This window comes from Lepisosteus oculatus, chromosome 10 (genome assembly GCF_040954835.1).
Source record: "Lepisosteus oculatus isolate fLepOcu1 chromosome 10, fLepOcu1.hap2, whole genome shotgun sequence".
NCBI classification, from domain to species: domain Eukaryota; kingdom Metazoa; phylum Chordata; class Actinopteri; order Semionotiformes; family Lepisosteidae; genus Lepisosteus; species Lepisosteus oculatus.
In genome coordinates, this window is record NC_090705.1 from 8,973,401 (window position 1) to 9,250,719 (window position 277,319).

The window sequence follows — 277,319 nt, forward strand, 5'->3', positions numbered from 1 at the left end:
GCCCGTTCGCCTTTTTATTTGCTCACTCAGTAAAGTCTGCTAAATGGCTTGTGGTTCGTTTTCGACACAAGGAGCAAATCACAACGCCAGCTTTGAAGACGAGGCGCAATCACAAAAGCGTCCAGTGTCTTCGCACCTTCCGGGGAAAGCGGTGGAAAATCTCTCGCACAACCCCTTTCGTTAATGGATCCTGTAAAATTCACTGTCTCAGAGCCCAAGGGAGTGGATCACAGTTGAATAAGCAGTAATCTTGCAGAAGAGAGAACCTAAAGAGCTCTGAACGTCTAAATAACCAAGTGAATGAAAAACCGTGTACAGAAAACCTGTGCTTTAACTGTAAAACTTTAACAGACTGTAAAGTATGTTCACATTACTGTGAATGGACATTATTTGAAATTCTTGTAGGTGTAAGCAAGTTACTCCATCACGGCTGGAATAAGAAGTCTTATTTTAATAAGGACTATTTATTTTGCTCTAGAGGTGCCTGATTGAAGCACAGTTTTCATAACTTGGTCACGTTGGGCCACAGGAAGCTCTGGTACTCGGGTTTCACCGTGGGCTGCCAAAAAGTAGGATTTTTAAAAAATGTACAATCAATCGTTTAATGCATCTAACCCCTATATAACAGGAGTATCTAAGCTCTAATAGTTATATCTGACTGGAAGTATGAAGTGAATCAAAGCCACACATCACTTGCGTAGGAATAAAAGATAATTTTTTTAAACAATTTTACCCGAAATAATGTTTAATTATATTATTTAATATATAATATTATATACTATCAGTGCATTTTTTTCTTTGTGTCATAGAGAGTTCATAATAGAATAATGTGGAGTCTCTCGGGAAGACAGACAATGTGATTTCTGAAGTGGGATTATTCTTTTATCGTGTTGTTTTTGCAGAGTTATGCAGGTGACAATATCTCTAGTTTAAGCTCCTCTGGCAGAAGTGCCAGTATCAAAATCCTGACTTGAAGAAGGCTAAAACTCTATAAATCATTTGCCACACCTATCAATCCGATCAGGCTAGCTTTCTTTTTTCCGGAACAACTTACTTTCTAGTTGTTGGGTGTGTCTGTTTTGAAAAAACATATTCTAAAGTTACAGAAACTGTATTTTAGCCTGCAGAGGTTTCCCCGTGTCAACCAAAAGTAGAGCATACTACCGAAGCATCAGACCTGGGGAGACCGTCTGCGTCATGTAGACCACAGTCCAGCAGGTTTTAGGGGTCTCCCTTCATCCATCGATTTCTAAATAGGAGGAACTCTTTTGTTATGAGCACTTTTTAATGAAGTAGTTTTGAGCACCATTTGGGGGAAAAAAAACCACCCTGTGGCTCTCAAGGATCAAAAGCTGGCTGTTTCTGACTTCCTTATGGCACCAGTAACTTTGCTACATTGCTCACACCTCACAGGTGTTCCAACCCCCAGTTCCTGCTATCAGAAACTCTGAGTTCCTATTGTCAAAGTGAAGACACTAGGTGGCACTGCAAGGCCTCTGGAAACCAGGGTGGCTCATCCCCTGTGACAGAAAACCCTTCATAGTGGGTCCACCTTGGACTACAATTTCTGATGCAACATAACATCATAACATAACATCACTTTATTGGCCCTATACAATTTCTTGCATTAGGAATTTGTCTTTTCGCATACCCCAGCTTGCTCTCCATGAGACACAGACGGGGAGAGAAGCTTGGGGTCAGAGCGCAGCGCCAGCCATTGTATAGCTCCCCTGGAGCAGTTGGGGTTTGTTGAGGCAGATTATGCCAGTCGTCTAAAGGAGATAGAGGGGTTTTCATCCACCTTCTCAGGGAGTGTGAAATTTGCCTGCTGTCCCTCCAATTCCAGTAGTCAATTCTGTGGTCTCAAGGCCAGTGTGACGTGACACATTAGCCGGGCCTGATGTTGCCTTCAGTGATGTACCAACAAACGCAATTTTACGTGACGCAAGTCACTTCAGCCAGTCTTTTTTCCAATAGTCTAGCATGCTGAGGAAAAGGCCTGGTGTGCTACTACTTTACAACCCTGAGACCTACCACCTGGGTTATTCCTACTGTTTTTTCACAGGACCGGTCACTCATATGATGACCTACCCAGACAAGCCTGGGTCAAGCTGAACCGACTAAGAACTGGACATGGCCGTTTCCGGGCCACCCTACACAAGTGGGGTCTCACTGATGACCCAACTTGCGAATGCGGTGATGGCAAGGAGCAGACGGCCGACCACATCCTATACTCCTGCCCTCGCTTCAGATGCCCCGGTAACTTCACCAATTTGGATGATGCCAGCTGCGACTGGCTGAGGCACCTGACTGTGACAATAAAACTATGTAACTTCTCCATGTTAAGCTCATACAAATATATACTCATATGATGTACCTATTGCAATATTTTGGGAGGGAAGAGTATGTACTGTACAGTATATAATATACTACAGTAAGTGTTTTATGGTATGCTTTGGTTTGAACAACTGTTTTTTGCATAAAGAGAGAGGCAGAGTGCACGTGAGTGAGATCTGGGTGGTGTTAGAATGAGAACTAGTGGTTCTACTTTTCTTAGATCCAGACTTAAAGATCGTTGATGATTCTAGAAGCTTGCATGACATTGTTCTGTGATGTCGCTGCGGGTCTCCAGCACGTCACGCCAACATTGTGTTTGTGCTGCGAACTGCCTCTCCGTCCACCCACAAATATTCAGTCCACTCTGCCTTGAAAGGAATGTTGCCCTGTTTTTGTGTGAGGCAGTGGCATGACCTCTGATGGAGGTACCCACAATTCTCGGGTCATACAAAAATCCTGTCCTTTCCCTGAATGTAATAAGAAGACTTGCAAGGCTTGGTTGCAATGGTTCCTGTGTGGTCTGAAGGCATAAATGCACAACAAGGAGCTGCCCCCTTAAATATTTTTATACTGCTTTATCTGATTCAGGGTCACGGGGGAATTGGATCCATTCCTGGAAAGCAACAGGCACATGGCAGGATACACCCTGGATGGGACACCAGCCCATCACAGGGCACACAGACACAGGCACGCACAGCAGGGCCAGTTTTCTCGGGAGCCAGGTAACCTGCTGTACCAGTTTGTCTTTGGACTTTAGGAGGAAATGGGAGCACCTGGAGGAAACTCATACAAACATGGGCAGAACAGAATTAGCTCCATGCAGATCGCACCCCAGGTCTGGAATTGAACCCAGGAGCCTGTCACTATCATTGAAATATATTCTATATAAGATAATGTACTATAGAAGGTCTGTACACCTGTTCCAAAGTAACAGCCTGAAATCAAGAAACATTCAATCAGAACTTTTGTTTACCTTTTCATTTGTAATTACTTTTTCAGAATGTTTGAACATTGGATTTTCGCTCTGAGTTTGTGTGTTACAGTGTGTAAATAAAGGTAAAATAAATTCTGACATAATTCATTTTGATTTCTGTCTGTAAGGCACCCTTTCTTGGGAAATGGTGTGTAGGCTATCTACTGGCACTGTATATAACTGCAAACAGGAAAAAGCAGTAGAAGATAGATAGATTCCGGTAGCTCATTTAGAATTCATATCTCTTTCATCTTATCTTATTCTGTTTTAGCACAGAGCATAACAAATGCAACCTCCCCACTCTGATAGTGTCAGAGGTTAGGTTTGTTGGTAGCTTTGTTAGGTGGGTGATCTGCTTCACAGCATGAGAAGACTTGAAACTAATCTATTATTGTCATTAATAACAACATAATCAGAAGAAAAGGGTAAAAAAACTGCTTTCCACGAGATGTTTTTAGGTGTTCTAGACCACATTAAGTCCATTGCCAGCAGTCATATCACCCTGCAACTCACAACTGGCAGCCCCACTGAAGCTCAGCAGGTGTGAGCCTGGTCAGGACCTGGATGGGAGACCTCCTGGGAAAAACTAAGGTTGCTGCTGGAAGAGGTGTTAGTGGGACCAGCAGGGGGCGCTCACCCTGCGGTTCATGTGGGTCCTAATGCCCCAGTATAGTGACGGGGACACTATACTGTAAACAGGCGCCGTCCTTCGGATGAGACGTAAAACCGAAGTCCTGACTCTCTTGTGTCATTAAAAATCCCAGGGCGCTTCTCGAAAAGAGTAGGGGTGTAATCCTGGCGTCCTGGCCAAATTTCCCATTGGCCCTTACCAATCATGACCTCCTAATAATCCCCATCTATGAATTGGCTACATTACTCTGCTCTCCTCCCCGCTGATAGCTGGTGTGTGGTGAGCGTTCTGGCGCACTATGGCTGCAGTCGCATCATCCAGGTGGGGCTGCACATTGGTGGTGGTGGAGGGGAGTCCCCATTACGTCTAAAGCGCTATATAAGTGTAAGCAATTATTATTATTATTATTGCAGTAACATAACTCCTGCAGCCTTTCAGCATAGAAAATGACTGGATTTTGTTGATGATGTATATTGTGTTTAGAGAAGAGACTACATTTAATTGCGTATAATTTTGCTACAGCAAAGTGGTCTCAAATTACCAGTGACACTCATGAGTGATGTTAAGTATGCTGAGCTCATCCTTCGTTTTGGTCATCTGTTTGGTCTCATCGTTCAGATCAAACATCTTGTGGTCAGTTGAGATAAAGTGGTTCGGTACTGCTTTGCATGTGACAGGAATAAACGCTGGCATCGTTCAGATCAGAAGGCAAGATAATGTGAAGTTGAACAGCACCTGCAGGACAATTTTAATAGTGCGTGATAGGGAGTAAATTTGGGAACGCACACTGAACACTCAGAGAAAAGTTGGTTATATTTACACAGCAGGATAAAAAAACTCATTTCCCTTGACTGTGTTTCTATTTCCCTGTTTTCAAAGGTGAGCGCACTTGAACATGCTTGACTGAGTGGCCATATACACTTATCTCTCTTCGGAATGAACTGGCTCTGTACGGAAAGCCGATGTGTACCATTATAAAACACAGTTGGTAAAAGTGCATGGGGGACGTTTAGCTGAGTACAAGAAAGGAGCAGTATAGTTTGGTTGCTATTAACTGGATTTTATTGTAGTGTTTTTACATCTGACAGTAAGAAACGTTGCCTACAATACACTGGGAAAACGTCTTTCTGTATTAGAAATCACACATGAACCTCACGCCCCTTAAAGGTTTAGTGAGCACTATAAAATGGTCTGGTACAATTTAGCACTGTTACAAAATATTGCTGTCCATTCCATTTCTGTTGTAAAGTATTCAGTGTGCAGCAGAATTTCTCTCCTGTGTCCTTAGCATGGTTTATCATGATCTTTAATAAGATATATATCTTTAAGATATGTAAAAACATGGTAAAACCATGAAACAGCACATTGATCTCTGTCCATGCTAACTATCTAGTCCATCTGCTATTAAGTAGTTAATTTATTCAAGGAGTTTATCAATCTATATCTTGAATAAATCCAGGATACTAGCTTCAATGTAATGGGTGAGTATGTTGTTACACTCTACCACAACCCTTTGGGTAAAGTAGCGTCTCTTGTTCTCAGTTTAAATGCACTTTTATGTAGTTTCCTCCAGTTTTTTCTGGCTAGTTTCCCACCTTTCATTCTGAAGAAGTCCAATCGGTTGCTTGCGTCCGTCCCTCTGAGGATTTTGAATACTTGCATCAGGTTCCCTCACTGGCTTCTAGTCCCTTTGTAATTGTAAGAGATGTGACTGCAATTACTGCCCAAGAGCCTCCTTGTATGTATATGTCTGTCTTGCTAGTAGAATACACCTGGCAATAATCACTGCAGGACTTAGCAGTAGCAGTAAATAACTACAGTAGTAACACTCCACATTGCTTGGATGTTTTAAAAAAAATGTTTTGAAGCTCCCAAACACAATAAAGCAAACAAACAGCACAAATGATTAACACTAGCAAGAGCGTGGAGTGAAGTTGTACAATGTTGTGGTGCTTCATGGTGCTTTAAAGAAGCTGGGCTCCCAGTGGTGAAGCTAGAAAAGAGGTCATGATGCAGACGCTGTAAATTAGGATTTAATTAACATTGCACATTGCCTGCTGATCCTTTATGTGATGGCCATGGGGTGGAGAGAGGAATCCACTGGCAAAATAAAATGCCCATTTTAGCTGGGGTTGACGGAACTTTGTTGCCAGTGGGTGCGTTAATGTTTCTTATTTAGCACAAGCTTACTTTTAGCCTGATGTGAACTCAGAAGAGAAGACAATCGAAACCTGATCAGTCCTGCAGTGGAAGACCTCTAGGGAAAACCAGGTTGCAGTTGTGCTTTAGGCGGTCCAGTAGGTGGTGCTCTTCCTAAACAGACTTGAAATTCCAAACCATTTTCCAAGCCTGGTGACAGGGTGCGCTGAGATGTGTATTGTGCTGTCCTTTGGATGAGATGATAAACTGAGTTCTTGGTTTCTTGGTCATTTAAGTTACCATGTACTGTTTGGGACAGAAGGGGGTGTATCCCCAGTAAGTGAGGTAACCCTGGACGTCCTATATTTCTCCCTCAATTTAACTTCCTCTTCAGTGGACGTTCTGAAGTATAAGGGCTACTGCACGTCACCCATGCTAGCGCTACACTTCAGTGGAGGAATGCTTTGAGATGCAAAGTGCTTTGAAATCGTATGGCAATAATAGTTGCTATAATTAGTGGAATTCGATTAATAATGACAACAATAATTAATATTAACTATTACATATACATGCCTTACTTTTTCAGCATGGTGCCTGAACAGACCTCTCTCATTTGCTGCACAGGAGGTAACAGACACAGAAGCTGCTTTTTTTTATTTCAGGATGGAAGAGTGGTGCTGAAAAGAGGGGATATTAGCACTGAAGGAACACAGACTTATCTCATCTCTGGCTCAGGAGCACAGTGTCTCTCGTTTCCCTTCGGCACAACAATTCATATAACAGCTACTTCCCCGTTGAGAAACACCATTTTCCTTGTTTTTTGCACAGAGAATTTTCAGAGCTGGGATTAATATTCAGTCCTGAACGTGAAAAGCATGTGAGAAAACTCCCGCTGGATGCAAATCAAACGGAACGGTAGATGAAGTACAGAAACATATGTCTTGATCATTATTCATATCCTCGTGTCGGTATATGTTTGAATGATTACGGTAAACAGAGAGAAAAAAAGGCAAACGTTTGTTGAGACCTGGAGACCCAGTTCCAGAGTAACTTGAGACTAATGATCAAACAAATAAATGAGGACATCTTAGGTTTTCGCTAAAGACAGATTCACTGCCGGTTGCTTTTAAATCATGAACTTAGAAGTTACATTGTTTGCAGAATTAGGCCTTGAAAACAAGGGCTTTGATTCTATTCTATATGAATACCTGAATACTACATAATATATACGTTAAATATCAGCGGTTTCTATGACGACATTGTACGACTTGAGAAACGTGTTGTTTCAGCTGTTATGAGACCCCAGATTAAAAATCACCCAGGGGCTACAGAAGAACAGTAAACTATTGAAAAATGAAGGTGTCCTATTTTTACTGAGCACTGTAGGTATTATCATAACAAGCGCGTTAGATACAATGTATATGGCTGAATAGTCCCTGTGAACAGACAAGTAATGTCAAGCAACTGTGATGCAGTTTTCTCAGTTACTGTAACTGACAATTAGCTTTTCCATGGGCAGCCTGGCAAGAGGGAGAGCACCATGTCTAATCTGTCCCTTACAACAGGGGGGAAATTAAGGGGTGAGGAATTATGCAACACCTTTAAATTAGCAGAGAAAAAGCTTCTGAATTATTTCAAACACGCTCTCAGGCTGCTCCTACTACACTGAAAGGACGTGATGACACATACAGCGTGTTTGGACCCACATGAGCATAAAAACACGAGAAAGGTGAGAAACGAGCGGAGGCCACTCAACTCATCGGGCCTGTTTGGCAGTGAGTGTCTTATTCATCCAGGGATCTGGAAGGAAGCTGGGCTGTTGGCTTCAGCCACACAGATGGGGAGCTTGTTCCTCATTCCTGCATTCTTCACGGACACTCCAGATGAGGTGGACCTATCGGAGGGCAGCAAGCAGGGATGCCTCTTGTCTACAGGAAATATCATCGGGCGAACGAAGCAGCCTGCCACTGACCAAACACACAGGCTATGCTCTTGTTGGGTGTCATCTGCAGGTGCCGCTGGTCGCCGGGATAGGCCATTCTGGAAGTGTCTACCACCAAGACACTCTACAATAATGCCCCTTGTGGACCGGTTTTCATCTTAAAGGAATTAGGCGTGTTCCTGTTGGAAATGCATGAAACACTTCCTTGTAATGTAAACAGCAACCAAATTAGTTGTTTTCTTACACGTTTCGACATGTTGACACACCTTTACTCCTGAAATTCCCACAGCATCTGAGTGACTAGGTGCATTAAGTTAATAAATTATTTTTTTTCCAAACTGCCTCATTCACCTATGTACAGTACTTAAAGCTGTAGGCAGGACTCTTTGCTCTTGACCATTCATTGTTTTGAAAACATGACAGAATCTATCAATATTCTGCCCTGACAGACAGTTTTCACACCCCTAGAAGAAACTGGGATGATCCTATTTTACCCCCCAAACAAACAAACTTGGCAAAAGAGAGATTGTTTTTTTTTTTACGTTCATGCTTTTTCTTCTAATTCGACTGTTTAAGTGCCTACAGCAATATGTTGCGTTAAACTACTGAACAAAAAAATAGTGAATAATTAAAATGGTGACTTTCTGATTATTTGCGAGGGGTATGCACATCTGTTAACAAATGGGTACTATAATACTGATGTGGTTTTTAATACATATGGAAACCCGTCAGGTTTCAATTGCAAGTGAGCAGGATCATTGTAGTGAAGTGGTTTTGGCTCGGATTTGGTGGCACTTTCTTGATGTCTTGGAGGTCAATGCTTCAGTCTGGGGGAGCTGGAAAGTCACTCTACTTCACTTCCAGTGTAAAAGATTTCCACATAAGATGAGTGTCAGCAGCACAGTTGCAGTAGTGAGTTTACTGCTGCCTAGCTTTTAAAAGCCGAAGAACCTTACCAACACCTAATCAAACGTCTTAGACACAGTCGGGAGTTATTACATGCATGCGCTGTGAGCATCACCCACTTATTCAAAGCCTAATCTGGTGTTCTGTACTATTATAACAACTTTGACCTTTATTAATAGAGCTTAGCTTGGCTGAAACAAAACGCTGCATGTCACTTAGCAACCCTTAATTCACTCCTTGATCACAACCATTCCAGCTACTCATGAGCAGCGACAGTGAGGAAAGTACCAGTAACTAATCCATCAGACCGACCACTCAGATCTGACTCATCCGAGTCATTACCGGGTGTTTCTCGTCATGTGTTCCTCTCTACACATCCATGAAGCTAGAAACTACTTGTTCTACACAATATCCATCTATAAAGATCAACTGTGTGATTAAAAGCAAGCCGTTAAGATGACCGTTGACGATCTCCATAGGGCTGTTTCTCCATCAAAGCGAAAAGCACAGAGAGAAAAGACAAAAGTGAAAAACATTTACACAGCTGTGTATCAGCATGTTAGGTGACTAATTGCCAATAATGACATCACAAAGCAGACAGCAAACAACATATACCACCACAGGGTATTTAAGATCAGTTTTCAGTTCCCTGAAAGCTATTTTTATTGTCTGTTGGCTTTTTATAACATCGTAATTCATTTAAAAAATGCAGATCTCTGTGCCGATGCACAAAGCGCTTCAGGAGTTTATCAACACGTCCATCAGTTTTACATAATAGCGAAGGACGAATGAACAGAAAGAACAGCACGCACACATCTGGCCCCCCAAACGTGTGACCTGACCAGAGAACTTAGGTACGACAGTCTTTTCTTAACCCTTTGCGGCCTGCAGTTTCGTTATGTGTAAAAAAAGGAATAGATGCTCAGATATTGCAGGAGTGCTTTCTTTGATTAAAAAAAAACAAACCTTTTCAATACGTTTTCAATAAAAACAAAGTTTTCCAAAACATTTTTTCCAGACACTTACAAAACCCCAAAGGTGTTTGTTAATAAGGACACCCCTGCTGACTGTTCTATCATGTTGTTAATAGGTATTAGGTTATCAAATGATTGTTTTATGCAAGGTGTGCGTATATTGTTTTATTAAATACATACAATTATCGGCTTTATACATTTTTCAAGGATTCGAGTGGAAAATTAATGGAATAATGATTCACCTACGAACAGTTACTTAGGAGTTCAATGAAATAAAAACATTTTGAGTATTTGTGCTGGAATCCCACAAAAGCAGCTCATTTTTAATTCATTTCACAGAGGAACATCAGGCAGAACATGCACCTTGAATGTAGGGGCTGGACACGGCCCAGTGACCACCTCAGTTCTGCAGCCTAGTGTCTTATGACATGACTTTGCAGTCCCTGCAGGCCAGAAGCCGAGATTTTTTCTACTGGTGTGACTTTCAAGTCCCAATAAAGGGTTAAATAGGTTCTTGTGATACATGCAAAATAGGACCTAGAGACCAATCTTTCTATCAATCAATGGTTTCCAAGTATAAACTGAAACTGTTTACATACAGTATGCTGAGATTAACACCGGCCCTCAGAACTGGACCCCCTGCTATGAAGTTTCATCAGATCAAGCTCCACCACACAATGCAGTCAGTGGGGTGTGAGCTGTACACTTTACAATTGACACGTTACCTAACGGCCTCGGATTTCATGTCTCTGGAGATTTATGATAAAAGCGCCGTTCTTTAGTTCCCTAATATTTTCCCAGTGCGTAACCATTATGGTGTTGTAACCATAATCAAACCTTCCGACAAGTGTGGCAGTAACTCAAGCTCATTAATAATAATAATAATAATAATAATAATAATACTACTACTACTACTACTACTACTACTACTACTACTACTACTACTAATAATAATAATAATAATAATAATAATAATAATAATAATAATAATAATAATAATCCCTCAAACTTGCAGTTCTTTTCTGGACACTCCACTCAAAGCGCTTACAGGCAATGGCGAAACCCACTACCGCCACCAATGTGAAGCACCCACATGGAATTCATCATTGATGGTTTCCAAATTTTTTCCTAGTTTTTTAAATAAACCTTCGCTACGTTTTTCAGATTTTTAAACAGCGACTGGACAAGACAGGCGTTTCCTCACTTTTGTAAAGTTTCCTGGGCAGGTGAGCAGCTGGGGGGCTGCCTCTTTCCGTGTGGCAGGCCAGGGGCTGTGCTCTGAATACACCCAGCTGCAGCTGTGCAGCCACAGTCACAGCTTTTGCTTCTTAAGGTATTTGCAATCCCAATGGGGCCACGCCTGACTTTTGTTAACCAACTGATGAATCAGCCCCACGAAAGCAGAAAGGCAAACAGAAGGCCTTTGCTTTCTGAGCCTGGTTTAGACTGAAAAGGTGAAGTGAAGGGACAGTGGTTAAATGATTGCCTTGCGTTAGGGCTGCAAAGCCTGCTAAGACTCTGTATACGCTGTGGGCAAAAACTGCTTTCTGCTGTGGTCGCTGAGCCCGTACGTCATCAGGGTCTGTTCTGCTTTATTGTCTCTCACAATAGATACTCTGCTGGTGTGTATTGTCTTTTTAGGGTCCTGTAGCATTGTAGTCTGTGTTGTGTTTGTGTGTGTGTCCTAGTGGGTGAGCTAGTGCAGCTTGGCTTGTGCTGTGGTTTGAGTGAATGGGATTGGTGCTGTTTCGGGTGTGCTGTGCTGAGGCTGGCGACTGTCCGTGTGGCTCCAGCCAGGGAGCTTCCTCGCTGGGTGGAGCTCTAGGCTTAGCGGGGCCTTGCAGTGGGAGGGATTGCGGCCGCTGCTCTGGAAGTGCAGGCAGTGTGTGTATTTGCTCTCTTCTGTACATCACTTTGCAGTCTTTATGTCTACTAAGACAACCCCAATCCTTCCAGTGACTGTCGTAATGCAAATGCTATCAGTTTCAGGAACAGCTTTGGGTTGGTTTCCCTCCAAGCCACACAGCAAGCTCTTTATAATTCCCCACCTCCCTGACCTAAGGCCATTAAACCATGGACTGAAGCAGTCAATCAACCAACCAACCAACCAACCAACCAACTAACCAATCAATCAATCAATCAATCAATCAATCAATCAATCAATCAATCAATCAATCAATCAATCAATCAACCAATCAACCAATCAACCAATCAATCAGGTATCATTTCATCAATAGCACCTTGAAATGCAGATCGTTCCCACTTTACATAAATCATATAATAAAAAAGCAGTACAGTATACAGAAAATACAATAATGGCTCCAACAGAGATATCCACTTTCATTAGGGACAGTCCTCTCTCTTTCTACACCTGTGACGGTATGAAAGAGATGAGAACAGTGGTAATTTAGATCAGCTCAGTCAACAGTCACCTCAGGCTCAGGCGAGCCGTAGGACAGACATTCAACTGTGGGACGTGGAGCAATGATGAACGATGTTGATTACAGACAGTAATCTCAAATAAACTTTATGCTTCTAACATAAAACAAAGAGCTTTATTTTTTAACACATGCTGCATGAAAAGTGAACAGTGGAAGTTGTGCCCAGGAAGTTATTCTTCATAGAGGATGCAAATAATGGGTCTGAAAAGCACAGCTCTGCGTGTTCTGTTTGTCTTTTAACAATATCAAGCTATCAATCCATCAATCTGTCAATGCTAAGTGACAGTTAGGCAGATTAGGGAAAGACTCTTTGCAATTTCTCAGAAAGGAGTGTCCGTGTAGAAAATTCATGGCTTCAGATAGTTCAGCACTATCTCTTAGTCTGTTTGAATTATACAGAAGACTAAAATAAAGCACATCCTACAATGCCTAAAAAAAAAAAAACTTTATTGTCCTTGTTGTTCAAATGCCTCAAAAGCATTGAAAAAATCTTTCCTTTACAGTCAAAACATTTTGTATTTCTTATCCTGAGATTAATGTAAGTGACAAGTGAAATATACGGTTTATTTTTGTGTAAGTGCATGCACATATTTGATCATATCATAATAAAAACATACTGTGTACAATGCAGTCAGTTCAAGTGACCATAAGTATTGGGACAGATTCACTTCATGTAAATTACAGAGTGTAAATGTCAGTATTGGGCTGCATAATTCTGTGAGGCAACAACTGCATGAAGTCTGGCACATTAAGCTCAGAAGATTCCTTGTGTAATCATTACAGATGCCTTCCTGCAGCAGTTAGTGTTAATACCTTTATCATATGTCAGTAATCCATACAACAGTTCTGTCATGAGCACTGTCCTCATAGAAGAAGCTGCTCAGAAAGCAGACTTGTACTTGTTACATTTCTTAGAATTAGTAATAAGTCTGATTTTCATTTTCCATATTGCATAATACTAATAGCAGACAAATCATACAGTTTTGGCAGTAAGATGTTGCCATAGGCAAAACTTTCAGAAAAAGAAAATTAGATCGAGTTTGACTTCTTTTTGATGTTGCTGTTTAGTTTGTTGAGATATTCTCACAGAAAGATCAAACGCCTTCCAGCTGCTGATTAAAGAACTTCCATGACATCCTCATTATTTAACACTTCCAATAAGTTCCGACCATGTTTGTAAAGGCAAGGCAAGACAAATATGAGACGACTTTTTTTTACAACACTACACATAGGCAGAAAATCATCGAGTTGAACAGATGTCCTGGGAGTTAAAGCTTATGAGAAGGCCATAACATGCCTTTTCTTGTCACTTCGCTGCCGTCAAACTTAGAACGATAGATGCCAAAACGAGAGAAGTTCCAACGACTGCTTGAGTGGGGCCATTTGAATAGATACTGCACCGTATGTAAATTTTGCCACCTCTTGGCAAGAAATTCAGCTACATGGAAAACTCGAGGAATGTAAACCAAATCTCTTAGATGTGTCAGAAAGGCAGCTGCATTTGAAAGCTCGTATTTCACTTAAGGCAGCTAAGACTTTTCTATCTCTACAGCCCTGATCCAGTGTGGTGGGGGTAGGAACTTTCCATAACGTGTGCCGTTGGGTCTTCAGACCTTAAACACCCCCTTGAGGGGCTCTGCTTCTCTTTCGCAGGTTCAGCTGTCAGGACAAACAACCGTGGCATTTACAGTAAACACATCCCTGTTTGTAGGACGAGTTTCCTTTAATGCCTGCGTGCAAAGTAATCTCTATCACAAAGAGAAAGGAGCAATGAGGAGAAATGTGCTTTTACAAACTTTATGTTTCTATCACACAGGCTGTGTTGTCACTTTCATTTGCTCCTTTTAACACACCAGCGTCAAGAGCTCTGTCAGTAGAGCATTTATCGCAATGAGCCGTGTGCGTTAAGATTATTTCATTTTAATATCCAGGGAAACTGCAGAGTCTGTCACTTGGTGTATTAGCTATCCTACACAGCTGCTGTAATTATTATTGGTGGAACACATCTCCTCTTAGGGATCTGAGCATTCAAATGACACAAAGCTCGGCTCTTCCATCTTATGTAGGGATTTTAAAAAAATAAAACCTTCTGCAATATGAAGGGAACGTCCCCGTGCCTGAGGTGCAGAAAAGCAAAGTCAATGACTCTCTAGGTCCCTTCGTTTTGAGAGTCGCAGAATACTGTGTGAATCCACCTGTCTCGTTACAGCTTACAGGTAACAGTATTAGAGTCTTGGCTGATGAGCATGGAAGCAATGAGCAATTCAACGTGCAAAGACATGGAGAAGGAGGGAGCTGTGTTCCGAGTACTGGGTGCAGAACGGTTAGACACTGCTGTGGTGCAAATTTACTGCTTTTTAAAAAAACATACATACACTACAGTACCAAACGAGTGAGGTAAATGAACTGCTTGTTTGCATTGTTCAGAGTGTAGTCTCTAAAACACTAATGGAACAAGATGTAATTTTGAATATTTTGAATATTTGGCTCGTCTTTCCAGTATTGCTGGTTTTTATTTCTTGTCCAATTCAAAATACTGTTTCCGAAATAACATTTCGGTGGTCCGCAGTGCACGTCTTGCTATGATAGTATCTTCAGTACTGTAAGACATCTGGCAAAGAAGAGGCCCATATCTACCACCCCACATCTTCATTGGGGCTGAGGTCAAGGTGCTGATCACTGATCAGGAGAACGACGAACAAGCTAGCTGCGCCTCTCGTTTATAACAGCAGACTGTACTGTCACGATCATAAGTCCCTCCTCTTAAGGGCGCTCCAGCTCTTTCTAGTTTGTCTTGAGTTTTTTTGCACCTGCCTCCTGTTCCAGCCCCTCCCTTTAAAAGCCAGATGCCCCTACCAATCTGGGCTCGGCTTTGGAAGATGTGCTGACGCCCGAAACGAGTCCAGGAGAGGCCCGACAGCATCGGCTTCTCAACGGCGTCCTGACCATCTGGGCCCAGAGCTTGGAGCGCTTGGCTCCCTTACCCGATTTTATTTCCCTGACCCTTCGCCGGATCCCGCCCCCGGCATTTAACTTTCGTCTTGTCTGTCATGGATGGGTTGCCCGGCTCTGGACTTTTGATCACCCATGGATTGTCCTACGGACTCCCTCCGGATTGTCGCCTGGACCACGCCCCCCCAGCACCAGCGCACCGTCGACACGCCCCCCTGTTCTTCTTCCAGCCCCGGTCCTAATCTTCTCTCCCCGTGTTTGTGACATTCCCTTCCGGATTCTGCCGTCTGCATAGGGTCCTGAAAATCGCTTTGTGACATGTACAGTTTCTGTATGCATGGGCAGTCGGTGTTTAAGCTTCAGTGCAAAGTTGGAAGGGAGTAAAATCAAACGCTTTAATATTCCTTAGATGTCAAATGCAGACCACAAGAATCTAAGAAGACTACATCGTGTGTTTTATTCAGAACTGTAGCATGAAGCCAAAGAATATATATTTATATATTTAGCCAAAGAATATTTAATTTTTCAAACTGCTTGCGGAAAGAGGTACAGTAGGACCACAGCCACCTGTCATTCCCTCAGACTCCCTATATTCTTACATGAGAGTATAAGAAAGGTTACAAACAAGAGGAGGCCATTCACTAAGTCTAACTCATTTGGTTTCTCCTGGCTAAATGACTGGGTAGTTTGACTGTTTGACTGGGTAGTTTGACTGTTTGACTGGGTAGTTTGACTGTTTGACTGGGTAGTTTGAGGGTTTGACTGGGTAGCTTGACTGTTTGACTGGGTAGTTTGAGGGTTTGACTGGGTAGCTTGACTGTTTGACTGGGTAGTTTGAGGGTTTGACTGGGTAGCTTGACTGTTTGACTGGGTAGTTTGAGGGTTTGACTGGGTAGCTTGACTGTTTGACTGGGTAGTTTGAGGGTTTGACTGGGTAGTTTGACTGTTTGACTGGGTAGTTTGACAGTTTGACTGGGTAGTTTGAGGGTTTGACTGGTTAGTTTGACAGTTTGATTGGGTAGTTTGAGGGTTTGACTGGGTAGTTTGACTGTTTGACTGGGTAGTTTGACAGTTTGACTGGGTAGTTTGACAGTTTGACTGGGTAGTTTGAGGGTTTGACTGGGTAGTTTCAGGGTTTGACTGGGTAGTTTCAGGGTTTTACTGGGTACAGTAGCTTGCTCCAGATCCTCAGACCCTCTGTGTAAACAGGTGTCTCCTGTTTTAAATCTACTTCTCCTTAGATTCCACTTGTGATCTCTTGTTAGAGCCCCACTGCTGATTCTGAAGAAGCTCGCTGGGTGCACGCTGGCAATGCCTTCAAGGATTTTTAACATGCGGATCAGGTCCTAGTCTTCTCTGTTCAAAAGGTTTTGTTCCCTGTAGCCCAGGATTGTACCCAGTGCACTCAGCTGAAGTGCTTCCAAGGTAGCAATACATATGTAGTGGCTGAAATTGTACATAATATTTTAAATGTAATTTTAAAAGTGCATTGTACACTTTTAACACAACATCCATTAATTTAAACACTGTACTTTTAAATACATACTGTATATTCTAACATTTCGTTTGTCTTTCTATTGCTTCCCCACACTATCCAGAAAATGCAAACGATGTGTCAACAACCGTTCCTAAATCATTTTCTCCCAGTGGCCCTAACCCGTGTTGCACAGAGATTTCATCCTTTGTCTCCCAGATGATTCTTAAGCTCCTCACACAATAGCTCTGTAATTGCCACACTGCAATAATGTTTTTTTTAGATTAGCTGGGCAAGGTAGTTACAGCCTAAGCAAAGCAGCAGTAATGAACTCCTAGTGAAGCTCAGATAACCTGGAATCTGTAACGTTGGATCAAGTGTGTGCACTGCTGTCTTATTGGGTTGGTAGTGCCAGATGAGTACAGCAGACCTGGTGCAGTGAGATTTTTTTACATGGCCTGCTGCCCATTAGACTACACCTTCTCAATGGGAACTCTTCCTTTTTCAGATTAATGTAACAACCTTTTCCATACTGGTTCACACCACCAGAACAGATGACCTGCCTGATAAAATCACCTACCCCTATTGTGTCTGAAGTCATACAATATCAGTGCAGGAGTCCAACTGTGAGGTTGGTCTCATAAGAATAATGATATCAGCAACACTCTTTTGAAACACATGAAGAGACAAACATGCAAAACTGGACAATGAAAATGTCATTGTTTTAATGTGCAGAGGATTCATTTTTTAAATCCATACAGCCCCCATAGTAGATGTTTGTGTCTAATCCAAGCAACCTGATACCTCTTGCAAAGCACTGAGACATGAGGTGTAGTGTATTTACACAGGAATAATTAGGAGCTATCTATTTGCTCAGGCCTTGGAGGTTTAAGATTCTATTCTATTCAAACTGCCATGGACATGATTAATATCTAAAAATAATGCAATGTCTTCCTCAATTTTCACATCTTTTTTCCAAACACATTATCAAGGTGGGAGATACACTGTTTCTTAGGTTGACTTGAGAGGGGCATAGTGGATTTTTCATTTGATTAATATATTTTTTTCTGGATTTCCTCTTTTCCTGTATACAGAACAATCATCACAAACAATTAAAGCTGAATATTTATTGAGAGTACTTGGGTTCTGTTTGCTGAAGTCACCAATGTACTGTAAGTATTGAGGCACAGAGAAGCTAGTGTGAAGATGAATGTGCATATGTTTATGTGCCAGACCCACAATGGAGCAAGATGTGTTCTGTATAGTCAAGAAGGATGCACATTTGTTGCAATTTTATGGTAATAGACAAATACCCTTGTTTGCTTCTCGCTTATATTGGACTTTGAGTAATTATTCAGAATCCTTTTCGAAAGCAAGCACAGATGGATATTTCAATGCCACTAAAAAGCATCTGTTGGATTATGGATGAGAACCAGGACTTACAATTAAAGAGAAAGTCTGAATGCTTTAAACGTCCTTGAAAATCAAAAAGAATGAATAGTACTGTGTGCTGAATATCTAAAAGGTTTGCGTCGTGCGCTTTCATATCAATGAAATGTTATCATTGTGAGAAACCCTTTCCAACTACAGAAGGTATTGTGTTTCTCCTCTGTTAACCTCATAAGAAAGAAAGACAGTTCCTGTGGTACTTTGTTAAGGGGTATTTTCTCTCAGGATAGACACACATAATTACCTCTACAAACTTAGAGCTGTGAATGCTTCTGCCATTGTAAAGGGCTCCTTCCCAGAAGCATTAACAAAAACAGCCGTCCGACTTGTGATCATGAAAAGAATGATTTCATTGATCAATTTGTTAGCACTAATATGTTTAATTAAAATAGTCAAATGAGTTGAGTGCTAGAAGCATACTGGTTCACCAGTTTTCAATTGGTGACAGTGCTCTACGACACAGAGCCAAAATAAACTTTGACATGTACACAAGCTGTAGACAATGTTGTGGTTTGGAACTACGTGATCTGCTTTGCTGTTTGTGCTGATATTGAACTTTCTTACATGTGTGGGAGTATTTCATTTGAGGATTCAGGTTTTGAATAAAAACATTTACTCGTGCATGGGACATTTGTCATTCAATATAATGGGACATCACTGGAAAGTGTTCACTTCTTCAAGGCACTCTCTGTATTAGAGTGTTTTGTTTTAAATTAATGGATATATATTTTCTGTCATACAACATCATAATCATTTGTTCAAATGGCGATGGAATACAGTGAGAAACATACTCAATATTTCATATATTCATTCTAAGGAAAGATAAATGTTTGTATGCCTGTGTGTCTCCAATATTTTATACTAATATTATATTAATATACATACACCAGTATGTTCTCTTGTAGCATTACCTAACTGATGCTCATTGCCTTTAAAGTTGGAAATCTTCCTTCAACATGTTAAAAAACTCTTGAGCACTTTCGCTAAAAGTAATCCAGTTGTCTCACAGTTGCGACTGGAAAAACCAGTCTTTAAGCAGCCCATTCTAAAATCTGAAATTGACTACATATTTGAAAGACTTTGCTATCATTTAAGATTCCTCGTCAGATTTTTAAAGAGATACAAACTAAAACTGTATATGAACTATTATACACAGTGTACTGCAGTGCAAAGATGTGAGACGTTCAGTGTTTTAAGAGTTTGATGTGTCCGGTGGTGCGCGGACTTCATCCAGTGATCGCCTCAAAGAGTTCTACAAGCAAATACTGACTTTTGCTCTGTGAAAGTTGCTCAAACTGAATACTCATACTCCCTTGAAATCGGCGATGTGAACAGAAAGCATGTTTTTGTTCTAATATGATCATGTCTATCCACAGCAGAATGACCTACACCGAATATTTTTTTTGGGGGGGAGGGCAATTTCCCAAATGTAATTAGATGGTGCTTCTCATACATGGTAATCTAGTGATCACAAAAACTGCTCAGTGAGGCCCCCTGCCCTCCTCCACTTTACTAGAGAGACGTTTGCTTTTGCTCCGTGGGAAACAACCGGTTGCATCCACCTTCACTCGCTGGGTAAGGGATGTGCTTTCTCCGCCTTGAAAAAACAAGCTTTTCCCTCTGTGGCTCAACTGCACAATTGAATTCTGCCTCGTGGCCCTTTTAAAATTTCTTTAAGAACTGGCGGCTCGGCCCGGACATGTGAAAGACTTGAAGACTCTGGCTTCCCTCTTCTGTCCTTCCACTACCCTTTTTTTTAACCTTCCCTTTCTCTTTTCTCTTTTTCCTGTTTTTTTATATCATTGTTGGATTTACACAGTTTGTGTAGGTACCAAGTCTTTCGTGCCATGACGATGGTTCACATTTGTTCATTGTTGTCTATGGTACCACGTGATATTCTTTCTTTTCCCTGAAAAACTAATAAACAAACTGAACATAAATACAGATTGCTTGACTGTACAGTACAAGTAGGAGCTTTGACTTTGCCCTCTTCCTTGGGGGGGGTTACTGTATATATACAGTATATATTCCAGCAAATCCATTATCAACCCTTGCAGTAACAGAGACATATAGGTAAAGAAAAAGGGTTTTTAATTACCTGTGAAAAGCTGCTCAGCCTTAGGGGTTCTGAAAGGAGATCTCGCAGGTGGCGACTACTCTATAGGAGAATTCAATACAACTTCCTTTTGTTATTGTAAAGACAAGGCTAATCAAAGACCATCAAGATCCATCCATTCAGCTGCTGCTCATCTTTCACATCGACTTGACTCGGGACATGGAATCCAATAGCCTTTTTTATTAATACTTGAAATATTTAGTTATCACTCGAATCGTGCCATAAAACGTAAGTCCGTGCAAGTTGACATAATTAAAACAATATTTCTCCGTTAGAACAAATAGCACTAAGATCTATTCCATAGGCATTGGTGAAATAACTAACGTTTAAAACACTCTCAGCCCAGCCCCATTCCACATGTCACGGGCACTAGCACAGTATTATTGATATTATGAACGAGACTTCGTACAGTGCTTTCCTGTCAGGAACCTGTAACAGCGAGACAAAGAGGGACATCTAGGTCAGTCGCTGTCCGGGGGGGTGGGGGGGTCTCTCTTTTGGTTTTGGTTTTATATATTCGTCATATTTGAAATATTTAACTCGTATCAGACATGATTTTCACGTGAACAGTCTCCGAGCGTGGCCTCTGTCTCGCGCTTACCCACCCAAGAACACGACACCTCAGTTGCGCCACAAACCCAATCACCCATCTTCTAAACAGCTTTATTGGGTACAGGGTCTCGGGGGACGCTGGAGCCTAAATAATGTGCATAAAAACAACAGTTTATCATTTTTGTTATTTTTCCTCATATGAGACTTCCAAATTTAGCATCACGCCCTTCTTCTAATGACTTAAAAGGCAGACCGGTTGAGATACACTGTCTTGAATAAACCCGGACTACTTCACTCTTCTTCGGTTAGTGGCCAAAACACTAATTGGTGTTGTGTAGCGATTGAGGGGGGAAGTATTGCATTTTATTCAGGTTCAAAATTGATATACACGAATGTTGGGCCCAAAGTCTCTTGTCCCCAGCGACATGTCTTAACTAACATAACGTGGAATTCGCCGCCCCAGGAAGCATGCCGGTACCCAGAGCAGACAAGAACCCGATTCCCCAGTACTAGGCTTGCAGAGCACGACCGGATTTCACTTCGAAATCAATAATTGGCCGGTGCGCTCCAGCAGTTCACCCGGAAAAAGAAAGTCGCCGCGGACTCCAGCTCACTGATCGACACAGCGGAACACAGCAGGCCGAGTGCATCGCCCCCTGCAGCCTCCATCGCTTGTTTAAAAATAACTATTAGTCTTCAAAGTTGGTAAAGTATATTTCTAATCTCTTGACGAAAATAACCACACACACACACAAAAAAAAACATAAAGGAAGTCGAGGCAGTTTTCATTCGAAATGTTCGAAAGGGGAGCTTCGTCAGCATGAGATTGGCTTCAGAAGGAGAAAGAGGAAACACAGCGTTTTGGCTGTTGTGCCCTTCTTCGGGTGTGCCTGAATTAAAAAGAGTGTATTTTTATCCGCTGGAGAAGAGAGGGTTGCTCGCTTCCCGTGCAAACGCCCGCGCAACGGGAAATCAGGAAAGAAGACGGGTGGCCGTCTCTGCACTTGAAGGCAACTGTCCGTGCGGAGAACCGCAGCGGTAATGTCGACCGGCAGCTCCCGAGCTGGCGGGGCCTGTGCCTTTAAGAGGCGGGTGGAATGCGATGTGTGTGCATACCTCTCCCAGCTGCCGCTCAGCCCTCACCTGCCTAGCAGGTAAACCAGATACACCACCATGGGCCTCCACCGGCTGCATTCCAGCCAGACGGCAGCTTCATCTGCTCTAATTGTTACCTGCCAAACAGGTAAATGAAGCCCTTTCTGAGCCAAGCCCAAACACGCACTTTTTTCCCATGAAATCTTAGGCATGCAGGCTGCCTTTCACCTTTTCCCATAATGTTGTTTTTTTTTTCTTCCTTGAATTTATCGAGGGTTTGTACGTTTCCTGATGCACGGATATCTCTCTGTCGATCCTCTTTCTCTCTGGGCTTTTTCAACAAAAGTTTGGGGGCCGAGCTGGAGTGAGAGTGACACTGTCACCACAAGGGCCGGCACTCTTTCTGTGATGGGCTGCTCCCCCATCTGTCCTTTTCAACCTTTCCGTCACTGAAACGGCAGAACTAATAGTATTGCTGTCTGATGCTCCAAGACCTGTTGGACCGCACTTGTCTGTTTACTATTGTAACGCCCTCATCAGGCGGTGATGGGGCACTGAGCGAGTGCATGATGGGATCGATGGGATCCTGTCTGGGATAGTGGTGAGATATCAGGGACATTAACACCTGGAACTTGGGGGGAAGGACAGAGGTTTTTCTATATCTTGTGCGCGTGTGACTAGTCCATGTTTCCCCATTCTGATTCGTGTTCTCGGGTTCCCACCCTGTAATAGCCAGCAGCCATATCACCCTGCAACTCACAACTGGAAACCCACTGAAGCTCAGCAGGTGTGAGCCTGGTCAGGACCTGGATAAGAGACCTCCTGGGAAAAACTGAGGTTGCTGCTGGAAGAGGTGTTAGTGGGGCCAGCAGGGGGCGCTCACCCTGTGGCTCATGTGGGTCCTAATGCCCCAGTGTAGTGACGGGGACACTATACTGTAAACAGGCGCCGTCCTTCGGATGAGACGTAAAACCGAGGTCCTGACTCTCTGTGGTCATTAAAAATCCCAGGGTGTTTCTCGAAAAGAGTAGGGGTGTAACCCCGGCATCCTGGCCAAATTTCCCCATCGGCCTTTATCAATCATGGCCTCCTAACAATCCTCCTCTATGAATTGGCTTCATTACTCTGCTCTCCTCCCCACTGATGGCTGATGTGTGGTGAGCGTTCTGGCGCACTATGGCTGCCGTCGCATCGTCCAGGTGGATGCTGCACACTGGTGGTGGTGGAGGGGAGTCCCCATTACCTGTAAAGCGCTTTGAGTGGAGTGTCCAGAAAAAGCGCTATATAAGTGTAAGCAATTATTATTAATTATTATTATTAATAATGTATACCATACTCACACCCTGGCCTCGAAGTGTGCTTTGGCTGCTGACGTGATTATCTCTGGTATCGATGTTTTGTTTAAACTAGTGTAAACACTGGGTTGATGTGACTTGATTTTCCAGTTTTGGCTGCAGAAGGGTGTACAGAGAAATAAAGAGTATTTTTCAGTGTTTCATAAAGCATGAAGCAGATGACTTTGGTGTTCTTGATTTACAGTTTGCTATAATAAGAGCTGGGTGGCACACTGAGGTAGTGGTTAGCATTACCTTCTTGCAGAACTGGGGCCCTGGATTCAATTCTGGGCCTGGAGTGCTGTCTGCATGGAGTTTGCATGCTAATCCTATGTTTGCATGCATTTTCTCTGGGCGCTCAGGTTTTCTCTCAGTTCAGTTAGGTACTGGCTCCTGGGAAAATTGGCCCTGGCGTGATGTGCCCTGTGTGAGTTTGTGTCTGTGTCTGCCCCGAGTGGACTGTTGTCCTGTCCGGGGTGTGCACTGCCTTTTGCCCAGTGCTTGCTGGGATAGGCTCCAGCTTCCCCGGCATCCTGAATTGGAAGAAGTAAGAAAATGGATGAATGTATTGCTGAATACGGCATGTGCAAATGAGACGATAAGCCAAAGTTACTTTGTTTTCTTTCTGTTATTTTTTCGTAATGAAAAAATGTACCTCCGATTACAGAGGGACCCATAAACCTGACATATTCGAGGTGAGATGAGGGTTTCACACACAAGGTTGTTCCACCCACGACTTCGAATGTGTATCTGGAAAGAGAGGGGTGAAATAGGAGAGTGGGGCAGAGAAAGCCTCTCGCCGAATTTGAATAACAAAAGGCTGATGTGTTGATAATGGTGTTTTTGTGTGTTGTTCCCATGACCGGAGAAGAGCAATAACAGCGATAATAATAAAAAGGAGGAAAAAAGAGGTCTGATCTCATGTGGCAGAGCTGAAACTGGCACTTCCTGCTCCTGGTCTTGCCCAGACCTGCTCTCCGGCTCGAAACCAGCTAGGCAGGCTTTCGCAAAGAGAGGAGCATTGTGAGCAAAGCACTTACACAACAGCAGCCTGCGCTGTGGTTTTCATGAGCCGTAATCCATCCGTGCGGGATAAAAGGAATACCCTTGTATCCGCCTGCGAGAGATCCCCACCTATTTAGTTAACTACTACTTTAACGAAAGTCTGAAATGCATGAGTGCTCATCTGTACAAATTAGAGCAACAAAATAATAATCATTATAATAATATGTTTATAGACGAAAAGGCACTAAATTAATGTTTGGCGAAAGATTTTACATATATTAACACAACAAGAAACTTGACCTCAGACAACAGTGTTTGGACTTTTGAATACCAGGTTATTATAGGGGTGTTCTTTCCTGTCGGATCTTTGTTCGCAAGTGTGCAGTCTTTTGCATCCTGTCGAGTTCATGATAATGCCTGCATTTTTTCCAAACCTGCAATATTTTCCAGTTGACAAGTCTAGAAGCTTGATCACAAATCCTTCTCAGAAAGGCAAAGTTGATTTCAGACAGTGTTTTGTTTCTTTAATTTATCATGCATTGCTTGTGGGTTTTTGCAAGGCAAGGAAAAATATTAATGATTGTTGAAAATATTTTTTTCATACGTCAGTGGGCTCAAACAATTACTAAACATGGGGTTTAGATGTCTTAACCTTGAATAAACCTTTTCTTTGCAATTTAGTGAAGAGGAAGTTGACATCAACACGCAGCTACTTTAACACATGATTGGTGATGAGGTAGTGAATGACACGATGATTTGGTGCATGACACAATGATTTAATACATAACACATCCATTTAGTGCTTGAAACAATGTAATAGTGCATGACACGATGATTTGGTGCTGCCCAACCTTGGCTAAATTCTGCAGAATGCCTGTAGACTCTTTAGAAGAGATTTCGGAATCTAGTATTGTTTGGATGCTTTGGTATATCTCCTTAATAATCATACACAAGGGCCTGAATCTATGTCACAAAAATACTAAATCACAATAATTGATATGGTAACCCAATGTTTAATTGCCACCAATTGTGAAAATATCAATAATATTAGCATAAGCTTTGTGGCAACTTGGAAAATGTGGCCTCTGGTTGTCCTGGGCTCAGTTCCAGACTGGGGTACCTTCTGAGTGAAGTTGATGTGATTTCCCCATATTTGTGTGGATTATCAATTCCTCTCCCCAACGTCTTGTGATGTGTCCTTTCCAGGGTGTGTGTGTGTGTGTGTGTGTGTGTGTGTGTGTGTGTGTCCTGTGATGAACTGGTGTTCTATTCAAGGTGTAGTCCCACCTCAAGGCCTGTGTTGTATGACCCTTCGACCCTTGACAAGACTTTGTGGATGATACTGTATCTGTAACTAGACAAAGAATAATAAGCAATACAAATGTCTCTGGGAGTCATGCTCATTTTACAGATGCACATTATTTATTCAAAATTGTCTCTGTTGTTTGTTCTTGACAAACAACCACATCTGTACCACATCTAGAAACTAGTGGTATATTATAATAATAATCATTAGCAACACCACCATCTCCATGATCACTCTCTGCACCATCATCATCACTCCTTGCGTTCATATATAGCACTTTCTCATCCCTTTCTTGCGCCATTGAAGTCCAGCCCCACTAAACTGCAGTTCATTTACAGAAATGCGAATAAAAATGGGTTCACCAGTTGGATGAAGGGCAGGTTGTACAAGCCCTGAAGTGGAATGGAGCCAAGACTCCAGTGTTAACACCCCAACCTGTCTGTAAAGTGCTAATGGGATGTTAACTGACCAAGCAGTCAGGATTTTGGTTCTGAAGGAATACACCTCCTGCAGCACTGTGACCCTGTGACCCTCTATTATTTGCTTTGGAAATTCTGTTCCAGGGGGAACATTGTCAAAAACATCACTTGCAGCAGGAACCTCTCCCATCCCAGTACTGACCTGGCCCAGCCCTGTTTAGCTTCTGAGATCAGACGAGATTAGGCTACATGAAGCCAGCAATGAGCAGCGTAATGTCATCTCATTTTAATGAATGTACTTTAAGAACCAAAGGGGTTAGTTGATATAGTGGAGCATTTAAAAACAAAAAAAGATTTTTAATATTCACGGCTCAGTATGTTGAATGCTTGTTTCAATACCTCAGGATTTCTCTTTAATTGTGGATTTTCCCTAGTTTTGGTTAATGTGGTGAGAACAGCTAAGCTTTATGGACTAATCTGGGTGTTGTACCACGGATTGCATTAGGACAGTATAAATAAGGACAGCCTTCCCCACCCGAAGAAGGCTCCACAGCCTAAATGTTTTCTTTCTTCTCTTTTCAACATGGCATAAACCTATTACTTGTTCCTTAGAACAGTATGGCAGAAATGTGTTATTCTTAACTATATTTATTGAAAGGAAATCTAATTAAGTGAATCCAAACCCTCAATAATGAGGTTCAATAATGACCCCTCAATATTGTTGAGACTCAACAATATTTAAATCTGTTAACACATATTAGAATTACATATACATGTACATAGTTCCTGTGACATTGTGTCAGACGGAAATGACAGAAAAAAATTAAGAAATGAACTAGCAATATTTATATGAAATGAATATTTGAATATTCATATAAACCATAATACAAATGTTGTTGTCTCTTAGATATTTATGTGCAAGAACAGTGATTGTGAATATTTAGTTTAAAAAATATATACTGTAATTTCATTTTTATGCAGTTAGGAATGCTTGATGAGATTGACCAAAGTCACAGCCAAAGACACAGGTGTTAGGAGACTGTTCCTTGTTGGATTTGAGGAAGACAGTCTCATTGACAGACTGCTTGGTTAGCTCAGTGCACTGCTGGTCTTTGGTGAAAGTCTGGGCCAGTAGGACAGAAGACGGCTCTCAGACTGTCAGTGTATATCTCCCCTCATGCAGGGACAGATACTTTGACATGACAGAATTTGTAAAAAATGGAGGAGGTTTGTTTTCAATGGCCAACCCAACCCCACCCACAGTTCGTCTGTGTAGTCCTGTCTTTTTGAGAAACTCCATGGAGTGTTGCTTTATGAGATGGGAGACCTGCTCTTTAAAAAATCCTTTTAAAGAAAAAAGCCTTTTAGACAGTTGGCACCTGTGGCGATCAGAGTCCGCCTCTCGAGTTTACACCCCTACAGCTTGTATTTGCTAAATACTCACAGGTGACTCGCACACTGTTGTGACCAAACATGGACATGTCATAGTTGATTTTCAAAGTTTGGTACTTTTTGTTAAGTGAATTCGCTCTCTCTCTGACCATAGATACATACTGTAAAGGCCTGTCATTTGTTTAAGAATCTCAATACGTGGGTGTTGATTTTAAATTAAAAAGTCGAGTTAAAGTAAAAATTAAAAATAAAAGCAAAGAATATAAGAAATATAGGCCTGTATACTTTTAAGTAAATACTGTACAAACAACCATTGTGTTGCTTAAATTGCCATAGTTTTGAGAGTACTGTATGTACTGCTGTTCCAAAATGCCTTTGCCTTCAAGCTGTTTCTTATTGTTCTCTTACCTGCGACTAGCTAATATTTCTGACAGATATGTGTCTGATTTTTCCTTTTAATAAAAGAACATTCCTTTAAAGGAAAAATATAGTTAGGACTGTCAGTCATTTCTTTGTTTCATGTTATTTGGTAACAAGATCTCATTTGTATGAATAATGAAAGTGCATGTTTTCAACAAAAAGAGAATATTCTTCGGTGTGATTTTTCATTGTTCATTTATTCTCTGTGCCAGCTGGGGAACGATAGTGTTTGTTCTCACCTGGTATTATCCATGTTAGTCCTGAAGTAAGGGCAAAAGTCAGAGTGAAAACCGTGCACAGAATTCCAGCAGGAATGTTGCTATCTGGAGTTGTGCTTATAAAACGAAATAAGTAAATAAATCTGTGAATTTATGAACCTTTATGGTCAGATATTCAAATCTTCATACGTGAGGAAAACGCCAGCACACAACCTAAGTTGCTGTGGATTTTCTCACTGGCATCAGCAGAACTGGCAGCCTCTTCTCAGCTATCAGTGTGTTACTCAGAGCTCAGCGACACAAAGCCACTGACAGCTCTCCTGGAAATTCCTGAGCTCTGAGAGGATGGGTTTCTCTTTATCAGTGTGCTGTCTGAAAGCTGCCCAGCCTGTTTGTGTGCTTTGCTTTTCATGTGCTTTCATGCCCACTAGAGTACCCTTAAAATTCTCACGGGGAATTAGGGTTTTCTACCGGAGTGGCATCCTTCCATTACTCCTGGGAAATGTTCAAGTCTCCCCTGTCCTCCCTTTCAGCTTTGTTTTTTTCTTTTGTTTGACCAAAACAAAACTCTGCATCAGTTATCCCTAAAAAGGCTTGATCATACTCTTAAGTATATCCCAGTTGTATTTTTAAACGTGTAGGGTGTAACGTGATAGAGTTTTTGAATGGGCCTGATCACATAGCATTGGACACTAAAGTCCCCCTCCCTGTCCCTGCTCAGTGCAGGTTAAGGCCCCGGAAGAGCTGCAGTGAGTTAGTTATACAGCCTCATTCATTCCCCCAGCAAGATCACGGAGTGTGCCTGACAGAGTCATCGAGACCTCGTGTCATAAGACTGTCAGGAAGGTCACAAACTACAGCAGGGCAGGACAGTGGCACAGTGGCCAGTGTTGCTGCCTCACAGTGCAGGCACCTGGGTTCAGGTCCGGAGTTTTGTCTGTTCTCCACACGTTCCCCATGCTGGGTTGCTGCCAGGCGCTCTGGTTTCCTCCCACAGTCCAAGAACATACTTGTAGGTTCATTGGCTTCTGGGAAAACTGGCCCTGCCATGAGTGTCTGAGTATCTGTGTCTGTGTCTGTGTCTGTCCGTCCTTGCGTCCCCTCGGGGATGTGCCCCGCCTAAGGCCCATCGCCTGCTGTGATAGGCTCCAGCTCTGTGACCCTGAATTGGATAAAGGTGTTAGAAAATGGATGGCTGTAGATTATTTGCCATTTTGAGCCATTTCTTGAAAGACGTAATTGGTTTACACAACAGGGGGTGGAAGGCTTGTTCCACACTCCCGCAAGCCTTTGTGCAAAGACATGCCTCCCATTCTGAACTTTAACTGCACTCCCCTTAGTCTCCACTGGCGTCTCTGCTCATTTTGAAGATGTCCACTGAGTTTACTTTGTCAAGGCCCTTGAGGATTTTGAATCCTTGGGATAAAGTCCCTTTGAAGTCTTGAGCGTTCAAGGCCTTTCAGCAGTCAGTGTAGGACATTCCTCTGAATGATTCCCAGGAATGTATCTGGTTGCCCTTCTCTGGAGGGATTCCTGTCGAAAAGGGAATGAGTTTTCTGTCCCTGTGCACTGCAGCCTCCCACTGTGCTGAATCTAACAGGGCTCCTGTGTTTTGGATAAATGTCAAATGTAAAAAAAATGAATAGGTTAAAAATTCAAATTTGCCATTTCTAATTTTTTTGATGCCTTTAACTTAGATTACTGGCTCTTAATTCTCTATTGTGTTTGTGAACAGTACTTTGTGAAGGTGTCCTAGAACTGTTTGATTGATACCTGATATGAGCAATTTCAAGACAAGAGCCAAGTGAGCCTGATTTGTAATGATTCACTGTCTATGATAATAATAGTCATCATTATTATTGTCGTAATTTTAAAATGAACCATTTTCTACTAGAGTTTTAATTGATTTGTTCATTTAAGAATTTTATTAGAATATTATTAGAAAGAGAGGAGAGTCAACCCATTTTTTAAAGAGGAAAACTGTTTTTCGGAAAGAGTAAAATCAACAAAATCGATTTCAATATTTCCAACTACGCAGGAGCATTTCAAATTAATGGCTTTTCGTGTGATGGTCTTTCAGAAAAACGAACTCCCCGACACCACCTTAGTAAACTTATACATTTCGCCTACATGTTCAGACTTAATTCCAACTGTTAAGGGAAAGGGTGTGTAGCGGTGCGCTTGATTTCCAGTACATTATTGAACTGTACTGTAAAAACAGCTGTTGGGCTCTGTACCAGTCCATCTCTGCACTGGAGGCGTCCTGTTAGTGCAGAACAGCGAATCAGCACCGGAAAACAACAACAGTTTGTATTATTCGTGCCCATTCTTTGTGGTCTGACAGCAATGTGTGCGCTATGTCAATCAGCTCATTGTATGAGGGCACAAGTAGTTCATTTATCTGGGGGGTCGCATGGGCCGTCTGTCGCTTCAGGTGAGAGGCGGGACATACCTGTTCACTCCCAGCCTATCACCGCTGTTTGCTACAAGCCTTGGGGCCAATCAGCAGCTAGCTCGTCCCTCCTACAACACAGAGGTACTCCGCAGTAAAAGAATTCACAAAGTGTACCTGCAGCTATCTGCAAAGCAGGGTAAAGATCTTTTACTTTGGAATAGGAATTCACTTTTTTTTGGGGGGGGTGAGGGGAAGATTACTAGTGCCGATACATTGAGATACAAGATAATAAACTCAAACTGATTGCACCTGGCTGGAGCACTGTACAGCGTGCGCGCTGTACCTGTCCGGTGATCAAGTTCAGAAAGAAGTGGAGTAAAAAAAAAAAAAAGCAGTAGTACCTGTAGCTCGAGTTCTGCCGTCTCTTCCTCAGTTCGTTCCTACACCTCTACCTGCACAGACTTGAAAGTCCAGTTTCACAAGCAAGAACAGGAGAGGGAAAAAAGGGGAGTTTGTTGGAGCAAATATGTCACAGGAGACGGACAAGTAAGTGATCATACTAGTTTGGGATCTACTTTGAGGTTTACCATGGCTTGTTATGGGACAAGTTTTTCGACCGTTTTTTATTTTATGTCTTAATCTGTCGTTTTACATGATTTATCGAATTTTTAATTCATCCCATGTGTCATTGCTTCCCAGTTTTTTTTTTGTTTTAGTTTGTTATGGAATTTGACAGATCAAAACGTGTGCTCTGATGCTTTGGCCTCATGAAGTGGATGTCAAAAGGTTTTGGTGGTCAGTGAGTGGAAAAGTAATTGCTACGTTGAACTGGAGCCAGAAACCGGCCATCTTCGCTTCATTAGATATCAAGGAGTTGCCCAAGTTTGGGCAAATTAGTTTTAGTCACTTTTGAACGCTCGATGTGATCTTTGTTCTGAGAGTCTTAAGTCCGAATATGAAAAATAACTTCGTAACTTCTCAACGGATCGTGTCTTCCATAACTATTCTCTCACATTTTAATGCCGTAACGATTTCGGGGGAAAAAAATGTAGAAGTCAATGTCTGATAATTTTTCAGCGTACCGAACCTTCATGAAGAGAGAAATTAGTCATAATCGTTTCTCCACAATGCAAATCATTTAACTGCTTCGCTTATGCCAGTCAGCTAAACTCTTTCTGGAAAGTTTGTATTCATGCAAATAGGTTACAGCGCGATTAACAAACATAAGGCACTAACTTAACACAAAGGTTTCGGTGGGTGAATTGAAAGAATTCAATACGAAAAAGAAAAATAATATTGACATTAATCGAAACCATACAAAAATAGTCCTATTAAAATTGTCTACACGTTAACTGTGATAAGGGTCAATAGGTCTTAAGCGTGCAGTATTTCGTAGTAATTTGTCTTTTTGTTTTATTTTCGGTTTTGGTTGACGGAATATATTAATTTAATAAGCTCAAATATTTGTTTTTATATTAGGATAACACGTCCTGATATGGAGTTTTGGTCAGAAAAGGAAGATCCATGATGCATCTGAATTTAATTCCGTTTCCGTCCACTTAAATATACTATGAGCTGAAAATAAGTTTATTGAGATTAGTACAGTCCGAGGAATTTATCTACAGAATTTATTTAAATGTGAATATTTACGTATTGCTTCAACTTTAAATGCATGCGAAGTTTTTTTAAATTAATCTGTAATTATTTTAAGTGTCCCTTTCTTCGCAAAATTGCCAATTCACTTGGTTGATCACATTTCCTTAATTTCATTTTAAACGTAAGAGGAACTAGGAAGAAACCGCATAGGAATAAATGTGTTTTTATGATAGTGTAATTGTTGTCAGACGGCTGAACACATTTTTTACTTTGCTTGAAGTGAACAATATCGTGCATTAATGTATGGTTTCTCAGTGTCATCTGACCGTTTTTGTGTGAATACTTTCCAGAATAAAAGAACAGGGTGGGTCACTTAATTCCTGAAATAAACCTCGACACACCTATTTTGTCTCAATCTGTCTCGAAGGACAGGGATAGTTTTAGCACCCAGGTTCTTGTGACATCACGGTTTTTTATTTTCGTTAAAAGTTGAAAGCTAATGTGTTTATAGAGGATTCCCACGGACTAAAAAAAAAGCAAAACATAAAATCCGTGACTAAATTCAATTTAGCACTGCGAAAAAAAAACAATGCGAGAGACTGGTGGCTTTTTAGTCGTAAAATGAGTTATTTGTATTAAATAAAAAAACTAATGTTGCACGCTTTAAAAAAATAAAATAAAATACCGTTTGTACCAATCTGATACACGGATCTCTGCGTCAGACATCAAAGCATCTATCGGCAAAAATTTACAAAACACAGAAAACTCTCTTTTTCAAAGCAGAATGCCAGGGCTTCTCCTAGCTACATGTGTTCTCTTAATCTCGCCGTCGTTTGGTCTTTAATCCTTGGGAGAATCGCTAAGACGCACGGCGCTGCGCCTAAATGGGAAACGCATTTCGCCTCCTCCCGACTCTCTCTGCGCGCAGGGAAACAAAACCTCCGATGGTGAAAGAGGAGAATGTCGGGAAGGGCCGAGACACGACAGTCCTTTGTTATCCCGAGATCTCCCCTAGGGCCCCTTCTCAATGTGGTCTCCCTCTGCAGGGTAGCGTTATCTCGGACATCTCGGGGTGGAGTTGGGTGGGCACGGAGAAGCTGGGAAGGGAGAGGGGGTGCACCGACATGAGCTGGTGCCGACACGACAGCCCCCGCTTCGCCGCTGCGGGGAAAAAAAAACGAAGAGCCATTGCCGAGCAAGAATCAGAATATTTCCACGGCTTTTCACCTTTTCAGCGAGGTTTCGGTGTTTTCATTCACACACAGCTCGTTATATTCTTGCTCTGAAATTCGGACGGGTGCGCTAATCTTTAACCTATTAATTTTTTTAAACATTGTTTTTTGTGTGTGTGTGAATGTTATAGGCTGGTGATTTTATGCACAGCAACTTAAAGAGGTTGCACCTGCCCCTTTACCCCTCCTTCTTTCGTTTTGTTGGTTCCCATGTAGAGAGTTGGGTTTATGGGAGCAGTCTGGCACATATACTGTGCTAACCTGGGTGTAGACTGCAGGACTCTCAGGTGGGGAAGAGCACCAATATTAACCACTACTCCTTCTTACTGCAGCAAAAACACTGCAACACCTGGAATCTTCCGACTGCAGAGAAACACACTAGCCATTACACCCTGCCCCTGCAATGAGCATAACGTTAATTTTTCTTTTCTTAGACGACGAAGAGAGGTGAAAACATGACGTACAGTCATGAGGCAGGTTAGACAATACAGAAAAAAGCTTAAAGGAAGAAAAGAAAAGGTCGTGAAGCACGTGAGGGTTACAGAACATAAGGTAATCTGAGACTGCGGACACAAGGAGGCCAAAAAATAGAGACTATTCCCTGTAGAGTTTCACAGCGTACTCTTGTCTGTTTATTTCATAGTTTTTGCTTCAGCAGAAGAGTTGCTAACTCTTTACCCATTGTCAAAAGCAAAAGGGAGACCCTGCTTTCAAATCAGCATCACGTCATCAGATTTTACTACACGAGGTTCTAAATCAGAGAACTTTGTGAAAAGTCTTTAATCCCCCGATTGGTAAAGGATGGTTCACCTTTCACATGATCAATGGGCAGAACGATTGTGAGTGCTGAAGTCTGACATGCATTTTGTAATGGGCTCTCAGAGGTCTCATTCGATCAACATATTGATTCGATTGTTCTGTAGGGGAAACCGGATCACTGCTCCATTATTCTTCACAAGAATCGAAAATACAAAGAGGTTCACGTGTACCGATGGCTTTATTTCAAATGTCATTCAACTAAAATTACTTTCTTCTCCTTTAAAACCCAGTGCTTCTCTCACAGTGCTTACAGACAACAAGTGTGCTAGTTAATGAACTACTGTAAGTTTGTTAAAAATGAAATGAACATTTGCTAAACGGACTCTATGGATGTCAAATAGTAATTGCTAGGTTTTCAGAATTTGTCTTAGTGAATGAGTGGGAACAAATTGTAAGAGGTTTGCAGTTATTTTTTTAAAGCGAGTGACCCTCATTTGCCGTTGGATGGAAATGCATTAAATAGGACTGTTCAAATCTTATCACTGTACCACATTTTGCGGTCTTACTCTGTTGCTGATCTCGCCAATATTCTTATTTAAGATCACAGATTTTTTTAGGAGCAAATGCACATTGTAAAACAAATGCCTGGTTCTCTCGATTCAGAATGGGGTGTAGATGATCGGCAAATGTAAGTTAAATAGGCTTCTGTTTGAAATTTCAAATGATTCTAAGGTACAATAATGTACACAGAGTTGAAAATAAAACAAATTAGTAATGGACATCAAATTGCTCTTTATTTTCTCCCACATGAACAAAATGCTGAGCACAGTGCCCTGGCAGAATGAAAGAAGTGCTTGAATGGGATCTGTTTGAGAACAGACAGGGGGATGTCACAGTGGTAAACAGGGCAAACAGTTTACTGGATAAAGTAGTAAGAAACCATATCACACCTGCCCCAGCCAGCCAGATCAGTGTCCTGTGTTATTTGTTTGACACAGGTGTACATCAGTATTACAATGGCTGCGGTAGGAAGCTTTAACAGGATTTCAGCTGAATTCTTCTTTCTTTGATACTTCATAGTGGGTAGAGCGAAGCACATGTCAGAGCTGCAAAGAGCCGAGACAATAGAAAACAATGGGCCTTCATTAAGCGAAGAATAAATATCCCATTTGGTCAGATGTTAGTATGGATTATAATGCTTTGATTTACTATTTATCCAACATTTAGTTGCTCAAATGCACCGTGTAAACTTTAACGTCTTTGTGACGTACAGCTTAATGGACATGCTGATCACGGTTCTGCTTTAGATGAAGTCTGATAATAAATAAATCGGTCAATTGGTTGTGCATATGGATGTGTCAAGACAATGGGCTATAATCCTTTGACGCGGTTTGGCTTCAAAGTAGTTTTTCTGAAATTATGCAACCTTGTAAGGTGTTTGAGACTTTGTAAGATTGTTGTTGAAGACTTTTTATTTAGTGACTTTATTTTATATAGCACTTTTAAAAGTGGCTTCCCAAAGCACTTTACAAAATAAAGCACACAAGGAGAGAAGATAGGAAAAATTAACGCAAAGTACAACACAGTTTCGGAATGCAGTAGGAATGTAAGCCAATTAAACCAATTAAATAAAAGCCCTTCTAAAGATGACGGTTTTGATTCTGGGTTTGAAGGAGCTCAGGGAAGGTGACTCTCTGTTATCCTTAGGGATAGAATTCCAGAGCTTTGGGGCGCAGCAGGAGAAGGTCCTGTCATTGGTAGTATGTAGATAGGCTTGTGGGACAGACAGGAGACCAGAATTGGACAAACCAAGGAGGTGGGGAGTAGGAAGATAGTAAGCCAGACAGGTACGGTGGTGTCAAGCCTTTTAGAGCCTTATAGGCGAGCATGAGGAAGCTGACACAAAACCGGATAGGAAGCCAGTGCAAAGACTCCAGGACAGGAGTAATTTGATCAGCTGTGATCACCTAGTCAGGATTCTGTTGGCTGAATTCTCGATATACTGCGTTTTTTTCAAGGTGCGTTGAGATACCCTAGCAAACCGTTAGAATGATCAAGTCGAAGGAAGATGTAAGTGTTGACCAGATTCAGTCAGTGGCAGCATAAGACGTGGTCTGGCGATATTTCCGAGATGGAAGAATGATGTTTTTCCAGTATTTTGCACATTTGGGTTCAATGTCAAATATCACCCCCAAGCGCTTCACTTTAGATTGAAATTCAGGTACACTGCCAACCACGGATAGGGTGACTGCATTGGCTTTAAAAACCTGATGAGAAGTCCTGAGAAACATGACGTCAGTCTTGTTGCTGTTCAAGTGAAGGAAATTTTCGAGACAAGTGATAAGTGAACTTTGTATTACAGCTTAGAAAAAGAATCCGTCATGCACTATGAGCTACAGCTACATAGAAGAAAAAACCTTTTAAATTCATTTTGAGAAAGACGTTGTGTGGTGTTCCACAGACACGCATGTTTACTTTGGAGAAACAATACACTGTAGTGGAAAAGAGAACTTCCTGGTGTAGCACTCGTCCCCTAACGTTTCAGGAGGTTTGCCCGTGTACTAAGTGGCCTTCTTTGTGTCCCAGCAAGCGGTTGGTGGTAGTTGTGCCAAACGACAACTCCTTTCACCCCAGACGGGCCTACACCAGCGAGGATGAGGCATGGAAGTCGTACCTCGAAAACCCCCTCACTGCCGCCACCAAGGCCATGATGAGCATCAATGGGGACGAGGACAGTGCGGCGGCTCTGGGCCTGCTGTACGACTACTACAAGGTGGGCGTCAACTCAACGCATGGCAAGCTGCACCTGAAACCGAGGACAGCGGGCACTTCTTCACCCGAAGGGTGGTGAGGTTTAGTGGAACAAGCTACACAGCCATGTGGTTGAAGCCGATACCCTGGTTTCCTCCATGAAACAGCTGGATGTGATCCTTGTATCAATTCTCTACTAACTACCAAACGGGTCAGATGGGCCTCCTCTCGTTTGCAGCTGTTCTTACGGTGACAAGGTGCACAAACGATGAAACTTATCAGTCCAAGTGGGAGCCGCTCTAGATCCCTGATAAGGCACTGAAACAGCAAATGCTTTCTAGGCAGTAAATCTCCTGGTTTGTTGATCAGCAATGTCACTAAGCTTTGAGGTGACTGAGGCATGAATTGAGGAAATTAATTCACAATTAGTCAATAAACTGCCCTTCCTCTTTTCCACTTCCTCCCACAGCCTGCTTGCTCCAAAGCTTCCAGTCATTGCAATTGAAGTTCTTGGGTTTTAATCAACCCACCAGGATGCCAACACACTTTTCCCAAAGGAAACGAGGCTCGAGTTGCAAAGCCGCTAATGTGCATTTTCCGAAAAGCAGAAAGCAGTGCCACACAGACTGAGTTTACTGGGCTGCAAAGTGAGCAGCGGGAAGATTATTAAAAGTAAAAATATTCTGTAATCAATGTACTATAGACTACATGTACATTTGTGGTTCAGTTTTTGCCTTTCAGGTCAGTGTGTAGATAGAGTGAGAGAGAATCATTAGGGGAGATAGACAGAGGGAGATACACCTCAACAAAATGTTTATTTCTGAGAAAGTAATTCAACTGTGATTTTTTTAGGTTCCTAAAGAAAAGAGATTATTGCCTGTAGCCAAAGTCCCCGTCGTTGAGATCCAAGAAGAGCATGAGAAGAGGTCAGTATTTTACAGTTTTCACAACATAATTAGACCAGCAATCGGAAAATCGAAACGTCTTATTTTTCAAGTGTTTTCTTCTTTTTTAATACCATAAATTGCTTAAAGTTAAAAAAGTTGTATTTAGTTTTGAAATTCAGGTTGTATGGATTTTTAGAAATTGTACGTGAAATGTCATTTGTGAACCATGTTAGGAAATGAACTACAGCTTCCCTTTGCTGAAAGTACATTGAATAACAGAGGGAAGAAAAACAGCCACAGAGAAGTTTCTGGTTCTATGTTTCCTGCCTGAATGAGTCAACAGAAAAATGTTTAACTGCTGGTTAATGGAATAGATCTGGCTATAATTGGAATACATTTTCTTGAGAATTATTTGAGAAATTCAGTTATTTAAAGAAGAACTAAAAAAGAAAACAAAAGGAAAGCAATTTCTCATGTTTATAAAGAAGGTTTCTTCCTCTATTTTAAAAGGAAAGCTCCTTTGCATATGGTATTTCAGATAGATGTAGAAGTATTTGCTGGAGCAAATGCTTTCTTTATTCTATAGATGTGAAAAACATCAATTCATCTTCTGAATTTCAAAGCACTTTTAAGTCCCTGGTGTTATTTTAATCATAACGATTCCTTCATTTCTTTATGACATGGATGCATAACATTCACCGAAATGCGCTGCTCTCTTTGAGCTATGGATGTGGAGTAGCTGTACCTGCTTTGAAAGGGACTTATCTTTGTCCTTCGGCTGTCTGGCATTACTTGAACGAAATGTGCCCCACATTTTCGCACTGCGCCCATTAACGCTGGCTGCTTTCAAGAACTGTCAGGGTAGAATTGTTCGTTTTTGGTGTTTTTAGCCTGCTACAGCGTGATTAAAAGGGATCCTCCTATTTATGAGTTCCTCAGAGCGGTAACAATCAAGAGTATCACCCTGAACATGATTTCTATCCTGTCAGAATGTTATCTGCAGCCTCTGAGATAACAACCTCAGGCGCCATTCTTCAAACGCCCTCCTTCTCGCTGGTAACCGTCCTCATGTTGAAGCTGTTCAGGTGAACTCTGCGGGCTGCCCGAAGCCTGAAATGTCGTGTGCTGAGGCCTAGCAGACAGGCGGACCAGTAACCAGCCTGTTGGTAATGGCCGTGTGTGACAGGAGCTGTATGGGCGGGCCTGATGGGCAGGGGGACAGCGACGGCGTGGACAACCGCGTGCAGGTGCTGAAGTCGGTGCCGGTGAACCTGTCCCTGAACGCGGACCACCTGGACTCCCCCTCCAAGAGGGACCCGTACGGCGCGGCGCCCCCCCCGGAGGGCGGCGCGGCCGGCGGGGGCGTGCCGGCGGTCACGGTGGTGAAGGCCGAGGTCTACGCCCCCGTCTTCATGGGCCCCGGAGTGCACTACTCGCGGGCCGAAGGCGAGGAGCTGCCGCGCGTCGTCTACGAGCAGAGCCCCTACGACGTGCCCGCGGTCAGCCACTCGGCCTACATGAAGGACGACCAGCGCAGCACGCCCGACAGCACGTACGAGGACTCCTACAAGGACGAGCAAGAGGTGAGGCCGGAGCAGGCCGATCTGTGCCAGGCGCAGGCCACCCTGCGGGACACCAGGACTAACGGAGCCCGAGCTTTCCCACGATGTCTGCCATGTGCCCTTTCTCCACTAGTTCTGGGACAGGCGATTCAGCTCCAATGTGCAGTTTATTTGCCTCATTCTATGATTTGAAGTTCTTAATAAGCGAATACACTGGGTCTCTGTCAGTTTATGCCAGAACAGAAGCCCTTCTTGTAAGAGAGTGGGTAGAGAAGAGAATTATGAAGGGGAACACTATGATTAACTTCAGAAATATGATTTATATATCGTAATTTCTATATTTCTGAATCTTGAGCTCATTTGCAATAATTCCGTTCACGTGCCAAAATTACAGTACAGTACTCATTACTTTGTGAGGAGGATATGAAGTCGTTTGATTAAAGTCCTCTCATGGCTTGACATGTTTCGCTCGTTCAGCGATCGCTCTTTTACACTGGTAGCATCATCTTTGCTGAGAAGTTGGGAGGCGCTTGATTCTGTAGATGATTTTTTTCCGCATCTACAGAATCAGTATCTCGTGTTCTCGTTGTTTTAACAGAAATATCGCACGTCGTCTTTGGGGGCTGAAGAATTCATCTACGATCCTCCGGGAGTGTAAGTGTGGCCTTCTGGACTTTCCATAAGTTCAGGTGCACCTCCTTTTCATTTGGATATAACAGTCTGACCAATGTGGCTCACAGTACTGGAGAAGTACTGCTGATTCAAACGCACACTGCACCCAACCCAGTCAACATCATCGTACCCTGCGTAGAACATTCATTCAGAACTAGGCAGGGTCAGTTGCTCAGCACTGATCGTCGATATGACATCAGACGTTCAGACCAGTCAGGAGACGGAAAAAGGCATTGTTTGATGTTGTTCTTGTTTTTCTCGTCTGGCACAGAGACACCTTCCAGTACACATTAGAAGCGACAAAGTCTCTTCGGCAGAGGCAAGGGGAGGGGCCAATGACCTATCTGAACAAAGGACAGTTCTACGCTGTGACGTTGAGTGAGACGGGAGCCAACAAATGCCTTCGACACCCCATCAGTAAAGTCAGGGTACGTCCTCTCTCGAATCGGGGGACGCAGAGGCGTTTCGAGTACTGCATGGCGCCATGGGAAACGCGCGGGTGTGGGACTAGAATGCAGGAAAGCGGTTCTTTGAGGTGAATCAGCTGCCAGTGTGATTGAAGCTGTGCCTGGTCAATACAGCGAAGGTGAAACCTCTAAGGTGAAACCACATTGCAGCTGTTGCGGTGTTGGTGGACCAGTAGGTGGCACTCTTCTCCCTGGACTTAAATTTCCCAACCAGGGCCTGTTGGTGCAAAATATCTTCCAGATGAGGCATTTAACCAAAGTCCTCCTGCTTAACTGGTTCCCGAAGATCCCATGGCGCTGTTTGCAAGAATACAGGTTTTTATCCCAGTGTTCTGGCTGCATTCCTCTTTGTGTTTGTTCAGCCTGTCTGTTCTACCTAAACCTTCCCTTTAACTCAATCGGCGAAGTCAGTTCTCACTTCTCCATCTGACATGCTGTGTAGTGGAACGTCAGTGCTGTACAAAGGGGATCCCCTCATATTTCTTTGGGGAGAAACCTGTAAAAAAAAGCAACCAGTTGCCCATCAGTTTTAATAATAGCTGTACAGAACAAAACAAGTCCTCAGTCACCTGCCAACCAACAAATAAACCACGACAGGAACATTTTGGTAGCGCTTTCTCACCCCATCTGTAATTATTTCACCTTTTTATGGTTCTCTTCTTGTCACTGGCAAAACAAGAGCCATGGACTGAAAGCTGAAGTGGGAACGGGAAACGCTATGAGCTCCGTGTTCTCTTACTCCCACAGAGCGTCATCATGGTGGTGTTCAGTGAAGACAAGAACCGGGACGAGCAGCTGAAGTACTGGAAATACTGGCATTCGCGCCAGCATACAGCCAAGCAGAGAGTCCTTGATATCGGTAGGTCACAGGCCTTTCTTGCTACTTCTGGACACTGAAGGCCCTGCTGTGCTTTTCACAGGAGGCTGTCAGACAGGGCGATCACTGGCAGTATTTGCAGTTGCTGGACTCCCTGTGTGAGAGGTCACATTGGGTAGCCATACACTTCTAGAGGCTGGGAGGCACAGCTTTGTGCTCTCGGGACAGAGATCTTTGCTGTAGATTTGCCGTGTACCATTGAAGTGCCTTCTGGGTAGAGGGACAGCTCTTCTCCTCACAGAGCTCTCGTCTGATTAATATCTCTAGGCTGCACGTGAGCTATTTGAGATTGTCCTAGTGGCTGTATTAAAATAACATGTGGCCTATACTGCATTTATTACAATTAAAATAATTCTGTTTTTTTAGTCGTTCACAGAGGAGATCTGTTTGGCTTTTAATAACTTTCTCCTACCTTGCTGTGCCAATGTGCTGTGTGATTCTTTAAGCGATACTGCGTGGTACATTATATGTTCAGTCAGTGCACGGTTCAGCCTGAGGAACCCCTTTCGTTGAGAGAACATGAGGTTGTCAGGTCATTGTTACACAGATGGTGAAAAAAAAATGGGTTTTTAATAATTGCGCCTTTTCACCATTGCAGAGGACGATTATCATTTCAGATATTATGCGATATTAAGAGACCTGATAATGAGTTTTGTATAATGGATGTAAATATCATATATTCTTTGAAGTATGAGACATTTGCCAGTCAGACGTATTCGTGCCCGGAGTGAACAGTTTGAGGAACAGACCACGGACAGTTCCACAATTGCTTATTTGTGGGATTTAAGGTTTTGTGTGTGTGAAGCCTAACTGAAATTTGAAACAAGCTACAGCATAAACAGCCTGTGAAGCAGAGGTGGTGTAAGAGATTCTGAATGGCAAAAATGTGTGACTTGTACAGACAAAATTAGGAATGTGCCCCCCCACTCCTGCCTTGAAGAATTCAGTGATGCATTTCTCCCTGACAGATGGGCACCTGGGAAATGAATTCAGGAATTCAGTATGTGAGGAGTCACATTGTGAGAGTCTCGGGGAATGGGCAGCTCAGTACAGTTTTAAAAACTGTTCCTCTGGCAGCTTCAGAAACCCCAGCGACAGACCATTTGGTGTCTGAAGAGATTATAAATATGTCTGAATTAGATAAACTCTGTGTCAGTACTCAGAAAGAAAGGGATCTTAACATGTACCCTTCAAGAGGTCTGCAGAGGTCTCCTGATTCAGTTGTAGTGCAACATGTTCTTCAGAATTTCAACATTAAAAGATGTGAGACTAAATACCTGGGTGTGACAATGTGTAGCATCACATTTGTTTGCATAACAAGTACAATGTGCATCAGTCAACAAATATCTGGCTGAAAATATGATCATTCCCTAAACTTGATGTAATATGAAAGCACATTTCTCGTACAAAAACACAGCATGTGAACATCCTTTTTACAAGGAAAAGGTCCCAATCAGTTTAATAATGCTGTGTTGAGATATTGGGTTAAAAAAGTGTGTTTCTGGAGAAAGCTCCCGAATCTAATCTTTCATATATAGGCAGTGCTCAGCATTTTTACATTGCATGGAATGGGCTAAACAACAACATGTTTACTGGTGTTACTCCATGCCCAGTACTTACTGGAATAACCCCTGTTGTCCAGAGGTGCTGAAGGTCTCTCAGTTGTCTGAGGCAGTTTGTTTTTTTCAAATCTTGTTAATTATAAATTATGAAATGTCCTTTTGCTCATGAAACAGATCTGCGAAAAGACATTTTTTTTCACTCCCGATGTTGTAATGTGTCCCAATGATACGTGTGGGATAATGACAGCGGGATGTCTTTGCCCGATAACCTAAAACCAGGGTAACTGTTTGTCCTCTTCAAGCAGGGCCAAGGCAAACAAAATGCAACTGCTGCTCACAGTGCTCGTCTTCATTTTAAAACTGTTTTGTAAGTCACTCTCGATAAAGGGTTTTGATAAGATGATGGTATTAATCTTATTAAGAAATAACAACAATAATAATCATAATTGCCCTTGTTTTTATTGTGCCCAATATTTTGCTCTCATTAAAAAGAAGCGGCTTGAATTCCAGTTTGAAAGGCGAGTGTCTGATATCATGCGCACACTCTTGCTGGCGAGCGGGATCCCCTGCAAATTGTTTGTTTTAGACAGACACCGTACAGCTCCTCTGAACAGTGAGAGCTCTGGGAGGTGCAGCGAACTGACTCTGACAGCGGTGCCACGTCAGTCCCCGCCCGGCTAGGCAGACTCACTGCCTCTGAGCCTGAATAATCCCTTCTTCTCTCCCCCCTTCCTTTCTGCATTGAGAGCCTGACCCCTCCCGTCGCAGAGCGATAGGTGGTGACAGAGGCAGGGTGGTGCTCTGCACATCTCTGTGCCATGACAGTGCTACCCCGACGCGGTGATCGATTTCGGTTGTAATTGATCCGGTCGGGAATAGTTGGATTGAGCCCAATCGGCCAGAGGACTGGCAGAATCTGGAAATGTGGCAATCTGCGGGGACTGAGGATTGAAGATGAAAAGTTAAGCAGGACAGTATTGAATTCCACATTACAGTGCAGAGCAAAAACAGTTTATATGTGGCTGGGGGTGAGCAATTAAACTTGACAACAGCTCAGCAAATAAATAGCACAGGCAGGCAATAGGATATCCTACAGGACCATAAAGCCACCAGGATTGTTCTGTAACAAAGGGACATGTGGCAGACATACTCCGCAAGGCTACTGAACATCACAAGAACTGTATCTATTATGACTCTATCAAATTCATAAAGGTAGAATCAGGAAAATGACAAAATCGTTTATTGGAGCAAGTGGCGTGCCACTTTCATGGGACGGGTCCGACAGGGGTGAATTCATTTTGATGATTTTCTTTTTGACGTATTCAGCTCTGGCCTACTGGGAAAGTCACAGGCTCGTACTGTAAAGTCACTGCTGGAACCAGTGCAAGCTGGATGATGGGGACACATGCTTCACTCCGAGATGCAGCTGCTGTCTAGTGGGATGCTGTCCCATTCCTTCTATCCAGCCCAGAAAACCATGCAACGTTTCACTGGATGACACGTCACCCCAGATTTTCAGAGGGGCACAGGCCTGAGAAACAGGGTGGCCATGGCACGTCTGTCACGTACTGTACATGTGTTGCAAGTGAGGTGCCAGGACATGTTTGCACATCTTGCCAGGTTTTAAAATGCCAACTGTGAACATTACAGCCAGGGAGCAACAGTGCACTGGCTCAGTCCAGCCGCCAGCCTACAGGAAAGTGTTGCTCTCCTGATAAGTGGGGCATGCTGGTTCTTTTCGTGTGTTTTTCATTTCTGATTTACACCAAGCTTGTCATTTGGCAGACTAAATCACCTCATGACCTGAGCCCAATCAGCTCATGCAAAAGTCACACTAACCCATGTACTGTCTATGACGGTCGCTCAAGAATGATCAATGAAAACTGACACTAAAAGCCTTTAAATAAAACCATTATTACATATACTTTATTATTCTTAAGATATGTATGCATAAATAGAGTGATCAGCTTCTATTAGTGTTCAGTGTACATATCCCTCATACCATGTGACTGCAATGTGACACCCTTGTTGTCTTGGAAAAATTTGAATAACAGTTAAGCCCGGATTCCTCTTAAAGCCTTTAGGCCATGTCATAGAATTGGAGATTTGAATAAAACCTTTAAATGGAAGTTGAAGCAGGTCTCAAAACAGGCCTCAGCTTGCTGGGTCACAAGGAGGTGGTTGAAAACTAGTGCCAATCTGCTGATTGAGTAATATAAGGAAAGCATTCGAAAGAAAATAAGAAGATGTATTAATGTTGAGTTCTTGAAGTAAGAATGATACCATTTCTATTGGTGGTCATCGTGAAAAAGCAAAGGCTCAAAAGCCTAATTGGTGTTGTCAGTGGAATACATCAGTAGAATACTGTGGCAGCCATGGCCACAGTAGCTGTTGGCTTGCTTGTTCAGACATGTGCATGCAGCCCGCACCTAGAATTGGAGACGTTGCTGGACAAATTCCTGGAGAAGCCATCCAATGACACGAACACCTGGTGACTTAAAGAGGACAGTAGGGCTCCAGAGCATAGTGAATCTCAAAAGGCATCAATCAGGGAGGAATTCGCAATCACTAACCTCTGAAATCTTCTTAGGAAGCACTCGGGCTGGGCAGAGTCTGTGGAAAGTGAGGCCCTCCTACAAAAAAGCAATCACATCCGCTTCGCAGTCAGTGTGCTAAAGTAAGCTAACTTTATCAAGACCTGATAGAAGGCAATGTGTTGACTCAGTAATTGAATGACCTAATTGTTTCTTCTAGTGGTTGTTGCTTGTTTGCTAAGCAAGATAAGGTTTATCGGGTGATAAAGTATGCCCATTGGTTGTGGCCACTACAAAAATAAATCTGGACTTCCTTTTTCACAGAGTTTTGTGTCATTTAGAGACGTTGAAGGGTTTGTCCGAGTCAAAGACAACCACCATCAGAGTGGACTTTTATGCTTTTGAATATTGTGTAAGATACAGTGACAGTTGCTTTTTTTTTTTTGCAGAAGCTTGTGCCAAAATATCTTGAATGTTTTTTCACCTGGTTTTGAGGATGGAAGTTGTTTGGTCATTTACATCAAATAATCCTTGAAAACGGCATTTGATATAAATCAAAGTTAAGGCAAATTACATTGTCTCAGATAGACTGTTACATATTGGTTGCATTTGCATTAATCCCATTCAAAATAACATGCTGGGTTTGGCTGTGCTATATCAAACAATGTGATTATTTATCCTGTCATGCTAAGCAATGTCCAACAGGATAAGCAAACATCAAGCACCGCTGATATTCCCTATAAAGTTGTGCCTCTACTCCATAACCCCCAAAGTAGTTCCTTGGAAGACATGAATACCCCTTTTTCTCTGGTAAAAGAAGGGTGTGTTAACACTTTTGTGCCTTAATAAGAGCGTAAGAGATGCCTGTGGCTGTCAGCTTTGACCCCATATGTGCAAAAGACAGAATTAGAAGACCTTTTATCTGGTGAAACAGTAGGTGCTAGTTAATATCCATTCCCATAATTCATAATGACTGTATGCTCTTAAAATAACAACTGGTGTTCTTGTAAGAGAGGTGGGAAATCTCCGTGATACTGTACAAACTGTAGACCTTGGCTAAGCAGCTGAATAGAATGAACCTGTGTGTCAGTATTTATTACAATTCCCAATGCAATATGAGTTTAGCCTTCAGCAAAAGTAGTACAAATAAATAGGCAGTGACAGCACTATATACTGTATTTATTTGTGGTGCATGGAAAGTGATCACTGCAAATCATGCTTTTTACATCATATGCTGGCTCTCTCTCAAACTTCCACATTTGCTGGAAGAGGGAGTGGGTAATTTTCAAATAGAAGAAAGTTCTTTTTCTTTCGTCTCAGACATGAAAGAGCTGACTGTCACCCTATGGCAAGATGAAAGAGCAGAATACTTTAAGAAAGGGAGTTCTTAGTCTTTTCAGTAGCGCTGTGTTTTTAGCAGGCAGCACAGGACTGGACTGTCAGGACACTGTTTCCTTACTGCACTTGGACATTAAAAGGGCCTGCTGTCCCGACAGATGCCCAGATAGCTGTTTTTGAGATGCATATTTTGCAGGAATTTACATGAACAAATAGCCTCTTTGGGTATTTTCTTCCCTTTTTGGGTATTACTGTTTACGGTACACACACATTTTCAGTATAGTTCAACCAATAGGACTTCGAATCTGTAGCCAGAGTTCTGGGCAGTCTTGTTGTCCCTGCCCTCCTTTGTTTGAGGATCATAGAGAACCTGCATAGGGAAACAAAAAAGGAAAACAACATAATCAAAGACTCCATTTTCCATCTTCCGTTTACAGCTGACTACAAGGAGAGCTTTAACACAATTGGGAACATCGAAGAAATTGCTTACAACGCTGTCTCTTTCACCTGGGATGTGAATGAAGAGGCAAAGGTAGGCATGCCGATATCAACCCTCTGCTTCTGTAACTTAACATCACAGCAGGACAAGATGGATCGCCTTTTTTTGCACACAGCATTTCTATATTTCTCTGTTTCACAGAGGAAGGAGTTTACGATCCAGCTACATTTGACTGAGGCTGTGTGAACTGTGTGAATTGCGTTCTTCCCATTGAAGAACTGCCTTTCCTCTTAATAGCAATTTACTATCTTTTCGACACAGATGCACTTACAAATTGTAGAATACACATTTTTTCAACTCACAATGTGTATTTTACACTCACTCAACATTGTTCAACCCGGGATCTCCACACAATAACATTTTTGTGTTATGAGGCAAGCAGTTTTCTTTTTAATGTCAAGTTTTGATTTAATGCTATACGTTGTATATAGAACATGCTGCCCCATCAGCGCACAAATGATCTCTTTCTCGAGTTTATAATGTTGTAGGAAGTGGCAGTTTCGGTTTTTCTTCCAGTGCACAGCGCTCCGTTTTCATAGAAAGAGACACTCTGATTTGCAAGACGGAATCCGCGCAGCTCTGGAGTTAAGCCCTTGTGATATTGTGGATTAGTTTGCGCTTTCCGAACACAGAGTCCCGGAGAATGACTAAGCAACCCTGCAAGCTGGAAAAGCGATCTCAACCTCTCAGCTCGCGTAACGTCCTACCCCTGCTGGTGCACAGCGAGTGAAGCACACAATGATACGGGTCAGGCAGGCACTGTGCTACAGGTTAGAAACGTAGCAGGTAGCGTTTTTTTGCGAGTGCTTCCCAAGCGGTGCTCTCGCCGTGAAACACCACGCTGCCTGTCACTCGCGCAAATTCTTCCCATTCAGTTTTGTTCGTATCGGTCTGGTCTGAAAGAAGCTCAGATTTCAGCCCTGGATGGAGGGCACGAGTAAAGGGACACAGCCAACATTGCAGCTTAACAGAAGCGCCTGCAGTGTGTGTGTGTGTGGGGGGTCGCATCACTGGCGCAGCGCAGCTCACACGGGTAGGGCTGCACTCAAGTCCCCGATGAGCTGACTTCTACGTGGCTCCAGTGTTTAATGATGGCTCTGTAAACACACTCTGGAGAGAAATTCAATTCTGTCTCTCTGAATAAATATTTGTGCAGTGGATTTGCCAGCTCTTAAAGGCTGCCACTTTGAATAACAAAACCTCACAAGTTTCGGAGCCAATCAAGTTTCGCACTTGCCTTGGGATAAGGTGCAGGCAAGAAGAATCCCTCTGTAGTACTTCTGCGGTTGTGTGGTGTCCGAGGATGTCATGCCGGCTATAGCAGAGCCCTTATTCCCATGTAGTCTGAGTTACAATGAATGTGTTCCAGCTTGAATTCATTTTAACCTGTGTTCCGCCATTTTTCTCTCGCGTAGTGTGCATGGCTGTCCTACAGTACACTTCCACCTTCATACAGGTTGTGAAGCAATTTCTTCTCCACCTGCAAAGTGTGCTGTGGGTCTGCTGGCACAGAATGGCTGCCACATGGACCTCCAGTGTTGATGAGATGAAGTTAATTATAGTATTTCACCCTCCACATTTTCTCCTCACCCGTCTCGATTCAGGGCATTCACAAGTTTTGTAAATGTTGCAGCAGCATGTTTCAGAAAGGGTCATCAGGCTGTGCTGCTCTTGTTTTAATCAACTGCAGATATCCCGTTGACTCGGGCTCTCTGCGGTGTCATTATGAGTCGCTTAGTGATCAGGACCATTTCTTGCGCTGTGCATGACTGGGTCTTTCCAGTCTCCAGTGCTAAGAAAGTGTTTTAAAGGAACCAGGTCAAATCTTCCAAAATAACAAGAAAAACAGGATCTTTCTTTAAGAGAGCAGCTTTACCCCCAGAATTTGATACGATTTTCCCTCCTCAAAGAAATGCATATATCATATTTTATCCCCTAGTTTATTTAATTGACTTGCACCTCTGCACAGCTAATGCGTGATGTGTGCTGAGCTTGCAAATTGCACGCCTGATATTCATATGTTTATGCACTCCATGTAGTGGTTTATATCAGGGTAGGATTGTTTGCTTTTAGAAAAACACGGATTGGTTTGCGTCTGCATGATTTAATAGGGATCCTCCTTACATCCTTCCATTAAACTTGAGGCGGTTACAAACCTTGCAGTGAGAAATTATTTATTAAGCACTGGTGGGTTCCATGGAATGATAACCATCAACAGTACTGTCTCTAACACAAATTCTGTCCTCCCATAAAGTTATCAGCAGCCCTTGAGATAAAGACCAAAGGCACAAGAATTAACGTAGATGTTTTTTTCCCTTAAATGCTATTGATCTGTGGAGCAGAAATAATGGTGAGGTTGCAGGTTTGGGTGCTTTTCCATTAGGGATGACTGCTTTACTCCTCTGTCTGGCATGTTTCAAGTCCTGAATGGAAGGAGGCTGGTAGTAACTTTTAAGACTGATTCATTTATGATTGGTTCTTGAAGGTTGAGTGGTATTATTATCTGCATCTCCCTGTTCTTTCATCACTTAATACAGGTGCTCCAACATTTTGTTTGTACGTCTCTGCTAGCTGCTTCATGTCTTAGTAACCTGACTGTTCTCACACAGCTTCTTGCAGAGCAGTACTGCTGGACAACACAGTGGTGTCACACTACTCTCTGTCACCTTTTTGTGAAGTACTCTATTCCAGATTCTGTGTCCTGTGATACAGGACCTCACTCACTGCTCTGGAGAACATTTTCAGAAGAATACCAAACTGCTACCAAACTAAAGAGAATGCTTGTGAACACAGAATAGGATGTGAAAGACGTAAAACATTTTAAAAGAGAAATAAAAGGCTTGGTTAACTCATCCTTTATAGCTTTATTTTTCAGTCTGGTCTTTGGATAGTATACCGTTCACGACTGAGTTCGAAATACAGAAGTACTCCAAAACAAGCTGTGTGATATTGTTTTCGTGCTTCTCCACCTCCTAGTTTGCAAGCTGTCATCTTATAGGCTGGAATGAGCAGCCCTTAACAAGCCGCCCCCTGCTTTTCAGTGCAATACTTTGTTACAACATGCTTTTGTAATCTTTAATATTCACAGGTTAACGATCAACTACATCGTTACAAAAAAAAAACACACTGGAATGTTCCTTCGTTAAGATGCCCTGCTTCCACGAAAAAAAACGTACAAGCTAAAAAATCGTGCCAGGTTTTCAAGGAACTAAAATTCGTTTCGAGGGTACGATTTGGGTTGTGTTGTGTTGGGGTTACCTCAGAATGTTGTCTGAGAGCTGTGGTTACCTAGCAACCTCAGCCTCAGATGGATGAGATGAATGCTTGATTTGGGCAGAATTGCTCACTGTCCCTTTTTCTCTTGGCAAATATCTGGCAGCCCACAGCAGTGTATTAAAGGTAGACACAGCCATGAGAATGCCAAAGGGAAAACAATACGCAAACTTATGCTTTTCGTCAGTAAGCCTGTTATTTATTTCTAGATTTCAACAGGTATGTCGATACAGATGCACTTGTACAGGAATGAGCTGATACAAGCCATTAAAGGCTTGGCACGCCCTGTGCTTCTGAAGGTGGAATCTGCGATCCTTTAAACAAAAGCAAACACCCCTGTTGTTCTGTGTTGTTCCATGTGCCTTACATGCTGTAATGACTGAAGAACATAATGCGAGCTTTGGGTAATAAAATAATCCAGGCTGACTGGCAAGTTAAAACTTGAAGCAGGCGCTTTCTGATTCGGTGGGAAAATATTTCTCACAGGCAAGGTAGGGAGGAACCATTTCTATCAGCTTGGTGTTTAACCTCTTACTTGCCTCTCGGGTTTGAAATCTTGTTTGTGGTCAGGAAAGCAACCAAACTCATGATTAAAGAGCAGGGTCTCGCATCCGGATTGTTTCCTGTGAGAGGGCTGAAACAAGGGAAGATTTTTGTCGGCTTTGACCATTTTTCAGGCCGTAGCAAGGTGAAGCCACACAGGCCTCACTCACCTTTGATATTTCATTCTTATATCCCTGACTCATCTTCTTCTTCCTTTGGTGAAGGGCACTCAGTACTTTAATACAGTCTGCACATTCAGAGGAGATGAAGTGGCTTCCTGCTGTGTGTCGCAGTTTGCTGGTTTTGGCTGGGTATCCATGGTTACACGAAGACATTGGGGAAAGTCAGAAACGACAGCTTCTCCTATGTTTGCCAGGTGGCAGTGAAAGAGCAAATTTGCTCGTTCTGTTTTTGGTAGGAGAATGGAAGGTGACTAAGTGTGTTTGTACATGTGTGAGAAAACAAATTTTGTTCTTCTTTTTTGCCTCACCAGTCAGATTAAAGTGCGTCTCTTCCGCTGTTTTAAAAAGTCACAGTTCTTCTGTTTTTGTGTTCTCCCGGCCTTTTTAGCCCCCAGAGGAAAGCTTCCATTATCATCTGTTACGTCTGTTTCAGCATGCCATTGTCCTAGCAGATGTGTTAGCTTTGCTTGGGTGTGTTCCCGAGTGAAATAGCCCTTTTGTAAGGCCAGCTAATGACAAAAACCTGCATTGACTCCATTTCTTGTTCTTAAAACTCCTAACCTAAGTTTAAAAAGGATTAAATAAAACAGCCTGGCGAAATAATGTCAACAACGAACAGATGCCCGTTTTTATTTCTCTTATGTGTATTCACTCCTACTGTAGCTTTCAATATATTAATAAATGTATATCCAGTCCGGTCCTCAGTGGATGTAGGGTATCACGAGTGGCATGCTTGTGCAGATCTACACAGCGGACAGTAGGCTGGTGATGAGATACCTCGATTCTGCTGCCAGGTGGCAGACTGGCAGGTTTTACTGAAGAAACATGCTCTGGTACTGTGCATGCAGTGAGATCACTTTTTTCAAAACTGTAAGTTAAGTGTCTATAAATATAGTTATATTCTAAGGACATAACAATGGTTAGAAGTGAGAGGAATGACATGCAGCCCTTCTCGTCTGTTTGGGGAACTGGTGACCTGCATGGGGTCATTTGAGTTTAACATATAGTTAACATTAGGGGAGAGATTTTGTTTATTACCATGCCTTCCTTCCTTCATTGTCCCAGATGGGACATGTGCTTTGCAGGCAGGTAAATGACAGACTCAGATTTTACAGTGCAAGGTGTGGTCATGACAGTCATTGATTATATTAGCCTTGCGCGCTGTTTGTTTGGTAGAATTTACCAGCTGTAGCTGATGTGCACCAGTAATTTGGCTGCCCACCTTCCCAATCCTATGCAGTCGGTTTTTATTGCGTGAATTTGGGTTTCCAAACCGGGCGACCGCGGCGAATGTTAGATTAGATCCTGAATCTGATGGCTAGTCTTTGCACTTTTGGAATCTCTTTCCTGAAGCTAATGGAGCAGATATCCCCTGTACTGCTCAGGAACAGGCAAGATTGTAGCTATACAGGAAATGGAGGCATTTCCAGCAGTGAGGTTTTCCTTCACTCTCGCAGGGCAGTATAGTCCTCCGGGGTACAGCGGGGCTGTACAGGGGTACAGAGGTTTCTGCTTAGCTCTGCAGCTTCAAACAGAAGCCCAGCCCGCAGTCCTTTCCGAAACGAGCCCCTCCACCACAGCAGCCGGTGTCTCGTCCCTTTCACCCCCGGGGGGGGGGAGGTGGGGGCAGGGGCTCTGAAACTTGATGACGGGGGCTGTCCGACGGAGCAGGGCCGCCGCTAAGGGGCTGGGTGTCTGGTGACCTGGGCGGCTTGTGTAACGTGAGCCGTAGGGTGCCTCCGGGACGGATTTTAATCAAGCATCTGTCCCGGGCTGGTTTTTCGCTCGGGGCCTGAGCCTGTGGATGTGAAAAGTGGGAGATTACTGACTGACTCAGAAAATAGCAGGCTGTTTGCGGAGCCTGTTTTTATATAGCGAGGCCACATGATCACAGGTCTCTTTGTCTGTTGTGATGATGTGGGTGCTGGCTCTGTGGTTTTCTCCACTGGAGTCCATTAAATTCCCCCCCTCCTCCTCCTCCTCCTCCTCAGTGCTGCACTTCAAAGCATAGCATTGTAAATAGAGGTTCGGCAGGCATTAGCTTGTTAACTGATGGAAACGCACTCCTGGAGCTCCCTGTTTTATATACAACAGTAAACAAATCCCGGGGAGTCGTCTGGAACTATCCCATTTGGGATCAGGCAGGTGACGCACTTCAATAATCCGGGATGTTTGCTAAACTACCGAACGACCTTGTACAACCCTGTGTCCCGACTCCCTCCACTCCTGCTTTGAAACTTACGGAAATGTCCCTGACAGCCGGTCAGTAGATAATATGACACACTTTTATCGAAAGTGATTTATAATCGGTAAAGATGCAAACTGCACATAACAGTAGATTAATAACAATAAAAGAGAGAAAAAACAGTAAGCACAGGCTTAATTAAGTGCCAGGACAGGGGTGTAAAACATACACGCATCGATGAGCGCAGATAGTTTCCTCATTTGACACAAGTCCGTTCGGTCAAGACCCGGAACACAATCACCAAGGGCAAGTAGCGAGCTGACCGATGTCTCCATGTGGGCTCCCCCCAGATCTTCATCACGGTGAACTGCCTGAGCACGGACTTCTCCTCCCAGAAGGGAGTGAAGGGCCTGCCGCTGATGATCCAGATCGACACCTACAGCTACAACAACCGCAGCAACAAGCCCATCCACCGTGCCTTCTCCCAGATCAAGGTCTTCTGCGACAAGGTGAGGCCCGCGTGGAGACAGCGGGGGCCGTGTCTGGTGCGACCCGCCACTTTCCTGGCACTGGCAGCTGTCCGTGGAGTGTCCAGAAAAGTGCAAGAAATTAATAGTATCTATAATATTAAGGAACAGTAAGGAAGTCACAGTAAGGAATTAAAATGGAGGTGTAAGGAATTAATATATAAGTGTAGTAATAATAATAAGTTCAGGTGGGTAGCTGCGTCAGCATGCGTAGGCTGCAAAGGAACAAGTAATAGGTTTATTCCATGCTGAAAAAAAGAAGAAAGAGAACACAACGTTTCGGCCGTGGAGCCTTCTTCAGGTGTGTCAGAGTAATAATAATAATAATGATCAGGATTATCATCATCATCATCTATGGCAAGTAGACCTCTGGTTATTTCAGTGATTTCAGGAACTTTCTGATTTCCAGTTAATGAGACTGTTAACTGGTAATCGGTCAATTCCTGGGCCGTGTTCTCTGCAGCAAAATAAGGTCTTGCTGCTAGGATACACTGTATGTAAGGTTTATCTGTTCTTGGAGTTCTCGGGGTGTTTTCTTTTGTTGTGTGTCTGAGTCATTCCTGCTGTGATCATTGTGGAAGTGGCTTCGGATTCTGCAACAGAACGAACTGGAAACAAATGATCATCTTTTCAGTTGGGGCCGTCTTTGTCTTTTGGGGCTTCGAGTTAATTTTGGATGCGCACATCTCTTTTTTTGTGGGTTGTACCACAGACCACAGTAATGAGAAAACAGGCTTGTGAAATAGCATAGTGCAAATCTTTTCCATGTTCTGTTTGGAAAACGTTGGTGTAGCTCCAAGCACATTAACTTATTAAGAGAAGAATAAGTTGCTCTCTGGTTGTCTTATCAGAACCATTATCATAAAACAACTTAAAAAGAAGATTTAAGAACGGAAATGCTTCTAGACTGGCTTCCCAGGCTTTGTAGCAGTCAGTACAGGCCATCGAAATGCCTTGGCACTCCTTTGAATTCCATGTCTTTAATGTCTTTATTAGCTCAGTACCTTTCATGGGAGTATTGAAATGCCACCTGAATTCTCACTGCTGAATTATCACAGCATGCTTGGCAATATTGTAGGTTTCCACTCATTTTCTGTGAGCAGTGTTTGAGTAAGGTGGTGAAATGGTGTTAGGTTTGTGTATTGTTTTGTGCCTTTACCAGGAGACTATTATAAGATCAGATCACTTTATTGGCCATGTACAATTTTTTTTTTCCGCATACCCCAGCTTGCTCTCCATGAGACACACAGACAGAGAGAGAAGCTTGGGGTCAGAGCGCAGGGTCAGCCATTGTACAGCGCCCTTGGAGCAGTTGGGGTTAAGGGCCTTGCTCAGGGGCCCAACAGAGTAGGATTTCCCTAACAGCCACAGGATTTGAACCGGCAACCTTCCAGCCACAGGCACGGGTCCTTAGCCACAGAGCCACTGCTCCACCCCTTAATTGGGAGATTATATATATGTGCCAAAGGTTTTCTCTGGTTAATGGGGATTAGAGTAGCTGAGCATCTTGTGCTCAATTAGAGGGCATTTTTTAACTTGCAGAATCGGTCACTTATTTAGTGGTTAGGATGGTGCTAAACACTGGAACATGGGAAATTCAGTAGCTCCCTCTAGTGGTTCCTTTAAGACTCGCAAAACACAGTACACACTTCCATGAGCTCATTGAACAACTCAAGGTTTCCCCCTGTGCATAGACAACCTCATTTGAAGACACCTTTGCTTTATTGTATGAAGACGATCTAATATGCTTACTGTATTTTAATTAGTTATATTGAAATCATTGAATGATTTTTAGTGAAAGGAAAGTTTGGATACTGATGACCTGAGCCTGATAAGCACTTTTTTTTAAATTAAAAATATAACTTGGCATCTGAATTTTGGAAAACAAAATTGTAAGCCAATTATTGTGGCAGAAACAGAGCCATTCACGAGTGTGGAAGACTTTCTGGGTGACAATCCTGCAAACCCTTATCCCAGCACACTTGTCTGAACGGGGTCTTTGTGCCCTGTGATCGAGCAGATGTCCTCAAGAGTACTTTCTGAAACTGAGCTGTGGGGATTCCCCATTCCCTGATGCAGCTCCTTGCTTGCTTGGCTAGAGAGGCAGGCTGGGACCATCAGTGATCCAGTAGGATTGTCAAAGTGCCCCGCCATCATGCCAACCCCTCTTGAGACAGTTAGCGTCATGCTCTGTGAAATGCCTTCCTCACTCTTCCTCCTTCATTACCTGAACACCAGGGGGCAGAAAGGAAAATCCGCGATGAAGAAAGAAAACAGAACCGCAAGAAGACTAAGGGACAGGCCGCCGCCCAGTGTAATAACAGTAAGTGTCAGCCTGGACATACTGTATACACCAGGGCTCCCCATCCAGCTAGTCCCTAGGCCACCTGTCTCTAAAGATCTACAGATCCATTCAGCAAAACATCGGCTCAATTAAGAGGACTGTAATCCTTAACGGCTGAAGGGTACTCGAATTTGTGGACCCAGCTGATTTCCCGATGACTGAATTCAAGTTCACCTGTGACTTTGATGACAATGAAAGTGGTCCAGGTTTGTAGTAATGGCGACCTGTAACACCTGGTGGACTGGGGACCTGCCAGACCAGGGCTGGATATGGTTCTTGGACAGCTGAAGTGTGGCTGTATGGTGAGAGCAATATTAACACCAGGGGGCCGAACAGCAGTCTAACCACAGCGCTGACGAGCAGCAGGCTAAGGCTCCTCCCACTGACCTGCCAGAGCTTCACGAGACCGTCCGACCACGAACGGGACCAAATTGTGTTAATTTAATGAGAATTATGCAGATTCAGAAAAACCTTTCCGACAAGACTCACCTCCCTCTCCCCCTCTGTGTGCGTTCAGCCAAAGAGGGGGCGCCGGGGGGCGGCCCCGCGCTGAGGAAGGCCGACATCACCTACTTCAAGACCATGACGGACCTGGACTCGCAGCCGGTCCTCTTCATTCCCGACGTCCACTTCGGGAACCTGCAGAGGAGCGGGCAGGTGGGAGCTCGGGCGGGCTGTCTTATCATGCTTGTCTTCAATTCCTTCTTCATCGTCTATACTACTGCAACTCTTACTCCTCCATCTACTACTCCTGCTACTACTTAATACTACTGCTGCTACTCCAACTCTTACTCCTCCATCTACTACTTATACTACTGCTGCTACTCCAACTCTTACTCCTCCATCTACTACTCCTCCTACTACTTAATACTACTGCTGCTACTCCAACTCTTACTCCTCCGTCTACTACTCCTCCTACTACTTAATACTACTGCTGCTACTCCAACTCTTACTCCTCCATCTACTACTCCTCCTACTACTTAATACTACTGCTGCTACTCCAACTCTTACTCCTCCAACTCCTCCTCCTACTCCATCTACTATTCCCACGACTGATTCATCTTCTCTGGACTGATTCCACTGAGAAACGTTCTTTGCCTCTGTCCTGAAGCCTCCCATTTTACTGAGCCAACAGGGGGCTCCGCATTTTCAGTTCATGGCAAGGAGTGTGTGTCATTCAAATTGGCAAACTCTGGTCCATTTTCTTGATACCATTGACGTCGTTTAAAAACCCTTGTCAGTGATTGCTGATTAGTGACCCTTATAAGTGCCACCAGACCAGGCTTTAATGAGAACGCATTTTACATGCTGGTAAACATAATGCTTTAAAAAACCGATTGGCAATCGAGGAAGAATGTTTAGACTACCCAGTCTTCCTAAGTCGTCAGTGTGTTTCGGGTGTGGAAATTAGATTTTTGTTTTTCATTGCAGGTCTTTGCTTTCAACACAGAAGAAATGGAGAGAGAGGGGTAAGCTGTGATATTGCAATTTCTTTCTTTTTTATTAGACCACCAAACCCCTATAAATCACTATATAGTGCTTTAGATCCACTCGGGAGCTCCCTGAATGAGGATTCACTGTAAATCTTCCATTCATTTTCAATAACAGCTTTCGCTCTGGAAGAGTCATGGTGAGGCAGATACTCACCCAACAGGCACAGCCCACATGGTGCAAAGACATCTTAGCCCATTCTAGGGAACAAACATACACAAATTGGGAGGCAAGTTCACGCTAGGAGAGCATGTATTTGGACCTTTTGTCTGGCGCACTAGGAGAAAGCACATTTGGATTGAGGGAGAGCATGCAAACTCCACACAGAAGGAGCCCCAATCTACAGCTGAATGCAGGAAACAAGAGCTGTGAGGAAGAACCCTTCCAGTGTGCCGCCTTATCAGCTATAATGTCTGCGCGACCGTTTTGTGTTTCAGTAGTGTGTTGGTGAAGAGAATGTTCAGATCGTCTGAGGATGACTACGGTCCTCCACCTCCAAAGCAGATCAAAGAAGAGATGCACAAGAGAGGTGTGTTGATTCTAAGGATCGCCTACACGCCTTGCGTCGCTGTAAGCAAAGGAGTTTCTTGAGCTGTGGGAGTGGAGTACATGAGCGAAACGCTCTACGGGATAGCAAATTTAGAACTCTAAAACACAAGCTACCTAACCACGAGGTCCCAGCTTCCTTCCAGGAAACAACAGCGATCCCCGAGTTAATTAGATAATAACTGCCAATCAGGCTCGATAGGCTGAATGGCCTCCCCGTGTTCAGAACCTTAAGTGCTGGAGAGTGTAACCCCCGTGGAATAAAACTCTTATCACATTAGTGCTGCTCCTGCAGAGGCAGGTCCTCTGGGAACAGAACTGTTTGTGCCGTCACCGATTTATCCAGCCGACCAATTCCGAGCTCCGACCCTGACTGCCGGTCTTTTTTCCTGTCTCCTCAGTTCTCCTGTATGTACGGAAAGAGTCCGATGAAGTATTTGATGCTCTTATGCTCAGGTCACCCACCTTAAAGGGCCTGATGGATGCAGTAAGTACAGTACATGTTCTGGCCCCGACAACATTAGAACATTACTGACAGATCCCACACGTGTTCCGGCTGCTGTATTTCTGACTTTACTTGAGATAAGTATACAGTATGAGTACACCTTATAATAGTTACTTTTTTATCAGAAATTGCATCACACGTCACATGTTATTAAAGTCCTTGTTATGTGCACTTGTTGTTACCGAGAGAGCATATGTCTATTATGCTCTCGGATGAGACGTAAAACCGAGGTCCTGACTCTCTGTGGTCATTAAAAATCCCAGGGCGTTTCTCAAAAAGAGTAGGGGTGTAACCCCGGCGTCCTGGCCAAATTTCCCATTGGCCCTTACCAATCATGGCCTCCTAATAATCCCCCTCTCTGAACGGGCTTCATTACTCTGCTCTCCTCCCCACTGATATCTGGTGTGTGGTGAGCGTTCTGGCGCACTATGGCTGCCGTCGCATCATCCAGGTGGGGCTGCACATTGGCGGTGGTGGAGGGGAGTCCCCATTACCTGTAAAGCGCTTTGAGTGGAGTGTCCAGAAAAGCGCTATATAAGTGTAAGCAAATATAATTATAATTATTATTATTATTATTACACCGACAGGATGACTTCTATAGAACTTGCTCATCTTCTCTGCTCTCGCCTGACGCCTGTCTCTTCCAAGGATCTTGCCAGAATATCTTTAGCACCTGGGTCCATCGGAACTGTATTTACTCCCTTTTCTTTCCTCGTACCTGCCAGATATCGGAGAAATACGGCATCCCCCTTGAGAAGATGGCTAAAATCTACAAGAAAAGCAAAAAAGGGTAAGAAATTTGACAACTTGGAGACACCTGAACATCCAAGGTCCTGCTGAAGGCATAGTCCATGATGCGTGACCCCAGCAGGTGAAAGAAAGATGTATTGAGTAGGGAGCTGGCTGGCTATATCACAGGGAGATATTTTGGGGTGAAATTGTCCACATGGTAACATCACTAGTTTTGTTTTTCTGTTCCATGCGCCCACCCCCCCCTCTTATTTCCAACCCCACTCCCCATCTAGAGGTAAAACATTTTGGGAAGTCTGAACCTCCAAAATCTCCCACTTTAATATGACTGTGCATTTTTATAGCTAGCAAGAGCACGTCTCTTGTAGGAAATGTTCTTCTTTCTGCAAACCTTGTCCCCACCAAAATGGGAATTGATATTGTGAAACAGCCCCTTTCCTTCCTTAATCCTGCACATTGGTGGTGGTGGAGGGGAGTCTCCATTGCCTGTAAAGTGCTTTGAGTGGAGTGTCCAGAAAAGCGCTATATAAATGTAAGCAATTATTATTATTATTAATCCACGCTCACTCCTGCTTTGGAAGGCAACATCATAAAACCCACACAGGCTTGAGACCGTGCAAACTCCACACAGAAGTCTTTCCAGCTTATAATCGAACTCGGGACCCAGTAGCTTAGCTGTGAGCTGCGCTGTCCACGTGGTAACATCACATGTTTCACAGAATGATTCTTGTAAACGGATACTTAGACAGTCCTGTGTGTAACTGTTCACAGATTGTAATAGAAAGCACTGTGTGTGGGGAATCTTAAAAAGATCGTATTGAGTATACTCCAGATATCTCTGAGAACTTCTGTTCATTTTCTTCCCCGTGCAGCATCCTGGTCAACATGGATGACAACATCATTGAGCACTACTCTAACGAGGACACTTTCATACTGAATATTGAAACCTTCGCAGATGCTTACAAAGTGACTCTGATGGAAATCTGAGAAGCTCTAAGCATGCCGACCAACTTGGTCAGATATCACAAAGCGAGGAAGAAGAAAGAGGATAAAATCTTGAAACCTGTGGTCCCCAAAACGGTGAGCCAGCCTCCTTCCAACTGTAGGAGGAGGGAGACTTTCAAAGGAATGGACCTCTTAAACTAGCTATACGTCTTCTCCACCCGCAAAACACTACTGTTGCTTCTACGGAATCTATAAAGAGCGAGGCTGAGAATGGAAACCGTGGTGTGTGTGATGTGCCTCCCCCCTCTTCTGATCATTTTGTTGAAAGAAGAAGATGATGATGAGTGATGAGAAATTACTGATACCGGCACCCACACACCAGATCACTGAAATGCTTTGTGTGTTTTAACAGGGTAAAATGTAGCAGTAGAGTAAACCTCTGTCTGAAGGTTGTTTTATTTTTTATGGGGAAAGCCGGAAGCCTGAAAATTCCGATGGAAACTAAATGAGTCCAAGGAGAAAATAGGCACATCCTTTTTGTCTTCAGTGACTTTCACTGCAGAAATGTGCCTCCGACCTCTTTTCACCCCGTCTAGTCCAATAGATTTCTCCCGGAACCTCAGAGTGACCTCTGACTTGATTCTTCTAGTTATGGGTGATTTCTGACATTACACTTCCTGTCCAGGAGACAGCGATGCTTGCGCCACCATCACATCGACAAAACTCTTTCTGAACTGTGTGGCGCTTACAGAACAATTGAGGTTCTCTGTGAAGATAGGCGTGATCCTTCTTTCTTTTAAAGCCTGAGATTTACATAGAATATATCTGAAACAATTTTAGATTCAGAAACATTGCTGTACGCAGACAATCATGTTGACTGAATTTGGGATATCCCACTGGTTGATTGCTTAAATTCCGTTTACATATTAACCTCACAAGAGGTACGTTTTTTTAAAAAAAAATCTTCACAGATTTGTAACAGTGGTAGTGTCAAACCTGTTGCCCTATAAACATCATTGACAGGTCCTAGATCTCGCCATAAGCTGTATTGTAATGGGTCCATTGCCATTTGATTTTTTCTTTAATGATAATTGTCTTATCCATCCATTTTCGTACTGCTTGATCCAATTCGGGATCGTGGGGGAGTGGAAGAACCAGCAACAGGTACAAGGCAGGGCCCACCCTGGACGGGACACCAGTCCATGCAGGGCAGACAGATACAAAATCAGACACAGAGACACTAGGGCCAGTTTTCCCCGAAGCCACTTAAATGTCTATGGATTGTGGGAGTAAACTGGAGCACCCGGAGCACCAGGAAACACACGAACATGGGGAAAACATACAAACCTCACACAGATAGCAATCTCAGGAACTGAACTTCAAGGCAGCAATGTTAACTGTGGTGCCACCATGTGCTCACAAATAGCACCTAGTTCAACATACATGTTTTGTTCTAGACCCACAACACAGCCTAGGAATAGTAGTGTGATGTGCTAATGACTAAATGTGTTTCTGCTGAGGGCTTCTGCATTTATAATAACTTTTGAAAACTGGGCACAGCTTTTAATTATAAATTCAAACCTCTGATATCTTCAAAGCTCATTGCTTTAACTGCTGAAATGATAGAATTCGCCTCTGTGTGGACAACAAAGCTGACTTCAGCTTTATTTGGGTTGAGGCGCAGTGAAAATACCATTGATAAAAGTTGCTAAAACAGAATTATACTCCCAGAAAATCTTTTTCTGGATGAAATTATCTTTGATTTACATGGGGCAATGAGACTTTGGTTTTGCACTTAATCTAACCTGCCCAGTGGAAAAGCCCAGGACGTGTGTGAGTAGAAAGGCATCAGAGTGCTGCCTGTCCGCACAGCCTTACAAGACGTGACACACACAAGACGCACTTGCACTATAAAACGACACAGTCTCCCGTACTTGACATGTAAGCGATCATCGTATTCATCCAAGGGCTGATTTCGTTTCATAAAACCTATCTTGATAAATTGTTCTATCACTTTTGTGAAGTTTTGTTTTTTTTTAAATAAGCAACAGATGCTATGTTATGACACGTTGCTCTGTAAATGCGAGAGAATTGGGAACTTTTAATGTATAAATGTATGTATACAGGAGTTTGTCTCTGTCTTGTAAATACAAGGTGAATGTATCTTCTGTTGTTAAAAAGTCAAAGGCAGTCCTTATATTTTCACAAGTGTAGCAGTGTTAGTCTACCTACAGTAGATTAATACCAAAGTCCACCCAAGCAGTGTAGTGTAATTTTAAACTGTTTCTCATGGAAAAAAACCTTTTGTTTGATACTTTGAAATGCCTTTCACTAAGTTAGGTTAAATATGTGAACAATGATGTCACTATTTTTGTAATAGTAATGTATCATGTAGCCAATGACACAATGTCCATCTCATGCGACTTTTAAATGCAGTTGTCGCTGCGATCATTAATTAAGCAAGCGGTCGGTTCTTAATTCAAAGTTAAATAATTTTAAGATAAGTCGCTGAAGGGGATTATTAACATTTTACCACAGCTAATTAAGACACAACCAAACAGGTACATGCCTGTCTCTGCTGCGATATCTTCTTTAAACACGGTACTCAGTAACACAGTTAAAACAGGACCTCTCCATGGCCATCAGGAGATTTCCACATGGAAATCATACTGCAGCTTAAGGACATACATGTTCTGTAATATAAGCACAGCACTTAACAAAATGTGTACTGTATTCATTCAATGTGTTGGGTCTATGTTTGCTGAGATCTGTTAAGCATTTAAGAGTCACTGAGGGACCCAAAAGGTGCTTTTGAGTCGGCAGTGTCAGCTACAGTTCTTCTCACGCTGTAGCTGACGAAGACCATTCTGTCACAAAGCATACTGGAGGTTTGACTTCGCTAAATTCACCTGGAACCCCTTCACCAAGGTATTTGCAGCTCTTGATCGAATATAACTTGGGCAATGGAACTACCAAGAAATGTATGTATTGTGGATTAAGAAAAGGACTCTGTGCGGTGAATATTGTCCCCGTTTATCCTTTAAAACTCGCTGGTTTGGATTTCAGGCTACTCCACAACGTTGGGCACTACATCACAAGAGAGGCATCAGGGCAAAATGACAACATCGGTCTAAAAAAAAAAGACATGTAAATATCAAACCACTGCCCACTCTGAATCTTTTATCTGCCAAATGTCACGAAAAGCTGTGGTATGTTTATGTTGTATGCTGGGAATCGCAGTTGTTAATAATGTGTTGCAAAGCCGCTGGTTTTGTATTGTTGAACATAACATTCATTCATTTTGTACATAGTCTTTTTTATGAGGAAAATAAATATTTGTATCTAAAATCCCGGATGGTGGTGCAATTTTTCTCATTCACACGCATACACACACAAAATTTGGATATTTACTGTGTACGCCTGTAGCCTGTGAAAAACCCAATCAGCTTGGATTCTTTCTCACAATCATCCCCCCTCTACGATAGGGCTGAAAAATGTCAGGTACTTTGGATTGCATACGGTGTTCTTATAAAATTCCAACAAAATACTGTAACGCATACGGCCACCAGTGAGCGTGTAAGAGCCGGCTTACCAGAGCGGTGACGTCACCGCCCTTCCCTGTGATAGCAGGACCCACAGCCGCTGGGCTGGGCTGGGGGAGATCTCTCTTTAGCTCAACAGGCTGGGTCCCTGTTGAGTGATGCCGGAGGCCCGGGTTCGAGTCCCCGATGGTGGGGGGCCGACCTGATGCGGCGGCGGCGAGGGCGCCCACGTGAACCCCGAAGCGTTACAATACTACCAAAGCACTTTCAACTAATAAAAAATTGCTTCACTTGCTTGGTTCAAGTGTTTTTCTGGAGCAACCCACCATCCCTTCTCAATGATGTGCGAAGGACTCACCCACTTCGCCTTGACGGAACGGTTATTTGTGCTGTCAGACATAACATTTCCACAAAGAATGAAAGGTTTTATTAGTCTTAAGACTGGACTGATATTCCAGAAGAGAACAAATTGCTTTGAGCACCGAAGTACTAGTTTCTTGAGGCGATGGGTTTAAAAGACACCTCTTCGTGCAAATTAAGTTCCAACTCTCTTTGTGAGAACCGTGGTTACACATGACAGAGCTATCCTTGTTTTATGCACAAGGATCATGCTAGCTTTGTACAACAAAAAAAAACAGAACCAGAATTATTTATATAGCTTACCACCTGTATATGTTTTCTTTTGTTCAGGAAACATGGAATCTTGAGTGCCAGTGTCTAACAAAAAAAAAAAACGAATTGAAAAACTAAAAATCGCTCTTTAGCGATGTTGCAGTGATCATTTTCTACTGTGTTCATGATCCCAAGTCATCCCAGCTTGGACGTGTCTTTTTTGTTGAAGTTGGGGGGGGGACAAAAATGTAAACAGTTGCATTTTTAGCTCCTAACAAGACTCCGGCGCGTCTGCTGGAATTGTTTTGGATGAAAGGAGCCATCTGGAGCTCGCAGGTCAGCGCTCTCCGTGCTGTTACACTCCTGCCCCCGCTGGGTCTCGGCTTTTCACCGTACGAGCTGCAAAACCCCACGTCCTCCCTGCCGCTTCTGCGTGCTGCACCCAGGGAATCGGTGAGCTCAGGGACACTGAGGAGGGAAGGACAGAATACACCCAACGATCGGACGAAGCAACAGGGGCTGCGGTCCCCTCAGTTTCCAATGGGCCTCCTTTTCGACGTTTCATCTAACCTCTCGTCATTCATTCCATTTCCGAAGACCCATCCCTCTCCGCCCCGTCTCATTTGCTCTTCTGGAAGCCTTAACTAGACGGGCATTCTGTTTCGGGCATCAGAAGAAGCCCCGGTCCACGTGGAGCGTCCTGGCGGATTAGTAGGATGGACGCCGAACTGTAACGGAGCTGTAAGCCACACAGCCGATCCATTCATATCCTGCCTGTGCAAATATACTGTATCGTCTGTTACAGGAAACACGAGTCCTCCCTGATTGAGGCTGATGTTGCACTCTAACGTGCAGCTTTCCCTTAGAAAAAGCCAACCATATTGTAAAAGGTGACCATTTCCCTTCACTGCGCTTAAGTCCAAACAAGACCGCACACCCAACACTGAGGCATCATTCAGGGGTCCTGATGAGGGCTTATTGTTAATTAATATTGATTGTTAATACTCTTATTAATTTGATTTTAGTACTGATTTTAATACTTGTTAATACAGTAGAGAGAGTGTGCACCAAGTTGATTTAGTTACTTTTACACTATTTCAGACACTGAGCTGAATGTTTCACAGAACACCCTTCAGACCTCATTGGCTTTTGCTCAGCATTAAAATTGATAACTAAAAACAAAACTTCCAAAACGCTACACTTCAATTTGCTGTAAAGACATTAAGTGTTGTGTCTGTTAGTCTAAAGTGTTCCCGTTTCTCCTCTTAAAGTTTTATCATGACCTTCAGTACACTAGCACAGTACCGCTATAGTTTTTTCAAGGTTTTAGAGTTCATTTGTTGCCGACAGTTTCCCATGACTTGGATCAAGAACCCCCCTTCCTTTACCATGCGTTTACTGCTGTCTGCTTTGACCCTGACTACAAACACACCCAAACAGCAGTTCTCTCTCCAGTGCACCCGTTTTAAGAGGAACGGGGTGCACACTACACCCATGCCACAGCATCAATGTCATGTGGGTCACATTCACCAAGGGCTTGACATCGATATTCAGTTAATGGCATGCTATGTCATGTCTCCGATTTCACCCTCAAAGGGGTGTACATGTATGTGCATTTGGAAAGCATTTCATTCAACAAGTTGTCTTTATCAACAATGCCCTTCATGTGAATTCTGAAGCCTCTGATTCTTTGCCCCATCAAGAGAATACTCTATGAGTAGAGGCTCAATTCCAATGCACGTCTTTCATGGGGAGGTCTCACTGTATTAAATCACACTGAAGTCCTGTGACCATTTTTGAACTGAAGAACACATACAGTAAACGTTATGACTGGATCGGGGCGTATACACCATGCTGCTATTAATACAGCACAAAAGATCATCCCAACCAGTGCATTTACAATAACACTGGGACCCATGATCTGCGTTTGATTGTACATTACCACAGATCACTTGTGTCTCTGGCATTTCATTTCATCACTAGCTGATCAGCCTGAAACATTTCTTCCAATGAATAAAAAGGTCAACAACATATCCAGTACAAAATCTAGAAAGTGAATGTATGACTGTTATAACTTCATTGGACCTACTGTAGAGGTAACATAAAACATAAAAGACAAAGAGGCAGAATATTTGAAGGTTTCAATGTTGGTTTATAGGATAAAAGAAATTCCTATGTTCAAAAACTACAATGTCACAAAAAACAGATTACCATACAAAATCTACAAAATGTAACAATTACAAACATTTTGTTCGACAGATAACAATTGTTACAGTATAAATTTATACAATACTGGTTTGTATTTTTGGCACTTGACCACATGATGCGATTGTGTTAAATACAGAAATATTACGCTTGATACCCCATTTGCAAAAAAGCATACAAATGCAAAAAAGTCATTGCAGCAGTTGTTATGTTTTGGGTTTTACTCTTTGTTAGAAAACAGCAGTGGCTGAAAACATTCAGTTTTTCTGACTATAGCAGTACCTCACATAACCAGGACTGGGCCTGTGAAATCCAGTATAGGGGATACATCCCAGATTTTTTTTTCCAGGAAAGGAAACAGCTAAAAACTTCTGTGTTCCTGACAAACCAGTCTCTTTCATAAAGAGTTAAGAGGACTGACTGTGAAATTTCACTGGTTCATGAAGCTCTTGTTCCTCGCCTTTCATATATTGGTGTCTGAAGTGTCATTTCTGAACGTCAAAGTCTATTTCTGCTTGCCAAAACAATTTTTCCTTAATCTTTCCTTAACTCTCAAATGTGTGGTGTATATATGTATGCATATAAAGTATACAAATTGTTTAATTGACAAACAGCGTACTATATATTAAAACCAATTGCATGCGTGCCATTCAGAACACATCAAACAGCTGAAACTAAAATAATTTAAGAAATTATCTTCAGGCTTAAGTTTAGTTTAGTTTGAAAAGATATAAGATATGTTCATGACAAATTCATGCTTGCCAATCTCTGCTTTAACATCAAAGTGCTACCCTGCGCAGTGGCATTTATACCTGAAGTGATAATGAAAACCCCACCTAACGCAAGTTAATATGCACTTTTCTAACAATAGCACCATTGTGCTTTAGTAAAGAAAAATTAAAGTGAAACAATTGTGTCTTGGTAACTAATGGTATTTTTGTGGTAGTTATTTTAATTCAATGGCAAACAAAAAAACAGTTAAACATTTTTACACCTTATGACAAGGACTATCCTGATCCTTATTCAAAGCACAGTATATACACACAATTCTACTTCTGTAAGCAGACAAATATCAGATTCATTGCTGGCAACACCTGATGTTACTTCCAGAAAGAATTGTTAAATCAACAGCAGTAGGGGTTAATGTGGTCTTCATCAGAGGATAACCTGTAAGACTACTTGCCTGAGACACAGAGTGTACAACAGCAGATGCATAGTTAAATGCATGGTCCACTATTTTTTTAAAAATAGTTGACATAACTCCAAAATGTCCTGCACAATGCAAATATACTGGTGTACATTAAGTTTATGGTAATTGGAAACAGAAATTACCACAACTGATAATTAATTGTTAAATACTTAAAATGAACTGCTTTCAAAGTAGTAAATAATATCATCCCACAGACTTATATACAGGTCTACGATATCATGTATATAAATATCTATTATCTTTCTTTTCGTTCTCTCTTTACACACACACACATATACGCATGCACAAATGTGTAATTGTACCGTAATGACTGCAACACAGCAAATTCATTCCAATATTACGTAAAAATAAAACTCTGGCGCTTTTGTATTTTACCCAATGCTTCTGACCTGGACAAAGCTTTGTCTTTTTCTCTCAGCTAAAGTAGTAAGGATTCCCTGCGCAGCAGTCGGCAGGTGAGGACAGGTTATGCTCTCTCCATGCTCTTGTCTTCAGTGCTTGTTTGTAGTTTTTCTTCATCAGTTCCCTCCAGGGAGGTGGCAAAAACCCAACACAGGCCCGGAAGCTAACCCAAACAAGCACTGAAAATAAGAATATGGAAATAAAGGGTTAAACCATTTTGCAGAGATTAGGATCAACACGTGCAGACGCGTGGGCTCATCTGAAGCTTGCCGACTCCCCCCCAGCTCTGCACTTCTAAATTAATGCATTCAGCATTAAATTACGGCTGTAAGGAGCTGCACTCTCAGCCTGATGAGTGCAGCTCCCATTCTGAGGGGCAGGGATCCTGTCAGGCTCTTGTGTGGAATGACCTGCCACCCTAAAAAAGAAAGCCAGTTTCAACTGGTCACGACCCTAAAGAAGAATATAACTCAAGGGGTATTTAAGCTGTTATCAAGAAATAGTTAATCTTGCCTCGTAATGAGTAATATTTTAAAACGATTTATAAAAGTAGCTGTATTTTTTCATTGCACTAAATTAAATTCGGCAGCCTATTTCGTCTACTTCGTACCACATTTCCTGTATGAAACCAGACCAAACAATCTTACAGTTCACAGTTATCTGAGCCCATGATTGCGAGCTTAGGTTTGCTAGTTTTAGTTTTTAGAAATCTCTGGTAAGGTGGTACAATTGAATGCATTTGAAATGCCCATGTATACAACTTTAAAGTTTTTTTTTTATCATAGTACTTTGTCAAAGATTTCTCGAAGTATTAAAACCTGAGGAAAATGCTAAATAAGGCAACGCAAGGCGCAAGGATTCAGTACTGGGAATAATCCAACTTGTTTCTCAAAGGCGTAAATCAAAATGCTGTAAATTTAGTGAAAGTAAAAAATAAAATACAGCTAGAAGCTGCTCATTAATGTTATTTACTTCTCATCCATTCATAAACACAACATTGGGAGTTGATGTAGTTCCAGTACGGAAGTAAGTTAAAGGTTTATTCCAGGCTGAAAAGAGAAGAAAGGAAATAACGTTTCGGCTGTGGAGCCTTCATCAGGTGTGACCTTCGGTAACCCAAACCATCACACCCGAAGAAGGCTCCACTTCCCAAATGTTGTGTTTCCTTTTATTCTCTTTTCAGCAGGGAATAAAACTTTTAACTTGCTCCATCGTGAACTGATGTTGAACTGAAACTGCTGTCGAGCTCTCTTTCTGGGTGACGTGAAAAATAAAGCTGATGACTTCTTATATGGAGGTACAGGTGCTTTCTTGACTTCTTATGAAACACAACAAGAGCTGTTTTTTCTTATCAGTCTCTCTGGCTTGTGAGTACAGCCCTGTCGAGACCACATTTTCCAGAAACCTCTGGGGGGCGGGGGAAGGGTGATGGAGACTCTCAGTCACGTAATCAGCTGCTGGTAGACAACTGGACGGGTGACTGTTTAAAAACAGGACGCACAGGTTTTCGGTGTCAGTGAATGGAATGATATATATACAGGTCACAAAAAAGCCTCATTTGTAAGTTGTCAGATAGTCTTCTCTCCAGGAGCAAACATGTGATAAGAACTCCATCCTTCCCTTGCCTATATTTTTTATAATAATGACAACTCATATTTACATAGATATTTAGGAACAAAATCTGGCTATGACAATGTACGTCTGGCTATGTCAATGTATATTTCAGCCAGTTATGTCACATACTGGCATATCTACAGAAAATCTAAATTTTCAGCTTCAGGAAACAGAACGCCATTTACTACACAGATTCCCACAGAAAACCGTGATACAAACTGTTTTCTGATATTTTTTCCAAGCAATGTGTTGTTGCTTGTATATTACACAAGTAACAAACGGAATTTATAACAGTCTGGGTGCAGCATGCCATTCACAGAAATGACAATTAGTCAGACAAAAGTACCAAAAACTACACAACTGAATTTACAACAGCAAGACCTCTAGTGTACAAATATTTCTATGCTCAACCACATAAAAGCAACAAAGCATAAACACACTGCTAGAAATACCCAGGGTAAAGCATTTTCTTCAATTACCTTTTCTTCATTTCATGTCAAAATGAGTATCTGTATCTTGTGGCAGTGCTCTTGCATTATTACATCTGATTCTTATAATGTCATTGTGCACAGGGCTCCATGTACATACAGCAGGGTCTGTGGGGTTTCGTGTTACAGTCCTTGAAGAAAACATCTCAACACCCCTAACAGAATGGGTGACAATACAGTATGTACGAAGGTTCTGGATATGTTCTTACTCCACTGTTCTTTCACTGTGCCCTACACAGATACCAGAGGGGTTTGTGCCTTGGCACTGGTATAGCAGTACCTATATGTTAAGTACACTTTGGCTACATAATTTAGCAGTAAATCAGAAATACAACAAATCACTGATAAAAGAATAAAATAAAATGATAATCCCTGCATCTATTCCTCACTACACTACTGACAGGCCAGAGTGCAGAACACTAACAACGCATACAAAGCATCTGGTCAATAAAACTTCTCTCAGCATATATTGAAGGGCTTTTTCAACATACTGTATAGTAATTCTCAGATATTTCAGAAAGGTGGCCCATGCAGGCACAATGAATTGATTCCATTTATCTTGTTAAGTTAGCTCATACGGTACGTTCATCTTCTTATGGTGTTACCCTGTTGCCGAGCGCTCCAATGTGCCTCGTGTGCGCAATGATATTTCCACCTCTCAAGAATTTTTCAAGTGATGTAAAAACTAAGCTGCCATTTAACCTAGCCCTGGCATTCGTCTCCTGAGTCTGAACAAAATTCAGTTCTCTCACCCCATCAATCCCTTAAGAGTTCAGATTCAACTCCAATGCCATCCAATTCTATTCAGCTGCCATTCCTAATCTGAGAGCAACGAGAGCTTCCCATCACTGCAAGCCAATCATACCTTCAGTCCACAAATATTGGATATCTGTATTATAATATGAAGGCTGGCGAGATCAACCAGCAAATTCCCCAAGGAGGCCTCAGAGCGCCAAAAAACACATTCTACGTTCATGCAATAAACAATACACGATGGGCACATTACTATTGAGTTAAAAGGTGACACCCAGCCTTAAGTCATCATCTTAGTATAATGGACCATAGGGTCTAGATGAAATATCTGGTTCTCTGCATTTCATTGGGCAAAGCCCAGCAGGACCCAAGCCATTCACTGAAACCTGATTAGCCCACAGTCAGCATAAGGCATGACTGTCGCAACATATGGGAAAAAAAACTGTTATCCTGTAACAGCTACCCATTGAAACATTACTTTCTCATTAGGATCGGATATACTTAACCAACTGATCACAAAAAAAAACATTCATTACGGAGGCTGAGTGAACCTCTATTAGTTCATTTATATAATGATAATAGATGTACACCATATTTCCCTAGTTTACACTTGAATCATACAATTTACTGGTTATGCAAACATGCACCAAACCTTGAAGGCTGGATGAAATGGGTAATACATGTAAATGGGAAATGTTGCATAATAAACTTTTGAGGAAACCGCAGAAACTGAAAGCAGTTTTCATTGGACCTCAGACTGATTTTTGCAATGCCTGCAAACAGCACAATGATTTCTCTTTGAGGTGAAAGACTGTTGTTTTCCTTCACGATGCGGCACTTCTGACGATGTGTAAATCTCAAGGAAGGGGGAAAAAACAAGGAACGTGAACTCTCTTGTGTTCCTCCATCCCCCCCTCTAGTTCTGCGTCTTGCACATCATCAGAGCTCTTAAACACAGTCCAACAGCAACCAAATCCTAATCCTAACACACACAGTAACCCTTGTCATGCACTCAATAAAGAGATTGTAAGGCTAGGTTTTAAATAGGGCAGCAGGGAAGATTACAGCAGTGCAATTTCATTGTGAGTTAATACAGGACAAGACAAGCACCATGCTCACAGATTGATTCATGAACAATAGTCAGAAGTGATGTGCCTTCTGCATGGAAACCTACACTTTCACAGGCTCATAATGTATAGCAACTGTGACTGTGTGAAAATCATAAAGTTAGGTATGTTAACTGTTGAGTGAGCCAACACCAGGATTACTATTCACTGCTAGAATTTTTTTACTCTTTTCTTTCAGTGGAATTGATGATTCCAGACTCCAATATTGTCAATTCCAATTCCACTGACAATTTTCTAATCTCCACTGTTTCCTCATTCCCCACTGGGTCAAATACTGTGTTATTTGGAACTGACCCCAACCCTGTCAGGTTGTAACTTATTTTCAGAAACTCTGCGCCATTTTTTTCTAATGTAATTTAAGCATACACATGCAGTTTCCGTGATCTAAACACAATTTCCTTTCTCCAAACCATAAAAACAACAAAACAGATGCCCTATAGGAACATCGCACCTCAGACTGGCCGATTACTTGCCTGGTCACAGCTGGTCAGAACAGACTTGGCAACACTGGTGGCGACAGGAAACAGCACTAGGGTCTGTACTGCCTCACACCAAGCTGATGTACAAAGTTATTCTATGAACTTTTCAGACAGAACAGATGGCCACTCAGCCGATCTAGTCCATTTATTTGTTAGAAGTTACTTGAGAAGACCTCATCCAAATGTTTTCTTGAAGTTCAGTTAGCAGGGCGTCATCCTGAAATACTTGTCTGGGTACCTTGTTCCATACTCCTGCAGCCCTTTGTGCAAAGACGTCTTGTCAATGACCTGTGTCCTGCCTAACTTTCACCACACTCAGCACTACGTTTCAACCAAATTCACAAAGTCATTTCCCTTGTTTGCAGCTGCCTGTGTAAAATTACCTACTGCGCTGCACTTCACTGACGATCAAATGATTTCAACAAAAATTCTACTAATAACCTCCTTTGAGGTGACTCCTTTCCTTACATTTTGCATCATGCACAGCACCACTGTGTGAAACAAGTATGATATGATCCTACCAGATTGTTCTATGTCTCACAGCTGTCCAGACAAATAATCCTACCACAAATGTTCTGCATGACTGTACAGGAAGAACATCAAACAACTTCTTCCAGTTTTTGACCCTACTCTTAGATGAACAGGCAGAAGGCAATGCTATTTCAATGTGAACATTTCTGGAGTCACTCAACACCTGACATCTGGATTATTAATTTGTAGCCTGCATTTCAGGGTGGATTTCAGTCTTTATTTTTAAATGTGCTGGATTCTTTCCTCCAATTCAGTGATCATTAACACTGCTGCATCGGATCAAAAGCACCCTGTGCAACATTGTAGGACTTGATTTAAATCTGTGCTTATGGTCTTCTGTGATTTTACCAGTCTGTATTGCAGCTGTTTCATGCTGTCTTATTCTGTGGCAAGATTACAAGAATAAAAAGTAAAAATATCTTTATCTGCTGTACACAGTAGCTTCTGAAACCATACTACACTGTGAGAGAACATACTAAATCTTTACCTAACTACTTAAAACATTATCTACAAAGAGGAAAAAAAAATTCTGGTTAAATCTATACCATTTCAGTACCGGTAGCTAATTGAAAGGATTGAGCACTGCAGAAATACTAACTGTAAAAGAGGACAGCTAAAAACCAATCCTGTAGATCTGGATTTTCTCCATGTGCAGTGCAAAGACCCGGCGCCTCAAGTCTCTGCCTACAGACGTGGAGAGCAGAGAGTTCTCTGAACATCCGGCCCTGCGACTCTCAGCGTGACTGTGATGGCAGGGTCCGGCTTCGTTCTCTTTCTGCTTTCTGTTTCCATCCTTGCTTTGGGTGCTTGACCGGAAACCCCGGTCACCGAGAGAACGGTCAACCCCGCGTTACTCCCCGCTCCCCATCCTGCATTGCAGACGGCGCAGAGACGCAAAACACCTGATGGGAGAGTCGCTCCCAGACCCTCCGCTGGATGAGCGGGGTTTGCTTGAGCCTTACAGAGGCGATGTCACCACTGACGATGGGATTTTGAAAAATGCAAACAGAAAAAAAATAAACCACCAAACAAAACAAAAAATTAATAATAATTACAATCCATCTTCTGCCTTGTGTCTAGAACTGGCCGGCACTGCTGGGGTCGCACTGCAGCAGACGCACTATGGAGGGATCACTCTTGGCTCCTCTGATGAACTCCTCCAATGACAACTTGCCTGGAAAATAAAAATGCAGAATAAAAAAAAACAAAACAATTAGTAACGAGCACATTTTCATCTGGCGGGGGGAAAAAAACTGCTTTGTCCTTCCTAGTCAGAGCCTTTTTGTTTTTGAACACTGCCTCAGCAGCGACCCCTAGTGGATGAGGGAGGAATGGAGGATGCCCAGAACACCGCCCTCCCAAGATCCCAGCGCACACTGGAACATCTCCGCCTTCGCCACATGACCAGCCACCCGTTATGCCACAGTTAATAAACTGGCTATCATTAAACGAGTGTGGTGTTACTGGAGAGTCCATCAGACAGGGCAGAAGGCAACAACATTAAATAAAGAGTATAATTTAAAGTAAAGGAAATTAAGTTACAATTGCAAAATGCACTAGGAAGATCTCATTTAGATAATACCGTGCAGCTTTACCAAAGTATATTGCTGTGCTGGAATCAGTCTAGAGAAGAGAGACTGGATACATTCCTGGTCTTAAGGTCTTTTACCGACAGCCTAAAAAAGCAGAGCTATTTTGTTCTGAGCATGAAGACGACAAAAGGACCCGATGCAAGAATTCACGGCCCTCAAAGGCGCTGACTTAATCAACCCAGAGGTCGCCCTCAGAGCCAACGCTGAAATAAAAAAACAGTTCTGGGAGTCTGGGACAAGCTACCCAGCCATGACAATACTATCACTTACTTCTGGAAACAGCTATTAAATACTACTGCAACCAAATCAGCTATGTGGGCCAAATGTAACCTCTTGTTTGTCACCTATCTTATGGTTTTATCAAGCAGCTCAACTCACAACATCACATTGCTCAACTAATCTCACCGACCCAATGGACGCTACAGAATTGTAAATGAATGGTTAGTTCTTTACTTACTGCACAAGTTCATGTGCTCTGATTTGGTAGAAACGACACCACAATTGTTCCTAAACAACCGGGATTTTTCTCATGCTGTGGAACAAGATCCACAGCATGGATCTGTTGTTCAATCAACTACTGTACATTCGTGCACTGAAGAAACACTGAGCAGCTTGCTTGTAAAGGAAGTGTCATTTACCCATTGTGATTATCTGAAAAACAAGGTATTTTATGTTTGCCAGTTAAAAGAAACTGCAGAGCTATACCAGCAGGTGGTGCTCTCTGGCTGTTTTGGGCATTCAATAATTCTTCTACCTATGGATGACACTTCTTGCTCTACCTGTACCTTCATCCAAGAACCCTGCCACAAAACCCATTTGGTGAACCCCCTACTGACCCGATTCAAATCGCTCGACAGCATGAACTGGACAGAGCGAAGTCTTAGTAGAGCTCTGTTCCCGAAAGCATGACACGCTGCAGATCTTGAGTGGCTACCAGTTTTAGAGCTGCACGTGTACACCTTCTAAGGTAAGACAATCTTTAAAAGCCAGATAATGACCAGGTTCCACAATCTTCCTTTGTGGAAACTTCAGGGGCTGTTTAAATGAAGGTCTTTCCTGTTCCTTCCTCTGCCCTCAGAAGCACCAGATTCGGAAGAATCCTTCAAAATACAACTGGATGAGATCTGTGGAACCAACAGGCTACTAGCAATGGAAACACGGGTCCAATGACAAGTTGATGTAATGTCATGTAAAGTTTCTTTTGCTCTCTAAGGTGTACGTCCATAGAATGGAAAGTGACAACAGACAGCAATGAGCCACTCTCAGGTATGAATGCAATACAGAGATGAGACCTGACCAGAAGGAATGGGAAAATTCAAGTGTCCAAGCTCTTGTTGAAGCACATTAAATACATAGTCACAAACAGGAAATACAATGCCGCCACCACTGATATTAACCATGGGGCTGTTGGAATTGAGATGCCTTGTGGAGAGAGGACCTTACCATCTCGATTGGTATCCATCTGCCTGAAGATCTTCTCCGTCCTCTTCTCAGGGGTCGACTCATCCTCAGGCATTTTCATCACCGAGGAGACCATCTTGTAAATTGCCTGGGGAGAAAAAAGCACGACAGGGGCAGAGATTATTGTCTCTGCTAACAGTGTGCAGTGCCCCTAAACCAGAACCTGCGATAAATAGACATCAAAGGAACTAACAGTGCAAGGACATCAGGCTGCAAACCCTGTGTGTTTCAGTGAAATCATTCCACTGTGGCTTTCCACACAGGAAACTAATAACCACAAAAGCTAACAAAAATGCAGAGCCACCCATACCGCTGTTCAATCAGGCTTTTACAAATTACTGCTATTACAGTTACTACTATTAGTCACCATACAAGGTTTCTAATGCACGCTGTACATTAGAATAACAGTTTCACGAGAATGCTATTAGATGAAAAATTGCATCTATGTAGGTAATTTTCTGAGTGGTATCAGCTAAACATTAAGCTGTATTAAGTGAGAAGTTCATAACTTTATAGAAATCTACTGTTAACAAAGATGGTCATTTGGCAGTGTCATGATACGGTTCTCTTCTTCTTCTGGTTATTCACCAAGCTTTCCTATTAATGTAAACAGAAGTTGACATCAAGGCTGTTACTACAATGTTATAGAAATGACCATGTTATTACAATGTGGCCTTATCAGCTTACCATCATTCACACTCGGATGACTTTGTCATCAGCACAAGCCCTGATTGCACTTTCATTAGTCTGTTTCATTGAAAGCCCCCCCCCACCCCCATCCCCAGAAAGAAGAAAGTTAAATTTTGTGCCAAACAGCAAAAATACAAGCCTGCATGCAAAGAGAACAAAAAAAGGCTTGGGACAGAAAGTCAGAAACTCTGATAAGCAACACTCTCATAGGCTTTACAAACAATGAGAGGAATCTACTGTGCAGGCAAAACAAAATGAGCAACTATACTGGTTTGGATAATACTAGGATGCCGCATTTCAAGCAGTGTCCAAGTGACATCTTTGTCCAGGTTCTTCCATATACAGAGGGGTGTATCCTTCGCCTTCTCTGGAACACACAGTAGATTTGAATGGCTTTTTTCCTCTTCCAGAAGGCTGCGGTTCTGACTGTGCTCGAAGTGAGATATACTGGCACGTGACTTTAAACGAACTCCAAGGGAGAAAGGTAGGGGGTGGTTTTGCGGATGCGAGCACAGTGCTGTATCCGGGGGAGATGGGGGTGTCCCTCCTTCCAGCTTGCTTTGCGGCTGGCTACGCCCATTTCTGTGTTTGTGCCAACGGGACCTGGACCATTCCCTGCAGACGGGGGTGGGTGGGCCGCTGTCACCTGCTTTTCTCCACAACCGCACATCAGCTGGTGCCGAGCTGCAGAAACTCCGGTACATCAGAGGTGCCGGTCTGCCGGAACTCCACAGGCTTCAGCGGCCCAGTCATCTTCCATGGGCTGGAGTCCACAAAAAGCTCCGTCCAACGACAAGCCTTCGGGAGCCAGATGTGTGTTGGATTTGACAGGCTGTACTTTTGCTCCTGTTGGCTGTATTTCATTAGCTGACAGTGGTCCTTTTGAGCCTGCCCTTCTGTCTCCTGACGTAATACATGACAGATGTCTGGGGTGACGCTCGGCAGCTGTAAGACCATTGCCATTAAAATGGGTGATGGACTTATGAACAGGTCTGTTTCAGAGACAAAGAGCTTGAAAGCAAAATCTAATGCACAACATCTGGTAACTGGACAGATAATTGCCTGCAACAGTCTAATTGCAGATCTGATGTTTTCACAAGTTATGGTTTCCATTTACATCCTTTACACAGATGACTGGATGAGTGCCAGGAAGCTCCATCATTTTCAGTAGTGCTAATTTCAATCTGCACAGGTACATCTACTGGATACGAAAAAGCTAGTATACAGCAAATATCTTAATACATGCACTGCTGCACTACAGTCTTAAATATCTTTGACATTTGGACATAATCAGGCGTTATAATGCTAGAAAGCTTCTATTAACACCATTTGTTCCCATCTAGACATCAATAAAGCCAAAAAGTCTACTTTTTGCACAAGAAACCAATATATAAAGATTGTTAGCTAAAAGCAAAACGGTCAAGATTTCAGTAGAAGACTGCCGCAGAACTGAGCTTCTGCATGTCGAAGAAACCGGAGTTAAACAGCAAAACAATGCAAAATATCAAACCTTTGTACAATGGTATGTATTTGCAATTATTGCATCTTCATTAAATAATGTACAATATATCTGTAACACCGCCAGCATTCTCCATTAGCCAAAGCCAGAGAGATGCCTTGTTTCACTGGGTGGGAACATGGTTATGTGTCTAACTGAAAGCAGTGCTTGTGTGCATTATTGTGTCTCCAGCAGACTGAAGATCAAAGCGCTGTATCTCCCCCCCACTGATAGTGGATGTGTTGTACACTTTCACTGCTGTGGCACCATCCAGGTAGGGACTATTCATTTGTGGTGGTGAAGGGGAGTCCCCATCACCTGTCAAGAGCTTTGAGGGGAGTGTCCAGAGAAGCACTAAATAAGAATAAGGGATTACCCCCTCCTCCTCCTATTACCATCACCACGTATCACCATTCCTGCCGTGTTTATTCTGTCAATCTGCCAGTTTGGCTAAATCTGACAATACTTGTAATACAACATTAATAAATGTTACAATTCTAGGAGCTGTGGCGTGGGTCAGCAGATAAAAAAGGGGCACATCTGGAACCCTAAATTTCAGATGCTGAAGAGGAGGGGAATAACAATTAGTGATTGCACAATGACAAGATATAAATTGGACAACGGCAGCGATTCTAAATTCGAGAAATCTGGAGCAGGTACATACACACGGACATAAAAGCAGCAGCCTAGCTGAGAAACAAAAAGCCATGTCGGACTCATCTTGCACAAGTGACGCTCTAACAGTTTTGTACTGGAGCCAATGCCTGTTTTAGCTCGAGTCCTGAATCGGGGCCCACAGGTCACACGTCTTGAAAGGAAGCACAGGGTGGTTTCAAGATGCCAAAAAGAGCAGAGGCTGTCCTGCACCATCACAGCCACCTCTCTGGGCTGCAGCGATGGAGCTCGGCAGGCCTGCTGCTCAGTCTTCGTCTCAGCGTGCAGTCGCTTCCTGTCCACACTTTCGTGTCTAGCGCCTTGGCGGTTTAGGGTTTTTCCCCCCGATTTTGAGTTTTGACCGTCTCTCGGTCTACTGACGGATGTCTGAGGCACTTCTTTTCTGATATTTTTTTCTTTTTTGCCTGGATCGATCTAGTTTAAGAAAAACTTTGCCAAAAAACAAAATTCGCTCACTACCCCTGAAAACAGAAGTGACTTATAAAAGACGGCTCATTTTAAAAAGTTACATAATAGTGCCTTAAGCTCTCATTATTCAGAGAACGTGCTCCGTTAATAAACTTATTAACCCAGCGTAGCTTTCGTTTATTTCATTCTGACACAAACACCTTCCTTGAAGTCAAGGGAAGGTCACAGAACTCAGAACTCAGTGTTCTATTGCAAATATTCGTAAGATGAAAACAAAGATGAAAAGCAGCCAAAAATGTAGCTTTGCAGGAAACTCACCAAGAACAGTTTTAAACCAGACTTTAAGGAAAACCAAGCTGTGAAACACCAGACGGACAAGTTGAAGCTATGGCTACAGACCGAACTTTGAATCACGACTGACTGCTACACAATAAGCAATGAGTCCTGCCCCAGCTGGACAGGGCAAGGACCCTCCTGACCCAGAGGTGAGTCAGTGTCCGTCACCCCACACGAAATGGTGGAGCAGAGGGAAAGGAAACGGACATAAAAAAACGACCGGGGATCCACAACAATGGGTAACAAGCATGTAGATAAGTGTGAGCACAGAATTTCAAGAACATAGTCAACATCCCATATACAATAACAACTAGATGGACATGCTCACAATAAGGTCCTGGGCGATGAGTTGCGGTGATGAATGGGGACGTCAACAGGGTGACACCAAGCTATCTGAATGTTTATATGAACAGGTATGGAAGACCTCAAGTGAGGTCACGCGACAAAGGCACGCAACAGCTCTCCATCTCAGGCGTGGAAACAGCAGGGCCCTCTCTTTACTCAAGAAAATGACACAGGTCATCGTTTCTCCACATGGCTGGCAGAGCACAGCGTTTCCTCTCAATGTACTTTTTAAGGGCAGGTCGGCACCTTGTGGTTCACAGGGTGTCCAGGGTTGTCATGTGCCTTGAAGGGAAAAGTAAGGCAGTCCTGAGGCACAGCAGCTCACTTTCCAGAGCCATTAGCAGGTGTGGAACTTTACACTGAAGGCACGTCTTTTGAGGGGAAACACTTGACTGTCAGCACTTTGTGGGGAAGGAGCTGGAAGTGTTATTAAGCCACTCTCCTTTCAGAAACTCTTATAACGGGCAGAATTCCTGTCTCACCAAAGAGACGGCTGTATTATTATTCTGCCTAACACCCTTCTTTGTCATTTCCTCTGAAACGAGCAGCATTGTTCATCAGAATGAAACGCAAGGCCTTTGAATAAGATATGTAGAACAGCTCGTCTACTGGGAGTCCATAAATGTAGATTATTGCACCCTTTCCAGCTGGGAAAACGTGGTCTCAGAGGCAGTAATTGGTTACATGCAGTTTTAATGGGTGATTCATACGTCACGCAACGCTGTCAAGACTACCGTGAAAACTAGAGAGCCTGTGGGAGGCCAATGACAAAGGGAAGTGTTCTGTGGCAGCAATGCTTGCTGAGGCACTGTGTGACCACCAGAGGGCAGCATGTCTGGGTTTTGTTCTTACTACCTGACAAACGAGTAATTCAATGTCTATCTCCAAGACAAAGTAAACTGGAAAGTCAAGGTATGATCTTACATCCCTCCAGGCTAGGAGAATGTTGTATATTACAAATGTATCTAAAAGATGTCTCAATTGACTTAAGTCATTGATTTAGGGTAGGGATTGTATGGGTAATGGCTAACATACTACTGATTCCATATTAAACCAAAGAGAATCACATCTACTTGGACGCCAACTAACCATCTGTTTTATCTGAGCAGCCCAATAGTGTAGTTGAAAGTTTGGAACGCCAGCACCTCCATTCTCTCGTGGCTCCGGTAACTGTATACATTTATTTCTAGGTTTTTTATGACAAATTCAAATAAATGTAGATATGTATGCACTTAATTCATTAAAGAAGGAAGAGGGCAGGTGGCAAAGAAGAGACTGAAGGAGGCAGATCAAACGTGGGAGAATTTTCATTTACAGAAAAGTCATCTTACTGTAGCATGTTCCCAGAACTAAACACCAGGCATGAGCAGACAGCACTGCGACTGAAACGATCATCTCAAAATGCTACAGAACCAGGAAGAACATTCAGAAATATTTACTTTTTACACCCGTATAGACAAGTAATGCAATAATGGACTGTTAGGTACTTAAGGTACCTAAAGGTACTTCAAAACACTGTAATTACATTTTCACTTGAAAGCACATGAATACTTCTGGCTCTATGCGATGTGCCCTAAGGCAGATGTGAGAATAAAGTTAAGACACAAGGCTTGCTGTACGATTAAATTGATAATTTCACAAAAAAACATGAAATGTCTCTTCGTATTACTGATAGCTCCCAATGAAATTCTGTCAAAAAAGTCCATTTAAAAAGAAATCACTATCATTCATCACCTACTGTATACTCTACTATTGTTCAGCTAAGGCTCGTACATGTGTAGAATATTATAGCAGCTGTCACCCTGAAACATAAGTGAGACTTCTTAACTGCAAAACATCTAAACAGCCTGTCTTGAGAGTAATCGTGGGGGATGTCAAATTTAGCTCAGTGCAAGCACCAAGTCACCATAGAATATCCCTTCTTTTACAAACGACAGAGGAATATATACTGTAGCGGAGTGCATGAGTTGGTCATTTATCAGGAGTATCAAAGAATTGGTGCAGGTGTTCGATACATGCTTGAGCTGCGCAGATCTGGTGACCAGAAATTTGCTATTTTTAATGTGCGGTCTGGTCATGTGAACTATCATAGTGCATCGAAGTGGAGAGTCATGCACGCTACAGCACGGCACAATTCACATCCTGCCTCTTTTCATTCAGGAACCCCAGGCACCGAAATTCAGTTGTGGACGTTTGGATACAGGCCTATTACTCTTTGGGTTCACAGAAATAGAGCAGTTTTATATAGCATAAAAGAGATGCAGAGACCGAAAAACTGATTCTTAATTTTCAGCCCATGATATCTCCCCAGCTGGGATCTCTCACCACCAGAGGCATACTGCACATTTATATGCACTGAGATCCTTGTAACACTTCAAACAAATCTAGCACAATCTTGAAATTTCAAAAAATCTGTTCTAATCTGGTCTTATTAGGTCAGGAGGGCTCTTGTCAGACCTCTCATGAGTCTGATTCCCAAGAGAACGGAAATCAAGATATCGTTATTTTTATTTAAAATATGCAAAAATGTCCATAGACAGAAGTTGTCTGGCCATCTTTTACTTTACATGTTTATGGCATATTCTATGACAGACAGACATCCACTGACTGGAATGATAAAAAGGATAAATTATATATGAGCCTTGTAGCCGGTAGCATTCCAACAACTTCTTGGCACTGGATTGAGTGCCAAGGATGATCTTGACATTTGTGTCCTTGGCATCGTCTATTTGCTGAACAAGACAGCTTTGTAAACCTGCATCCCAGTCACAATATACTGTAGAAACAAGGATGCATCCTAATTGAGATTGTTCCACTCTCTACATGCACATTTTTGTGTGCAGTGGGGAGTTCCCATTGAATAAACAACAAGGAGACCCAATTCCAGCAAGGCAAGCACAGTGCAACTCTTTTTCTAAAAATAAACTCAAGACAGGAAAAAAAGTCAAGCTTATTCCTCTCTGCATTAATCACATCACTGTCTTTACACATGTCTTTAATGCTTTTAATGACTTTGCACAGTGGTTAATAAGCTAAGAAGTAAAAAAAACAGGGTTGTCAGAAGGCAGAAATTAAACTTTTTTAAATATAACTGGTGGGGTACAGCAATCAGATTTTCCAGAATTTGAGGAGGCAGGGCCTTAAAAGATGGTAGAGAATGGTTCCCACACATTTAAGACAAGCTGACATTTTGGTAAAATCCAGACTTCATTAGGTCCCACGAGGCGTTTCCTATAACACAGCGCACATGTTCTGTGACTGAGTGTCAGGAGCTGGTCTAACTCCAGGCCTCTGCTACCTTCAGGGGACACGGGAATCACGGGAAGGACTGAGATGCAGAAAATGGAAATGCAGCTCATTCAAGCATATAACAGCAAAATAACAAAAACACTCCAGGCTCATACAATACACATATATGTTAGTAAAGAACTGAGTTTTTGAGGAGCCTGGCCCGAGATAAACAAGTAGATAGTCTTCCCAAACTGTTTTTTTTTCCTTATCACATTTAACTTAAAATGCCCCTTTTCACAAATGATTCCTTCCATTTTAATAACGTGCATTTCAGCCCTCTGCTGATCGATATTGATACCATCTTTCAGACCAACTGAAATCTGTTACCTGCTTCTCTACTTTAACACACAGCACACTTGGGACCTGGTGACTGGCTTCAATTGTCCAAGCAAACTGGCATTTAACTTCCTAGTTGAATTTCAGGTAACCTCCCATGAATCACCTGTCCAGACGTATTAGGTCCCAAAACGATTTCTATTTTATTATGCCTGAATGTGACTGTGCAGTGAGATAATGGCTAAGGTTTCATTTTTTTTGTTTTCAATATTCTTAAATTAAGTCCTTTGTTAAATTCCCAAAGCTCTATTACAATGACGGATATATAAATTGGCATAACAGAGTGTTCACATTAAAAAGGAAATCTAAAATTAAGATCCAAAATGTGTACAGCGAATGCGATTTTGCCTGGGAGTGTCTACTATTACGACAAATGTTGAAACACTATAGGTCAAACAAACATTACTGTTCTACTTTAGGAATTTTCAACCGTCAGTAAGTTCAAAAAGTTTTGAAGCCGGTGATTCATCCCACAGATCAATCACTGAACAGTTAATCTACTTAAATCCTGTGATTTGAGGGAGACACAGAGACACATGAGTGACCAATGAGTCACACACATACTATCTGAGCTTGTGACACCTTGGTGCTAGGCTCCTGCCTTTCGACATTCAGAGTACAATAAACAGACACTCTTAATATACTGTACAACAGCAGAGCTTTTCTTTTTCGCAAGGTCTTTGCAATACAGATTAAGTTCTCGACGTTGTTTTACAATATTAACTCTAAAGTCTTACATAACCCACTTGCTGACATTTTAGCAGAGCACAAAGGAACACAAAGGAAAAATGGAAATTGCTCAGTTAGAGTATATGGCCATTCAAGCTCACTCATATGGCATAATCTAAATCAGCCTCTGTCACAATCCAATTAATCCAATTAATTTCTGAAAGACTCTTGAAACAATGTAAAAAATGTTTAAACAATCCAGTAAATAAAGCTCAAAGTTACAAGTATTAGCTCCTACTCTCTTTAGAGTGTTTTTACGTTATGCAAATATACCGACCTTAGCTACTCTGATGTCATGTAAATGGAAAGGGTGAGGTTTCCATAGCTGGCTCTCATTATGAGACTCGGGCCCAAACTGAACCGAGCTGGGCTCTGTGCAGCAGCACTGATATGAAGAATGAGTGCACTCAGCTTGATTTGGAAAGAACCCACAGTCGCAAAGCTAATCACTTGTTTCTAAAATTAAAACAGTCTTTGAAGGGAGCTTTCTGCAAAGAAATGAGGGAGAGCATAACTAGGACATATGCCATTCTTAACTCAAAACAGTCACTCAGTGCAAGTGGGCAGACCGTTTCTCTATGAAAGAAATTTACACCACTCCCACTGTAACCTTCAGTTGTTAACTCTCCAAATTGCTCTTCGTTACTGGTAACTGAAATCGTTCGCAAAAGCACTGTTTTGTGGTCGTTCAACCTTTCTCAACAAATACTGTTCCACATCCAGATTGTAACCATCAGTTTTCCTTTTATCCCTGTAAAACACTTTGGTGTTGCAGACAGTTGCTTTTTATATCTAATCCATTTCATCTACAGGTTTGGCATTACATGTTCAAATTAAGAAGATGGGCTACTTAACTTTAAAAGGCTATTAGTTACAGTGATCAATATAAAGTGCCTGTTATCTCTTAAAAGCAATTTCCCCTATGTGTTACTTATTTTTAAGAAGTAATCCCTAAACTGTAATGGGCTACTTTTTAAAAGTAACGTTCCTTAGTATCAGTCTTTTCTGTCTTTCTCAGAATGCTTTTAATTGTGTTTTACATTTGGTTCTTTCCCTTAAACACCTAAAAATTATCTTGTATCAATTGGTATGCTACATAAAAGTCTAGTTTACCCCCCAAAAAACCCAAATCTAGTAACAAATGGAGCCACCGAAAAACGAGAATTGTATACATAACAAAAAATAAAACGCATATATGTCTGCAAGTATAAATCTCAGAGGCTCTTGAAGAAAGTGGTTCACAGGGTCAATCCTCTCCGTATATTCAGTACACTCAGTATTCAGGAGCCTCAGGCAAACCGTGTTGTGCAATTTGATCGGAGAACAATCTGAATAAATTGGTAGATATGGGCCCGGGAACGAGGTGTCAGAAACGTCAGAACTAGAGCAGAATAATCCAAGGAGCTGCTGGGAAAAAAAGCATGCTTTCTCTCCATATTGAGGCCTCTCTCCTGAACATAATAAAAGTGGAATTACAAGGAAGAAAAACTGAGGATCACTCCGATTAGAAAGTAAGAAGAAAAATCTTAAATTGCCCTCCTGGGGTGAATAAAGCATTTTGATCTGAACTGCAATCTGCACCCAAGCCCCGCAGGCTCACCAGGGTAAAATGTGACTCAGCTCGTGTAGCAGGAGGAGGTGGCACACGGGACTTCCCACAAGGATGAAGTGCTGATTCATCCCAGGGATTACCTACCCCCCGGCAATTCCTCTAACCCTTCCACAGAGCCGGGCGGACGGGAGAAGTGGTTTGCTCGGGGGTAAAACCACAGTGTTTGAAGCAAAAAAAAAAAAATGCATTATTGCCCTGGAATCAACCCAGAGACGAGCAACCAGAAGCAATTCCCGGGCATAAAGGAATGTCCCACACCAGCAGACGAGAAGGACTGAACCTTCTCAGGCCTGAGCAGAGAGGACTTTGAGGACACCTGGCTTCTTTCAAGAAACAGCTGGGAGAAATCCTCAGATTAATTAGGTACAATTCATTATTGATTATCCAAAACGGGCTAGATCATTAGGACTCCAGAGTTCTTGTTGCTCCTTATGATGCCACTCTTTTTGATTATAAGGCAGAGCTTATATGTAGATCTTCATTTATTGTCCTGATGTGCAAATAGGGGGAGGTGTTATGATTTTGTCAGCTTTGTTTTCTTGACATCAAATCCTCAAGTAAAGGAAAGATGTTGTAAAAGTCTCTTGAGGACATACAGTGGGTAATGCTAATATACTGTACTTCACTTCATTCAGCTTTGACAAACCTTGACAAAGAAAGCTTGGCAAATGATCCAAACTGAAACAGCAGTGTACTCCATAGAAAACATTTGAAATCATGGCACTGAATACTGGAATGATATTGATGACACAAAGTATTTCTTAAAGCCCTGTCGTAATTTTGAAATGACCAAAAAAATGCTTTGCTTCATATTCTTGGAGTGTTTTCAAATTGAAAGATTTTTTTTTAAAGAAACGCACTATAACCAACTCAAGTACCAATCTGTAGCGTTTTCTCTGGCAGAATGCTGGAGCATTCTAATCCACATTCAGGGCTGCAGCTCAGCTGATCTCCAAAGGGAAACATTTCACAGAGGGTCCCGAAACACCCTGTATAGCTTCTTCTAAAGCGAATGAGCCTTGTAACCCCGATCAGAGCAAACACTTAAGAATACACGGGGAGGTGTATTACTGTTTTTTTCAGACGCTTTAAAGCAAATGGGGTTTATGTAAATATCCCTTTAACTGCCCCCAAGTCCACAAGTTACATTCACGACATACTACTCTTACCCACACAATCCGATAGGAAGGGATCAGACGAATGTGATTGTGTGTACTTCTCCTCTTGCTCTTCCGCTATTGCTTTATCGTGTGGTGTTTGTTAACTTTTGAATACATTTTAAGCAGTGCACCTTCACCTTATGTAAACACCCCAGCTTCATAGTTTATAAAAAAACGTCCGCTCCCTCATACCTTAGCTCAGTCGTGAACTCATTTATAGGCATTAAGAGAGGCATTCAAATTGCAACAAAGGCGGTTGGTTTCAGGGCAGCAGGGTAGAGCAGGGGTTAGCCCTGCTGCTTTGGAGCGCAGGGGCCCTGGGTTCAATTACAGACCTGGAGCGCTATCTGCGCGGAGTGTGGACGCTCTCCACATGCTCGTGTGTGGCGCTCTGGTTTCCCTCCACAGTCCAAACACAGACCGTTACGTTAACTGGCTGCTGAGAAAAAACTGGCCCTGGCCTAAGTTTGTCTGTCTCTGTGTGTGTGTGCGCGCCCTGCGATGGACTGGCATCCCATACAGGGTGCACCCTGCCCTGAGCCCGCTGCTTCCTGGGATAGGTTCCAGCTCCACCTGCGACCCAGTACTGCATAAAGCGATCAGGAAATGGATGGATGGCTATCGGTTCCCACATTCCTTTGTTATGACTTAAACACCTCTCCGATAAGCGCTCCAGACTCCTGATCTTCGCAGACGATTCTAGCTGGTGTTCCACCTCCGCCCAGCCCCCCGTCAATAGCGACCCGCGCTTCGTACCAGTAACCAGCCAGCAGTGGCTCCAGATTAAATCATACCTGAACAATTTCCAGCATTTCCGACTTGCTAATGTAGCCGTTCCCATCCAGGTCGTACATGCTGAAGGCCCACTTCAGTTTCTGCTCCAGCTTCCCCCGGGAGGTGACGCTGAGCGCGATGATGAATTCTCTGAAGTCGATCGTCCCGTCTCCGTTCGCGTCAAACGTGCGGAAGACGTGCTCCGCGAACTTGGACGCGTCCCCGTAGGGGAAGAAGTTCCCGTATATTTTCTTAAACTCCTCCATGGACAGGTTCCCGCTGGGGCAGTCCCTGAGGAAGCCCTTGTACCACTCCTGGATCTCGTGCTCGGTGAAGTCCGTGCTCTCCAGCAAATCCTGCATGACCTCGGGGCGCAGTTTGCTGTTCTGCTTCCCCATCTCGGCGTCTGGGTTTCAGCTGCGAAGACAGACACACGCTTATAAGAAGAAGAAAAGGGCATTCGTGGGCTGATTTCAAACAACTGCGACATCCACTGCGTCAGACACTTCATCTCTGAGTCACGCCGTAAGCGGCACCCGAGCTTTTCAAACCCAACCACAGGGTTATTTTTATTAGGGCACCTGAGCAGAGACCTCGGCGGTTTCCAAACAAAAGTCCTCTCATCACGAAACTTTCCGCCAGGCTCATCATATAGCAATCAGCCGAGGTGAATGGTCTTATTGACAGTCTGCAGACTTGGGTGAGCTTTTCATTGTGTGCATTAACGTGAAAGAAGTGGCAACCCTAAAAAAATAAAACCACAAAGATTTTCTCCCACAGCTTCTACATTACTAAATTAAGTTCTGCATTTTGAAGAACAACATCCTTGAGGCCACTTTTTTCTTCTGGAATTGGAAACACGCGTCTTTGGACCTGCAAATCTTTTGCATTGAAAAACGATTTCTGTTTCATCTAAGCCTGTAGACGTGTCTAAGCCTCTGAGTCGTACATTAAAGGAAGAGATTAATTCCACAGAAACAGTGGGGCAGCTGGAGCCTGCAGACAAGGGATCAGAGAACTACTGGCTCTCTGCCAGTGTATGCAAAACTGTTAAGAGGTTTCTACAGGTACTGATATTCCTGCCTTATCTCATTAATAATTTAAGCTTTTCATTAGAGGACAAATTATTCCCATCATTGCAATAATTAAACTGATCAGAAAAAAAAGTTTAATTTATTAGCTCATCATTAGCTAGGATTTTTTTCAGCCTGCAAAAAAAAATATTTCATTTCAGTGTATTGCTGGTATCACAGAATACATCACATTGGCCTCATATGAACCTGTGACCATCATGCCCTTTATGATCTTTCATTTACCTCATGGTTGGACCACCAAACTCTGATCCAGATGAAAAACCTGACAACTGGCAATGCTGCAAGGCATGACAATTGTACGAGATTCATAATCTGCTAGAGGCAAAGTCGAAACCACTGAACTAATTTCTCTTTCAGTTTGGCAGCAAATTAACTGTTTCACTCTTCAGAGTTGCAGAGGTGAAGAAACTAAAACTGTAATTCATTCATGCTCAGTCAGGAAGTAATTTAGAAGATGGCAAGAAATGATCGTTCACTTTCATCTGGAAACATTTAAGTTGTTTTTACTAAAGAGTGAAGAAATTCTAATCAGCTATATTCTGCAGAACATGACTGATACTTTTTGAAAGCGGACAAAATATTAACAGTATTAAAAAAAGAGGGACAAGCTATATTTCTGGGACCTCAGCACGGTTCCATTCTATAGATACAGTTGGAGTCAAAACTATATTGCCAATGATTAGTAGTAGGTGCTAAGAAAAGGTCATGTCCCATTTTCAGAAGTGGTTTAAAGTGCAGATGTATATCTTTTCAGGCAGAATTATATCTGTTCTGTGCCTGAGTTAACAAAGAGTCTGTTTAATGTCAGCAGTGCACTGACAGCCTCTAAAATCCCCTTTAAACAGGAAGTTCCTATCACTCCAGCTTGGGTTAGCTGTTTCAACACTAATTAGACACGTCTGCACAAAAATAGTTTTTAAAACTAAACCTAATGTTAAATTAATCACACTATTTCATAACAAGGAACTGGGTGACCTGCTCTAATGGGTTGCTGGGAATTTCAACTCGGGTGATTTTAGATATCCGATTCTTTGAGCTGTTCCTCAGTGTTTCAATTCTGCCTTTGAAAAAAGCTTATTATTTCAAGGTGTTTCTAAAGGTTTTAAAAACTGCAAAACACATGGAAGGACCAGGGAAAGAATGAACGTTTACAATTTACTAAACAAAACAAATGAAGCTATACATACCCATATACTGTATGCATGACATGTTTAATTCATAAAACTCTGACAGTGCAGATCATTTAAAAAAGGCAGGGGAAGCGTTAAACTAAAATGTCATTTTAACCTTATCACTCTGATGATGCACTGTTGGGTTAATCTTTAGATCTGCTTGTATGCCAGTCTCATCAGATTGTCAGTGGTTAGCAAACGATTAGCTATGAACTGAGGGCAAGAAATACATCAATGCATGAAATATGTACTGAACTGACAGCATCTAATCTGTACAGCAATGCATAAAAGGAAATTGTAGTACTTTGTCAGACAATGCAAATGTTTGCTCCTCCTAAATTGCCTGGGAAATGAGAACCTTCCAAGATGGAAAAACAGCCATTCAGCCATTAAAGTGTATAAATCTCATTTCAATCTAAATCTCATATATATTTTTGCTGAAGCAATTGTAATCGTTAAGTCAATAAGATGCAATTAAAGAGTATGTAGTTTTCCAGTCTAACAAACATTTTTCGCACAAGCCTTTGAATTTCTTGATAGCAGGCATACGACATCAAGCTGTCTACTCATAATGCACGATGCCCCCACTCCAGCCAGCCCTGCAGATTCACGTAAGAAAGTGCAACTGTATACTATTATTGGTATCCTGATTCTGATTCACTGCAACTTTGATCTTCCGATCTTCCACGCCGAGCTTTGTTGCTGACGTGTCTCCGTCAGGCACAGCCAGCAAATCCTCTGCCAGCAGTTTGAAAAGAACGTTCCCTGGAAAATGGCCAAACAACCGTTGTGGGCCAGAGAACTCGTTTTTAAAATGTGTGCCCTTTTGACATTATAACTCAAAGGTTTGTAGGAACAACAGAAATTAAATCGGCCGGCTTGTTGTACCATCCTACTGGCTACTGGAACTCATCATGATGCTGACAGCAAAAATCATAATGGGCAGAGTTCTTAATACCTCTTTGTACATGACCAGAACAGCCCACGACACTGACTTCAATAGCCATAATCAAGGTATTCACAGCGTAGAGCAGCCATATAAAAAAACACCTGTGGTAAAAATGCAAAAGAGTTTTAAAAAGCATGTTATGCACAGGGCCTAAGCCTAAGCCTGAAACAGGAAACATTTGACTTTTGTCAAAAAAAACCTTTTTGTGAAAACGGATGTGATCAAAGATGCAGCATGAAGGAGATACACAATCACTGGTCAAATGCACGGATTGTTAGGACAGCTGCAGTGACACTGACAACTAATTCCTACAGGAAATGTTCCTAAGTATTTTCAAAAGACTTGGGGATTGACTCAAGAGAAACAGACACCTCTCTGTTAATACCTAGAACTAATATGAATCACCACTCAGGAAAAAAGCCAAACACTTTCAAGTTTAATGAGTTCAGTGGAAAAACAGAAAGGAACTCTTTCACAAATTTCACTTAATATACAATGTTAAGTATCAATATAAAAGTTGTTTGAGTTTACCATATAATGGAGAGAACGTAATTTTGAATATCAGCACAACTACATTAAGTTGCATTTGTGATGAATTCCTGCTACCTTACTTAACCTTTCCAGTGTTCCATCCAAATGATTTAATGATTCAATAGAGTGATCAATGATATTATAAATGACACTTGGAGGATGAATATTACGATAAAAACTACACAAAACTACGCATGATAACTGCAATCCCTGTAAAAAATGTATTCAAAACAAATCAATCCCAGTTACCTCACACATGCTGCACTACCAGAATCAATTTAGTTGACACCTGTTTAATTTTTCTGCACTACAATTAGAATAAAAAAAGAAAAGTTGCCAGACTCCTTTTGTTTCCATCACATTGTCTGCGATATGGTGGTTTTCTCAATGACGGCCGACTGCAAGGCCCATAGTGATGTTAATTTCGGACGAATAGATTATCCACAGAATTAGTGAGGTGTGAGTGTGCTGCCTCCTTTTCAAATTGAAATCAATAAAAAAACAAAACAAACTACGTTCGGGTTTTGAAGAGGGAACGCTTCCCAGAATATCCGGATTGGAAGTGAACTCGCCATTTGATATTTAGATTTCAGGAGCAGTTTCAGTCTCCCATCTTCGGATGCTCTTTCGGTTTCACTGGCCTGTCTTGGACACGGAGATTCACCCCCTGTGAGTGTACACGATGTTGCCATGGAGACCCTTAGGAGGGCCTTTCACAGCACCACTGAGCAGTCTTACAAAAAAGCATTAGCCAGGGTCGAACAGATCAACACTACTGCCTCAATAAAAAAAACAAAAGTCAATGCAACGGGTTTAAAAAAATCCAGACCTCCTGTTAAATAAGGAGAAAACTGTGTTGTGACATGTCCTGTAGAACGCACATACCCTGAGACACTGCATTGGTGTGTGAGAGAGAGAGAGAGAGAGTCTTTATTATGGACCATTAGTCAGAGATTCAACCATGGCAAACTGTGGCCATCTCACTCCTCCCCCTGTATGAACACAAGTGTGAATGTTTCGTTAAAAAGCCATCTACGAGATGCGAGTGAGAGAATCCGTGTTTTGAAAGTAGCAGTGAGACGAGGTGGAAGGGTCACGCGGGCGACCAGGACCCCCTCAGCGCTGGCCAGATGGACAGGTGGCCTGGACGAGGGACCAGAGGGGGGGGATGGGAGGCCTCTGGAGAGCTGCTGACCCAGGGCCTCCTGTCTGCACCGACAGCTGACCTGCTGGGGAGGGGATGCAGCTGCTCTGGGATCTCTCTGGCAGTCAGGGGAGGGAGCTGCACGGGCAGGGGGCGAGGCGATCAGACAGGTGGGAACCATGTTGCGGGGTCATCGCTGCCATCGGCTTGTCACCACCTCCACGCGCCAACACTCTCAAAGCCACAGGGCGGGTCAAGTTAAATTTACTGTTCAGATAATGTCCGAAAGACGCCGAGGCGGTCAGCTAATCTGGCGATCAAGGGATTGACCGCTTTATTTTTCTCAACAATGCACGGACACTGCCTTCCACGCAATTCACTCTTCATCACAGCGGAATGATTAACATTCCTGCACGGCCCAGTGCTGGGATTAATTTGTCTCTCTAAAACTGGGGTGTGCAATGTGATCTCATGACCTTTTTAAGGCTTGGTAAAAAAACAAACACCACCACCACAAATCTATTGCATTTTAGCAGTGGATTGCACACGCTATGCTGTTTGTTTTCTCTAAAGGAACATCCTTCCCCTACAGTAATAAAGATTACTGTAGCAATGATGCAGGTAACAGGCACATATTTTAATGGGAACTGGCTTTTATGTGTTTTACTATGAAAAAAGTAATGAAATTGGGACCTGGAAATTATTTTAGTGAGGATCTAGGGTTTAGGAATCTGGGATTAAAGCCTTAGGGGACTCTCTGGCTAAAGGATTTTCAAAACATCAGAATATCACTGATGGGCAGGATCCACAGCTTTCTCAGCTTTGTCATCTTGCTCAGCTGGTCCTTTATGAAAAATGCGGTTACAGTTAAAGGGATCTGGATAATCAACTGTGACTCTGGATTTATCTAAAGCCCTTTTGTTTTTCTCAGTGGCTCATGTGTGGTTTTGGAGCAAGCGCCTAACCATGGGATGGGACACCACTCCTGCAGGGTGGATTTTAAATGCACAATGGCGCAGTGGCAAGGTCCATCTCTGTGCGACAGGAGTGGCAAGTTCATGCTCAGAATGAACAGTTTTCTCCGAGGCCAGGGGAATCCCACTTCCCCTCTCCTGCCTGGCATTACTCACTTTTCACAGCTGACACGGCAGCTTGCTGCGCTACGGAGAAGACTGGGAAAGAACTGGAAGGTTACATAATTGAGCTGCTGATCTTTTTCTTCACACATTTAACTGTTCATAGATGTAGCGTCACAAAATGCTGAAAATATTATTCCCCACTCCATCTTCCATCTCAGACTGTTGTAAAGTTCTTGCCACAGGATATGTCTGTGGCAAACACACCCATAAAGTCAAAGAAATGTATCCCTCTATTTATGTATATATTTGTTAAATAATCAAGCATTGATTTTGATTATTGTGTTTTGAGCTCATTAATTGATTAACTGTTCATCCATGACTGCCTGGGATACATTCAATTGACTTTGCTGCATGAGCACTAAATGAGCTCTTTAGTGAGAGAATCGATAGGGCACAGGTGATGGGGCTTTAACCTGGTGAAAACCTGGTGAATGACAAGCTAGGTGAAAATCATAGAAGATAAATACCAAAACATGCATGAGTCTTTTATTACCAAAAGGATCATTTCTTTGCTCCTAGAAGTGAAGCAAAGCCCTTTTTAGCCATGAAGCAGGGGGTTTTGTAGACCTGACGGACATCAGCAAATGGAGTGCAGACGTGCTTAACGATGCACTAATTGTGAACAAGAGACGGATCGATGGAAATGGTCTGGGCGAGAGATGCTGTCACAGAACTCTGCACGCAGAGCACTGTGCCACACGCTGATCAGGTCCTGGGAACCTCACCTCCTGCCCTTCCTGGAGGTTCACTCCGAATGGACAGCATTCCAGCAGGACAAGGCCTGCCCTCATGCCCTCGTGTGCTAACAGCTTTCTCGGGATACGAGAATGTGCCCTGCACAGCATATAAATTTCAGAGTGAACGGACACGTGCTCCTCCAGGCTCTCTCACAAGGCAATGTGGTGCTGAGCACGAGTCACGATGCACTGCATATACCGGCGGACGGTGGTTACACACTCCAAGCCTGTGACTTTCACAGTAGTAGTAATAAATGCCCTGCTGATCAATCCTACTGTTATTTTTCTGAACTTATGGCAATTGGAACTAAGACGAGTATTTTTACATTTATGGAACTTGAAATTCTTTCTAAACCTCAAGAACCTGGTCTTGACAGCCTCATAATTCATGAACAGCGGCATGAAGTATGTTTGAAAAGAAAACAATCTGAGACTTTATCCAGTTGGTGTATAAAACCATCTGCCGTTTTGTGACGAAGAGAATGAAACTGGATTATTTTCATCCTCAAGATAAAGACTTGCGTTTCCGTGCACATTGGAAAAGTCCAGTGTAAAAAGTGTATTTATACATCTGAGCTGTGTATATTTTCACCGGGGTCACATGGGATTCCTCCCACAGTGCAAAGACATACCGGTGGCTTATTCCGGCGTCACACTGCATGACTTTTCCTAGGATTTTCAGTCGTAGCCTTCATTTACATGAAAATCACAGTGAGTTCTAGCTCGTTACTGTCAGCTGTGTAGTGCGACACCCCCAGCGACTCAGTCATAGCGCCCTTAACAGCCCCTATGACTCTCTGCGACTCTTACGGGTTTGATTTTCTTGTAGCGAGTCACGAGTCGTAGGGGTGGGCTCTTGTGCCTGCGACAGTCAACAGCCAGTAAGTCAACAGCTCAACCGGATGTACACTACCACGACCAAACAAGTGCAGTCTACTCCAAGTTTTTCAGCGTATCCTCTTCATTTTTCCTCGTCACAAAGGAGAGCACAGGCTACAGTGAAGGTGACAGATACCTGCTTGCTTTCCATGTTGTTTGTTTACTTTCCTTTATTCCGGTGTGACCCAAGTTGATTGGCTGCCAGAATGAGGCGACCTCGTGGTACTTTCGCGGCCCGGTACGAGATTTGGTGCCCCTGATGCGAGTGCATCTGTGTGTGTGCCCAGTGATGGACAGGCATCCCATCCATGGTGTAACCTGCCTTGTGCCTATTGCTTGCTGGGATAGGCTCCAGCTCCCCCATGATCCTGAATTGGCGGAAGCAGTTAGAAAACAGATGAATGGATTATTAAGCGGAATGTTGCATTGAATTGCCATGGTAACAGACTGCGAGGTATCTGCTTAAAAACAATGGTGAGGCTTTAAGGATTATACATCTATTGATTGGTCAATCACAGTTTCTATTTTAATGAACTATTAATAAACTTGCACACTAGGCAGATCTGAGAGCTCTAATAAGATCCTCATCTTGACCACCTACCGGCAACTGAATGAGAGCGATGGGTCACATCACCTACACCTCGTGTGTCACCCCTCTACGCTAGAAACACTAGCCTGCATTAGGAAAGTAACTGCAGAACACAGGGAAGACAGATTAGAAAAAAAAGCGCTGCTTCAACCTGCTATGCTACAGTCCTCACAGGCTTGACAGAGGCGCATCACATAGGAAACACCCTTACTCTGCTTGTCCACTGCAGAGTAAGGCACAGACCTTTATTCATTATTGAGGCTCTCTCAATGCACACAGTGCAGAGGAGGCCGATACTGTATGTTCAGCTGCTGTGTGCTTGCGGAAGATGTCCTGGGTTGTAGTTCAGTATTATGCCTAAATTTGCTTCTCTGAAGTGCTGCGGCACTCACCATAATAGTCGTATAGGCCCGACCAAATCTTTTGCTGCATGAGGTCTGGGGGAAGTTATCACTGACTAAACAGTGAAAAAACCGATGGAGCAAAATGGCCCCCACCAGGGCACATGTGTGAGGAACAGAAAAGTCCTTCAATGGTAACAGAGGCAGGAGTAACCACATAACATTAGACTCAGGCTGAGAGGATTCTTTGCCATCAAAGGTGTGTGGAGACACCTACCTTAACACTAATGTGTTAATTATCTCTAAGAGGAAGAAAAAATGCAAAGTGATACTGCACGCCTGTTAGTATCATGCAAATGAATACCGGGTATTGACAGACATTTAAATAAAGGTTTATATAAAGTTTCATTTTAAAGTTTCACTGGTTTATGCACAATTACTCTCTGTCGTAGTTGCAGGAAAACGTCTCAATTTCTTGCATCAGCATTGACCAAGTATTAAAAGACACAGATATTCAAAGAACTGCAAAAGGTGCAGAAAAGAATAGCTTTTCATAATGTTCTGTCTGTATGACTTTGGGCGTGGCAGAACTAGAGATCACATTGTGGATTTGGCGCACTGTTACAGAAGTGCAAGACTAAATACGGTAGCTGTAAAGTAGATGCAAACAGAGAAAAAAAGGAAAATGAAGGGTCAGTAAATGTGTCTGAGCTAGGTGTTGGAGACTCAAGTTTAATTCTGAATGTTTTTGCTAGTGGTCATTTAACATGACTTAGTCACCATACCACCAGAAATACCACTCTACCTCGTGTTTGTGCATATTTTAAAGGCCAACCACAAAAGCATGGTTGGTGAATTACTTTCTTACCTTCTGAGTCTGACACTACTCCTACCTAACATGTCCTGTTACCACCAGATCAGGTGCTAAACACGTTTTTTAGTTCCATCTGACTTTTACACAGAATAGCTGTTCCAAAATCAATTATACACTCTGAATCAGATATTGATTTGAAAGTCCCATTTTGTCTATTTAACAAGCCTGCTTCGAATTGCCTGTTTTCTAGCTCTAGTCGCAAACACATAAGAAACCTCTGCAATGCATTGGAAGATTTATATGTGCAGATTCCATGTATGAGTGGCACAGTGACACAGTGGCTAGCATCTTCTAGATAATATGGGAAAGTGATGGAAAGGGAAGCAAAATGTTGAGACAAAGTTCCAATTGTACAATACACTAGTAAGACCTTGTTTGGAATACTGTAATTCTGGCAAATCCTTTATAAAACAAAAACAGTATTCCCCAGGAATCCAGTGCAAAGCAACCAGATACATGAGTATTTATCTGGGATTTAAGCGCATGTCCTACATTGAGGGGCTGAATAGCAAATTGCATCTGGTATAGCGACATTCAGCATGTCTGAACTGCTGCTTGAATCCCTGAGTCACTGCAGAGCACAGACATGTCTTATACAGTATATGCCATCTCCATGGACAACCTATGCTTGGCATTACACAGTGCTGTTCAGGTCTTCCCAGCTGTGGGAAGTATTACAGAGACGGTTTGCCAGTCTGAGAGCCCCAGAGACTCTGGGAACCACCCATTTGAGATAAAGACAATCCATTCTGTTTCAGATTCAAATTAAAAAGAAAACGACAGGCAAAAAGAAAGAAAAAGCTCACCTTTGAGTTAACTGAAATGTCACCAGAGGCTATGACTTGGATGGTCTAAATTGAACTGTCCCTGTCGATAAAGACAGTGGGGGGGAAAACATTCACTGCATTTGTGAACACCTATAAGAGTGCACAATATTCAAAAGGTAAAAACCCTACTAGTTATGTAATTCATTTAAACAAAAACTACATAAATCGTAGTAAATCATTCTGAATTCACACATTTCATCAAATGTGCGCTCATCAATTTCACAGTGGGCGGCTCTCCCGAGGCTGGTCAAAACACGAAAGTGCAGGAGCTGTCCTGCTTGGTGTCACTGACCGACTCTGTCACCTTTTCCAGGTCTTAACCGGGCCCCTCGCCCCCCATGATCATGTGCACCAGTTGCTTCCTGACAGATTCAAGGACTTAAGTATTTTTAAGATTCTGAAGGCCTACAAGCCCATCAGGATTTAGGCTTGGAAAGGATTGGAGATAAAAGAGGGCATAAGAGGTCATTTTCAAGTCTCCTGCTTGGATGAGTCCTTTCAATTGACCATCAGGCTCTTAGAGATCTTTGAAAACAACACTTTATCATGGGCACGCCCTTACAGTAGGTATTCTTACAGAGCGACCTTCAAGGTCTGAATCATGTGGTGTCTCGAGCAATTGTCATCTCACTGCGTGAAACGCCTTCACACTGGCTTGATGATCAGAAGCATCCACAGGCGATTAGAAAGAGACTCATTGCTCAATACAGCCGAACTTTAAAATCTGTAGAAATGATTGCTTACATTTTGACAAAGTGTTCTCAGGGCCTCTTCGTTCTTGATGTTTTGTGAAGTGCTGTGAGACCGGCCTCACCTGTGGCTTCAATGACGCTGCTGGAATACACACATCCCTGGTTCATTCCTTTTAAGTGTACTGGTGCTCAATTAGGGGACCTTCTACCTTTAACCTTTACAATAATTAGGTTTTGAAGCTCTTGCAAACGTTTCAAAAAGCCCTTACAAATTGTAGATTTTTTGGGGTATTCTGAGAGGGTGAGACAAGGATTTTTAACCACTGACAGATGACGCATGAACACGTCTCAAAGGCACAAGCAGTCCAGTGTTACTTTAAGAACAAATGCATTAAACATGGGTTAAATGTTTCAAAGTACTGACTGTAAATCTTTCACGGTGGGCACTGACCGTCTCTGTATTCCTCACCAATTTCCTCCTTGCCTGGCTGCTCAGTTTGGAAGAAGAGTCTGATCTACTGGTTTTATTTTACTAGTCAAAAATTCAGATTAGTTCTGCATCAAAGTTTTATACAGTGCAGCATGAAAGAAACCTACTGAGTTCAGTGGTTGGGCTGGGAACAAAATGCCTGCTGGCCAATAATATCCCAGTCATACCACAAAAGGGGCATTTATGGAACTGAAAATCCTGCCTAGGGTTTGCAACAGCCTCTGAGTGATAAAGCAAACATGGGCAAACGGTTTTCTGGTCAGACAAGACAAGATTTGAACTTTGGGGTCTAAACGCAAAGTGCTACGTCTAAAGCAGACCCATCATGGCGCATCATTTGGGCAACAGCATCTTTAAATGTCCAACAGGGCACATTGGGAACCTACGGAAATCCCTAAAACTTCAGTTCACAAATAAGCAAACTTCCAGTGACTCGAGACAGCTTGAGCAAACCAGCCGAGAAGAATGGGCAAGGACTACCATTATGACTATCAATTCACAGTGCTAAATTTGTTAAACAGGAAAATACCATACAGTTTTTGACTGTGAATGACTCCCAACCACAGACTGTTCTTTGCGGGAAGTATCAACTCAATGTTGAAAGAAAAGTGAAATATTCCGTTATTATTAGCCAAGCGTTGCAATGATGTTAGCTACTTTGAACACGGGGTGGCAGGATTAACCCACCAGGTGAATTATTGTCATTCGCATAAAGCAAAATCCCAGCAATACACTGCAAGAATCGCTCCATGACACCACAAGTACAACATTACAAACCTACGAGAGAATGTTAAATACTGGTAAAAATGTTACAGGGAGTCAATGGGGGAGTTTTGATTTGGATTTCAATACAAGGCTGCAGCATGGAGTAGTGCTGAGAGACTCTGGGTCTCTAAAGGGAGCGTCCTGGGCTCAAGACCAGGTGGGATGCTGCCGTTCTAGCCTGAAACAAGCAAGGAACTCTGCACTCAGAACAGCCCCAGTAAGAACCCTTCTCTCAAAATAGGTTCTCTCTAAGTCATGGCTGTCAACCAGATGTGACTTGTTTGAAGATGTGTTGCTTGATGTCCATTGAAAAAAAATGGTCGCTTCTACTGGAGCAGTTCATTTTACTGGAGCGCTTCCACATGATGTCCCATTAATGAAAGGGAAAAGCCTCATATACAGGTCTTGAGACGACTTTGTGGGGCTTTCCATGGTCCCGAGAGGATCGCTCCTGGAAGTACATACTCTGTCGGGTGACGTCTTGGTTGAGAATCCCTTCTTGAAGTATACAGTCAGACTGGTATAATAGGCTGAGGACGAACCAGCTACTGTGCTTGGTCATTTAAAAGTGTGCTTTGCTGCACCTGCCCAAATTATCTTCTAAATGTCATCGGCATAGTGACATACATCATTAGAAGGGAACAGCATCTCTACTAATTAATTCCATGACCTTTTGAATGAAAGAACAAATACGCACTTATTCTTGAAATAAAAAACGGAAACTGTCAGACCTCTAGCTGTTTCCCGATCCCCAAGGCTGAAAGCTGGTGGGCCCAAGGACTGTCCAGGTCTGTCAGGTCAGAGCTGGTGCTCATTTATGAGAGATCAGGTTTTCCAGGCAGGAAATGGTGGGTAATTTCTGCGTTGATGGCATTTCCCGTGCCCTACTCCTTTTCTGTAAAGACCAGCCCATGAATTGCTACATTATATACCAACGACACCACATGTAAACTCCCCGATGTCGGGTTTAAATGGACTTCCATCAGTATTGTGATATCAGTGCTGCAATAATGGAAGACTGCACAGCAATGAGATTTCGGAATAATCCATCTACACCACTCAAAGAAATAAAACACCTGAGGTAAACATTTGACAGCTAGAAGGAACCACCTACTTTATGACACCACTGAAAAACCATCTACTTTATGATACCACTCAAAAAAGCAGTAAAGATATAAACCTCTAAAATGATCAGCAGTAATGAGACAGATTCCCACTTTTGTGTTTCAGATAAGTGAAGTAATAGCTTAAAGAAACCTGTTAGCAGTTAAGATAGAAAGGTTTGGAGTGCTGTGTCTTTAATTGTTTGTTGGGTGTTGTTATAATCCCAGGTATTAAGAATAAGCTGCTGCGCTTAGGTGATCTTTCACAGATTTGAGCCTCGTCTCATACCAGAATCAACGTATTGGAGACAAGGGTGTAGAAAATCTCTTCTTTAATAACATGGAAGAATGAAAGGTGCTTTACTGTCTGTAGAATTATAAGATGTTTGTTTTTCTTCATTTAACTCGCAAGACTGAGTACAACAGTTGCATAACACACAAGTGTTTATTTTTATCCTGCTGAACCTACTTAACCCCCAGAGCTTCTGCTGCATCTCTCCCCCACGCTAATCTACCTACAAGCAGACCAAAAGGCCAAACAAAGTCCTATCCCACTCAGTGTTTCTGACGACAAACATAAAAAAACATTCTTCTGAAGCAGAAAAATAGACAAGAGCACCAGTTTTCATTCAACAGCCTGTCTTTGGCTTCCTACGCTGTCTCCTGATTATAGTGGACCCAGGAGAGCCTGCACATCTCCTTCTCAAAAACAACGTGATACTCTGCTCTTGAATTTCCCTGGTCTTGGTCAGACGGTCCACCTGGTGTATCTGAGAGAAAGCACTGTCAGACACGGATGCCACCGCTGGCTCGTGATAGCTTCTCCAGAGGCATGTCCATCAAGCGCAGCGCAGAGCAGAACAGTACAGCACAGGTCTCAACCTTCCGAGGAAGAGTTTAGCATGACATTGTTGTGACTGGTTTCAGCAACGCCTACACTTCCCAGCTTGATTGCCTTACCTAGATGGTTTGGAACAAGGGATTCTGTTTTGCTTAGACATACAGGGAAAGGAAAGAGGCAAAGAAGGAACATAATCAAAGCTGATTTGAGGGAGAATTCCTCCCCCCCCCCCCTTCTTACAAGCAGATTTTGTCCAGGTAATAGGAGCACCGTAAAGAGTACCAGTTTCTGAGCATTATCACAAAGAGCTTGTGGTCCTACACTGTCTTGTGGAATGTGCAATGGTTCCCCTTTATTTGTGGGCATCCATGTTTTGGAGAGAAAGATTTAGTTCTGGGTTGGATTCAATTTTTATCACAACAGCTTTTCTAACATTAGCCTGTAAAGATGTGTTTTGTGGTGAATTTAGACGACACGGACAGAATTCTGGAATTTTCTAGGTCGGTATTAAGTAGGAAACCCACTGACTGTACATATTGTACCTGTATATAGGATAACTATACTGTAGGTTTGTAAATGATCAATAAATATGTTTGGTTGGTCTACGATTGGGCCTGAATAATACTCTATCCTTCGGAATTGTGCCAGAAAAACAAAAGACAGCAGATAATTCATCTTTATAATTTGCTTATGTATCAAGCTGGTGTCAGAATCAGATTTTTAACACCCCCTATATCACACAATAACAACATGGTGACAGCAGGCATTCATTGCGGGCCAGGCTTAGTTTTATCATTAATGGTCTGCTGACAAAACAAAATGTACTCAATGCACGACGGTGAAACTCAAACACGCAGAAGCCTGGCGAGACCAAGGGTTAAGCAGTCATGCCTCCAGTGGTCCCTCAGGAAGCACACAGCTAAAACATTTCTCGTGTTCAGAAACAACCAAGTCAGGGCATGGGACTGGATGAAATAAGGACATGATGTCAGGCAAAAAGGCAGAAGGGAGGGGGGGGTAAACTGAATTTTGCCCCACAAGTTGTAAAGATAGATTTTATTCTATTTTAAACTATTCTCTTGCTTTGACATTAGCGTAGACTGGGATTTTTCCTTGTCTTGTTTTCTTAGCATGTATTCACTAATACATACTGACAGACAGTGAAAATGCAACACTTGAGTGTACTGGTTTTAATCAACAATAGACAGAGATATGAAACAAAGTGTGAGTGAAAACACAGGTCAAAGAATGATGTGACGTTTTCCCAGAATGAAATGCTGCCACGCTGTCAAAATAAACACGAACACGTAATGCTGCAGCCAGCCGAGGATGGCTGGCCCGTCACGGACGTCTTTTACCGAGGACATGCAGGAGACAAAGTTAATGGTGGTTTACTTTTTACCACTTTCCTTTTAAATCTTTTACTCAACATTGTTAGCTGTAAGCCTCTCCTTCAAAACGTTTAACACCAACAGCTAGCACCTAAAACAGAGACAAGCCTGTTAAGAAAAGGTTAACAACCAAATGCAAACAAATGCTTTTTTGATACAGGCTCCACTTTTCAGTGAAAGATTCAGAACCAAAACTGACAACAGACAAACTGAACAAAAGTCAGATGTAAAACATGCAGAACCATTTTCTGTGCACAATGAGTAACAAATGACAAACAGACAACATATTTTAAACAATATCTACAATATCAACTTTTACATAGGTCTACCGTCTAATAGCATGTACGAGAAGCAAATCATTTTAATTTGTATATGAGCTTCTAAAGAAAGAATACATACTTCACTTCATACAGCTTCACTGACGGAAATAAATATGCATAACTGCTGATCACGATTACCATAAACTGTAACAACAGCTGCACACAGCAAATTAATCCTTTTCTATGCGATGTGAACGCTGGACAAATTTAATGATGATTTATAAATACTAAAATGTGCATCAATTGAAACTAGGAGAAACAGCAGCAGATCCAGCTTTGCAGTGAACATTTTAATAAGACAGTTTGTGTTTAAAAGTGATGTCTTGTCATACCAACACTTTAGAAAACAGAAAGAGAAGAGCCGACCTGTTAGAAGGGAAAAAGGCAGTGGTCATGCAGCAAGGGCCCAGACACTGGCAAGCTGGGCCCACAAATATTTTATGGGACACAGGTAAGTGGAGAAAACGGGTTTTGTCCTCCCAGTGATTTTTCTGATGTTATGCCGCTGTAATCTTAGCACTTGTGTGGACTTGCACTGTACCCCCTGGAAAACTGACACTTCTAAATCGGTTTAAAGGGACTGAAAATACGCTGGCTGCCCTCAATGTGCAGGTGTTCCTAAAGGAGGTTCTTCTCCACCACCACCACCACCACAGCATAGGGCTTCAACAACACACTCGCTGTGCCATTCTCTCTCGCCCCCCTCGCTCACGTCTCTCGATGGCAAAGTGACAATCACTGGGGAACAAAACCCTCCACTGCTCCCTGCGGCTACCTCGGATATTTCCAGGCCTGCAGAAGATGCCGAATTGCCCTCTGAAGCTGCGACAGCTACCCCGAAGTTACCTTTGAGCATGAAGGTCGCTTTCCTGCAGACGGCGAGTTACAGTCCTTCTGCTAAGGTCTGAGGTACGGGTTATTTCTTCCTGGAATTTCTCCTGAATGTCAGATTAGATCAATCCTGGAGTGCTGTGGCAGCCTCCTGCCTTCTCAGACATAGCCTGTCCCTCACAGAGCGGGCTTCCCTTCCAGAGAATGCCGACTCTGGACTAGGGAGCCGATTGTCAAAGCAGAACATCTCATTGTCTGGGCACCTTGTCCCTTAGACAGGCCACCTTCCATCCTGCTGGACACAACCGGTGCATCTTCATTAATCAAGCAGGCCAACAATATGTCTTCATATAGACTTATATTTAGATAGATTCTTAATGAATACATTTTAGCTCTATTACTTAAGCTTAGCACCTGGCATTTGCATGAAATTGAATTCAGGATTTTTGTTATGCCAGGGAACAATTCTACTCATCTACCTATTCTTTTTGTGAATCCATTTAACACTATGGAAGTGCCCAATGAGCCACTGCAAAAACTCAAGATGATTGTGTTTTCATTCTGCATCAGTACAGATATTAAGTGTCTTGTAAGATTTAGAGCAAATCTGGGCACAGAAAAACAAAATTACTGATCAATAATGAATTGATTGCAAATGATGACAACGGTCAACATCTAAAGAAGATCAGCTGATAACGACTTGCCAGTCGAGTCAATCACCAAACAATTCACCTGTTCTCATTTCCATACTTGGTTTTTGTGACGGCTCCTTTGCTCAACGCACGTGCAAGACGATAAGATTTAACCATCAAAACAGCAAATATCAGCAAGTAGACCAGACCCTCAGGAACAGTGACCTGCATCTCATGTTGCATGGGAAATCCCAGTAACCTGTATCTCATGGTTCATGGGCCACCCCAATGACCTCTAATTACTGAGACAGGACCCCATGGGCAGTAGCAATGGCCAGTGTGTACCAGGATCTAAACAGCGCCAATGGGGGAAAGCTCAGCTGCACTTACAACATGTCAGCCAGCATCACTGCCAGAGGATAATTGCACTGATTGGACCACAGCTCATCCCCGCTAACACCCTGTTACCGCACTGAGGTGTTATGTAACAGGGACATACATTACTGCGATCGGTGGAGAGCCGCGCGGAGCGGGGAGTATAATGAGGACTACTCCAGGCGCTGGGAAGCAGTGGGGGAGGAAACATCACAATTTAATCAGATCAGAACTGCGTTGTGCTCTGTACTGCAAGAGGAGACTCAATTACTCTCAGATATCTTCACACTGCGCTGGTCCAAAGACAGAAATATGAAAATGGCAGGAGTAGTATAGGAAAAGGCCATAATAAACAACAATACCAGCAAAGCAAAAACAGATGGTGTTTCTAATAACTGCATACACTAAAATAAAATATCCCACACTTTCAGACCTGACATCAGTATAAAACGCGTCAACCTGTCTGTATCACTATTTTAATCCAGGAAACCTATTCTTTTAGGAAAAAAAAAAATACAGCACGTCAGTGAGATTTCATTAAAATATTTTAGATACCTTAGATCAATTCATACCTTAGCTTTCCTTTTTTAATGACTACAACAAAATATACTCCTTAAAAACAGTTTTCCTTAAATTGCTGAAAACATGCCAAGCCCTCCAGTGTGTATGTATAGTGTAATCATCAGTTTCAGAAATTTAATTTCACACAGCCCTCAAGGAACATCATGGTTTTTCAATGCTAACAGTCCGTTGTCTACCTGCCTTACCCAATACAGGGTCGCAGGGGAGTTGGAGCCTGTCCCAGCAAGCAGTGGGTGCAAGGTGGAAACTCCCTGGACAGGATGCCAGCCTATCGCAGGACAGACAGACACCTACACTAACACTAGGGCCAATTTTCCCAGAAGCTGTTTAACCTACCAGCACGTCTTTGGATAGTGGGAGGAAACACACAAACTCATACGGACTCCTCACAGGTGACACCCCAGGTCCGTAATTGGACCCAGGGTCCCAGGCTCAGGGGCGGCAATGCTAACCACTGCTGCGCCGTGCTGCTGGCCTCCCCTAATTCCAGTATGAAATCCTCCTGCTGGGGCATCTCGGAATGGAGTCAGCTGATGCTGGCACGACTCGACCTTTGACCCCTCCACAAAGCCGCAACCTTTCCAGGCAGCGACCTCTACACCGCCCAACCAGACAACCAAACAGGAGGGCCGGAGCCCGTCCTCAGCTCAGTTCTTGAACGCGCTTCACATTCTCAGAAAATCCTGGCCGCCTTCATTCTTCAGCTGCGGCGGGTTCGTCCCGTTCACGGTTTATACACCTCGTTCTCCACATTCATCTCAGCTATATTATTTTCCTTGGAATTGGGGGGGGGAAAAGTACGACAGAGGCAATCTTTCTGAAGGTCGCATGACCTCTCGCGAGTGGCGAACACTAAAATAAGCAAAGAATAAAAAAGCCAGGACAGCTTTTCTGGGATTTCACGGACCTGAGAGGACGTGAGCGCACATGACAGCGAAGGCTGTGCCCTCTCTACAACAGCCCATTCATCCTTCCGGCATGTTCAAGTCATCAGGCTGGGCTAGCAGCAGGGCAGGCTGCAAACACGACGGTGTGTCACAGAAAACAACAGCAGCACAGCAGCTGAGCGCTCACAGAAGCGCCATTCAGGAGTCAGTTAATATTGGACCTTTCTTGATCCAAACCGTCTCTCTTCAGTCTGTACGTAACAAAAAAAAAAGAAATCCCTGGCTTTAGTGAAACATTTCCTTAGCTCATTTAGTCCAAGTTAGCGATGGGAAAAGTCGAGAATCACAAGCAGCGTTTAAAAAATATACTTCCATTGCTTACAGATATGAGAAGTCAACACACCACAGCCGGGGTCAAAACATCAATGAGCGGAGCTTGTCGACAGTTTTCGTAAAGCTTCTACAAGGAAAAGTCACAAACGACTTTCCTGCCAAACATTATGGTGGCGCAGATAGACAAACACAATGAAACGGAAGCACGGAAAAAAAAAAAGTTTTATACTGGAACAACAATTTGGGACTTGGAGCTGAAACCTTGACGTTCAGGTTGTTAAGTAATCGCAGCTGGAAGCCGGGACAGTGTAAAGCTATAGAAAACCGAGCGACAGGTTGCAAAATGAGTTCCGAGTGTGGGAGGAGAAACAGAAGGGTTTCTAATAGGCTTGCTGGTTAGGAATGGCAGGCCAGCCAGCCATTCTCTCGCCACCTCTTCCAATTCAGGGTTGTGAGGGAGAAAGACACCCTTCACGACAAGCACCACGCTCAAGGCAGCAGTCCATCACTGGTCAGACAGACGCACTCTCACACCAGGGCCGGTCCTTCCCCCGAAGCCAAGCACCCGGAAAAAAAAAAACAGTGCAAAAATGGGGTGAACATGCAAACCCCACAGAGTTAGGACCCCAGGAAGTCGGAGTGGTGGTGGCTCTGTGGCTCAGGATCTGCGCCTGTGGCTGGGAGGGTGCCGGTTCAAATCCCGCGGCCGGCTGAGGAATCCTACTCCATTGGGCCCCTGAACTTAACCCCAGCTGCTCCAGGGGCGCCGTATAAATGTCTGACCCTGCACTCTGATCCCAAGCTTCTCTCCCCGTCTGTGTGTCTCATGGAGAGCAAGACAAATTCCTAAGGCAAGAAATTGTATATGGCTAATAAAGTGATCTCTTCTCGTGATCTTAAGTAATCCCAGGGATCCAGAATTGCAAGGCAGCAATGCTGACCACCCTTAATGTCTCTTTACGGTCAGGATTATTGCTACTACTACCGTAAAATGAAACGGACTTTCAACATTTGCTGGATGTCTTGAAAAATAAATTACACATTGATCTGGATAAAAGTGGTTATTTCTTGGACGGCTAAAATCTTAACATTCGACGCACAACTAAAATGTTTACACCCTGAAAAGAAACGTACAGGACACAATGTTAGGAGAATAGGAATGCTCTGTATTCTGGCATTTTCAGATTTTTCTATGATTTTGTTGCTTTTTTTAAAACTGGACTTTATCACAATCCAGTCTTTTTTTTTTAAATGATGAACATGGCAACTTTTTATATGCTGGTATATGACTGATATTGGGCTGCAGCCTAGAGGAGACTCCTCATGTCACTGACTTAACCCTAAAAACAAATGCATGGAGCACAATCGCATTACATTTCAAAAGTAACATCACTCTTAAATCATTTTTAAAATCTAGATTAACAACAAACGACTGAAAGACATTTCACATGTACCTGATGAGTAATTCTAAAGCTCGTTTACCAACGGATCTTTTCAGGCTCTCAACAGAAGATCACACTTCTCAGGAGGAAAAAAACAAACAAAATCTCCCGCTCGGGTCCTGAATAGTTTTTAGGAGTTACAGACTTTAAATGTCTTCACATACAGTATGCCCTCTGACCCTGCAGTGCATCTGGCGCGGACGGTCTCTTCAGAAAGAACCGCCCCCAAGAACAATGAGCCCCAGGATCTGTGACCCTCCTTTGGATCCATGTGCAACACGAACACATTCCAGAATAAGCACTCTTTTTAAGATGACAAAAAAGAAATAGTCTGGTTAGCTATTCCACTGCGACACCTTGTGCACTGTTAACTCTGTGCAGATACGGAAGGAGCGGTGCTCTGTGGCTAAGGATCTCACCTGTGGCCGGAAGATTGCCGGTTCAAATCCCGCGGCCAGCAGAGGAATCCTACACTGTTCGGCCCCTGAGCAAGGCCCTTATACCCAGCTGCTCCAGGGGTGCTGTACAATGGCTGACCCTGCGCTCTGACCCCAGGCTTCTCCCCCTGTCTGTGTGTCTCATGGAGAGCAAGCTGGGGTATGTGAAAAGACAAATTCCAAATGTAAGATATTGTAGAGGGCTAATAAAGTGATGTTAATGTTAATCTCCTCCTGGAAACCTGTTGAAATGACTGCCAGCACGGCTTCCCATCAGCTCCTTGTGCCAGCAGGACTTTGTGGATTCCCCAGAAACATCCTCTAAACTCCCCCTTCACTCACTCCCCCCTTAAGTACGAAACAAGCTGTACAAGGCCAGTGGAAACAAAAGGACAGAATAGACCTTGAGGTTAAAACTAAGGTCTAAAATTTCTTCTCCGCAATATCCCTCCTGACCTCAGCTTCCTTTCTTTTTGACGAGCCAGTAACAACAGCGAAGCGGTTCTAAATAAGACCCATAATGCGTCCTGCTGCACAGGGTTACTCTGTGTGGACTCTTGTCGCCTAAAACCGATACTGTAAGTAAAGCATGTGCTACAGAGGCGATGTGTTTTAATGTTATTATTGCTGGCTTCAGAAACCCTGCAATGCACTTAGGTTTGAGTATTCATGAGCTCCTGCGAGGCAGAAGACCACAGTAACACTTTGCATTTATGTCACTGCAGTGACCCAGACCAAGAAATAAAACACTCCTGTCTGCAGCTGGTGCCATTTGCAAGAAATGCAATTTGCACACATTACCGCACCAGTGACAGTCTGACACAAACGGGGGCAGATGGTAAGACAGTCCCCCCCATGCTGTTTCGAATAGCTGGCATGGGAGAAAGGAGTTTTCCTCTTTCGAGATAAACCAGACCGGTTATCTTCAGCTCCCAGGGGCTGTTTGTCTGTACTGCTTCCTTCAAGAGCCCACTAAACGAAGGCCAGCCTGCCTCTCAGCACTTTGGCGCTGATGTGCATGGAACAGACAGCCAGAGGCTTTATTCCTTCATCTAACAGAGACCTCACACAGCATCCACTAAGGACCAGTGCCTGTAGCCCCAACTCGCTGCACTGCAGTACGAATTAAGCAGACCGCCCCCTTCCAGGATTTGTAATGTACCCCTATGGCGGACGTTAACATGCCGATATGAAAGTTCCAAGATATCATGTGCAAATACTTAACGTCTTCTGCAATGCAAGCCTTTGGAAAGATTCCTCCCACAGCACCTTCTGAAAACAGAATCTCGACGGGCAAAATCTATTGCGAGCGAGAGCCGTGGGAGCAAATTAACTCTAAAACATTTGATTTTTGGTCTCCCCGCGTCCAAAACACAGTTTCTTATTTATTTTCCAAGTCTTCACAGCCAAACAAAATGCCATTTCAGCACATCCAATGTCCAGCATGTGCTGCACCAGCGTACCCACACCCTCTCTGCAGAAAAAGTGCCGTAGCTACCGTATGTGGAGATTCTCATCACATTTAGTTAAAAAGGCAGGACTCAACAGGTAGGCAGCTTACCTCACTCGGTAGAAATGCGAGTCTTTAATACCCCATACCCTAGTAGTTCCCCAGCAGTGGATAGCAGCACCACTAAAGAGCAGTAAATGAGGCAGAGGCAGCAGCAGCAGCAGCAGTAGCAGCAAGCAACAGGAACGCAAAAGTCCACAAGACACTCAGAATCCTTCAGCTCAGGGGTGAGTACCAGACTCTGCCTCCCACTGACGTCAAAGCCTCTGTCACATGGTCAGATGAAAAGCCAAAGCGAGCCTCTGTTGCCTTGGCAACAGGAACACTGCACTGAAATGATTTCAATAGGTCATCTGTCACACTGTGTGCACAGTCAAAAAAAAAAAAAAAAAGACTATTTCAACTCCAAAAACACTGTAAAACATCCTAAAGTGCCAACAACGGCTTTTGGCACTTCAAAAAGTAAGCACATTAGCTGAAAGTTAAAAAAAAAATAGTTTTGCCTCGGTAGATCTCTCTTTTTTTTTATACAGAATTTAACGTTAAAAGTTTTATTTTTGTTATGTAGAGCGGCCTTGCACAGAATTGCATCCTGTGAGGTTTAATAAAAATCATCTTTGTTCTTGGATATAAGTGGAGGAGATAAACTTAGTTTTCTGAAAACAAATACTGATACTGTAGCCCTGCTATTTTTCACTGCATTACAGGCCATGAACTACTCCTTTTTCACTCAGATCTGTAGCCACACTTAAATGGTGCCTCTTGAAATCTTAGAAACAGTTACTCTTTTCCTTAAAGGATAAAAACAGTGGGTGCTGCTCTGACTTGAATATTTCTTGATAAAAATATCACCCCATTACAGAGATTCATGTTTAATGAGAAACCTGCTTGACTCCAAAATAAAAAGAAACACAAAAATATTTTAAGCATTCACTATACATGCAAATCTGAGAGCAGCAGTACGCAAGTTAATACGCAAGCTTTAGTTGTCATTATAACAAATATTTTTTTTAAATTTGTAACAGCAAAAAATACTTTATATCCTATTAAATAATGGAATACCGTGCACATGTTTTTGAATGACCTAACTGCTCTTGATTTCCAGCACACTATTTACATAGCAAATCATAAACAAAACAGTCCTAAGCACAAACACTTTCGTGTAATCATCCCCTGAGATCCAAGTAGCTTTTCTAATAGCTTTGCTTCTGCTTGGTGTTTTGATGTGTTGGATGATTGCATGACGGATGAAGTGATGTAGTTAATGGCTGGGTTTTAGGTTATCTGGAACACAGGTTGAGGTGGGGAGAGAGGTATGTCCTTCATTTACACACCCAACACAAAACAAGCAGAGCATTCAATTGGAAGTTTCATGTCACTGGAATCAGTGGCTGGACTGAAAGCAAGCACACACAACAGGGAAGCATGTTTAACCCAGCATATTGCTAGCAAGTGTACTATGGAGTTTTGTCATGGAGTGGATTTATCTGTTGTTTGTGAAAATACGAATGGCATTCGTGTCTTTAAAAATGAAGGATCAAATTTTGGCCGAAATACAAAGAGGTGTAGTTGGGGCAGAGCTGAAAGAAAATCACTTGACATTTCTGGAGCTGGCAAGTAAGGTCACACTCAGCATTCCTATGGACAGATATGGGAAGCTCACAATGGGCAGCACAGATGGGGGACATTTCAAGCTGTCTCGGCTATTGTCTTTATCCGGTCCTTTATCAGTGGTCACACACCTGCTAGTTACTTTCCAGGGAACAGTAAGACTGGATTGGGAGCATATCCACCCAATATATATCTGGAAAACTGCAGTGAAGCTCACAATGCCTCAACATTCCGGTTGTACAAAGCCTCATTTGAATACCATCTGCGCTCCTGATGAATAGAGGTTTGAGGCCCACACTGTCTGGAGACAGGAGAATAAAAGAAAGATCACATGAACGAACCTTGGGTCACTGACGTACAGCCAGTATCGAGGACCAGACCAGACTCTGAGTGAAGGTGTGTGTGTGTGGGCATGTTATACGATCGACACAATGGAAGAACACACAACCAGGACCCAGTCAGCATTCTGCTGCTTACCCTGTTGCAGATTCTCTGACAGCAGATGTGAGCGTGTTAGAGTGACGTCCGAGTCTATAATCATAAGTAAAAGGAAATATGTTTAAAATGTAAAAAAAAATGCTAAAACAACAAGGGAAAAATAAGGCCAACCTAGTTTTTGAATCAATTTAAACAGTTCTTTGTGTTAATCTTAGATGCTGCATTTTTTCGGCGCAAAGTTGTGATAGGTGTATTTTTAGAGCTCACAGCATGTTATGAAACGAATGACTGGACTTCCTGATGTATTTTTAAGAGATCGTCCATCTGTAACAGTTCATTCAGCTTGAACCACACCGCCACATCCCTCTTTCTGTAAGCATTGGCTCACACTGATATACTCCCAAAGCTCCCAAATTGTTTTTACTCCCCGAATACGGACTTCATTGCAGCTCCACATCATAAAAACACAAAAGACAAATTCAATATCTGATGCACTGGTGCACAGATTATTTGGGCCACTGCAGTGAAACCTGGAAATTCTCGAACAGTCCTTAAACAGTGGCAGTTCGTGTAAAGCCTACCTGAACTTGAACTTAGAAAGGGGGTATGATCTTCTACTCTTCAGCATTGAGAGTGCAACGTGTCTGCTTAGCAGTACTCTGACTTACGGGTACGTTTTATAATGGCCGTTTAAAATCAAACCAAGAGGCTTCTACTGAATTATAAATAAGCTGTAACATGGCTGGACACGGGACCTTGTGATTAGATAACGACAGCTTAAAGGTAAGTAAGTACTCTCTTGGGGAAGGTAAAGGAACTCTAACAGATCCATCAGATAATCTGTTACCTAACAGTAATGCCAGCATCGGACCACTGAAGGGCTTTCCCATGCATCATTGTGTGGCTCATCTCTGTGGGATTTCAGTGTCTTGTTTCTTAGATTTCAAATATAGAAGTGGAGGCCTAAAATGGACATTCTCCTGCTCTTACACGCAAACAAGTTTCTTCTCACAGGAAAAATCATCAAGCCTAAGAATGACTTTGGAATATTTTCAAATACATGGCAGGGCGAAAATTTCATTTTGTACCGCCGTTTTAAAAAGCACATGAAATGTGTCAAAATATTATAGGTTCTGTCTGAGGTTTTTCTTTACACATTCGGTATTAACTTTTAATTTCCCACAACTTGATCTTGAGATGCTAAAAACTTACTGTTTCAGTTCTGCAAATCTGCGACATGTCACAATCTTTAAGCAGTGATTCTCTCAGAATTTTCAGGGACATCTGTTGAGTTCTTAGAAACCACCTTTCAGACCACATACGTGAAAAACAAACTAGGCCAGGATTATTTCATGTCCCTCTAAGATTTTTTATTATAAGGTTCCTGCCTTGAGTAAGTGCAGGTTCTTATCAAATGAAGTAAAAGTCATGGCGTGACACAGGGGTCATCTCTTTTGGCAGTGAGCTCTGCATAGATTAAACCTATTGTAGCTGAAGTCTGAAATTTTAAACAATAGAGCAGGCCATGTAGGTTGGATTCTTAAAAAAAATAATTCCTTACTTGTACTAGCATGCTGTTAGTTTGTTGTTATATTGATTTCTTAAATTTGATAACTAATGTGGTCATGGAGAGATTACACAACTGAGATGCAGTAAATGAAAGCAAAATTCAGTACACTTGCCATTAAAATAAAGCAGGTTCTAATTCTTTAAGGCACTGGATTTGTACTCTATTTTTTCCAAATGAGAGAGGAAGGACAGCACACCAGCTTAATGGCATGCAGCTGCAACAACCAACAAATCAAAACTAAGAAATGCTTTGTTTAGCGCTCATACAATCCCTTATGAGAATGATGCTTATCCCAGACGCATGTGTGCTCTCCCTCTGGTCGCCAGTCCATCACAGGGCTACACTACGACACATTAAAAACGTGAAAAAAATGAGTTTTCATTAAAAAAACAGGCCCATACTAAAAAAACGGTTGTGCAATTGGTATATAATAAACATCTCTTACATCTCAACCTGCAGAGTATTTGATGATAAGAACAGTAAGAGAACAGTAGATCACTTTGCGTGGCAGTTTATGCAAACCGAGCTCCTCAATGACTTTCACATGAGTGTCACAGCAGGAATCACTGACAGTTAACACAGGCTTACTGGATTATCAGACAAGTGCTGTGTGTCGGAGCAGGTGGAGCTATTCAGAACTGGATACATCTTGGACTTGCAGAATTAGCCCCGTGGTGCCTTTGAGCTGCAAAGCTTCTGAACGGGGGTGGGATCCATACCTTGTCCAGATAAATGAAGCATGTGAAAAGAGCGCATGGCCTTGTAATCATGTGCAAATGAGCTGGGATATTCACCTCTAAGCAATGCAGTGCAAGGATGGGCAGCAAAGATGATTTGCATAGGAGGTACTTGTTTCCATTACATAAATATACCACAGGCACAATCACCCACGGCTTTCACCCCATTTCAGGACAGATATTCCCCCTTAATCTCTGGTCAGAGATCCGTTTACAAATCGACCCTCCTGCCCTCTTCCTGCAGTCGGGGAGTTCAGCCTTTATCCGCTGCCCCAGAAACAAATGAGGTCTAAAACGTTTTTAAAACTACTGTCTCTCATGTCAAACTCTTACAGTTTGATTCTTTTCCTTCAAGCACAAGAGAGAAGCAGTTTTTACGTGAGACTTCAACGCCTTCATTCCCCAACACAGACTGGGATCTTGTCCGCTCAAAAAAACAATACAGGCAGAGCGAGACAAAGGGGATAGAACTTTTAAGCAACAGGTGATCGTGATACAGTGTGGCTTTGAAGTATATTTCAAAGCAAATGTTCTCAATGTCCAGAAGGTAAAATGGGACAGGGTCCAAAATCATTAGAAAATGAATGGCAATGGGCTAGATGGGTTCTGCTTGAAGCACAGAGCATGTTTATCCACAAAGTGATTAAAACAGAAGCTAAAAAACTATTTTAGAAAGTTTGAATAGTTTTACCAGGCTCTCTACATCAAACATGCAAATCAAACCGAATTTCAACATTGACATTGTTCAAACTAACCCTCCTTTTCAGATCAGGATGTCACAGTCCCCAACTCTCTTTAAATCACACTTTATAATGTACAGATTTCCACCATATGGTATTTGTATAGCCCTACTTTATGTTATTCCTATGCTTTCGACACAAAGCTTTGGTACATATATTTGAAAGGAGCATAGCAAAATAGTTAATTTTCATCATAATTAAACAAGCACACTGAAGATATGGATTGTACATTAACTAAATAAGAGGATGATGGCTCATTAACTTTGACTATTGTAATGGCAGCATTCTGTTTCCCTAGGTTAAAATATATGAAGAAATAGGAAAAAGGTAACTAATTTCTCGGTTTTAAATTTCCAACTTATTTGCCAGTCCGCGTTTTTAATGTGTGTGTTGTGCCCAGTGATTTTAACAGATCATTACAATGGAAAACAGGTCTGTGCAGTAAATGAGCCCTGTACAGAATTGGGCTACTGGGTGCTTGTTGTACGTTAATTGTGATATGATTGACTATGACTTTTAAACCGCTCCTCCTGTAGGAAGAAAAAAAAAAGAAAATCCTTGTTCACACTCACTGCCAAAGCCTTTGGAGAACTCTCACTTTCAGTCCTGTGGAATCGATATTTAGTGTGTGAGGACTGGAATTATTTTGGACAGTATCTCCTAGTTCATGTGCTGGTGCCATCTCTGCACAGAAGACTGAACTGAAACCTGCAAACTCAATCACTTAATCGCCAGACCCAAAAGCATTCAGCCAAGATACTCATCCAACTGCTGCCTATTCATGATTTACTTAACGGACAACGAGAGTTTCCTTTGATGTCTCCTACTGCTCACTGTCATCACTTCAGAGGTGTTATGTGAATCAAAGGGAAAGGAGAAGGACCACGCAGCTCCACGCTGAGGGGGATGCTTGGCCCACAGCTGCTTATGCCTTCCTTTATACCCATGGCGTTCACTCATACATTGAACTGGAGCTGCAACACTCATAACACTTTAATTCCAGCTGAACAAAATGTTCAGAACAATCTGGTCTTCTTCAAACCTCATGTCAAAGCAAGTGCACTGTTCCTAAACACTTTTTCTATTGCTTTCTGCTATGGATAAAGATCAAAACTCCAAAATCCCACTGAAGATGGGTCCTTCAGAGTTCTTCTTACGCCCCACAGCTCATGTGTTGCTGGTGTGAGTCTGGGCTAGACTGCACCCATTGGCAGTCTGTGGTCAAGGTCCCCCAAGGAGGGGAACTCTCTCAGCCCAGCCTTGCTGAGCCAGTCAGCAGTCTCATCCTGTTGTGCAACAGCCAGTGCTGTAAGAGGCTGGACACTTGTGCCCTTGCAGTGTGGACAGTGAAACACAGGGAATCTTCCTCCAGTCCTTGACAGTCTTCATTCCAGCCAAAAAGAATCCACTACTAAACCAATTGATTGACTGACTGACTGATTCTGAACTAATTTCTATACTCAGAGCTGAGATGTCACAAATCAAGACTTTTCTGCACGTCATTTCCAAGAAACAAAGTGAACAGGACTCGTTTTAAAATTGTTGCTCTCCTATTGCTTTCTAAATGCCTCTTATTGCTCATCCAATAATGACGCACAGACGCAGGTGGGAATGACTCTGTCAGAGGCTCTTGTAGTGAGTGTCCTTGGTGCTGTTCAAGCCCACTAGTTGAATTCAAACAAGTCATTGAAACAATAAACTGAAGTGAAACGAGAGCTGAACAAATAAAAAAACAAATAAGAAGACAGTTTATTTAAGGCCCATTGTGAGGCAGCAATGTTAACCACTGAAAACCAAGTGCTTTGAGAAGCCTTTAAAGGCGCTACATAAAATAAAGTTTATTATTAACATTATGAGACCTTCACGTTACAGTGGCTAGCTCATTTAGACAGGCCCATCCTGACTCTTGATAGCTCTGAATTTATCTTCCCCTGAAATTAATAGCTCTAAATGTACACTTCACTCTTAATCTTCATGGACATCAGAAAAGAGGTGAAACACTGGTGATTTCTACTCGCCCAAATGTTCACGGTATATTGCAGTTCCAAATTTCACTTTCTTCTACGTCACAAATGCAAGAGCCGGGGAAAAAAAACTTTATGAGAAAAAGCAATAGGTCGCTACTGATTCATGAGACTGTGGAAGAAAGTCGTTTTTAAAGGTATGAGGTACAATTAGCTTGAAATGCCAGCTTACTGTAAATATAAGCACAAGATGATGTATGTCTATGCGCAGCAAGGATACTTCAAAACTTCAGCTATCCATCTTCCAGTGTGAAGAATGTCTGTGGACATACAGAGCTAGCCTGAACTCACTGAAATGAATGATGGCAACACAGAGCCGTTAATATTCATAAACGCCTCACGCTACCCAGGAACATGAGGCAGCAAAGTGTGTTTGGAAACTGTGGTTGGCCTTGTAAGATGAATTTCACATTTCTGTGTCACTGACGTTACAAGGCTAATGGTGTTCAGAAACTATAATGTGTTCCTTTCTCTTTCAGCAGAAAGTGAAGTGTAATTCATGCTGAAAAGGGATTATCACTGTCTCACGGATCAAACAGTGTTCAAAACAGTTTTCATGATAAAATTCTTAATCTGTTGCTTATAAAAAAAAAAGGGCTCTCCGATAACGGGCACCAAATGTTTTAAGAAAACAAGTTCTAAAAATAATGCTGGTCAAATCTTGACATCGGAGGTGCAACGTCTAGGACATTATGATGTCGCAGACTGAACTAAATTTGATATATCAAATCATTTGGGGGCCAAAAGCAGTCAACCAGCCACTTATGTAACAGATTCCACCCGGCTCCACAAGGAAGACAGACCATGGGATACCTCCCTTCAGAAAATCACAGCTCGTCATGACATCGACAGCACATAATTAGAAAGCGCTTCACACTAAGCGAAGGGAAGCAGTGCAGTGCTCCTCACAGACTGCAGGCCTGGCTCCTCTCGTTCCACAGCTCAGAGAGGTGCGAACTACAAGCCGTGCAGCCCTGGCAATCTGCAAAGAAAATTAGCAGGTATTTAGTGTAACAGTTGGCTAATTAATTAGCAATTACTAGCAGTGCATTTGCAATCATGCTTAATTTGGTATGCACAGATGAAGAAAGAAATAGGTCTATGAGGCTAACAATTGAGGGCAATATGCTAAGGAACCTTGCTCATTTTTTTGGTTAAAAGAAACAAGTAGCACAATTTAAGTACTTTGGAGAAAACGAATGGCAAGAATCTTGAAGGACACAGGTGAAACAAATGGTTGTATTCAACAGATAATAACTGTTACATGGTAATGTGTCTGAATGTCATTTCCTAGAATGTGTTGTTTTGCACAGTACGTTTGTTGTAGTGCTTCAGTAAATCCATGTAAAGGTGTTCAAACAAGTTCACGTGTTGAAACGAAGGAAGGTTTGAGATCAGGATGATATCTCTCGCATCAGTCTCTTGTTTGTGTTTTACACACCACACATGGTGCTTCTATCCCTTTTCATGATGATTACATTACGCACTGTTTCTCCCAGAGGAGAGGCAATACTTTAATAAGTAAAAGACCAGTTTGTTTTAGAGACCATTGTGACAAATAAATACAACATGACTGAGCAACACAGAGTTACTAACGGAATCACTTACAAAGATATCAGCTTTAAAGTAACAAACACTGGCATTCCTCACTGCCATCAGCCTGGAATCTGTCTATTGCAAAACCCTCGCTTGCTTTGAGCTACTAATGTACTATTTCACTGTTGAAGTCCTTGGCAGGCGACTCGTGTAATGTATAAAGTGAACATCTGCTACTGGAATCCTCTTAGCCCCCTTTCTGCTGGGCTGTGACTGAAACTCTCACTCCCTGTCAGGAGAGAGCAGACACACAGACATGTTTATCCGATGCCCACCTGGGCAGCCATTCATCATGTGACAAGCCGCAGGCTTCAGAGCACCTGACAGGAGAATTAGTGCCAATCGGAGGAGCCGCGTGTCTCCCACTGATGTCGCCGGCAAGTCACAGTGTGCCAGAAAGCCCCGAGAGCCCTTCTGAGCCTCTCATGCCTCTGTCCCACCCATCCATTGGCAGTGCTCTGCCAGTTGAATGCTTCTGCCTGGGGAACCCCGCTCACAATCAGCTAGTGATGTCTGGATCACAGGGCTCACAGGACCAGGTGAAGCTACTCAGAAGCCCAGAGTTTTTTTCACTCAGCTGCCAACAAAGCATTTTCTTAGAGCACAACCTTCAACAGTGAGTTTGGTTGGCTTCTGTCATGTTGGCAATGTGTTTAATTAGCCCCCTTTTCATCCCTTTTCTCCCCCTTGAGAGCTCCCATTAATTTTTATTACGTTCAGTTTTCATAATGAATTATAAATGCTTATAAGTGTTGATCTCAAAGAACTGCAGGAAATGGGGAAAAAAAAGGATTGATTACATTGGCATCTACCACAATCCCCATTAGGGATTAGTTAGTATAGATAAATATTGCAGAATATGTCAAAAGTAAAAATTGCAGAGCAAAATGTATGCTAAAGAGACAGAGGACAGATAATTTAAATTGACATTAAAAATAAACAATATCACAGAAGTTCAGCTGGTTAAAATACTGCAGATAAGAACATCCATAAAGATCCACAGACTACCTGTAGCTGAAAGAGCAATGGAGGACAGATTCTGGTTGCTTGTTAACTGTTTTGCAGATGAATGATAATATTTCAGCATTTAAAGGAAATCTCATACCGTTTTATTTCTTGCCTATTGTGTTCACTGCTGGTAACGTCTTGTGATTGCAATACACAATGCCACAATTAAAATACATCTTGCACAAAGCCTCCCTCTCCCGTTATAAAGACACCATCCTCAAAATGATGCACAGTTCTTAACAGTGCACAGATGACAGATACAGAAAAGAACAGCGCTGAAGCACGGCAGACAGCAGAGGGAGCAGGCCGTGAAAGACCAAAATCCTTTGATCCAGGTACATCGGAAAAATACTGCCAAGAACAATCTGAGCTTCCCTCCGTCTCTTGGTCCATCTGCAGCAGAATAAAGGTGGTGGGAAACATTTACAACTTCTCACACCTACACAGAAGCGACTTAGAAACTTTTCCAAAAACCTCGGGGAAATATTTTTTTATTTTCAAGAAGGTATGTTTTGCTGAGCTTTGCGAGCACAATTATGGGCTTTTTCATGTAGTCATTTCCCCCAAAATATCTGCTGTAAGTTGCTGGGCAGGGAACTTTGTCTGCCCGGGAATCATCAGGACCACAATGTGCAGCCTCATCTATCCAAGTCAAACTTTAAGGTGATTAAAAAGGTTACGACTGCACAATGTGTGAGATCATAAGCGTTCTTAATGCTTCGAGTGAGAAATATTGCTCCGTAGATTTTTCAAGCCTATTTTTATTTCGAGGGATGATCAAATTCCCAGATTTGTCCTAGTGCTGCAAAGCCCCATGACAACCTACGCGAGACATCAGCGTGAATTTCAAGGCATTGAAAACCCATGCTTCAAGCCGGAATACATCATCTGCACACACTGACTGGATCATGCCCATGTCACGAGAGGTAGTCGTTTAAGCAGAATCCGCTTTCTGAAGTATATTACACCATAAATTGAAGAAGAAAATTCCAATTGCCAGGGCAACCAGCTCATTATAGACACAGAAATATTCAATCTCAGCTCACATAACAGTCCCGAAGTCACCAACAGGTTTTGCTTTACGTTATGTAGCTCTCATCAACAGTTTTAGATGGATGCCTCTACTCTCCTCATTCAAGACTAGGGCTGTGTTAAAGGCTATAGAACACAGTGGACCTGCCTTCAGTTTGACATACAGTAGGTAGGGGCTGCTTTCAATACTGCATCCCTTTAAAAAAATAAGCCACCTTCACTTTTTTTTCCTCTTTCACTTTCAACACCCACTATTATTGCCTGACCATAAATCAATTCAAGTTTATCAAATGCACAACAATACAGCGTGCAGCGGTAGGTGCTGGCAATGAGTGAGCTCACCGGGGAGGGATAAAAATCACAAAATTAAAGTTACAATATACTGTAGAAAGAATTCTATTCTATTTTACAGGCTCTTTGAGCATGTTCAGGCACTGAAAACTGACTCGGTGTAGAGAGGAAAAGGTTACTTTTGTATGAGATTCTGATGCCTTATGACGCAAAAGAAATGATTCCAATGACAGGGGAAAATAGATGTGACCAAGCCTTACTTAGTCTGCTTCATTGATCCATCCTTAAAGCAAGGCTTCTTCATGGCCTGAAACTCAATTCTAATGCTGACTGACATAGTATACATGACATGTAAAGGCACTGCAGGGTATAATATTTGATCTACTCTTTCAAGAGCACAATGCTGCTCACCTGGAACTTTATCAGCGCGTTGCATCTCCAGCAAACAATGGGAAAGCAGCCCTGTCAGCTGAGGCCCGCTGAACAGTTAAGTGAAAGAGGAATCATTTTGAAATATTTTAGTTATTAAGCGCAATGCTATTTAACAGGAAAAAAAAACAAATACAGAAGATGAAAAGCAATTCTAATACCACATGCATGCAAAAATGTTTACCTTGGATACAACTAAGCACCAGCTTCATCAGCTAAAAGTATTACTTGTCACTTCAGGGTACAAAATTACTTTTGATTGGGACTTATGCAAGGTGTTTCTAAACATGTCCATCGTAGGCAGACACACCTCAACCCCATATCTGTTACATGTGTACTGCAAACAACGTAAACAAATGCTGCTCCAGTGGCTTCCTTAGTCATTAGCTTAGTCAATCTATATACTCGGTCCTTGACAATTGACAGTTTTCAGGCGAAATATGTATTCAGGTAGCCATGACTTGATTTAACTTCGTATTACCGCTGAAATGAAGCAGATCCCCAGGTGATGTGCAGCAGCCCTTCAATAATACCAGATCAGGCAGGTCAATGACAAACTGAATCACCAGTTTTAGTTTAAAATCCAAGTCTGCAAATCATAGTAGAGCAGTAGGTCACAAGGCAAATAGCCACAGGAAGTGGAAGATTTAAGCAGTATGTAAACTACACATGTAAAATGCATGACTGACTATGCCATTCCCTGAACATACAGTACCTACTGTAATGCTCTGGGGTTCACGTGGGCGCCCTCGCCGTTGCCACGTCAGGTCGGCCCCCCCACCATTGGGGACTCGAACCCACGCCTCCAGCATCACTCAACAGGGACCCAGCCACTTGAGCCAAAGGGAAATCTCCCATCAGCCCGGCGGCTGCGGTGCCTGGTATTCACAGGGAAGGGCGGTGACGTCACCGCTCTGGTAAGCCGGCTCTCACAACCAATGGAGGCTGTATGCATTACACTACTGTCCTGGAACCGTTATGGAAGAAAGAAGAATGGCTTAATCTGCTTGTGTTAGATTACGTTTGTAAAACCAAAAAGCAATCTTCTGTCATCAGCATCGCCTTAGCACGCACGACTAGGTTCCTTGATCCTGGAAGTCTTTACAGCAAGCTGTGACTGAGGCCAGTGGCATAAGCACTGACAACTGCCCTGACAACTAATTAAAATACAACAGCCTGTCATGCTTAAGAGGGGCTTGGCAACCGAGACTGGAATTGAAGATTTGACGATGTAAGAAGCTGAGAGAACTGGCCAAGACCCTTATTTTAGTAGAGCCTCTTTTCTTTGTGAAATGTTAACAGAGGTCTGGCATCGGAGGCTAACATGTCCTCCATGTCCTCCCCCAGCTGTCCTGGAGATAAACAAAGCAGAAAGACGAGACACCGCAGGGACAGCCAATGAAAACAACTTTATCTTGAGCAAGATCACCTCAAATTCAAATACGAATTCACCTGGCAGCTCTCAAGAGCTACAATGGGTCGTTCCTGAGATAACTAAACAAATAAATTAGCTAAATTGATGAAAACTCACATTTGTCCCAGGTTCTGATGATTTTAGGGTAACCTATAAGAACTACTGTGACTCTCAAGGACCATGGCAGGACACCAGGAATAGTTCCTTTAAACTTGCATGAACAGGCTGGACTGCCATCCCACCCTGGGTACGTTCCCTCCCCTTGCCCTGTGTTTGCAGGACCGACTCCGAACTGCTTTGACCTCTGCTGGGTCATGGAAGTTGAAGGTCCCACAGGTTTGGTTTTAATGTCTAATGCGGCGGTGATTATCCGTGGGCCCTGCAACGACTCACTCTTACTAACAAAAAGTTACCAATAAAATTCGGTCGTTTTGGTCATTTGGTAGATTTTTTTGTTCCATTCATCTTCCATCTCAATAAATCGCCGTGGAAATATCAAAGCGTCCTCGCCGAGCGACGAAGCGGAGGCGCACCCTGCTAATGCATGCGCCGTGGTGCAGGCTGGGAAATGTAGCCGGGAGATGGTCTGAGGGTCCGTGGGGTGACCACTAGGTCACCCTGCCTATATAAAACTATGAACCGATGAAACCTAACGTAAACAGTAGTTAATTCTTTACTTCTGTTTTGTCCCTTGTCTTGTAACTATCCTTGTGTCCTATTCACAGCCCTCGTGAGTGCGTTAACACGAGGAGTCGGGGTTTACGTCTTTTTTTTGCCCGATTGCCGGCTGACAGAGTGCTGTCAATAAAAAAGCAGACGGACAGAAAGAAAGATTTCAGAGGTTAGTCTCTGCTTCTGCTAAAATCATAGCAGTGTTTGGCAGTACGTACGTATGTGAACAGTTTCTGAAGTCAATGAAGATCAACAGATCAGTTTTACGGTCAAGACTCGGCGATGAACATTTACGAGCAACATTGCCACTGGCTAATTCACATGACATCAGGCCTAATGTTGACGTTCTGGTCTCTGCAAAACGTTGCCAATGAAGCACCCAGAATGAAGAACTTCAGAATTAACCTCACATGATGTCGAGTACATTAAGTAAAGTTATTGTAGCCCTCCGGGGTTCACGTGGGTATGCGCCCTTGCCTCTGCTGCCTCAAGTCGGCCCCCCACTGGGGACTCGAACCCGGGCCTCCGGCGTCACTCAACAGGGACCCAGCCACTTGAGCTAAAGGGAAATCTCCCATCAGCCCGGAGGCTGCGGTCCCTGGTATTCGCAGGGAAGGGCGGTGACGTCACTGCGCTGGTAAGCCAGCTCTCACAACCAATGGAGGCCGTATGCATTACATTATTTAGTAAATTTCAGTTCCAGTTAATTTTTAAATATTTGATACATTTTGTACGTGTATGAAGGCGACCCGCCAATTAGCACATTTTATATAACGTGGCCCCCATATTCATTTGAGTTTGAGACCTCTGGGCTAAGTAATTTGAAAGGATTTTAGTTAATCTGACAACAATTGTTTTGGAAAGAGAGGGCTCAAGTTTAGGGGTTCATCACAACTGAGTGGGTTTGACATTACAAGCAACTTTTGTTGCTGAATTTCACATGGCACTAGTGTAACCCAATATCAGCCCCTTTCTTGTGAACTGGTCCAGGGCGCGTATTTCTGATGTTTTCAAATCCCACGATCCACCCGTGTGCAATCAAAATCCCACTTGCAGGATTTTTCATCAAGCAGCATCTAGCACAGTCTCATGATATTTACAGTACCACCCTTTCAGCCTCTTCGCTGATCTCCTGCAGCAGAAAAGGGCAAGCCAGCTTGCGCTTCAACACTGCCCTCATAGGATGAGCTGCTGAAAGTGGGCACAGTGAGCCTCAAGTGGAGATGCTAGTATTATGCTCAGAATTTTGGAATAATCACAGAAAATCCTGAATTGTTTTGGCTCGTAAACAAGTACATACCAGTTGCTGGACATCTGACAAAAAGGAGAAATGTTGCCAAATGCTTCAGAATTAGGGTTAATAAATTAAAAACAATGTCTGAACCACCAGAAAAAATATATAAATGAAAAACCTGTTTACATGACAAAAAAGCCTCTCAGAAATGGGAAAAAATCTTTGTATGGGCTGCAATTTATTTCTAAAGTTCAAATTGGACAGTTGTATCTCTCATCAAGAGGGATTCAGAATATTAAACATAAAATATCCAACTCATTTCTTGTGCAAGCATACAAAACAATATGAATAAAATTATAATCATATTGCATCTCTAAAACATTAAATCTCAGAGAGAGATTATTCCTATCCATTCACAACTCTGAAGACTTCTAAAAATGAATGTGAGAATCCTTTCAAAAAAAGAAAAAAGGATTGGCAAAAAATGACTCTTTCAATCTCATTCCAGTTCTCCATCTAGATCTTTTATCTGTTCTATGTGGCAGTGTTCCAAGGTTGCACATTCGGAAGCACAGTTCTGAAAGACGGAATCCCGTCAGATTACAAACATCACACTGAGCACCGAACACAGAGATGCAACAGCACCACCTATGAATCCCAGAGCAGGAGACACGACTCACGACCCAAGGGTATTCAAATCCAGGGCCAGATCTTGCAGGCTTCATGAGACTCTGTAATTACCCACAAAATACAGTAATTATGAGCAATCAGAGTACAGTATATTTGTTAAGTCAAGCAGTTCAGGAAACAAAGAAAGAATTCATGGAGAAGACCGTAGCATTGCTGCCTTCAGCAATAGGATTTTGGACACTGCTTCTTCATCAGAGCAAGTTGGTGTTTCTCAATAGCCGGATTGATGAAAAATGTTAGGGCTACACACTTACCTAGGTTCTCCTTAAACCAGGAAGATTTCACCTGTTTTAGAAAATGTCCTGTGAAATTAATTTTTTAAAGGGATCATATCTGCATTACCTACGTTCAGGAGTGCTGAACACATCGAGCTAAACATGCCAAACATTACAAAAAAGAGCAGGCCTTTTGGCTCGGCTTCCATGCTTGATTGATAGGAGCTGATTGACTTTCAAATCTCATCAGCTGCTTCTTGAAAGGCACCAAGACTGGACTGGGGAGTTTGCCCCAGACAGAATGTGTGACAAAAAGGTCAGAACTGGCTTTTAATGTAATTTTTGTGAAAGTCAAAGTCTTATGCACTACAGTATAGAGTAGGTACCGTGAACTTTTTCATGTTTTGCTTGCACACTGTTTACAAAAAATAACACTTTTTATATTGTAGTACGAATAATAGTTTTATATACACTGACACATACTTGTAGAAACTAAACTCCCTGCTGCATGCTGTGGCCTGTAGCTTGGTAGCTAACATATCCACCAAGTGAATGTGCCATTTCTAGTTCCATACATTTTACATTGAGGTGTCCACTCATAAGCTCGGTTTCCATTAATGTCTTATTTTCACTGGAGACACTGATCCAGATCTACTCTACTGTGGTCGTTTCAGAAACTTCCCCAAAAATGTTATTCATCAGTGGAAACAGGATCCTTCGGCACAGTTCTGCCACTTAACGTTATAGGCTATTTTTTAAAAAGGAATTGCTCATCCAAGCACTTCTGGGCTACTTGCTGACTGCAGGCCTATGCTGATGATCTGTCAAGAGCAAGCAGGCCAAGCTTATGATCCCTTTTATCAACAGTCTGATCAGCAGGTATTACTGCTGCATGTTTTTCAAGCCATTGCAGTTGCAAGCCATATGCTGAAACTCTAGATACAGGTGAGACAATACAGACAAGCTGGACAATAATGGCAGAAACGCATGACTCAGCAGCACTGTAACTAGGAACAGGAACTGGGAGCTAAATAGTGATATAGTCAAGAATAAAATATCCCTTAGCCTTTTATTTTTTAGAATCTGATTAAGTGAAAAAGGTCTACATTAGCCCTCTTGCGTGATTACAGATAGAAATACATAACCCACAGCAGATCTTAGCTGTAGCTCTTACAAAACCTGAATGGCATTTGCTAGATTTTCAGCCCACACAGGCCTTGAAAAGTCAGGGATTACAGACCTGCAGGGAAATGCGTAAGGGCTGTATTTTTTTATATGCTGAGAATCCGCAGGGCAGCGATGCCGGCATGCAAAGCACGTTATTTTCACAGGGCCCAGCAAAAGAATCTACCGACGAGAGAGATTCCTCAGCGCTGCTGGCACTCTTTTAGGAACTATTTGTGGGTACAAATCGTGGCAGACGTGCCCCTTCACACCTGCCACCCTGCCATGAGCCTGGTGTTTTCAGATGTCAAACTGCATCAGGGAAAAAAAATACCCACGAGGAATCTTTTCGGATGAAGACGTTTTTGCAGGCTCGGTCCCGAGACGCACATCAGGGCTGATCGCAGGCGTGGTCCAATCTCTTTCGCTCCCCGCAGGCTCCTGCCTGCTGCCTTCACATTGACCCAACAGCAGAGAGGTCAAAGGCCGCTCCTCACAGGCAGCTTCAGGATGGGGCTGTACTCCTTTCCCCTCTACGTCTGTTCGTGAATTAGACGTACATGGCACTGTCTCCAAATTTCAAAACATCTAAAAAGTCTCAACTCTTTTCTCGACCAGTGGTTATAAAGGGTCATTTCAGTCATTTAGAAGATACTGCAGAAAGCCATGTTACAGTGTGATATAACACCCTGTGGTACCATGTTATGGAGGCTGCAGGACATACGAGCTTACTGCAAGGCAGTAGACAAAGAATTACCCGCACATTATCCTGGAAGCATGACCACATACTGTACCTAATAAACTCCATTCTTCTCTAACCCCATTCTCTTTCTCTAGAATTGGTGGGAAAATCCATTATTTTCTAAAAAGATCACTGTAGAATCACAGTACTGAGACAGAGGTAGAAAACAGGCATGAGTGATCTACCGATCTGCTACAATTTTAACTGATCTGCTCCTGAAATTTTCAGATGAGCAACTGGAGATCAACATTTAAATTTGCCAAATGATGGGCATTAAGAAAGAATAAGAAATCGAGTGAGAGTTTTTTACAAAGTCATATTGAGGTTTGTTTAAATCACTGATGTGCTAATGAAAATGAATGAAATACAGGCTTTATCCAAACAAGCAATATTCATAGGCAAGTGACTGTACCATGAGTGTCCAGGTAGCAATTATAATTATTTCGTTACTTAGTATGAAGATTCATGTGTAATATTTTTCATAAAGAATCCTCCTCTAAACAAGAAACAACCCATCAAACCAAAGACTCTGAGAACAATATAACAAACCAAAGATTCTGAGTGGAGTTGTACAGAAAGTACAATGTTGATTCTTCCTTAAAAGGAGATGTCTTTCCTCTTTGCTGTCCCTATGGTACAAAAGGATATCCTTGCCGATGTTGCTTTAGGGGGGTTATTACGAACTACAACTTTCTTTGAAGCCAAATATGCTAGTTCCCTTCACTGACAATGATGTGCACTGCTTTTTCCCATATTAGTTAGTTTCCCATAACTAAGAGAGATCACCTAATAGAAATTCTTAAACTGTGGCTATGCCTAAATAAACAGGAAATGGGGTATTCTTTTGCTTTATTCCACAGACACAAGCTGAGTTTCTGCGCCTATGCTTTGAAGAAGGAACTGTCGAGACTGGCTTCTCTCGTGAGTAATGAACTAGGTTATGTAGGCTAAACCAAAATGTTCAGCACCATATGATGTATTCTTGTATTGCAATGAGCTTAGCCATGAGTCATCCAGCATGTGAACAAGGATGTCAGCAGCCCCATATAACAAATGATACAGTACCTGGACTTTTTAAAACCAATCTCCGAATTCTAAATGTGGATAATCAGTGCTCACTCTTCGCTTTTTCTTTTTTTGGCTTGTTGACATTTGCGGGGTTAAAAGACATATTTTACCAACTGTGAATATGAAAAGCCTTCAGTGAGCAGGCTATGCCCTGCTTGGTGCAATTATTCTCTGGCTGTACTATATGTTGATGGCTCTTCTCAGTGGCTAATTGCCTCCGAGATGAATTAAGTGCATCCATAATTAAAAAGAATTGCTTTAAAATGAGCAGGCTTGTACCACAGAACTCAGCAAAAATCATTCATCATGAAAAGCATTTTCAGACTCTTTCCCTTGACCACTCACCTTCCTTCTTTTATTACCCTCTACAGTTTTGCGTGGATGGAAAAAGTCTTTCCTTTGCAAAATGCAAAAGGAGTTGTCCGCATTTGACCAAATAAAGGGAGGAAAAAGCCAAAGCTATTCACTGGAAGTGCCCATGCAGTCCCTGCTTTCCATTATCTGCCTTTATATCAACAGGAACAGTTTGAGGACTGAATTCTTAACACTTTACTGATATAAACAGGTTTGCAGATTAAAATTTTAGATAAACACTGTATCAGAACGCCAGCGGCACTTTCGGAAATTCCTTTTAAAGCCATGTTTAAATAATGCTACACTGATGCCGAGACAAAATATAGGTCCCAATTGGAAAAACTGAAATCCCAAATCCCCCAAAATGGGGAAAAAAAAAAACACCAGAAAGACTTCTTCCCTCAGGCTCATGCTACAACTGGCTCACCACACTTTCCTCTGCAGTTGCCAAAGGAAGAGAACACGTTACCTTGAAACTTTTTCATTATTACATATAAGTGTAAGGAATTCATTATTACACCATCACAGAAAGACGATTTCTTAAGAGTTGCAGAAATAAAATGTGCGGAAAATGGAAAATTATTTTGCTATTTATTAGAGGCAGTTGTGGTGGAATTTACAGAAACGTACAGTAATACATCCTGAGCTGAATCCTGAGGATTCTTCTTGTCGTCAGGTGTACAGGTATCTCAGCGGTGCAGAGACCTGACAACTTATCAGTAGAATCTAAACCATGTTACTGCTGCACAGTGCCACAGGATGCATCTCTACTGCTGGACTGGTAATTAACGTATGAATTGAATTAGGTTTTATTTTTAGCTTTTTCCAAGCACAATAATATAAGAATTCGCCCAAACCAATCTTCTGCGGCGCCTTCAATTTCAGAGTTTGTTAAAAGAAAAAGTTCTGAATGAAAGACCCTCGCCACAGCCTTCTGAGTGCAGTGACATTATCAAGAGTGACCCAGAGAGTGACATTTCGAGAATGGCATTTTCTCTGCATTCCTAATTAACACTCAATATGGCATTTCACAAAGCATGCATAAAACCATTTATCCCTCAATTTCCACATTGAAATTGTACATTTCACACACTTCACAATTTAGTCAATTATGATAAACAGATGATCTCAGCTGAAGTCTGTAGAGTGAAGTTGTGTAAATCTAAGGGTAAAAAAAATATATTTTCCAGTGAATTTTACAGAAACAAACGTATGACAGGTAGATATAATCAGCTCTCATTAGCATAAAATAACTTTATACTACAGCCTGAATTTGACAATATTTCAACAGTACATTCAGCTTTGTGGTAGTCAGACTTGGATAATGGGTGTTATCACAAAATATAAAATCAACAAAATCAGTCTTCTCTCATGGCCATGTTCTAGGAACCAATGGGCAAGAGGGATCTTCTTGTATCTAATGACAATAACAAGGAGCTGACACGAGTTCAAGCTATCCCTGAAGCTTCAATCACATCTTGTTAGCCCTACCAGCGCTAACTGCTATACCAGAACACACAGCCTGTCGGCAAAGGCCATTAGAAGTCTCATTTCTCCCCCGTTTTCCTGAACCTTTTTTTAATCAATAATTACTGCCGGCGCTACGCAACCGGAGTCATTGACAGCTTTAGACAAGTCGTCTGGCGCAAATCCTGTCAGGACACACACAGATTTTCGGACATTTTCTTGAGAAAGGATAACTTCCAAACAACTGGCAAAACCTTGACCGTTATTTCTTAATATGGCCCCATCCATTCCCGAAAAGGAGAAGGGATTTAACAGCCTCCGTTATCTGATGTGGTGCCTCGCTCATTATAAATACAAGATGCTTCCAGAACAAATGCCAATGATGTAGTCGATCTTAAAAATGGTCAGAAAGCAGCTGTAAAAGTTAGTTTAAAAAAAAAAACTTGAACCCTCCTTTGTGTCAATTTAAAAAAGAAAATGTCTGCAGGAAAGACTGTATCCGCCTCCAAAAGAGGATACTGAAAGGTTTTCAAAATTTTAAGAAGGAACCTCATTAGTTAAGTTACATAAGGCCTTAGTGAATTGTTTTAGAAAAAAAAAACGTGGGTTTCCAAGACTATAACCCTGACTTTGAACAAAGAAGTGCTTCAATATACTCTTTCAGAAAATCACATTGAGAAGGATTTGAATGAAAATATTTTTTCCCATCAACCTACGCAACCAATCGACCTTTAACACCCATAGCGTTTAGGAGGAACAAAGAGCTCTTAAACATGCCCTTCTCAAACTGCGTTTTTCACAGCGACAGTATTTTATATCTCATAGCCAGGGGTGATAAAAGGATTGCAGAGGAATTTGGGGGGGAGGAGATGTTTTGCATCATCATCCGATGCAGAAAACACCTGGCGGATTAGAACGGTTTCGATTTCAAACTATTGGAAATTGTTCCTTTTCAGTATAAACGTGGCCTCCGACAGCCTGAAGGACTGGAGGGAGAAAGGCACACCGGTAGTCGGGTCTGCTGATCATGAACTGTCGGCACACTTTTGCAACACACCCCTCAAAACGCCTCGCTAGTCAGGTCTTTGCGCGGCACCCGAGTCCAGGCTGCCTCGGGAGACTAGAGCGGCTTGGGTGATATCGGGGAAACGCAGGAAGCTGAAAAGGCAGCAGCGTCTCCCCGGGGTTCAGCTGTTGTCACGCAGGCGTTCTGCTCAGTGTGGCGTGGGCTGCCAATGTACAGGATTCTGCAAGCACTCCTACATTTGTCTTGTCTTTTTTTTTTTATTTGCTCTGTACTGGCTGTCACGATTCCAGCCCACTCATCTCTCCCTCCCCTAGAGTAGGGCTTTCATCCTCCCCGTCTTTCTCTGTGGCAGGCCCCATTAGGCACATGAAGTGGCTCCGTGGAGCACTGCACAATTAGGCTGGCGTCACTGCCTCTCCTGCGTGAGGTCAAGGTGTGCCGTTACCTTTTACAGACCGCTGGGCTCTCTGGGGCTCCGCTAGAGGGTGGCGGGCAAGACCGGCCAGGGCCTGGGAATGTACGACGGGAAGGACGCGGGTTCAAACCCAGGGCTGGAGCCACTGCTGTTGCACCTGCTTGAGACTGACTGTCTGGTTTCACTCAGGGGTTTTTGCTACGGCAGAAACAAAACAAAACGCAGTTATATCCATTCAAACAGCTGGGCAAGTCGCTTTGGCTGAAAGCGTCGGCCAAATAAGAACCGCAGCAGGTGTCCGGCTTTGGGTTTTTCCTTCTGCTCCAGTTTAATGTGCCAATGGTTTTTATAAAAAAAAATATTTCCTCATTTCCCTACCGTACTGATTTTTAATTTCAGGCCCTGCTTCCGGCGTCTGCCAAGGCAGTCGGCAGCCAAAAGCGAAGAGATCAAGGCAGCAGATTAAATCTGAGTTCTGATCGTATTTTGCTGCAGCGGTGAATTTCTCAAGAAGGGGGGTGCCAAGGAACAGAGGGGGGGGGGGGAGGCCAACAGCCCACTGAGCCACAACCCCTCCACACAGCCCATGGGCTGTATTTTTAGTCTGTGGTTGGCCAAGAAAGATCTGGAAAAGTTTTAAATATTTCAGGTCTAAAAATAGACGCATCCTCACTGAAAGAAAGTGTATTGCTTTTTTATACAGAGAAATTCTGAACCGGATTCTCTTTTAGCATATCACAGTGAAAATATCAGTGAGCTACCAGAGCTCCTTAGCAGTTTAAAGAATTTACTCAGTAAATTATTGTGTAACATGTCTAAGCACATTAAGCAAATTGGGTTCAATGTGCCCTACTAACAAGACTAAAGTCAAGGCACAGCCTAACAGCAAACAGTAGACAAGGAAGAAGTCAAGAAAGCCTAGTTCTTAAGGAAAAAAAATATTTTATTCAAATCAGAAGTTAGCTGTCCAGCAGAAACAAACTTGTTATTTATAAATATTTTGCAACCTTCAGAGCAAGTGTTGTGTTACTTGCTCCATCTCGTGTGACATCTTTAATCACAACGTTTAAACTCATGACACTGGAGTGTGAATTACACAAAATTACGCAATGCCTACGACGCACAAACGTACAGTACCTTTTACCAAGTGAACACAAGCATTTGCCAGTCTCAAGCTGTCCCAACATGCCCCAAAGTGTTGGTGCAGAGATTTTATTCATGCCATCTAAGTGATTTGACTCCTTTACTCATTTCTTAGCACTCCGATTTATGAGAAGTGAAGGCAATGAACTTGTTCTGAATCTGACCATATTAGGGCATGGTTTCATTTTACACCAGGGACAAAACCATTAAATCTTGAATAACTGTCTTGTACATACAGGTACTTCCTGCCTGATAAACTCCCCTGCCCACTCAAGTCAACTCCTAAATCCCAGTGAGACTTCTGAACCTAATTCAGGCAGGAGGACAGCCTTGACTCCGGGAATCTCCAAACCACAGAATTCATTCTGCACTGTAGGCAAAGCCAGTTATTTGGAAGCCTTAAAACATGTAATTCTGTATTGCAATAATTTAAATGTGTTTTTGTGGTTTTATTTTTTTTTTTGTTCACACACCTCTGCTTCCTGACAGATATTCAGTGTTGGGAAAAGTTACTTTTAAAAAAGGGTCTGCTTTTTAAAATAAGTTGGGGGTTAAGTTGATTTCAAGAGTCAATGTATTGTTCTACATCTGCAGGCATTACATAGATCTTCAAAAACTGGGGACTTTTTAAAAAATGGTTTATTTTTTAATAAAATAAACCGGCAGGATAATTTTAAAAGTAACCTCTTACACAAGTAACTCGTAAAAACTGATTATTTTTTCAAACTAAGTTTCATGAACACTGCAGTTATCCCCAAGAAAAATCAGCTAAGCAGGATAAAGTGAAAAAGACAAAAAAAAAAGCAACTATTGATGCAATTCATCCAGACATAACATTGAACCAACATCAGACAGCGGAACAGAAATAACTGTCAATACATGTAATGATTCTAAATTTAAGTTAATGATGAAGAAACATTGGGCAAAAAAGAAAAGAGAAATCTGACTAATCCGTCACAAAGCCAACTGGAAGGGTTTACGTCTTACACAGCTGCCAGAAAAGATCAGGCTGAGGGCGGATGACAGTCTGGCAAGGGACACTGTACAAAAGGAGATTTTGGAGTGCAGAGCTGGTTACAGAGTAAGCAAGTTCAGTCTCCACTCCCTCCCTTCCCAAAGCATACAACCAAGAAGCACAGATTCCAGCTACAATTAGAGTGAAAGCTGCCCTAAAACTAACATTAATAATAATAATTGCTTACACTTATATAGCGCTTTTCTGGACACTCCACTCAAAGTGCTTTACAGGTAATGGGGGTAATGGGTAATGCGCTCAACCACCACCAATGTGCAGCATCCACCTGGATGAAGTGACAGCAGCCATAGTGCGCCAGAACGCTCCCCACACATCAGCTATCAGTGGGGAGGAGAGCAGAGTGATGAAGCCAATTCATAGAAGGGGATTATTAGGAGGCCATGATTGGTAAGGGCCAATGGGAAATTTGACCAGGACACCAGGGTTATAGTAGTAGTTATAGTAGTACTTATAGTAGTTATACCCCTACTCTTTTCAAGAAATGCCCTGGGATTTTTAATGACCACAGAGAGTCAGGACCTCAGTTTTACATCTCATCCGAAGGACGGCGCCTATTTACAGTATAGTGTCCCCGGCATTAGGACCCACATGGACCGCAGGGTGAGCGCCCCCTGCTGGCCCCACTAACACCTCTTCCAGCAGCAACCTTAATTTTTCCCAGGAGGTCTCCCATCCAGGTACTGACCAGGCTCACACCTGCTTAGCTTCAGTGGGCTGCCAGTTGTGAGTTGCAGGGTGATATGGCTGCTGGCTACCAGTACTCATTACCAGTAAACCCCACCACCTTGACTCTAACAGGGGTGGGTATTTTTAAAAGATATTGATCAGGACAAGCCAGTGGGAATTTCAGTGGTCTTCTTGGCCCCAGAAATGACACAGAAAGTGTATATTCAGTTCAAGGGGCAGTGCAAGCTATCTCACCCAGATTGCTCCAGTTCAAAACCCAGCTGTACAAACAAAAATCGCCTCGGACCTACAGTAAGTGAGCCAAATAAATGAAAAATAAAGAGTGCAAAACTGTTTCAGTACAAGGAAGGGGGGAAGTGCCATGAGTTGGCAACAGGCGATGTTATATAAGAAATGTTAAAATCCCTGTACTTAATCATAAAGAAATGCTAGCATGATACCACATCAACCTATTTTTTTTAAATGTTTTATTTAGCGATGAAAGGGTTTACAAACAACATAACCAAAAGAGCAGAATAAACGTTTGCCTTCGTCTTACATTTCCGCCACATCGTGCATATATAAAATGAACTATCTACACGATGCCACCAGGTATGGAGGGCCTTGCAAAAAAAATACACCCAGACCAGAGAAGATCTGGTGCCCCCGCTATTGCAGCTTACTGTACAAAAGACACACTTCGGGAATGCAGTTGGGTGAATGTGTTACATTCCCAATATACTGTAAAAAGTTAATTTTAGAATATTACAGATCAATAATTCTAGTATACAGTACATCCCAGGAAACTGCCATTGCATGCTAACGCACTGCACGGGGATGGGACTGAAAACAAAACGGCAAGCAAAAGCAAACACTATTTAAAATGTTGTTTTAAAGAAGCCGGCTAAAAATATATGAACCTCCGATAATCTCTGACACACTCTTGTGAATGTTGGCATTAGAAGGGGGGTGAAGGATCTCCTTCTAGTAAAACTTGCAGTGCTTTCTGACTGGCAAACTGCCGTATCCATGGCTGAAGTGCCAAGCATTAACAATACTGGGGGGTCATGGGATTTGTTCATTCTTTGAATGCGTTTTTCTGCTAAGATGGCACTGTGCATGATGCCAAAGGCCTGCTTATAGACCTGAAGAATCAGTTCACAAGTTTACATCCTGAAGAAAAAGACACAATACAGTCTCCTCTTAAATGTTTAGATGCAACTAGACAATCTATTGCAATGATGGAATCTGCATATCAATGTATACCGTGGAAGAGCAACTCTTCCTCTCTCGGCCCTGAAAGTCCCCTTTCATCAATACAATTCCCTAGGTTATAAACAAGAGCCATAATGCATTTTTAAGAAAATGAACCCCCAACCAATGCAGAAACAGTCCCAGCTAACAAGTTTACCACGTCTTGATTTTATCCGCAGTGTGGGCATCTGGAGCCAGTTCTGATCCTTCGAATGGTTTCAGGGGTTCAGACTTCGAAGAGCTCAGTGGTGTCCCTGCGCATTCGTTGGAGGTGTCACGACGCCCACAAGGCTTCCCGTTTTAGACGGGTCTGTGGCATGTGTCTGTGTGGGAGCCTTCCTCAGTGTGGAAGTGCCAGACAAAACAGGTGGCAGAATGGCCGAGTCGCTGCAGACGCAATCGTTAAAGATTGAGATTTAAGATCAGCTGAAACAACCGCGAGTATCTCTATGCATCGGCCACACCTTGAATTTTCAGTCCTTTATCAGCACCTGATCCTGCGTGATGATTAAGACAAGTGCTTCCTAAAAGCAAATATTACACACACAGTGAGCTACAGTATGTACTGACATTATATATTGCTTTGTAATGTACTGTGCAAATTGTGAGTGTTGTAAATTGTACTGTACACTTAAAAAAAAAAAGAGTGCAAACACGAATCCCCAATGTACATGTACTGTACATATGGCAAATAAACTCCCCTCCCTCTGTGCATCGCCCCACAGAGATAGAAGATGTGTCGCCTGCAATGTCACCACAATTAGGTAAAAGGCAAGAAGAAAAACAATACGTTTTTTTTGTTCAATAACAAGAGCAGTCTAAGTACTAAGCGCTGATGTTAAATGATGTGACGCTACAAACGCGGCCAATGCATTTCTTCTGCATGTCAGAAAAGTGAAGTACTATCCGCAGTGTGAGTTAGAGTCCACTGTCGAAAGAGCATTCTGATAACTGGCAGCAGATGGAGAATTTATACTGTTTACAAATCTGCAGATAATTAAACAAAAAATAAACAACCGTATGCCATACAAAACTTGTGGAGCCTGCCATAGGGTTCTAAGGGCACTGTAGCTTATTAGGAATGTCCATCAGCAAAGGAAACGCTTTCAAAAGCTTTGCGTTTGCTGAAATCAATCTTTTCGGCAGGACAGGCAATGCAAACCCGCACGACCGCGCTTCAATGCTTCAAGAGCAAAAAACAGACCCAGGCCAAAAAATCGAGCTGAAAAAGTCCCACACACTTCTGCCTAAAGGTCACCTCAACCTTTTTTTTCTTTTGGTTGCACACAAGACCTGGCATTTAGAGTGCAAACGTTCTTGTGAAATAATGGTTTTGTTGATGTAATACTAGCATAGGGGGTATACTTTAAGAGCGTCTCAAAATGATGCTAAAATGATTGGCACGTGACTTTTCCCCATGCTACCAGACCACTTAACCATAAGTGCTAAGTGCTCATCTCAATGCTGTTTAGTTTAAGAACTGAGCGAAGGAACTGCATGACAACCCTGTTACAGATTTCTATTAAATACGACCGTCAGCACTAACTTCTCTCCTGGCTCCCTAGGGGTGCTGCTAATGTTTTCTTTAAAAGTCTTGTTTTCATGCGCTTAGGAATAATTTTAATATGCATTATAAGTGGTGATTTTATTAAGCAACTCAAACAAACTCACTTGAGAATTGCTGCAATGGTAACATTGGGTTTGGATTTTCCATTGCATGAAAACGTTTTTTCTTGGAGCATAAAAATGGATTTGGTACCTTATGGTGTTTAGACATGAAACCCCATTTTGCTGGGAATGTCCCCTTTTCCCTGAACTTTTGAAAGGTTACGAAACGGAAGAGGTCATTCGTCCCAGCTAGCCCATTTGTACAAATTATTACATCAATGGAAAACAAAGGAGAAGTGCTAATATATGAAGTAGCCTAGTTTGCATCATCAGAAATTTTGCCTTAAAAGCTCCCAATGCACAGTTTACAAGCATGCTTCACATAACTGGTGAAGAGGATTAGACCTACTTAACAACTAGCTATATCTCAGAAGCTGAGCCAGCCTGGGCCTGGTCACTACTGGGATGGGAGACCTACATGGAAAATCGAGTTGTTGCTGTATGCGACAATAGCAGACCAGTAGGTGGTGCTCTTCTTTCTGGACCAGAATTTCCTAAACATTGACCTGGAATGGTGTTCCTTCAGAGGAGGCATAAAGGTCCTTACTATCTGACCATTCATAATGGCAGTGCATGAAAGAACATTGGTGTTTGGGCAAGAAAAGCCCTACATACAGCAAACGCAAATACTGCTTTCTTTTAAATCTGCGAATATGGTATTTCTTATAAGGTTTTGTTACAGCCCCACAACAAAGTCAGAACAAGCAAAGATGCAGAATTATCCAGGATCACCCAAGCAACATAAAAAAAAAAAATCACAAGTTTGGCAAAAAACTAAAACAAACCTCATATTTTCTTCGTGGTGGGCATTTAGATTAATGCTCATTTCAGCATCAATTTATACTTGTATTTGTCTTAAAAGAAGTTTAAGGAAAAGTGGATTTTGTTATTAAGAAATAAACCGATTCATTGGAAAACGTCACCTCACTCCCTACATCACCATGCTACGGCCTGCCTATTTCTAAATAACGGACATATTTCATTCTGATCAGCTTGCTTTTGGTTTGAGCTGAGGTAGTTTAGGAGGCCCAGGGCTCTGACAGCAAGCTAGCAAAGGCCTGTGCTCCTGGTCACGCCTTGACCTACAGTACGCACAACGAGACAACAGTCAGGAAAGAATCTCCAGAGAAACATTGCTTGCATACCCGGTCTAGCTGTTGGAAATAATTACACCAGCACTGCTGGACTGGGTTCTGCAAAATCTGACCTCAGAGATATCTCTCCACAGAAACAGCTGTTTGTAGAATCCAGAACATAAAAAGTCCTAAGATCTTACAACTTGTCAGTGTGGCCAGGCAGCATGTTTTAAATATCTTCTCTTCCCTTTTCCTTCCAGTGCATGAGATACAATCCCTCAAGGCCAAAAAAGATACACTGCATAATTAAGTTAAGAATAGATCATTTATCAAACACGTTTTTGAATACCTTTCCAATAAGGATCGAGAAAACTGCTGTCCTGTGGCTCAGGATACAGGCTTATGATACATGAAAGATGAGACTTCAGTTGTTAATATTGATGTAAATTAATCTTTTGTCCTAGAAAGTGATTCGTATTTGAGAAATGAGTGTCCCGTAGAGATTTGGTATAACAATGTGCCATCAGGTTAAGAGAAATAGCTGCTGGCATTGCTGCATGCTTCAGCTTCTAACTGTTTCAAAGTAATCTTCCTCACGCCTGACAGACTGTATACTTACATGTAACAAGAAGAGTGTTCATAAACAGTGAGGCCCTTATTTTTACAATAAAACAAATTCACCATAAAATCCAACATACTTTTAGGATGTTTATTACTTATAGCTCTCTAGGAGCAAAAAACACAGATTTACAACCGCCATTTAACAATCAGACATTATACAGTCTGCTCTGTGACAGGAGGAGCGGCCAGTCAATCGATCAATGATCAGAGTATGAGCACATGCTTAACTATGCAGTTTTAAAAGCAGCAAAACAAAGAAAATCTTATTCCACCGTTCAAATCATGGCATTTATGATAAAAGACCACCTTTCCCATTTTGATAGACGCATACAATCAGAGTTTAATTTGCTTTTCTGTTGGCGTGCATGCTGACTGGAGGTCAGCAGAACTTTATTTACATGCCAGGGCAGAGATATAAAAGGTAGAGCCTGTAGCTGGACTGAGTAAATATTCCATATGTGTGCTGTTAATTGACTACTAATGCACAGTAGCAGAATGCAGTTTCACATATATACTATCCGTATGTACAGAAGGTTTCCATTTCAAATCAACATATTACTTTTCACATGTAGAATATTTATCGTCACAGTAAAAACGCTGCAAATTTAAATTCTAAAATGTATACATCAAACCACGACCTGAGATTCGTAACCACTTTAAGCACCACCCGCATTTAAAACAAATGCTCTTCAAATATGCACGGGTACAAAGTCAGATAACTGAAGTCACTACCCCAAATTCAAAATTCAATAAAAAGGAAATGTTCCCTTCACAATCATTTTCACACTAGTCACAGAAAAAGCAGCGAACCAATCATGTCTGCTCGCGCTGTAGGATCGCCAACCACACTGAAAACACTGTTATTGACAGGCCTGTCAGTCAAACCATTGCCATAACAACAAGTTATGGACGAAATCAACTCCACCTGAAGGTACTTAACACATGGTATTTATGACCTGCCTTGGCGACGCCGCAGTGCTAAGTCTTTATGCGTTTTTCTCCTAGTCTTGGCAACTTTTCTGTGAGCTCCTTCGTTTCAGCGGGGTTTGGTTTCGGACTTCCGCCCTCCGGCTTGTTGCCGAGTCTTGCTTGGGCTTCCGAACTCCGCTTCCTGCTCGGTTCTCTGGTTTTTGGATTCTCCTGTGGCACCTGGTTTTGAGCATTCAGCCTCGGACTGTGCCTCCCTGCTTGTTCACGGGGCTCACCAGCTCTTCGCTCGTCTGCCACCAGAACCCGTCTTCAATTTCGGAGTGCTATACTTCTAAGTATTGCACATTACAAAATCTTTTTAAATCAAAATACAATGCAAGAGTGTTCCTTTATGTCCCTTGATTCCCTATATAAATATCTGTTACCTTTTTAATTCTGCTTTTTGCAACACAGGGTCGCAGGGGAGGTAGTGCTCCTGGCAGCAAGCAGCAAGGCAGGATACAGCAGTCTAGCAAAGGGCACAGGCAGACACAGGCACACTCTCCACCAGAGCCCCTTTTCCCAGAAGGCAAATAACCTACCAGCACGTCTTTGGACTGTAAGAGGAAATCGGAGCATCGGGAGGAAACCACTGCGTCACCCTGCCACCCTCCTATTGCACAGCAAATATAATTCTATATACATTCTCTTTATTCCTTAATTCGTTCCCCGGAACGGGAGAATACCCAAGTGGAATTCTAACCAACACCACTTGAGTTATACAATAAACCTTTTTTCCTCCTGCACAGTCACGAAGCTGGCTATAAAACATGAAAGGCACGAAAGCTCTGCATTATGCATTACAATTACTTATTTATCAGATCTACTTTGAGATGCAAAGGAAAAAACAAACAACAAAAAAAAAGGCTTTCTTAATACCTTCTCCTACAACTTCTATAAATTCCAGCTGCTCGCTGGCTAAATATACTGTTTTCACAGCGCCTCTCATCCTCATTCATCTTTCATTTTGTATTATCTTGCCATCTGTATCAAGACTTGGACAGACCATGTGTGACGCTGCCCCCCTGATATAGGACGTGTGTGAGTGAGTGGGAACCCTTACATGTCCAGAAATCCCACGACAGGAGACTTGTTTGATGCTACTTTAATTGAAAATCACTCCCAGAACTCCCTTCTCCATTGTAAGGCTAGTAACAGACTCGTTCTTCTGACTGATCTCTACCCAAATGATAGCACTCCAGCAGTGCTCTGTCTCTTAAATCACAGTCGGTCTCTAAATAAACATGAAGCTGATCTGATACAATCACAACGGTCAAAGATCCTACTACACTACGATGATTTTTCTGCACGACATTTAAAAGGGCAAGATCACCTTGTAAAGTTGGATCTGTGCACCCGTTGTCTTTTGCACTCGGGTTTTGGACTACTCCTAGACCAGAAGGGCTTCGAAACTGTACTGTCTCTAAGCTCAGTCTTTTCTTTTGTTATAATATGTCAGACATCAAAACATGTCCTTTCTTGTTGACTTGTTAATTTATTTTTTCTTCATTTAAAAAAAAATGAAAGTGAAAATGAGTCCTGAAAACTTACTCTATCATTTTGAAATGGAAACGGAGGCAAGACTTCAGTCAGATTGTAGTTGACTACATTTTTCTCTAGAATAATTAAGCCTAAGGCAGATGATTACAGAACATAAAAATGAACACGCTCCATCTGAGAGCCTGTTTGATGCTTCTCATTCTGGTGCAATGAGATGTTGCCATTTAGGGGAGACCAGTGTGTGACATTCGGCTTCAGCACAGCAACCACATGCTTTTGTCTTTCAGTGAATCTTATTTGCAAGGGCAGTAGTAGGTACTGCAAACACGCAGCCTAAACTTTGCTGCCTAGAAAAAATGAGTGTTAATATAGCCGATTCTTTAAATTAACAGCAGTATTTCTTACAGACAGCAGGAAGTTGGTGCAGTGGTTAGCATAACTGCCTTGCAGTGCTGGGGTCTTGGGACTCAGTTCCTGGGGTACCATTTACATAGAGCTTGTATGTTCTCCACATGTTTGCACGGATTTCCTCTGGGTGCTCTGGTTTTCTCCCACAGGTAAAAGATAAACTGGCAGGTGAACTGGCTTCTGAGAAAAGGAACACTGTGTGAATGTACAGTATAAAGTACATGTCTGAGTCTCTGTGAGCCCTTCTCCGGGCTCACTGGTTTAGTGCATTTTTGGGATTTGAACCACATTTTGGGAACTGATTTTCTCACTCAGCCAAGCATCTCTTCAGCAATTTCAAGGCTGAGAGCATGAAGACTCCAGCAGAATGGAATGTGACAGCCATTAAGAACAGAATTACAGTCACATTAATGCAATGCTGTACACGTGGTTTTTATTTAATGTAACAAGTAAGACTGGTATTTTATTTCACCCTTTCAAAGCACACAAGGTAAGGACAAATTTAAAAGCAAACACTGACTAGAGCATTCAAATATTTATGTGAAACACGAGACTTAAGGTGATAAGAAAATTGATTTTGGATGTATTTTATAGATTAATTAACCAATCAACCAATGGCAATTAGCCATTATGTGCCAGTATTGTTTTGTATAGGTAATTGCAGAGGACCAGAAACCACAAAGTGCATTACGTATTTAATACAAGATAAATAATATAATAATATAATAATATAAATAGGGTGATCATATGACTTTGTGTTCCCCAAGACAGAGAGGATAGTATTTTAAAACTGCCCTAAAACTGAAAGTCCTTAATGTGCATAATCCTCATTAGTTCTCCGCTGAGATGAATATCGTTGCTTAATGACCTGCCCAGTTTATGTAATAGTGATCAAATGTTGGCAATAGCTAACCAAAATTATGCTTTTAAAGAAAAGGCACTAAGGGATACATCTTTTCCTTTATTTCCATCTGCCAATTTTCTGCAGCTCTCATTTTGTAATATAGTGCATCAAGTAGGGACATTGTTGCCAGGATTCTTAATGTTATAAATATTTATACTTCTATAAAATACCGCCTTTGAAATGCAGATAGGCCTTTCCACTCTCGCCTGGAAGAATAGGTCTTGACATGATAACAATGAGGAATAAAGGGTAAACTTCGCATCAAACAGAATATTCTAAACTTATCTACCGTCTTGGGCTCAGCCATTCATGGCTGGTAATGGTCTGCAGGCCCTGCTTTAGGTACTGTAGTTACATTTTTACCCCTGACTTGGTCTTACCAATGAGTGTGAATGACGTGATGTGATCTTCCCCTTACTTCCTTCAGATCATAAGACCTCCCTGTTGGTGAATGGCTGCAGTATTCAAAGGATCTAGAATTATATTTGTGGAACCTCCAAAACTCGGACAAAACTTAATGGGGGTGCACACCTACAAGTCAGTTCCAACAAACATTTAACATATTTAAGATCTCGTAAATATTACTGTGAAATCATTCGTCCAGGACTCCTAGTCAGGATAAACATGAAATTTGATTTCAGGTAAAAATACCTCCTAGTATGTCATGGGTTTTGAGGAGAAATGGAAAGAAGATTACTATGCAAACTAAGCTAAGAAGAATAGAACTTGTAAATGTGGTTATAGTCTGCCTTGGAAGGTCCTACAATGTGCAGTCTCAGAAACCATTTTCTGTATGGCTGTATCCCACAATACACACTAACCAAACACTCACAAGAAGACTGGGAGAGGAGAATATAGATAAGAGCACAGTACACAGTACACTTCATGCACATAATTACTTTTCAACTGAAAATTCATTATTCCAAAATAAGAAATTTTAATTTATATTGAGTTTTTTTACCCTCATAACCCATACATTAATTCCTGTAAAAAATGTTTCAATGTTTTAGTGATTTTAACAGGCTGTTATGGTATTGGTACAACTAGTTCTTAACAAATGCCAAATTTCTGATGTAAACAGCAAGCTAGATTTAAATTCATTCAATAATTGAATATACGGAATAGTGTAGGAGTCATGGAAGTGCTTTAGTATTTTACTTAGAAGCAAAACTTTAGATACTTAAGCCTCAATCTATTTTAAATTCAAAATTAAAAAAATGTGAACACTGCGCTTCTGCGGTTAAGTTACAACAGAAACAAAAAACATGGCTATTTTTTTTAATAGGCAAGCTTTCTGCAGACCACAAACGTACGTCTTTAACTCGAAATACACAAAAGAGCTGACCTCTATATAATTCTGCGGTAGCTGTTCCTAAATGCACAGAGAACAGATTCTACAGTTACTGTAAACGCGTGTATGACCTCTCAAGAACTTAATACACTTCACCACACCTTCCCCTTTATCCACCAACAGGAGGCGCCATACACCACTTCCGTTCTTACCAAAGGAATGGAGAGTTTCCTCTGGAGGCCAGCTGACATATTGTCAAACACCCCCAGGCATCCACCCAGATACACACTTCCCTGCTTTCCTTGATAGCCTGGTGAGACCACCTGCTGAGGGTCTTTCTTCAAACATGAAGAATCCTCACCATGGCCACCCGCAACGGTGACGAAACGTTCCCGCGCCAGCACTCATTAGGCTGGTTGGGTCCCATGGGACCCCATTTTCAACACCAGGCTCCAGTTCATTGCTAATGTGGCTCCCCTCCCTATCAGTTCCTAATTCTTCCATCCACTCTTCATGACAGCCGTGAAAGTGAAACCTTGTGTGTTCTGCTCTACACTGCCATTACGAAGCACTGCTCTAAAAACTCAGGCTCCAGGCTCATTCGTGCACCAGGTTACACGGGCCTCCCCAATGGGCTCCAAATGCTCATCCAGCTCCTCGTTCTTCTCTCCTGGCAACATCAAAAGTCTGTGCAGCAGCGTTTTTATGTTTATCCTCAAAAAGTAATATAGAAGAGTGAACAGTCTTAGCATAAAAAGGGACTATTGCAGCCTGACTATTTTTTCCCCAAATAAGCTTTATAGCAGCCCTGCATAGTGTACTCAACTGGCAGTATTTTTGCCTCTATAATTACTAACTCCCAAGACAGTCCTAAAATTGATGCACTTTTGTTTTAACAGAACAGTACAAATATTCCTCAGGCCATTTTGTATATTATTTTGTTTTCTATTATTAGACGCTCTGTTCTTAACCATTATTCCAAATGAGAAACATAAGGCTTAAGTTCAGTGCGGAATTAACCTCCATTTGTTCCTTTGTATATAACTGTGCCTGCTGCCCACTCACAATCGCTTCAGGCATTTCAGCGAACACTCTTTGAACTGACTGGTAAGGCTCTGTCAAATCTACCCCCTCTGTCTTTACCCTCCCAGCTGTAATCTAACCCAGCTTCATAAAAAAAAAAGAATAACAAAGACAGCCTTTTGGAACAGTACATATTACTGTAAATGACATTTTAATGGACATCTAAGGCTCAGAGTAAATCCCAAAGGAACCTGTTCAGAAAATCTCCATATTTGCAAGTGGCCACTACATTAGTGGAGCGAAAAGACAAACTCCAGGAGGTTTTCTGCACCAAAGACATGTTCACAAGGTATTCAGCTTCCCCTCGCTAAAAGCAATGTTCAGACAAGATTCCCAACAGACAGGGTCCTAGCTCATGGGCCTATGTGCCTTTCAGGAGTTCCACACTAGAGAAAGTATAAATCTAAAACAGTCGTGCCTGAGGAAGCCTAATAAGCAAAGGCAGCGCTGTGTATTTAAAAAAAAAAGTGTTAAGTAATAATAAGCAACTGTATGAAAGCTGATTTAGATAATACTATTTGTGAATCCAATTAACATTTGTAAGGACAGAGCCTGCTATTATGCATCTACAGTACATTCATCTATCAACAACTGAGTTCTTAATTAGCTGCAATACAAGGTGATGATCCATCCATAAAAGTACGCCAATGCACTGTGCAAAGCTATCATGTCACTAGTCAATAACACCTATAGTCTATATGAACACGCCTGTACAGTCATAGCTTGCTCGAGTTTAAAAGTTTAAAGTGTTCTCCACTTGTGTTTTGTAAGTCCTATATCTTATATTCGTAATAATACAGGATAAATCTTTTTACCATTAAAAAAAAAATCCGATATGATGCAAAAATAGTGTATGAAAATATTCAATAGTCCATTACCTTAAAAAGGAATAATCAATGTCAATTTTTGAGCAACGATAAATGTGGATAACTTATTTGAATAGTCGGGGACTGAAACACGATATTTGACTGGAATAAAACATATGGGGGGAACATACTGTATACCGTGTCCTCCTAATTAGAATTTCATAATTTGATACTCCTGATATACAACACATCAAAATGGCAGGCAATGTACATCTAATTCTGAAATTCAATGTGACAAGTGTAGCTCTGTCGACACAGGGATTTGATGCTCACAGGTATCTCTGGCTTTGGAGCCAGAGCTCTGGGGCACTAATCCTCAGAGTGGAGAATTCCACTATGCTAAAGGGCCAGGTCTCCTGATCCAGAATACAACATTAACCTGGTTTCAAGGCAAGTAACATCATCCTTCAGTAACAGGCGCAGTATTAAACATACATCAACCAACAGGAAAAACAAAATTAAATCTACAGCTTTGCAGAAATACTGATCCTTCAATTTGGTCTGAAAAATAAATAATATAAATGATACAGTACACAGGCACCCCAGCAATCAGCATTCCTTCGCCAACCAGTAATTTCTTTCATAACTCAAAATAAATTATAAGACAGAATCAGCAGGAGACTTTTCAAAACGAGGAAAACACACTGACTAATGAACCAAGAGACCCCTTAATGCCTCCAGAACATGGGATTTACTGTGCCTTCCAGGTTTATTCCTGCTTCGGATGCAATAGGAACATTAAGCATCATAGAACAGAAGGATTCGTGAACTGGATAATCCACATTCCTCAAAGAAATTCCAAATATTTTAGACTTGAATAGAAATGGCAATTGGAACCTCGTGTGTTTTCCTGCTTTGTCATTCTGAATCTTTTCATTAATGAGACCTTGAAAAGGCTTGCTCACACACAAGGTTACACAGGCTTTCCCAATGGGTTTAACAGTGCAAATCTGACTCCCGACTCCTTATTTATCAACCTAAAATCAAGAAGCCCTGCCAGCAATGTGTTTTTCATCCTCACATCTATATGTAGCAGAGCATATCATCTCAAGAAAAAAAACAATAAAGTAAAAAAACAAGTGATATTAAATTAAGATATTAAAAAACACCTTCAGGCCTACGTAATGAGGTCGTGAACCAACAGGATAACTTGATGTTTTTCTTTTCAATTGGGAAATAAGGTCTATTGCAGAATGATAGTACTCTTCTAGATATGTATATTTTATAGCAGCTCTGTGTAGCTTATTTGAACAGACAGTAATTTCAGATGTAAAAATAAGCCCCAAAAGAAAAGTCTACCAATGTTATGTCTGTTTTAACAGAGCAGCATAAAATGTCCCAAGGCTGTATTATACATTATTTTCTTTTTTTTTCTATTATTAGATACTCTGTTGATAAGCTAAAACATATTGTTGCATATCCACAGGCAAGAAACATCGTCTTACCTGTGACTCCATGTTCTATGCAGAATTCACAGTAATTCTGGAGAGTTCGTAAACCAAGTAATTTAAAAAAACATGTGTCTCAAACTACCTTACTGCAGGGGGGATGAAAGTCATCTAGATTCCTTTCTTTTATTGGATAGCAACACTGCAGTCTGTGCAGAGTAATTTAAGTAAGATCTTGGCGAGTTCAAATATTTGTAAGGAAGGTGCTACAGTACGTTCATCTATCAAAGAGAACAATATGGTTAAAAATGGTTGTGGACACTACACAATTCAAATACTGCATAAATCCTTTTTTTTTCAGATCCTAGTCCTGACACTAAACAGAACAGTCTGGACAACACACATATAAACACATGAAATCAGCAATGGAAAGGAGCTAAATTTATGGATTTTGTTTTACTTTTGATTTAAGCAGTATCTTGAAATCCAGAGTATTCTGAGGAGCACCTTCAATCCTCCCATTAAGGCATGAAAAAAGATCTACATTCAAGTCTCTTTGTGCAAAACTGTAGAAACTACAAAGGAATAAGTAAAGGTTTATTCCTTGCAGAAAAGAGACAATGTTTCAGCCTTCTTATTTGCAGCCTACACATGCTGGTGCAGTTACCTACTGTACTTGTGCTTGTAGAAACTACAGTCTCTTTGGTCCACTTAAACTAATTGAGCATAGAGATGACAAGGCAGTGATATTATCCACATACCAATTAATTAACTCCCTGAACAATTTTTAACATAGGCACCTGCCCTTTATTGTCTACTCTCAATTCCCCTGAGTGAAGCGAACATTCAAGTTTGTTAAATGTTCCAAAATGAAAATACTAGGCACCAACTGTACTGTACGCTTTTGAACTAGGAAAAATAAATGGCATTCAGCAACTTTTCTAGATCCATGATCAGCAATATATCAGAATTAAAACTCACCACAATCGTGCAGTGGAGGGGTTTTGTATAGACAGCCTGTATTCGGGTGAGTGGGACACCAGCCCTGTTAGAAGAAGCGGAAACCAGAGAAATCTGGCCAGAGCGGAAATCATGTTCACCAACCTGCTGCTCTGCAGCGACTCCTACAGTTTGACTGGGGAGCTGTCCGTTTCCTGTTGCAATGGACGGGCGCTTTAATTCGAGGTGTTGGGGTCCCCCCTAGGGCTGTCGAGCTCTTCTCCGAAGCAAGGATCTGCCACAACCTGGTAGGACTGAAGCGCAGATGATTATAAACAGGGTATCAAAGTGTTTGGATTAAAATGCTCCCTGAGGCTGCGCTCTCCAAGGCTGGCTGATGGAAAACCAGACGCAAGCCCGTGTGAAAAACGGTTGAATGTGGGGAAAAACTGAAGGAGCTTCAATGGTGCAGGAGCCACAGACAGATCATAATCATTACTTCAAATCTTTAAAGTTACTGTATTTACTGTGCTGGGGTCTATTCAAATAATGTAGCTAGAGTGATCGAGGTCTTCCCAGAATCTTCTAGCCCACATTACTGATTTGGTTATTAAGAACATTTTCCAAGAGGAAGAACACTACTGAGATCCATGTTTTAATGCTGGCAATCATGTGACCCATTCCAGCAGTAGTTTTGCTACTAAAACATGTTGCAAAGATATTCTGCTGTGCAAACATTCAGAGAAACATGTAAAGGAAACTCGATGTACAAATCCAGACCCCTTTTGTATTCACGAAGGCACACGCAGAGTTCGTTCAATGGGGTGAGAAAGGCCGAGGTCATTTCTTCTGATTTGTTCCAGTCGCTGAATCGTTCGTATTGCTGCACACCACGTTACTGAAAAAAGCACACAGGGGCAACTACAGAGCCTGACCTCATCACATCCAGCACTGGGTGAAAAGAAATTCGAAGGACGGATATATTCTATTACGGTGAAACTCAAGAGAGCTAGGGGCTTCGCTAGCCGTTGTGAGAAACACTCAGGCGGACATGCTGATCCATAGAGCTTGGTACGAATGTACGTGGATATCTGTCCTTGTCTCGGACCACAACCCAGATCACAGAAGGCAACATAATGAACAATTCTCCTTCAATTCAAATAGCTGTTTGGGGGAGAAAAAAGGCTGGAAGGGAGCAGTTCTGGAAAGAAGTATTACAAATAATACATTTAAAAAAGCAGATTGCTACTATATCCACTGAGAAACACGTTTTTATAAAGACCACTTGAGGAAGGACTTCCAGCTAACTAGGAATTCTTTAGGGAACCAGCGATCTTGACAGACCATTCAAGTATGGACTGGGCTTAACTGTAGTACTCCAATCACCTGCTGAAGAAGACATTTAAAACCAATAACAATGTGCATTTTGTGCATTGTTCACACCCTGTTACCAAACTACAGAGACCCTAAAACACTCAATCTCCTATAAATTCTTCTATTTTACAAGCCTGACAGGTAATTAAGTAGTAATAACTGAGCAACTAACCCTTTTGCATTGTTTAACAAGGCTACCAAAGCTCTATGCAAATGAACAAAAGCGCTGTGCTTAGTTAAAATCACTTAACCCTCTGCACCCATCAACAAAAGGAAAAGTGTGCTTTTAAATAGAACTAAATTACTGACAGTGATTTGAAAATGATGCTTAATGTGCTCCAGCATAAAGTAATATGCTGGGCAGTTCAGTGTCATCGTCTTCACACATTAATATTCTGACACAGCAGAGCATCAGTCATGCTGTACGGAACACTCCTTTCTAAAGTGCTCCAGTTGTATAAACAAAACATTTCGCATAGATGAGTCACATTCACCATCACTCCCTGTCTGCTGCACTGGCATCCTTTCAACCTACACACTTATTTCAAGAAAAAAAAAAGTGTTTCAGTACATTATATACTTAATCTTTTCAAGAGCAGCCAGAAAACACTGACCAGAAATCTGGGAAGATTTAGGAAATGGAATGACTGGAAATGGGAAGGGTAAAAAAAAAAGAGCTTTTTATTGGCAAAAGCAACTTTTAAATAAAGCACAAAAATATACAGTGGATATAAAAATGACAACCCTGTCAATAACGGAATAAGAAATCTAACCTCACACTCAACACAGAATATTTGACGTTCTTCTTTCGATATGTTAATGCACTTCATTAGGAGGGTGGCCTATCCTTTGCTTTCAGTATAAATTCTTAATAATCACAAACAAGAACTGCAACGTGACTGCATGCCTGCATATTTCTACACACCAAAGCTCAAGGCAGCTCGAGGGTAATACACCCATGATGTTTTGGGAACAGATTCTTCACCTCTTTTTCAGAACATTCAATTAAAAAAAATAAAAGACTTTGTGGTCTGCCAGTTGACTTTGTGTTTTAACACTTTCCAAGTTTAAGCCATTCTCTGTTTCTAAACCCTTTCAAGCAACGTTTGACGTCACCTACAGAAGATCACCCATTCAAGGTCCTTGATAGTACATTGAAGTGGTTATAGTGAAATGCATTTCTCTCCTTTTCCATAAGACTATTCAATAAAAATGTTGAGGATGATTTCCTCTCAGCACATTGATCCTGTTTAGATTTACATCAAAATTTGCTTTCCATTGTGTTGTACAAAATAGGTGGTACGCTTCACGCCTGACAAATTAGCAGAATACTTAAAGAATTAGCATATGTATATATCTTTTGAATACTTTTGGTAAAGAAAGACTTGAAAGATAATGAACCTGCTGTAGAAAGGTCATAACATCAGTCCTGGATTTCTTGTCTTCTGTGCTTAAATACCCCTACACATCAGCCACGCACTATACAGACATTGAAACAGCGTCTTTAAAACCATTTGTCGCAGACATTTCAATTCAAACATCTTGTTATACTTCCAAATGAGAAATTCTAAATTAGGCATCCGTGTCTTATCATATTGTGACTTTTTTTATTCAAAGTTTGGTTCTTTGTTTGGTCCAGAAATAACCAGGCATATTGTCTCAATCCAATTCCACTCCAAGATTTGAAATACCAGCACAAGCTCGGCGATCATAAACCACCATTAAAAAGAACTTGGTTGGAACTATGACAGCTTATGCGAGACATTCAGCTAAAAAAACCTTGTTTCAATAACGCAGCAAATATTCAGGACTGAATCCTACTCTACAACAGACATGAGCCAAATGCTTAATTTTAAAATTGTTTGCACGGTCCTGTTGCGAATGCATACAGTATATGTACACACCTGTGACAAGTAAAACCCGTTATATACAGCACAAAATAGACATGATGACACAGGAATGCAAATTAATGTATATTAAAGTATTTTAGTGCCGTAAAGAGGCATATGCAAACATTTGGATTGCTTAAAACACATTCATATTCTGATACAGTCTGTATGCCATTTTGAGGGCAAGCACACATAAACATATCTACAGTAATTAAGAGCTATAGTATAATACTTGTAATCTGTCAATCACCGCAGAAATGTGAAGTTCCACAGAAATGTGAATCTGGTCACTGTATAATAATCATTCATTATAGCCTTTCTTGAATATGTTTTTTGTTATTGTTGTTTCATAGTGGAAGTAAAAGGCACCTGTGTGGAGTAATACAGTTTGATTTAAACCTGCCACGAAACACAATATCACAAAGCCTTTACCTGCTCGCCTACCATAACAAAAGCAGATTACAAGATTGCAAAATGTTATATTTTTAAATAATATTAACCTCTGTCCTGTGTATGTAGACAGCATCTATGGAAATAATACTTCTATTAAGGAGATGTCACCTAGGCCATTTTACAAATCTGATTTTAAAACATCCAGTAAAACAAATCACAGGCAAATGTGAAACTACTTCATTTGCAAAAGACGTATCGGTGCTCCTTAAGAATGCTTAAATCTTGCCACTTGAAACTAGAATGAAGAGCAAATAAATTCTGGTTTGTTATTGTAATGTACTGCACCTTCGCTTATCGTGCAAGAGCATCAGCGTCATGAAAGATTACACTTTTTCCCATAAGAAAGAGTGCCTGTGTGGCATTAGGAAATGAACTAGAAAAATGAAACCAAAAAAGCAGAAGAGAAATAAAAAAATGTGTCAGGTCACTATAGGCTCAGAAGCCCTTTCTGCTGACTCAAGATAAATGAAAAAGACTAACCCCTTGCAAAGCACTAGGGTTAACATGTTATTCTCAGAAGACTTAGAGCAATATACAAACTGGTATAATGCAGTACATCTTATACTGTATGTAGAACAGACATTTCAGGTTTGCTTTAGACCTCTAATTTTGTCTTGTACATGCAGTTACTAAACAGATACACCAAGAATGAAAGAATCGCATGCTTTTGTACATTTTGTCTATTTACAGGTCTCCTGGGCAGTTTGTCAAATGGCATCAAGAAGCAAGAGCAGAATTATTTCAAATATTCCTAATACATACAAAATATTGATTTCATGCATACATTAAATTGCTGAAAGTTAAAGAAACAACAATCATTAAAGGTTTATTCTGGATCATGGAAAGGTAACTACGCTCGTGACATCAGTATGGGAAGAGTGAATTATTTCTACCCGGTCTGTCAAACTCTTTGCTCAAGAGAAGGAAATTAAATGAAAATGTCATGTTTTTTCATGTCAAGGAGACCATTTAACTGTGCAATACTGCCAAATCTACTGTGCTATAACTTGCTTTGTGGAGATTTCCAATTCCTTATAGAAATGTAAACAAAACTGCACTTGAATGCCAGACACCCTTTCTTTTCGTACATGTGTTTAACAATCCTTCTCTGCCCCCTTTTTGTGCGAGTTCCCCTCTTCTGCATGATTTTTTCTACCTGTGGTTTTTGCGCTGTTCCGTTCTGTTTAATGTTACACATACAAAATTGTAAAAAAAAAAAAGAACTCCAGAAAGATTGCCAAGCAAGCGCATGAAGACTGCTGCATTTTTGTCATCTTTTCCCAACGACCACTGTTGATTTTGGAGACCACAACGTGCACAAAACCATATTTTTAGCCACTCATTCACTATGGCCCATTCTTTTTTGGAATATGTATTTTATGTTGAATTTGGTACTTTAAAATTCCCGGCATTCCAGGCAAAATACAGCACATGCAACGCTTTCTCGTCTAATCGCCTTTGAAAATGGTCAGAAGCAATTTTTAATTGCATTATAATGAAAATTCATTCACTTTAGGCTATCATTATTGCAATAATTCAGCATATTGTCAATTTAACAAATGGCATGTGCTGAAAGAGTGCTTCTTCTCTCCCATACACCTTTTTTTAAGGAGAACATTAAACGGAGAAGAGCCATAAATATTCTTCTACCTTTTATTTTGCTGGATACCCTTAAAATCCAAGAAAACGGGAATGTTCATAGGCTACTTTCACTCATTTCTGTAAGGTGAAGCTAAAACCCTTTTGTTTTCCAAAGAAAACAATGAAAACCTTAGTCATAAAATTTCAGGAACAAATGTTATCCTCAAGAACTATTGACTTGAAGATTATTTTTTTTTTCCCCACAGGCTTTTCTTCTCGGCTAGGAGAAAGTTTTTTGCAAGTAACTGAAGAAAGTTTATGGATGGATTCCCCAAAGTTCAGGGATACTGCCGTACCTGAATCTCAGTCTGTGCAACTACCCCCCATTTGAGAATGGAAGACAGGCTTTCCAAAAGCCCCATTTTTCAAAAAATTAAAAACTACAGAGCTTCTGAGTAGACTCTACCCAGTTTCTCTTGATCTCTATTCTTTTCCATGTAATATTTACGAGATGAATCGCTTACTTCCAATAGGAGGACCAGAGGCAAAGGCAAAAAGTTCTGGAAGTTAGTTATATTATTTCATAAATTGATGTGTATTTTTAAATTGGGATCCTAGATGCTACTCTGTTCCTTTCTCAACAGCCTTCATGGCCTATCACTATGGAAACGCATCTAACCTAACCCACTTCCTTGTAGCTCACGAAACCCATTTTGATCAAAGTCTTCCGCAGAGCGACTGAAACTCAGAACTCAGCATACAGTAGAACTTGTAATCTTTTTTTTTTACATTGCTGAAAACCACATACTGTAGCAAACTAGCATAACATGATTTTCGACAGCCATGCAAGTGACAAAAACAGGTGCTTCTAACTCATTACATTGCTGCCAGATGTCGAGCTGGATGTAACCCGATGATGCCAAGAGCCTCTTTATTATATTTCTCTTCACTTTTGTCACACTATTCTGAAACACGTCCGATAAACAGACATTCTAGACTGAAGCGAGATGAAAGTGAGCCACCTCATGCTTTAAGAATGATAAATACCATTTAGAATTGTAATTAAATAAATTACCTGACAAATATACAAGGCAATATTCACGTCCGGTTTTCAAAATACACATTTCTTTTCCCCGGGAGACTCTGAAAAGCTCACGAAAGGATTACCAGCCCTTCAAAGTACGTTTCCAAAACCAACCACACAGCCCACTGGATGCTATTAATTGTTAGTATTAATAATTAATATAAACAGCTTTTCATCCTATAGTACCTCAAAGCACGAAACATAAATGAGAGAACCTTCTTCAGCCACTACTGAGGAGCGGCACCCATCGGCCATTTTGTGCCAGCAGTCCTACTTCACAGCCGATTAGGTTACTGCCCTGTCCGAATTAAGGGAAGGGACTGTCGACAGGGTAAATATTAGCTTTGCAACAAGTAAGACGCTGGGGTTAACACCCTTACAAACACCCGTAATAACATCATGACAATGAGAAGAAAAAACACTTCCTTTTTTTACACTCCCTCATTCATCTGATAATATACCGAGAAAGAAACACTTCTCTTATAGATGACCACAAGAAATGGACAATTGTTAAGAAAAGATATTTTTTGCAGTCGGCGCACCGCCATTGCATCCACCCATCCGTTTTCTCAACTGCTGTGCCCAATTCAAGGTCCCAGGGGAGCTGGAGCCTATCCCAGCAAGCAACAGGCGCGGGGTGAGGTCCGCCCTGGATGTGATGCCAGCCCATCGCAGGGCAGACCCAGGCACGCCCACACTCACACAGCCGGGACCTGCCGGCATGTCTCTGGACCGTAGGAGGAAACCAGAGCGCCTGGAAGGAAACCCACACGAACACAGGGAGAGCACACAAGACCCCATGCAGTGGAGTCAATCTCCCCACCATCGCATGACAGAGGTCAATGTGTCATGTTCACATGAACAACATGGCTCATCAAGAGGGCGCTTTGCTATGATGAAAGTGACAGGCCTGTAGCACACAGCCACTACTAGAAGTATTACAAGCTGTACATCCCTGACATGCGATTTGACCCAGGTCTGGAAGCTGTCTAGTGGGATTCTGTCTCATTCCTTCGTTACAGCCTGGGCAAGACCGCCCCTTTCCCCTTGCCTGTGTTCAGCTGATTACTGTAACTTTAAAAGAACTTGTGAAATCACCTAACTTACTGCTTTTGTGATTTTAGAAACTTCAATCAAGGTTTCACTCAGACACCACCCCCTAAACCAAAATAGAAACAGTTTGTTGCCATATCTCATTCAGTATCTTCTAGACCAGAGCTACTGTACTACTCCAACCCATTCCACTGCAGTACGCTTGAAACCACCAGCTTCTAAATTTACTCATTTTAAACGCAACATTTAATATGCTAGCTGTAGCAACATAGTGTAATGTGGTAGAGTAGAGGGGCTACAAGCTGATCAGCCCTGTTCTGGACTTTCGGAATAGGTAAAGAACTTTTTTAATTCTTAGAAATCTGCTTTTTTTAAAGCACAAAATGTCTGGTCTCTGTGCACTCACTGGTGCTATATTATACTCTACTGAACCCACGCATTTCGCTTATCATATTAATTACATTTCCAGAATGTTTAAAGCAATGATCCCCCTTTACAATACTTAAGCATTTATGTTGCGTCATCAAATTTGGCAGTGTGCAGTTCAGTATAATTTATATCATCCATCTCTGCTCCCGGAGACACAATCCAGGTAACCATTAAAGTGTCAATGTCTAAAAACTCCTAACAATTTAAATTGAATTATTTGTAGATAGAGATATACAAGAGATACCTTAGCTGAGCATATTATTTCCTTAATGGATCAATAAGTTACAAGTTTTCCTAGTTTTTCTGCCAGATTGGGGATCTGTGGGATCACTTTTGGCGATACCCATTTTATTATAATAATGAAAGCAAGCTGCATTTATTATTTTAAAATAGGTGGCTGAGGTTTTCGTTTTTTTTTACCTTGACAATCATTTTAACAGAATCTTCCATAAAACTATATTTTTAATCAATACTAATACCTCTGTCAAATTAGACACTTGACAGAACAGCGATTGTTTATATTATTTTCTGATGCTCAAGTTTCATTCGTTCATGATCATTTACAGTATATTCAAAACCTCAGCATTTTCAGAGAATGACATCAAACCACTTACCTACTAAAGCAGAGTTACAGTGGTCAAATGACAAAAAAAAAACGTTTTCAGTATAGATAAGAGGGATAAAAATGCAAACGTTGGGAAATTGGCAACCAAATCAGCCTAACCCTTCTTAAAAAGGCTTTTTAGCAGCACCAGCTATTTATGATTTTATTTTCTGCTTTATACTGAAGGTTTCAAATTTCTGCATCCAAACTTAAAATGTTTTGCTATTAAAGAGTCCTCTGTAATTCTTCCCATCTTCTCCAATTATGTGAAGTTTACTTTAAGCCACTTTTTTTGCCTCTATGGATTCATTAGCTCTTAGATGCCAACACTGAATAAAATGAGGCTTGTGGAGCTGTACTGGTATGAGATTAAATAAAACATTATTCAGAAACAGTCACTAGCTGCCTTAAATGAAGAAATAACTACAACATGTTTGTTTTAACTCTGCCAGGGTCTGGAAGCTCTGAATATTATGAACCATCCATTTCATTAACAGAATCTCTCCTCCTACCAAACACTTGCTTATAAAATAAAATAGCTTAAGAAGCTAACATTTATCTGCACACACCAAAATCAATTCTGCACATGTTTGTTCTACACAAACCACAAAACATTGCAATGCCCCTTGCCAGAAGAGATACAGATCCAAACAGGATTTTAAACAAAACAGCTTCAATGCAATGAAAGACCTGTAGTAACTGCCCTGCATATTTTAACCCATGTTTCTTCCTCAGAAAAAGGTGGTTGTGGACAAGGTGAAAGGACCCCTGAGATATCAAGAGAAAAGTGATCTACTTTTGGCACCGATAGATTTCTGGAAATAATGCATTTCAAGGCCTCCCTTCAGCACTGTTAAGGTGTGTTCAGCGCATAATCGGTGCTTTGAAAGACAAGGCAGCCCTTTAAAAGCTGGACAGGACCTGTGACTGTGAGTGGGAGAAGTGCTTAATGAAAAGAGAAGCAACATAACTGTGTGCTAAGACCACAATCAAACACTCACAGATGACACCCTGCGTGCCAGAAGTACAAACTGTAAGAACTGAGTCTGCCACTAACGGCTGAGGCAGAGGATGTCACAGTGGCATAGTGGTTAGCACTGCTGTCTTGCAGTGCTAGAGCTCCGGGTTCAAATCCTGGGGTACTATCTGTGTGGAGTTTGTATGTTCTCCCCCTTGCTCAGATTGGTTTCCTCCTTGTGCTGTTCTCCCCTCCACAGTCCAAAGACATGCAAATAGGTGAACTGGCTTCTGGAAAAACTGGTCACGGTGTGCGTCTGTATGCGTGTCCTGCCAATGGACTGGCATCCCAGTCAGGGTGTACCCTGCCTTGCACCTGTTGCTTGCTGGGATAGGCACCGGCGCCCCCGTGACCCTGCACTGGATACGAGCGGTTAGTAAATGGATCGATGGGGTGTGGCAGAACATCAAAAAAAGCAAAGGTCTGAGACTTTGACCTAAATCAATGAGGTCATGATGTCGTTTATGATGTCGATAAAATCACTGGCAGGGCTCCTAGAATATACTGCATCCTAAGATTAGTTTTTAAAGGAATAAAAACAAAAACGCACAGCAACTCTATGTTAACGAGGCACAATCCCCACCCATCACGTAATGTAAAAAGTCCGAATTCATTGAATTACTAACGGTGAAATGTGCCTGGTATAACCGTTCACATTTAACAACCTGGAGTTGTTAAACAGCGGTCTGTCCAGCGTGCAACACCAGTGTATAGAATAATTTACAGACCGTTCCAACGCTTCTATGGACCAGTTCACTGCAGGCGAATTTGTCGCGGGTTCCACCATTTCCAGCCTTTAACTTTTACACCCCACCCGCAATATCTAACCCGATCGCTTTGTCACGTGTTCAAGCGTAACAAACCCCCCTTTTTTTTTTAAAGTTGAAAGGGGCAGTTTTTTTTTCCCCCCAACTAGGAAAACATATGTATGTAAAAGACGACGGCACTTCCCACTCACACTAATTGCACGCAGTTAATCTGCAATTATCTTGCAACTATATCTGCGTTATATTACAATCAAACGCATCTAACGAAGTAAAACATGTTTTGTAAGCGCGCAAAATCTAAGAGACAGGGTAATTAATTCAGGGGCTTTAGTTAGGGTAACACGCAGTGAAGTGAACTGAATGCATCCACTGTACCGTGAGTTAACTGTGACAGTATCGCATAACCGGACACCCCCGACACGATCACTTATTGCAAAGACTGCTGCAGTCGAGGAGGAACGGCAGAGGCGTTCATATCTGCGTGCAAACTGGATTTTATTTCACAGGCTGCAGGTGGCTGCCGAGGGGGGAAAAACAATATGTAATCTGGGTCATGCAAAGATTCGTCTTTGTGATTAGCCTCTTTAAATAAACTGCACAATCCGATCGCTTTACTTTCTCCGGGCTGCTCACTGCACAACACTCGCTCTGCACAGCCTTCTCCCCTGCACAACGGATGAGGGCGGTCGCTTCAAAGAAGGAAAACACAACTTTCTCCCCTGAGTCTGCCACTGAGAACTGTCGCGGCTTCCCTAACCCCTCCAGCCCCCATCGCACGCACGCAATTTCCCCGCATAGCAAAGAGTTGTAAAAAAAAAAAACACAACAAAAAAAAGATGTTTATGTGTGGATGTGGAAGAGGAAAACTTACTCTGTTCGGTTTCGGCCTTGCATACACGCAATCTTGGGTAAACAAAAAAAAAAACCCCAGTCAAGGAAAGAGCAACACTGTTGTTCACAATCTCCCGGGCCAATTGGACTTGGAGAAAGCGGGCTCCTCGTTATCGTGTATCTCTTCGCTGCTCTGCGTGGTGAAGAAGAATATGCGAGACACCCCCCTCCTGATGACGTCACTCCGTCGCGAGAGGGAGGGGAGCACGAAGCGCGCGCGCCGCAAAGACCGCAAACTCCCCCGGCTGCGACCGGTACCGGCACCGGGGTTTCCAGACTAAACCCACCGTGTCCTGCCCGACTTCCTTCTCGCTTAATTTCACACGTTCCAGCGTTATAACTAACCTTCGCCGTCTTCCACCCCTTGCCCTCATTAAGATGAAGACTAATGTTTCGGACGTTTGTGTGTCAGACCAGCGAAGCAAAGCCTACTTTTAAGGCTGGGAGGTCTCGTATTTTTTTTTTAAAAAGAGCAAGACTATAAAACTTCAAAATACAAATGTAAAGGAACCTTTAAAGTGCAGCAACACTTTAAATACTGTGATATAAGCGCCTAGAGGCTGCTAGGAGGATGTTCACTAGAGATTTCCTCTAACTTAAGCCAAATAAATTGCAATTATATATATATATTGAAATACGTTCGAACGTCACATTTTAACACTTCACACATCGTATTTCTCGATGGATATGATCGAAATAATTAGCATTTTGCTGAAGGTAAGAAGAACACACGAGCTGGTATCAAGCTGGTACAAAAATATAATATATAATATAATGGTATACATCATTTTCCAGCAGACTGACAAGGAGTGGGAGCAAAGCACACGATCATCTTCTGATCATAGCGGACAGACGCTGTGAAGGTAATAAATACAGTTACAGTACCTCCATCTAGTGGAGTGAAGAATAACATTAGCAGTTGTATTCTGCACTTCCTGGGTGTTCTTTGTTGAAGAAAAACAAATAAAAATATATATTCCGTCACATGCGGCTACTTTCAACGAGTATTTACAGTTGTGAGTCATACTTTACACTATGGGACATGCAAGCATATAATGTATAGCCAACACAGCATGCTGAGTCTGTAGTCAATACTGAATAAAGGCTTTTTGCGCATCAATAAACCCACAAAATTATGTTTTCTTACTGCACGTTCCCGTTAGTGATATGCAGCCTTTTAAAGATAATTGTACAACGTTAAACGCATTAATGTTGATCTGCCGTATGCCTTGTCGCATACGTCTGTGTATGTGTAATGTTTACTGTCCTGAAGCTGGGACAATGTCTTTTCCTTTCAAAGTCGCTTTTTAGGGAATCAGAAAGTGTTACCGCCCATACTGCGGCACACCTGCGGTTTGGGGGTGTCGCAGAAAGCGAATTTATCTTCAGGTCTCACAAAAGCAAAGCCCCAAGGTACAAAACCAGCCTTTCAAAATAAATACACTGTGAGGAAACAATGCAAAACCACCAAGACAGAATGAAAGCCTAGACTTCCTCAGCCTCTATCAATAAACGGGCTACTGAGCTGCTTACCAGCTTTCGCAGTAAAGACTCTTTGACGTCTTCCAAAGATACTCACTTCAAAAACTCCCAATTCCTAAGTTTCACATGGTATTTAGTATTCAAACAACAAATCAAACCACCTTAACAGAGCTTCAATTTCCGGTGTTTTTAAATAAGGGCGGCAGCTCACGCCCCACACAGCATTCTGGGAAATGTAGTTCATGCACAGGATCTCCATCTTGTCTGGACCTACCGCCCTTTTGCAGTGCAGAGATTTACAATGCAATTATTTATTATTTATTCTCTAGTTGTGTCAGATATTACCTATGTGAATGAAAACCACGTTTAATCTTTGTATGGTTACAGTATGCCTGAAATATGACTCCAAAGCTCTTTATCTTCTGAAGTTGTAAAGCCTGAACTACTGTACATATGCCTAGCAGGAAAGTGCTGAACAGAGGTATTGAAATCGAGGTACAAATTTCCTAGAGGGTCCCATGTAACACTCTAGAAGTACCTGTGGTGGCTCTGTGGCTAAGGATCTGCGCCTGTGGCTGGAAGGTTGCCGGTTCAAATCCCACAGCTGGCAGAGGAATCCTACTCTGTTGGGCCCCTGAGCAAGGCCCTTAACCCCAACTGCTCCAGGTGTGCTGTACAATGGCTGACCCTGCGCTCTGACCCCAGGCTCTCTCCCTGTCTGTGTGTCTCATGGAGAGTAAGCTGGGGTATGCGAAAAGATAATTCTTAATGCAAGAAATTGTAAAGGGTTAATAAAGAAATGTTGTTGTAAAAAAAAAAAGAAGTACCTGTCTGGATGTGGTTATTACAAATGATACAACATGCGGCACCATATTGTAGTAAGCATTGAAGTAATGACCCAAGCTGATTTAAATAGATTGTTTTTTACATCTGTGGTCTCCTATTCAAGAGCCAAAGTTTTCCCTTGGCTTATTGTGAGAATTTGAAGACATTATGCCTTCATTTATCTTACAGTATGCTTAATTATCCAAGGTTGCTTTTTATTCAATGGTCTGCAGACACTTTGGAGATGTTACTTTGCCTTACATTTTAAGCTATCCCAGTAGACATACAGAGACTGCGTCAGTGCTGGCCCACTATTAGACAGGCCTAAAATTGTTGCAACACACACATGGAGAAAAAAAAACCAGTGGGATCTCCGAAGCGTAGTATCATAGTCGAAATCCAAGCTCCTACGTGTATCACACTACAGCCCTCACTATATACACAAGAGCGTGTAGGTTTGGGAGATTGGGTTTGAACTAGCAGTTATCACCATCCACCTTGAAGAAAATGAGCAGCAATCATTCACATTAAGCAGATTTATGTGTCAATGAGCTGAGCTCCAGATGTATAAAAGAGTGACTTCATTGTGACGTTCTTTGCGCGTGGGACGAAAGTCAGTGGTTAGAGGTGGGATAACTAACCAATGGGACAAACCAGTCCGACCAGCCAACCAAACCAGCTGCCTACTGTTGTGGCAGGGCTCAGGGGCTCAGTAAATATAATCCAGTCCTGGACTTGTCATGCTATGACTGGTCCAATGTTTACTGATTACCTGTGAACTACGGAGAAATGCTCATTCCTGGCTGCGCCCATGGGTACATACGCAAAGCAAATTACATTAACAGATTAAGGGGGATTTAAAAGGCAAAGCTTGTTTCAGTGAATGCAAGCTTATCTTCTTGGGAGGGGTCTGATGATACCGCCGAGTCTGACAAAGGACTGGTGCACACCCTCGTCACAAGACCTCTTCTGAGGTCTGTCACAAACCTTTTCACCTTTTTTACTCACCTGTTGCCATAAAACCCCTGACAAAGTCACTTTCTTTGTATTTTTATATGGAATGTAAAAATTTGTTGCCATAAAACCCCTGACAAAGTCACTTTCTTTGTATTTTTATATGGAATGTATCGTTACAGTGTCGTACCAATGTACGTATGGGTAGATTTGTGTCTGTCTCATCTGTTGTGAATCCAACAGTCTAGTCGTTATGTTTGTTCCATCACGCTGTGACTGTCAGGCCCGACAACCCTCCCTAGAGGGCGCTCCATTACTCACGTTATCATTCCTGTCATTGTCGTTAACTCCCCAGGTGTACCTTGTTATTAACCCTTTACAATTTCTTGCATTAGGAATTTTTGCATACCCCAGCTTGCTCTCCATGAGTCACACAGACAGGGAGAGAAGCTCGGGGTCAGAGCGCAAGGTCAGCCATTTTACAGCGCCCCTGGGGTTAAGGGCCTTGCTCAGGGGCCCAACAGAGTAGGATTCCTCTGCCGGTCACGGGATTCGAACCGGCAACCTTCCAGCCACAGGCGCAGATCCTTAGCCACAGAGCCACTGCTCCGCCCCCGATTATGTGTATTAAGCACGTCGCGAGGCCCGCCTGGCACCAGGATACCCTACGTCTGTCTCCTGAGGGCACAGGCCTCATCCCCGACACCTCCTGCTTCCTGAGCCCGGGGTTTGGGGGATCTCGCCCACATCACCCTCGGATCTCCATGTTTTGTCTGTTCGTGTTTTCCCCCTTCCCGGGGGATTTTAACCTTGTCGCGTCCCAGGATGGATTACTCGCTGATGGACTCCCGGACTGGGCCCTGACCTGCCTTTGGACCCTTTTGGATTTGGATGCGGTTCTTTGTCTCCCCCGTTCACTGTCTCGCGGACTGTCACTGTTATTTTGTGCACTATTAAACCCCTGTGTGTTTTCCCATACTACGTCTTCTGTTTTCTCCAGCTCTTACCACATCGCATGGGGTCTCCTACAAGACCCGACACGGGCATCTGTCCGTGGTCGGAACAGTGACGGGTTTCAGACCCTGACTCATCTCTGCTTTAAATGGAAATTTCCTTCCTGTCCATCAGTTGGTGCCAGGGAGGATATCGGAGTATTGAACGGACACTCCTGGTGTAGCAGGTTATTCTGTTTAAGTCTAGTTTTGAGTCTGTGCGATAGTAACACAGGATGGAGTTTGTTCATTCTTCAATGGAATGTCTTTTTTCACCTCTTTTTTTTTACAAGTATTTTCTTAACAAAGAGCACATTAAGTAAACAAACACCTTTTTTACACAATCCTTTGGTCTTTTTCTTATGACTCCTGGACCCACCTCTGAGATTATAAATCAGTAATTCTGGTCTCAGGTTTTTTTTTGATCACACTGAGTATGTAGTGCTTAACCCTAGAGGAAAGTTAACACAATTCAAAGAAGTTCTTGATTTTCTCTGCCGGCTTTTAAAAAACATCCCTAAATGTTTCATATTTTAAGGTGTAGTCTGTTGCCTCTTATAATTTGCAAATCCTTATATTTTAATTGATTTTATAGTGTCATATTTGGCCTTGAAATGCTGAAACCATAACACCCGGACTGCTATTATTTGTTTAATTCTTGGGTTCAATGTTAACAAGGTGAATGTGCTCTGGCAGAAATATTAACGGCGCTGCTCGTTTCGTAACCCGTTACGGGACATTAAAGATTCTGTGACGTTTTTTTTTTTCAAGAAATGGAAATCCCGCCAGCGGTTTAAAAACGTGTGTGAGACTATTTATCCTGCAGATGGCGTCTAAGCACCGCACATTGAAGCTGTGAAGACAAGTTGCTCTTCGCCAAATGCTGGTTTTCTTTTGATGCAGCTAGCATTGCGGTTCTTCCTTCTTTTCCTGAACAGGCGTGAGATTCAGCCAATGTTCGCCCGCACATATTCAATGACAGACAAAAAATCATGTTTTGTGATTTATTTTGCTTGTTGTCGTACTCTAATAGATGAACGGTGATTTGAGTCTTTTTCTTTTCAGTGCATACATATTTATTTATTTACACGCTGCATGCTGTGAACCTGTGCGAAACCTTGACATTAATGCAAGTAGACTAGATGAGCGGTTCTCTACCATTTGTAGACCAGGGAGCAGCTCCCAGGGGTCTTCCTTCGTTAAGGACCCCTTCGGCTAAAAAACGACCCGTAGCAAGAATACAATTGAATCGATAATATTACTGAAGGTTACGGCGGGGACCGGACTTTATTGCTCCAGGGACTGGAGTACCACCGTGTACAGTAAAGCTCTATTTTTTTAAAGGCTTCAGAAACTGAAATTAAGTTCAGAATAATTCAGAATCAGTTTTAAATTGTGAATGATTACATTTGAACTCCAGAATGTATAACTTGAACCTTAAAGCATGGACATCATATACACTATCCCCCCAACAAAAAAAAGCCTCATAGACTTATAAGAAAAGTAGGTCTTCAAACATTTTACGGGAAACAAGTATACATTTATTTAGAATCCCAACTTATTTATAGTTAGTGAGTTCATTTTGTTTAAAACGTTGTAATTGTAATGCTTTCATTTTCATTTCTCTTTTTTTTTTTTACAAGAAATGAGATCTGACTGGTGGAAAAGATCTCTTTGGGATTTCCGGAGTACGCAAACATCAGGAGCTGGGGAAACTGTATACAGTCTCGGGGGCATCGACACACTGCACCGCAAGGACACTGAAGTACACCGGGATCATCGTCACCCGGAGCAACCAGCCACTGACATAAACACTGGCAAACCCGGGTGCTCAAACTTAATTTACTTTAAAAAACTGGACTACAAAAGGAGAGCTCTGGAGTTTAATTAATTTGGATTGTGGAAGTATGGATTATAGCGCAAGCCACCCAGCCGTGCTGTTGAAGACAATTACCTGGGTTCTTTCAAGGAATGGTGGATGAAATACTAAGATCAATTAACAATTAACTATCAAACAGGGTACATGGGCCAACCGGTGTCCTCTCCTTTGTAACCATTCCTGTTTTCGTAATTCATCCGCCTGTACAGAAAGCAGAGCAGTGATAACAAGTGTATATATATATATCTTTTTAAATTTTTTAATAAGTGGGTTATTTTCAGAGATGGATGTGTGCTTCTCCTCAGCGTGATGCACAAAGGTAAATACTGTAGCTGACAGGTAACGTTCCATGTGCATGTCAGCCAGTCATATCTGCAAAGGGCTGGTGAATATGTCTTTAAACCACTGAGGCTGAATGGGACACCTTGAAATTATCCGCCTTCTTGACAAGATAAAGCAGAGAGGTGTTCTGTTTGCACTCCCAATCCACTGCATCACTGGACTGCCAGGCACACATTCCAAATATCCACTGGACTTCTCCCTTTCGATCCCACATCCACGCAAATGAACTGCGCACCGCCAGAAAGCTACATCGAGATGTACAGTAATAACAAGCTAGTTTGCTCAAATGTATTTGCATGTTAATCGCATCTCCAGCTATTTATTTAATTATTCGTTTTTTAAAAAAAAAACTTAGCATATCTATGATTTATATAATTCAATATACGATCTAAGTTAATAGTATAGTAGTATCATATGGTGTGGTATACTGTAGGTTTTGAGTTTTTTCCTCTTTTGTATCATTGTATCATTTGCTCATTCGTTGCCTAATCGGTAGAATGAGGCACCTGTCCAGCCAGTGTCACATCCCTGGCAGGGGAGACTTGCGTGTTCTGGAAGTAACCGTCTCACTTTTCCAATGATTGGCAATCGGAGGCTCCAGCCTCCTCCGTGTTCTGTTGACAAGACAGGTGACCTGTGAGATCGAGGTTACACTTAGCAGGCTATTGTGTTCAGCGCCATGTCATCATGAATCTGGAAAATGTAAGAGTATTCGATACATTTGTTCATAAAGTGTTTGTTATTTATTGTTAAATCCATGTTTTGTGATGTTATTGGTTTTCTGAAAAGAGTATCCTACTCCCATTAATTTTACTAGCGCAGTAACTCCAAAGGCTGTACTACAACAGTGTAGAACCATTGACCTATTAACTGCAAATACACTGTTGCTATTTGTAATCCTGTTTTCTTCCATTATTTGCAAACCCCCAATTAAAAGTTGGATTTATATTATACTATGATGACTTCAAAAGAAACCAGAAAGAAAATATCCTACTAGTGTTTTGTTTTGTTTGTTTGTTTGTTTTTGTTTGTTTTTACAAATGCTTGCAATCTTATTTATAAAAAGACATTTTACTTAGTTACACCTCAACCAATAATTCTTTATTCTTACCTTTTCTACCTTCCTTTTGGTACTATTGTACTAATATTTTGCAGTTATTTTTATTTTAATATAACATTATATTAAATTACATTACATTATAACACCACCTTGATTTCCAGAGTCTGTTATATAGAAAATGATACAACATGTAAAGCTGACTCTGAGGACCAGAAATCTATCTAAACAATCCAATCAAATAATGAATCTATATATTTTATTTTTGAACGATTATCAATTACCTAAATATTTACATAAGAAAATCCTGGAATACATTTCTAAAATACATTTATTTTTAATAAAAATATAAGGTGTACTGTATGCACTGTCTGATTCCATGCTACGGGGTGGCGTGGTGGCACAGTGGTCTTCATTGTTGCCTCAAACCTGGGGCCCTGGGTTCAATATCTGGGGTGCTCACTGAGTGGAGTTTGTGCAGTATGTTCTTCCCATGATCCCATGGGTTTCCTCTTGCAGTCCAAAAAGACATGCTGCTCGGTTAATTGGCCCTGGTGTGAGTCTGTTTTCCTGTCTCTGTGTGCCCTGCTATGGACTGGTGTCCTGCCCAGGGTGTACCCCACCTCGCACCCGTTGCTTGCTAGGTTCCAGCTCCGCAGTGACTACCCCCCGTGACATGTCTGTGTCTGCGCATGCTCTGCAACGGACCAGCGTCCCCCTCCAGGGTGTACCCCACCTCGCACCCGTTGCTTGCTGGGATAGGCTCCAGCTTCCCTGCGACCCTGGGCTGGATACAGCAGTCAGAAAAAGGATTGATGGGTGTATTCTATACAGTGCAAAAACAATGGATGTCCACACAAAAACATCCTTCATGTGATCAAAGTTAATAGAGGAAATTAAATTAATATGAAAAAAAGAGAAGAGCCCTAAAACCAGAAACTGCTCATTTTTGTGATTTTTTTTAATACCTATGTACCACGTTTAGTGAAAATGTAATTGTTTTGAAAAGAAAGGGTCAGTTTTTAACACTTGTACCACCTGAAAACACAACAGATGAATCTTTGTTTAGATAAGTATTAAACAATGTTAACTCAGCCCTTAATTAACTGACCAATTAACAAAATCTGAATAGTATGTAAATTCAAATGGTTATTATTTTCACACAATAACCCTTTGAATAGAGCTCATTAATGTGAAGCTTATAGGAATAGCCAAAAAATAAGGAGAACTAGATGAGGAGGAGAGAGATTTTTCATCAGACTATACAGAAAAGACCAGAAGCTTAAATGAGACTGTGAAACAGTAAAAATGTGGAATATTAAAATTCTATTGCTCTAATATATAAAGAAAAATCATTTAAGCATTATCTTTGAAAAATTCTGATGAATTAATAATTGAAAAAAGAATGTGAAAAATGAAAATTTAACATGAGTTTATTTTATTTTCTGCAGTGTATAATTTTTAATTATGTCAATAACAGTTTTCTTAATTTTTGATAAGATTTGGTCATGCTTCGTATTAGCTGTGCCGAGCTTTACGAATTAATTAGGTGATCACAGTAATTACTGTTTATATTGTTGTTAATGAGCCAAAAGGCAAGTTGCCACAATCATCCAAATTAAACACATGAGGCATAAAGCCAAAAAAAGCCCAGATAAGAAGAAAAAGTCTGACTTAGAACTCGCTGTATTGAAAACATAATTTTAGAAAGAAGCAATTATACTTGCCTTACTTACAAACCTTACCATGCTTATTTTTAAATTATCATCTTATTTAATTTAAAGCGTATTTGTGTATATATTAAACACAATAAAATAACAAAAATACAGTTTTGTAGAACACAAAGGCAATTGTGTCTTAAGCAGGAGCAATTGTCTTGTGCAGAAGAAATTGTGTCTTACTGTATGCTACAGTCATTGCGTCTTGTGTAGATGTAATTGTGTATTGTGCAGGAGTAACTGTGTCTTGTGCTGAAGTAGTTGTTTTGTGCTGCTATAATTGTGTTTTGTGTTGGTGTTGATTTTTCTGTCTTCTGTATAAAGTCTTCTATGTAAAGTGATAATCCTGGTATCATCAATACTACAAAAAGATCAGGTCAACAGATTTACATTTTGGTTGGAAATAAATTTCAGTTTTATGGTAAGGAATACGACTATGCCGTAGATGTAACGACCTACAGCTTTCTCTGCTTGAATTAAAAATTCAGAACTATTTTTCAGTAGTTCAGACAAAATTCTAATTAACGTGACGAGATGGCGAATATAAAATAGAGAATGAATGACTACTCAGAATATGTGGTGGGAGGAGGGGAGGTGAAATATGTACATGCACATGTGTGCACAATAGGCAATCCCGAACTGCATTTCTTCGTTTTTCACTATATCCAGAATTATGTACAGTATGTTTTCAAACTTGCGCTCTGCAGCCGACACCATCCCCTCTCTTCAAAGCGATACTTCACACTGTCATTTTTATTGGGAGATTCGATTTTTGTTTCCCGCTTACATTTTCCCTGTCTCGTATTTTCATTTCATTTGATTTTCCATCTTTGTTTCCCTGGAGCTTGTAGTTTGACCAGGAAACAACCTTTTGTGGGAGAAAATAGCTGCTCAGTCATTTCCAATTCACCTTTGAGAACCTTTTGCATAACATCTTCATTTATCTAGGTTACAGTGGAGGGAGCTGTGGACTGCTAAGGGACACGTAGAGGTGAATTCCATGCTGAAAAGTAAAAAGAAGAAAAAAACACAACATTTAGGTCTTAGGTCTAAAGGTGATTTTTCTTTTTTTTCTTTTTTAGCATATACTTAACACACGTAAGTGCTAACACATGTATCCTAGAAGCCAAATGTCTTTGCAAAATTCCTATTTACCAGCTTTTGGTGGTGCAAGAGAGTCACATTACTGCAGCAAAAGAGCCAAGCTTTCACTGTGGTCACCAGGGGGCAAATTCACAAACGGAATCAAAATCACACACTGCCGTACTTGTTTGGATTATTTATCCGACTCTTTTTTTTGGTGGTGGGGAGTGAAATACTGCATACGCAGCATCACTGTCGCCTTTTGTTCCAATCCCTGTCTTCTCTCTGGAAGCAGAGAAGAAACAGATAAAACAAGTGGGGCTCATGAACACATCCTGGAAGTGCTGACACAGTGGACAAACGGTGCTCTTCTTTGAAATGAAAATGGCAGTAGGATCAGTAAAGACTATTTCGGAATAACAATGCAGAGATACAACAGACGGTTGCTTTACAGTATGTATAAAAATGTTTGCTCCTTGCAGTGAAAATCACACTGTGTGATTGTTTTTCTTGCTTGATAAACACATGGACATGGTAGTGGAAAAATAAGGGTTATGACTTTGCATCACGTTACAGTAATGATTGGTGTAATTCAACTTAGTTTAGTTTAATAGCTTTTTTTCCTTTCATGTTCTTTCAGGATCTGTACATTGCAGTTCCTATCCAAGGACTGGCTCCTCCAATTTGCTTGTTACTGTAGGTGTCAGTTGGACAGTGGGAGAGATCACTGTACACAAGATTTTTTTCGAATGGATTTAACGCAGTGAATGCATCAGTTTTACACAATGCCGTCGTGGATAATGCAATTAGAGCCAATTTAAACATTGGCACAGCTCCACAAGGAACGCTTTGAAGGGCAGCAGAATGCCGGTGGTCAAGAGGATCTTGTGTACAAGCTGCAGTTTAGAGTGTGAGCTCCATTGCTGCAGCTGAACTGACACAAACTGCGGATTTGATGGTTAAATTATCGACTGGCTTGCTAGCAACCCTGTAGCTTTTTGAGAGTGGTACTTTTAGCTGTCACATCTGAACCCAAAATACTATAAATGTCAACCTGCCAAGATTACAAGAGGTGTAAGATTTTCCACACCCTGAGCCCATACTACCCCCCCTCTATTATCTTGCCTGACGTTCCCTCACGAAGACGTATTGTCAAGTCACTTAGTGAGGACAGGTAAGCCACTTCATAAAAAAAAATAATTATGTTATCATTTGAGAGGAGTAAGACCCCAGAGCCCCTAGGCCCACATTTCCATTGTGTCACAGGGGGTGATTTTTTTTTGTTTTGAGACAGCTTTCAAGTCTTTTTTTACCCTGATGACCAGGGCCTTTCAGCAGCACATGAACGAGAGTCACTGGCAGAACTCCTGCTGCACCCTGCAACCCAGGGCCCTGCCTACTGCCAGGCGTGTAGTGGGGTTGTTGTGTTCTGCAGAATACCGTTGGCCCTCACCTCTGTCTTCTGTCACATGAGCAGCCTCATTTGCATAGTTACATGGTTTCCTGAGAAACTCTCCAGGCAGGGCTCTCCAGCTTTCACACCAGCCGTTTTGCCTTTTTTTTTTATTTGCAGCGATGTCAGGAAAAAAATTCAGGACATCAAAAAAGCAGAAAGGGCTGTTTTAGCACCTGTCAGGGGTTCAGGAAGTCCTTTTATTGGGAGTGATGAGAATTAATATGGAGGTAGTGAAGACAAAGGATTAATGCCAGTTCTAAGCACTCTCCTTTGCAGGTGTGTGCCTATTACAGAAGATGTGCAGGCCCGATGATTGTGTTACATGCCGAAACGGTGCTTCGATTAGGCTTTTTGACTGATGCCAGGTCTAATAAACCTATTTACAGAAGGTCACCCAGCATGGCAATTACATGCAGAAATCTGTTTGTGCCAGTGCCCGCGATAAAGTGATCTTCACAGAGCCCTGTATGAAAACTGTCGGCTGTTTAATTAACAGTCATTTCCTTGGCATACAGAAGCAGCTGCCTTGCTAACGACAGCAGCTCGAGGAGAAAGCATGAAAAATCGGCAGATGTGAGAACAACAACAAAAAAAAAGGGCGGCTTTTTGTGTCCGAGGAAAACCTGTACAATATCTAGTGAGGACGTGCTGGTTGTGCGGTATGAAAAATTAAATATCATTATTTTTTTAATATGAAATATTAATAACTCTGCCTTGTGTTTCTAGCAGGCATTTATCTAATAGAGCTTCTAATTAACATGTCTGGTGGCCTTATTTGTCTTGCTGGCATTCATTGTGCTTGTGAATTAGAATCCGACTACACTAATGTACTTATAAATATTAAACCTTTTTGTTTCTTCACTTTTTAATCAGACAGAAAAACGCAGCGTGTCATATTGTTTCTTTTTTTTTTCCCCCACTAAAGGCCATGCCGGTCACAAGGTATTTACTCATGAATGCTAGGCTTTCCCCTCAAGGACTTGATTTGTGTCATTTTTTCAACAGGGACACTGCACCCAGCAGAAATTGCGCCCCACCCGATGTAACTGAACAATACGCCATATGAACTACTGGGGTCTGAGGGTTTCATGAATCTTACATCGGCCATAACTATGATTCAACTGGACAGCAATACACTAAGGTAAAGCATTTTAAGCAGCTAAACACATATAAGTTGTTCAGAGCGGAATTACCACCTTCTGGCAAAGTTTTGGTCCACTGGAGCAATGAATTACATAATTGATTCCTTACTTGACATTGCAGTCTGCTTAATTTGAACTCTTTGTTTTCAGTTCATTAACAAGTACGGGGTTGTCTTTTAAGTACTGTGTTTCTTGGGTAACTAAAAATCCTTTTCAGTATTAAAAATAAAACTGCAGAGTTCCAACTCGGCACCTTGTTGGTTGAATGAAGGATGGATTGAAATTAAGTTGCAGTGATAACCAGCAGCTTTGGGTGTTTCCCCGGGACCGGGACTGGTAACCTCTGTTGTCAGTGGTGCTGGTGGACCAGTAGGTGGCTTTCTTCCCCACTGGGCCAGAGTTTCCAAACCAGTGACTGACTCAGTAGGGTGGCCAGGGGACATTGTGCTTTAGAAGGTGCTGTCCCTCAGATCAAACTTTAAACCCAAGTTGTGACTAATTGGCCATTGAAGATCCCATGGCGCTGCTTGTAGGAACAGGGGTGTTAAAGATAGTGGCATGGCTAAGCCTCACCATGACTGGCACAATCTAGGCTCCCTCTCAATTAAACTGGCGAGGTCATTCCTCACTCCTCCCTAAAGCGACAGGATTGAGGGCCTGCTGGTGCAGAAAAGCTGCTCCACAGCACTCATGTGATTATTGCTCTTAAACAATAGAGGAAGTGAGTCCCCCTCCTATGTACAGTATAAAGCAATTCTGAAATCTTTTAGATTTTAAAACCACATGTAAATGCAAGGAATTAGACTGCCTTCTGCAGTGAGCTGCTCTTAACATTCTTTTAGTTTGTGTTTCTAAAGCACTGTATAAATGCAACAGTCAATGCGACTATGTTCTCCTCCCTACAGTGGTATCCACGATCTTAGCAAGCATAACTTTCCTTTTCCAAATTCTGAGACATGATTGCTATAGTGTTGTTCAGAGAGGGGGTGCCAATACTTTTGGACTTAGATTTCTGTGGAAGTTTCTATAATAGATGTGTATGGATTTGAATGAATCCATATTAATACAGTTAAAGTAATTACAAAATTGTATCTTATTTCATAAACAGTATGCTTAAAAAGGTGCTATGCTGCTCTGTCAAGTATTTTAAGCAGTTTGTAAGGTAGCTCTTGGAAGAACTCGCTCCTGTGCCTTAGAGATGATACAGCAGAACTGTAGGATTATTCACCATAACCTCTAAATGTCTGTACGTCCTGAAAATTCTGTTTTTATTAGTTGTCGATTTGCAGAGTTCTCTGCCATTTTTAGAAAGTGTACCATTTAAAATGTATTTTGTTCAAAGAACAACTTCATGAAATTGACTATATAACGCCAGAGGACATTTAAATCACCCCTACATATTCACTGCTCATATCTGATGTTTATCCTAAGTCTTGTCCTACCTGATAAAGTCAATAAAATAATCGCTTTGTTTCGTTGTGAGTGTTCGTTGAGAATGTGACTGATGACATGCTTGAAAACAGCAGTGCCAGCCATCATACAGTATATCAGTTTACCCAAACCAATTAGCTGCTTTCTTCTCCTGAAAAGGAGATACATCCCTCAACCATCTGCCCAGAAGAAAACTTCAAAAGCAGCCTTCTTTGTAAATACCCTCTTCCACGTTGTGTTGTGCAGAATGCAGCCCTTGAAAAGTATGTAGAATCCTTTCTCAGAGTTCAATTATTTTCGTGAAAACTAAAAACACTTTCTAGTGGCTTTCAATGTCATTAATCGCAAACAAACATTGATAGCTGGGCAGAGAGTGCACCTCTTTATGTTCCATGTTCCATAGACTTCAGATTTGAGGATAGGAAAGTGTCTGGATCTTAGGAGAACCATTATGTATTATGAGCTCTATACTATTATAGTGAAACATTGAAGCAGACGGTAAATTTTTTATCTCTCTGGAATATTAGTATTTGAGCTGTAGCATCCAGTACAGAGGACATTTATTGAATTTTGCCGGGTCAGCACCTGAGCTATTTCCCACCCTCAGCTTTGGGCTGTGAGACAAATTCTCAATGCTCATTTCCTGATCTCACCACCGTGCTCGAGGGGAACATTTCACGTTTCACGGGGACGGCATTAAGGGACTTGTTAAACAAAAGGTCAGGAAGAGGTCAATTCTAAACTTGCACTGCTGCTCTGTAGCCGTTACACCAGAGGTTTAAAATAGTAACAAAGGGGGTACTCTAGTCTGACAATGCCACCTAGTTTCACAGAAAGGTAGGACCTCTTGAGTCTATAGTCTGGGGGTTCCCAAAGTATAAGGGCCGTCTGTTTGGGGCAGCTGCCATGGTGTCAACAACAAGATGCACCCAGCATTCAAACCCACTAGGTTTATTCTCAGCAGGTTAGTATAGCTTAACAAAATAAAGTCACCTCCATAATCCCCCCGTGGGAAAGTTTTATGCACCATAGTGCACGACACATCACCTCCACTATGGATTCGATTGTGCTAATCGGTCCCGTCCAATACAACTCTACAGGGACAGACAGACATTACCGACGGACGAAAAGAATGGTTCAAAGAGACAGACAAGGGCGATCTCTCCCCGTTTTTATACGGGAAAAGGTGGGAAGAGGAGAACCTCGAGGGGAAAGGGCAAGATCCCCTGGGTGCAGAATACAACACAACTAACGCTTGTGTCTGCTTCCTGGACTGCCAAGGCTCTACAGGAAATCCTCTTCTCTCTTCAGTGTCTACTTGGCTGCTCCGTTATACGTAGCCACTCCAGCCTTTTTTCATTTAATTCAGCCAACGGTAGCAGTTGTCACTGCTTGGTTTTCTAGGTGCTCGTCCATTCTCAAAGAAACAGGCAGGCAAGTGCTCCATCATTGAGGAGATCTGCATCTGTATTTCTGGTTGTTCCCTTTGAGGGATTTGATCTCGGGGCCAGGACAGTCATTGTTTCATCCAGGCAAGTTAAAGCCAAAAACGTTATATTTGTTATCTAGTCTCATTGTCAGATGTTTATGAGGAGGTCTTCACTCTCTTACGTATAAATACTTAGCCGTTATGCACAAGTTTTTGTGCATCTTCTCAGGCTCCATATCTCCACCCCAGCTTCACCCTTGCAGCTGCCTCCCTAGTTCATTCCTCCCTGGCCCATTCTTTGTAAGTGAAGGGGTTTTAACAATACTAATGTTACAGCAGGTGCTGTGCTTTCCTCAGCTTTGTGAGTAAACGCCAAACACTGAAATATTAAATAATAATAATTAATAATTCCTTACACTTATATAACGCTTTTCTGGACACTCCACTCAAAGCACTTTACAGGTAATGGGGACTCCCCTCCACCACCACCAGTGTGTAGCCCCACCTGAATGATGCATCAGCAGCCATAGTGCACCAGTATGCTCACCACACACCAGCTATCAGTGGGGAGGAGAACAGAGTGATGAAGCCAGTTCATAGATGAGCATTATTAGGAGGCCATGATTGGTAAAGGCCAGGGGGAAATTTGGTCAGGATGCCCCAACTCTTTTCGAGTGACCATATAGAGTCAGGACCTCAGGTTTCCTTCTCATCCGAAGGACGGTTCCTTTTTCCGTCACCCAAACCCACACCCATCACCCACATAGACTGCGGACTGAGTGCCCCCTACTGGCCCCACCACTTCCAGCAGCAACTGTCCAGCAATCCAGGTACTGACCAGGCTTACACCTGCTTAGCTTCAGTCGGTTATCAGTTGTGAGTTGCAGATTGATAGTAGGTGTAGGCCTGATGTAGGTAGCTAGTAGGCTATCCCTTTATATCTGATATTTCTGTTATATCTGTAATTAGAATTTGACCGAACTTCTAAAATGCCAGTGGTGCATATTGTACTTCTGTTTAGTATCTGGTCCAAATTGGAGATGATGTGTTCTGCACTATGCAATGCAATTCTGTATGCATTATGAAAATACTGTATATGAAAAACTGATCTTATGAGTAAAATACAATTTTGAATACCCAAGAAAACCAAAAGAAAAATTTTAAAATTGAACTTACATTTCTGACATTAAAAACCCTTCACTGCACAGCTATTATGATAAAATGTACATCAACATGGATGTTCCCACAAAAGCACTATGTTGTGCAGAGTTGCACTTTCTGATCATCATCAATCTCACACGATGCCAGAGAATTGTCAGATATCCTCTGATTTAGTGCTGCACAGTGGAGGTCAGCTTGTCTAGTGAGTTTGTGCCCTTACTGAAAAAAGCTTTGTGTTGTGTCTTTATTTTACCAGAACCATCAAAGTCATATACTTATGATCACTATTCTGATGGGTGATTCTGTACTATAGAACACACTATAGAAAGTCTCTGTTATTGATTTTGAGAGCTGTTTCTAAAATGTCTGTTCTTCCATTCACACTCTGTAATGTCAGACCAATCTCTAACACCCTTAATGCATGTAGTTTAAAGTCATAATAGAAGCACTTGAGTGTGGCACATTGACAACTAAATGGAGCTCTAATTATAATGACCTTCTTTGAAAGGCTTGGCTGTAATTGGAAAACAGCCCTGGAGACTAGCCATCTACAGAACACTTCAGTAAAAGGCACAAATGGAACAAGCTAAGACTTGCTTGTCCATTTTCTCTGGCTCTGAAGCATACCGAATTCTTTACTGCACCTGTTTCTTTCTCACCGTGTTCCTTCCTGGCTGCTCTAGGCTCGTTAGCGGTGACTCGTATTCATTCAGGAGATGGCCGCAGATCTAGTCGAGTGGAGTGCACTGGTGATGGTGAAAACTGAAAGGGATCGTTTCATCTGTCTGCCATTTATTTGGTTTTAGATCCATCCTGGAATACCAGTGTAATGTGTTCAGTGGGGTATGGTCTTAGCCATGAATGCATTCTAGTCAAATCATCACAAAGTGAAACAAGGCTAGGAACCTTTATGTGCTATTCAGAATGTCTTTCACACTATGCTATGACAATGTAACATTACAAAAAGGGCATGACTGGAATAGCTTGAGATCAGCTCAAACAAGAAAAGCCAGGTCCCTTCCTAGTCTTATAGTAATACCATGTATTATCCAGGTTTAAAAGAGCTGAATACCTTCAATCATGAAAACAGAACAATATGAGTGGACTTGATTCAAGTATCTGAAAGGCATGGACTGAAAGCATATTCAGTACCTGAAAGACATGGACAAAGTCAAACTTCAGGAACAACAGTGACAAATAGACTCCAGGAAACAATAAGTTAATAGCGAAGTGAAGTTAATAAGCGTTTCTCTGCTCAAAGGTGGGATCCTGTTATCTAGCCGTATTGTTAAAGCTGAGACACTGGGATCCTTTGTACAACAGATGTACAGTGTAGACCTTGTGGCATCCTGCTGATTGTAACCTTGCTTCATGTTCTTCTGTTCTCCACTTTGCGTTTTCTCAATCTGGAAACCTAATAACGACGGCAGTCGTCTCATCGGAGAATAGAAATGCTGTCATTAAGAACCGTAAAGTGCATCTGTTCTTTTAATCAGAGAACAGATGACTTTATTTCGAAACAAATGCCAGTCAGACTTCTCCATAGGATATGGAGAAATGAAATGTTAAAGTATATTTGTTTCTTTTTATGCGAGTGCCCTTTGCAGGGGTGGTTTCATTTAGCGCTGGGTTATTTGTAATAACCAAAGGCAATTTGTGTGCAAAACCGGATGAGGAATCCTGAAACAGACTGCTTTGATACAGCTGAATAGAAGACAATCATGTAAGGTACACCATGTGGATGGGTTGCTGATTGAAGTCTTGTACTGGGTGAAAAGACATTCTTAGTCAAGGGCTCATGGAGAGACCTTAACTATCTCACCAGATTCTCATTGTTAGCGAAGCAGAACTGGCGATGCTTGATTACTAATACTGCAATACCCTCTAATGAGGATGTTCCCAGCAAAGACCCATGGGATTTGTCACGACTGTAGTCCCTCCTCCTTAAGGGCGCTCCGGCTCTTTCACTTCGGACCTGATTTTGTGCACCTGCCCCTTGTTCCAGCCTCCTTCCCATCCCCCTTAAACACCAGGCACTCACTTTATTCGGGGCTCTGCATCCGATTCCCATATCATGTGAGCCTGGGACCTGCAATCGTCTGGCTCCGTTATGCTTTTAAGTTTCTGTCCCTGTTCCCCCTGCCGGTTCCGACCCGGTTCCTGTTTTTAACCTGTCTGTTCTCGGATGGACCGCCCGGCTTTGGACTTTCCCCGTTTTTGGATTCCCCGTTTGCATTACCTCTGGATTGTTTGCCCCGGACTCACCCCCCTGGACGCCTGCGCACTTTGGACACTCCCCCCCGTATTCATTCCCAATTCCTGCATGACCTTTTCCTAGTGTTTCCTCACTCCACCCTGGATTGTGTAGTCCGCATAGGGTCTGGAAAGAAGTGTTTCGTTACAGAGTTTGCTCCACATTTCCTGCTCTTATGGACAGCATGTTTGCTCCTACTGACACAATTTGTGTAGTCGTTGTCACACCATTGTGTTAAATCAGTTGCTCCATAGCATAGTAACACAAGAGTAATAGTAGAGTTACACTGCTGTAGTGTCTTCTCTGTGGGTAATGTTTGTCTTTTTTTTTGTACAGCTGTATTGGACTGTGCCATAAAAGAAATTTCCCCCAGGGGACAATAAAGCTTTAATTAAAAATGCCTCCTCTCCCTTTACTTATTGGAGCAGCAAAGCAGGATTTACCTTCGTAAGTCCAAACAAGATTTGAAAAGAATGATTGTGGTAAAAATGAACCCTTTTGTCTGTCTGTGAACCAGACAGTTGAGAAGTTCATCATAGGGTTTCATTATGTTGTGCAGGGTAATATGAATATTCCTTGTGTCTCCGTTTTTCCTCACTGTAGTCTGGGCTGCTGGAGCCCACAGTTCACATTTCTGTCTACATTCTGGTCCCCTTAGTGACAGTTAAAGGGTTAAAAACTTTTCAAAAGCCTATTTAGAAAAAAAAAACAATATTTCTTTTAGTAATAGTTCTACCATATTTAAATATTATTATTTTTCACTAAAATTAGAGGAGGACCAACTTTTTTTCCCTATCCTTCGTTTCTGGTGCTTTCATTACAGTGCTAATAGATTCGAGCCTTTTGTTCTTTGACTTAATTTTCTTCAAGCTCATCAAAATGTCAAACCGCCGACTGCAGTTCTCCCTGCATTCAGACATCTTCACAATAGGTCTGTTTCCTTTAAAAAAAAATCAGTGAAGCTCAGTCAAGGGTCTCCCCCCCCTCCTTCTCCTCCCTTGAATAAAGCAAGTTTATTAATCCAGGGGAAAAAAAAGAAAGAAAAGTATAGTGAAAGCATTTTTGTGTTTCATTTTAGTTTTTGAAAACCAAAGAAAAGAAAATCAATTACAGAGCGCACCTGAATATTATTTCCTCACCCAAAAACCAAATTACTCAGCAAACTTATCGCTTGCTATTGCAGGACTGGTATTAAAGAAAACAATCAGGCCCACAGGATTAATCTCTGACAGCAGCCTTATCTTTAACTTGCACCTTTGTTATTTTCTGATGAGCTTCTCCTTTTCGCTGCCACATTGTACCATACCTCACTGGTTCCTTTCATTTTATCATCGGCCAGTGGTGGAGGACCTTTCAGTTTATTAAAAAACCTTTATTTGTGAAGAACAAAGAGGAGAAGAAGGCAAACAATAAGGTCAGGCAATCTCCTTTCTGCCAGGAGTCACTCACCTGTTATTTAGAGTGTTATCAGACAGGGGGATTCACATCGCCGAGAATGGAGCACTGTCAGGCAACGCTCTTAAAAACTGATTGACGCATATCAACCTCTAGTCAAGGACCTTTCCTGCTCCTCATATCACAAGCTGCGGTACTCTCTTGCTTTGGTTGCTTGTTGGACATAGTACTAGGTGCAGGGAAAAACATATCCTTGTTTCAGGAGTTCAGTCCACTTCTAATTATGACATAACGAGCAGATGAATATATAGGAATAGTTTAATTAGTGCTTTGGCCTTCACTTGTCTAGCCGAAGAAGTGACAGCCCCAGCTGAAGATAAGTGCTGTCACAACCCCCCTCACTTAAGAGGAATGAGTCAGGGAGGCAGCTGCTAGGGTGAAGTACAATAAATATGTGATTTATAGGGTTACATTATGCGTAGTGAAGGAAACTTGGATTATCTGAGCCAACTTTTTAAATGAAATTCAGGTAGAAGTTAACTAACAGAGACTGGGGCAAAAGATGTATTATCAGTTTAATCATTTCGTGCTAGCTGCCAATACACATTGCATTATTATTTGCCTAAATAATTCAGTAGGCGTTAAAAGGTTGAGCCATATTTCAAAGTTGAGTTCAGGATTCTGTAATAACTCTTCTACTACAAGAAGGCCCAATAAAATATAGCAAATTTGTTAAAAGCACTTCTGACAAGCGTCTTTATTTTTAAGCTGACTGTAAGGAAATGCTTGAATGATTAGTTTTCTTTCTTCTTTTTATATCTCTAAGGATCAAATTCTTATGGTGGACATGTTGTTGGAGATACATGAGCTCTTGTTGTATTACCTAGATATTCTCACTGTGAAAGAGTCTAGGAATGGGGTAACCAGTCCTCTGTTGAAGTATTCTTATAATTGCACAACAGGGCTAAAACAAATTAGCCAAGAAATATATTACATGTATTTAAGCAAACAGCTGTCATTAATACAGTGGAGTTTTAGAACATAACAGTATAAGATGCGTTAACACCAAGAGGTCTTCATTTGGCCCATCTAGCTGTTTCGGCAGTTAAGTTATCCAAGGATATCACCAGGTAGCTTGTTCCATACCCCTACAGCCCTTTCCATAAAGAAGTGACTCCTGTTCTTGAAGTTAAATGCTCTTCTACAGTTTCCAGTAGTTTCCTCTGGTTTTCATTTTACTGTTTTCTTACCTGCAAATCCTTATTAAAGGACTTGTATTCATTGCTTGCCCCTATTCTTCCTCTTCAAACCTGCAGTGCTGACGCCTGTTTGTATCATTCACAGCAGGTTGGGGGAAAGGAAAAACAATACTGTTCATAGATGCCTCTGCAATATGGAGAAATGACCATGTTCTTTAAATCCGGGTGATTTGAACTGGGCATCTAACGTGACAGAATAAACAAAAAATATCATTATATCTATTTGCAAATTTTAATTTATTATGTTATCTGTTCTACAGGGACACTGTTGTTGAAGCCGATGCCCTGGTTTCTTTCAAGAAAGGGCCGGATGAGTCCTCGGATCAATTAACTCTTATTTGGTAACCTTTCTTATGCTTTTCCTTTCATATTTAAGTTTTATTTTCACCAAATACAGCCAAAAAGTGTTTCTTTTGCAGACTTAAATCCTTGGAATACTTATCCTTCGACTCAGGCAGCAAACCTTCAGATTGTCAGCCCCACAGACAGACTCCACAGCTGAGTGAATGTGAAGCCCCTGTTCCTCAGTCTGCTTCAGGCACTTGAGCTGTCATCGGAGAGGGCTTGAAAGTGCAGAATGAAAGCAGGAAGGGCCCTTCGTGCTGTCAAGAGAACAAACTTTGCATCAAGTGCCCATACAAACACTGATTCTGTTTGGACCAAATTGTGTTAGAAAAAATAAAATGAGATAAGGGAAAAAAATACTCATAAAATTTTCACTGGAAAAAAAAAGATATAAAATGGCTTGGTAACATTTATGTTAGCTGTCATTCATGTAGATATTCTTCATTTGGTAACGTGTGTGTGTACACTACTCTGTACAGTATTAAAATTCTCTTCAGCAATTTTACTTTTAAAAAGCACTACAAACCTATGTCTAAAGTGGGTTAAGTTTAAATTATGGAGAAAAAGTTTTAAAAAGCATTAGGATTCCTGCAGCTTTACTACTTTGTGCCTGATTAATCTTAAAATCTGTAAATCGTAAAACATCGAGGTAATGGAAACGCACACACCACTTCTGATTGGAAACTACGAGTACTCAACTCAGAAGCCTTTCGGTTGGTGAGGGGAATTTGCACATTCAGTGCTTATAGAACATAGCCTATTGTTTCTCTACTAGCATCCTTTAAATCCCTAAATCTTTCAGAAATACAAGGTTTTCTATTTAGCTGTGGACTAAGAACGAGCAGCAGCCATCCTCCCAGCCACCAGGGGTCGCTATTATGCAGTTAGATGACACCCCCCCACACACACACACAAACACCAATTTTAAAATGATCTCTGATTACACTCAAGCAAATTCGATGCTACTGAAAGGGATTTCACATTTAAGTTTTAATCATATAGGCATTGATTCAATTAGGAAACTGTTGCAGCAGCTGGCTTCTTGTTAACATTAGCAGAAGACATTTTGGACTAGCCAGTTATAAAATCTCTGGTCTCCAGAGCTCACTGGGCATTTTAAAGCACAAAATGTAAGACTTGCCAAAGTTTTTAGAACGTTTTTAAACAAATCAGCACGTAGCTCGTTAGAATTATAATCTCAACAGAAAATGTTAAAAGACGACAAGGGAACATGTAATGTATTTAATGCTATGGGGTTCACGTGGGCGCCCTCGCCGCCGCCGCATCAGGTCGGCCCCCCACCATCGGGGACTCAAACCTGGGCCTCCGGCATCACTCAACAGGGACCCAGCCTGGTGAGCTAAAGAGAGATCTCCTGCTATCACAGGGAAGGGCGTGACGTCACCGCTCTGGTAAGCCGGCTTTCACACTCAATGGTGGCTGTAAACGTTACAGTATGTAAATATTGGTGAAAAAATGAGTGAAAGGAAATAGCAGCTCGCAACAGTTACAAAAACCACAGTTTGGAGAAAGGGAATGTTATATATATATCCAGAGGGAACCATTACGTCACAATGTATCACTCCAGAAATGGCCTTGATTTTGGGAAACCACACAGATGCTAGAATTGACCTCATCACATTACAAAAACTAGTTAAGGAGAATCATTAACTCCAGCATGATAATGGACAACCTTTGACGTATCTTGAAAGTGAATGGATGTGGGACGAAAACTGAAGCAATTCCACAATCATCAGATTGGCCTGCAGCCTGACCTTGGAAAGAGCTGAAGACAGGAGAGATGAAACCAGACAACCAGATTGTGTTCATGATGGCACAATCCAGACCTCATGGACAATTGTATCGTTTTATCACACATGAATTGCTGTACCAGTCCACTGTGTCACTGATTGAGGTTTAAATTTGTGGGTCAGGGAAAAGTCTGCAATTGTAAAAGAATGAGCCTAGTCTGTTACAAATTGCTGAATTGAAGACTCTTCAATATGTGATCAGTGATCCATGAGTCAAAATGATAAAACTATTGTCAAGATATTTTTGTCATTTCCTTTATTTCACCAGTTGATTGCTCTTTCCCTTTTATTAAAAAGACTGATTCAGATGCCTCATTAAAATGAATAGCTGTTTATTATTTCCTGGATTGTTTCTTGTTGTCCTTTTAGCCTGCTAAGCTTGTCCCCGGAAAGCAGAAAACACGAGTGTTATGGTAATTCATCAGAATTGGAGAGAGACAAAAAATGCCCAATGTTTTTGTAGTAAGCTGCACGGTGATGATTTAACACATAACACAGTTATTAGCAGTGTTGCGAGACGGTGGTAGAGGAAGTACCGGTTTGCCGAAAGGTGCAAATGACAAAAGAAAGGGTTTGCCGGCGAAGCTCGAAGCGGCCGGGGGCAGAGAGCTGCTTCTGGCTGCCAGCACGCAGCGAGGGGAGGCCAAACACGGAGCCTGCCTGCCACTGCAAATCAGAGCCAGCATCTGCTTTGACAAGTGTTCACATTCACCTTCTCCTCCTTATCTCCGTTCTCTCAGGAAAGCACTCCGGAGGCCCCGTCGCCTAATCTTCCCGCTGATACGGCTGCGCTTCTGCATTAGTCTGGCGCAACCTGACAGCACAATGGCTGTATTCCTCCCCCCCCTCAGAAAAAAACACACAAATAAAATACAAACCTTTATTACAAAAGCACTGCTAGCAGTAAAACAAGAAAACGTGATCGTCTTTGCCTAAATGATGAGAGCTGCAACAGTCTACTTGTTTATTATTCGCTGCACTTGTAAGCAATTTCTTTCGGGATCTAAACGGAAGCACACAGACCCACTGCTCTCCTGCATTGTCGAACCTCTTTATTGTTTGATGTCATTATTGAAGTAAATGGACACCATAAACACTTGACACAACCGTTAGGCATGGAGCGTCCCAACTCTTCTAACTCAACATCAAACGGTATGCTAATAACATTAGCATCAGTAATACCGCGGCACCGAAAAGGTATTTATGAATAATATACATAGAATCCGAGCTGTTTAATGCAGCTTAAAAATATCAAATACCATATGAACATTTATTATTCAATTATTCAAGTGAAAAGTTCAAGTAAAAGGGAAGTGGTTACATTATCCTTCTTGAAACTGTTTGGAAAACCTGTAATACCACAAGGAACCTTTCTTTTCCTACAAAACTAATGCCAAACAGTTCCCTGGTTTCTTACATTATTCTTACATTATGTAAGACAAAGTAAATTATTAACAAGGACAAAAAAGAAAGCCTGATCTGCTTTCTGTGCCTGGTCTGAAAATACTGACAGAACACATTTGCGTGATGTGGTTGTGTTAGCTACTGTATGTAGTGGACACTAAAGGGACTACTGTCTTTAGGAAACTAGTCTACATGCAGTCTGGAACAAACTACCCAGCCATGTTGTGGAAAATGATACCACTGCTTCTGTCAAAAAACACGGATAGATGAGATTCTGGGATCAATTAGTTAGTAACAGCTAGCTCAATGGACCAAATAACCTCATCTCATACTGTGTTTCTCATACTGGAACTGCAACTAAAGTTTGTTTCACATTTGTCCAAATTCTGGTGGATTTTCAGAACTAGGTACAAACATCTTTAGATAGCAGTTAATGGTTGTTAGGTTTCATAATTTAACATAACATACAGCAGGCATAATATCTTCAGAAATTATCCAGCAAACCTCCACTGCCCAAGATGTAGCTCACTGGATGAAAAGGAACAAGTAATAGGTTTATTCCATGCTGAAAAAAAGAAGAAAGAAAGCACAACGTTTAGGCCGTGGAGCCTTCTTCAGGTGTGAGAAAGACAAGGCAGTAAGTAAAGGTAATGTAGCAGGAGAACAAAGGCTGGGAGAGAGGAGGAGCGAGAGGCGGGAGCAGGGGACAGAAAGAGAGGTCAATCAAGAGGTGTGAAGTCAGAATAGGTGTAGAGAGGTGTGAAATGAAACTTCCAATGAATGGAGAAGATTTAGAAGAAAAGTAGTTTGTCATTAAGGGAAGGGGGGAGGTGTGATCCTAGCTGCAGGATAATTTTGGTTTCTGTAGTCTTTCTGATGTATGAGTTCGGAAAACCGTCTTTGAGAACACAGATGGAGAGATTAGAGTGGTCGTGGCCGTCAGAGGTGAAAATAGAAACAGTGGGCTTGGAGAGATCTTGAATCTTCACAGCCCTGACGTGTTCTCTGAAGCGGTCTCCGAGTCTTCTTCCTGTTTCTCCAATGTAGATGGCTGGGCATTTACTGCAAGAGACACAGTAAATAAGGTTGCTGGAGGTACAAGATGCCATCTGGGTGATCCAGAATTGTCCGGAGGGGCCTTGAATGAGTGTGGTGTTAGATGAGTACTTGCAGGTGATACAGCGAGCTCTGTTGCAAGGGAAACTGGATGAATACACATAATAAATGAAATTCATATTTATGTCGTGCCTCTCATTATACTGAAGAAAGAAGAGATTTTCTGTACTATTCCTTTGACAAGCTTCCTATAAGCAAAAACAGATCTCAGAGCGCAGGAAGATGACTTCAAGGGAGTACATTTAAACAGCTGATGGCTTGACAACATCTCTACAAAACCCTGCTGTAACGGAAGCGTTCTTTCCAGACCCTATGCAGACAACACATTCCGGGGTAGAGTGAGGAAAACACAGGGGAAAAAAGCATGCAGGAGTCGGGAATGAAAACAGGGGGCGTGTCCATAGTGCGCAGGTGTTCTGGGGGGGGTGAGAATCAAAGGCAAACTGTCCAAAGGAAAATCAAAGACGGGGCAAATGTCCAGAGCTGGGCGGTCCATCAGAGACGAAGACAAACGGGATTAAAAACCGGAGCGGGATCCGGTAGAGGGTCGGAGGAAGGAAAAAGCGGGGGAACGGCACCAGGCGCTACAGGTCCCCAGACTCGCCTGGTACAGGGACCAATGCAGAAGCCGGAACAGAGTGAGCGTCTAGCTTTTAAGGTGGGCTGGATAGGACGCTGGAACAGGGGGCAGGTGCACAAAATCAAATCAGAAGTGAAAGAGCCGGAGCGCCCTTAAGGGGGGAGGGGCTACAATCATGACACCTGCCCCCGCCATTTCAACAGAAGAATGTGTCTAGCGCAACTTATATATCCTAAAATCTGGAAAATGTTACCGAACACAGTATTTGAACAAATTTGGCAGGTTATGGACAGCTTTGTAATACGCCAGACTTCTGATGCTTCATGTCGTCCATTTTGAAATACGAAAAAATATCTACATCCTAACTGGCTTCTCACCCACCTGGTCTGAACAGTGCTGGCGCCGTGTTTGTGTCGGCACGTCAGCTCTTTGAAGAATGTCATTTGGAAGCCTTTCCTATTTTTTGATTTTCCTGTCCAAAATGAGAGCGTGGCTCATTCGTATTAACCTTATCTCCACTTCTTCTTTCTTTAAAGGACAGATATTTCTGACAGGTTTGGCAGATCCCGCCAGCCAGTACATTTGTCGGAGACGTTCAAAGTTTCTTACACATAGCTTTATGACACTATGAATGATTGCCCGACAAAATGCATTATTTATAAAATGGTCTATTTCTGACAGTGTCATCCCCGAGCATGTCTATAAACCTCGAATGGAGACACAGGTCTTACAGTGCAGTTCCACACAGCCTTTTCTGAGATACAATGATTCATTGACACGGTTGAGTGATAAATTCCACTCTTATTTATTTTCAGTTCATCCACGCGTGCGGCATGTACAGTACATAGAAATCCTTAGGTTTGCTTAAGGAACCTTTAACAAATTAACCAGATATCAAGAAAAAATGAATCAACTACCGAATTACATAAAGGATTTGAAATATACATTTATCACAGTATGTTCGCCATCAAGTAATACACTTTCTCTAAATGTTTCTTGCGTTCAAAATATTAAAATGTCCATTCGCAGTAAATATTCTAGCTCATTATTTTTTATCTTTGGAGCTTTCAGAAGAATGGCAAATAATGTGAAATTCTACTGTATTCCAATTTATACTAATATATGTGGTGACACGGATTTCTCCTTCAGAATACTCAGTGTTCGGAAAGCAAAATGAACACCCTCTCCATGTTTCCATAGAGACTGGAAAGATTACACTGTACTGTATATTGCACAGATTGGCAGTAGCAAATGATGAGCCCCACTATACTGACTGTAAGGAGACAGACCTCTTTCTCCGTTGTAAATGGAGGCTCGCTGATGAGCCCTGGTGGAAAACTCGAAATGTCATCATCCCCGTTCTCACTTTGCTCCTCTGCCACAAAAGGACAAACACCATCGCAGCAAAGGGGACAGTTCTTGCCCGGAGGGTAAGATGCTTCTACGTGCCGCTTTGCCGTTTTAGTATTAATTGAGGAGTGTCTTTGTCTCCTCGCTAATGAAGCTAACAGAATACATCTGTCAGGTGTCTGTAGTCTTTCACTGCACAGGTAATGGCCCAGCTGGAGTCTTCAGTCCCACACAATGCCCTTGGCGATTATTTTGCTGTTAGACCGGCTATTTACGGCTGGGCTTTCCCTCAGACGTGGGAGGGTAAGGAGGTATGATTACTTTGTCCTCACTGCTGTGTGCACAGTAATAGACACCTGTTCTAGCCTTTGCACTTGCGCGTGAATCACACACCTGAGACCTAGGGGGTTGGTGGAGGTGAGGTTTCAGGCACGTGAAGGTTTCAAGAGCCCGTTTAATAAATAATGACTCCCCAGCTCGAGATGAATACAGTGCACCTGGGCCAATTAACGGGTAAGTAATTAACCAGCATTGTAAAGTAGCAGGCAATGATAAACTGAAATATTTTTGCAGATTGACCATCAGCTGCAACTCACTTTAGCAATTTGCTTTGTGGTGGGGAAGATACTGTACTGTGTTGTGGCCACACAGGACTCATACTGTAATTAACTACAAAGATTATTCAGTAGGGACAGTTTTCAGAAGTTCATGACCTGACAGTGACCTTTTAAAGTATGATGATTGTTTATATCAAATGCACTATGTTCTGTTCAGTTTTGAAATGACTTAATTTTCCTCAACGCAAACCAAACATTTAAGAAAGTGAATGCAAGATGTACTTCAATATGTAAGGTAAAATCCAGTATTGTGTTTTTTTCAGTTGTCTACCAATTCTGTCATATCTAATGTAAAAGAACCAGACCTTTTCAGAATATAATATACAGAACTTCCACATAGCTGTGATAATCGTTCAGTCTACTAGTACACTGATGGGATAATGGAAACACACTATAAACATGTGTAGAGACAACTTTTATTTTGCAAACCAGTTTTTGTTAATTTAAAAATTAGAACAAATAAAACAATTGACCAATATAACATTTCTCACCATCCCCAAACCCCCACTCATCAACGGTACCAACTTTCTACCCAAACGCCAGACAGCTGAGCTGGAATATAACATTTTAACTATATTTTTGAAATCTGATCCTAAACACATATTACCGTGCTTTTCAATTACAGAAGGAAGAAAACCCTCTATGAAAGGCAACTTCCCCTCCGTCATGCGAAACCTGCCTCGTTCAGCTCGGACATGGATACATTGTACAGCAGGTGCCTCTGCAGGAGAAAGACAAGTGAGACGAGGTGGCTGGAGAAACCACAAGCAATTTTAACACTCAGATTGAATCATCAACCTGTATAATTTAAAGGGGAACAGCAGTGCCTTTTTTTAAATTTGGGTTTAGAAAGAATTGGTATGGATGTGTGCATTTCAAACCACAATGTAAGTAAAATGTAAACAGTGACATGTAAAATCTGCCATTTACATCACAAAATAGACTATATTTCAAGGCACACGCAGCACCATGTTCTGTGATTCAGAACAAGGCAACAAAACCTCCCGGATGTGAAGTGGCCCTACGACATTGTAGACAAGCAGGCTTGTGAACACATCTCTTTTAATCCAATAGAAATATCGCTTTCAATTTTTAGACAGTTTTGTTGACAAATGCTACTTACTTGTTAACTCTGCATGCAGATCCCATTGGAACATCTCTGCAAGAAAATGTCTGGTGCACAACCTATACTTATTCACTCATACATCGCAGTACATGTGACATATTGTCTAATTTTACTGTAGATCAGGGTTTCTTGAAATTACTGAAATGTTTGCAGTCAAATTGAAGACATGTAAGGTCCTTCAAAACATTAAGTATTGAACAATTTGTGATAAAAGGGTACATTGGATCAAAGTCCTGGGCCACTTTGGACAGGGGCAGAGCTGGAGCTCAGAAAGCATTGTAGCACACCTGGATCAGTCATATAGGGGCGGAGTGGTGGCTCTGCGGCTAAGGATCTGTGCCTGTGGTTGGAAGGCTGCCAATTCAGATCCTGCAGCCGCCAGAGGAATCCTACTCCGTTGGACTCCTGGGCCAGGCCCTTAATCCCAGCTGTTCCAGGAGCACCGTACTATGGCTGGCCCTGCGCTCTGATCCCAAGCTTCTCTCCCTGTCTATGTGTCTCATGGAGAGAAAGTTGGGGTATGTGAAAAGACAAATTCCTAATGCAAGAAATTCTATATGGCTAATAAAGTGATCTTATCTTATACCTGACTCTACACTCTATTCCATTGCAGAATTTCCTAAACCAAGCTCATTCATGCAGTCCTTTAACTGTCTGATTGGCTCGTAATAGACAGATTGCTCAAAGGTATGTAGCAGTTAGTAAAACAGAACAATTTATTTATGAAGAAAGCTTGCTGTAACAGTGACCTGCAATACTTTAATCAGATTCAGAATAAACCCTTAGACAAGGATATTGAACAGAAATATATACTCTACTAGTGGAGACGGAGGCCACCTCATCACTTATATATGAGCCATAGGGTTCTTTACATCCTATGGTCTTTACATCACAGTTGTCTTAGCCCTGGGAATGGTAACCTTTTTGAAGAGGCTTGTGAAATCAAATTAAACTGGAAAATCCTTTCAACTGTCGCAAAATATTTTCAGCCGATGGATTTTCATGACGTGCACCATAAGTCTCATAGGCAATCAACAAAGAATGTTTGTGGGTTAAAAAAATCTGTTTTTGCCACTCAGTTACTGGCTAATGAGTAATCAGTTTTCACAGCTTGAGTGGTGGGGTGGTAATTTGGTTGCATGTCGTGTTCCAAAACCACGAAGTAGAGATTCATTAACGTGGAGACCTGTATAATCAAACAATTAGCGATCTGCCTATTGCAAATGCATTCTTCTCATCAGTATGCATGCCTCCCTATCAAACTTTTTTTTAGATTGTCAGACCTGACAACCAGTCTTCACTCACCCATCTGCACTCAATAAAAGGAGATAAAAAACAGTCTTCTTTTCAAGAGGCATTCATTTCATATTTCACTAAGCTCCACGTAGCGTTTAGTATCTCAGAAGCCCTATGGGTCGAGTAAAAAGAAACTGGGTTTGTCACCTCTAGACATTATTCAGCACTTCAGAATTCCATTGCTTTTTTATGCAGTATGTCTCAATGAATTTTAGGTCTTCACCCGGTTCTTGCTTTCAAAACTATTAGTGGACTGCTGAAAAATATCCATTGTGGAAGTATCATGCAGCACAGAGCTACAGTATATGTCAACAAATTAACATGTTTTATGATGAACAAAAATAATGATCCCCAATGCGGGGCACAGCAGTTTAACTGAAACAGATGCATGTTTCTAGTACACTTAAATAATCAATACAATCAAATTGAAATCCTAAAATGGATACTTACCCCATGCTTGAAAAAGCTACTGTACCTTTGAAAAACATTTGAGTGTTAAAGCTGATATACAGTATCATCTTCAACTCCTAGGAAATATGAAGAAGGTTATTTAAATGTTCTGAAAACATTTTATAAAGTTCCTTACAGTATCTAGCTAGTCTGATAGGTCTAATTTCCTTTTTAGCCATCTTGTTCTTAAAAGATTAGTTCTCACCTTGCAGATGGCAAATGGCACTGGGCTTGAAGGAGACAATCCTTTTCATTAACAGAGAAGCACAAGCCAGAGGACATGGAAACTAGGGGCAGGTGCATTTCACAAGGAATAACGTCATTCAAAAATCAAATGTTTTGTAAATGTTTAATGAGTATTTCAAAAGTATAGTATGTTTTTCCATAATCCATTTGGACATAGAACAAGAAGGCTCAGACTTCCAAAAAGAAGAGTTTGGCCCCAAAACCATCAATGCAGAAAAAGGGACAGGAGGAATGTGCAGGAACTAGGAGAATGCAGTGTTTCAAGCAATTTTATGAAAAACTGCACTAACTGCTTGCGTCAGAACATGAGAATGCTTCTGAAGAGCAGTTACTATACAGAGCTTCTTAATTAAGTAGCAAAACATACTTTGATGAGCTCCAAAGAAAGCCTGCACTAATTGAAAATGAGTCACGAGAAATTGTTCTGGGGTGAATCCATTTTGTTTCCTCAGTTGTGACCCCAAGTCAAGTCAGCGACCACAATTGGATATAATACAAATCGCGGGTCAATGGTAGGACGCCTGCTAACTGAGCCAGAGGTATGACAGTACGCAGATGCAGGACCAAGGAGTGGACATATGGACCAGCCGGAACCTGGAAAGGCCAAGGACTCCAACATGTTTTGCAGCATTTGGGCGTCAGATATAGACAAGGAAGGAAAGGCAAACATTAAAGACAGTGGGTTTTGCTGTTGACTGAGCCAGAGGCGGGATGCTGGACAAACCCAAGGAGATCACATCAGCAGGGGCAGAAAGGGAGGAACCAGAGGCAGAAGACACAAAAAATGTTGGGGCATGTTGGGGCGCCAGGGATAGAAACAGAAGTAAGAGTGGACGTTCTATTAGAAAGTGTGATGCAGATGTCACAGGTGTAGGACGCCTGCTGACCGAGCCAGGACAAAAGACAGACCTTGGGCCAAGGGGTTTGTATCAGGACTAGCAGGGACCATGAGGGAGTAATCCAGAGCTGAGTGTTGAGCATTTTGACTCCCTGAGATAGAAAGAGAAGGAAAGTTGGATATTGCATTAGAGAAGCGAAGGCAGACATCAGTGGTATGCCTGCTGACTGAGCCTGAGGTAGGATGCTGAACAAACGCAGGGCCAAGGAGATAGCATCAGCAGGGGCTGAGAGGAAGGAAGTGACGTGTTGAACGCCTTGGAGAGAGACAGAAGGAAATTAGGACATTACATTACAAAGGAGAAAGCTGACATTACAAGCTGAGGGACGTCTGATGACTGACCTGGAGGCAGGACACCAGATAGACGCGGGACTGAGGAGGCATCAGAAGCAGCAGGGGCCAAGAGGAAAGAGCCCAGGGCCATAGTCACCAAAGGTGTTGGGCTATATTGGATGCTAGAGATAGCAGGAGGAGTTTCAAAGTTGTAGGACACCTGACAGACACTGAGGAGAAAAGCAGGAGCGAGAGCAGGAGAAAGAGAGTAAATTAATGAAGGAGGATGAGGAAAACAAGTGGAAGCAGCAACAAAAGAAGCAAAGAGAGACCACAGATGGGGAATGATAAGATAAACAGAAACTGGTTGACAATGTTGAATTGCAGGTCCCTGGGGGTCAAAAGAGGTGAAAGAAAGTTTTCGGTGCATTCCTTTGGTGAAAGGAATGCTGTGATTATAGTGTGTCTGTTGTGACTCAATTACAATCAAGCCGTTGATGTCAGGGACTGCAGTAATGGGAGATGTGGTGGGAATGATGCAGGAACAGAGGAAGACAAATCCAGCATAATTCTCAGAAACTGGAGTTTGACAATCTATACATGTGCATCTCTGCCACCTTCTTCTCAGACAGCCTGTATTATGTGCCTTACATTTTCACCATATTCTGTGAGCTCCCTCATGTTTTTTTAAAATATTATTTAGCGATAAACCATGGCTCCTAAGTGTGTTGTGAGTGAGGAACTTGGTGTTTATGATCTGTGATGACTTTAGGAAAGAAAAGAGATGTTTTGGATCAGCTTGCTCAAGGGGAATCATGTGCTTCAGTGGGGAAATTATTGGGGTCACATTAGTCAAGAATACACACAGTTTCCAATTTCAATAATGCATTTGCAAATATATTGCAATGAAATAATGCATTACTGTATGTAATATTATAGATACATACAGTAGTAATAATCACATAATGAATATTGCTTCATAAACTGGCAGATCCTTACATTTTTTTACACTTTGGAAGTGGATTGACTATAACTACAGTACAAGACAAAAACACATATTAGACATAAATTGTGTATGCAAATGTATAAATGTTTTCTTAAAAAAATAGAAATAACCTCAATGGTTCTTAGATGGGTACTTTATGAACTCCCTGAACGTGACTAGACCTTAGATGTTGTGAGACTAGTTACATATATTGCCTAAAATCTAAAAATAAATAAACACACGCGATATAATGGCATGGAGTCACATCGCAGTATCGCTTGAATGATAACAGAAATATGAGACAAACAATGACAGGAGATGGCTTTTGCTGCAGGCTCCCATTTAAAAAAAAACCTCTGCTGTTAAAAAATGCAGTCTGCATCATTAGTTTAGCAAAAACAACGAAGGAATCACATCCTTCAGCTCCACAAGATGCACTTTTGAGCCATTTCATTTGAACTGCATGAAATATTCAAATTGTTAATCCAATAAAAGTATTAGAAAAAAATCTGCCTTATTTCTGTAACTCAACAGCAGCAATATCTTAATGAGCCCCGTACGGGGGTTGCGTTATTAATGTGAAAATATAAAATATAGCTGTGACAGGTCAACAGTAACATTCTGAAAAAGCTGACTCATGAAGAACTAGGTGGGATGTACAGTATGTAATATGCTACTTACCTTCAGGAAAGATACCCATTAATTTTTTATATTGGAGTAACAAAGCTCCAGTGAGCTGGAATAATCACATTTCCTGTGATGCATTACTGTTGCTTGTTACTTATGATTATGCCAAGGTTCTCAAAAGAAATGAACACTGCACCTAACAACACTGGTGTGTCGACTGCATGACAGAATCAGACACGATGACAACATGCTTCACACCCGCCAAAGCAGGCTTGAGAATGGGAGCAGTGGAACACTTACTGCATTCTAAAAGTGAACTGTGTACAAAACGCTGAAGCTTTTATCTGTGCTGTTCACCTCTGCATTGCACTTAGGCTTTTCTCTAGTGTGAAAATGATTTCATCTGAAGCACTAGCATAGCGGTGATTGGGGAATTCGCAGAAAGGGGAAAAAAACTACGTTCATAAGCTAGAAATGGGTCCTTTTCACTGAAAAAACAAGTACAGGTGTACAAGTAAGTGAATTATCAACGTGAAAAAAATATAATTAATAAATTGAATGCACAAGAACTGTAAGTGAAAGCCATTAAGTTGTCCAGATGCTGTCGAATTTCAAAGTAAAGGGTGCTCGAAAGAAATGCCTAAGTGTATTACAGTTTCAATAAGCTTACCATTGAATCAGCATAAATTAGCATGGATGATACTCACTAATCTAGCACAGCTGCAAAATTAGACATTGGGGAAAGAGCATAAGGCCACAGGATGAACTATAAAGGGGTTCATTGAAGCTCCTGGGATAATTACCATATAGCAAGAAACAGTTCACTGAATTAGATTTTTACTTGCTCTTTACTTTGTGTTTGATACTTTCTTTAAAAAGTAAAATTCCTTTAAATCACGCACGTAAATCATCCTGCTGACAGTAGGCGTGATTGATTCAGTGGCTGAATAGGCCATTTCTTTGGTCTTCTTGCACAAGAGGGTAGCTAAGAACTATGAAGCCTGCACTGTGGCAGTAGACAATCAACAGCTCATTTTTCCCTCTGTAAGCCTGTGGCGATGCGTTTTTTAAAACATTTTTGGCAGTTCAATAACAGCCGAACAAACGGTCCCCCCCAGTCTTTTTTGATTCAAATCACCCTTTCCCCAACAAATGCATTTATAAACCCCTTTGACACCACAAACATTGTCGCGGTGGTAAAATATTACCGACATAGAATATTTAAAAGGTCAGGTAGGTGCTTTAAGAACACAAGAATGGAGTAAAGGTTACAAACGAGACCGGGCCATTTCGCCCATTGGCAGAATCCATTTAAAACCAGGGACTAGGGACACTGCTTTAGCCAAAAGGTTGTGGGACTATGGACCAAGTTACCCATCAATGTTGTAAAACACGATACACTGTTTTCCTTCAAGAAATAACTTTCTGAGATCCTTTGATCAACCCCACTGGCTCCATGGGTTAAATTACCTCCACATATTTGCATTCCCTCCACTTTCAGATTGGTCCTAAGCACACGTCTCTGTGATGAGAGTTTCTATTACGATGCAAAGGAGATTGGCGGCAACCGTCGTGCTTGAGACATTGTGTGACTGAATGAATCCAAAAATTAAAGCAGACAGTTCTCGTGAGCTGATGTGCATCGCAGGCTGAGCTGAGCGCATTGCAATGGCGTCCTTTCCCTGACATTGATGGAGAAGCCCAAGAGTGACCAGCTGTGTCACAGGGAGTAAACGTTAACAAACATCTCTAGCACAGGCCGAGAGACGCTCATTTCTGGATGCTTTAGCCATTTCTGGATGCTTTAGTCTGACATTAGGCAAACCTAATGTCAGACAAACCAATATTTTGGCAAAAGCGTTTTTTCTGGTTCAAGCCGATCTCATGTTGAGCTTGTGTGTGTGTGTGTGTGTGTGTGTGTGTGTGTAGCAGAAAGAGAATTTCAGGTTACTCTTCCTTAGAGCAAAGAAGCAGGCAATTAAAAAGCAAGGGCACTTAGCCTGTCATCACCACTGGTCACAATCTGACTCTGATTGGGAATTGTTTATTGATCAGAATTCTGTAGATAGGAAAGGGATTTTTTTTGTTGTTGAGATCGTCGTCTGCACTTCGCCAGCTGCCTCAGGAGACCATCGAGTTAATGAGACAGCAGTCAGGGCTACAGCAGGCAACATATTATTGTTATATTGTACCGTTGCTGGTACAGCGTGCCTGTCTTCACTCCTGGGACATTTAATTTCCGCTTCTGTAATGAGCTGCAAAGCAGGAAAAGCTGCCAGTGTTCTTCCTAGACACTCTGTGATACAGATAATGAGAGTACTGATAGGTGCCTAGGAGACTGTGATAGCTCCAAGCACAGATACGGTCTGATAACACTGTATTCCAGAACAGTCACTGTGGAACTCCTGTCATCCCACAAGACATGGTTCATCTTTATGTGCAGTTTAACAGCTGTCACCATAACAGCTTACCGAAATTAAAAAGACAAAAAAAATTAAGACAGCAATTGCAGTCCTGATCCTAATTGTTCCTTGGCACCTGTTCTGTCAGTATTAATGATTATGGAAATATTATGGATAAAATGGGAAAAAATACATAAATCTGCCCTGATGCAGGATTTTTTTTGAGCGTAAGTCATGGAATGTCTTCATTACATTCTTTAGGAAAAAAGTAATAAAAAAACGTGTTACTGAATAAGACCTCAGGAATGTTGATTTCTGAAGTTGAGAAGTGGCTCAGCCTCCAGTTTTCCTGGGGTTTCTGTCTTCACATCACATCTGATACCTGATATGTGGTTTGAAACTTCTGTTTTGGAGAATGCATGTTTTCTCAGCACAAATCTTAAACATCAGTCTCCGTTTTCGTCCTCTTCAAACAGTTGGTTAAAACAATTTTAACATGTGGCTGCATATGGCTTTCACTTGAAGTCCTACCAGCCCTCTGCTCTTCATTGTCATGACTTATTAATTAATTATTAGTAATGTATTTGGCTGATGCTTTTATCCAAAGCCACTTACATTTGTACCCATTTTGCAGCTGTGCATTTTGCTAGAGTGATCTGAGCGCAGCACTGTGCTCAAGGGTACAACAAGATTTTATTAAAAGATACCACCATCATTATTTTTATTATTACACTTCACGTGTTTGTGGAGCTTGTCAAAGGCGAGCAGCCCGCCTCGCCAATTTCATGCTCATTTGGGTAATTTAACAAAACTCAGGCCTCCATGGTAAAATATTAATTAAAGTTTTACAGCGTTTGAGAGCGAACCCTTTTTTGGAGGGGAAAACCGTCTTTCTGTCGAGCAGTCAGGAAGGGGGCAGATTCCAGAGAAAAATCATTTTGGGGAAAAACAATTCATAATGCTGCCAGTGAAGTTGCCTTTCTTTTCTGTTATTAACTACTAAATGGGCTGAAAGAATCCGATTCAGGCATTTATGGACAAACGTCAGGGTATTTAATAACATAGCTTGGCAGCTTGTTCCACACTCCTGCAACCCTTTGGGTACAGAAGTGTCTCCTGTACTCAGGTTTACACATGCAATGTAAAACATACCAGTATAATACAGAAATATAACAGAACGCTATCGAAAATGTAAGAAATCCACATCAAAACATAGAAACAGATTGTAGCAAACATCAAGGCAGAGGAATCTGATGCACTTCAGTGAAGATGTCTTAAAAGTTGTGATTCCAGTAATCACTGGTCAGCTGTTAGGTACTTATGTCCCCATACTCACTGACTAATAGAGGATGAATTGTGAGGAAGGTTTAGAGTCCCTATTTGCAACATGTCAGCAGAAACGTTCGGCCTCTTTTTTGTGAAGCTAGTATGGTTTGGTCACAAAAGCTATTCAGGCCCTGTTTTCAGCGGTGACAGACAGGTGAAGTGCACCTTCTCTTTGTAAAGCAACTAACGTTTTGTGGTGATACTGCGGCTCCATTATTTTAAAAAGATGTTTCCATCAAAGCGCTTTCATCGAGAATGAAAAATGATCGCAAGGTAAAGAGCATCTTTCTTCCCCAAACACTCATAAAGGGAACAATCCATAAATAGCAAGGTGATTTCTAAAAGGTCTCAAGAGGCACCGTTAGCTACTGATGTGATTCGAATTTTGTTGGTAGAACACAATTTACAAGCTAATAGACACTTTAAAAAGATGCAATTAGGAATGATCTTGAACTATTTAATCACGCCGGTCCAATTAGTATGCAATTACACAATCCTAAGTGGCATTGCACTTACATTCTCTCTGGCAGATTTTATCCTCTTTTGTTTCAATGTCTAATAAACATGAAGAAGAGACGAGTTTAAGAGGTATGATTATAACATTCCAGAAAACGCTGAACTTGCACACTTACCGAATAACGTGGCAACAGCGTAATCTGATTGCATTTTCTGTTAGGAACACACAGTAGTAGAACACCCCTCTTTTGTCCTTCAAATTTCCACTTTGTTGTAAATTGTAACTTCCGACTATAAGTTATGACTAATAATTTGGTTTTTGTGGGGAGATGTTTTTTAATGACTTTCTGAATGGTACAGGCTGTTTAGGTCTGGGGACTTTGGCTTCTCAGACATTTGCTTCAAACAGTATCTTTATGTAGGAACGAGTAAAGGTTTATTCCATGCTGAAAACAGTAAAAAAGAAACACAATGTTTTGGCTGTGGAGCCTTCTTCGGGAGCCTTCTTCACACCAGAAGAAGGCTCCCCAGCTGAAAAGTTGTGTTTCTTTTCTTCTCTTTTCAGCATGGAATAACCCTTTACTTGTTCCTTTGCAGCCTACGCATGCTCACACACCTACCCACGAAAATATCTTTATCATGTAAGTGATAACCAGCAGGGTGGTCATAATGAAGCTGATTGTATCGAAATTCTGGAACAGAAAGGTTAGCCTTGTGTAAATTTGATCATTAAAAAAACCCAAATTCAATGCAGTACTAAACTACCGATCGTTTCTCATGTCTCACAGCAGCTCTGCTTCACACATGCCCAGGGTCAGGAGGAAAATGTGACCTGACGAGATTCGTACAGCTGACCACACTGCCCATTTCCAGTTCACACCATCTTCATCGTTCACCTGTGTTTGTATCTCACCCCCACCTGGGAAACTTCTTACTAGTTTTGACATCATGAAGTCAGAATCATAAAGAAAAAAAGTCATAAGGACAATCCAATTTATAAGAAAGCATGGCAGATAACATCATTTCCAATGGCTCTGGTTGGTGCGCATCAAAAGTGTTTGATTGCATTTACCATCACCCCCCTGGAATCCTGGGGTGCTTTGAGACATATCAGGTTTCTCAGTTTGCCTGCCAAAATAATGGGCAGGCATCAGCCAGTGAAGTGAATGTAATAATCTTTCTTCAATGGATTTAAATATTTAGTCTTTGTGAAGGTAGAAAGGAGGGAAAAAAGCATGAAAGAAAATCTTGTAAATAATTGTCAGGTACAAATTAAACAAGGTAGAGATTTGGGGGGAAAGGGGAGGAGTCCGTTGAAGGCTGAGCTGTGTAGGTGTGTAATTGAAGGTTGTGGTTCCTTTGTGCTGGGTGATCAGTCACTGCATCATGCTTTACAATATGGCCTGTGAGTGAAATTAATGGTGCTCACTTAGTCTCAAGGCATGTGAACCGCAGAGCGTTATCTGAAGTGTGTTTTATACCGGGGCTTACATTGGCATGGAATCAAAAACATCTGAATGATTCCTCGCGTTATATAACACATTTTATCAAAAAGGAATTTCAAAGCACTGTACACTTACTGTGGGAGTGGACGCACTTCATCCACCATTGAAGTGCAGAGCCCACCTGGGAGACGCACAGCAGCCGTTCTGCAGCACCACTGCATAACCGAGCAGGAACAGTCCTCAGAAACTGTTTGCCAATCGAATCACAGGTGATCTTTCTGTAGGTCAGATTGCACAAACCCTGACTGAAAATTATTTTAAAATTCCTGGCTTAAAAGACTCCCATGAGTACCTGTTCAGATGGCATTTCTTTCCTTGCCAGGCAATAAAAATAGAAGTGGATAAGACTGAATAGTTTTAAAAAATACAGTAACAGTTTTTAAATTACTGTATGTACAGTTGAATATGTGCTCACCACATTTAATTAAATGTAGCATGTATTCCAATGAATGGGCACCAGATAATTACAATTTCGTCTTGTACAATATCTCTTTAATAATATTCTGTCAAACTCATCATTATGTTAATAGCAGACGGGCTGCTCGCTTTTACAAATTGTGGTAAGTGTGCTTTTCAAATCGCAAGGTTTATTATGACCGATAACATGGAACATATCACATGCATATTACTTTCCTGCAAAAACAAATTCCATGAATGCATCCTTTATGGCAGACTGCAAGTATAGAAAATGTACGCATCAATATGTTATGTAAGGATTCCTTTTCTTTATTTTACATTTTTCAGGTGTAAAGTGAATTTGTGTTTGTCCTGAAAGGGTTACACTTTTTCTGCACGAACACCCAACACGAGATACATGTGTGAATGTGAATATCTACAGTACAGTACCCAGGATAAAAAAAACAGATTGTCTTTTGTTCTTTCACAGCACTTTTTTATTAGCAGATATACAGTAGTATGTACCTACCCAAAGAAAGCGTGTCTCCCTGCATAGAGATGTTTCAGAAATGTACAGCATTGATATCTGAATATGCTGTATACCTTGTACATCTCTAATAAACATGGAATATTTGATTTTTCATGTGCAAAGTTAAAATGGATGTAAAATGCACATTTTTAAACAGATACCTAAATGTATGAACGTGATTGATTAGGAAGCTCTCCCCAGATTACAGTAGGATTTTAATATAGTCCAAAGGGAATTCTTCAGTGTCTTGAAAAAGCCTTTACAAGATTTAAATGTGACTTATTTCAGCAGGAGAAGGTTTTAATGAAATTTACCCATATGTTTGCTATTGAATTCAAATGCTTCTCACAGCACCCATTACAAAGGACAGTATTTCTCAAATGTTCCTTTGTTGTTTGGAAAGGTTTGTACAATCTCAGCAGCTTTCTGGGGACCACACTCCACGTTTTGTTTATGAGTAAATACTATTTGTTGGCGGCAGGCATTTTTAGCTAATAGCTACTTTAAATAGAGGCAATTAGCAAGAAGCATGAGATATTTAATCACTCTAGTCCAATTAGTTTGTAATCAGACAGTGTCCAAGAGCGAGCACGTTTTTGTCTTCCTTCGTTACAGAAAAGAGCCTGTAATATATTTCTCCATTTAGGAGAAGCAGTGATTAACACACAAAAATATCAGCCCCTGTGGAACATAATAATGTGATACTAAATCTGAGGAGTGGAGCAGAACAGCCAGGCAAAACCCGTTATTATCATTTAACATATGCACGAGGTTAATCCAAGGGAGAGCCCATCAGGAATGTCTGTGTAATGTAGCTCGCCACAGCTCGCAAATGCAGATTTGTGTAATTAAAATATTGTTTTTAAATCCTATAAATTATGCTGATCTTTATTGCCATTTACGGAAGATAATTTTCAGCATCTGCGGATTTCTTTCACATGTTAGGCAAGACACTGTGGCTCCAGTCGTAATGCAAGGAGACACCTTACAACTGTCTCTTCAGATGCTGAAACTCTTGCAATGAGACGGAGTTTGGTGCATTAATACCCAGAACCATGTACTTCATGCTTGATTTTTCTCAGCCTCTTTATGATGAGACAAACACTTCGTGTTGAAAGTAGCTGCAATCCTAGAATGTGGAGGTAATATCCTTAAGGTTGTTTTTAACACCTCCAAGCTGTTTTCACTTCCTAATGCACATACAGAAGGCCTAGTAAGGACTTGAACCTTGCTAGAGACAGTAATACAGTAATTCTTTCACTAGTATTCTAGATTAATTTAAACAGTATATATACTGTATATGTTATTTCCTACAAGTGCTGTATAGTTGTATTGTAGTTTTTTCACAAAATGCATATGCACATATACATGTACTGTATAAATCTATTTTTCCTCTATTTTCCTTAAATATGTACTGAGAAGAATAAAAACTGCCATAAATAAGAGAAACGAACACAATTATTTTACAATTGCATTGATTTATTCTCTAAGTTAATATTGAACACTAGAGACGACCTGAAAAGGTTTAAATTTACCTGTGTACTTCAGAATATATATTTTAAACTCAATGAATGTTTAGATGATTATTTTAGAAAAAAAGAATTGACAAATCATTTCAGTCGGACCAGTCTGGAGCTGGTTTAACGACTGATTGTTTGGAGCGTTAGGTTCTTTGTGTACTGAACCTTCAAATGTTTTGTTCATGGTGTTGCAGCAAACACACCTGTTGTGTTGCCACACACACCTGTTCAAACAATATCGCCTTACAGCAGCATGCCCATTCTTTAGGTATAATAACATAATTTAGCAGACATTTTTCAAGACAGTGGTTATAGAAAAGGTGTTTAACTACTCTCCAATCGAAACTGCTTACATACATCCTTGTAAAACAGGATGTTTCTAATGTTCACAACCTGGAAACAGCAGCAGTGCAAAAACAAATTCCTCAAACCTCAAACATAGAGTAAAGGACAGGTGCACACAGTTGAGAGAAGGGTGCAATGCTGAACAATTAACTTCTGAGAATCCAAACAGAAAAGGCAGATTGTAATAACGGTAAACTTGTAATACGAACATCAATATTATATAGATGAAAATATAGACACATTGAACCATTTTTCAATGTGTTTCATTACTTTACAATAATATGTGTTTCTATTCTCTTCAAAATGCTTTCAAAATGATCTTGTTTATTAAGTGTCAACATCTGAAATATTCCAAAACACCTGCTATAATCCCCTGAAAAAGAAAAGCTGATTTAAATCTACCTATTTGTGTGCTTGTCCCCCTGTGTTTCTTAAAGAAAAAGAATTCTTACTGTAAATTGAACATTAGACCTGAAGATACTATTTCTAGTATCCGACAGCCAGGGAATGTTAATGAGCATGCAATTTCAAAATCAACTGTAAGGCAGAAGATGGAAAGAAATCTCTCAGATTCTCTCTTAAGGTATTATTTCAGATCACACTGTGTATTGTTGCGATCAGTGTGGTGTGTCACTTCATAGAGTTAAGATGCTGCCAAGACCATTTTAGTGTTTAGTTTTTTTTTTGTCGAGCAGTTGAAACAGATAATAAAGTGAAAGAAAGGTCACTTGTGTCTGAACCCTTGTAAAAAATGAACAATCTTACAAATACTGACACCTTTAATAATTCAGTTTCCCCTTTGCTTCAGTTCTTATGCGCTTATCTCAATAGCAGGCAGTTGCGGCTTTATTTTATTGACATGGCTGACTGACACTTTTATCCAAAGTGACTGACGTTTGCACCCATTTACGTGATTCATGCCAAGTACAGGAGTGTCTCATCTGGGTGCTGAATCCACAACCTTCCAGTTCCAAATCCTGTGCCCTCATCACTGAATTCCAGAACACAGGGATGATGATGGAAAGGAGATTTTGCCCATCAAGGCCTGTGATTTCTCAAAGAGCTGTGAAGATCACAGATCATTCGGAGGAGATGTAAAACCGAGGTCCTGACTCTCTGTGGTCATTCAAAATCCCAGGGCGTTTCTCGAAAAGAGTAGTGGTGTAACCCTGGCGTCCTGGCCAAATTTCCCATTGCCCCTTACCAATCGTGGCCTCCTAATAACCCCCATCTCTGAATGGGCTTCATTACTCTGCTCTCCTCCCCACTGATAGCTGATGTGTGGTGAGCGTTCTGGCGCACTATGGCTGCCGTCGCATCATCCAGGTGGGGGTTCACACTGGTGGTGGTGGAGGGGATCCCCATTACCTGTAAAGCGCTTTGAGTGGAGTGTCCAGAAAATCGCTATATAAGTGTAGGCAATTATTATTATTATTATTATTATTATTAAATAAAAAGGCAGCTATTCTACAAAGATTTTATACTTTGCTCTTAATTTGTGATACGTGTTTGTAAAAGTAGCAAGTGATCAATCAAGACAGAGACATGGAGAACAGTATTTGTTTCCTTAAACATAAATTGGGGGATTAGGGCAGGCTTTTTTGCACTGGAGGGACATACTTTCAAGTGGCCCTGGTATACAGTATATGTACAGTAACTACAGTATGTCAGCTGCCACACTTTCTCAGGTCAGTTGTTATCACTGTAGTGTATATTGATATATGATATATTTTGACAGCATGTTAATAATTCATTCTTCTTCCTGGACGTACAGTTCTACAACTAATGAATCCATTAGGGGGCACAATTGGGAGAGAAATATTCTGAAAATACAGAGCTTTTTCTTTTTCTCTAAAATGGTTTGTGGATTTTCTTTTTCACCCTTGGCTTCAGAAGTGTTTTCCCCCTCATGATGAAGTTGAAATTGCTCATTCTTCCTCAGACGTGTGCTCCACGATGTGTGTAAAAGAACTTCTAACATTGTATGAATGCCGCACTTTCCTGCGATAGCACTAGCAATGCCTTCAGAACCATAAATTACGAATAAATACAGTACGTTTCAGTCTAATGTACTGGGAAAAGAATCCATACCAGCCTCACAGTTCATGCTGGTTTCTGTAGAGTTAAGGAGACTACAGACCACATGCCTCCTGCCCTAGAAGAGACACTGGTCCATCACAGCAATCACCCCCCAGCAATACTGGTGCCTACTTGTACAGCTGGATGGACTGGAGCAACTGGGGTACAGGTACTGTAAGTATTCAAGGGGCAACAACAGCATCTGCAGCAGAGGCTCGAACCTACAACCTGTCAGTCATGAGTCCAACAGCTTACCCACTTCACTACAGAAACCCCCCAAAAATGGTAAGTAGACACACAAATGGAGGTGTCTCAGTGGGGGGGTTTACCTAGGATTGCTTTGTGTCCCTGGATCACATAATTATTTTTCACCGGGAGGAGTTAACCACCACATGATTTTTTAATACAGGAAGTACTGCCCCCCATCCCTTCACCCAGTGATCTTCTGCTTAAATGATTCTTAGTTCCAGTGCAGTTTGAGTGTTGTTGATCTGAATGTATTGCATTAATAATAGTCATCGTTGTAGCGTAATACAACAATGACTATTTTGTCTTTTAATTACAATCCAGACTTTTTACAGTTTTGTATGGTAATTAAGAGCGAGCTTAGTTGTTGCTAACATTTGTTTTACTTTGAGAAAGCAGCAGTTAGGTAAGACAGGCAGGTGTTTGTTTGTAAATTCTATAGGTATTGTTTCTAAAAAGCACTGTCAACAATAAAATTTTAAACTACTTACTATTAGCTAAGATACGTATAAAATGTGTAGCTCAGAAGCCCCAGGTTCCTGCACGTTATCTTAATTTTGAGAATTGTGTTCATTTTTTTATTACAAAATGGTGCACGTTTTTTCCTCTGTTCTAAAATGCTAAAATAACTGCTGCAGACGTATTTAATTTTCAACATACCACGCAAGTTACTTCTTCTGCTTCCAGAATTACTTTATATGTCTTCTATGTTTATTAATTATGCCATAAGACCACATCAGAAATAAGAAGTGTTTTGCCTTTTATTTCATGCCATAATTTTGACTTAATATTTCGATATTCAATCTTTCAGTTTTAAATTGTTGCATTGCTAAAAGAAAATTATTTCATTTTTTGGGGAGTATTTGTATGCATTTTATCATTAATTATTGTATTTTATTTATTTTTTTCTTGAAGGAACTCCATACAATTTAATACATTTTCTTCAGTAAACAAAAGAATAATAATATGAAATCAAATATGTTTACAGTAGCAGGGAATGGAGTATATACAGTAAAATGTCCCAATGTAATCTTAAAAAAACAGACTTTAAGGTGGTACATTTTAAAGCAAACTTACAATATTATGAATATTTGTTTCAGTTGGCATTTATTATATAGACTTCTTTTCCAAAAGTTTTAAGTATAAGTTGTGCTTCATGGAAAATAAGATCCTGTAAATCAGAGGTGAAAACCCATTAAATTTAAATGCTTAAAATCTTTAGAAGCAGAATTTTGAGTACCTTTTCAATTTTGCAGAAGATTTGTTAAGATATACAGTAGTACTACATTTGTACACCCTATTATTTTCTTAGGACTTTGTGAAAGAGCAATGCTTTGTGCCAATATTAAAAATACCATCTATTATATTTTTACCATTACCAGCAAAATAAGGCTAAAATACTACTAAGAAGTTAAAGAATGAAGGTGAATCACTATTTCAACAGAATATAAATCTCTAGAACTGCTGTTCCTCCTTTATCTCTTGTAATGACAGCAACGATAACCAACGTATGAATGACATTACTTTTGACATTTTATGGTATAAGAAATATTGGCTTTTAATTACTGAAGCTGTGTAGGCATTATTTGGCTACAGTCCTTTGTAAAACAAAGTAGAACATACTGAAGGTATTTGTTGACCCAGTGATCCAATACTTTATATTCTGATGATGGGGTGATTCATTTCTGCTCCATCCTGTATCTTGGGCATTTTAAATGCTGTAATGTAAAGCTGACTAAATCCTATATTGAGTCTTTATGAGAACGCACAGTATGTGGCTCTTGAACTGCTCTTGCTAACTTTTTGATAACAGAAAAGATAACAGATGAAAGACAGTGTATCAAATTGTTGGAGCTGAATATTTTTTTTTTAGATTTCTCTGCATGCAGCTCTCACGTCACATCATCATTTATTTGCTTCCATTCTGCTGATGTATGAATGCGTTTTTGAGACCAATTCATGGACAGTGAAGCAAGCAGATATTTAACTGTTTCCAAGTGCAGGAAACGGCACTTCTCATCGCCCTGTCAGAAACTCCTCTGCTTTACACGCACATTTTTCACATAATGTCCAGTCCCTTCCAACTAATTCCTCCACAGTCCTTTAACAGTTCAAATTTGAGTTCAGTGCAATTAAGTTTGCATTTATTTGAAAAAGCATATACTTGTACATTTACTGCATCGCATTTTCCTGTAGTGTTTTCAGTCTGCTGGTCTGTTGTAAAATGAGGCAGCAGTGTAAAGCAGAGCTATGTAAGCTAAATTACTGTGGCCATATAATCTACACAGTATCTTACATTTTCTACCCTCTGGTAGGACACTGTGGGTGTTTTTTTTTTAACAAGATACTTTACTGGTTGTTAGTTTGGATAAAAGCATCACCTAATTTAATAATACTTAGTAGTAGATAAGCCTAATACTTCCATAGACAACCTATTTTAGTTATAATTTAAAACAACTAAGCACAGCCCATCCTTCAAAGTGGATACCTTTCAATGGAGTACCATCTAGTCCTTCGGTTAACACTGTGCTTGTAAAATACCATCCCATGACACTGCACCCATCCTCCACACGTGAGCCAGTGGTGAAGTCTTCAGCCAGTGTGCCTCATTTTCATAAGTGGCATGTCATTTGCCAAACCGCTTTGTACCATACAGTGTGGCGGGAAGCCGGAGCCTACCCAGCAAGCAACGCGCGCGGGGCAAGGTACACCCTGGACAGGACGCCAGTCCATCGCAGGGCCAGTGCAAGCCAATCACACATGGGGACAATTTGGAGACCACGGTAAAGGCAGAGGGGGGAAATTTAGCCCGGACACCGGGATACCTCCCTACTCTTATTGAGAAATGCCCTGCGATCTTTAATGACCACTGAGAATCAGGACCTCGGTTTAACGTCTCATCCGAAAGACAGTTTTCATAAGTGTAAAGAGGGAAATGAAATTCAAGCATAGCTTTTACGTTTGAGAGATGCCTCAGCTGAAGTGGCAGGTCTGTTAATGTCATTTTAAATGTCCTTTCTTATTCGCAAACGTTCTGCAAAGACACACGGCCAAAAAAAAAAACACTAATCCTCAATGAAATATCTATTGCAGCTTTAATTTACGACCAAAGCACCAAACAGAAGCAGGTGAAAATACTGCAGCTCAACTTATCGGTGTTAGGCAATGATAACTATTTTAAATTGCATTCCTAGCATCTCGAAGGATTTTAAAAGCATCCAGTTAAATAGACAGAAGGATGCAACACATGAGCCAGGATTCCCAAAACTTGTTTAGGCTCCTCCACATTCTGAAGGGATGAACACACCCTGCGAATGCATGCCACAAGATTTTATTTCAGCAGTGAACATCTGTTACAAACTCTCAAAACCTTATCGTCAGATTTTTTAGAAACATTGCCATTTTTTTTTCCTTCAAAGAATACAATTACTTTGTTTTACAAAATCTTGAGATGTGGCACCATTTAAAGACCTATACAAAATCCAGCCAGAATCAACCATGCACTGATTTCCATCCTGAAAGTCTCTTATTTTAAGCAAAATAATCTGGAAAGTCATTTTTTTGCATGCAGACGAGTTTATCAAGTGTTAAAAAAAAAGATGCTGGAACATCAATTATATATTTTAAACAAAAAGGAAAAACTGGCATGGTTTTTACAGACTTTATTAGCAAAACATAATGGATTCATCCACCAAACATAAAAATGAAAACACCATATTTACAAAACAAAAGAGTTTTAATAAAAATATCTTATAATTACAATAGTCTATTTAAGCATATAGATATTTTCTTTCACATACATTTATAGAACATCTCTCTTTCTCTATATATATGTACAATATTAATTGTCATAAATCGTTATACCTCTTAACAATATTGAACAGTTTCTAGCAGGGCAAAAAAGTTATCCCTGGTCCAACGTGTATCATCTATTTTAAACAATAGATGTCAATACATTTACAATTCTTTTACAGTTTAGTAAAGCTTTAAAATCTGCTTTTAGTAAATTAAAAAAATGCCGTTGTTCTAAAACAGTGTTCGTATTTATATAATGCTGTAAACCAAACAATTCCACCGCGTCTCTTTTACTCAGAAATCAGAGCAATTATTTGAAGTTCTAGGATAATTTCTCGGAAAAACGGTGGGATAGGGGAAGCAGTTCATTTCGCTGTCGTAATTAAGTTTTGTTTTGGCTGTTGTTGTTTTTTTTCCTGTTTCCGTAGCGTTTAGCAATCCCCTCTGATTCTGGCTCCAGATTCTCTCTCGGACTGTTTCTGAGTTTGGATGGGCCTTCCGCACACCTGTGGGAGAGGAATGAATAGAGGGGAGGTTTGTATGAACCGCGGTGATCCAGACTGACTGGCGCCACCAAGAAAACAGAGGGCATGGTTGATCAACAACCCAAAACAAACCAGGTCAAACAACAACCACGGCTTTTTGGGCTTGGGCAAACGTACAAAACGCAGCTGCAGGTAACGAGACTCTGCTAACCCACTGCTTCAGAGATCCCGTTTTAACCCTCCGTTTGCTCCGGTTGATGGCTACACCGGAGACAGTTCTTGCGCAAAGTTGCAGCTGTGGCCAAGTTAATGCCAACAAATGGAATCGTACTTCATTTAGTCTTACTTGCTGCAGTTGTTTCACTAACGCCGCTCACTCGCCTATTCAAATTGGACAAGGTTCCGCTACCCACGAAAACGGTTCATTTTGCGCTTTTTAGTCAGATGCGTTTTAACCGAGTCCAAGTGCGTAATGCATTTGTTTCAAAGGAGAAACTAAATCTACTCACCTTTTCGCCGTATTTCAACGACACAGAATAGTGTCCTCTTGCTTTTTGAGAATGGCTCTTGCCTGAAACAAATCAAATCTTGAATTAAGACTTAACATAAACAATTTGGCGTACGCATTTTAATAAGAATTATAACTATCGTTTTTAATAAAAAAAAATAATACGTATGTCTAGAAAGGTCTGTGCATGAGTCAACACTCGCATTCCCACAAAGCAAAAAGAACGTGCAAATGTTTGACAAAATTGACAATTTCATTTTTGCTGTTTTGTTTTGGTCACTTTAAATGTCCAACTCGCTACTCTCTCGACAAATGCAGTTAGGTGCTGCACCATCCCGTATCCAGAATGCTTCATAATGATCGTAAATGAAAATAAACAAATCGAGATAATTTGAAACAAAACATGCGAAATGTGGCTCAGACAAACTAGATCTTACATGTCCAATTAACAGACGGGTTAACGGGAAAGGCAGCAGAATTTCAGTTACTCCAGCAGCAAGAATATACTATGCCTCTGCGGGGCAAAATGTGCTTTTTTTTCTTGCCTTCAGGGACTGGTTTAGGACACCAGGCTGGCGTTCTTGGGACCTGCTCGAGCCGGGCACGCACCGCCCGTCCCCGGCTTGCCAGGCGCCGGGCGCAGCGCTGCTTTGGGGATGCTTACCTGCTCAGTGTTGAGAGCAGTCAGGGGTGTCCTGGCGGAGGCCGGTGGGCACCTTCCGTGCTGCTGCCTCAACAGAGCCGGGTGCGTCTCCAGGGCGAACTGCAGGTCCAATATATAGTCTATCACATGCTGCAGGATCTCCACTTTGCTGACTTTCTTGCCCTGCGGTATGGTCGGCACTAGCCGCTTCAGCCTGGTGTAACAGTCGTTCATGTCATACTGCAGGCAAAAGAGCTCCTCTTCTTCCATTTTGCACCGGGCGATGTTCAGGCTATGGTCCGACAGACAGTGGAAAGCGATGTCACCGCAACCGGAGGAGGAATCCTTCTGAGAGCGGACTGGAGTAACAGCTTTCATTGTTATTTTTAAAAACAAACAAACAAACAAACAAACAACACTGTACCGCTTGGCTTGTGGAGGGGAGCGGAGCTCTGCTTACAACAAGACGGTTATGTCTTTTAAAAAAAAAACCTCTCGGTGTTAAAGGTTACTTCAATGGACTTGAACGTCTTTGGCTGTTCAGATACAAAAACAAAATGTTCAAGAGAGCGCAGTTCCCGTCTCTAATGCTATTCCCTGACCTGAGAGCTCACCGCTCTCCACTAGGCAGAGCGTTAAGTATCTTTAGAAAACGAATACAATCCGTACATTTATACAGGAGAGGGGAGGCGCTACCGGCGGCGGGTTGACAGCTGTGGGCGAAACGCCGGTCAATCAGGAGGCTCGCTGGTGCCCGTGATCAGAGCGCTCGGGCCTATAGAGGCGCTGCCCGCACACTGCGGTGGGTCTCCGGCTGAAGTCGCTCGTACGCGAAGGGCAGCGGCGCTGCTAGTTGCTGCGGGTAGGTGTGAGTGGGAACCCGGGCGGGTTGGGGGAAAAAAATGCAATCGTTGTGAAGGGAAATAGGGAAGGAGGCAGCTGGAACTTCGGGAAACGGGAATCAAGGTCGCGTCATGCCCACAGAAAACCACTGCATAGCTAAGTAGCGCTGCTGTGAGATTTTTTTTTTTGTTTTAAAATGAGCCGGACGTGTAAAAATAAAAGAGCAGAAAAACTCCAGACATGCCCACACACCGCACCAACTGCTCAAAACCATCTGGGCTGGGAAGGAGACAACACAATTTTTGTGTAAAAAACAGCAAAGGGCGTCTTGGTTCAAGCCAATACGTATTGTACCCCAGCCACTGGCGCTGTTAGTATCGATGTTGTTAATGCGTATTGTGTGAAACAGCTCAAGAGCACAATGCCGTCCGATTGCACTGTATTTTACATCTAAAATGAGGAAACCTCTAGTGTGTGAAATCCTATTTTTGCTGTAAATCTGTTGAAATTATATACACAAAACATTAAAAATATGCTCCCATCGAAAATCTAAATAATGCGTGTCTTAATACTGAAAACCACCGCCAATTTAAATAAGAGGAAGAATGTTTATTATTTGCTTGGTGTCTGCGACTTTCAAAATTATTATTTTAAACATGTCTTAATTTCTTGAATACATAATGTACTTTGGTTCTCTTCTGTAGAACCGAGTGTACATTATTTGCAGTAACATGCATCCGTTCCAGTTGAGAAGATTATTTATTGAGAGAAATCGCATACCTGAGAGATAACGTTTCAGGTCTATTAATACCAATCCTATGCATAATTTATTTTCATTTTAAGGTATTATTCCAGACTATCCGTTGACCACTGTCTTTCTCCTATACCTTATCCACATTTAAAATGCCAGAGGAGATTATATATATATAATGCTGCCCCTTTTAAATATTTTAACAGGGTCTAGAGTTTTATTGCTTCTTCATCTCTTGAGGTTATAAAACATTTCCATCACGGCCTAAACGGACAGACGAATCACGATATATAAAACCTTGTGTTCCTTTAATTTCTGGCGAGTGTAAACCATGTTTTTTTTTTACAAAACCAATGCGCAATCTACAAAAACAATATCTCGTCATTGTAAGCATTCGCAGGTAAAAAAATGTGGAATGAGCACAAGCGAACACATCTGAGTAGGGGGACTAAATACAATGTTGTATATGTATCGACAGTCCGTATGCGGATACGTTTCAGTCTAAAAGTGCTTCTAATGATTTCGTATCGATCAGAGGTCCTTTGGGGATCCTTACCGAAAGTGTCCCAGAGATCATAACAGCAGATGTTATTATCGCGATGGCGATTTCGGTGGTCATTTCAGTTCGCAATACAGTAACAAGGCCGATCCCGATCCCAGTCCCTCCCGGGCGGACACACAAAACGCACAAGTTTATCGGCTAGAACTTGTGTGTGTGTGTAAACGTTAAAAATACATAGCCAGTGCCACTAGGACAGAAGCCTACGGCTCGCCGACGTGTTAGTGATTTTAAGACGGCTCGTTTCAAAGCCGACAAAGTAACAGTGTCTGTTTTCTCTTTCGCCCCCTTCCTTTCCCGGCGGGTTCTCATGCCTTCAGCCAGCGGTGTGTATCGCTGTGTGTTTTTTTACACATTCCGGCGTTACCCCCGCTTGCTGCGGGAGCTCGGTCCCCGCACTGACAGCTGATTCATTGGCTCCTCACCCCAGACTGCCTGGCGCCAGCCCCGTGACGTCACCCATTCACGCCGATCCCCTGCCGGCGTCGCCAGGCAGGTTGCCAAGGCGATGCGGACGCCAAAGCCACAGATCCCTTCCAGCTCCGCAGACTGGGGGAGCAGCCCGTGAGAGAGCGCTGCCTTCCCCTCCCTGGCTTCTGGTTGGCAGTACAGTATCATTCACTGTCTCCAGCCAACACCTGCAGAATTACCTGATCTGTTAGTCTCGGGGTGGCTGGCAGTTGGAAAACCCTGAAGCTCTGCAGGTGCAAAACGCCCTCAGTTGGCGCTCAGGATGTTAAACATGCTACATTAATCTGTGAGCGTAAGGATTCATGGCAGACTCTACGGGTCTATGCAGAAGTCTTGAAGCACCACTTTTGTCGTCCAGATACTTGTGTTTGTAATTTTGTAATTTTCTTTGACGTGGGTACAAACAAAATTGAGAAGAGGCCTTTGAACGTACCAGCAAAACTACAGTCTCTATTATTCTATTATCAGCAGCCATATCACCCTGCAACTCACAACTGGCAGCCCCACTGAAGCTCAGCAGGTGTGAGCCTGATCAGGACCTGGATGGGAGACCTCCTGGGAAAAACTAAGGCTGCGGCTGGAAGAGGTGTTAGTGGGGCCAGCAGGGGGCGCTCACCCTGCGGTCCATGTGGGTCCTAGTGCCCCAGTATAGTGATGGGGACACTATACTGTAAAAAGGCGCCTTCCTTGGGATGAAATGTAAAACCAAGGTCCTGACTCTCTGTGGTCATTAAAAATCCCAGGGTGTTTCTCGAAAAGAGTAGGGGTATAACCCTGGCGTCCTGGCCAAATTTCCCATTGGCCCTTACCAATCATGGCCTCCTAATAATCCCCCTCTATGAATTGGCTTCATTACTCTGCTCTCCTCCCCACTGATAGCTGATGTGTGGTGAGCGTTCTGGCGCACTATGGGTGCCGTCGCATCATCCAGGTGATGCTGCACACTGGTGGTGGTGGAGGGGAGTCCCCATTACCTGTAAAAGCACTTTGAGTGGAGTCCAGAAAAGCGCTATATAAGTGTAAGCAATTATTATTATCAGTAAGTGTTAGGGTAACATTTTTTAATCCAAACTAGGAACAGGAACTTTCCCAACACACCTCTTTCTTTCGGTGTCTAAAAGCAAAACCAAAAACAGGTACTGTTTTTCTAATAATAAGTACTTCATCACCCTTTTGTACAATAATTTTCTCTGCTGGAGAATTTTCCCTTCTCAATTGCAGAAGTTCCTCCGTTTCAGCAGCCTGGCTGCACGGAGCTCAGCCCGAGCTGTGGAGAGTCGTGTCATCCACTGAGGCAAGGAGGAGACAGCAGTTCAGATGTGGAATTAAATCCAGGCGTCCACAGTGCCATGATGTCTTTAATGACCAAGCAATCAGGACCCTGGCTCGATGTCTTAATCGAAAGGATGGCACATCCTACAGCACGGTGGCCGCCACTCACCGTACCGGAGCATTGGGATTTTGGAAATTAGGACCAAAGCGTGCTGCGCCCCCTACTGGCCTTGCACAGCTAAGGTCGGGGGTTTAAAGGTGGTCCCTGTGGCTGAACCTCTTGTTATAATAATAATAATTGCTTACACTTATATAGCGCTTTTCTGGACACTCCACTCAAAGCGCTTTACAGGTAAAGGGGTCTCCCCTCCACCACCACCAATGTGCAGCATCCACCTGGATGATGCGACGGCAGCCATAGTGCGCCAGAACGCTCACCACACATCAGCTATTAGTGGGGAGGAGAGCAGAGAGTAATGAAGCCAATTCATAGATGGGGATTATTAGGAGGCCATGATTGGTTAAGGCCAATGGGAAATTTGGCCAGGACGCCGGGGTAACACCCCTACTCTTTTCGAGAAACGCCCTGGGATTTTTAACGACCACAGAGAGTCAGGACCTCGGTTTTACGTCTCATCCGAAGGACGGCACCTTTTTACAGTATAGTGTCCCCATCACTATACTGGGGCATTAGGACCCACGTGGACCACAGGGTGAGCGCCCCCTGCTGGCCCCACTAACACCTCTTCCAGCAGCAACCTTAGTTTTTCCCAGGAGGTCTCCCATCCAGGTACTGACCAGGCTCACACCTGCTTAGCTTCAGTGGGTTGCCAGTTGTGAGTTGCAGGGTGATATGGCTGCTGGCTATCCATCTTGACATTACTTACAGGCCAAATGTGAATTATCTGGAATCTGAAATATTACTGCAATTGCAAACACCCCGGACAAGCACCGGTGGTTTTAAGGAAAACGTCAATAAAGTACAATGTTATCGTTCTTACCGCAGTGTTGCATTCTAGCGGGGCAGAATGTGTACCGCAGAGGAGAAGCCGGACGATCGGTATCTTCCATAGTGTGAGAAAGACACGCGTGAGTATTGCGGGGAAACACATTCCACCTACAAATCATGCAAAGGTCTGAGCTTTACGTAACTGCTTTTCTGGCTTCGATTTCAGCAAAGGTCCAGAATGCGTTTCCTTTCCGGTAAATATTTTCCCTGGTGCGGGTTCAGAGTTTGAAATCCGGATTCTGAGGTGTCGTGAGTTGCCGCGTCATGACTCCTGACTGGCGCAAAGCACGAGTCACAGACGCGCAGCGTGCTGCTGCCAGCAATGGCCACACATGCGACTAGCCTGTGGCTTTCACAGTAGAGCCTGCGTAAATCACGATCAGCACTCTGCATTTACTTACAGGGCCTTGCAGAAGTATTCAGAACCTTCTAATGGATTCCTACAGTATGCGTAAGCGATATCTTTTAAAAATTAACCAATGTGAGGAATAATAATTATTAGTAATGAGTTACATAAACTCCTGTGCTGTTATTATATAGAAAGCAGATCCATGCTTTTCCTAACTGCTTTATCCAATAAGCAAGCAACAGGCGCAAGGCAGGCTATACAGTACCTTGGGCAGGAGGACGCCAGTTTGTCACAGGGCACACACACGCACGCACGCCCGCACCAGGGCCAGTTTTCCCAGGAGCCATTCAACCTTCCAGTATTGAGTAGATAGTTGCGTCAGAATGCTTACTGTAGGTTGCATAGTAACAGGTAAAGGATCATTCCATGCTGAAAGGTAAAGAAAAGAAACATTATGTTTCGGATGTGGAGCCTTCATCAGGTGTGAGGGAGAGAAGGAAAGTAGCAGAAAAAGAAGGGGTGGGACACAGGGAGAACATGGGCAGAGATCAGGTGAGAATGAGCTCTCCAGTATGTCCTTGGACTGCGAGATAAAATTCACACAGACCCAGAGAGAACATGCAAACTCCACACAGAAGACACCACTGAAATTGAACCCAACTCTGCAAGGCAGCAATGCTAAAACAAATGCATTACCTCTTAAAACCAGTGACACCAACTTTTTAAAGTGCCTGTTTTATCACTGCAAAGGATCCCATTACCCATTTTCTCACTTACATACATAATCTTGGATCTGAAAACGTTACAAAAGTAACTTTCTGCAATGCACGCGGTAGTATAGCAGATGCTGGTTGAAAACTCTGGGGCTTGAGAGTTATGCTGGTGCACGGAAATAGCAACGAAGACCCTACAATGAGAAAGATATTTACTATTATTGACAGAGTCCTTTTTGCCTGCATTTCATTCTCAGTTACCAGGCTCCACTTGAGGGCTCTTCAGCTGGCTTCCAGCCCTAATCTTTCTCAGAGAACAGGAGCTGCCTTTCTCCCAGGCTCTTGAAAGAGTAGTTCATATCATCTGCATTTTTTAGTAATTCTGAAAGCCCTATAACGTTTTCTGTGTGGGTCTCTATCGTCATTTCTGCTTAGATAAATATTTTCTTGCTGAGTATTCCAGCAAAAACAACAAATGAAAGGACGTCTATAGAGGTATTGCTCTAGAGAGAGGCGTGTTGGTGCAGTGGTTTGCATTACTGCCTGACAGCACTGGAGACCTGCCTCCAATTGTGGACCTGAGGTGCTATCTGAGGGGAGTTTGCACGTTCTTCCCAAGTTTGTGTGGGTTTTCTCTGGATATTATAGGATATTCCAGCTTTCTTCAACAGTGCAAAGAAATAGTGGCAGGTTTATTGGCTTCTGAGGAAATTTGCCCTTGTGTGAGTGTGTTTGTGGCTGTGTGCAAAAGATTGGTGTCTTATCCAGGGTGTATCCTGCCTTGCGCCTGTTGCTTGCTGGGATAGTCTCCCACGACCCTGGATTGGATGACATGGTTAGAAAATGGATTCTGCAGAACCTATTGCCTCTGCAAAAGTTAATTTTCCTGTCAAATAAGTTGAACACAAACAATAACAGAATCACAGGGGACAAATGACAAAAAAGAACAAGACAAACACACGAAATCAAACCTTTAATGTATCCAAAAAACATCCTACCAGAGCATGTGGACTTCGCTTCTTATAATAGTTTTTCCTCTAATGTAGCATCTTCACCTGTACTTTTCAACCTGACTAAATAAACCAGGTAGACGAGCAAGGACCAGAAATTATAAATTAGCTCTGGGTTAAGTGAACTTTCTACTAACATGGACAGCTTTCAAACAGGGAGAGGACTGTGCTCATTTTTTCACTGGGAAGAAATGGTGCCTTGTGTTTGCCAGATGGTACCAAGTCAGTGCCCACTGGGTGAAGAGCTGGAGGTGGGTGCCGACTCAGCTGGTTAGATTAAAGGCTCTATTACTGTAACAGTTCTAGCCAGTGACTTAATGTGCTGCACGGAGCTCCATAGCTGCTGTGCTCTGTTGCTGAACAGATTACTTTTATACTCCAGTTAGCGCTCACAGTCTCCGTTTCCCAAACGCGTTTGTAAAAATATTGAAGTGAAAGCAAAGAAGGAAATAACATCTCCAACATAAACAGCAATCCTGTGAAAGCAGGCTTGTGAAGCCCACAAGCCCACAGCAGAATAGAACCACACAGAATCTTGAAAACATCAAATTGATCAAATCCAGTTCGAAATAGGATATTTAAATGGAAACATGGACTTTAAGCAGCACATTCCAATACAGCTACCTGAGACTTTAGGTTTCACTGGATTATTTTTTACAGTATGTTCAGTAGAAAGCTTCTGCACTACAGTGAAAGCAAAAGCAATGTTTCTCAATCTCCATGACTCTATTTCACCCTGCCGTTCTCCCCATGGGTATTTTCCCTCGGGCATTATTTTCATGTGGGTTGCTGAAAACGGGGAGGAAAACAACTTTCATTAGCATAGTGTGCAGGCCTTGGCTTTGGCGAGGAAGAATCCATTAAACATCCATTTCTGCTCACAGATACCCTGCTGTGCAGTATCTGTTGCGTTTTACCTGGATACAAATGAAACATCAAATCTAAAGGCTGAAGCAGAACAAAATGACCATACTGGGCTCAGGCCCTCTATAAACAAAGGCCTTAGGAGGCCAGAACACACAAAAACTAATTAGGACAGCAAACATATTTTGAACCAGAAACTCTATTAAGTGGAATCTTCTACAGTATACTCTCTAAGCAAAGACAAGCTCTGAAACAGCCCAAAACCAGCCACCAGTGGGAGTCCTGATATATAAGAAACGGACTGAATTAACCCCATGTAAGAATGCGGCTCTCACTTCTCCACTTGGGAATCAAACAATTATCCCAATATGAGCCTGTATACGAACAGTAGAGGCCTCAGTACCAGGTTAGCTGAAACTACTATCCCTACTACAGCTGGGCTGCTACAAATATCACATTAGATAAAGCAGTTTTAAACCGTTGTCAACAATTATGAGTGAGTAACTACGCTTGGAATATGTGAACACATAGCCGGTCAGTGGGATCCACTCAGCGCTGCGAAGGGAGAGCCTGTGACATTGTAGGGAGAGATTACAGCAGGGTGGCTCCCCCTTTCCATCTGTGTCTTCCGTAGGCAAAACAAATCAGAGCCATGCAAAATAAGGGCAAGGCCAGCTGGCAAGAAGAGCCAGGAGCTCGTTTTTCACAGAAATCTCATCCTTTTCTCTGGCCAGTTGAGGCCGTTGTAAGGGTCACCCCTGACAGCCAACATCACGGTGAGAAAACTGCTGAATTCTGGGGGGACGCCAAGGTCAAATACTTTAATAATACTATTATATATGTTCTCCTCATCACAGCACACCTATACACAGCGCCTGCTCCACAAGGCCACATCGGTGTCTTCCTTAGCTATTAACACTGTCCGAGTTAGAGCTGTGATACCCCATGTTGTGAGAATTGGCGTGGCTGTTCATCAATGAAATGCCCATCAATGAAATGCCCTGTGCCTTTAAAATCTCCTCTTGAGAAGCCTACAGAATGAGGACTCGCTGATTAAGAGTCTGCTTTTGTGTATTTATATCTGTAAGTATGTGTTTTCCAGCTCTCAGCTTTGAATATCTAGACATACATACGGAATATATAGCATCCTATACCTGCTATATATAGGCATTGTGGAACACCTTTCCAGGTTAGGGTGGGAGTAAAGGACACCAGTGGCCTTGTACATACAAGCATCAATGATTTAGGAGTTTGAGTCATATTGGATCTGTTTTCAATAGCAAGGCTAGAGAAAACAGAACTGTCTTACAACTCTTCATTTTGCCATGTTGCTCAGAAAAAGTCACAATTACATGTTGTATAAGGTAGATATGTATTACATAAGAACGGTTACAAATCAGAGGAGGACACTCTGCCATCGTCCATCTCCACTGATTGTCCCTGAAGCAGGTTTGAGTGGGGGTGTGAGGGTTCAGTGTCTATTGTTTCAGCAATCGCTTACTTCAAGCTGAGACTGGCATCCCAGCATGCTGCTGCTGTGCTCCACTGACTGAGAGAACTGAAAAACCTTACATGTGCTGTCTGGTACGTGACGTGCCAAGTGGACTGATTTTAAATTGTTCCAACCTGGGAACAGATACATTTCTACGCCGTAACACCTCCTTTTACTGGAGGTGACAGTTACAGGGCAAACTATGGATCATCAGCTCTGATCTCAGTGGAGCTTCACACTGCTACTGTGACTTGAACCCCAGTCAACAAGTGGCTGTGGATCTAACTCTACATTATCTAGGATGTAGGAACTCAGTGTCAGCTCTTGATAGAGGCTTTTGGCACAGAGAAGCAGCTATTCTCTTAAACATCTACAGTAACACTAACCTTTCTCTGAAACCAGATTCACTGCAGCAGGGTGAGAAAACCGGGAATTTTTCAAGATGTGAAAATGAACTTTGGCAGTAGAAAGTGAAACAAAAAAGTGAAAAAGACCGAACTGAAAATAACAAGGGAGGTGTGTGCAACTTCAGTAAAACTGCACAGCATATTACAGGGTAAAATTCACTCAAATGCAGGGTGTGAAGTTTGCACAATGCTAAAACAAACTGTTTCACCTCTGAAATACAGGAATCAGTTATGCTTACATTTCACAAAATGTCTTGGTGAAAGAAATCAAACTATAATATAGTAGGACATTATAGTAGAGGTAACGTTGAGAATAACAGTTTGGTTAAAGTGCCACTTAAAAATAAAATTAACAGTGACCTCATAGGGAGCTGCGATATGTAGTGAAGATGTAAGGTAGAATATATACAAATTTGATAGTCGTAACATTTGATTTAACAACAAAGACCTGTCAAGGGGTACTGACCTTCTGGGGCTTGACAGCTCAGCTATTACCTACTCAAATGCAGAGCCACCTGTGAGACAGAAATATTTGGGGAATTTCTGCTGGAGAAAAAAATACATCGTTATGCCAGAAGACACAAAACTAATTCCTGTTTCAGTAGTGCAATAGATCCTAATGAATGGTACGGAGGGATTAAATATAAAGGGAGTATTTGTTGTTGCTCGCCTAGCTGAGGGAATGGCAGGCCAGCCATGAGAATAAGACTGCCCCCCCCCCCGCCAATTATTGCGAGGAATAAGCTAGGGAGCTGCTCCAAGGATGTAGATGGGGAGGCGGGTGCAGAAGTGGGGGATGGGAGAGAGATAGACAAAGGCAAGCCCTGGGTGCGAGACTTATATATCTAGGTGAGTGGGAATGTGTGCGATTAGGATCTAACCTTCCTCCTGAATTTTTGTTCAAGCTGTGTACATTGAAAAATGACACATAATACAAACTGACTTCAGAAGAAGTTCATTACATTTCTCCACTGACCTGTCATCGCTTAACATTGTGCTCTGCTCCATTTCCTTCTGTGTTGGATGATCAGAAATGCAAAACATATGCCAACTGTAGCTGGCATTATAGATATGTAGGAGTTTTGTGAATTTACTGGGAAAATTTATTAATTGCAGCAGTAACCATGAGGTGATTCTTTTATGGCTATTCAATCAATCAGCGACACACACATGGATTCAATAAACGAGATACATTTATTAATACACAAATTGTGCATATAAAACATAGCAGTCTGCCTGGATACAGATGGCAGATCTTACTGTGAAGGTTATCAAAGTGCAAGGTATATAATCCCGAAGAGATGCAAAACACAAAGAGATGCAAACAAAGAATATCCTTCAGTACATCATTTGGCTATACTATTTCATTAATCAGTCTCATTAATATAACTTCTACATGAGATACTCAAAGTAAATACATTACTCATATGAATTAAATTGATATCAACTTGTGTTGAGGTAACAACTTGATTGGCAATGTAGAATATTTGGTTTACTTATCCAGATATGGTTTCGTATTTCCCGGCATGGACACCAAAGACCAGCTGGCAGGCTCTGTTGCGGCGTCCAATAGGCGTCATCCTGGCGTCCTCTGGCTGCCGGTCAACCAGTCCTAGTGCAGCTCGGAGTCGGACGAAGGGAGGAATCGTAGTGCAGTCGTCTCTCCCAAGGCCCTACCTTGAGGGTGACCGCGGGTCCGAGCAAGTCACTCTTTAGGGGGAAGAAACTTTGTTTGCTTCCGGTGTAGTGCTACTGCCGAATAAAAACGTATTCAGATTGTCGACCAAAGTCCAAAAGTATACTTCGGTGATCAAGCGAAGCGTCCACGTTGGCGGCTAGCAATTTGAATTCATACGTACGGGCATTTCCCAGCCTGACACTTTGCTGAAACAAGGTTCCAGTCCCTGTACAGACAACACTGGCCGTCACGTGATTGTCTCGAAGGGTGTGAAAATGGCAAGAGAAGCAAAGTCTGGAGCTTTGCAGTGTCCTTTAAACCGGAACCAAGACGGATGATGATTGGTTGAGAGTTTGGCGGGCATTTGAGACCCTCGTGGGGTTACCACGCCCTGCAGGTTCCTGATTGGTTGATCAAGGGTAGAGATGAGTAACAATGACCTCTGACATCTAGGGCTGCAGTCCAGATGTTCCCTGGAATTCCATGCACAGATAGGCGCCAGGAATGGCCATTGATCATGATAGCCTGGCATGGCTGGGCGCACCACATTTGGGAGCTGCTCCTTATCGGAGAGAAAACACTTTAAATCAGAAACTGCATGAATAGCTTCTCTGTAGCTACACCACAGAGATGAGAAAGAGAGATGGGGTCTCATTTCTCTCCTCCATTTCTTTATTTTTTTTACATATTTATTATAATAAATTTACAAAAATACTTTGCAGTTCTTCTTGCTCTTTTTGGGTGGTTCTTTTTGAAAGATTTAAATTCTAATTTTATGGACAACTACTTAATATAGCTTATGAGCAGTATATGATTCTGTTGGAAAATCTGACATTGAAGATTTTCTTTACAACAATACTAGCTTGGAGTCTGCTCTGAGAATTACTATTGGATGATCTGTTATTAAATAAGAAACGTATTAAGAATCACAGTAGGGCTTGTTTATACAAAAAACAATGAAAAATAACCAAAATGGAAAAATTAGATATATTACCCAAATATAAAAAGCTAGAACATAAAATGATCGAGGCAATCACAGAAATATTGTATTTTTGCTTCTATAAACTGAAATTTGAATGTTTGGAAACAAAAATACAAAAAGATTTGTATTAGTCAGTAATGGATTGAAGGGGGCGAACTTATTGCTCATGACATGCCAGGAAACTGTTGGCTTTAAGCAACCCATGAAACAGTGTTTATATTCATATCAGAAATAAAAACATCTGAAAAACGAATTAGAAATTGGAGAACAGTATGCAGGGGAATCCCTTGCAGATCAGTATGAGAAACTGTGCTTTTTATGTTCTATGTCCATGAAATGTGATGATGTATCTATCCAAGTTATTACAGGAATGGAAAACAACTGGAATAAGTAATCTATTTTAAGACAGGCTTTGGTATTTTTAGTTTCTGGACAATAATTGACAGTCACTGAACATTTTGATACTGCAGGGCGAAATAAATCATATATGAAAGATATTTAATGAAGCTTCCCTTTTTAAGTAAGAACACAATAAGGGAGTACTAGGGTAACATGGCTATTTCTGGACATTCAGTAGGGCTCCGATTTATCATTTCGATGATTAGCCAGTGTTTTAAAACGTTTCCAGACCACAGCTTACCCAATGGGGCGCACGCAGAATAATTCTGATGAGGGACAATTGGAACACGTCCTCTGGTGCTATTTCAGCGACTGCCTCAGCAGAATCTGTTGGATATTTTGGTCAGCACTGGAAATAATGTTGACCGAATGGATTGTATAAAAAACTTCAGCAGTGAGCTGAAACAGCAATATGTGGTGAGTTGAGTTTCTATACAAGCAATGGGAGTTTCGGAAAACACTTACAGCTGGTACTTTCAGTTCCCGTTGCATATCATTGACCGTAGCTGGAGTGCTATAGAGTGTTTACCTATGGTTTTGAAATTAGTGTCACGTTTTGGAACTGAAACCCATCATCCATTTGTTCCATCTAAAAGACTTGGATGCTTAAATCATGATTTTTCCCTCCTATTTATTTTATTTGTTACCTGCATAAAAAAAAGTTTGTTTCTACAGTATATAAATTAGTTTCAATCCATTATCTTCACTTTACCGGGAGGGGGGATTTCGTGAGCACAACAAAGGCAATTTAAAAAGCCACCCTTTTCAGGAAGAGAGGCACCACAGCCATTTGGTCATGCAACAGTGTAATTCCCTTACTAACTGGAGTTCATAACAAAACTTTGTGTGGAAACTCCCCCACTCTTCTCCTACCTATCACCCATGGTCACGTCCTTTCCTGTGATTCCTGCTCAGCATCTCTCCACCATCTCCATTGCTGCAGCTCGGTGCTTCACATTACTCAGGGGGGTAGGACACCAGGTGTCACTCCTTCAGCCAGCCTCAGCACATTTAAGGGTTGGTCTGAACTCCTGAAACAAACGTCCCCAGGTGAGGGGAAAGGTTGCAAACAATTCCGACAGACATGCTCTGTGTAATGACAGCATTTTGAGGTCAGTATCATTCTTTAGCATGGTCAGTAATCAGTGGGACGCTTGTGCCTTGGGGAAATATAAAATAGCAAAATAGCTTATTCACAAAAGCATTTATATGAGGTACTAAGAACCAAAAAAGTGTCTATTTGAAGTAGTATTCTATGAAATGATTTCAAAGTAATTAATAAAATATTTGATTTTTCTTATTTGTTAGTCACAACAAAATGCATCTTTCATGTATTGACAGAAGATGCTAGCCTGTGTTTACAGAGCCCACTGCAGTATACTGTAATAATTGCAAGCATGGTAAGAAAAACCTCTACATGCAACCTAATATTTCCGGGGTTTTTTTGGGTGTGGAGCAGGTACAATTGTGCCAGAATCTGACATCAGAGAAATAAACACATAAGTGTAGAAAGGAACCAGACTGTCAACATGTAAAGCCATTATCTTGTGTAACTTAACCAAAAATACTGGCGGCTGTCCTTTTTCTGGTCACCCAGCATGGACACATCCAACATTTGCATTGAACCCACATGTGAGCTCTCATAGTTTTGATAGCAGGATAAGCTACCACGGGCTGGAGAGCATACTGTATTTTGCCATCACTGATGGTTTTCTGGAGTTATGCAGCCATTATTCAAATGCCAGGAACGTTCTGCACACTTGTCACTCTGCCAGTGTACATGCCTGAGGCGCATTGGGGTGTGCCTGGGAGAAACACGAAATACAAAATAGGCTTATCAATAGATGTGCCAATCAAACACTAAACAGAAGCTTCAGTAAACAGAGACACTTCCTGTCCAGTTATGGAAAAAGGCACTCGAGCTGTTAACGATGAATCCCTGTTACTTAGCATTTAACATGTGTTTAATTATTCCAATTGTTAATTAATTAATGAGCAATTATAGTCATTCATCATTTGTACAACTTCACCTCCTTCCAAAACATCTGGTGAATTACCAAAGCAGGTGAGTGAAATTATAAATATAGCTTCTAGATGAGTATTATTCATTAATAAACATATTGCATTCTTTAAGGATTACTGTGCTTAAGCTGAAATAACATCATGTGAAAAGCACAGAAACTAATAAAATAACACTTTACCACGCTCATGACCCTCATAAAAATATTCTTATACCTTGGGAATAAGTTTAACTTTCCCACTGTTTTTTTTCCTTCTTTTGTTTCTTTTTTTGGTTAAAATCTTAAAGTTTGTCTCCTTTTTTAATGAAAAACAGAGAGATAGAAATTTTGGAAGTTTACAAAAATCATCCCCAGGCTTCTTTTTTTTTTAACAACTGGAATGTGGAAATTCTCAGTGAGACCCAAACCCTTTGAAAAGATGTTCCCATAGTGTTTTTTTCCCTTTCTTTTATCCAGGATCTTCCCTGGAACTTGTCCCAGCAAGGAAGGGAGCAGGGTGGATAATTTACCCCATGCTCTCAGCACCACGATAAACATGTTCCCAGTGCTACATTAAAAGAATTAATTGCTCAAAATGATCTCACCATCTGTTAGTAGAGCCCCATACCTACAGGCTGGTGGCATGCGGTGGCCTATTCAGGAATCAATAAGCAGGGCTGGAGACATGCTCTCCCACATTGCCGGCTGAAAAGGGGAGGGGAACACAAAGCTGGCCATCTGCTCTCCGTCTTTCTTCTGAGCGACCCCAACACAGTCCACCTCGCTCTGATCTGACTCCAATTCCGCTGGAATGCGGTCGGTCCGAGGGCCTCTCAGCCCGGTGAAAGTGAGTCAATAGGAGATCCCTTATTGTCCACCCCCACCTCACCCCCCCGTGGCTGAAAGAAAGAAAATCGGCACTTGAACATTCATAACACACCAGTGCCCGCCAGCTTGGTGTGGCATGAAACACACACACACACACACACACACACACACACACACACACACACACACTGTACCGCCCGGGTTGTTGATGTTTGTGAAGGAATGCCGTTCCGGGAAGGAGACAGAAGCACTTGTAGGAATGTGTTTAAGATTATAAAGGATCAATACTATGAGGATTTGAGTCATTTGGAGCTTTGCTTGATTTCTGGCTATCATTTCTTCCTCATCTCTTCCCTTGGACACTTTTCAAGCATTTTCATCCTGCCTCCAAAAATGTCACTGTCACTTTTTCTAACACGCCCAGCATGAAACTGGTTAATTACACCTTTGTTTATCCAGTGTTGATGGTTCTCAATAAAACTGTGCCTTTAATAATTGTCACTTTAGATTAGAAACATGAAATGAGGGATGCTAATGCGAATCGATAATAATCACATTGTGAATCTACGGTAAGTGTGTGAGTTTAAATGGAGCCCACATTCTGTGGGCTTGAAAAAGAGACAGACTGAAGGCACTTCTTGCTCCTGGGAAAATGTAACAGGTGTGTTTCTGGCTCAGTAGGACATAAGCCTCAAAGGAACCACTCTGACATTCCTATAGAAGCTCACCGTGAAAAAGGAGAGAGCAAACTAATGACTTCATTACCATCTCAATTATGGCAAGGAGCACAAAAAAGCTTGCCCTTTGTTTAACTTGTTAGGGAAAAAGAAGTTTACTCAAAGATGGTGTCCATACATTAATGACATGCTCTCACGAACCAATCTGTGTTTCAGCTTTATCATTCAAGTGGACCAAATGAAAGAAGGGAAACTTTATAATCTGGCATTGGTGAGTTTAGATTTGATGGTTATATACTGTAATGAGCACCAATGCACAGAGCTTGCGACAAATGCAGAAATCTGATTTTCAGACATGTTCAAGAATATTTAATGCTTCAATGCAATTGCCCTTCATTGGAAATAACCTACGTTACTGCATGATATTTATATGTTGATTGATTTCCCATGTATACTCTGTAAAGTACATACAGTCAAAGTCAGCCACTTCACTAATCCAAATCATACAGACACTAAAGTAACACTTAAACAAATTATGATTGAATTAGAACTTACATTTTGCCTAAGACAGACTTTAGACAATCTGAAAATGAAGCCTTGTCACTTTAGGAATCCAACAGCTGTAAAAAGCTACCATTTCACCACTGAGCTGTATTTTTTGTCACATTTATCTTAAATTTCGAAATCTCAAAACAAAAATTCAATATTTTTCTTTCACTGTTTTTCTTTCTTTGTTGGAACACGGCTGGCAAAAATATGAATTTCTGGAACATGGTGAAATGTTATGACTGAGGCGTTTGAAATCGTATTTATGCTTTACAAATAAGGACCTGGATTTAAGGGCATTTTGCAAAGAGCTGTTACTTCCTTTACTTCCTGCTGCTGTTCACCGTGCCTACATCTGCAAAGGCCTACTGTTTTTTTTTCATTTTATAAGTGCTCTTATAGAAAGACTGCTGCCTTTCTAAACTTTTCTCTCTCAACAGCATTCTCTGGTCTGTTTGCTGTAGAGGGAAACATAGCCAGCACAGATGGTTGAGTACCAAAGGCAAGGGACATTTTCTCATGCCTTTAAAAAGAGACCTTTCTTTCTTGGCTAATATTTAGCTCCTTCAAATGCAAATGGAGAGGTTTTGCTCCAAGGTTAGCATAACAATTATGGGAAAGCTTTAGATCTGAAACGTTTGTTTACACGATGAAAGGAGTCTGCATCCCAGCAGCTCTGGAGCTTGGGCTGTTTACCACCTAGCTTCGTATGAACTGCAAGTCAATGAGAGGCACAAAGACACGCAGTTTATATAATTAGAAGCAATTAATTTTATTGGTAATGCCTTTCCTTTTTCACTCCACTCACAAATTTGAACCACTGCCGCTATATCTGAGGAGAAAGTTAACTGTCTTATTAAAACCATGTTTTCAATATGAAATACAACTTTTTTTTTCGATTGACAAAAGTAATCTGTAAAAGTAAACTGTGTTTTGATTCATTTTTCTATTAACTAGCAGTTTTGGTGTGTTACAAATCAACTAAAATGTTGCTCTTACCAACTATAAATGCACGTAAAAGACCAAGGGCAGCACACCTTTGCAACGTCTTTGATTGCGTAGATCATACTGATACAATTTGCTCAAAAAAACAAATTTGTCTTTGCTCCTCCGATACAGGAGGTGATATTGAGTGTCCCGCAAGGCTCTGTTCTTGGTCCAGTTCTTGCTAGTATCTTTGTGTTACCATTGGGTCAGATTCTTTGTCGGTATGGCATCTGTCATCATTTCTAAGCTAATGACACCTATATTCATGCCCAGACAATGCCTGAAATGAATCAAGCACTATCCACCTTGCGACACTACATCTGATGCACAGACCATAAAAGGGGACACAAGAAAATGCTTTTGCATCTCATCTTAAATAACTATTGACTATTGATGGTCCTATAATCAATCCAAATGCTCACGTGATAAATATTACAGCCATTTTTGACCCAAGCCTTGCATTTGAATCTCATGCTCTCAGGATTGTGAACATGTCTTGTCTTCATCTTCAAAATTATCTGCTCGTTTGTTTATATCTGATATAGAAAGGTTCATGTGTGCTTTTCCATTTTTCTTTTCCATGGCTGAGTATTATAATTCAGTGCGTGCTGGTCGCAGCACGTTCAGAACTCAGCTGCCTGGATTTTAATCAAACTAAAAGGTGTGAGCATATATCATCTGTCTTAGCTGTTCCTTGCACTGCCTCCTTGTGGATTTCAGAATACAATTTGTTATACGGCTGCTCTCCTTAAAAGGTTTTAACTGTTTGACTCCTGAGTACATCTGTGAACTGTTATCTCTTTAGACACCTTTGCATTGATTGCACTCTTAAGCTTCCGGTTTCCAATACTAGGCTGTAACCCTGGGAGACCTGTTCAATTGCTCCAAGAATGATCTCCTAGGCTACATCAGATTTTACAAGTCAGTCAGCATTTTCAAATCTGGTCTTTAAACTCATGCCCTTTTTCATAGCTTTTAATTGTTGAATTTGCTATTGTCATTTGTGTATACCTGTCTCTTTGTTTATTTAGCTATTTGAGATGATACAGTATACTGTACATACTGTGTTATGAAAAGCTCTATATAAAAGAAAGGTTATCACTGCACACTGAAACTGAATTTAATTGATTATTCAATTTAAAAAGAAATTGATCACTCACACATGCTTGTAGGTTTTTTTTTTCACTTGAGTGATCACATAATAGACTCGAGTGACTTAGAATTTCACATAAGCACTACATTACCTTATTGGTGAGAGAGCTGATTGGGCACAGGGGATGATTCTGTGCATTTAAGCTGCTCCATATGAATGTTGGAGAGAACCTCAATGAAGTTTTGAATGAATGAGGAGGACCCTAGTCTTCATAAGGGATGAGTCAAGGTGTTGTGCAGACCACCCTGTTAGATGAGGCGCCGATGTGCTTTGTACAGTACCGCAGACCAGAGGAATGTAAGGCTCGAGTGTGATGGATTGGGTAGGAGTGCTGGGCCACTACAGAGCTGCACTGTGGTGATTAATGAGAAGATGACTGCTTGGTGCTACATTGATCAAGTCCTGGGACCTCGTTTGCAGCCTTTCCTGTGGGCTCATTCCAGCAGGACAGCAGGCTTCCTCAAGCTGCTCATGTAACAGAAGCTTTTTTGGAAGGTGAGAATGTGAGAGTAACAGCAGATGTCCTACCTGTCAGACTTCAGCTCCATTTTAGTTGTGTAGAAAGAGCTGGAATGACGTGTGGGTGGTAGTGCTCAAAGGCCAAGGAGCTCCATTGTCCAGGTGGTACAAAAGGAAAGGACTAGATTGTCCCTGTGCACAATAGGGATTCCAGATGTACAACTTTTATTCCTTCCAAAAGTGGCCACACATGCTACTGGCCCTAGACACAACCTCTTGTCGTTAGCCAAAGTATAAAACAACACCGGCATGCATTTGTAACATCTTTAAGCAACAATCTTGCATGCATGATCAATAGGCCAATTAAGTTTGCTTTAATTGTAATTAATTTATGGTGTACATCTTGAGTTTCTTTCCAGTCCTTATTCCGGTTTGGAGAACTCATTGTGAATGGATATGCATTGAGCAATAGTTTAAATTGCAATATTTACTGTAGGTTCCCACGTTTGAGGTACCCATTCTTCCAGGCCACCCTTGAAACTAGCAATTCTGGTCAGAGGAGGAGGGTACCACTATGCCCCCTGCTGGACAGAGGAAGGAGTCAGGAAAGCTGGTGGCATTGAGGCAGGAGGGATGAATCTGTAACAACACGATCTTTCCCTGGGCATGCTTAATTATGAACCAGCAAACTAGTCCATTACTGGCAGTTATGGAGTTGTTGTTATGTTGTTTGGGGAAACAGACGTGACGTGACATGTGTGCTTTGTGTTGTAAGAAGGCCAGATGTGTTCCCCTCCCTGTGCTTTGTGAAATTTGTAAGCTGTTTTGGCCCATTCAAAATGCTGTGAGGAAACATCAGAAAATGGGAGGTGTAATTTGAACTTAAACTTTCTAAGGCATCCTTAATATATAGGCAGAGCACTAAGGGAATGTTTGAGTCAGAGCACTGTTTGGTCCTGTTGTGGTTAAGACTTGCTCTATCATATTTTGTAGAAATAATCTGTTTGACTTTTTTTGCCTCTTAAGGAGATACCTCTTGTTTTTTTAATATCCGAAAAGCAAGATTTTTGTCTTATTCTAGTAAAACATGCGATTTATTATTATTAATATTATTATTATTATTAAGGGCAGCATGGTGACTCAGTGGTTAACATCATTGCTCCTTTGCAACCCCAAATTACATAAAGCAGACAGAACATTTTCTTTTTCATTTTTCTTAAAGTTCACACGGTCACTTTTTTAGGGAATGCTACGCTACAGTACGTGCTGTCTTAAGGAGGGACAGAGATATTTCTCCACTGTCATACACCATTCCAAGAAAAATGCGAGAAATTTTCTTGAGCCCTGCCAATGACAATGGATTTAGTTTAAGTGGAAAGATGTTTTTTTGGCCACATTCAAATACTCTGGTTTGCTGTTTGCTTTATCGGGTAGTGACAAACTGCACTGTGGATTTTATCCCATCTAGAGCCAAGACAGTGGGGCCTTAGTGTCTTCTAGGAAAGACTGCTCTCTGGAGGTTCTGTTTGTGTTAGCCATATGGGAAATATTAGCCTGTCCAGTCACTAATCTACATCATCAGTCAGAAAGTATGTTAAAGTGATATTTACTGTACTGTATATTTACGAAACATAGACTGAACATATTTTTCCGGAACTGGTGACATACAGTGGCACAACCAAGAGCTGGTTAAATAAAGCTTGCTAACACCATTGAACTGGTAAATTAAAAAAAAGCATTGTTACAGATGTGAGACCAATCTTGTAGCATGAAATGAACAAAATTATCCTAATAATTATTGGGAGAGTGGATATATTCATCAACGAGCTGAGGCAGGCAGTGAGAAAGCTGAGGATGGCATACAGATGGGATGAATGGATTAACATTCAGGAAAAAGAGGAACATAATAACACCAATTATACATCTGTATTCAATGTTTATGAGAAATTGCTAGAAGTGTCTTGAAAATACATAAACTGTTTTTGAAGACACCCATTTACGTCCATTTCAGAAGACTTTGGATGATTTCTTTCTTATCTGCACTCAGTGTATGTGGTGATCATAATTTTCATTTATTCATCCATTCCTTCACTCATTTATTTAGCTAGCTTACACCCTTACCTAGGGTAGCTTACAATACATGTCTAAACCTGAAATTAGGTGAGTAACAACCATGTACAGTACATTGCTATAAGGTAAGAAAATAAAAAATACGACCTGCACAAACTGGCAGTGCAAAAGGCAAAAATAAATAGTAAGACGTAAACTATTGTACCAACAGACAAGACAGCCTGATGGCAGGTATTCCATGTCCACAGTGCACTGAGCAAAGACACACAGAAGAATGTGATTGTTGAGTTTGGAGAACACCGGTTAATATCTAAAGTGATGATATATATTTTTTTTCTTTTTAAATTTAGAATGACCAATTTGTTGTGTTATATATCAAGCTGATCTGGGACCACTCCTTGCGTGTTTTCTAGTCTTGTGAAACACACTCATGTCTGCGAACGAACTGAGCAACGAACTGGGGGAAAAGACAGGACCCACTCCCTCAGTCTGCCCGCCTTCAAGTGCTTCACCTTCTGGTTGGCCACAGTTTACACAGCCCCGTGCATGAGGTTCGATCGCAGGAGAGGTGCATCCCTCATCTACATGCTTGTATGCTTGTAAGCTCCTGGGAAGTCAGGATCATTGCATCGCCAGGAGCTGAGAGAGCTCTGCCTAACTAATGCCTCCTTACCCCTGGTAGTGTGCTACCCCTTGTGAAATTCTGTTCACTGCCCGCAAATTAGTGTACATGACCAACATTCGAACCCATGACACCTGCATCATAGAGGCCGAACTACCCGCAGGGAAGTACCCTTGTTGCACCTTTTGGAGATGAGAACAGAGCAGGCTGTGGTACTGATCTGCATAGCTCTGATCGCTGAGGGCAAGTCATTCCACCAGGGAGGAGAGAAGCTGGAGAATGACCAGGCCCTGGAAGTGGGATCACGGAGAGAGAGTATGGAAAGAGTATGCAAAGCTTGGTGGAAGAGGACAGAGAGCAGAGACAGGGAGAGGAGGCAGGGATAGAGATAAGGCACTGGGATGTGAGCAGCCGCAGGGAGTCTAGTGGAGGGACTAGAGTAAAAGAGTTGGACTAGGAGAGAGAAGGTGGACAGCTTCTTCCAGACACCCATATCATTTCCTTGCAAGAACTACCCCAGTTCTAAATGCAGTTGCCAATTGTTTTCATTTGAGATCTCGGCCTAGTGCTTCACTGTCGGGCCGAAGTCCATTGAGTTGGCTTTATCAATGCCCTTGGGGATCCTGAGTACTTGAATCAGATCTCCTAGCAGTGTTCTCTCTTCAGGGCTAAAAAGGTTTAGTTATTTTAGCCTGTCAGTGTAAGACATTCCTTTGAGCCACAGAGTGCATATGTTTGCTCTTTTTTGGACTAATTCCGAGGCTGTAAAAATAAATTATTAACTATTATTTATAATAAATGTTTTTTTTTTCCGTAACACAGGAACCAAAACTGTACACACTATTCTAAATTAAGCCTTTCTAGCACACTGTAAAATTTTAACATAGTACCCCTTGATTTAAATTTGGAACTTTTATTTTCTATCTCAGTGTTCTGCTTGTTATTTTTGTGGCTTACCCACATTGTCTTGGCTGACGAAATGACTATGTTCTTCACATGCTTTTGTACTTAACTGCACTGCATTTTGCATACAAAAACAAACAAAATATCTATCCTTCATCTTTTTTGTAGATCTACAGCCACAGGCAGATAGTTTGGCGCATTTGCTAATGATATCCATATCTTTTTGTCCTGCTCGCTTTGAGAAATGCTGTTAAAGGGGGTTTCCCAAGGGGGCTTTGAGCTTGAAACCTATAGAAGACAATGAACTCCCTCACCAGCACAGCAGCGTACTCGCTGTCCCACCCCAGGAGCAAGAGACTTGGGGTTATGTCTTTTCTGCATGGATAAGAACCTTTCTCTGCGAGCCTTCCCCAGAAGAGAGTTTGATCCATCCCTTCGGACTGCCTTTGTGCTTGTTTCATCGTAATCTCACACGACAGAATTACAGATGGGCCGCCACTGAAAGAGTGAACGATTCCCTTCTAAGCAGCAAGGAATCTGTCCCGTGTTCTGTTATATGCTTGTACACATTTGGGACAGAATTTGGCATGTAACAAGCACTCCGCTTTGATGTTCTGTATCCAGTCAGGGCTGGTTGGATAATAATGTGTGTTTTGTGATCCAGTGGGATTTCTGGAGGGAAGAAAGAATTATACTCATAAACGGATCGGTGAGAGAGGCAATTATATCAGGTGTAGGTTGCCAGTAGCACTTGCACAAGATCATTTGACCTTGCATGTTCGCCAACGTTGCTGCCTTTGTTTGGTCACAAAATAGGATTCCTCTACTCACATGTCCTTACCAGACCCATATCCCTTTTCATTTAATTGTGCTCCATGTCAGAGAAACCCAATATTTTAAAAAGCAATCAGCTGCACAGATAAGCTGTCACATATAGCCCCTGGCTGAAGGGCTTAGCACCTAGTTTCATGATTTCACAAACATATCCCTCATCTGGCTGTTGAGAATATTTGCTTTTATTGTAATAGCTGTTTTTGCTGTTGCTCAAAAATGACAAAAGAACGTCATGCTTAAATATGAATAATATCACGTATTTACAAATGCATGCAGTACCAGTGCACTCTTCCCTGCTGAACGAAAACAATCTCCTTTCTGCAGTGAGATCTCGTCGGCCTTCGACGTGCCACAGATCCTATTAGACAATGTCACACTTTGGTGGGACATTCATCACACACCCTTAAAATTCATATCGCTGTTATGAATATAATTAGAGCTGCTGTAAATTTGCTCTGGGCATTTGACGTCAGCATGTTGGAGCGGTCTCCTGGACATTTGCACCTGTGTGCTCACTGTGCTTTTTCACATAAAGGAGGAACGCTATGTGCTGAAGTCATCTGTGTAAATACAGACTGTACAGCTTTTAGGAGGGGTACTGAAGATATTCACAGGCAAATGCAGCCGAGAATTGATTTTTACATTTTCGTCAGCATTTTCTAGAATGACCATACTGAGTTTGTTCACCCAGCTGTCAGTTTCAGACACAAACAGAAATGTATATGCATTGGATTTGGCGTTTTTATTTTCAGGTCAATTTTTAATATTATATTGTCCTGCTGATGTGGGTAGTGGTAGTGTTTTGTAATATTGTTTTAGTTTTATTCTCGGCGAATGCCAGCTTTTTGGTTATTAAATGCAAATAGACTGTGAATGGATGATTCAAAACAGTAGTTCTCAAATGTTTTACCCATTAGGTCACATTTCCTTTATGTTGCAAGCACGTAATCAATTACAATACCTTCCTGAAGGTTTTCTCATCTCTAACCTAAATTTACAGATCAAAATACACTTATTAATTTACATTTTTAAGTACAGCTCTCAAATCTTTTACAGCCGACTACATTATGTACAACATATTAGGTTGAGGAGGCATGTTATACCTGCAAGTAATATATTGCACATCGCAAACTGTCAGCCACAGCTGGAGGAATCAGAAACATGAAGAGGAGTGCATAAAAACCTTAATTAGTGAAGGCCATACAGTGTGAAGAGTGTGAGCAGTATGGGGCATTGATTTGGATTCAGGACTCATAAGCTGCCAAGCTGTGGGCTCAAATCTCCAAGCGGAGACACTGCTGGTGTATCCACGAGCAAGGTGCTGTACTTCAGTCACATCGCTCCAGTAAATCACACAGTTGTGTAAATGGGTGCAACTGTAAATTGCATGGGATAAAAGCATCAGCCAAATACTGTAGATTAGTAATTTGTATGCACTGGTTAACACCCCCACTGTGCCTCCAGTGCTAGATCACCCTTCACTGGGAATAACAATACCGAAGAATTAAGCATACTGAAAGGAGCAGGGACTGCTTTAGTAAAAATGTTGGCTTACCCCCCTTGGCTGAGGGCTGACCTCCTGGCCAGAGGGAGAGGAGGAGGCTGGGACCCCCCTGCCGAGTGAGGAGTGACCTGGGGGCAGCTGCAGCTGGAGGAGGGATGCAAACAGATGTCTGTGATGTAGAGAAGGGGATCACGTACAGTATTTATAATGTTTAAATGAGGAAATGACATCAGGAGGAAATGACATCATCATGATTACGAATTGCTGACAGCCGGGTCTGATTGAAATTAGTTGTTGGCGTCCCTCCTGTAAGTTTTGTTATAAACTCCATTTCGAGGAGACAAAGCAGACATACTGCACAGCACCAGATAATAAACCACATTATCGCACGTCTGAATAGGACTACAATACAACCATTTTTCCTAGCTGTAGTTTTATAGGTTTCAACTTTTATAAGCTTTCTAGTTCTTAATAAGAAGTATTTTTTTTCAGCTATGTGAATGGAAAAGAAGGGCTTATCTGAAACTAGCTGAATGCAATAAAAAAAAAATCTTTCCTCCCAGGAAGGAAGAGATGCTGTCATCTTTTTCTCGGTCGGCCTCAGTGCATAATTCTTCCACAGCGATAACAGTAACTTAATAAGAACTGTATTGTTTACCAGGAGACGCACTGTGGACCCTGAAATGTCACTAATGGATTTGAAGAGGATGCTAATGTACGGTCAGAGGCAGCGAGCAAAGCTCTTGTATGTAAAACACGGTTATGAAACGCAATTACGAAAGCCAAAGCGGCAGACTTAAAGCAGAGAAATGGATGTGTGGGAGCACATTATTAAACATTTTAGCCTTTGATGATGAAAAACGACCATTCCAAAAACGGACAAAACTCTTTCTGAAGAAATACATTTTTTTTTTTGCTTAGCTGTTGTCATCGCCGCTGTTAGTGGTTGGGTTGTTGTTTGGGGCTGCATAGAAAATGAATTAACATGAAACTCAGTTTGTTGGGGGGGTGGCGCAGTGGCACTGTGGTTAGCATTGCTGCCTCGTGGTGCTGGGGCCCTCGGTCGAATTGCGGGCGCGCTACCTGCCCAGAGCTTGTGTGTTCTCTTTGGGTTCATGTGGGTTTCCTTCCAGTCCAAAGACACACTGGCTGGTGAATTGGTTTCTGGGAAAATCAGCCCTGGGAGGGACTGGGGTCCTGTCAGAGCTGTACCCTGCTTGTGCCTGTTGTTTGCTGGAATAAGCCATGGCTGCCTCCCTCCTCCCTGTATGTGATGAAGCATTTAGAAAACGGATGGATGAATTATTTAGGTAGTTTCAAGTGAGGTGGTCTACAGTGTAAGCAGGACAGCCTTTGGCCTCATGCTTCAAGGTGTGCCTTCTTCACAGTGGCCAGCCGATGGCCAACCATTGACAAGAGGAAAGTTCCACCCTGTAAGACTGTGGCACAACCTAAGACAAAGGGCTTGGATACACAGTGGAAAATAATGGATGGAGGGAACGTCTGTGTTTTTCCAAGCTTTCCTCTGCATGAGGCTGCCTGCCAGTTCTCGTTCATTCTGTTATAAATTAATCAGACTGCTACAGTCCGACATTTGCACACATTAAATGGACTTGAGTATTTCTTATTTATTTTTAGTTATACTGAGATGATTAAAAATGCAGCCAATAAGAACTGGCAACCAGTAAAGGGATAATTTCACGCCGAAATAAAGAAGCACAACTTTTTCGGCTACTGACCCTTCGTCAGACTGGAAGAAGGCTTAACGGTCGAAACGTCGTCTTTCTTCCTTGTGCTTTTCTGTTTTGGAATTAAAATCTCCTCGTTCCTTTCCAGCCAGCACACATTTTTCCAGCCCAACATTGTCGAAGACAGGTGTAGTGGCTTGCCAGGCTGAGCTCCTGCTTTCCCAGTGTGGTCCTGGCTGGACACAGCACATGCAGAGACATTATCCTCTGGTAGGAGCTGCTCACCGCATTTTTGGGTGTTTGCTGCTGGCACAATTTTATGGCCACTGATCAGGATAAAGTAGTGTTGTCCAGGCTGGGCAGTTGCTCCTGCAGTGTGCAAGCAACAGGCGGTGTGGTGGCTCTGGGGCCAAGGATCTGCGCCTGTGGCCGGAAGGTTGCTTGTTCAAATCTCACAGCCGGCAGAGGAATCCTACTCCCTTGGACCCCTGAGCAAGGCCCTTAACCCCAACTGCTCCAGGGGGGCTGTATAAATGGCTGACCCTGCGCTCTGACCCCAAGCTTCTCTCCCTGTCTGTGTGTCTCATGGAGAGCAAGCTGGGGTATGCAAAAAGACAAATTCCTAATGCAAGAAATTGTATAGGGCTAATAAAGCAATCTTATCTTATCAATGGAGCCACTCAGAAGCCTGGAACTTGACATTTTCCCATCATGTTAGTGTGGGAGATGCCCTTGTGCTGCCTGGCGTGATTGTTGCTCTTAGAGGATAAAAGCGGTGTCTTCTGATTTATATTGTGCGCTGGAGAAGAAATGGTAATTGTTTTGCCCAGGATTGATTGCAATCAAAAGGCTGTTTTTTGTTCCTGACGTTGACATGGATTTTTAAAATCCTCAAAGAACAGAATCTTTCATCGCAAACAAGCAAGAGGAAGGGAAAACTGAAGAAGCTATAAATGGAGGGACATTATGCAAAAGCCTATTTACATGTAACTAGTGAATTATTGCAATACTAATGAAATCAACAGTGGAGTGCACTTCACATAAATTACTCCGTTTGGTAATTAATTTCCAGCAGTTACACGTACTAGGGACATATTGGTCCACTGTTACATATTACTCTTCTACAACAATGTTATATTTTTTGCACGGTACGGTTAACGATTCAGAAGATAGTAACTGTGAAATAAACACTCTATGTTCGCTCTTATAACACGTCGCTGTATTTTAACAGCTGTAGAATGTGCCAGCATAACTCAGCTATGGACGCTGTGGTTAGTTGGCCGTGCTGAGCCCCTGATATGCTGGAGCCATCCTCATTGTAAATTATCCTAAAGAGGAAAGCTTTTAGGCTTGGTGCTGTTTATGAGTCCAATTCGCTCAAGCTGCCTTCTATTGAACTCGAAGGAGAGAATCATCATCCCTCTTTCAAAGGGAGTTAAACAAGACTTCCCAGGAGTTAGTCAAATTCCCAGATCTGCTTGTTTACAGATTCCAACAGGACAAAACCAGGGATCTTTATTTCACTGGCTTATTCAAAAATAATTGGAAACGTGACCTTGATTTTATGATGAATATTAGAATGTCCTGGCCTTCACAAGCCAGGGTTCCATATACTGTATATCTCACTTATATCAATGTCCTTTATGACCTGCATTTTGTACCATAATCCCACACTATACATGGATTTAGCCGTCGTGATTTTGAGTAACCGCGCGGACTGTCTGGGGTTTGGGCATCCGGGACATCGAGGAGCTTCCAGCTCTCCTGGAGAAAGAGCGCAGAGCGGGCAGCCACGCTGTCTGACCTTCTTCTTCCTCAGTCATCGTCCTCTGCGAGATTTCTCTCACAGCCTTAAAGTGTTTGACATTATTGCATTGGACTTTGATGGTTATTGATATTCGACGGTGCAAAGAAGTGTTAGTGTTCGTGATTCCCTAAATAAAAGCGACAGTCATTAGCTAAATAGTAATAAATAAATTCACAAATTACAGTAAATTGGCTCTTAGCTGTTAGAATGAACAGTCTGGTGTTGCTAAGCAATCTAGATCCATGATGAGCTTAGAAGAAAAAAAAGTGTTTCATACAGTAGGTCCTGTACTATTTAACTATGTTGCTGGCTGGATGTTCAGTGTAAATTAATCCACAATTTAAGTGTAACAGGTGGAAGTGGAAAAGGGATGGCTCTTAAAGGCTCGTACAGGTACATGCTACGTGACCTACAGTACGTGAAAGTCACCACAGCAATAAAGTGAAGAGTTATGTCAGAAACTCATTTGAAAATTCGTTCTACAACATTATTTACATAATATATAGTTTTTTCTTCACTCTGGTATTATTGTTTTACTTTAGAGCAGGGATTTTAAATAGGTTGAGTCGTGACTTCTGTTGCCCCAACACTATAAGCCATAAAGCCATAAGGCTTTGAGTTACCAGCTACGAATGTGGCTACTGCGAGGGTCTTCGGGTGGGCAAGAGAATGCTGTATTTTTGTCTGACGCGATAATTGGCTTCATGGTAGCTTGCGCCTCCCATTAAAACATATATTTCTAGTTTCCTGAAAAAGTTACAAACACAAAAACTCCATCTAGGATCTTCCTGAGGACACGTTTGTACATGAAAGGATGGCCGGCCCTCACCGGTGCGTGGGAAATAAAAAAAAAAACAAATCTCTGGTTTGTGTGTTGTATACAGCATTGCCAAAAGCACACGGGTAGTGCTAGCACCTAGTAGGTACTCCTAGTAGAAGGCAGCAATATTTGCAGTGATTGATAAATGTTGCCCTGCATCTGTGAACAGAGTGTGCATGCTAGTGGCTCTTAAGCAGTTAAATCTGACTGCTATGAAAATTAGACCAGCAACAGCTAATTCTGTAACAATGCTGATGACAATTATTTCTCAGCACGTTATTAGAAAATGGATATACAGTAATTATAACCTCTTTAGCAATTCCATTGGTGAAATAAGCTACTAATTGTATTTTATCATTGTTCCGCTGCATATAATTAATTTGCTGACCTGCAAACTGTGATTATCCTTCCTAGACGTTACAAAACATGACACGATCCTTTCGAATAAACTCGTTTTGCAATAATTGCAAAAACCAAACTGGGCCAATGTATATGGTTTATCAGCTTTGTGAGGCATAGTGAAAATAACTTATATTTCAATAGAAAAGTCTCAATCATGCATTTCTAACTAAATCATATTTATTTCAAAGTACTAAATTGTTCTGTTCTTTGCAGATATATGAAAGGTGTTACTCTTGAGGATACAGTGTCGCACGCATTAAGCAAAGTAACATTTTGGCTCTTCCAGCAAATAGCATGAAGGTAATGAATTATCTACTGACGTTCTTTTTTATTTTACCTAATGTTTCTGCCTGCACTTCACAGAGATACTGATGCCCTCTGAACAAAGTGCTTTCAGCCCCCTGAGCCATTCTCGTGCTGCTTCCCCAACCTTGTTGTCATCTGGTCTTAAGAGAGTTTCCTTCATCAGGTATGCAATCCCACCTGTTAGGCAGGTAGGGGTAACAGCTCATATCTCCATTCCTGGGGCTTCGGAGTGAGCAACAAGTAAGGGACAGGCAGTGCTCCACTTCATGTGCTTGAGCGTGGGTCATGTCGGCAGCCAAGCGAGATATGAACTCAGCACACAATTGGCAGAGAGCCTCTGGCAGTATGTTGGGGTTTATGTTGGCTACTGCTCTCTCCATCTTTCATCAATACCAGCAGGCACACAGTGATGCCAGCGAAAGATGAGCCACCCCTCCACTGTGGAGCTTTGCAATACGCCAAAAGATGAAGAGGTGGATCAATACACTACGCTGGAGGAGCATGGTTGCCCTTCCTTTATCTTCCTGCGCTGATACAGTGAGCTGAGACGTCAAGCAACGACTGATGATTCAAAACAGACTGGGAACAAAATGACAAAAAAATTAAAGACCACTTAATGCACTGAAGCCATTGGGATGTGAAGGAATGGAGGGTTTTTCCTTGTCTCAAGCGTTTTATGACTTCAAAAATGTTTCCAGGAGCTTGGAGCAAAGTATGATCAAAACCGCACATTCTTGCCAAAGTGATATTTCATGAAATTAAAGTAAATGTTGACTACTAATGGATTCAAGTGATTAAAAGTGACCTTGTATGAGCACATTTTATTTTCGAAGCAGAAGAGTTCGTTTCTCAGAAGCTCCAGTTTCCGTGCTAGTATTGCAGGTGTGGAGCATGGTTGAATTTTGAGCTGTAATTGGAAACTGACTGTATATAAAGCCCTCCTGGGAGACTGACTTCCAATGCTTTTGCTTCTAACAGTGTGCAAGGTTGCTTCGTCCTGCCAGCCTTCACTAGTATTACCTGCCGAAGACTGGAAATATCCCGTTGAGAAAATAACATTTCAAAGTAATCATGCATTCGTTGTTCTTTAAGAACACAAGAGAGGCTACAGATGAAAGGAAGCGATTTGGCCCCTCTGGCCTGAAGTTAATTGATTCACCCAGTTCGTGTTTCCCTCTTCGTTCTGAAGAAATCCACTGGGTTGACTCTGTCAGTGCCGTTGAGGGCTTCGAGGGCTTCGAGTACTTGTATCGGGTTCCCTTGAGGCCCTCTCTGTTTTAGGACTAAAAATGTTTACTTCCTTTAGCTTGCCAGTGTAGGACATTCCCTTAAACCTCTGAATGTATGTGGTTACTCTTCTCTGGACTTCTAGAGCATGGTGACTAAAATAGTACACCATATTCTAAATAAGGCTTTGTTCACATTAACTTTAACATTCCACAATTTAAATTCCCAGCATATCCTAGCATTCCATTTGCCTTTTTAACTATACACAATGGTCTAGAAAATGTAAATGATGTGTCAACATCAACATAAGACATAAGTCTTTTCATAAGTAGCCTCTTCTATCTCACATTTTCCCATTTTGCATAATTTACATGTTTACTTCCTACATACAGTATCCTGCACATCTACATCTGCCAGTTGTTTGTCCAATCATGAAATCGAAATCTTTTTGAGTTCTATAAAGTTTCTAATCGGGTGTGATTTAGCGGTCAATTTGCTATTTTGGTATAATCTGCAAACTCGACCAGTTTACAAACTACTCCTGAATCCAGATCATTGATATAAATTAATTCGAGCAGTGGCTCTAGTACAGATCCCACTCTATTAGTGGGATCCAGTAATAACATCATCCCAGTTAGAGAATTCACTCCTTATCTGCACCCTCTGTTCTCTATATAATAACCAATTCTCAATTCTAACTCTTGTATTTTCCTGACCGCCCCCCTGCCTGCTATTTGAGAATTAATGATTTCTAGGGACCTTTATCACAAGCATGCTGAAAATCTAAATGCACCTTATCATATGACCAATGTGTATTAATTACTGTTGTTGCTTGTTCATGCCACTCTAACAAGTTAGTTAGTCAAGACCTACCTTTACTAAATCCATACTCCTAGTATGTTTCCACCATATACATGATCAGTTTCAGTTTAGGCCTTATAATCATTCTTGTTATATCATATTCTTATAATATTGCTTGAATATTGCTTAGTTTACTGATAGTGTTGTATATGGGTGTCCTTTATTCTCCCTCCTATGATTTCTGTGTCGGTGACTGGCACTTCAAGGGTTACTATTGAAATGCGAAGGGATAGATCTGCAGTATTTCTCCTTTTTTAATCAAAATAAAAAGATTAATAATCCCCCCCCGTGTCCCCTTCCCCTTTGAAGAGAACGGGTGCCCAGTCTGCTGAGTTAATATGCGAAAGCAATCTCCCTGCAGATTCTAATAAATCATTTCTGCTCTGAAAGCTCTGTTGCCGTTTCAGATTTGTTTCACAAAACTGTACAGCCTGAATCATGCAGTTCATGCTTGCCTTGAATGCACTGTCACCCAGCAAAAGCAGGAAGTATCTGCCTCAGAGAATTCCATTTAACCAAACATTTTCTAGTGCATGGTTACAGTCTACATTCAGCCTTTGGATATTATTAAAATGACTAATAATTGATTAGAGTGATGTCAAAATCCCATCATTCATTGTGACAAATAATGGCTGCCTGTCGATCAGATGCAAATCTCAGTATGAAAATATATAGTGTTTGTTTAACCTCCTGCTCTGTCCTGCATAGAAAAGACACACCATGAAGGAAAACACATTACCTACCATTAATGCTCTTATTTTTTATGATTAAACTGCATTTGAGCCCGACAAGCATGTAAAACTCATGCACAGCTACAGTGTACTGTACCATTTTGAACAATTCCTTTTTAGGAATGTCTGCCAGACCACTCTCTTATTATTTCCAGCTCCTTCTCCCTCTCTCTCCATTTTTGTCTGTCAATCATTTACACACCAACTCTCTCACAGGCTCTTGTCTGCTGTGTGCTGGAAATGAATCACAAACACTTTAAAAGCAGTTAAAAAGAAAACAGGCTGAAAACGTTATTTAACCAAACTAAATACATATAGAAAAATTGTTTATCAGAAAATATTACAACAGACGGAGAAATAACCCTTTGCCTACTTTATTCGTACTGTTGTGAACCAATAATAGTAACTATCTTAATCCATGTACAGCATCTCAAACTGCTTTACAAGTGAAAAAAAGAAATTAAAAGCAATTCTAACTTTGCCAATAAAAAATGTACCTTGATAAGTACACTCTACGAAACAAATAGCAATGACATACATACTGTATATTGCGTATATACTGTAGGTATGTTGCAACTGTACACATAATAATTATAACAACTCAGACAGTAAAAGTCAAGGGTTAAAAGCAAACTTTCTTTTTATATTTAAATGTGGTGACCACATCACTGTCCCTTATAACCCCTAGAAGATCATTCTACTGTCTAGTGTTGCAGAAGAGAAGACTGGATCGCTGGAGGTCAGTACATTGAAGGCCACACTCAGGTGTTTGGTGAAAGAAATTCAGAGATGTAATTTGGTGTTAACTCATGTGGAGCGTTCAAAGTAAAGAGTAACATTTTATATATCACTATGAACTTGACTGGTAGCAAGTGCAAAGAACCCATTACAGAAGTATCATGATTGTGAGAGGTTAGAGTGGGGACTGGAGAAGGCTGCACAGATCTTAGTGAATTTTCAGTGTATCCTGAAAGCAGCTGGCCTGTATTCCAAGCAGTTGCTGAACTGGGTATATTTGCGAAGAAAGCATAGCTTTTTTGATGACTACATCATCGGTTTGCTCCATCCCTTCACTTGAATTGTATGTTTTAACAGTAAATTATGCGAGCACTTTAATCAAATGTCATAAAGTATTTAGTATATAAATATACCCTTATTGCTTGCTGACATGAACATGCTTCTTAACTCTGCTTATGAAGTTGAAGTTCTGCAAATGAGTTTAATAAAAATGAAATCATCTTTAACATTCCCATTTAAGAAGTCCAGACCACAACAAATTGTTTTTGGTTTGGTATCCAAAGTCCATTCAATTATCCCTCTACAGCTGCACACATTTTAAGTCACAGAAACAGAAATATACCAAAACTTTTCCAAGGACATTATTCTGACCTTTATCTGAGTCTAAGTAACTTTAATTCTTTTTTCTGTATAAAGCCAGTGACCTCCTAGCTACAGTATATACCTGTATTTCTCTTCCTACTGTCAAAAACTGCATGAAAAATTAATTGTGAATATGTCTGGTAAAAACAGCAAGGGCAGCACTTAGTAGTCAAAAAACAGCTTTAGTTTAGTTTTGCAAGTCCAGAAAGAAAAGAGAAGCACAGCAGGCTAGAAACATGAAACAGCCAGTTGATCAGCTGTTGAGCTTTTATAGCCTCTGGAAAAGTTTCCCTAGAAATAGAACCTTGATTACTCTGTGCTCGGTACTTGTAAGATAAAAGGGTTTCCATTTTATGTAATCATACCTGAAAAATAGGATCACATCAGGAAGCCACATAGTGCAAAACTGCTGCATCTCAGCCCCATCTTTAAAGAAAGACATGAAACACCCATGTTTAATTCATACTGTATGTGTATAAGCTGAGTGTTCCTCCATTCTCATACCTGATAGGTATTATTTAGGAAATCACATACATAAACATTTGCAACAAGCAAATTATAAGCCATTACATATTGAAATGTCATTCCTGAGGTAAGCGTCATCACTGATCAGTTGCAGCCCAGCCTGCAGTAGCTTTGACAGAAAATAATGGAATAGATATGCACCATGTTATTAATCATCAGATTCCATTTTTTGTGTGTAAATAATGAGATAATACAGAAAATAATATCATCTGAATGGAATTTCTTCTGCTCAAAAAAGTAAAGGTTAATACATTTTTTTTGTTGGATAAAAGGTTTTTAAAATGCCAGGAAAAACCCCAGGAACCCACACAAAAGAGTATTTCTAACAAATGTGACTGTTGGTTACAATATAAATGACTCTGAATATGGACTGGAAATAGACTTTTTACTATTATTACAATATATTTATTTGTAAATGCCAGTTGTATAGTGAGTGTACAGGAGAAGATTACCATAAAGCAATCTATCTTGTTCAGATTGAATTTCAACAGATTCTTAAAAGAACAGATTGCAACATCCAAGACATTATCTTAATCTAATACAAGATCTTTTCCATAGATTGACAAATCAGGTTAATGTGCAAACGTCCATCACCTGATGAAGTGCAAGAAGCATTTCTTTACATCTAGAGGTGCAACTGAACAATATCAGTTCAATGTATTAAACCTGTAATGGGGACAGTGTTAAAATCAGAAGGGTTTTGAAAACAGATCTGCCTTGGTGGAAATGCCTATGAAAAGATTCAAGATTCAAGAAAAAGCTGAAGGGTGTTCTTGGACATGTGAAATATCAGTGAGAGAAGGAGTGAAAGAGATTCGAGGACCTTTTTTTTGAAGATTTTCTTCTGACCTTAGATTTGCCTTGGAGAAAATATCTTAAAAATGGGTAGAATAATATTCAACAACATCAAACAGAAGTATGATCTACCTTAATACATGTAAACTGGGATCATTAATTCTTACAGCAAACCAAACCAAATAAAGAGGATGAGATTACACAAAGACCATGTTTTCCCAGGTTTATTTGTTCTTTTGTTTTGTGTTCTGGATGTATTGGAAGAGACGGTATCATAATGGTCGCGTTCTGTAAAAAATAACTTTCCTTTCCTTTATATCTGAATTGGAGCCATAATCTTTAATTCCATGCACCTGCAGAAATACAGTAAGTGCCACCCAATGGCTACAGAAGGATTTTCACTTTCATACAGAAGGAAACATTAAAGAGCTTGGAGAGCTAGCATGTGTTTTTAGTTCTCAAAATGCACCACACGTTGAGTGCGCTGTCTGAATGCTCTGTAATATCAATAATTGATGCTCTTGAGGAGTAGTAATTAAATTAGTTAATTATGCTGGTAAAATTACATGTAATTATGTGACTGCAGGGTATGTTTAGTAAATTAGTCTCATCCATGCTCAGTGTGTATAACAGTGCCAAATTTTTGTTCCTTGATGATTAGGCATTTTTGATGCTTTTTTTTAAATTAATGAATCATTTGCTGACACAAACCTACTGATATATGTTGTGTAACTTTCTGGTTGTGCTTCTAAATACCCCTATATACTAAAGAACATATTATAGATAAACTGCAGATGATATAACAGTGAGGAATTCATTTATTATAATATTTGGTCTCTTTCAATGTCTTCCCGTAATACGAGCCAAGAAGAACATGTTGCAATGTCCGTCACAAAGGTCATAAGAAAGGCTACAAATGAGAGGAGGGTATCTGGCCTATCTTGCCCTTCCTGGTTTTCAGTAGCTATTTGATCTGAAGATTTCATCCTGCTGTTTCTTGAAGAAAGCCAGTATTAGCTTTAAAAACATTGTTGGGCAACTTGTTCCAACTTGTCCCACAACCCTAAGTATAAAGACATGTGTGTTCTCAGTTCATTATAAACTTCCTTGCACTTTCCACTTGCTTCCTCTGGTTCATGTTTCTAGTGTTGATTTTGAAGAAAGTCCATTTCGGTAGACTTTGTCAATACAACTGAGGATTCTGAAGACTTGAATCACATCCTGCTTGTTATCTTCTTTGTTCCAAACTAAAAACATTCAGGAATGTACAGAATCTGGCTCCTCTTTTCTGAACTGATTCCAGATCAGCAATATCTTTGTTTTACTTCTATCTTGATGACTAAAACTGTACTCTACACAGTAATGTCAATGTGGTCTTACTAGTGCGTTCTACAAATCTGATATAAAATAACCCCTTGATTTTTAATTATGTGCTTTTAACTATATATCTTGCCATTCATTTGCCTTTTTCATCGCTTCCTCACATTGTCTGGAAAATGAAAATGACACATCTACATAAACACCTAAGCCTTGCTAAGAAGCTGAGAAGTAGCCTCTTCAAACTCAGGGATTCTCATTTTATCATTGTAATTTATGTTTTTGCTACCTGCATGTAATGCCCCACACATGTCTACATTCAGTGTCATCTGCCAAGTGTTTACCCAGTCTTGAATATGATTTACGTCCTTTTGAATTATTAATGCAGCTTCTACCATGTTGGCTAATCCTCCTAGTTTGACATCATCTGTAAACTTGACTACTTTGCTGACACCACCAGAATCAAGATCATTGGTATAATTTAGGAAGAGCTGTGGTCCTGATGCAGAGCACAGTGCTATCACACTTATTAAATCACCCCAATCTGAGCATTAAACCCTTATCTGTACCCTCTTTTTCCTATCCACTAACCAGTTCTTAATCCAAGTAACTGAATTACCTTGGATGCCTACTTCCTGCAATTTGGTAATTAATCTTTTTATGGAGAACGCTATCAAAAGCCTTTTGCAAATCTAAATATACCACATCATATTCTCTGTTTGTATCAATGCTGCTTTGCATGTTCAATGAAATCTAATAAGATAGCTAAGAACGATCTTTTTCATATCTACAGTATAAACTTACATGCAATAGCTGTTAGTCTATAATAACTTCAGTTTGACACCCTTTTTACAGAAGGGAACTGCATTTGAAATTTTCCAGGCAGTAGGTACTACCCCTGTCACGAGAGACTGCTGGATGAGTTTTGTTAAGAGCCAGTGAATACCATCTCTTGTTTCCTTAAGTTCAATTAATAGAATACTACCATGCCTTGGAGATTTATCTAAAGTGTTTTGAGTCCCATAAAATATCTGCCTCTTGAATACTAATCTTTTTAAACAGAACTTTGTCCTTCCTCAGCCTGAGGCATACTGTATTCCTTTTTCCTTCCTGGGTGAACACCTGAGTGAAAATTCAATTTAATACATCATCTAAAATTTTCCGTCCTCATCCCTGAGAGTTTTACTTCATCCTTTAATGTCCATTTCTGAAAGTAAAAATACCTTACAACAACTTTCATAATGTATTTTAGCCTCCGTCACGATATTCCTTTAACTTTTCATTTAAAGCCCGTGAGTTACTGTTTAACTTTCTGTTAAGATTGAACTGACTCAAGTCCAGTCAAGGAAGTACAGACCTTAAGAGTGAAATGCAGCAGATTTATCTGGGAGACCCCAGTCTCCACATCAGCCTATGTGAAATGCAAAGTAGTCAGAATCATTAGGAATACCTAACATATTTGGCACAAATAACACACCTGGCACAAATAACACACCTGGGTGCCCATAGTCCTTATGACCATATTCATTCGCATTTTTAGAAGCCACACTGTTGAGAAGTACTGGACATTAAAAAGGAACCAAGGAAAATAAAATAGGATTTTCCTTTGTCCGACCAGGACAGAAACTTAAAAGTAATTTATACATGGAAACAGTATGTTATTTATTAAACTAGTAGAGTATTCAGACAAAACTTCATGGTCATCCAATTGTATTGGCCGGACTTTCTAATTGTACTGCGGAACAGAGCAATACACAGTGCTATTATTACAGCCAAGACACATCCAGTGTTACTTTGGTGCACAAGTTGCAATGCTTAATGCATTTTAAAATGGAATATTCTGATCTTGTTTAGATTTCAGCAGTTTGTTATACACATTATAACAGTTAAGGTATTCATTACATGTGCTATCAAGAACAAAACACTGAGATAGACAAAGTAATTACAGGATGATTTTATTTACATCCAGCAATGCGAAGTTTTCCGTTTAGCTCCATTAGCTCTATAAAAAATAATGCATTACATTGATAGGATGACATCCTCACACAGTAATAAGAAAGTCTTTATTTAAATATTCATTAAAAATACAGGTAAAGGTTTTTTTTTCCTTAAATAACGTGACTAAGTACATTATTCTTCTAGGACCAGTATTTCTGAGCAAGTAATTTAGCAGTATGAAAAATTAAAGTGTATCCTGTTGCGTGTTACTGTTATAGTTCAGGAATGCTGCCATTGAGTATGAAAAACTGGTGATATTAAAAACCATTTTGTGTGTTTTTAAATGTTCAAATTTGAATTTTTACACTATTATGGCATAAACCATCCAGTCTCTTGCTATGAGTGTAATATGATTATGAAATCAATTTAACTATAATACAGTGAAAGAGATGTCTATAGAAACTGTTTTAAAAAGAACATTACTTTATAGATACTGGTAGATAATCAATCAATGGACAAGCCATAAAATAGACATTAAGTGTAATTTCAGATTTAGAATAATAATCAATGGTACTTTGACAAGTAATAAAAGCATTTTCATACTGGGCTGACATAATTGGTGGAGTACCTCAGGGATCTGTGTTAGGATCACTCATCTTCTTAATCTATATCAATGACCTACATCTTCAATGCAAAAAAAATAAGAAAGGACTTAAATTATATTCAAGACTTTCAAACATATGGCAGATGACATTTAATGTAAACTTTGCATGCAGGAAGCAAAAAACATAAACATAAAGCTGCAAATTGAGAAACACTTACCTTGAAGACGCTACGTATTTATGGTCACATCATTTACATCTCTAGTATAATGTAGAAAACCTTACAAAATGCAAACGGAACTCTAGCTAGCAAATAATGTCAGAATTATTTTCATCAAACTTTTTACCATGTCCCAGTAAGACCTCTTTTAAAAATATTATGCATTGCATCATTTTGACAACTAAAAACAAGAAAGGTAATAAAGGTCTGGAGTCAGTTTAGAAATGAGGAACCAGATACATTCCTGCTCTCAAAGGAATACACTATACTGGCAGCCAAGAGGAACTTAACCTTTTTAGTTTTGAACAGAGCACACTACAATGGGACCCGAATCAAGTATTCGAAGTCCTCAATGGTATTGACAAAGTCAGTCCCGTGATGTTCTTCAGGTCCTGAAGAACACTGAGGCACAATCCAGAGGAAACAAAGGCAATATCCGAGGAAGTGGGTTTAAAGCTGAGAACAGACACGTCTCCATACCAAGAGTCTGGAAGAAGCTGCCCACCCAATACCCTGGCTTCCTTGAAGAAGCATCTAGATGAGATCCTCAGATAAAATATCTACTTGAAAACTCAAAACAGTACCAGGCCAAATGGATGGCCTCCTCTCATTTGTAACCCTTCTAATGGTTAAGTATCATATTAGGAATAACATTCCACATTTTAACAACGAGCAAAGAAACTATAAAAAATGTGTGGAGATGTTAGATGATTCTGACTGGTAAAAAGGGAGAAATGGTACAGAACGTAATCCTGTAAATAACATTAATATATATCAACAGTGTCTGCACTGTTTTAAAAAATACAAAAGGGTCGGAGCGCCCTTAAGAGGAGGGATGAGGATCATGACAGAATGCTGAGCCTCAACATGGACCCGCAGACGGTAGTCCGGAAGCCTGGGACTCCTTCTGTTTCTCATTTATTTTTTCCCCTCAACATTTTTTTGTTTAATGCTTCGGAGCTGCCCTTGAAAAGAGGGGGGTACTGTCACGATCATACCCTTTCGTGTTTTAGTTGATTACGTGCACCTGCCCCCTGTTTTGCCTGTTATTATTTAAGACAGACGCTCCCGCTATTCCTGGCTCAGCATTGGAAGATGGATGCCACAAGGATTGCCTATTCCCCAGGCTCGCGGGTAACCCAAGCGCTGGTCTTATTCCCCGACGTCCTGACCGTCCGAGTCCGGGGCTCAGAGCGCCTGGCCTCGTTATCCTGTTTTTAACTCCCTGTTCCTGTTCCGGATCCAGTTCCGGATTTTAACCTTGTCTGTCTTGGATGGTTCTCCCGGCACCTGGACCCTGGACTGCGCCCCGGTTTCCCTTTTTGGACGGTTTGGACTTGTTTGCCTGCACCCAGCCCCCCGAGCACCGGATCACCGTTGTCATGCCCCTCTGTCTGTCATCCCATCCTGGTTCTCTTCGTGTTTTCCCAGTTGTCCTTTTCCAGTTACTTCCAGAATATACCGTCTGCATAGGGTCCTAAACTACACACTTCATGGGAGCCTGGACCTTTGGCAATGGTGAGCATTGTTGTTCTGCAGTGCTAGAACTCTGGGGTTCAATTCCTGCAGTGCTATCTTTGTGCAGTTTGTAGTTTCTTCCCAAGTTCATGTGGGTTTCCTCTGGGTGCTTCGTTTCCTCCCACAGTCCAAAGACATGCTGGTACAATAGGTAAATAGCCTTCTAGGATAATCGGCCTTGGTGTGAGCGTGCGTGTGTGTTGGTCTCTGTCCGATCTATAGGCTCAAGCTCCCCTTTGACCTTAAATTGGATAAAGCAGTTAGAAAATGGACTGATTGTTTATCAAAGTAGCTAATGTTTATAAAGAGATTGGTTCATAGTGTCTTCATTGCAGGGCTAGTTGTAGATCCTATTTCATGCCTGATTTGCAATTCCTACTAGTAACTGATTGATCCAAGAATTTCATGCAGCTGTTTCTTGAGTGAAGCTGGGGTATCAGCTGCAACAGCAGATGAGTGGCTTGTTCCATCCTCCCACAACCTTTTGTGTAAAAGACTGCCAGAAGAGCATCATATTAGAAAAATGATTATTTTTTTCTTTAATGAAAGAGGTGGAAAAAATGAACTGACTTGAGCTACACATACATACAGCTATCCTGAATGAAGAAACCTTCAAATATCAGTATTAGAGCCACATCTTAGGGTGAACAAGGGCACTGGGTAGTCACATCTTTCCTTTTCATTTCAGTGACTGAAATGAGAGCGTCTGTAAAAATTAAGCACCAAAACACATAACAGAATATAAAAAATGAGATTTGTGCCTCTGCAAAAACCTAACACTTGATATCTGTTATTAAAAGTAATCAAAGTTAGTAATCTCAAGCTACAATCATGGGGAGTGTCATTAAACAGATCGATAATATGAAAAAATGGTAAATGCAGCTAATCGCAAATCACTAATAAATGCATCAGCTGTGGTCACAAACGCTATTACTGAACGTAATGAAAACATAAAATCTTAAATAAACATTGACTATACTCTTCATTTCTAATCCCACGCATTACTGTAATGATCCAGAGAAATAAAGAGCAATTTTGCCTGCGAAGGAACATTACACCTCAAGATTTTGCTCTCAGTTTCTCTGTTCCGCTCCTGACAATGACATAAAATTGTTCTGTCTGTTGCGCTGAAGCCTGTCTTGTGTCATGACCACAAACGGAGGAAAAAATCACTTTGCGGTTTGAGATGACCAAATCAAAGTGAAAGGTTGGAAAAATCCCTCTTCTCCTGACAACACCCTGAACTCTCTGAAATGAAGTAAATGAAATTTGATCCCACATCTCACTGCTGAACTTCCTGCTTCACTAACAATACTCACCTTTAATTATAAAGCGCTATTCCAAACCCAGGAATGCCGTACAAGGACAAAAAAATACAATAAAAAGCAGGAAAAGAAAAATAAATAAATAAATAAGAACATACAGGAAAAACTGCAGGGCAGTTAGACAAAGTAAAAAGGTGAGTTATAAGTTCAGATCTGAAGAGAGTCAGAGGAAGAATATTCCCTCACAATGGAGCAGAGTATTAGTTAATTAATAGTCCGAGATTTAGTCCAGTGAACAACAGACCAACCTCAACCGGACAGAGCCTACGGGAATATAAACATGGAAGAGTTCAGAGATGGAGCCAAATTATTATGATGGAGCCAAATTCTTTCAAATTTAAAGCCGTAAAGGTCATTAAAAAAATCTTATATTGACTACACGACTTTGTAGGCAAACAATGTAGAGGCTTAAGTGTAGGAGCGATATGCTGCCAGGGTCTGGGTTAGAAGTCTATCAGCTGAGCATCGGACTTATTGCAGTTTCCTGAGAAGAGTGTTAGGGAGCCCACAGAGTGAAGAGTTATAACTGAATCAAGCACTCAGCGTTGGACATTGATAGAAATTGTAGGAATATTTCTAAGCTGGAAAAAGTGGGGACAGGCCTGATAGAATGAGTTTAGGTCTTTATGCAATGAGGTAGCTTGCTTGCCTTGAATGCTGGTCACTGGTTTGTGTGGCACAGCCAAAGGGCACTGGACATCAAAGATAACAGGTAACCAGCACACACAGGAAACACCCAGTGGCTAGCTGGAGTTTAAACTAATTGTGAGGGGGATTAGACAATTTGTTAAGAATAATTATTGTTTTATTGTATCAGAGAATCTTCTTTAGCTGTCTCAGAGTTAGTACCCAACACTGCTGTTTAAGCACGTTTGTAGATTCTTTAAATATCTCAGCATATCTTACTCAAACGGCAGAAACTCTACATCATAGTGAAATTGAAAACAAAAGGAGAAGCTTTTCAAAGCTGATCACAGTCTTCTGTATTTGACCTGTGCTCTGCAATTGTTTGGTTAACAGAATGTATAGTTTTCTTTAACGCAAAATACAGTATTTTCTGCCAAATTAATTATTAACCCGTAAAATTCTAAAAATTATATAACATTTCATTTCATGGCATAATAGTTTCTTATATGGCAAAATTAACTTGTTACAAAGACCAGTGTTACATGTGAGTTGGTTGTTTTCTGAGCTGTCTGAGGTAGGAAAGTCATTTTTTCTCTGAAAGGAGACAGGAACATGTATAAGGAGCTTTGATGTAAGCTTAGTCACATCGCAGAACCATATTGCACACAAAACTTTAAGCAGGCACTTGTATTCACACTCATAAAATAAAGGATTTCCTAAGAAGAATTCAAAACACCAATTTAAGATGTTTCCTGTTTTCTGTTCTTAACAAGTTGAACACATTCTCAAATATTTTAACAATAAATGTTACAAGATTATGCAAAAACGTACCAAATTCTGTTGCTGTGTACTGTAATATATGTTGGAGAATCTAACACAAGATGTTCAAAAATGTTGTTTAAAAAAATAACCACTGGTGGGAGAACATGGTAACAGCCAAGACAAGTTATATTTTAGAAAAATATGGCTGTGTTCCAAGGAAATAAAAAAAAATGCTTTGTGCTTGTTTGAGCTCTGCTCCTCTGAAAAGCACTTCATACTCTGCGGATTGTGCTAAACTCCAGAACACATTGTGCAATGACAGAGTGTCCTGGCCACTTGCTACATACTGTGTAATCTGGCCACATAATGACTAATGGTCTTCGTGAAAAAGGAGATTTTTGATTTTTATTTTCTTGAGGCAGCCAGTTTGTTGTCATTGTTAGCAGGAATTGTAAACTATGACCTGTTCTCTGGGGAGATCCCAGGGACACTAATCACATTATTTTTGCTGGACACCAATTCTATCCCAATGCACACTTTACCTTAGGGGAATGTAATAGTCTTTAACTTGTCTGCAGAAAAAGCTACATGCTCGGTCAATGTATAACAGGCAAGCATACAGAATCAAAAAGGCATTCATCTCAAGGAAAATTCGATCTGACAGCAGGGTTTCTACAGAGATACGTATCCAGGCTGACAGGTGGATAAGTGGCTGATCTAACAAAGAGGATACAACTGATTTGGCCATCATGTCCAGTTTCCTTTAGTGATAGATGTTGAGGCCAAATCTGCATTGCCAGTACTTGTCATTCCAGGACTATGGGAGCTCCAGTTTTTGGTGTATGAAGTTACTGTCATTATTGGAAAAGACAGGTAATTAAAACAGGGGACTAAAGACCGCGAAGGGGATGAACATAACCTTTATGGTTCATTACGTTTTATTCATTATGCATCAAGAAAGCTGTTTATTTTTCAACACAAAACAGAAACCCGAGACGCACTGTACATTGACGTTTTCAGAACACAAACAAAACTCTCTCCATGTTACTTATCCAGTGCTCCATAACATTTGGCGTTTTAAAATTCACCTTAAAAATGTCTTTGCAGCTGATGGCCTGGTCATGCAGGCCCACACAAATGCTGGTTTTGTTCCAGCTCAGCTGTTGGTTACACAGACAAATCCTTAATTGACTTAATAACAGGGTTAATTTAAATTGTTTGTCTGCTCTTAGCTCTTAAACATGTCGGGGGCTATTTTCTATTGCATCTCATAAGTAACATAAAATCTCAAATGAAAACTTGCAGATATTCCACTCAACAACATGCTCTTTCAATTAAGGCTTCAAACAGGTAATTAAGTTCAGCTGTAGTGAAATCAGAAGGAAAATTCTATGAATGAGTGGTAGAATTAAAAGGTCACAAGCTTCATGAAGGAGTGTACAACAAGGGTAAAAATACAAAGAAATATAACATCTTGTGGCAAAAACAACATTTGTAATATGTAAATAATTAAGTCAAGGTGGTCCAGTCCTGGGTGAGATCAGTCTCTGCCTTGTAAGAACCAAAACCTTGCATTTGCATGAAGTGTCTTGCATTCTTCAATTAAAGACACATAATCCCGCACTCAAAACAACTAGCACATATTCACACAAAACAAGATTAATTTTATTGTTAATAAAATAACTCAGTGTGAAAGTATTTCCCTTTTTTCAGTATGCTCTTATCAAAACCAATATTTAGGAAGCCATTAACAATTAGCTATGTTAACCTGAAAGCAAACTGTAGGAAGTAGGAAGGAATGTATACACATGGAATTAGTGCATGAACAGAAAGCAGAAAGTTACAAAATTTGAGGTCAATAAGGAATTATTTACAAACATGATCTAGATAGTGGTATATTCAATGGACATATCAAACCCACAGAAGACACCAACAGAATAAGCTAATGGTTTCAAAGCATAAAAGGTGTAACAAATAGACTTAAGACCATCCAAAATTGGTTATACACTTGGGAAAAGAAAACCATACAGACAAGCAGTGTGGAGCAGAATTGGTGAAAAGGATGTACTGTAGGTGAGCTACATGTTTATTTCCTCTTCCGGACAATGTGGTTAAACAGTGAAAAAGGCCAACAAAACCTTGAAGATACAGAGTGAAACACACTGCCGAATTCGAGTCGAGGAACGGAATCGCTTTAGTTCTGAGAATAGGAAGACAGGAGATGGAGTCTGACAACTATGAAGGAGTGAATTTAGCACTGTAATCAGGAAGTACAGAGGCACAAAATCACACAGATTTGTTGTTGAAGCTGATACCAGCTGATTCCTTGGCATCCTTCAAGGTCCTAGAAGAATCCAGCCAAAATATGTCATTATCAGATAACAACATAAGTTTCCAATGGAGAAAATAAGAAGATGTATCCAATACGTGCAGGGTAGTACAGACATACATTTACTTTTTTGTTTTCCAAAATGCTATGATCACTCTGTACTGTACCTCCTGGTGTTTAAATGTAGCAAAACATTTTTTTCCAGTTTTTAAAATCATACCCTACCACTGGACTGAACCACATCAAATTCCTTTTTTACGTGACTGTGTGCATCTGCTTTTATTGACATTTCCTTAAGATGTGCTCTTACAAAATGATGGCCAACATGAATTCATCACTCTAATTGGATCTAATAACCCCCTCCTACGTACCCCTATACCCAGGACCTCCTTATGTTCCATCATTGCTGTAAGAAGCTCTGTTGTCTAACGCAGGCGGCCACGAATGATTGTAAAACAAGTTCAATTGCATTAAAGAGACAGCAGTGCTCAGACGCCATGAAAAGTGCCATTATGTGGCTACAGTCACATGTGTGATTGGCTCAGCTGCTCAGAAAGATGTTTTCTCATTCCAGCTCAAGCTCTCCCTGACAAGCACGCCAAGAGCAAACAGACAGGGTGAAGGAATCCAGTAAATGACAACTCACCCATTTGTCCAGGATAACTCCCAGTGATACATCACTATGATAAGCCCCCGTCTGTCATACATTGATTCACAGTGACAATATGTGTCAAATTGTTTTGCCTGGAGAAATGACAGAGTGGGGAGTCATTACCTCCCTCCAAAGAACTGAGCCCCCTGTGAAGACCAGACCAAAACCGTGAAAGACCTTCCATGTTATATTAGTTGACCAGATCTCACTAATATACAGCAAATAAACTGCACACTCATTGTCCATTACACAGAAGCAAAAGAGACATATATTTCATATAGTTTTGTATTGAGTTACTGATGAAAACATGAGCTAGTGATGATAAAAGGATGGAACTGCCAGACACCCAGAAACATTTTGAGCTGGTAACGCTCCTATAGCTAGAAAATCAAATCAAAAAAGAAATACTTTGGATACTTATGTAGGCTTTTCTTGGTACTGACAACAGGAATAGTTTAATATAGAATAGTGATATTAAAATAAATGTCACAGAAAACGTTAACAGTGGTTTTAACTTGCTGAAGTTCCTTCTAATTGTGGTTATATGAAATAGTTCTTTAATACAATTTTAATCAATCTCAGATGCTAACCACTGCAGTGTACATCATAAATGATAAATACTGTAAATCATTTATGACAGTTTCATATGTAATAGCCTGTCTGTGATGAAGTGCTGTAAAACTAGGTTGATACTCATAACTATTTGTTACCTTGAAAAATTAAATCATGACTCAGAGTTTCCTGAAAATTAAGCTTGAGATGATGTAGATAAGCAGCACAGTAATGAGGATTAGAAATACAGATAACATGATGCCAAATAAATTATCCTCTGGCAGAGTTGAGGATACAAGTTTTCAGGTCCTTGGAAAATGAAAAAATTCAATCACGCTGATAAATAATATAGAGAAGTGTTAAAAAAGCAACATATAAGTATTTGAACTAACAGCTGTTCTTGTGTCTGTAATACTTCTCAGTATGTAATATACAGTATAAACATTTAATATGTAATGCAATGGTCTGCAATCTGAAAAGAAAATCTGATAACTTGCTCAATCACCATCTTTAGATTATCTCATAGTCTTATCAATATCATCAGGAGCTATCATGAGGCTTGTACCACTGATGCACAGAAAATGCAACAATAAAACAGTGAAAAGAACAATAAAACATAAATAACAGGACATGACAATGTTAACAAGATCACGTTCTAGGCACCTGCAGTTTTACAGTATTTACTATGTACACAGTGCATACTATTTACCCTAGTATCATATTATTTACAAATCCATTGCACCATAAATCTAAAATTACTTTAATTTCAAATCACGCTAAGGTACAGTAACAGTGCAAATGGTTACTTTTGCAGTGTACCAAGTCAATCTTAAACAAAACCAAAGAACAATTTTGTGGTGACTACATTGCAATATTGTGATCAAAGCACTGAGATTTCCATGAACAAAAAATGTTTGTTTATTCATTGCATGCTTCATGTACAGTATTTCCTACTTGGGTTACAATTCACAAATACAAGCCCATGGCTTTTAAGAAGTCTGTCTTTTTTTTTCTGTTGACTAATCGGTCATAAGCACAGAAGTCCTGTGAGATTTATGACCTTGAACAAATGCAGTGTTTGTTGCTACTTGTTGCCAACAGTGTTCATAACAAACACACTTGGTTTCGCTCTGCTCCTCAGGATCAACTTTTTGTTCCTTCAAATGTAGGAAGAATGCAAAATATTTATATATGTTCTACATAAAACAAAAACTGCTACAGAATGCAATATACTGTACATGTAATTGTAAACGTATCAGCAAAAAGGTTTCGCCAAGGGAGACAAGCCTCATAGTAACTTTAACAGTGATGAAATATTTGTTTTCTCTTTTTTCTTTTGTAGCAACTTTTCTTTCAATGTTTCTTAAATCAGAAGAAAAGTCCTTTAATATTAGGGTTATACATGAGATAGAGACATTTTTGGTTAGTATTGTACGTGGCTTCTTTCAGAAAAAGACAATCAGAGCAGCAGATATTACAGTTAACGATTGCAGTGTTGTTCTTAGATGATGCTGCTAGTAGTATTTCCTAGAATGATTGCATAATAGAGACTTTGTCAATAAACAAGTCAATTTTGATTCAAGTGTATTTTTTGCCGTGTGGAGCTCATCAACTAATCTCTCATCTAAGGTGAACGGAAAAGGACAAACTTTGTAATATTAGTACATCATTCAAATTGATTGTTGATGAGCAATTTACCATGACATTTGTCATTTTTTGCTTTAAATCCATAAACCCAAAAGCCATTGATACTGTCCATCCATCTATTTTCGAAACTGCTTTAACCAATTTAGGGTCGCAGGGGAGCCAGAGCCTATCCTGGCAGGCAACAGGGGTAAGGCAGGTTACACTCTGGATGGGATGCCAGTCCATCACAGGGCACACACAGACACAAACAGAGACCCATCTTCACTAGGGCCAATTTTCCCAGAAACCTATTCACCTACCCACGTGTCTTTGGATTCTTTGGATTGTGAAAGGACACCGGAGCACCCAGAGGAAAAATCCACATGAACACGGAAAGAACATACAGTACAAACTCAACGCAGATTGAGTTCCAGGAGCAAAACTGAACCCAGGGTCCCAACACTCCGATGCAAACCACCATGCTGCCCACTACTGAAGTCCTTCTTCAATATTAAATTTACAGCATTTCGCTAGGAATAACAACCCCCAAGAAAGAAGTGTACTGAAAATTGGAGCTGAGATGGAGGAGGGATGCAAAATATGGATGTGAAGGAGTTAAGGGGCTTATGAAGTATTTATAGTTGTATCCAAACATCAGGAAATGATGACAGGAATGATTATGATTCGGGACGGGTGAGGCCGATTGAACTAGGCTGCTGTTATCCCTCTCACACGTTCCCTGTAAACCCGATGAAACAGCTTCAGAGACTGTATCTTCAGAGAGAGCCACCATTCTCTCTTGGCACATCTTGCTCAGCTCACTCCAAAGGCCTCAACCACTGTTATATTATATTAGTATATATATTAACAATTCTTGGCAGAGCTTGCACTTACAAGTACTGAGAAAGCAGAAGAAGGTTTGCACTTAAAATTCCTCTGCGCAGTATCTCCCCGCTGCAGTACAGAGTTAACTCCTTTTAAAAAGCTTGTTTTGTTTAGCACTGACATGAATGCTCTGGTTGGTGTAATGTCTGAAAGGTTAAATCTCAAGCTACGTGATAAATTCTTCGCAGAGTTAGTGAATAACTGCCAGGCTTCACAATAGAATAAATACATACAACGGTTAGGGAGCGTCCTACAGAGTATTGTCTTATTTATGTCTCTTTGTGTGTAAGTGTGTAAGCTAACAATGTCCAGTCCAACAGGAGATCTTTTTCAGCTAACACAATTTCAAAATTCAAGCACTGCCTTTAAACCAACTACAAGGTAGAATCAGGTGGAATGAGTATTTTGCTGCAGAAAATAAGTATCTTTGTCATATTACCTCACATATAGGCAGTCTATAATTGCATGTAAGTTTGTCTGCATTGCGCAATTTATGTTATAAAACCCAGATTCCTGAAACTCATGACCTGCTGATTCTGAGCAATCAAAGCCTAAAGGTGTCTTTGCCAGAACTCACTGAAAGCCCAGATTCATACAAAGCCAGAACGACCTTCAATTACTCACCCTGGAAACCGCGGTTTTGCAAATAGTACACTCACACTGTATAAAGAGTAGCCTTATTAACGTTTTTTTTAATGCCGTAATAGCGTCAAATCTGTAGGTTTAGGTTCAACTTATCGGTATTTTCATGTGATCTCCACATACTGTATTTCTGTATTTCTTTATTTGAAATGTTTATTTTTACACAATTTAATGACAATCAATTTATAGAGCGCTATGGACTGGAGGTCATCTATTGCATAATAATTACAATTGTGCTTGACTTACAATTGTAAGTGCTTGACAATTGTGCTTGAAGTTTTAGAGTTTAAAAAAGATGTCACCTACTTGATTAACAGCAAGTCATATTCGTCTTTGAGGGCTCAAATCTAAATTCAGGCAATCTTATCCCCTGATACATTTACCATGTCCTTGTGTCCAGAGATTTGATATGGTAATGCCAAATCTCTGGTTAAGTCACATCTATAAGGGTCATAATTATTTTGTTGATTTTTTTTAGTCACTATATGGTATTAAAGTAGACATACTCAAGAAACACGAGCAGAGAGCGCTACGACACTTTAAAAAAAAGTTTTGATATGGGTAATAAGTCCTGATGAAATTGGGTTATTTACTTCCACTTGTTGCACGAAGTCTTTCTGAACAAAGGATTATTTGTCCCTTAAGGCTAGTACAAAAATGAGATGTAGTAATGAAATGTTTTCATTTGTTCGTTTTGAGTATAACTGCTTTATTTTACCAGGTTACAAAGGTTTTATTTACTTATTTTACCAGGTTAATCTTTCTTTTATATCTATTTAAATGTTAAAGAGATCGCTAAAAACTTTATAATGATATGAAATTCTTAATGTATTTCCTGTAAAATCACGTTTTCTTTACTTAACATATTTCCCACCTTTTATCAGCTGTACAGGTAGCACCACATACTGTACAGCGCCGTTCAAAATCATCTACCCCCACCCACGATGTCCCCTTGCGTTGAACAGCAAATTTTCTCCTGAATGTACATTTTTTAAATGAATATTTTTAAATGGAACTTTGATTGCTCAGACTTGAACACTTCAATGGGTGAAATAAATTACATTTCAGGGGAAAAAACAGCAAAGAAAAATTCAAAATTCAAGATATGGATATGCCCCCCAGTACGTTCATCTTTCACGTTCAATTGATGATCGCACTTCTCCCATTTACGCGTAACCTCCAGTTACGAATTTAGTTGACCTCTGACGTCTATTTCGAGCGACGAGTTGCTCGTCATGAGTGCGCGGTGCCGAGGGGGGGTGTCTTTTTTTTTATTTAGACGTGAAAAAAACAACAACAACATTTTATTATTCCAAATAAAACTAAATATAAGTGGCAATTCAAATTTTCTTTAATAATTACTTATTAAATAATTGTCACAGGCCAATAACCAATCCACCAAATGGCAAACGGAATCATATGGGAAAGACGCTAGCAGACTAAAATGGGATAATAAGTACACTGCATACTTGATATCTTTCCTCAGCTCTTAACATTTTGTTGCCCCTGGAAAAAGAGTCAATCTCCGCCTGGTATGATGTCCCCTCAAGCATTTTGTAATATCTCTGGAAGTCTAAACAGGAGAAGGCCGGTTAATGGCCTAAAGCTAAACAAGCATGTCTTGTATTACATAAGTAAAACTAATACGCTGAGAAAAAATATTTTTGCACCTATTGTCGAACAGTTATAATTATCACTGTTTGTTTAACATGTTGATTGGTCTTTACATAGAAACGCCAAGGTGTGACATTTTCAAATAAAATGAGGGGCTTCAATAGAGATGCATTGGGAGTGGTGTTTGGTAGCTTAACCTGAATTGTGAAAAAAAGAGGCTATGAAGGGTTAAAGTAGGAAGTTCACTCAATATTTGAAAAGTCAATTAAACAAAATGCTGAATAAACCTAAGTATTTGCTTACTAGGCTTGTTTCCTCTTTGAACAAAGATGTATTTAAACAATCTGTAAAGGATCTTACAGAACTGTTCAAACACTCGGTATCATATGACTAACAGCACCACCGTTTTATTTAATAATTTGGGCTGCCACCTGACCTCATTATCTAGGAGATATTACAACAGGACAGGCTATTAAACTTATATCTTAGCTACAGTTATTAATTATCACAGAAAATGTTTTCATTCTCTTGGTTTCCTCTGTTCTGGCGATCAGAGCCAGTGACCAATCAATTAAACTGTTTGTAGGAGGGGAGTTATGTACTGCATAAAAGACAAGGAACAGCCGCTTTGAAGCACAAGCACTGCATGCAAAATAAATCCATTTTTTAAATTAAATCTCCTTTTTATGTAACCTAGTCAAAGTTTTAATCACTTAAATCAAAACAATTCCGTCAATAAAATATTGTGTTGATTCCCTTCTATTTAAAGGTGTGCTTCAACGCTATTTTTATATATTGGGGTTAGACAGAAGCGGCATTGATGAGTGCATTTAAAACCACGACGAAAGTAAAATGTGCGCAGTAACTTGTAAAACCCCCAATTTACAACACTGTAGTATCCGCATTCCACCGTAAAGAAAGTCCCCCATTGCCCGTGTAGACTCCACACTAAACTTCGCCAGGTTTAAAATTAAACGTGTTTTATTCACATTCACATTGGTTTCGTTAACAAACCAAAAAAAGGAGAAGTCTTCCACAATGCCAAAACTAGTCCACAAAGCTCAAGTAAACTAAACACGCAGCTACACAAGGACATCAGAAACCGTCGCGCTCGTCTCCTCTTTTTTGGAAAAAAAAAACACGAAAACGTCTAGAATTGACATTAATGAACATCGGCAATTGGCCGTCTTAAGACATACACACAATTTACGTAAACAAAACAACGCGATTTTTTTAAAGGAACATAACCAAAAATTAAAACATCACATGGCTCCTACAATCACAAAATATAATTAATTTCCAGGTATGCGCAGCGCCATATTGTCTCCAATTCAGAATGACAACAAAACGTCCGGTGTGAGCTGAAGCAGGCTTGTTTACAATCTCTTTTAATCCGACAGAAATATTACTCTCAGCTTTGAGATGGTTTTTGCCGACAAATACTACTTACTTGTTAACTCTGCATGCAGATCACGTTGGAACATTTCTGTGGTGAAATGTCTGCTGCACCACTTATGTACTTATTCGCCCGTACATCGCAGTACATTAGTCATTGTGGTGACTAGTGAGCAGGAAGGCCCGGTTTAAGTCACAATTCTCGCAAACTCCCTGAAACGTGACGACCATACAGTACTTTCATAAAGTTCTCGATTTTGTGCTTCATTCGGAATTTGTCAAATTCTGCGATACCTCCAATTAATTTATTTTGTTACCAAGATTTAATAACCGATCTGAGAAGTTGGGACTGCAGTTCTTCTTTAATCACAGTCTTGGAAACCTGTTTTGAAAACTCCCATTCGCAAAGATTATTGAATGGAATAACGATGTTTCTAAAAAAAAACTCTGTCACAAAAACTCAGGATTTAAATAAACTCTACGATTTAAGGCCCTTAAATAGTTCCTTCAGTCCTTTGCATAAGTGAATTATTTGACTGAAGGGCTCATCTTTGGGTACACTATGTCATCCAAAGCAGCTTTCACTTCTTAGTGTCTCCAATTCAGATTGTCAGTTTCAGGTTCGAGGAGGCTGAAGTTAGATGATTATTAAGCTACTCATTATTTCATCATACTATTTCATGCTACATCATACTATTTCCTCATTAAGCTACTCGAGATCTTGTCTGTGAATATGTACACATAGGGTGCTGTATTGTTGTGTGCTATTCAATGTATGATTGCAAAGCAGTGTTGGCCTGTATGATGATAATATTAATAATGAAAATATATTCTTTTTCTTGTTTTCCCAACAAAGATTGGTCTACTGACTACCTTTTACCAACGAAAAGGACTGTGAGGACCCCTTTCACTGGGTTTTAAACATAGTTTAATTGCTGTTGGACTCAACCTTTTGACCTTGTGATAAGGTGTTTTTTAAGCTCCTCTAGATGCTTGATGCTGCAAGACACATTTTCCTTTTGCAATAGTTCGTTTTCAAAACGAATCTCAAAACCTATCTGGATTGTATGAAGTCATCAGACATATAAAGTTGGTCATTGTGTACACTATTGCAAAACAATATATTTGATTAATCAAATTTTGTGTTGTGATACATTAAACAAAAGATCAAATCGGCTTTGCTGTGGCCTGTAAAGAACATCACACAAGTGACATGAGGGCTTACAGGTTTGCATTAGAAAAAAAGAAGTTTTTTTTAAACTGTTTTAAACTGAAGCGTTTAAGCAGCAGAATTATTTCCCTGCAGAGAAAATGCATTGAAAATACTCCACACTGAGTGATAAGCAACAAATAGGGTTCACAAGAAGTTTGTGCAGGTGCTGACTCTTTGTAAGTTCTCTGCAGTGTTTGCACTGGCAGAAAAGCATACAATATGTTAAGATCAATGTTTTTTTAATCATTTATGAACTTTTTGTCCGCTCAATAGGTAGTGTCACCCTTCTTTCCGATGGGGTTTCCAGCCTTTGGTACACAGAACAGTAAACCTTTGCAAATAAACATTTTTAATTTCCATTCAATAAATGAATAATATTTCAAAGACACCTTGCAGATTTCGAGGTAGATCCGGGTTCTTGTGCACTGCTCAGAAGATATTTTTTTTTCTTGTCCTTATTCCCCATAAAAGAAAAAACGACTTAACAGTCAAAATTTCCCACTTCAAATGGTTTTAGCTGGAAACTTTGAGAACGGGAACTGTGTTTCTATTATATTGGACCTGTAGACACAGCAGTCAGCCAAAATGTACTTTTCCTACAGTGTTTATGGAATGAGCAACACGGTTCCTTATGATGGTGTATGTCCAGTTTCCACAACCCTTAAATTTGTTTCTCATTGTTTAGGAATTTACAGACAGACGTGAAATCGTTAGTAGGGTCGTTTTTGAGTTTTTCATAAGTCATTTGGAAGCACTTTATTTTCATCTGTTTTACAATTACTCATTCTTAGTGGGTGTGAACCATGGGTTTGGAAAACTCTGCTGATATAATTGAATCGAGAATGCCAAAGCACAGTTTCCACCTGTGTATTATCATTTGAACACACAACTAAAGGGCTCTGTGTTTTCACTGGCCGCCCCTTTTGTTGGAAATGGAAATACGAGTGTTGTAACAATGTGGCTTTTTTGCCATTTAAATTGACAGATACGGTACTGTAATTTGTTCCTGTTCTGTACGGAAACATTTTTTTATTCACAAAAAAAAAAGAGTACAATTCTTTCAAATGCCAACAAAGGACCAGTAAGTAGATCTTTTAACGTGGTGGCAACAGTGTGCTTTTCAAATCAAAACACATTTAATAAAGTGTTATAACCTGAAAGAAAAGACCTAGGACAAGAGACCGGAGAAAGAAATGTTTTGGTGCATAACATGATAGTATTGTATTTTTTCAATGGAAGTATTGTACTTCCAAATGAAATGCAACACACCAGACTTTAGATTAAGAGACAGAATAGATGAGACTGCTGTCCAGAGAAACACACAATCGTGGCACTGGTCCCTTTTACAGAACTGCATGCAAGAACTGTGTTATTTTTATTTAGAAAATTAAACTAAAATGGCTCATCTGCAACCGTACAAATAAACACAATCCAACCTAGAAGGCAGGGCAGGATAAATCTACATAAACTATTCCAGCCTTTTTTTAAACTGGATCAGTTTTGCCACTACCCATGTTGTAGTAGTTGCACAGAGAATAAGAATAATTTATCCACCAACCAGTATGGCTGAACGAGTCGCCATACAGACTTTGGGAGTCCTCTCGGTTTTGTTTTTGTGATATGAGATTTATCGCATTGTGAGAGAAGACTTTGAAGAAGGTTTGTCCAAGTAGGCTTTCTTCAATTTGTAAACAATTTCTGATTTGAAACCCTGTCCACATTCAGCGCACTAATGCTCATCACAGTGCTGGGGTCAGAACTAAATGTACTGTAATTGCTTTGGCATGTCCCTCTTAATACTATTAAATAGATGAGCACTCTTTCCACTGTCTCGCAACAAAGATGTTGTGCAAATGTCAGGTTGATTGAGCTCGCATGCCTTTTATTTCAAGGCAGAGTTTCACAACGCTGACCAGAACTCAATGAGCTGCCATTGTTTCTGAGTTTTGCGAAGAGCCTCCCTTTTACCACAAAAGACGTTAGGGGATGTTAGGAGAATGACAGAGTTGAACAAACATGGTCAGATCCCTTACAAGCCTGCCTCAGGGAAGAAAGCCCTTTAAAGTTTTGTAATTCTGTTTACTTGTAATAATAAATTAATTTCATTCATTTTTAATCAATTGACAATAATGGGCGAATTCATCAAGCAGTTGCATGTCCAACACGGATTCTCTTCTGGGAAATGTCTTTGCATTTGAATTTTCAAGCTTAATTCACTTCCACTGTGTCCAAGGGAGACCAAACACATGCCCCTTTAAATTGTACATATTTATCACTGTAAATTCATTCCAAGGCAAATGTAATCAATATCTCTTTAAAATCTTCAAGGGGGGAAAGAAAGGGAACCATGATGGTGCAGTGGTTTGCACTGCTGCCTTGCAGTGTGGGGATCTCGGCTTCAAGTCCGGCCCTGGAGTGTTGTCTGTGTGGAGTTTGAATGCTCTCTCCATCCTGAGTGTGTTTTGTTTGGTTTCCCCCCACAGTCCAAAGACCTACTGGTAGATTACCTGGCTTCTGAAAAAACCGTTCCTGGTGTGAGTGTGTTTGTGTCTGTGTGTGCCCTGTGTTGGACTGGTGTCCTATCCAGGCTGTAGCCTGCCTCGTGCCCGTTGCTTGCTGGGATAGGCACCAGCTCCCCTGTGACCCCGAATTGGAAAAAGTGGTTCGGAAACGGATGGTAGGAAGTAGAAAATGAATTGGGAGCAAACACACTAGGTTTTAATGCTAATTTGAAAAAAGATTAAAGCTTGTAAAATGAAAAAAACTAAAATTTCTTTATAGTATGTAATGTGTATAATACCTCATTATAATTGTTCTTCCAAATGACACAACAGGTACATAGTTTAAATAATAGCAAAAACCTTAAACCTAACCTCTGATTCCAAGCCTTGTCCCAGTCCCAACCCTAGCCATAGTGCTTAACATAAAGGATATACAGTACACTGCAGCATGTACTTGCTCATGCTGTAATTCTGTGTACTTGTACACATCTTGGAGGAGAGCAGGACAGTTGCAAAACCTCAAAACTAGTTTGATTAAGTGTTTTTCTGCCTCACGGACTCACACAGACAGAATAAAAGTCTTTTTTTCTGTTAGAATTTGCCAGTCACAGACAGTAAATAATCTGCGTGCCCAGTATAAAAGGGGAGCGTGAGGAATCTTAATCAGCCGTGGTTTTGTTGTTCTAATTAAAAAGCTCTATAAATAATCACCTCATAATCCATCTGTCAAAATCTATCAAGGTTCCAGTTAATACATTTGATTATAGCAAATTAGCATCTGCCCACCAAACTCACATCCTGTATTCTTTCTTCTGCATTGCTTGTGACCTACTTGAGTATGCTAATACCATATTAATAATTGATGCTCGTATAAAATTTGGCTCAGCCTTGCTGATTCTGCAGTATTAGAAAAGTTGGCCAAGTAAATGATTTATTATGAAAGTGTTTCTTCTGGATTTTTAATTTCAGTAAGTAAACACTTTGTTCTCTCTGCCTCCATTCATCAAAGAGGCTCTTTCAGTGGCCAGCGATGCCTCCGCTGTTTTTAATGACGGCGTGACGTCATGACCATGGACCCCACTTTCCGTAAAAACCCAGTGAAATGCAGGTGCATGGGCTACTGGCTGGCAGTTGGAGCACAGCCTGAGCGCACTGCCACCTTGGTGTTCTCCAATGGCCAGGCGGGGAGGATGCTGTAAGAACCAATGAATATTTCTCTCTGTGTCCTTGCTGTCTGCGTGCCTGTCAGAGTGAAAGCGGGCTTTTTAATCTTCGGCTGACGTTTCCGTACAGAACGGTTGGTGTCATTGTGACTAACTACCATAAGCTAGCCTGTAGAAGCTTTCGAAGAGCAGGGGAGAAAATCATTGAGACACCAAGTGCCACCCATCCAGCCTGCCTTCCTTCCACCCATCCACTCATTCATTCATTCATTTCCATTTTCCACACTCATCCTGGTGAGCTTCCTAGCCTGATTGCTGACAGAACGGCATCAAAAAACAACAACCTGTCACTACCACTGAGCTGCCCCGTCTCTCTCACAAAGTAAATCAAACACAGCACTGAAGTTTCTTGCTCATGGGGGTGCATCAGGGTGTCTCTTTTCATAGTCAAATTGGCCGGTCCAGCATTTTGATGTTTTCCCTGAAATTCCTTTAAAAATGTTCACGGTGAGTCAACTATTGGAACCCCCGTAGGGCGCCTGTCCAACGCACAGTAGATAACTGTTGAGTTGCTGCTCATAGTTAAGGAAAGTAAAAATACAAGCTTAGTTACTATCAGTGAAATAATTCGGTGATTAGCAGTGAATTATTAAATGAAGGGAATTGTAATGTGGGGGTTACTGGGAGTGGTTATATACAGTATTTACGAGATGGAGGTTAACATAACTGCCCTGTCCTGCTTGATTTTACTTCACTTTGTTTTCCGATGATCATTTTATTGGGCTCACTGGTGCTGGCATTTAAGCCCTGAGAGTGGCCCCAATTTATTTATTTATGCCCTTTGGACACTTGTCTTACAGAATTAAGCTGTGGTTGAACGGTTATTGCTGGCGTGTAAAATACAAAAGACAGCCACCTGAAGAGGCTTTTTTCCAGGCTCTGTTGGTTTAATTTTTTTGCTATACTTTGGAGCTCAAAGTATACAGAAACATTAGCTGTGATCTGCTCAACTACGAAATGAGCAGCCACTTGTTCCAAGAGTTTTTATTTACTACAGTAGAATTAAATGTATTGGTACAGTGAAGTGGGATTTACGCAATCAACTGTAATAATCATTTCTCTTGAAAAAGTAAACCCCATAAGCACAACTCCTAAATACAGTCCATTCAGTCTCCCTTGCTAATCAAGCAATCATTTGATGAGGCTTCACTCATTTGAGATGCCTATTTACATACCTATCACTGTGGGATGTCATGAAATGAGCTATATACCCATAAATACTGTAAATGTTGTTGTCACTATGACATTATTTTAGTTTAGAATATTTATATTAACCTTGAAAAGGGAAGGTGTGTTCTCTATGCAGTCTGGCGAAGCTCATTTCTGACATTCCAGGGTGATACTGTATATCTGCTCAATACCCAACTGCAGTAGCGATGTTTTTACTGGCGATAAGCCAGTGTAGTTCTGCCTTCTGGGATCTCATAGGATATCTGCATGACCAGGGTTAAGACAGCACACAAGCATTTTCTGCAGTATCCTATTATATTTATGATCAGGTGCCACTGATCTCTTCATTTGTTGTGCAAATGATTAATGTTAGTTTTACAGGTTCATGCTGGGCAGTGCCAGTTGTAGTAGGAGTAGTAATTTTAATGTTGTGTACACGATCATAAGAGCAATGGAAATGATCGTTTCTGCATAAGTCATTCACGCAAGTAATACATATGTATATTTCATCTAGAAAATGACTATGTTCATTAATCAGAAACAAGTAAATGATCATTTTTATTTTATATGACATACAAATATGGTCTGCCAGTAAATTAATTCATTTCCTTAAGTTCTTTAAGACATCTGTTAAAGTCAAACACAGGAGAACCACAACTGTATTTCGCCCATCGCATATCAGATTTCTGCAGTGATAAATGCTAAAAACTCAGTGGAAGAAATTTAAATATGAAAGAATTTCCCTATAGAATGTATTAATCAATTCAGTGTGCTTTGAGAACAACTAATTTATATTGTGAGCCACCTGGGGCTAATTCCTAAAGGGCACTATATAAGGAAGCTAAAAAAAGGACTCTTCGAGTGGTATTAAAAAAAAATCTGCTGTAGATGTTAGCAAGAGAAGGAAGAGTCAATGTGGTGCTTTAAAAACGCTGAAATTTAAAAAATATTGCACAGTTATTTCTGAGACGGTAAAACCATGAGTGAGTCAGACCATAGAGAAAAAATGTTCATGTCTCGGAAGAAAATGTGCTATATCAATTCAACTTTTCCAAACTGGAAGGGGACAAAAGGAGAGGGGAGGAGTAGTAACAATTAAATTCGAATTTTAATTTTTCCCAAATGTTCATTGTTAATATTAAGAAGCGCAGCATAAAGAAGTGACAACATCTTTATTTAATCATGAATGGATGTACACGTAGTGTAAAAAAGGGGTGAATGACGCATTCTGGGCTCTAAGGAATGTTTTTTTTTTTGGTTCTTCTGGGAATGAGAAAGCCAGCAGTCCCAAAGCTTTCTTCATGCCTCGCTGAACTGCAAGTATTGGATTCCACTCTTCCAACTATTAACTGTCTCTGGAAACAACCCTAGTGGCTAACAGAACTTAGTTAAGATGTGAATGCTTTATTTTAGGTGCAAGTTATACTCTGTAGAAAGCTATGGCTTTCTACTAACTCACATACTGTAAGTAATTAGTAAAACTGGTAGTGAAAAAAATAATTGCAGGTGTTGAACCTACAGTATATTTTACCAATCTAGCAATCTCATACAGTACAACCGATTTTAGAGGAAGTCAGGTAATCAGGTTGCACATAATCATTTCATGGTTTGCGATGTACACCCACAACTCATTTGCAAAGAGAAGTGGCTCTTAATTTCAGTCATAAATGCACCTGTGCATGATTCCCTTTTTTATTTCTATTTTATTTTATTCCTTCTTTATTTAGCAAATTAAATTCAAAAAGATTGAGATACAATTCAAGACACTTGGCAGATGACATTTAATGCAGATGGGTTTTACATGCAGGTAATATAAACATAACAGTAACCTATATGTGCAAAATGGGAAATTCACAAAGATTTTTTTTACTGTATTTTTTTGTGATTTAATACTGTATATATTTGGGAGGCCTGAGTGTCTCATTAGTCTTTCAACAGTCTCTTAAGACCAGGGTAGTACCCCTGATTGGAAAATTGCTAATTCAGCAGCCATTCATAACAAAATAGGGTAAAAACAAACTGCGTTATTATAGACCAGTAAGTAAATTACGAACGAATTACAGAACGCAGAGTTCTGAAAAGCAAAGTATACTGTATATTATTTATACAGCAGCTCTGTATTGGATAAGGCACCTGAGAAAATGGGTGGCTGGATAGATCTCATCCAGCCCTGTCTCAAAAGACTTTGGGGAATCAGCTTCAATGGCATGGCTGGGCAGCTGAGGGGGGCGGTGTGGTGGCTCTATAGCCAAGGATCTGTGCCTGAGGCTGGAAGGTTGCCAGTTCATATCCTGTGGCTGGCAGAGGAATCCTACTCCCTTGGGCCCCTGAGCAAGGCCCTTAACCCCAGCTGCTCCAGGGGGGCTGTATAAATGTCTGACCCCAAGCTTCTCTCCCTGTCTGTGTGTCTCGTGGAGAGCAAGTTGGGGTATGTGAAAAGAGACGACACATTTTTGATACAAGAAATTGTATATGGCCAATAAAGTGATCTTTTTCCACACACCCTTTGCGTGAAAAAGCGCCTCCTCTTTTCATGTTGTCTCCATGGTGTCCTTGTGTCCTCTCATTCAAGTTCTGCCTCTTTTTCACCCAGGGAGAGCCCACACGAACTCAGAGAGCACATACAATCTCCATGCGGAGAGCACCCCTTGCCCTCAGGGTCCCCGTGCTGTTCACTGCCATGCCCACCTGAATGGGATTCTTGGATCGATTAGCTGCTATTGAACAATTGAGCTACACGGGCCGAATGGATTCCTCTCATTTGCAGTCTTTCTTATGTTCTTGTATTCCCAAAGGACGCCAGTGCTGCATCCAAAGCGAGCTTTGTTGTGATCTCAAAAATGAGCATCACAGAGATAGCGAAACACTAGGGCTAGATAAAATAAGATGATAAGTCCAAATGAGGTCTAGATAAGCCCTGAGAGGCACGCTGGTCTTCTACGCCAACATAAATATTCCACCAAGACACAGCTAATGCTATTGTTATGCAAAAGAACCACCAACCTCTTTTCTTTACAGTAGGAATGAAAACATCTGCAATGACAGTGGATTTGGTGACAAAAGTGTTGCAAGCTTTTTGAGCTGTTCCAAATGTTGCAAGCTTTTTCATGGCTTTAGTTATCGGAATCCAGAAGAAACGGGGGTCTCCGATGGCAGTGTTTTGGAAATGACAAGAAAACCTTCTGAACGGCCCCAATAGGAGAGGCACGAGGGAGGTGCCGCAGTGCTCCAGAGCAAGATTGCCTGTGTGGGCTGACAGCAGCGCAGGAGTAGGGTTACGTCAGGAGACGTCATGCCTGGTAAAATGAGGGGTTTTGCTGAAGGACGGGCTTGGGGTCAGTCCTCTGATCACTGCCACAAGCAGAGTCTGCTGCTAATAGAGACATTTCCACCTAACCAGGAGTTGGCAGGTGTTAACACTCCAGTGTTGAGAATGCCCACACGCTGAGCACTATTAGGAACGTTGCCAAGTAGGCTGGCTGGCATCCTTGCTCTGTTGTACAATGCAGGGGAGGTTTTCTGAAGGAAGAGAACGTGAAGGAACACATGGTGCCTGATTCCTGGGCACAGAGGGATGTTTCATCTTTCACCCCTGTGCACTTAATATTTTTTTTATTTTGTCCTGTACACATAGACATTGCAGTTTATAGGAGAGCAACCCTGACATAAAGTTAAGTGAGAGAAAGGCTGTAATACAACATAGTAATGCAACATCAAAGGGCAGGCAGAGATATGAAACTATTGTAACGCTTACGGCCGACAGGCACTGTGTAAGAGCCGGCGTACCAGAGCAGGTGACGTCGCCGCCCTTCCCTGTGATAGCAGGACTACAGCTACTGGGCTGTAGAGAGTTCTCTCTTTGGCTCACCGGGCTGGGTTCCTGCAGAGTAACGTGGGAGTCCCGGGTTCAAGCCCCTGACGGTGGGGGGCCGACCTAATGCGGCAAGGGTGCCCGCCTGAGCCCCCATTGCGTTACACTATTATGCCCTTAAAACTCATCTCAACCCTGTGACTTCTGATTGTAGTTATTACATGCTGAGCATTTATGTCCTTTTGTCTTTACTTTTAGGAACAAGGTCTTCTTGTTGCTTGCAAATCTTTTGTTCTCAACAATAAGGGGAGTAGCTATATATTTTCCGATTCGTGTTTCCTCTTAATGACCTTGTCCTGATCACAATCACAATTTCAAGTCAAATTCAAAACTGGGGCTTTTCCAAGAATTCCACTGATCTCCCCGCTGCAAAGACACCATTCCTTAATTTAAAGGGCCCCAGACTACTGCACCAAATAAAAGTTTCCCTCTGATCTCATCAGTTCATTCCATGATCATCCAATTGTACAGTGTTACTTCTGTTAATACCTTTTTTTCATTCACTTCATGAGAAATCATTTAATATAATAAGACAGGATCTTCAACTGAAAGCTATTAGGATTGGCCTTGCAACAAAAAGGTTAAGATTTAAGATTGTTAAGAACTTTTCAAAATTATGTTGCTTTTATGTACTGTACAGAATGTACAACATATCATTTTTTTTACCATAGAAAGCAAAATGAATTCCTTTTGGTTGCACTGGTCCTAAAACTCTGATCCTTGCAATTGTTCAAAAACACAATCCATCAGTATCCTAGACAAATAATCTCAGAACTGGGGAGACTAGATAGACACATGCAGTATGTTTTCTCTACTCTACTATGGCTGCAAATTAAATTTAAGCAGGAGGCACATTATTAATAACAACAAGAAGAAGAAGCGAGGGATATACACATTTAGTTAAGCAATCAGTTATCTGTCTGCATAAGCATTAATATTGAAGAGATGCTGATGGCGCCAAAGGAAAATGTGTACGCATTTCTAATGAGGAGTGAGGCATAACAAACATCTCTTTTATGCGGAGAGTA

At 41.3% G+C, this 277,319-nt stretch overlaps 3 protein-coding genes and 2 long non-coding RNA genes across 14 annotated transcripts; 2 read left to right on the top strand and 3 right to left on the bottom strand.

Annotated features, from left to right (window-relative positions):
• Positions 1–21,574: 21,574 nt before the first annotated feature.
• grhl2b (grainyhead-like transcription factor 2b) lies at positions 21,575–63,845 on the top strand. Of its 6 annotated transcripts, none has more exons than XM_069194850.1 (16): positions 21,575–21,591; positions 36,644–36,830; positions 37,661–37,734; positions 38,882–39,278; positions 39,856–39,911; positions 40,201–40,357; positions 41,144–41,255; positions 47,145–47,239; positions 53,740–53,898; positions 56,155–56,239; positions 56,778–56,917; positions 57,692–57,729; positions 58,189–58,280; positions 58,699–58,784; positions 59,528–59,592; positions 60,425–63,845. In XM_069194850.1, the coding sequence occupies exons 2-16, from the start codon at positions 36,765–36,767 to the stop codon at positions 60,537–60,539; spliced, it is 1,737 nt and encodes a 578-aa protein (XP_069050951.1). In that variant the 5' UTR covers positions 21,575–21,591; positions 36,644–36,764; the 3' UTR covers positions 60,540–63,845. The 6 variants fall into 6 exon arrangements, with proteins under 6 accessions (XP_069050951.1, XP_069050949.1, XP_069050948.1 ...); XM_069194848.1 differs by lacking the exon at positions 21,575–21,591 and adding an exon at positions 30,624–31,016; XM_069194847.1 differs by lacking the exon at positions 21,575–21,591 and adding an exon at positions 31,046–31,269.
• A 2,937-nt stretch (positions 63,846–66,782) lies between these two features.
• On the bottom strand, positions 66,783–162,787 carry ncaldb (neurocalcin delta b). 4 transcript variants are annotated; one of them, XM_015357976.2, is made up of 6 exons: positions 162,701–162,787; positions 150,190–150,338; positions 88,388–88,784; positions 76,496–76,601; positions 74,516–74,634; positions 66,783–68,647 (listed from the first exon to the last, which is right to left on the bottom strand). In XM_015357976.2, exons 3-5 carry the CDS (start codon positions 88,763–88,765, stop codon positions 74,537–74,539), a joined length of 582 nt encoding a protein of 193 aa, XP_015213462.1. In that variant the 5' UTR covers positions 88,766–88,784; positions 150,190–150,338; positions 162,701–162,787; the 3' UTR covers positions 66,783–68,647; positions 74,516–74,536. The 4 variants fall into 4 exon arrangements, with proteins under 4 accessions (XP_015213462.1, XP_015213461.1, XP_015213463.1 ...); XM_015357975.2 differs by lacking the exon at positions 162,701–162,787 and adding an exon at positions 161,148–161,325; XM_015357977.2 differs by lacking the exons at positions 150,190–150,338; positions 162,701–162,787 and adding an exon at positions 161,148–161,327.
• An 8,966-nt stretch (positions 162,788–171,753) lies between these two features.
• Positions 171,754–185,524, top strand: LOC107078663 (uncharacterized). The gene is made up of 4 exons (XR_001479617.2): positions 171,754–171,952; positions 173,471–173,614; positions 173,961–174,096; positions 183,287–185,524. It is a non-coding gene; the product is annotated as an uncharacterized lncRNA (long non-coding RNA).
• Positions 185,525–210,269: 24,745 nt separating this feature from the next.
• id4 (inhibitor of DNA binding 4) lies at positions 210,270–213,018 on the bottom strand. Its single transcript, XM_006635970.3, has 3 exons — positions 212,407–213,018; positions 211,744–211,805; positions 210,270–211,255 (listed from the first exon to the last, which is right to left on the bottom strand). The coding sequence occupies exons 1-2, from the start codon at positions 212,761–212,763 to the stop codon at positions 211,758–211,760; spliced, it is 405 nt and encodes a 134-aa protein (XP_006636033.1). The 5' UTR covers positions 212,764–213,018; the 3' UTR covers positions 210,270–211,255; positions 211,744–211,757.
• A 4,780-nt stretch (positions 213,019–217,798) lies between these two features.
• LOC107078708 (uncharacterized) lies at positions 217,799–228,772 on the bottom strand. 2 transcript variants are annotated; one of them, XR_001479674.2, is made up of 5 exons: positions 227,790–228,772; positions 226,744–226,989; positions 226,058–226,215; positions 222,592–224,365; positions 217,800–218,068 (listed from the first exon to the last, which is right to left on the bottom strand). It is a non-coding gene; the product is annotated as an uncharacterized lncRNA (long non-coding RNA). The 2 variants fall into 2 exon arrangements; XR_001479673.2 differs by having other exon boundaries at positions 217,799–218,068; positions 226,058–226,989.
• Positions 228,773–277,319: the final 48,547 nt, after the last annotated feature.

Bases quoted from the DNA above. Each gene is read 5' to 3' on its own strand.
- grhl2b (XM_069194845.1), top strand. From the start codon at position 36,525: ATGTTTACTTTGGAGAAACAATACACTGTAGTGGAAAAGAGAACTTCC. The intron at 39,912-40,200 runs GTAAGTGTGGCC...CGTCTGGCACAG, and splicing joins ATCTACGATCCTCCGGGAGT to AGACACCTTCCAGTACACAT. The intron at 41,256-47,144 runs GTAGGTCACAGG...TTCCGTTTACAG, and splicing joins GCAGAGAGTCCTTGATATCG to CTGACTACAAGGAGAGCTTT.
- ncaldb (XM_015357976.2), bottom strand. From the start codon at position 88,765: ATGGGGAAGCAGAACAGCAAACTGCGCCCCGAGGTCATGCAGGATTTG. The intron at 76,602-88,387 runs GTATGATTTAAT...TTTTCTCCCCAG, and splicing joins AAATGCTGGAAATTGTTCAG to GCAATTTACAAGATGGTCTC. The intron at 74,635-76,495 runs GTAAGGTCCTCT...TTTATTTTCCAG, and splicing joins GATGGATACCAATCGAGATG to GCAAGTTGTCATTGGAGGAG.
- id4 (XM_006635970.3), bottom strand. From the start codon at position 212,763: ATGAAAGCTGTTACTCCAGTCCGCTCTCAGAAGGATTCCTCCTCCGGT. The intron at 211,806-212,406 runs GTAAGCATCCCC...GATTTGTTTCAG, and splicing joins CTGCTCTCAACACTGAGCAG to GCAAGAGCCATTCTCAAAAA.